The following is a 283,985-nucleotide window of genomic DNA, read 5'->3' as shown; positions in this document are numbered from 1 at the left end:
CCTCCTGCAGAACCTGGAGCAGCTGTTGTTCCTGCCTGCTTGAGTCTCTCTCTTTTTTTTTTTTTTTTTTCCTCTAGGGTTATCACTGGGTTATTTTTCCATTTTTATTAGATACAACAGAGAGAAATTGAAAGAAGAGAGGGAGATATAGAGGGAGAGACAGAGATAAGACACCTGCAGACCTGCTTCATAGCTCGTGAAGCTTCTCCCCTGTAGGTAGGGAGCGGGGGCTCAAACCTGGATCCTTGCTTGGGTCTGTGTGCTCTCAACTGGATGCACCACTGCCCGGCCCCCTGATTGAGTCCCCTGAAACAGCTTCTCTGAGCCGATTTCTTTAGCTGCTATGGGGATCTCCTCCTCTAGGCTACGTCAGATACTACCCCGCCTATGAACTGTGCTTCCTGCCCTCTTTCCCTCAAGTCAGTCTGATGCCAAGCACAGTCACTGGGGCATCTTGTAAGGGAGAATGTTCATATGGACTTTAGGGGAGCTCCTGGGGAAAGCTCATCAGGAGGGGTGCGGGAGGCTGGGTGAGGGGGATCCAGTGCACCTGCTCCAGGTAGGTGAGGAGGGCATCCTTGTTGTTCTCCCACTCCTGAGGCAGCTCATTCTCATGAGGGAACTTGTCACAGGACAGCTCCACGGTGACCTCAAAGCAGTTGGTGTGGAGATAGCTGAAGTCATTCATGCCTAGGGGACCACAGACACTGGAGCCTGGGGGCAGAACAGAGCCCCACCCACCAAGTGCCCAAGCCTAGGATGCACTTCCTGGCAGGAACTGCCCCCAGACTGCATGGGACAGCAGGATGTCCCACTAGGGAAGGGTTATGGCAAGTGGACCAGTCCCACCCTGGGGCACATACTCCCGGGAACAGTGTGCCAGTCAGCCCCATTGATGACGTTGCCATGTAGGGAGAAGTCCTGATTATGGCAAGGCCGGCGGTCTGAGTCCTGCATAGCCCGGTTAGTGCCGGCGTAAACAGTGCTGAGCCAGCGGAACACGGCATCATCCGGGGTAGGCGTGAGTTCACGGGCAGCCCACGGAGTCCGCGTCATGTCAAACGGGTAGGACACCACGAGCTCGCCTCCATGGAGGTTGGCGCTCAGCACGAAGGGGATCCGCTTCATCCACTCAATCACTGCCCGGGTTTCAGGAGCCACCTGCAGGGGTGGCATGGAAGAGGCAGGAGACAGAGGCGAGGGTCCTGAGGATAGCCCTCCACCACCACCCCCAGAATACTCACTGTGGCATTGGGCAGGGTATAGTAAGTGGGGAGTGGCAGGTGGTGGTTGGGGACAGTGTCGGGTACCAGACCATCATCCTCTGCCTCCCACAGAGGTGTGTTGAGGTCTGCAAAGTTGTGGTTCAGGTCGATGCCCTGCTGGGTCCAGCGGCCCTCAGCCCAGCCTACCAGCTCAGAGCCCTGCCAGGAAGAGGCTTGTTCAGGCCAGGTGGGTTCCAGGAGCCAGGGTGGGACGAGCTCATGCTCGGTGGCCTACCCGACGGAAGGCAGTCTCATAGCCATCAGGATTCATGGAGGGCAGCAGGTGAATGCGTGTCTCGGTGAGCAGCCGGGTAACCCTCGGGTCCCCTCGGAGGAACTCGAGGCACAGAAACTGCATGAAGAGCAGGAGCAGCTCCCGACCCAGGGCCTCATTCCCATGCATACCGGCCACGTAGCGCACCTCGGGCTCTCCTGGGGGTGGGCACACTGAGGCTCAGAGCCAGCTGCCTTCTTCCCCTCTGCCCTCCTCTGCGCCTACTTCTCCCCGACTGCCATACCCAGCTCATGCTCCCCAGGCTGGTCTGACATCTCCATCACATACAGCTTCAGGCCTTGGTGGCTCTTCCCGATGCTGTAGACTCGAGTGATGTTGGGGCACTGCTCGCTCACCTGCTTCATCAGCTGTCATGGCAGGGGATGGGGAGGGTGAGACTCAAAGGACAGGTCACATGCAGACGGGAAAAAATTACAAAAGCCACAGCCATGGAGAGACCAAGAGGGAGCAGCAGCAGCAGAAGGAAGGCCAGAATGGAGGGAGCATTGAGAGATTGAGGGACAAAGGTCAAAAGTCAGAAGGAGGGAAAGGGAGATGGGAAGGAGAAGGCAAGAGAGTGACCACAGGTTATGGGGGGTGATGTCTGAGAGGGGTAAGTTCTCCATCCTGGATTTATGTCTGACCTTCCTCATGGCCTTGTAATTGTGATGCCGGAAGTCCAGTGGGTCAGAGGATCCTAGGGCAGGGGCCGCTGGGAACAGGCCATTAGGATCTGAGGGTGGGTGAAAGGTAAGAAGTAAGCGCATGGTGGAGGTGGTATCCTGTCCATCTATGCCTTGTCTGACTGCCTACCTGAGACAGGGCAGGCCAGAACCTCTGCCCGCAGGCAGGCCGCGCCTCCCTCCAGCCAGGTCTGGGGCAGCAGGCGAATGAAGCGGGCCACCTGGGGCTCAGGTAGGAGGTTCAGCACTGGTGTCTCTGGGTCCGAATTAGCAGGAAATACCTGGGGGTGTTGAGTCCTTCAGTGAGGCTGCTAGAAGCCCTGTGGGCCCCATCGGTGCCAGCACAAATTGTTCTGAGCCAGTGGAACACCACATCATCCAGGGTGACTGTGTGTTCTTTGTCCTGGGGTAGAGGGCCCTAGTCCAACCCACCATGCTATGGGGACAGAATGCCCAGTCCCTAGCATAGAAGGTCCCAGGTGCCACTCACTGCTTCTGCCCCACTGCTGTGGTTTCTGCTCCCCCACCAGGTCTGGCTGTCATTGCTGAACTGGACCTTGAATGACGTGACCCAGTCATACCTGGCAGGAGAGGTGTGGAGAGGTCACTGGCAGCCCCAGGACTCCCTTTCCAGCCCTCCCAAGTCTACCATGATCTGGCCTGGGGATGGCATGCCTCACCTCCAGATGGAGTTCCTGCCCTGGGTGATAACCCCTGAGAAGCGGGTGGGGTGCCTCGCATCCACCTGAAGCCACGGCTCGGCATCTTGCTGCTCAGCACACCAGGCCCCGTCATACAGATCACCATCCTCCAGGCCAGACTGTGGGCACAGGACACGGTGGTCAGACCCAGGGGACCATGGTGGGGTGGGCCAGGACAGGCGCCGGGGCAGTTGGCAGGGAAAAAGTCCTGGGGTAGCATTGTACTGAGCCAGGGTTCCTGACCTGAATGTTGAGCCGCCCTCGATGTGGTCCAAGACCAAAGGACTGGCTGCTGGATGCTTCGAACTGGCTATCAGACACTCTCAGCGACTCCAGGCCCAAAGGAGGACAATCTGGTGTGGGAGCGGACAGAATCATGGGGTGGAATTAGGAAGCTAAGCCTAAACTCGCTGTGTGTGGGCTGGCAGGAGGTAGAGAGTATCATAGAGCATGGGCAGGGCCTCTTCTGAGGGGTGGAGGATGGGGTACCTGGTTCTTGCCACTTGGGGATCTCAGAGGTCCCCATGGGGCTGGTGGTCAGCAGAGGCCTGGCCGTCACCATGATTTTGGGACGAGCGATCTTCTTCCGCTTCTTTATAATGACCTTTTTCTTCTTGATGACTCGAATCCGAACATGCTGTTCCGTGGTCCCTGGAGACCAGAGAGGGCCAGCACCAGGGGAGGGGGGAAAAATGACATGAGACCCCCAGATGAAGATACCTGCCATCTTGGGGAGGCAAGTCGCACTACATACCCAAGGACCCTAACATGGACTGAAAGGCGGACTCAGTTTGGTCTCAACCCACCTCACCAGTCACTTCCTGACAAGAGAAAGCAGCTGGCCTACATTGCTTCTCCCAGACAGAGAGCAGAACCCCCCCCCCCCCAGTTCTCATGCTCTCCTTCCTGCCTTTGCCCTCAAATGCTCTCCTGCAACCTTGCTTTGCATGTTTCCTCCCCTTGTCCTGGCTAGGTCTCGGTTTCCTCATCCGCGAAAGGGAAGGCTGGGGCTCGATGAGCAGCATTCCAGGGCTCCTGTGCCAAGGCTGCTGACTTGCAAACTTGATGTGCAGGGCTGGGGGCTGCTGAGTCAGCAACCACCGCATGGGGCAGGGAGGGAGAGATGTGAGAGGGAGAAGGGGGGAAGGAGGGAGAGGGGAGGAAAAGGAAGGAAGGAAGGATGAGAAAGAAAGAGTTGGAGAAGGGGTGTGTGTGTGTGTGTGTGTGTGTGTGTGGTGTTGGGGAAGGGGCCTCCATGGGCGAGGGAGAGGGGCTGACTTGGAAAAGCGGCCCAGGGACCTCACCCTTACTTCTCTCGGCTGACGGTGGCTGTGTCGGGGTGCTTTGAGGTGCCGTGGTGGACACCCGAGCCTCGGTGGTCGCGGGAGGCTCAAGCTCCAGCACAGAGGTGCCGGGCGCCCCCAGACCCAGGCGGACGGCGGGCGTGCAGGCGGCCAAGGCGAGCAGGAGCGCCCACATGGCGAGGTCGCGCCCCCGAGATGCTAGGGCCCGGCGGAGTCTGTCGGTCGGTCCGGCTGTCTGTCGGTGGGTTCCTCTCTTCCTGCCTTGAGCTCGGGAGCCCCCCGCCCCTTCCTGCCGAAGCCGCACGCCCCCAGTGGCCTCCGGCACGCCTACATGGCGTTCCCAGCCTTTGGACCCGTGAGGATAAAGGGGCGGATGGTGAACCCCCATGGGCTCCTGGGGTGAGGGCTGAGGTTCCCGGCACCCACTAGCGTGCCCCTCCCTCTCCCAGGGCACATGGGGTTGTACCGTGGGGTGCTCGTGCCCCGGGGGACCCTGTGCTTTGCATGATGTCCCGAGCTTAACACGTGGCTTCTCAGTGCAACTTCATTTTGTAAACAGGTAAATCGAGAGACATAGCCAGGGACCAAAACTGAGAAATTTGGGAAGGAGAAGACAACCCGAGAGATCTTTTCAGAGTCAGCAGCACCACACACACCACACACACACACACACACACACACACACACACACACACACATACACACACACACACACACACACACCGAATGGATTTGAAAAAAGAGGGGAAACTGAGGCTTGCCGGGGCACGGGAAGAAGGCTGGCCTTCCAGGAAAGCTTCTGGGAGACAGTCTAAGGGACCCAGCCAGAGACGGCATGTCCACCCGCCTCTCCTCTCTCCTTCCTCCCCTCCCCTCCTCTACTCCTCCGCTCGGCCCCGCTGCCACGTTCAGGGTTACATAACCTGAGGAGTGAAGCTGGAGCCCTACACTGAGCGTTGGGGCCGGGTTGGGGAGTGGAGGGGTCCAGGGGTTCTGTCCCACCCCCATTATCTTTCCTCCCTTTCCCTGCCCCCATCTCCATTCCTACTCCCTTCCCCTTATCTCCGCCCCCCCCCCCCCACATACACAATTTTTTCAGAGCTACAGACTCAGGGAACTGCCTCAAATTCCAAGATTCCAGAGCCCCCTTCAATGCCCCACACACACACACCAGGGTGGCTCCCCTGCAGGAAAGTAAAGTAAGTGCTCAGTGTACTTCACTGTGGGATATTTTGTCCTTGCTAAAGGCTTGTCTGGGAGCTACTGCCCTCCCCAGGTCCCTAAGAAGCCATGCTGAGACTTGGCCAGGAACCCTCTGGAACTCTGAGCAAATAAATGTCTTTGTTTTGTTTCTTTATATAAACAATTTAAACCATTAAATAAGCATATCACCACCATTCTGGTGGTCCGTGGTTATATATATATTCCCTTTCATTGCCCTTATTGTTTTATTGTTGTCAAACTGCACATGTTCCTACAGACTTCAGTACCTGGAAGGCTCACCTGTAAGACCACGCCTCACCTCCCCTGTGCTCTTCTGCTAATTCCTACCCCTCCAGTCACACAGACATTTTGAATTTCCCTCTAAAACACCACCTCAAACCAGTCTCAGGTCCTTTGCGTTTGTTCACCAAGTTTGTGTCCTTATCATTTGGGTCACCTTTCAATGATACCTGCTTCTAAAGACCTTTCCTGGCCATCCAGATAAAAATAAACACCATCTGTCTACATACACTCTGTTCTCTCTCTTTCTTTTAAATATTTAGTTATTAGCTAATGAGAATAGTAGAGCATCATTCTGGCACTTGCAGTCTTGGGGTTTGAATTCAGGACCCCTTGTTTAATAATCAAACATTTTATCCACTGTGCCATCTCCTGGGGGTGCATCTCTCTCTTTTCTTCCCTATCTATCTATCTATCTATCTATCTATTTGTCTTCAAAGCATTCAACATTGAGACTATCTTGTTTTGTCAGACGTTCACTCTGGGGTCCTCTCTCCCGATAGAAAATAAGTAATCTTCCAGAAGAAACTTTTGTACCCAAAAGTTCACAGCTCCACCTTAGAACCTAAGATAGCAGTCTCTTACCAGTGTTAAAAAAAATGCACATAAGGGAGGTCAGGCAGTAGTGAACCTGGTAGAAAGCACATTATAATGCTCAAGGCCCCAGGTTCAAAGCTCCAGTCCCATCTTGGGAGAGGGCAGGAAGGAGCTTCTCAAGTGGTGAACCAGTGCTATCTCTCTCCCTTTCTCTACAAGGGCACTGGCTTCTGGTAGTGTAAGAGACTGAACTAGAGACTTTGGATCCTCAGGCATGTTGAAGTCCCTACATAGAAGCAGATAGCATACCCATTATACTATCTCCCTACATAGAAGCAGATAGCATACCCATTATACTATCTCCCTCACAAATATATATATATATATATATATATATATATATATATATATATATATATATATGTATATATTGCCTCCAGGGTTATTGCTGGGTCATGATGCCTGAACCATGAATCTCCTGGAGGCTATTTTTTCCCCCTTTTGTTGCCCTTGTTGTTTCATCATTGTTATGGTTATTATTGTTGTTGTCATTAATGTCATTGTTGTTGGATAGGACAGAGAGAAATGGAGAGAGGAGGGGAAGGCAGAGGGGGAGAGAAAGATAGACACCTGCAGACCTGCTTCACTACCTGTGAAGTGACCCCCCCCCCCCTGCAGGTGAGGAGCCGGGAGTTTGAACCTGGATCTTTATGCCAGTGTTTGCACTTCGCACCATGTGCGTTTAACCCACTGTGCTACCGCCTGGCCCTCAACAAAATATATTTTTAGCTACACACATAATATATTCAAGGCTAGAGGGGACCAAACAGGACCGATCATTTCCTAGCAGCAGGTTTCAGGAGTGTGGGAACAGAAGATATGACATGAAGTGGGGGCCTAACCCACATGATCCCCTCATGTCAACCCCTCAGAAGTTCTCAGACCACTTGTATCCCTTGTTTCTTCCCCCCTTGTCCTAACCCTCAGTGTCCCTGTCACTCTTTCCATGCCCTCTGTGTCTGCCAGAGCCCCTTGGTACCCTCTCACCACGCTCTGCACTCTCCGCTAGTGCTGCTTTTGGCCCTCCCCATTAGTACCTGGTGCCACAAAGGCACCAAGCCCAGATGCAGATTTAAGAGGGGGCAGCTCCAATGGCACAATGGCAGGCATGCAGCCAGGTACTTGCACCCAGCTGGAGATCTTCCACAGCCTCATAAAGGTGAGGATATATGCAAAGCACAATCTGGGGGTGGGGGAGAGGCAGGTGGTGGTGAGTCTGGTAGAACAGACATTCTATAATGTTCAAGGACCAGGTTCAAGCCCTCAGTCCCCACCTATGAGGGGAAGCTTCATGAAAGGTTGAAGCAATGCTGTAAGTGTCTTTCTCTCTCTCTCCCTTTTTATCTCTCCTTTCCCTCTCAATTTCTTTCTGTCTTTAGCTAGAAAAAAAAATAAGCACAACCAAATAGGTCTTAGATGAGTGGGAGAAGACACCTGCCTAAAGGTAAGTTAATTTCAGGAATAGGCTAAAAATCTCTTGCCAGTTCCCCGGTATGGTCTGGTGACTAGAAATGGAGAGGACAGTTGACTTTGGCATCAGACAACCTGAATTTCACATCCTGCTTCTGCTGTCTATTGGATTGTTGGGAAAGTCATGGTGTATTTTTCTTTCTTTCTTTCTTTCTTTCTTTCTTTCTTTCTTTCTTTTTTAATATTTATATCCTTTGTTGCCCTGGTTGTTTCATTGTTGTAGTTATTATTGTTATTGCTATCGTTGCTGTTGGATAGGACAGAGAGAAATGGAGAGAGGAGGGGGAGAGAAAGACAGACACCTGCAAACTTGCTTCACAGCTTGTGAAGCGACGCCCCTGCAGGTGGGGAGCAGAGGACTCGAACCGGGATCCTTATGCCAGTCTTTGCGCTTTGTGCCACCTGTGTTTAACCTGCTGTGCTACCACCCAGCTCCCATGATGTATTTTTCTACGCAAAAATGCACCATGACAGGGGGAGGGGGCTCGAGGTCAGGCGGTAGTGCAGCGGGTTAAGCGCACATAGTGCAAAGCATAAGGACCAGGGCATAAGGACCCTGGTTCCAGCCCACAGCTCCCGCCTGTGAAGCAGATCTGCAGGTGTCTTTCTCTCCCCCTCTCTGTCTTCCCCTCCTCTTTCCAGTTCTCTCTGTCCTATCTAACAACGACGACATCAATAGCAACAACAATAACAACAACAACAACAAAGGACAACAAAAGGGAAAATAAATAAATATTTTAAAAAATTTACCATGACTTTTCCAACAGCCCAATATTGTGTTTGGAAAACCATGGATAGTAACTTCATTTCTCTGTTTCATCTGTAAAATGGGAATGATAATAATTCCCTCCTAGTGTGATGATGAAGTGCTCTGTTGTTCCAGGAAGCACTAAATTTACCAGGTGAAACAAAGATGTAGGGGACAACATACACTTGCTCCCACATGCATGGAATAAAGCAACATCCAAAAAAGAAAGGAAGTTATGTGTCTTTTGTCTAAATGAATTGACAAGTAATAAAAATCTAATGCCTGTCTGTGTCTTCTCATCTCCAGTTGCTGGTTGCTGGTTCTGGACAGAGCAACTTACTCCCTTTTGGGTGTCTCTCTTCTCTCTTCTCTCTCTCCCTCTCTCTTTCTCTCTCTCTGTCCCTCTTTCTCATGCAAGTGAGCATTGATGAAGACTCATATCATCCAAATGTTTAGAGAAGCAGATCTCCCATATGTCCCTCCTCCCCTCACTCCATCTCACCCAGCTGCCTTTTTTGTACATCAATATCTTTAAGAACTTTGCTCCTCTGGGGGTCGGGTGGTAGCGCAGCAGGTTAAGCGCACATGGTGCAAAGTGCAAGGACCAGCGGAAGGATCCCGGTTCGAGCCCCCAGCTCCCCACCTGCAGGGGTGTCGCTTCACAGGTGGTGAAGCTGGTCTGCAGGTGTCTATCTTTCTCTCTTCCTCTCTGTCTTCCCTTCCTCTCTCCATTTCTCTCTGTCCTATCCAACAATGAACGACATCAACAACAATGATAGCTACAACAATGAGGGCAACAAAAGGGAGAAAATGATAGCCTCCAGGAGCAGTGGATTCGTGGTGCAGGCACTGAGCTCCAGCAATAACTCTGGAGACAAAAAAATTAAAGAAAAGAACTTTGCTCCTCTAAATGTAACTAAGAACCAGCAGCCACAGCACCATTGCTCCCACCCCAGCTTGTTAGAATGCACAATCCCCACCCCTGACCTAGACCTACACAGTCAGAATCTGCATTGTAATAAGATTACCAGAAGAATCAATCCCAGGAGATTCATGTGCACATTAAAAGCCAAGAAGCCCTAGATGGCAGTTTCCAGCACCTCTATCTAAAATGCATGAGATTCACAAATTCATTTCTGAGTGTGATGGTGTTTAATGCTGTCACTAGAAATTTCATCTTGAGCCACAAGAGTATATCCACATAGTTTTAGGGAATTGATATTTTATTCATCCTGGGAGTATATATTCCTGTTCTCCACAATAGGACTGTATACTGATTTTCAAATAGCACCAATCTCCAGTATATAAAGAAAACTAAAAAAAAAGTTTCTGAAAAGTGGGTGAAATATACTATAGAATATTGCAAAATGTATTTTTAACTTATGTAAGGAGAAACACGGCAAGTAAAAAATGCATGCTAGAGGAAGAGAGAAACAGATATTTGGAGGTAGTTGTTAGTCAAAAGGAGGGATAATAACTAGTACTAGGGTGTCGGGAGGTAGCACAGTGGGTTAAACACACGTGGCGCAAAGCACAAGAACCAGCTTAAGGATCCTGGTTCCAGCCCCCAGCTCCCCACCTGCAGAGGAGTCACTTCACAGGTGGTGAAACAGGTCCGCAGGTATCTATCTTTCTCTTCCCATCTCTGTCTTCCCCTCCTCTCTCCATTTCTCTCTGTCCTATCCAACAACGACGACATCAATAACTACAACAACAAGAAAAAACAAGGGCAACAAAAGGGAAAATAAATAAAAATTTTAAAAAGAAAGAAAAACAACAACAACAAAACTAGTACTAGTAGAACTCTGTAAAGGAATACAAAACAAGGACAAATATTTTCAGGAATAAACACCAAATGAAAGAAATATATATTTGAAATATATATTTCAAATATAAAATAAAATTTATATATAAATATATAAATGAAAGAAATATATATTATATATGATAAGAAGGAAGCAAAAAACAAAGAGGAAAAGGTGTAGAAAGGATTTAAAAGTCCTAGGGAAAAAATGAAGTAATTTTAAGACTTTATAGGGGGTCAGGCGGTAGCATAGCAGGTTAAGCGCACATGGTGCAAAGGACCGGCGTAAGGATCCGGGTTTGAGCCCCCTACAGGGAAGTCCTTTCACAGGCGGTGAAGCAGGTCTGCAGGTGTCTTTCTCTCTCCCTCTCTTTCCCTCCTCTCTCCATTTCTGTTTGTCCTATCCAACAACGAACGACATCAACAATAACAATAATAACCACAACAAGGCTACAACAACAAGGGCAACAAAAGGGGGAGCATGGCCTCCAGGAGCAGTGCAGGCACTGAGCCCCAGCAATAACCCTGGAGGCAAAAAAAAGACTATAGAGAACTATCTCTGTGTAAATGTGATTATGTTTAAAAATATTATATATAATTTACATATAAGTACAGTATATATATATATATACCAGAGTCTTTTTAAAAACTGTTCCTGTCTCACCATTCTTTGCTTGAACAGCATCTATCCGTTTCTTCTTCACATTTCATACTTTAAAGTTGTCTCATTTCATCTTTTTTTAGTTTTTATTTATAAAATTGAAATATTCACAAGACTATAGGATAAGAGGGGTACATTTCCACACAATTCCCACCCACCTCCAACTCTATATAGTCCCCTCCCTTGATAGCTTCCCTATTCTTTAAGCCTCTGAGAGTATGAACCCAGGGTCATTATGGGATGCAGAAGGTGGAAGGTCCAGCTTCTGTAATTGCCTCCCCACTGAACATGGGTGTTGACAGGTCAATCCATACTCCCAGCCTCTTTCTTTTCTTAGTGGGGTAGGGATCCCAGGAAGCGGGGCTCCAGAATACATTGGTGGGGTCGTCTGCCCAGGGAAGTCAGGTTGGCATCGTGGTAGCATCTGGAACCTACCTGGTGGTTGAAAAAGAGTTAAGGTTCCAGGAAGATGGCGGACTGAGAAGCTGCTAGCAGCGTGTGCTCTGATCACATCTTCTGGAAACGGTTCCAGATGCCACCAGGATGCTGGCCAGGCTTCCCTGGATTGAAGACCCCACCAATGTGTCCTGGAGCTCAGCTTCCCCAGAGACACACCTTACTAGGGAAAGATAGAGGCAGACTGGGAGTATGGACCGACCAGTCAACGCCCATGTTCAGCGGGGAAGCAATTACAGAAGCCAGACCTTCTACCTTCTGCAACCCTCAGCGACCCTGGGTTCATGCTCCCAGAGGGCTAGAGAATGGGAAAACTATCATGGGAGGGGGTGGGTTATGGAGATTGGGTGGTGGGAATTGTGTGGAGTTGTACCCCTCCTACCTTATGTTTTTGTTCATTAATCCTTTCTTAAATAAAAAATTTTTAAAAAAAAGAAAAAGAGTTAAGATATAAAGTTGTCTCATATTTCTATCACTTATGTTCCTGGGTCTACTTAAGTCTGTATCACCTTCTTGAGCATTAGATATTTCTTGTTTCTTTTTCTGTGACACTCTTTTCAGTACCTCTTACACGGCAGATTTTTTTTAACTAAATCATTTTTGTCAAAATATGACAGGATAGAATTTTAAATTAAATCTTATTTAGGCCAGCTGTGGCTCAGGGGCTCATCACAGTAAGCTGCACAAAGTGAGGCCCTGATTTTGATCTTTTTGATCCCTACTGTGTCAGAGTGGTGCTCTGGTTTGTATCTCTCTCTCTGTCTCTCTCAACCACTCTCTGATTTCTTCATTCATTTTTTAAAATTCTTCTTCTTTTTTTTTTGGCCTCCAGGATTATCGCTGGGGCTCAGTGCCTGCACCACGAATCCACTGCTCCTGGAGGCCATTTTTTTTTCCATTTTATTGCTCTTGTTGTTGCCCTTGTTATTGTTGTTATTGTTGCCATAGATGTTGTTGCATAGGATAGAAAGAAGTTCAGAGAGGAGGGGAGACAGAGAGGGAGAGAGAAAGACAGACACCTGCAGACCTGTTTCACCACCTGTGAAGCAACTCCCCTGCAGGTGGGGAGCCTGAGGTTCAAACCATGACTCCCCTGCAGGTGGGGAGGCGAGCCCCAACCAGGGATCCTTATACTGGTCCTTGCGCTTCATGCAATGTGTGCTTAACCCGCTGTGCCTGACCCCCATTATTATTCCTTTTTAACCAGAGCACCACTCTGGTTTATGGTGGTGTGAGGGATTGAACCTGAAACCTGAGAGCCTCAGACATGGAAGTTTTTTGTGTATCCATTATGCTGTCTCCCCAACCTCTTTACTCTCTCATTAAATACATCTTTAAAAAACATAAACCACACTTGAGCTAGTAATAGACACTTTCCTTCTCAAGTATGCCACTTATAATGATTTTTGTTGTTTCTTTTTTTTAAAAAAAAATTATTATTTTCTCTTTTGTTGACCTTGTTGTTTTATTGTTGTAGTTATTGATGCCATCATTGTTGGATAGGACAGAGAGAAATGGAGAGAGAAGGGGAAGACAGAGATGGGGAGAAAGATAGACACCTGCGGACCTGTTTCACCACCTGTGAAGCGACTTCCCTGAAGGTGGGGATCCTTACACCCGCCCAACAGTGTGCTTTGTGCCACCTGCACTTAACCCTGTGCACTACCACCTGGCTCCCTGTTGTTTCTTCTTACACATGCCTCTATGCTTCAGTTGTTATTTCTTGATTTTTCTACATTTAGATGTTATCTCTGGATTTTCTTTATTTCAAATATTTTTATTTATTATTGAATAGAGACAGAGAGAGAAGTTGAGAGGGGAGAGGGAGATAGGGAAAGAAAACAGAGAGATACCTGCAGCTCTAGTTCACTCATGAAGCTTCCCCCCTGCAGGTAGAGATCAAGGGCTTAAACCTGGGTCCTTGTGCACTTAGCCAGGTGTGAGAACTTAGCCAGGTGTGCCACCACCTGACCCCTTATCTCTGGAATTTCTACTATGGAATTAAGGGCTTAGCTTTCCTGCCACACGTGCCTGGCCATGTTTGCAGCCCAAGTTTGAACTCTGATACCACATGGGAGGAGCTGTGGCACCAGAGAAAGCTCTGGTGCTCTATTATTTCTCTTTATCTCTCTCGGAAGTAAAAAGCAACACAAAGTGGCAAAATCACCATGTGCAAGGCCTAAGCTATTTTTTTTTTAATGTAGAGGGGCTTTTTTGTTTGTCTGTTTGTGTTTTGTTTTTTTGAGAAGACCAGGGCATCACTTTGTTATCTGTGGTGCCAGGGATGGAACTCATGCATGTCCTGATCTCAACCACCTTGGCCCAGAGGAATACATTTATTTTCCAGGCAGCCACTCGCTTTATTACATGTTGATTTTCCTTGGTTCCATTCTCAGGAGGTAACCTTAACCTCTGCATTGGAGGATATTATACTGTAGCTTCCTTATATTCACACCCACTGAGCTCTGGAACCCCCACATCTGGGACACCTCCCACAAACCACAGTGCTGAAAAATTTTAACAGCCCCACCACACCCCTATTTAGCAGGCTCTGAGAAACCTCAGGTTGCTTTCTGGAAAATCCTCCACAAGGTCCCACAGACATCACCCTCATTTTAAAGGAGAGAGCTGAGGAAGGAATGATTTCCCTTGGACATACAACAGGGAACCCCTGTGGGGAAAGCAAGCAGCCTCTCCTCCCTTGGTCAGAGGCCCATGTGGTGATAGGGTTAAAATTCCTGCAAGTCAGATCCCCCTGGAAGGTCTAAGGCTGATAATTAGCAAAGGCAAAGAGGTAAGTCTTAGTTCTCAGGAATCAGGACCCCCTCCGGGTCATGCCCCACCTGAGCCCCCAGCTGTTTGTGAGGCAAGAGCCAACAGCAGCCCCCTTTGTGCCCTGGGCCCCCACCTGCAGTAGGTCACAATGCCCCAGCTGCCCAGTCCCAGAATGGCTGACTTAAGAGGGAGGAGGTAGGGAGGAGATGAGGAGGGATGGATGGGTGGGGAGGGGACAAGTTCAGAGGAGCCCAGTTCCTCATCCCTGAGCTTCCCCTTGGGTGTTTGCCAGGGCCCACCCCCTCCCACCTCCCACTCCATACTGCCTCCCAGCATCAGCCCCTCCCATAGGGGTCACTCCCTCCATGACCCAGCTCTGTTCACCCAGGCCCAAAGCCCTTGCTTTCCCCATCCCTGTCCGTACCGAGGGCCTGGGTGATGGGGAGGCACCAGGTAGATCAGTGGACCCATGTGCCTCCCCCTGGGGTCCTAGGCCAGCCCGGATCCTGGACAGTATCCTAGGGCTGGGGGCACTGGGGCTGACAGTTCAGGCAGTCTTTTTCATGACTGGTCCAGCCCTGCTCCTGCTGCTGCTCCTCATCAGCTTCCTGGCCTTTGACCTGCTCCACAGGTAAGTGGACAGCAGCCTGGTAGATGGACAGAAGTCATCAGGCTAGCAACTGGTCTAAGCCACTCCCTCTATCTACAGGCCTGCAGACCCCAACCTGCCACAGCATGTCATCCTCACAGGGGGCCAGAGTCAGGGGGCCGGTGAGGGGCCTGGACAGCAGGAGGCTCTTCAGCCCACAGTGACAATCACGAGACAAATCCAGGACGCCCTCCTGTTGCTTCTCTTGGGCCTGGGGCTGCTGCTGGGGGTGCATGGCCTGCCGCTAGCCCTGCTTGGCCTGGCTTTCTGCCTTCACCCTTGGGTCTGAATGCCCATCTTCCTGAGACACTGAGTGGAACATGCTGCTTCCGGGAGCCTTCTTTCCTCCCCCTGAGCTGGGCAGACTCGAGGGGACCTCTTTATCCCAAGCTGAACCTCAGAGGACCTCTGGCCTCAAAATATAATCAGTGAATACCTAGGCATCAGTCTGAATGCATTCATGAAAGGTGAGGTCAATCACATGGAACCTGAAACAGAACAGTAGCCACCTCTGAGCCTGCAGATGGAGGGGTTGGCTGCTCCAGCCTCCTGTGTGGGTCCAGAGGATGAGGGTGTAGAGAGAAACTTGCAAGAGGCAGATGGAGGGTTGTGGGCCAGAGGTCCCAGGAGAGCTTCCCACAAGAAAGCATGAGAGCAGCTGGGGGGGGGGGGTAGGTAGCACAGAGGGCAAAGTGTTGGACTTGTGAACATGAGGTTCCCAGTTCAATCCCTGGCATTGCATGTGCTAAAGTGATTCTCTGCTTCTCTCTCTCAAATCATTTTTTAAATTATTTATTTATTGATTAACCAGAGCACTGATCAGCTCTGGTTTATGCCTGTATAGGAGATTGAACCTGGGAATTTGGTGCCTTAGGCATGAGAGTCTCTTTGCATAAACATTATACTATCTACCCCTGCCAGAAAAATCATGTCTTAAAGAGCTTTTTAAACAGCAAACAGAAACTACCTCTGTGGGTTCATATAAACAGGAGCTCAGGTGCTGAACCCCACCCCAACCCGGGTCATAATGGGGCTCCCCTGGAGAGGGTGGGAGTGAGTGATTGTGGGTGCTCTGATCCGGCTGCCAGGTTGCCCTGGATGCTGTAGGAAGCAAGATGACTTAGGTGGCCCTACCCAGAGGTAAGACCCAGGCCCAGCACCAAGCCCTACCCCACGCTGACACCCCTCTACCTCGTGTTCCCCCCACCCCTGCCCTGAGGTCTCTGGTACCTCCACCAGGGCTGCCCTGCACTCCCTCACCCTATTCCCAGGTGCACCAGCTGGGATGCAGCGGGCACGCATGGACACTGATACCATCGGGGCCGATGGGGCCGGCGAGGGACCGCAGCGGGCGGTGCCCTGGTCGGCCTGGGTCACGAGGCAGGACTGGGTGCGCTGGTGCTGGTGCCACATGCCCCGGAGCTGGACCCAGTGGTGGGTCACGTCATGCTGGCGTCAGCCACTGCAGCGCCTGCTGTGGGGCCTGGAGGGCATCCTGTACTTGCTGCTGGCGCTGATGCTGTGCCACGCGCTCTTCACCACCGGCTCCCTCCTGCTGAGCTCCCTGTGGCCCGTGGTGGTCGCTGTGTGGCGTCACTTGCTGCCTGCCATCCTGCTGCTGGTGCTCAGTGCCCTCCCTGCCCTGCTCTTCACTGCCTCCTTCCTGCTGCTCTTCTCCACACTGCTGAGCCTCGTGGGGCTCCTCACCTCTATGTCTCATCTAGGCCAAGCTCAGGACTTGGACCAATAGAAGGGCAACCCCATCCCGCTGCCTGTGTCTTTTGGGCTCTGGCCAGTGGCCTGAACCTGGGGGGAGAGGGAGGACAGTGTGTCTGGGGACCTCCATCTCCGCAGGCCTTAGATGCTCTTTTTTAATTTTTGTTATCTCCAGGGTTATCACTGGGGTTTGGTACCTGCACTATGAGTCTACTGCTCCTGTAGCCTTTTTTTTTTTTCTTTTTCTTTCTTTCTTTCTTTCTTTTTTTTTTTTTGCCTCCAGGGTTATTGCTGGGACTCATGCCTGCACTATGAATCCACTGCTCCTGGAAGCCATTTTTTTCCCTTTTTGTTGCCCTTGTTGTTGTAGCCTTGTTGTGGTTATTATTATTATTCTTGATGTCCTTCATTGTTCGATAGGACAGACAGAAATGGAGAGAGGAGGGGAACACAGAGGGGGAGAGAAAGACAGACACCTGCAGACCTGCTTCACCACTTGTGAAGCGACTTCCCTGCAGGTGGGGAGCCAGGGGCTAAAACCAGGATCCTTATGCCAGTCCTTGCACTTTGTGCCAGGTGTGCTTAACCCTCTGTACCATCGCCCAACCCCCCCTGCGGCCATTTTTTCAAAAAAAATTTTTTTTGATAGGACAGACATAAACTGAGAGGGAAGGGGAAGATAGAGAAGGAGAGAGAAAGATAGACACCTGCAGACCTTCTTCACTGCTTGTGAAGTAACCCTCTGCAGGCGTGGAGCTGGGGGCTCAAACCAGGATTTTTGCGCCAGTCCTTGAGCTTTATACTATGTGCCCTTAACCTGGTGAGCCACTGCCCAGCCCTGACCATCAGTTCTTAGTGCTAGTCAGAGCATGTGTGGTGCGGCTAGAATGGACAGGATAGGCTTTCCTTGATCCCTAGGTGCCTCCCGAAAGCCAGTGCTGCAGTACTTGGTATAGAATAATGGTCAGGGCCTTCAGAGGAGGGAAGGGCAAAAGGCTTAACCAGGGGGTCTGATCATGGCCAAGCCACCAAGAGCTCCCATATGAATGCTAAAATCACCGAGTTCACCTGAGCAATCAACAGCATCTTTTCCTTTTAATTCTCAGTGGTTTCATCTTCAAACTCATTGGGAACTTTTAGCTGGGTGCCCCTGGATTTACCACTCCCACCCACCTCTGCTTTCCACCTCCTCCAGAAGAACCCATTGTCAGAAAACTAGCTGATGAGGACTGGCCAGAAGTCCCAAGAGAGGTTTCAATGTACCTCCCAGACCTTTCCCCTCACAAACCTCCTCACTCCCCAGACTTCCTACTTCCTGCCTCAGTCCACAATTCCAAGCCTGGGAAAGGACTGGCCAGGATAATGAAATTTCCAGAGAGCAACTACACTTAAAATTTTCAAGGTCTGTTATGGAAAAACACGAATCCCCACCTCACTTCCCCTTTTACAACCTGTGGCTTTGGTCAGTCCTTCTGAGCATCCATGTTAAGTGGGTCTAAATTTTGTCATGATATTGTTAAAGACAAATTTTATGTAGTCCAGGAGGTGGCATAGTGGATAAAGCACAGAACTCACAAGCATGAGGTCTTGAGTTCAATCCCTGGCAGAACATGTACCAGAGTGATGTCTGGTTCTTTCTCTCACTGCTGTCTTTCTCGTGAATAAATAAATAAATTATTTAAAAAAATACAAAGCTTATGTAAAAACCAGACACCTGTAAGATAAGTGTATTGAATTCTGAGGACATGTTTGTAGGCTCAACAAGTCTTTTGACTCCAAAGGCATTGAATGAGAAGGAAAATTCTTCAGGCCTTTGAAGAAATACACTATTGTGGACAACACTTTTGGCCCCAGAATGGTAAAGAGGGAATAGATGGGTGTGGGTAAGATGTGTGACAGGTCATGTGCTGTGAGATCTCAGAATGTGCAGATGTTGGACTTTCCTGATTGTGAAATGCTTGGAGACTGGGGTTTGATGCCAGAAGCTGGGGTGGGGTGGGGGCAGGGAAATCTAACCCACAGATCAAATTAGATCAGCACACATACCCTGTGACCAGACAACCCAAAATGAATTCTCACGAGGACCTTGATTCTCAAGTGTGTGTCCAGGGCCGGCAGTCATCCTCTGACCCGACAAATAATTCCCAGCACCAGGAAGACCTTGAGAAGTGGCATCAGTTGATGCCCCGGGCACCAAGTCTCACGCTGTTAGCCCTCTAAACAAAGTAGCAAGTAATCAGCTATTGTCAAGATAACAGCTCAAGCTACAGGTGAGAATCTCCCATCTGACCCCCACCCGCCTCACCCCTGAGCCTCCCAAACTCTCACCCAGTCCTGATCATACTCTATCTAAAACCCTAAAACCCCTCTAACAACCTATGGCCTCAGCCAGTCCTTCTGAGCATCCATGTTAAGTGGGTACAAACTTTGTTGTGACATTGTTGAGTTAAAGATAAAGCTTATGTAAAGACCAGACAACTATAAGATAGTACACCTAAAATTCTCTCTTCTCCTGTAACTTAAATGCTCAGACCCTAGACTTTTAGGATTCGGAATCATTTTTACTAAAACCCACTTGCTGCTGAGTTTCATAGCCCTGTCTGCCTCTGGTTAAGTGCCTACAACCCTAAAACATAATCCTTCCTTCCCATTCCCTTGTGATTCTCCTTCAAATGTGGCTTGGAAGCAAGGTCAAGACAGGACGTGAAGATATAGCCTTGTAGTTAGCACTGGCTGTGGCATATTAAGTGAAGCTGGGTTTGAATCCCTTCACTGTCGCTTTTCTTGGTCGGAACTGTTAGACCATTTTGAACTTAAACATTTTCTTCATGAGTGAAAACAAGAGTAAGAATACCTATTTTAAGGTCCCTGGGAGGTTCTGATATATGGGTGGGGATCTTAGAATGACACTCCTATTCATGATTTGAGGGAGAGAGAGAGATGGATCCTTGCACTAGTCCCTGTGCTTCGTACTCCAACTCCTGGTCCCCTTATTTTATTTTTTTAGTGGCCACCAGGGCTACCCTAGTACTTCACTGGGGCTGAATTATTCTAGTGCTCCTGGAAGATTTTTCTTTCTTCCTTTTTTTCCAGATAGATGATGAGAGACAGAAGAGAGAGTCAGAGAGGGAAGAGACACCACAGTATACTCCACCACTTGTGAAGCTTCCCTTTTGCATGGTGCTCCCATGTGGTGGCCAGGGCTAGAATCTGGCTCCATGAGCATGGTAAAGTGTGTTCTCTTTTTATTTATTATTGGATAGAGACAGAGAAATTAAGAGGGGAATGGAAGATAGAGAGGGAGAGAGACAGACACCTATATCCCTGCTTCAACATGCATGAAGCTTTCTCCCTGCAGGAGGGGACCAAGGGTTTGAACCTGGGACAGAGTGTGTGTTCTCTACCAGGTGAGCTATTATGTAGTCCTATTTTCCCATTTTGGAGACAAGAAAGATAGCTACTTGCTAGTGGCAAGGCCAGGTTTTTTGAGTCCTAGTCCTTCCTACAAGTTACTAAAAGGAAAGTGGTGGAGGAAGTACGACTTGATTCTTAGTATCTGTTCTTAAGAATTTACTTAGTGGGGGAGTCAGGCTGTAGTGCAGCGGGTTAAGCGCAGGTGGCGCAAAGCACAAGGACCGGCATAAGGATCCCGGTTCTAACCCCGGCTCCCCACCTGCAGGGGAGTCGCTTCACAGGCGGTGAAGCAGGTCTGCAGGTGTCTGTCTTTCTCTCCTCCTCTCTGTCTTCCCCTCCTCTCTCCATTTCTCTCTGTCCTATCCAACAACAGACAACAACAATAATAACTACAACAATAAAAAAAAAACAAGGTCAACAAAAGGGAATAAATAAAATAAATATTTTAAAAAATTTAAAAAAAATTTTAAATAAAAAAAAAAAAGAATTTACTTAGTGGTCTGGGAGGTGGTGCAGTGGATAAAGCATTAGACTCTCAAGCATGGGGTCCTGAATTCAATCCCCAGTAGCACGTGTACCAGAGTGATGCCTGGCTCCTTCTCTCTTTTCTCCTATCTTTCTCATTAGTAAATAAAGAAAAAAAAATCCTTTTTAAAAATATGATATTTACTTATTTGATAAAGAGAGAAGCTGAGAGGAGAAAGGGAAATACAGAAGGAGGGAGGGAGACACCTTCAGTACTATTCACTGCTTTTCCCCTGTAGCTGGGGACCAGGGACTTGAACCTGAGTCCTTGAGTATTGCAGCCTATGTGCTCATATAGATAAGACACCACCTGATCCCTCTGTAGAATACCTGTCTGAGAGAAAGCCAGGATTTTCAAGACAGTGAAATCAAGAAGGAAGTGGCAGATAGGAAGAAAGAAAAACATTTGCAGCACTGCTTCACCCCTGCAAGTGGGGATCAGGACCTTGAACTGGTGTCCTCCTGCTTTATAGTATATGCACTCTACCAGGTGCACCACCACCCAACCCTGAAAGGCAGGATTTTTAAAAAATATATATTATTTTTTTATTATCTTTTATTTATTTCTTGGGTAGAAACAGCCAGAAATTGAGAGGAAGGGGGAGGGAGTCAGAGATGTACCTGCAGCTCTGCTTTACCACTTGTGAAGCTTTACTCCTGCAGTGAGAAACGGGGGCTTGAACTCAGGTCCTTGCGCATTGTAAAATGTGCATTCAACCAGGTTCTCCACCACTCAGCCCCAGGATTTTGGGTTTTTTTTGGCTCCAGGGTAATTGTTGTGGCTCAGTGTCTGCACTACAAATGCACTGTACCGGAATCCTTATGCAGGTCCTTGGGTTTCATACCATGTGTGCTTAACCCACTTTGCTACCACCTGGCCCCTGAAAGTCAGGATTCTTTTTTTTTTTTACACCGGCAGACCTGCTTCACCGCCTGTGAAGCGATCCCCTGCAGGGAGCCGGGGGCTCGAACTGGTATCCTTAGCCAGTCCTTGTGCTTTGCGCCATGTGTGCTTAACCCGTTGCCCTACCACCCGACTCCCGAAAGTCAGGATTCTTAAGCAGCCTCCCTCATTTTGCATTGGTGATCTTGAGGCCACTCTAGGTAAGGAGAAAAGAGATTTTTGGTTTCCACCAGATGCACTGGGAAGCAAGATCAAGAAGTCCTTCCTCTCTTCTCCACAATTAGTTCAACACATACCAGTGACCCTGCAGCCAGAGTGAATTTTCACAGAGGTCCACAATGTGGCTTCTCACAGTGTGGCCCCAGGGCTAATGGGCATTATCTGGGCATCACCCATCACCATGGAGCTGGCTGGAAGTCAGATTACCAGGCCACCCTGGGTCTGCTGAGTTATAGGCTGCATTGATGACTCCCTGGTGACATGGTGCACTGGTGTTTGATAAGCCTGCATAAGAAGGGCTTAAGCCTGCGAATAACTGACAGAGTGGGGTGGCCAAACGAGGAGGCAGCAGCTGGAGAGGTGTAAGCTACATGAGTTGACCCAGAAGTCCCAGTGTAAATGAGAACACAACTTTTTAAAATTTTAATTTATTCCCTTTTGTTGCCCTTGTTGTTTATCGTTATTGTTGTCATTGCTGCTGCTGCTGTTGGATAGGACAGAGAGAAATGGACAGAGAAGGGGAAGACAGAGATGGGGAGAGAAAGACACCTGCAGACCTGCTTCACCGCCTGTGAAGGGACTCCCTTGCAGGTGGGGAGCCAGGGGCTTGAACCGGGATCTTTATGCTGGTTCTTGTGCTTTGCACCAAGTGTGCTTAACCCCCTGCGCTATCGCCTGACTCCCGGGAACACAACTTTTATGCACATTTAAAGCACACACCCACAAAGCAAGATACTTTTCTCCTCCTTTTCCTCCTTCTCTAGTAAAAAGACATAAAACAAACAGAATGGAATGACTCTCAGGGCAGGAAAATGAGAAAGAGATGTAAAGATAAAGGAGAATAAAGTGAGGGATCTGGCAGAGGGGAAAGAAAAATGATCTCCTGAGAGTAATTTCTGAAATTCCTTTAAATGTAGACAAAGACCATCTGTGTAGAGATAAAAGCTAAAATATGCAAGGCCTGGGGCGAATATAAGTGCTAACATGATGGGGTTCTAAATATCTTCTATTTGGACTAGATTACACAGTCCAGATGGCTCTAGTGGCCCTAATGACCTGAACGCTGGGTGGGTATCTTTGCCTGCCCTCCCTTTCCTCGCCCTCCCCACCTCCCCAGCCTGCTCTGTTGGGGGTGGGGATCCTTGTGGCCTGGCCTGAAGCATCCGGATCAATAGGGAAGCGCAGAGGAAGCGGTGTCAGCCCAGGACTCAGCTTCCTACAGATTCACAACAGCACCCCGCCCCCCACACCCCCAAGGTACTGGGAGCAGTTGAGTAGAATGTCGCAGACTTAAGAGGGTTGAGTGTAAGGGACTTGAGAAAGACCCCAGGGGCAAGGAGCGGGGTGGCGTCTGGAAGGGGTACTTCGGAGGGTCGATTCCAGGAAGCCGGAAGGGGCGCTCTTCCCAGACTAGGGGTTGGGGGCTGGGGGGTATCGCAGATCTCTACACCAAAAAGCCTGAGTCACAAGAGAGGAGGGAAACCACATCAGGCCGAGAGGAGGCGGCGGCCTGTGCTAGGCAGGGAGGTCCCCAGGGGTGCAAGCAGGGCCAAGGAGGCCGTGTCAGCAGACCCCCTCTACCCCCACCCAGTGGCTAGGAGGGAAGAGGCTGCATCCCGCCGGGGCGCCTAGAAGGTTAGGTAGGGGCTGCTGTCCTGCAGTGGTTACGCGAGGTTGGGCGTGGGGAGGGAAGGTCACAGTGGGGATCCCCGGAGGGCGCCCGCACCGCACCCTTCCCTAGACTAGAGGTGCCAGGGAGAGCGCTGGGTGCTGACTCTGGAGGCAAAGCGAGGCCGTGGCGCCCGAGGCTAGGAAAGAAACCTAAGTCTAGCGGAGAGTGAAGGACAGCTGGCACTCACACCAGGAAGATGCTAAATCCCCGCGGAGCATGGCCAGCATTCCGGAAGTCTGCACAACGATCCGTAGACCGAAGATGCAAGGCGCGCCCCCTCGCGGAGATTCCCAGCTCCTGCAACTGGGCTTGGCTGGGGGCCGGGATGAAGAAGCTGGAAGGTGAGTGTATCCTAGAACCCACTGTCATCATAGTGGAGGCTTGGTTGACTCCACCTCTTGACCCAAATGGAGAACAGAACTCCTGAGAATCAACCCTGCTGAAGAAGGGGCCGAAGGGAAGGAAGGGCCCAATCTAACTAGCCTCACTGAGCCTATAACTCTTAGTCCTAGTCTGATACCCCGTTCCTCCCGCAGACGGCCTTCTGACTGTTGTGAGATTCTGTAGAGGTCTGGATGCAGACAAGCTTGGAAAAGTTATTTGTTGAGCAACCATCTCTGTATTCTGAAGCTGACTCTTGCTTCCTTTATACTGACTCCTTATCTTTCACATATTTTTTCATCTTAAAAATAAAATGCAACAAGGGTAAAAAAGGGAATAAATAAATATTAAATATATATTTTTAAATAAAATAAAATAAAATGACGAGAGTCGGGCGGTAGCGCAGCTGGTTAAGCGCAGAGGACGCGAAGCGCGAGGACCGGCGTAAGGATCCCGGTTCGAGCCCCCGGCTCCCCACCTGCAGGGGGGTCGCTTCACAGGCAGTGAAGCAGGTCTGCAGGTGTCTATCTTTCTCTCCCCCTCTCTGTCTTCCCCTCCTCTCCGTTTCTCTCTGTCCTATCCAACAACAACGACATCAATAACAAATTGACCCATGTTGCTACATCTATTAATAGTTTGTTCAGTATCAGCGTGTGCTGTCCTATTGTATAGGAAAATAACGATGTATTCATTCTCTTGTTGATGGAGATATGGCTTGTTTCCAAGTTTTGGCTTCTTTGAATAAAATGCCTATGAATAATATTCTTGTACAAGTCTTTTGAGCAACAGATGGGAAATTGCTAGATAAAAAATATGTTAATGTTCAGCTTTAATAATGCTCCACAGTAATTTTCAAAGTGATTAGTACCAACCAGTGATTCCACTGCCTGTTTCCCCATCAGTTTCATTGCTTGGGATTTTGTTCTCTCCTGGTCATCAGATGTGGGATTTGCATCTGTTTCTCATTTTCACTTTTGCTTGGGTGGTTTCTGAGAGGAGGAAATACCATCTCAACATGTCCAAATTACACAACTCCTTCCATTTTAAAAAACACAAGACAAGACTGCCTTACCGTTAAAAAACAAACAAACAAAAACCTGGTGCTAGTAAGTTAGCGCACCTGGAAGGGTATCTGTTGAGCCCCTGGGCCATCGCATGAGAACATTACTAGGGGAAGCCTCGGGCCTGTGTTGTCTCTCCCTCTCCATCTGAAAAAGCTAGCCCTGGAAACAACTACCACAAAAATTTATTTAAAAAATGAATTAATATATTTTTCTAATTATTAGAGACAGTGAAAGAGACTACAGCACCGATGCTTTAATACAGTGGAGGTCAGACAAAAACCGGGGCTGCACACATGACAAAGCAGCACACTACCCAAGTGAGATATTTTGCCAGACCTATAATTTGCTATTTTACTAAACTAAACTATATGATCATTCCTTCCTTCCTTCCTTCTTTTTTCTTTTCTTTCTTTCTTTCTTTCTTTTTTTTTTTTTTTACATCTTATCCGGACGGTTAATGGTTTACAGCAGTTGTCTACAAATGGGTGCCATATCCTCACTCTGCATCATGAGTGTCTGCAAAAAAAAAACTCACTCCCAACCTAGCTCCCTCAAGCTCTCCTCTTCCATTCCCTCCCCAGAGTTCCTCGCTTTGGTGCAGAACTCCACTCCAGTCCAAATTTCACCCTGTGTTCCCCCTTCTGACTGTCTCCCAAGTTCTACCTACATGTAGAGTTATCTAGTTTTCATCCCTCTCTTCCTAACCCATCCCACCCAACACTTTTCCTTCAGTTCCAACCAAAGTGAGGCAAAGATTGGGATTTTGGGGGTCGGGCGGTGGCGCAGTGGGTTAAGCGCCCATGGCGCAAAGCGCAAGGACCGGTGTAAGGATCCCAGTTCGAGCCCCCGGGTCCCCACCTACAGGGGAGTCACTTCACAGGCAGTGAAGCAGGTCTGCAGGTGTCTATCTTTCTCTCTCCCTCTCTGTCTTCCCCTCCTCTCTCCATTTCTCTCTGTCCTGTCCAACAACGAACAACATCAACAATGGTAATAGTAATGGCCACAGCAAGGCTACAACAACAAGGGCAACAAAAAAAGGGGGGGGGAATGGCCTCCAGGAGCGGTGGATTCATGGTGCAGGCACCGAACCCAACAATAACCCTGGAGGAAAAAAAAAAAGATTGGGATTTTAGAGTTACTTTATTTTTATTGTTGTAATTTATTTATTTATTTATTTATTTATTTATTTATTGGCTAGGGACAGCCAGAAATTGAGAGGGAAGCATGTGATAGAGAGATAGAGATAGATGGCTGTAACACTGCTTCAGCACTTGCAAAACTTTCCCCATCAGGTGGAGACTGTGGGCTGGAACCTGGGTCCTTGTGCATGGTAACATGTGCTCAGCCAGGGGTGCCACCACCCTGCCCCTTTCTTTTAGATTTTAGAGTTTCTAGTCTAATATCTAGGTCTTTGATAGTAGGTGTTGGTTCACCAACATTGTTCATATCACGGTCCATTTCCCCTTCCTTTCCCTATTTGCTTCTTTCGTTGCTGTTTGTGTTCTCAATTCTAATCTGCCATTAACAACCTCAAATGGAGTTCCTAGTGGGTCGGGCGGTAGCACAGTGGGTTAAGCACAGGTGGCACAAAGAGCAAGGACCGGCATAAGGATCCCAGTTTGAGCCCCCAGCTCCCCACCTGCAGGGAAATTGCTTCACAGGCAGTGAAGCAGGTCTGCAGGTGTCTGTCTTTCTCTCCCCCACTCTGTCTTCCCCTCCTCTCTCCATTTCTCTCTGTCCTATCCAACAACGATGACATCAATAACAACGATAATAATGACCACAACAATGGTAAAACAACCAGGGTAACAAAAGCGAAAAAATGGCCTTCAGGAGCAGTGGATTCATAGTGCAGGCACCGACCCCGGCAATAACCCTGGAGTTCCGTTGCTTCTTTTAATGCAGGACTCCTTACAGTAATTCTTGCAAGGCAGGATTGGTAGTGGTGAATTCCTTCAGTTTCTTCAGTTTCTATATGTTGGGGAAGATTTCTCCTTCATACTTGAAGAATGATTTGGCAGGATAGAATATTCATGGCTGGCAATCCTTATCTTTTAATATTGTGAATATATTATTCCACTCCTTTCTTGCTTCTAAGGTTTGTGATGAGAAGTCTGATAGGAGCCTAATGGCTTTACCTCTGTTTGCATGGTTTTGTTTGTTTGTTTGTTTGTTTTGTTTTGCCTGCACTACGAATCCACTGAAAAATGGAGGCCGTTTTTCCCCATTTTTGTTGTTGTCATTATTGTGTTTATGTGTGTTTATGGTGGTGCTGGGGATTGAATCTGGAACTTTGGAGTCTCAGGCATGAGAAATTCTTTGCATATCCATTATGCTATCTTCTCCCAGCCACTTTTTTTTTCTCTCTCTAAAATGTTAAAACTGTAGATGAGCCAGGGAGATGACTTGGCAATATTGTACATACATGAGGTCCTGGTTTCACTTCCTAGGCCACTTAAAAAGAGGGGGTAGGAATAAGGTGGTGGTGTACCTGGTTGAGTGCACTTGTTATCATGTGCAAGGACCGAAGTTCAAGACCCTGGTCCCCACCTGCAGGAGGGAAGGTTGATGAGTGGTAAAGCAGGGTTGCATGTATTTGTCTTCCTCTATATCACCCCTCCTCTCTCAATTTTTCTGTCGTATCACACAAAAAGGAAAAAATATGATGCTGGAAGAGATGAATTTATTTTTAATTAATTTATTTTCCCTTTAGTTGCCTTTTTTATTATTGTTGTAGTTATTACTGTTGTTATTGATGTTGTCATTAGATAGAACAGAGAGAAATGGAGAGAGGAGGGGAAGACGGAGAGGGGGAGAGAAAGATAGACACCTGCAGACCTGTTTCACCGCCTGTGAAACGACTCCCCTACAGGTGGGGAGCCGGGGGCTCGAACCAGGATCCTTAATCTGGACCTTGCACTTTGTACCACGTGCGCTTAACCCGCTGCACTACCGCCCAGTCCCCAAGAGATGAATTTATATAGGCACTGAGTCCCAGAGATATACCCTGATGGCATAAGATTAATAATTAAAAAACTATTTTAAAAAAAGGGCTAAGAAGATAGCTCAACCTGCTAGAGCACCAACTTGCTAACCTGAGGCCCTGGCTGGGTTGGGTGTGGGCATCACAGGTTCAGTCCTTGGCACTACATTATGCTAGAGCTGAGCAGTAGTCTATTACTATCTCTTCCTCTTCCTCATCTCCCCGTCCCCATTTTATTTGATAGGACAGAGAGAAACAGAGGGAAGGGAGAGATAAAGAGGGAGAAAGATAAATACCTGCAGATCTGCTTCACTGCTCATTAAGCGTCCCCTTTGCAGGTAGGTAGCAGGGGCTCAAACCTGGGTCCTTGTACATCGTAACCCTCATCTTTCAATATCTTTTAACTTATGAAAGTGTAAAGGAACTAGAATAATAGGGGGAAAAAAAGCACTTTCATAAAAGGTCTGGGGAGATAGCATAATGGCTACACAAAAAGACTTTCATGCCTGAGGTACCAAGAAGTCCAAGTTCAATCCTGCACCACCTAAGGAAAAATTATGCTCCTAAGGGAGCAATTATGTATAAATATAGACAGATAGTTGTAGAGATGATGGTTCCCCTTGTCTACAACCTTGGGGAACTATAATGGCTTGCAATGAGGAGACTGAATATTAGAACTCTGGTGTGGGAATCGTGTGGATTTAAACCCGTTTGACAAGTAATTTTGTAAAATAAATACATAAAACAAAAAAAAAATAGAAAAAACACTTTGATAACAATGAAGTTTCAGGGGCTGGGCAGTGGCTCACCTGGCTGAATGCACAAGTTACCAAGCACAAGGACCTGGATTCAAGTCCACAGTCCCCACTTTCAGGGAGAAAAGCTTCGCAAGTGTTAGGACGGCTGAAGTTTCTTTCTTCCTCTCTATTTCCCATTCGCTCTAAATTTCTGTCTGTTGGCTCATATCAATCCCCTGCACCACAATAAGCCAGAGCTGTGCAGTGCTCTGGTATTTTTCTTTCTGTGTCTTTCACTCTCTGCATCTCTCTCAAAACTAAAATAAATAAAATACTTTAAAAAAAAACAGAGAATTTGGAGGAAACTACAACCCTCATACATCAATAGTAGGAATGTGAAGTTGGACAAACACTTTGGAAAGTCATTTGGCAGCTTCATGATACAATCATTTCATTCCTACTTATCTATCCAAAATATTTGAAAATATATGCTATGTAGGCACTGGGGAAATAGTACAGTGATTATGCAAAAAAGACTTGCAGGGCAGGATGGTGGTGCACATGGTTAAGTGCACACATCACAGTGCATAAGCCCCTGGTTCCCACCTGCAGGGGGAAATTTTCATGACCGGTGAAGCAGGGCTGCAGGTGTTTCTCTATTACGTATCTCCTCTCCCCTCTAAATTACTCTCTGCCTCTATCTGATAAATATGGGTTGGGCGGTTGGGCGGTGGCACACTGGGTTAAGCACACATAACATGAAGCACAAGGATCTGGATTCAAGCCTCCAGCTCCCCACCTGTAGGGGGTGTCACTTTATGAGGCTTGAAACAGGTCTGCAGATGTCTATCTTTCTCTCCCTCTCCCCTGCCTCTCTCAGTTTCTCTCTGTCTTATTCAATAAAAAGGGAGGGTGGGGGGAGTCGGGCTGTAGCGCAGCAGGTTAAGCGCAGGTGGCGCAAAGCACAAGGACCGGCATAAGGATCCCGGTTCGAACCCCGGCTCCCCACCTGCAGGGGAGTCGCTTCACAGGCGGTGAAGCAGGTCTGCAGGTGTCTTTCTCTCCCCCTCTCTGTCTTCCCCTCCTCTCTCCATTTCTCTCTGTCCTATCCAACAACGACGACAACAACAATAATAACTACAACAATAAGACAACAAGGGCAACAAAAGGGAATAAATAAATAAAATAAATATTAAAAAAAAAAGGGAGGGTGGGGAAAGGCCTCCAGAAGCAGTGGATTCATAGTGCCAGGACAGAGCCCTAGCAATAACCATGGAGGCAAAATAATAAAATATTTTAAGGACTGGGAGAGAGCATAGTGGTTATGCAAACAAGACTTTCATGTCTGAAGCTGTCAGGTCCCAGGTTCAGTCCCCAGCACCACCATAAGCCAGACCTGAGCAGTGTTCTGGCCTTTCTCTATGTGTCCTTCTTTTGTATCACACACATACACACACACACACACACACACACACACACACACACACACTCTTTCACTAAAATAAAACAAATATATATGTATATGTAGATATTAAAGGCTTTCATGCAACAGGTTCCAAAGACCCAGCTTCAATCCAGGAACCACTATAAACCAGATCTGAGCAGGGCTGTGGTTGAAGAAAAAAAATTAAAAGAAACAGACTAATACATAAACATTTGTAGCAATTTTTATTTATATCAGCTCAAATTTAAAAACAATTCAAATGTCCTTCAGCAAACAAGTCAACAAACACTGGCATAGCCATACAATCGGCAATCTAACTTATAAAAACAATGAACGGGAGCCGGGCAGTGGGTTAAGCGCAGGGACTAGCGTAAGGATCCCAGTTCGAGCCCCTGGCTTCCCACCTGCAGGGGGGTTACTTTACAGGCGAAGTAGGTCTGCAGGTGTCTCTCTTTCTCTCCCTGTCTTCCCCTCCTCTCTCCATTTCTCTCTGTCCTAACAACGACGGCATCAATAATAACTACAACAACAATAAAAAACAAGGGCAATAAAAGGGAAAATAAACATTTAAAAAATTTAAAAAACAATGAACTAATGACATCTATAAAATGGAAACATTTCCCACATTGTTCCATTAATCTTATTGATTAGACTGATAGAAGCCAGATTAGGGGAAAAAAAAAAAAAGAGTACCTATGAGAATGATTCCATCTATGTAAAATGCAAATTGATCTATAATAACAGTAGATCAGTATATTAGTGGTTTCTTGGCAGATGGGGACAGAGAAATATGAGGTTGAGGGAAGAGGTAAGAAGGGACTGGAAAGAGGGGAAAGTTAAATTTTGTTATCTTGATTGTGGTAATGGTTCCATGGTGTTTATATGTCAAAATTTAACAGGTCAAATGTCTGTCAATTATACCCTACTAGAGAAATTTGTCTTTCTTTCTTTTTTAATATTTATTTATTCCCTTTAGTTGCCCTTGTTGTTTTATTGTTGTAGTTATTGATGTCATCGTTGTTGGATAGGACAGACAGAAATGGAGAGAGGAGGGGAAGACAAGAGTGGGAGAGAAAGATAGACACCTGCAGACCTGCTTCACCGCCTGTGAAGTGACTCCCCTGCAGGTGGGGAGCTGGGGGCTCAAACTGAGATCCTTACGCAGGTCCTTGCGCTTTGTGTCACCTGCACTTAACTTGCTGTACTACCGCCTGACTCCCTAATTTTTTATATTCATTTTCCCTTTTGTTGTCCTTGTTTTTTACTATTGTTGTAGTTATTATTGTTATTACTGATGCCGTTGTTGTTAGATATGACAGAGAGAAATGGAGAGAGGAGGGGGAGACAGTGAGGGGGAGAGAAAGAGAGACACCTGCAGACCTGATTCACCGCTTGTGAAGCGACTCCCCTGCAGGTGGGGAGCTGGGGGCTCCAACCTGGATTCTTATGCCGGTCCTTGCGCTTCTCACCAAGTGAACTTAACCTGCTGCACTACCGCCCGATTACCAGAAGGATTTTTTTTTTAAATTTATTTTCCCTTTTGTTGTCCTTGGTTTTTATTGTTGTTGTAGTTATTATTGTTGTTGTTATTAATGTCATCATTGTTAGATAAGACAGAGAGAAATGGAGAGAGGAGGGGAAGACAGAGAGGGAGAAAGACACCTGCAGACTTGTTTCACAGCCTGTGAAGCGACTCCCCTGAAGATGGGGAGCTGATGGCTCGAACCGGGAACCTTGAGAGTCCTTGCGTTTTGTGCCACATGTGCTTAACCCGCTGAGCTACCGCCTGACTCCCAGAAGTTTTTCATAGTAGGTTAATTTCCTTGACATCAAAAGTTTTATCTTTCTCTAGTACACATGGTAGACATGCCTAAACACTAAAAAGTGAGCTCACCACACAGTCATTGTAAGGGAAATTAATAATGTAGCAGGAGAATAATGTTGGAGAACTTCCAGATTGTTTAAAATGTTTTGAATAGGGGGTCAGGAGGTAGCACAGCGGGTTAAGCGCATGTGGTGCAAAGCGCAAGGACCAAGGTAAGGATCCTGGTTTGAGCCCACAGCTCCCCACCTGCAGGGGAGTCACTTCACAGGCAGTGAAGCAGGTCTGCAGGTGTCTCTCTTTCTCTCCCCCTCACTGTCTCCCCCTTCTCTCTCCATTTCTCTCTGTCCTATCCAACAACGACATCAGCAACAACAAACATAGTAACTACACCAACCAACAAAGGCAATAAAAGAGAAAATAATACTTAAAAAAAGAATCTTTATAAAAAATAACTACAGCAACAATAAAACAAGGGCAACAAAAGGGAAAATAAATAATTTTAAAAAATAAAACAAAATGTTTTGAAAAGAAATTCTACTAGTTTTCTTTCTCTTACAAAACACTGATGTCACAAGTGAAGTGCTCATAGACCCCCCCCCCATTGCTTAGGAGTGCTTTGGCAAAACAATGGAATGGAATAGCTCAAGCTCTTCTCTAAAAACTTGAAATTTCATGAATGAGAGGGAGCCAGCATCAGACTGTTTATTAAATGATATATGGTTTTTCATATAATGAAGTTTGAGTCCCATCACATTTAACTGACAAATAGTACACCTGCCAATTGGGGAAACAGATTTTCATAATTTTTACAATTTGCATGAAACAATTTAAATGCAAGTAATAACTTTACATGGTAATTTTTACTTTTTTATTTCCCAATCATGAGTGAGTAAAATCTATAACAAAGAGTCAAACCTTATAGTGTCTTGGAATGTATGCTTCTATTACAACAAACTGAAAATAAAATTTCTGTCCATTCTATTCTTTTTTTTTTTTTTAAGGTTTGTTTTATGAGAACAGAGCACTAGCCCAGTATATACCTTACCAGGGGTGGAATCTGAGGCTTTATGTAAATATGCAAGTCCTATGCTCTACCCCTGAGATACCTCCCTGGATGTTCCCTTCTATCCTTATGCTAAAACTTCAAATCTACCTATACAGGAATGTTGAAGAAAAGGTTATACAGTGGGCAAAGATAGAGCTACATAACATGAGAACATGGAAATACAGATGAAGAATTACAGAGATAGCACACTGAACAGTCTCAAACATACTTACCAAGAGTTTTAGAACTAGGATATGAAAGGCATAGAAAGTCTAAGACTGGTGAGCAAAATTTTAAGAAAACAGAATCACAGGTAACAGAATGGGCCCTTTGGGGCTAGGTAAGTCATAGTAATTTTTCTTGTAAATCAATCCAGGTATAAAAATTTTTTCTCTAGCAACAATGAGAAGTCCTAAAATCAAAGATGTAAAAGTGTCTGGATGGAGAATGTTTTGAGGAAAGGCAGAAGATTTAAAAAAAAAAAGGATTGGGCAAACTAGATGCAATTGAAATGAATGTTCCAAAGACAGGGTTTCTGTAAATTAAAAATTTACTTTTGCAAAAAAAAAAAAAAAAAAGTAAAGATTATTTACTCATATCTTCCTAGCAAGGGCTTTCTTTTCATTTTTGCCAATTTGTAACAACAACAACAAAAAAGCTTGTTCAGAAGCTGTGCTGGTGCCTTTGCATCCTGTTATCAGTTGATTCTCAAATGCCTTACCGAAGATTTTATTCACAGCCTGTACCAGCTTCCCCAGCACTGGTGTTTGTTAATGGCTTACTGAGTAGAGCCCAGGTCTTACTGTGCACTAAGGTCTTAGGATCAAGTCCCAGTACACATGGGAGCATAATGGACTATACCAAGAGATATGGATGGATAGAAGTGGTTCTGTAGGGTCTGTCTGTCTGTCTCTCTCTTTCAAAAAAATTTTTTTTTAATTAGGCTTGGAAGGCTACTCAATGTATCTCACATGTATGAGGCCCGGGGCTCATTCCCTGGTGCCACATTAAAAATTTAAAAAGTCTCCTTTCATTTGCACTTAGTAGATTGCAAAGAATCAATACTTTTCTCCTTTTGTGTGAGATGTTTTATCTTTTGCCAAGGGTAAAATTTCAATAGCCAGCATGGAAAGGTAATATAAGAAATCTGCATCCCTCTCTTCCATCCAATCATATTTCAAGGTTATTGGGTGTGCTTATGAGTACCCATTCATTGGGGAAACTGACGATCCTTCCTAGCAGACTGAATCCACATGGATCCCAGTCACTTTCAAAGCCAGCAACAAGCAGCTCCTGACAGCTTTCAACCTGACCTGTTGACTGGCTACGGAAGAAGGGCAAACGCTAGAAGAAGAAGGGTGTGCTTATGATCACTTTGTTTTCCTGCCCCACCTATCAGCCCATAGCTCCAGCCCCACCCAAGGCACCACTTAGCCTACACCCTACCCTCGATGCTTAGCAAAGTCATCAACACAGGGTCACCCTATACTTTCTTAATATCCTTGCAGTATTTGGCAGAGTCCCTACTCATTACCTAGGATTTCTCCATCTCCTCAGTTGCCCCACCTCTTTACCTAGAAGTTGGTCTGTGTTCGTTTTTCTCCTGCTACACATTACATCTAATTTAACAAAATGGTTTCTAAGTAAAAAACGGTTCCTAATCAGTCTCCCACTTGGATTTGGAAGCTTAATGTAGTTCTAGGCATTTCTAGAGTGCACATCACATGCCAAGAATTGTGCAAAATAAGCTATGTATCTTTCTGTCTACATGTTGAATGTACGCCCAAATGTGCGAGATTGGTCTAAGTAAGAATTACCCAGATCCAAATTCCACATAAAACCAGTCCCTGGTATTTCCTAGTTGCAAAGAGCTGCTGACTGCAGGGGACAAGATCAAGTTCAAGAGCAGTCCCTCCTTCTCCATCTTTTTCTAAAGTAGACCTTCAGTATCTAAGATGAGAGTGAGTACATGAGACAGCAGGAAGAATACATTCAATGGTTCCTAATGGTGTAGCGTGGTCAAAGACCCAAGGCTGGAGGAGGCCCAAGGGCAGTCTCCCCAACGTTTACAATGATGGTTTGGGAAACAGCCCCTGCCCCCACCCCACCTCTCACACACAGGAAGATGCCACTCTGTTCCTCCTTGGATTTATTGGTGACAGCAATGGGTGTCAATGCTGGGAAGAACACATACCCCAGCCCAGCATTTGTGGTAGCAAGCAAGCAAGCCAGCAAGCAAGCAAGCAAGCAAGCTGTGCCAGCTCATCAACACAGCCAGCTCAAGATTCAGCCAGCTCAGGTCACATCTTTGAGTGGGCAGGAGGCCGTCTGCCCAGTTCATATCTATGGATTAGTCTGTTGGAGCGTCTAAGCCATTGCCTGTAGGGACCCCCCGTCCTTGGCACACGGTAGGGGCCATTGGGTACACAGCGTGGTCTTCCCCGATGGACCACCGGACCCCGGTGCTGACCACGAGGCACACGACTGGGAACTGGAGGTGGCAGGGGGCCAGGCACAAATTTCACTCGAGGACCACATCCTACGAAAGAACCAGTTTTTATCAGAAAAGCATTCTAGCAGCACCAGGTTAAGTGCACATAGTACGAAGTTCACATGCAAAAGGATCCCGGTTTGAGGCCCTGGCTCCACACCTGAAGGGTGGGTCACGTCATAAATGACGAAGCAGGTCTGTGGGTGTCTATCTCTCCCCCTCGCTATCTTCCCCTCCCCTCTCAATTTATCTCTTTCTGTCCTATCACAAAAAAAATCAAAAAAATGGCCGCAGGGGTAATGGATTCATAGTGCAGGAACCAAGCCCCAGCAATAACCCTAGAGGCAAAAAAAAAAAAAAAAAAAACAACCTTCTAGTCAGGATGAGCCAGCTCTGCCTCCAAGCAGCTCTAGTCCTCATGGGATGTGTTTCTCTGGGCCTCAGTTATCCCATTTGCAAAACAGCAATACCACATCCCCTACCTCCAAACCAAGACACTGTGACAATGAGTTGACCAAGTCCATAAATGGTATTCCAGACTCAATGACAACTAAATTCAAACCAGGGGGCATAGGGGTACCCAGTTCCTCTTACCCTACCCACCCCCAGGTACAGGAAGCAAGGCAAGGAGCAGTGTGAGGGGGAGATTTTGAAGACATTTACCTAAGTGAGGTGGTGAGAAGTCCTCCATTGAATCATAACTGAAGAATTCGTGGGGTGGGAAGGGCTGGCTTGGGAGAAAGGGAGCATTTTGGGGCACGGGTGGGAAAAGGGGAGGTGGTGAGGGCCGAGAACAGGGGTGGGGAAAAGGCATAGGAGAGACTGGAGGTGGGAGCAAGGCCAGCTTCTCCCCAAAGGCTGGGGGCTGCCTTCTCCTCCTCTGGAACAGATGCTGCGACTCTGGCCAGCTGGCAGTCCTGAGGTCTGGGGATGAAATAGGTATTTGATCTTATTTTTTAAGTTTTTTTATATTTATATTTCTTTTTTCTTTATTTTTCTTTTTTTATATTTCTTTGTATTTCTTTATTTGGGGATTAATGTTTTACAGTCGACAGTAAATACAATAGTTTATACATGTATAACATACAACCTCCACTAGATCTTCTGCCATCATGTTCCAGAAATAGGTATTTTAGGAGGGTGGGTGGTAGTGCAGTGGGGTAAGTGCACATGGACCAAAGTGCAAGGACCGGTGTCAGGATCCCGGTTCAAGCCCTGGGCTCCCCAGGGCTTGAAGAAAGAAAGAAAGAAAGAAAGAAAGAAAGAAAGAAAGAAAGAAAGAAAGAAAGAAAGAAAGAGAGGGAGAAAGAAAGAAAGAAGAAAAAGAAAGAACCGGGTATTTTATTATTTTTTTTATATTTATTTATTTATTCCCTTTTGTTGCCCTTGTTTTATTGTTGTAGTTATTATTGTTGTCGTTGTTGGATAGGACAGAGAGAGATGGAGAAAGGGAGGGGAAGACAGAGAGGAGGAGAGAAAGACAGACACCTGCAGACCTGCTTCACCACCTGTGAAGTGACTCCCCTGCAGGTGGGGAGCCGGGGTTCGAACCGGGATCCTTAGCCGGTCCTTGCGCCTTGCGCCACCTGCGCTTAGCCCGCTGCGCTACAGCCCGACTCCCAAACAGGGTATTTTAAATAGATCTTGGAGACAGGATACCCTGAACTTGAACTGCCCATAATGCTAACCCTCTTCTTCCTCCTCTGAGAAAACAGATGCACCAGGCAGGAGGTCCTCTGTCCTCTACCTAGTTTCCCTCATTCTTTCTCATTTCAGATCTAGCTCAAGATCCAGCCCTTCCTTTTCATCTTTCTCAAGTCTATCCATCTGCCTCTGCTCTTACCTCATGCTCCCCCTCCAGAGTCCTTTCCCTCTGTTCAGTTCCTGCATCTATAGTTTTAGCTTCTCCCTAGTTCCTGCCTACAAACAATACATGGGCAGAAAGATCCTGAACTGAACAGACATCTCACTGGGTAGGGCACCTTTCTTGCCATGTGAGTGGCCCAGGTTTAAGTCCTGACACCACACAGGAATGTCTTGACACCCAGAAAAGCTCTGAAACTATGGCGTCTCTCCCTCTCTGTCTCTCTACATGGATGATGAAGGGACCCAGAAATAAGGTAAATCTCACATACATAAGATTCTGGCTCCAGAAAATAAATAAAATAAAAATTAAATTTCTTGTCACTACCTTTCCCGGGTCCTCTTGTCCTTTCCAACTTTCATAATGAGTATTTTACTAAGCTTCCATTTCCTCATCAACTACTCAGTCTCTTACAACCCTACCTCATCCCATCAACATTTCTTCTACCAAACATAACTGCTTTGTGACAAATATGTTTCTCCTGCCTCCCAAGCTTCACTGAGATTTCATACCTACATGATTACACTGCTTCTGCAGACTGTTTTGTTTGTTTCATGGAGAAGGTAAAAGACACAAAGGGAAAAACAGAGGAGGAGGAGGAGAGATAGCAGAGCACTGCATCACTACTCATGAAGCATGCAGCATGTTATCACAGTACCATCCATGCTATAGCACCTTGCTCCCTTTCCCTAAATAATGAGAGCCATGGGCAGTGGCACCTGGTTAAACGCATACATTATCAAGCACAAGGACCGGGGATCAAGCTCCCAGTCCCCACCTGCAGGGGGAAGCTTCACAAGTGGTGAAGCAGGGCTGCAGGTATCTGTCTTTTCCTCTCTATCTCCCCCTCCTCTCTCAATTTTTCTCTGTCTCTATTAAATAAATAAAATTTTAAAAAATAATGAAAGAAATCAGCCTGGGGAGACTACTGAGCAGTGGCCTCATGCATGTGTGAGGCCCTGGGTCCATTCCCCAGTGCTGCATCAGAAAGACAAATTGCTGATTTTCAAGCAAGAAAGAAGATGCTAGACTTCCTCTGGTTGTATGTGGTGCTGAGGATTGAACCCAGGACCTCAGGCTTGCAAAGGATGCACTGTGTAGGGTGAACCACTACTTGGCTGCACAAAGTATGCCCAGATCTCTACTTTCTCCTCCACAGTTCACAATCAAGTCCTGAGTTTCCACTTCTATTGGGCAATACTGTCTCCACATTTGCTCCATGTTTTCACAGTATTTCAAACAGACCTTCCATGGATATGAGGGTTATCTGGCTGCGACACCTGTCACTCCACTCATTGCTAGGGTTGATTCAGCTGATCTGGCTGGCAAGGTGAGTGTCCCATTCCTCCCTCACTGCTCCATGTGAATCATTTCCAAAGCTGTGCATTCAGTCAAAGAGGATAGCCTTCCCTAAATCAAGATGGGCTGGTATTTAGTCAGAGTATGTGAGTAGCTGTGCTCCCCCTGCTAGGACCTCCAAATAAGCTCTCAAACAGGCCTTCCCTGATAAAACTTAGCAAATTATTTTCCTACCCAACAAATCCTCATGACATCCCTATTTCTATTTTCTTTTATTATTAATTATTGAATAATGACAGAGAAACTGACAGGGGAGTGGAAAATAGGGAAAAAGACAGAGAGACACCTGCAGCCTTGCTTCAACATTTGTGAAGCTTTCCCCCCTGCATGGACTTGAACCCAGGTCCTTGCTCACTATAATCTATGAGTTTAACCAAGTACACCACTGCATGGTCCCCCCCCATCCCTATTTCTATAGCTTTACACTAAATTTAGAAGACCTATATTACTACAAATTAGGCTCACAACCCATCCTCTGTTGAGGAACATTTTTCTCACCTGAAAATTAGAAAAGTATAGAATGTCCTAATTCACCTCCCAGTATGCCAACTCCTAGCCACCAACTCCCAGAAGTCCATGTCTGGCATTTCTAGTCTCTCTGTGTCTCCAACATCCTCTAGTATTGCTGCAAACAACCTCCTGATATGATTCATGTTCCAATTCAACAAGCACTACCCTGTTGGTACTATCTGGACAGTGACTATGCTGGGCACTGGGGCTGAAAGGGGTTAGTTGCCAACCAATGAGACAGGGCAAGACCTTAAGGGACAAAACTGAGAACAGAAGCTATGGAGTATGTCCCCATTGAGTATGCAGGAGCTGAGAGATCAACAGTTCCCACAGGGACGTGTTTTCTTTCTTTTTTTTTTTTATTTATTCCCCTTTTTATGCCTTTGTTTTATTGTTGTAGCTATTATTGTTATTGATGTCGTTGTTGTTGGATAGGAGAGAAATGGAGAGAGGAGGAGAAGACAGAGAGGGGGAGAGAAAGACAGACACCTGCAGACCTGCTTCACCATCTGTGAAACGACTTCCTACAGGTGGGGAGCCAGGGGCTCGAACCGGGATTCTTATGCCAGTCCCTGCGCTTTGCGCCACCTGTGCTTAACCCACTGCGCTACCACCCAACTCCCAGGGAAGTGTTTTATTTCTAATGCAGCCCAAAATGCCCTCCCTCCCATTGTCTTTCTATACCATGTCTGTACCTACTTCAAAGTACTTCTATTTCCTATTATGTGTAGGGTTAGGCTTTTTTTTTTTTTAATGATGCCTTATATGAGTGATGCTTGTAGACTCAAATCACATATGTGACTCAGCCATGTATAAGAGAAATTCAGACTGGATTGTGGCTACGTGTTCTCCCCAGATGCCCTCAGGTGTCACAGTAGTCCCTCACTCCCTGTGTTCCCTCACTCCCTACCTGTGCTGTTCTTACCTGGTGATTTTTGTATTAATAATCAAAGCCTTGGTGATTTTTATATTAGTGACCAAGGCCTTGGTGCTTTTTGTATTAATAATCAAAGCCTTGGTGATTTTTGTTTTTATGATCTAAGCCTTATGAGACTATAAAAATAAAGTTCTGCCTAAGCATGGTAGAGGTACCTCTCTCCTGCTCCTGAAGCAGTTGGTGTGCCTCTTACTTCATTCTCGCCGACGCCCCTCATCTTTCAGGATACCCTAATAACCTGTTGGGGCTGGCCCCCAGCAAGTATCTGTCTCATTCAGTTTCAGAGCTGTGTACTGAGGGTCCCCTGTGCGTTAACACTCTCCCCATGATGGTGGGCTTACCAGAAGGATAGCAATGCTTGGGTAGCTCCACGCCCCAGGCATCAGCCACATGGATGAGAAGCAAGTGTGAGAGGTGACGGTGGGCGTGCTGGTCCCAGTGAACACCATCATGGTGCCGATGCCGTACTGCATGCCGGAAATGGAAGTGGAGGTCTAGGACATCAAAGCAGTGGTCCCCAGCCAACTTGGCGCTATAAAAGTTCCCTTCAATCACATCCCGCCGCAGAGAGCCAGCTAGGGGCTGGAGCTAAGTAAAAAAGTGCAGCATCTCAGAGCCACAGGATAAAGCAAAGTAGGGATGAAAAGTACTCTACCGATCAGCTGTAGCCTCCTCCATTTCTAGGGTCCCTATCACTTGCCTCTGGCAGAAGAAAACCCCCAGTGATCCGCTTCCCCAGTGGCATTGCCATATTCCACACCAGCAGGCAGGATTCTGGCAGCACCTGGTTCATGCGCACAAACACCTGCTCCAGGTTTTTCCGGTAGCACTCCATTGAGCATTGGCCATATCTGTACAACAGCACATAGCATGGGTGAGAGCACACAGGCAGGTGAATGGCCTCTCCGCCCCCCACCAGTCTATCCTTATCCCCCAGTTCTAACCTGGAAAGATCCCAGAGGCAGGAGTTGATGATCACCAGGTCTGGCGTAGGCCCATATGCCAGCTCCTCTAGGATGACCTCCAGGTACTCAGAGTAAACTTGGGTGAGGAAGTAGAAGCGCACAAGGTGGTGACCAGAAGCGGAACAGAACTGACGAACCTCCCGGTAATGTATTCCATTATGCAGCTCACCCAGCTGACCCCCAGCCACCAGCTGGTCCTGTTCAAAGCTCAGCTCCCCCTGCATAACACCCCAATTGATCAGGCCTATGCCAGGGAGAAGGAACCTGTCAAATTAGGCTTTGTGCCCACCCACCAGTGGAATGGGTGCTTCCTTTCCTTCACCTTGGCTTTCAACTGGGAGACTGTGAGCAGTGAATCTTTCTGGAGCAGGAGCACCAGGTCCTTGTACACAGCTCGCTGGACTGTGGGGAGACAGAGATGCAGAGGCTGAGGCAGAATTCACCACACCCTGGCTCCATCCCACAACTGGGGGTGCCTGACACCACATCTATGTTGTGTGAATTTAGGGACAAAAAAAGAGTGTGGTTAAAAAGTTTTGGCATATTGTGGTCCGGGAGGTGGCGCAGTGGATAAAGCATCGAACTCTCAAGCATGAGGTCCTGAGTTTGATCCCCGGCAGCACATGTACCAGAGTGATGTCTGCTCTTTCTCTCTCCTCCTATGTTTCTCATTAATAAATAAATGAAATCTTTTAAAAAAAGTTTTGGCACTGCCTCTGTTCCTGCTAGCTATGCACCACCCTCCAATTTAGCATTCTGTGACCCATGATGACCTGGCAGAAGTTGATAATTTCACCCAGGAGATAGATAACATAATCCACCTCTCCCATGCAGGAAATAATAGAAAATCGTCATCGAGAAAAATGCTGGTCAAAGATCGGGTAAAAAAACTGAACATTGGGACACCGGGAAGTGGCCCAGCAGATTAAGCACACGAGGCGAAGCACAAGCACAAGGACCAGCGTAAAGATCCCGGTTCGAGCCCCCAGCTTCCCACCTGCAGGGGGGTCCCTTCACCAGCGGTGAAGCAGGTCTGTAGGTGTCTATTTTACTCTCCCCCTGTCTTCCCCTCCTCTCTTGATTTCTCTCTGTCCTATCGAACAACAATACTAACAACAAATAATAACAAGGGCAACAAAAGGGGGGAAAAGCCTCCAGGAGCAGTGAATTCATAGTGCAGACACCATGCCCCTGCGATAACCCTGGAGAAAAAAAAAAAAGATTGAACATGGACCAGGAAAACAGCATAGTCATTATGGAAAAGACTTTCATCTCTGAGACTCCCATGCTCCAGGTTCAATTCCCAGCACTATTATTTGCCAGGAATGAGCAGTGCTCCGGTTTAAAAGAACAGATATTTATTAAAAAGCTGGACAGAGGGGGTCGGGCGGTGGCGCAGTGGGTTAAGCGCATGTGGCGCAAAGCGCAGGGACTGGCGTAAGGATCCCGGTTCGAGCCCCCGGCTCCCCACCTGCAGGGGAGTCGCTTCACAGGTGGTGAAGCAGGTCTGCAGGTGTCTATCTTTCTCTCCCCTTCTCTCTGTCTTCCCCTCCTCTCTCCGTTTCTCTCTGTCCTATCCAACAGCGAATTGCGTCAACAAGGGCAATAATAATAACCACAACGAAGCTACAAGGGCAACAAAAGGGGGAAAAAAAAATGGCCTCCAGGAGCGGTGGATTCATGGTGCAGGCACCGAGCCCAGCAATAACCCTGGAGGGGGAAAAAAATTAAAAAATAAAAAAAAAAAGCTGGTCAGAGGGAGATAGCATAATGGTTGTGCAAAAAAAAAAAAAAAAAAAACTTTCATGAGATCCCAGGTTCAATCCTCAGCACAACCATAAGCAAGAGCTGCTCAGTGCTCTGATCAGAAAAAAAATTATATATATATGCTTAAGGGATATATATATATATATATATATATATATATATATATATCCCTTAAGCTAGGTAGATTATCTGTTAGGATACCTATGAATTGACATAAATAAATGGAAAGGGGGGAAAAAACACCCTATTGGATTGGAACAAACTAGGGGTTGACAGGAGGTCTGTGATGGCGGCAGAGAGCAAGACGGAGGGCATGGGGTAGGGAAGTGTGATCCTAGAGGAGCACTCACTTGAGTCCCCTAGGATGACCACGAACTTGTTGTGGAGCAGCTGTTGCACTTCGGAGGCCTGGAAGTGGCCCATGACGCTTCGCAGCGGGCGCCGAGGCTCCCGGTTGTCCAGAAAGAAGACCATGCCTCTAACGCCGCAGCCCACGCCGCAGCCAACAGAGGCTGCGGGGAGAGGCCACTAAGTCCTGCGAAGACAGAAATTCAGTGCAAGCTGGGCTGCGCAGGGCTACAGGCCAGAGGTGACGCTGCTAGACTGGGACATATGACAACACCAGCCGTGGTCTCATCTGGCTGCAGAGACAGGAGATCTCCGGGTCGCTGGGGAGCCTCCCGCGCGCCGCCGCCCTGCACTTCGCCACGTGCTCGCCGCCGCCGCCGCCACGCGCATGCGCAAACGGCCGCTCGTGCCAATTACCGAGTCCCCAGGCTCTGCGCGTTTCACACGCGAGCAAGGCAAGCCCGCTCGCCAGCAGCGAGCTCCAAGGCTCGCCTAAAAGAGAGTCGGTTCTGCACAGTTCCCGCCCCGCAGGGCACGTGCGTCCAGGCCAGCAGCCAGCAGTCTGTGCGCAACCCGGCACCCAGCGCTTGCCATGCATGCGTCGTGGTGGCGCCAAAGGCTCTTCGGGTCTCAGCACCTGGAGTACTGATGCTCAAAACTACCACTTCCGGTCACCCATCTCCAGCCCTGTTCGAATCCCAACGCGGGAGGGGACAGGAAGGCGGTGGGGAGGGGATGACCAGAACTGGGCCCACCCAGACGGACACTAGGTCGGGGTGTGGGTTGGGTTTTGGCGTCCGTCCAGTGCCATTGCCCACAGTAATAATGGCCGCAGCGGCGGCCTCACCACGTGACCCGAACTGGCGGAAGCGGAAGTGCCGGCCATGACAGCGCGTGAAGTAGAAGTCCCTTTAGCGCCGGCCTGCACCAGCTAGCACCAGCTATGGACTGCTACACTGCAAACTGGAACCCGCTGGGGGACTCCGCCTTTTACCGGTGAGCGGCCTGCCGCCTGGCTTACCGGCTTGCCCGCCCTTTTTCGGGGCTCCGGGCGGAACGCGCTCCAGTCACTCGGCGCTGGGGTCCGCCCCTTGCCGGCTCTGCGCCAGCGCCTGTCACCGCAGCACCTGGTGGCCGGGAAGCCAGCCCTCTCCCCCCCCCCCACCCCCGACTGCTCTAGGGAGGGAAACTGAGTCAAGCCCGGTGGTCGTACAAGTTAAGGGCAGAACCCAACGATGAAGCTCGGGCGGGCCTGTCAGCTTCCAAAAGGATGCTCAGGTCCCACCGCCCACGGGTGGCAGTGAGGGCCCAGCCTCCAGCGAGGGAAGCGCGGCTCAAGTCAGACCTCGGGGGCCGGGAGGTGGGGGGGCGAGTCGTCAGGGAGCCCCGGGGCAGCGTGAACGGGCTCTCATGGCGACGCGCTGCTCTCTCGTGGGTCTTGTGCTAAATTCTATAAAGTGTCAACAGAACACATCATTACTCTAACTAGGGCTTTACGATGGCTTCCCTTAGTCGGACAGAACACAGTCTGCTTCTGCAGCAACTTCTGTAAACCGGCCTCTGTTTGTCCAGCTTCATCTGCCCCTCTCCTATCCATATATTGAGTTCTAGGTGCAGAGATTTTCGGGGCCTCCACGCAAATGTTTTGTGACTCTCTCTCTGCTTGCACAAGCCTGCAGTTCCTTCTGTGAGCATTGTCATTTCCCACTTAACTCCCTGAAGAAGTATTCATCCTTCAAGACCTAGCATGAGGGTTCTTTCTGAAATGTTCCTAGACCCAACTTCAGTAGAGGCAGCCAGTTTTCCTTTGGGCCTCACCTGGCCCACTGCTAGGGCATGTTATGTATGGTAAAATAGGGTAATAACATATATAGCTTTTTCTTACTAAAACAAGTCACTTGAATGCTGAATTCTCCTCCTCCTCCTCTGTCGCCAGCGAGAGATTAGAGCTAGGAGTTACTCTGAGAGCGTATTGGGGTTAAGCAATACTTTTAAACTTATTTTTAGATGCCAGAGAAAGGTCACACAATTCACACAACACACAATCAACCCGATGCCTCTCCTTACTTTAATAGCTGTTTGCAGGTAAGGCTCACAGGGAAGTCACCACCTGCTGTGTTGCGGGGAGGAGGTCCTTGAGTGCCGGCCCCTGGAACTGGGGAAGCTGTTAACTTTAGCTTTAAGTTTTTAGCAGCACTGGCAGCATCCCGGTGAGTAATGGTGGAAGTGCTTCATCCAGCTGGTTTTTGAGCCTTTACTTACACTTAGCTTTGCCTCTGGTTTTAAGATTACATTTCCCTTGGCCAGTAAGGTTCGGGTTGACATCTTATCTATGCATACATATGTCTCTGTCTTAGCACACTATGCAGGCGCACTATGGTTGCTAGGGTTACTTGTTTACTACATCCTCCCTCCCTTCCTCCTCCTCTCTTCCTCTACTTTCCCTCTTTTTTTTTCTCAAAGATTTTATTTATTTTATTAATGAGAAAGGTAGGAGGAGAGAGAGAAAGAGCCAGACATCACTCTGGTACATGTGCTGCCGGGGATTGAACTCAGGACCTCATGCTTGAGAGTCTAGTTCCTTAACCACTGCGCCACCTCCCAGACCACTCCCTCTTTCTTTTTTCATCTTCTTCACCTTCTCTATTCCACTGTATATCTATAGTGCTGGCTATGTGGCCCTCACAATGAAGCTTTTTAAAGAACACTTTATCGAGTGGGCGGGGTATAGCTCACCTGTTAGAACGTACTTGACTGTTCAGATATATTTTCAAGATCCTTTTTTTTTTATTTTGGATATATAACTAACAGTAGAACTGCTCGCTCATAAGATAATCCTGGTTAGTATTTTAAGAAGTTGCCATACTATATTGCTTGATGGAAGCACCACTTTATATCTCCAGTGAGTATTAACAAGAGTTCTTTGGTAGTATATTTGTATGTGTATATGAGTTTTCGTGGCACAGGAACCTCCCACCACCACTACTATGCCAACTTTAAAAAAAAAAATCCCCCCCTTTTTTACTGTTGTTGTTGCTGTTATTGATGTTGTCATTGTTGGATAGGACAGAGAGAAATGGAGAGAGGAGGGGAAGACAGGGGGAAGAGAAAGACACCTGTAGCCCTGCTTTACCGCCTTTGAAGCAAGCCCCATCCAGGTGGAGAGCTGGGGGCTCAAAGGGAATCCTTATTCTGGTCCTTGTGCTTTGCCCCACGTGGGCTTAACCCACTGCACTACCTCTCGACCCCCAACTTTTTCATTCTTAGTAATTCAGAGAAAGAGAGAAATACCACAGCACAGCTCTACTTCCTTTGGAGCTTGCCCTGGTGCTGTAGTGCCCCCATATGGTCCAGGAGGTTTGAGCCCAGAGCCTTTCACATAGTAAGACTTCTGCTCGGGGGTCCGGTGCTAGTGCAGCGGATTAAGTGCACATGTTGCAGAGCGCAAGGACCAGCATAATGATACCAGTTCAAGGCCCCGGCTTCCCACCTGCAGGGGGCGTTGCTTCACTGGCGGTGAAGCAGGTCTGCAGGTGTCTGTCTTTCTCTCCCCCTCTCTGTCTCCCCTCCTCTCTTGATTTCTCTCTGTCCTATCCGGCAACAGCAATGACAACAATAACAATAACGACAACAACAAGGGCAACAAAATGGGAAAAATGACCTCCAGGAGCAGTGGATTCATAGTGCAGGCACAGAGCCCCAGCAATAACCCTGGAGACAAAAAAAAAGTCTTCTGCTCTACTGGGTGAGCTACCTCCTGACCCTAGAAACATTTATTTTTACTGGAACTTAGTTTTTTGTTTTTTTTTAACCAGAGCACTGCTCAGCTCTGGCTAATTAGTGGTGAGGGGGCTTGAACCTAGGATTTCAGGGCCTCAGAATCTCTTTGATTCTCATACCATAACCATTATGCTATCTCTCCCCCCCCCTGCAACATTTTTGATTAGACTAGAGTCCAGGAGTTTCAGGGGTTATGGTAGACTCTGTTTAGGACCTGGGTATTTTGGAATTAATGGATTATTCCCCAAGGCAAGACCTGCTGTGCTGCTCCCCCACCCCACCCCCAGGGCCCAATAGTGCAGCCTCTACAGGCTGGAGGTCATCTGTTTTCATGCATGGGTTCTTCTCGCACCTTAGCGGACCATGCTTTCCATCAGCTGTACCACTGCAGGGATTTTCTTACTATTTTCTGGAGAGGGCCGGAATTGAGGCAACTAGAGCTGCTAGGTTTAGTGGTTTCCAAGTACTATCAAAAGAGTCCAGGATCCATTTACTGTTGCTGTGAGCACCTCTACTATCTGGATCTGGCAGTAGAGGAGAAAGAGCGAGATTTCCTCATTGAAAGTCCTCACCCCTAAGCTGTTCTGAGGAGCTGCCCTCTTTACTGTCCTTGAGTCTGACCATCTGCATGTACCCCATGCTGCCCTCAAGACACAGTTTGATACCTTACTGGCCCTCAGAAATCTTTTCCTGAAAGTTTGGGAGAGCAGCCCTTCACTCCCTTTAGTACCTCCTCCCAACTGTCACTGTCAACTTCCTGGACACATCTCTCTCATTTTTTATTTGTTTGTTTTGTTTCCTCTCTCTGTGTGTCATCATTGCCAGCACTTCATCATACTGGGCTGACTTTTTCACATCGACAGAGGGAGAGGGGGCTGGGCTGTGGCGTACCTGGTTGAGTGCATACATTACCATGCACAGGAACTCAGGTTCTAGCCTCTGATCACCACCTGCAAGGGACAGGTCTGCAAGTGTCTCTGTCTCTTTCGCTGTTTCCCTCTTCTGTCTCAATTTCTCTCTGTCTTGTCAAATAAAATACAAAGAAAGTAATGAAGAAAGAAAGAAAGGGGGAAAAAATGGCTCCTAGAAGTGATGGGTTTATAGTGCCGGCACTGAGCCACAGAAATAACCCTGTTGACAATAAAATAAATAAATTCATTAATTAAATTTAAAAATTTAAAATGGGGCAGGCAGTGGTGCACCTGGTTAAGTGCACACACTATAGTGTCCAAGGATCAGGTTCAAGCCCCCTATCCCCACCTGCAGGGGGAAAGCTTCACAAGTGGTCAGGCAGTGCTATAGGTATCTCTCTGCCTCCCTTTCTTTATCCCCTTTCCTCTCAATTTCTCTCTGTCTCTATTCAATAATAAATACATTTGAAAAAAAAAAAAGAAAGAAAGAAAGAATGGTCCAGGAGGTGGCGTAGTGATAAAGCTTTGGACTCTCAAGCATGAGGTCCCGAGTTCAATCCCCGACAGCACATGTGCCAGAGTGATGTCTGATTCTCTCTCCTATCTTTCTCATAAATAAATAAAACATTTTTTAAAAAAGAAGGTGAAAGAAAGAGGGAGGGGTCTGGGTACACCAGGTTAAGCATACTTGGTGTGAAGTGTAAGGATCCCAGTTTGAGCTCCCTGTTCCCCACCTGCAGGGAGGTCACTTCACAAATGGTGAAGCGGGTCTGCAGGTATCTTTCTCTCCCCCTCTCTGTCTTCCCCATCTCTGTCAATTTCTCTCTGTCCTATCCAATAAATGGGAAAAAATGTACAATAGGAGCAGTGGATTCATAATGTAGGCACCAAGTCCCAGTGATAACCCTAGAGGCTAAAAGAAAGTAAAAAATAGAATTATTAAAGAAGGGAGTCAAGTGGTAGCATAGCGGGTTAAGCGCACGTGGCGCAAAGCGCAAGGACCTGCGGAAGTATCCTGGTTTGAGCCCCCAGTTCCCCACCTGCAGGGGAGTTGCTTCACAGGCAGTGAAGTAGGTCTGCAGGTGTCTGTCTTTCTCTCCCCCTCTCTGTCTTCCCCTCCTCTTTCCATTTCTCTCTGTCCTATCTAACAATGACGACATCAATAACAACAACAATAAAAAGACAACAAGGGCAACAAAAGGGGAAATAAATGAAATTTTAAAAAAAAGAATTATTAAAGAAAAGAGAGAATTCTATAAATGATGGGATGGTACTTTGATCTTTATTTCCTCCCTCCTAAGAAATATAGAGGGAGTCAGGCAGTAGTGCAGCAGGTTAAGCACATGTGACGCAAAGTGCAAGGACCGAGTTCAAGCCCCCGGCTCCCCACCTGCAGGGGAGTCACTTCACAGGCAGTGAAGCAGGTCTGCAGGTATCTATCTGTCTCTCCCCCTCTGTCTTCCCCTCCCCTCTCAGTTTTCCTCTGTCCTATTCAACAACAATGACAACAATAATAGTAACAACAGCACCGATAAACAGCAAGGGAAAAAATGGCCTCCAGGAGCAGTGGATTTGTAGTGCAGGCACCGAGCCCCAGCAATAACCCTCAAGGCAAAAAAAAAAAAAGAAAAGAAAAGAGAAAAGAAAAGGAAAAGAAAAGAAAAGAAATATAGGGCACCGGGCAGTGGAGCAGCAGGTTAAGCACACATGGCACGAAGCACAGGAACTGGCCTAAGGATCCCAGTTCAAGCCCCTGGCTCCCCACCTTCAGGGGGTCCCTTCACAGGTGGTAAAGTAGGTCTGCAGGTATCTATCTTTCTCTCCCCCTCTGTCTTCCTCTCCTCTCTCCATTTCTCTCTGTCCTAGCCAACAACAATTATAACAACAATACTACTAACAACAATAATGATAACAGCAACGATAAACAACAAGGGCAACAAAAGGGGAAAAAATAACCTCCAGGAGCAATGGATCCATGGTGCAGGAATCGTGCTCCAGCAATAACCCTAGAGGCAAAAAGAAAGAAAGAAAAAAATATAGAATAAGGAACTGGGTAGTCGCACACCCAGTAGAGTGCACATTACCATGCACTAAGACCCAAGTTCAAGCTCTTGTCCCCACCTCCGGGAGTAAGAGGAAGAGAGGTGCCTCACAAGCAGTGGAGCAGTGCTGTGTATATACATATCTATATTGTTGGCTTTATGAGGCTGGGGCCTAGCACATATTATTTCGCTACTCCCAGGCCCAACTTTTCATTCACATAGAGAGAAAGATGTGGTCCAGGAGATGGCGCAATGGATAAAGCAGTAGACTCTCAAGCATGAGGTCCTGAGTTTAGTCCCAGCAGCATGCATACCAGAGCAATATCTGGTTCTTTCTTTTCTCCTGTGTTTTTCTCACTAATCAAATAAATAGAATCAGAGAGAGAGACCACAATACCAGCATCACCATGGCATTTATATGTGGTGCCAAGACTCAAACCTGGCCCATGCACATGGCAACCATGTACCCTACCCAGTATACTATTCTCCAGCCCTAAAATTCTTAATATTTATCTAGAACTATTTGTTGATCTTTTTCTTTGTGATTTTTGTGTCATGCTTAGAAATTGCTTCTACTTAGGGGCCAGTTGGTGGTGCACCTGGTTGAGTGCACATATTGCAATGCACAAGGACCCAGGTTCAAGCCCCCGGTCCCTACCTGCAGGAGGAAAGCTTTTCTAGTGGTGAAGCAGTGCTGCAGGTCTCTCTCTGTCTCTCTCCCTTTCTGTCACCCTCTTGATTTCTGGCTGTCTCTATCCAATAAATAAAGATATAAAAAAAGAAAAGGAAATTGCTTCTACTTGAGACTGGGTAATTGTACACCTAGTTGAATGCACATGTTACAATGCTCAAGGACCCAGGTTCAAAACCCTGGTCCACACCTGCAGGGGGAAAGCTTCACAAGTGGTGAAGCAGTGCTGCAGATGTCTCTCTGTCTCTCTTCCTCTCTATTCCCCCTTCCCTCTCAATTTCTGGCTGTCTCTATCCAATAAATAAATAAAGGTAATAAAAAAGTTTTTTAAAAAGAAAGAAATTGGAAGTTGGAAGGTAGTGCAGCGGGTTAAGGGCAGGTGGCACGAAGCAGAAGGACCGGAGTAAGGATCCTGGTTCGAGCCCCCAGCTCCCCACCTGTAGGGAAGTCGCTTCACAAGCGGTAAAGCAGGTCTGCAGGTGTCTATCTTTCTCTCCCCCTCTCTGTCTTCCCCTCCTCTCTCCATTTCTCTCTGTTCTATCCAACAATGACAACATCAATAACAACAACAATAATGACTACAACAATAAAACAACAAGGGCAACAAAAGGGAATTTAAAAAAAAAAAGAAAGAAATCACTTCTATTTTGAGATGGCAAAAATAGTATTATTTGACTTTTTTCATTTAAATCATGAATTTATTCTCGAAAATATTTTTTTATACAAATTAAGTAATGGAATAATTTTTTAATAGTTATCTATTCCCTTTTGTTGCCCTTGTTGTTTTATTGTTGTAGATATTATTGTCGTTGTTACTGAGTAGGACATAAAAGTGGAGGAGGGGAAGACAGAGGGGGAGGGACAGACACCTGCAGACCTGTTTCACTGCCTGTGAAGTGACTCCCCTGCAGGTGGGGAGCCAGGGGCTCGAACCGGGATCCTTACATCGGTCCTTGGGCTTTGTGCCACGTGAGCTTAACCTGCTGCGCTACCACCCGACTCCCAATGAAATAAAATTTATTGTGATTTTTCCCATATGACTCATTTCTTATTTTAAGTAGCAATGTGTGCCAATCTGAAATGCTAACTGTGTTGCATCCTCAACTTTCAGGTCTTTCTGAATTCTCTTCTATTGATCTTTTTGTTTCTTTTTTTTAAATAATTCTTTTAAAAATATATTATATTTATTAATGAGAAAGATAGGAGAGAGAGAGAAAGAACCAGACATCACTCTGGTACATGTGCTGCCAGGGATTGAACTCAGGACCTTATGCTTGAGAGTCCAATGCTTTATCCACTGCGCCATCTTCTGAACCACTTTGTTTGTTTCTATGTGAAAACAGCAGCATCAATTAACTATCGATTTATGTATAGTATCTGATATATTATTTATCTTTTCTTGATCTTTCAAATTGTTCTTAAGTGTTTTCTCTTTAAAATGACTTATTTTTTTCTAATGAATTAAATAATTAGTTTGTGCAAGGATCTCCCATTTAAAAAAAATCTATTTATTTATTTACTATTGGACAGAGACAAATTGAGAGGGGAGAGGGAGATAGAGGGAAATAGACAAAGAGACACCTGCAACCCTGCTTCACACACTTGTAAAGTTTCTTCTCTGCATGTGAGGACTATGGGCTTGAACCTGGGTCTTTGCATGCTTTATATGTGCGCTTAACCAAGTCCACCACTGCATAACCCCTGATAACATAACACTTTGCACAACAATTATGCTATCTCCCCTGCCCTTTGGTTCATATTTCCTCCTTTTGTTGCCCTTGTTTATCATTATTATTGTTGTATTGCTATTGTTGTTGTTGGGTAGGACAGAGAGAAATTGAGAGAGGAGGGAAGACACCTGCAGACCTGCTTCACTGCCTGTGAAGCAACCCCCCTGCAGGTGGGGAGCCTGAGGCTCGAACTGGGATTCTTACACCTGTCCTTGTGCTTCATGCCATGTACACTGCACAGCGCTGAGCTACCACCGGACCCTTGGCCCATTTTTTAAAGGGAACATTTGCTTTTGTTGTTTCTGTTTTGTGAATTTCTATAATTTTTGTTATTAGGCCTTTGTCTGATGTATGACATGTAAAAATACCCCATTTTGGGAGTCGAGCGGTAGCACAGTGGGTTAAGCACACTTCACGCAAAGTTCAAAGGCTGCAGTGAGGATCCCGGTTTGAGTCCCCAGCTCACCACCCGCAGGGGAGTCGCTTCACAATTAGTGAAGCAGGATTACAGGTGTCTATCATTCTCTCCCCCTCTCTGCCTTCCCCTCCTCTCTCGATTTCTCTCTCTGTCCTATCCAACAACAACATCATCATCAATGGTAACAATAACAATAATGACAACAACAAGGGCAACAAAATGGGAAAAAATGGCCTCCAGGAGCAGTGGATTTGTAGTGCAGGCACCAAGCCCCAGCAGTAATCCTGGAGGCAAAGAAATAAAAATAGATCATGACTTTTCCGATAACTCAATATTTGATAGTTTATTGTCAAATGTCCATGTCTTTGATCCCCCTGGTGCATGGTAATATGTGGTGGTCAGGTTGCTTATTTTTTCAGGTTTAACATTTGTTAAAAAGTCTCTTTTTAAGTCATATTTATTTAAATCTTTCATTTTTTAAAATTTTAATGAGAGAGACACGGAAAAAATATGGGCTGAGGGGAGGCAAGAGCACTGCTCATCTCTGACTTATGGCAGTACTGGGGATTGAACTGGTGACCTTTGGTACTCAGGCATGAAAGTTGTTTACTTGTTTGTTTTGCCACCCAGGTTATTGATGGGCCCAGTACCTGCACCATGAATCCACTGTTTCCATTTTTTTTTTTTTTTTAAACTTCATAGAACAGAGAGAAATTTTGAGGGCAGGGGAGAGAGAAAGAGACACCTGCAATACGCTTCACTGCTCATGAAGCTTTCCCCCCTGCCGGTGGGGACTGGAGGCTTAAGTTGGATCTTTCAGCTAGTAATATGTGCGCTCAACTGGGTGTGCCACGACTCAGCCCCATGAAAGTGTTTTTGCATGGTCCAGGAGGTGGCGCAGTGGCTAAGGCACTAGACTCAAGCATGAGGTCCCAAGTTCGATCCCCGGCAGCACATATACCAGAATGATGGCTGGTTCTTTCTCTCCTCCTATCTTTCTCATGAATAAATAAGTAAATTCTTAAAAAAAAAAAAAAAAGAAAGTCTTTTTGCATAACCATTATGCTAGCTCTCCAGCCTGAAATTGTATATATATTTGTATTTATTTGGGTTGGGGAGGTAACATAATGGTTATGCAAAAGACTTTTATGCCTGAGGCACTAAAGGTTTCAGGTTCACTCTCCAGCACCACCATAAGCCAGAGCTGGGCAGTGCTGTGATTTAAAAAAAAATAATAATAATGCAGCAAAGTAAAAGATTCTGGGGTAAGTGGAGGGGGGAGTTCAGGTCCTGGAACAGAATGGCAGAGGACTTAATGGGGGTTGTATTGTTGTGTGGAAAACTGAGAAGTGCTATGCATGTACAAACTATTGTATTTACTATCGACTGTAAAACATTAATCCTCCAATAAAAAATAAAAAAAAAAAAAAGAAAGAGAGAAAAACACAACCACGCACACAAGGACATAGGTTCAAACCACCTACAGAGGGGAAGCTTCATGAGCAGTGAAGCAGTGCTGCAGGTGTATCTATTTCTCCCTTTCTATCCCCCCTTCCCTTTCAGTCTCTCTGTCTCTATCCAATAACATAAAAATAAATCTTTTTAAAACAAAATATTACAAATATAGTTATTAACAAAAGCAAAGGGGGCGAGAATCATAATATCACTCTGCCACATTAAATGCTGGTGATCAAATTCAGAACCTTCTGTTCAACACATTCTCTGTTACACCACCTCCCCAGCTGCTAAAGCTATATTTGTAACTGATTTGTGCTATTGTATTGGAAGTTTAAAGTTATGTACTTATTTTTGTTAATCACCCTAAGTTATTTTATTCATGAACTGCTTTAGATTTTTTTTAGACTGCTTTGGCTATTTCAAATGGACAGTATCATTATTTGTATAGAATAGTAACCTCAACCCTCTAATTTATAAATCTCTTAAGTAAATTTCATTTAGTTAAATTTATTCTGGCTGGATTTTTTTAACTTCTTTTTTATTAATATTTTATTTATTTTCCTTTTTGTTGCCCTTGTTTTTATCGTTGTTGTTGTTGTTGTTATTGATGTCATTGTTGCTGGATAGGACAGAGAGAAATGGAGAAAGGAGGGGAAGACAGAGAGGGAGAGAGAAAGATACACACACTTGCAGACCTGCTTCACCGCCTGTAAAGCAACCCCCCTGCAGGTGGGGAGCTGGGGCCTTGAACTGGGATCCTTACACTGATCCTCGAGTTCTGTGCCATGCGCTTAACCCACTGCGCTACATACCAACCCCCCCTTTTTTTTTTAACTTCTAAAAGAACATCAAGTAAAAGGTAATAGTGGACATTGCTGTGGTCTTTTATAGGAAAGCTTGTGAAATAATACTAGGGCAAATAGCTTCATTTTTTTTTTTTTTAAGTTTCTGTTGGTGTTGTAGAATGTTTGTCATCCCTGCCCCCTTTTTCTTGCCTCTAATCCTTAAGTGCCTCCAGTCCTTAAGTGACATGCCTTAGCCCCTAATCCTTCTCTCATGCCACACACACTCCCTGAGATCCATCACGGAAGTCACCGAGTGCTAGTTTGTGATTTTAGCTAGCTTTCCCAAAATTAAGACTGACATCTCCACCTCACAATTCTCCTCAGCTTAAACTTTTTTTTTTTTTGCCTCCAGAGTTATTGCTGGGGCTCAGTGCCTGCACTACCATTCTTTTCAATTTTTGGGGATAGGACAAAAAGAAATTGAAAGGGGAGGGGGAGAGAAAGACACCTGCAGATCTACTTCACCCTTTGTGAAGCCCCCTCTCTCCCCGGCACAGGTGGGGAGCCAGGGGCTCAAACCAGGATCCTTGTGCTTTGTACTATGTACACTTGACCTGGTGCACCACCACCTGGACCCCCAACTTAAAGTCTTTAAAAGAGCTCCTCTTGCATTTCTTTCAAGCACTGCTAACTCAGTACCCCTAATGCTGAGTTCACTATTAACAAACCTTGAGCTTGACCCCAAAGTATAAAGCCCACAGCTTGACTCAGTGTAAAGAACAAGAAATAGAAAAAAGACTGCTTATACTCCAAGGGACTCTGAATATTTTATATTTTGCTAATTCAAGCCTAAGCCGGCCACCTCACCCTAGTCCTCTGTCAGCCTGTACCGTGGATATTGGCCACATTGCTTACTTGCTTCCTTGCCTTCTGTCTCTAAATGTGAGTGTGCTTGGTTCCCATGTCTGTTTCCGCTCACGCCTACCTCTCTCTCTGCCTCTGGGGTGGGGATGGATGGTGGTCCTTATTTATAAGTGGAACCTTTATGAGTTTCTCTGTGCTTCATTCCATCTGAATGCAAGGTCACGAGGGCACTAATTTCTGCTTGTCTCTGTATGGACAGGAAATATGAGCTGTACAGCATGGACTGGGACCTGAAGGAGGAACTCAGGGACTGCCTGGTGGCTGCCGCACCCTATGGGGGCCCCATTGGTATGTCACTCTTTGGCATACTCTAGGACAATGGGGTGAACTCAAGGTCTGTGATTCCTGGGGCACTGATGTCAGGTTTTCCATACTGGTATACTCCCCTGCCCCCCTCATCTCCCCTGGATGCGTTTAACTGTGGTACTCATGAGGCCTGCTTCACATGGGGAGGGCCTGGGAAGCTAGGACAGAAACCCTCTTCTCAAATGGCAGCACTGCTCAGGAACCCCTGGCGGAAGGAGAAGGCTGCCAGTGTGCGCCCGGTGCTAGACATCTACTCTGCTTCTGGCATGCCATTGGCCAATCTGCTGGTGAGCTCTTCTGACCAGCCCTAGGTTGGGAACTGGGCAGGGCTCCTACATCCTGGGACAGCCTCAGGAGCCTCCCTTTGCCCTGCAGTGGAAGAGTGGGCCAGTCGTATCCCTGGGCTGGTCAGCTGAAGAGGAGCTGCTCTGCGTGCAGGAAGATGGTGTGGTACTGGTCTACGGGCTTCACGGTGACTTCCGAAGACACTTCAGCATGGGCAATGTAAGGGCCCCTGGGAGCGAGGGGAAAGGGATGGGGTCTGTGACTCTGTGGCTTCCTAAACCCATGACACTTCTACCCAGGAGGTACTCCAGAACCGGGTTCTTGACGCCCGAATCTTTCATACTGAGTTCGGTTCCGGTGTGGCCATCCTCACAGGGGCCCACCGCTTCACCCTCAGTGCCAATGTGGGTGACCTCAAACTCCGTCGGATGCCAGAGGTACCAGGTAAGCTCTGAGACCACATTCAGTGCCCATGGATGTGCCTCCAGACCACGGGACCAACAGAGGCGGAAGCTGTGGGATGTGGGAAGCTGAGGTTCTCCTTCCTGGCACAGGTCTTCAGACTGCACCTTCATGCTGGACCACACTGTTCCAGGAACGAGTGGCACACATTCTTCTGGCTGTGGGTCCTGATCTTTATCTCCTGGACCACGCAACCTGCTCTTCAGTGGTGAGATCCTAAGTAGGAGTGAAAGGGAGGCTGCTGGAGGCAGCGAGTGAGCTCTGAGCTGTCAATAACACTGGTGTCCTCTCTGGCCCTTCTCCAGACACTCCCTGGCCTGGCCCCGGGAGTGAGCAGCTTCCTACAAATGGCTGTCTCCTTCACCTACCGACACCTGGCACTCTTCACCGACACTGGCTACATATGGATGGGAACAACGTCACTCAAGGTGCAATCCAGGGCCACAAATGCACCATTGTAATGCCTTGTCCAGGGAAGATCAATTGATGGGCAGGGGGAATGGGAAACGCTTTTCAGCCAATGGAATGACTTCTGGGACAGAGCCATGACATTTCCTGTACCCTTCTAGGAGAAGCTGTGTGAGTTCAACTGCAACATCCGGGCGCCCCCAAAGCAGATGGTCTGGTAAGGATGGGGGTATTGATGTAGGGGTGGACACTTTCTTGGAACACTTGGGTTCATCCTTTCTGCTGACTGTGTCAAGTGGAGCTTGCATTTTATCTTCTCTACCAGTGCACATTGAAGGGCCCTCTGTTCCCTATGAGCCTCAGGAAGCTACAACATTGGGTGGTAGGGAAGCATACAAGTCAGAAGCCCAAGTAAACACATACAAGGCTATCCCAGTACACATTGGGATGGGGGTGTGGCTGTGGGTTGACATCTGTTTGTGTCCCAGATTTATACGTGTGTGGTGCCGCCTACAGGTGCAGCCGTCCTCGAAGCAAGGAGAGGGCTGTGGTGGTGGCCTGGGAGAGGCGCTTGATGGTAGTGGGTGATGCGCCTGAAAGCATCCAGTATCCTTGGGGGACTGTCTGTGAGGGATGAGAAGGGATTTGGGGGGACCCGCCCTGCTCTATCTCTGATTGCTCTTAGGAACCTTGACCAAGCTTAGGTTTGTGCTGGATGAGGACTCCTACCTGGTGCCTGAGCTGGATGGGGTCCGCATATTCTCCCGTAGCACCCATGAGTTCCTGCACGAGGTTCCAGGTAAGGCACCATGTGAGCAGGGATGGAGCTCCTTTGTGCTGCGGCTGCCATGGGCCAGTGTCCCAGAGCAGCATTAGGGCATTGAGACAGGCCTGAGAACTCCCTCACCAACTCTTCCAGCTGCCAGTGAAGAGATCTTCAAAATTGCCTCTATGGCCCCTGGAGCACTGCTATTGGAAGCCCAGAAAGAGTATGAGGTAAAGCTCCAAGCTTTTCTTGGATGCTCTCCTTTCCCCTTTCCTCCCAACTGGCCAAGAACCTGTCCCTACCTGGGTATGGTTGGGTGCCCCTGTGAAGAGAGGGATCTAGCCGGGACAGAGGACTGAACTAGGGATTGCTGCCTCAAGTAGACTGAAAGATCACGGTGTCTCCAGGTGGTGCTGGGAGAAATAAAGAACCACCATGATTACCCATCCAGGCATAAGTCATGGCTACTCCTGGGAACTCCTAGGCCTTTGTGGGTTCATATGGGCTGAATCGGTGGGCACTGCAGGTCAGCTGAGGTGACTTGGACTCTAGCTTCTGAAGCTCCTTCAAACCAGCCCATTTGAACCACGGTAGGCAAGATGTGGGATTGTTCTTTTTCCTGGTACCCCACCCCTGTTATCCTGCTCCCTACCAGAAAGAGAGCCAGAAGGCAGACGAGTACCTGCGGGAGATCCAGGAGCTGGGACAGCTGACACAGGCCGTGCAGCAGTGCATCGAGGCTGCGGGACATGAGCACCGGCCAGACATGCAGAAGAGTCTGCTCAGGGTTGGCCTGGGAACAGGACTAGGGGAGGGGGGTACTGGGCAGGGGATGAACTGGCAGGAAGACAGCTCTCCTTTGTTGTCCTCTGACTGTTCTCAGGCAGCGTCCTTTGGAAAGTGTTTCCTCGACAGATTTTCATCCGAGAGTTTCGTGCGCATGTGTCAGGACCTGCGTGTGCTCAACGCCATTCGGGACTATCATATTGGGATCCCCCTCACCTATAGCCAGTATCCAGAAGAGTTCTGGAAGGAGTGATGGGGGCAGGGAGAGTGGGTGGAGGGTGGAGATGCTGCCTGACGTTCCATGGCAAATAAGGTTGATCTCATGATGTTTTGTTTTTTTTTTTAATTAGGCTTATTTGTGTCACTCTTTTTTAAAAATATTTATTTATTTTATTTTTACCAGAGCACTGCTCAGCTCTAGTTTATGGCAGTGTGGGGGATTGAAGCTGCGATCTTGGAGCCTCGGGCATGAGAGTCTCTTTGCATAACCACTATAACCACCCTTTTAAATATTTTTAAATTTTTATTTATTTAATTCAATAAGGCAGAGGAATTGAGAGAGGAGAGGAATAAAGAGGGGGATGAGGCTGAGAGACTGAGAGACCTGAAGCACTGCTTCAGTGCCTGTAAAGTTTTCCCCTTGCAGGTGGGGACCGGGGGCTTGAACCTGAGTCCTTGCACATGGTAACATGTGAACTTAATCAGGTATACTACTCTCTGGCTCCTCCAGCTGGATTCTTAACTAAGAAAACTACAGATACAAGCAGCTCACCATCCAGGTGCTGCTAGACAGGTACAGCAAGCCCAGGAGTGCTGTGGGTGAACTTTACAGTGCCTAGGGGTGGGGGGCTCTTGTGGTTACTGCTTCTTGCCTATTTCTTGGGGACTGGGGAGGCCTGAGTTATAGGCAGGGGCCACTCTGCTTTCTATACTCCACCTCCCTCCTTGTGCCCTTCACCTTTTCTGCCTTCCAGGCTTGTGTTGCGGAGGCTGTACCCTCTGGCCATTCAGATATGTGAGTACCTCCGCCTTCCTGAAGTGCAGGGTGTCAGCAGGATCCTGGCCCATTGGGCTTGCTACAAGGTAAGGCTGAAAGATGGGGCCCAAGGGCATTTAGGGGCTTCCAGGCTCTGGCAGGACATAGGAGATACGAAGTACAGAATAAGGGAATGGGAGTGAGGGGTGCGAGTCAGATGTGTCTCATACCCCCTGTCCTCTACAGGTGCAGCAGAAGGATGTGTCTGATGAGGATGTTGCTCGAGCCATTAACCAGAAGCTGGGGGACACACCTGGTGTCTCTTACTCCGACATTGCTGCTCGGGCCTATGGCTGTGGCCGCACTGAGCTGGCTATCAAGGTATGGATGCCCTGCCTTCCCCAGCCTCTCTGGTGAGGGTATCTGAGGATCCCATGCTAGCAGCTTCTCCCTGTGTCTTCCTCCTTACTCCACAGCTGCTGGAATATGAGCCGCGCTCTGGGGAACAAGTACCCCTTCTCCTAAAGATGAAGAGAAGCAAATTGGCACTGAGCAAGGCCATTGAAAGTGGGGACACAGACCTGGGTGAGCGGGGTTTGGGTGAGGGTAAGACCTGGGCCCTCTAAGCTAAGCAAGGTGCTGGGCTGGAGTCCCCCATACCACCTTACTGCCCTGTAGTGTTCACGGTGTTGCTGCACCTGAAGAATGAGCTGAACCGAGGAGACTTTTTCATGACCCTTCGTAACCAACCCATGGCCCTGAGTTTGTATAGACAGGTGTGTGGGTGAGGGCTGGGCTGGGGAGGGGTCAGAGCCTCCTGAACCCTGGACTGACTCCTTGTTCATATCCCCAGTTTTGTAAGCATCAGGAACTAGAGACACTGAAAGACCTTTACAATCAGGATGATAACCACCAGGAGCTGGGCAGCTTCCACATCCGAGCCAGCTATGCTTCAGAGGAGGTCTGAGGTCTACAGACTAGGTGGGGCTGGTCGGCTGGGCTGTTAGTTTGGTTCCTTCTCCAGGAATCAAGGCTTTGTATTTGGTACACACTTTATCTGGGTCTCTCTGTTGAGGGAGAGCCTAAGAAGACATGAGTCAAGAAAGGGCTTGGTACCAGAAGTGCTAGCCTTCCCCCTAACGTGGGGCACCCAGTGGGTAAGGCTGGCCTTGGTGATCTGGGCACCGGGATCAGGAAGGCTTAGCCTGGGTTCAGAGGGCTGTGGGTTTTTTGTGCTGTAAGCTGAGTTCCCTTCCTTCCCTTGTAGCGAATTGAAGGAAGAGTCGCAGCTCTGCAGACAGCAGCTGATGCCTTCTACAAGGCCAAGAATGAGTTTGCAGCCAAGGTTTGGCCTATCCTTTTCAAGAAACCTCTCTCCTCCTTTCCTGGTCTTCTCTTCTTATCCTTCTCATTCCTCTCCTGCTTCATCTTATGTTCCCAGGCCACAGAGGATCAAATGCGGCTCTTGCGGCTACAGCGTCGCCTAGAAGATGAACTGGGGGGGCAGTTCTTAGATCTGTCTCTACATGACACAGTCACTACTCTCATCCTTGGTGGCCATAACAAACGTGCAGAGCAGCTGGCGCGTGACTTTCGCATCCCCGACAAGAGGTGGGTGAGCACCTGCGCTACACGTGGCTTCTAGGACCTGCCCATTTGTCATCATCTCCAAACCCACTTTCCCATAGGCTTTGGTGGCTTAAGCTGACTGCCCTGGCAGATCTGGGTGACTGGGAGGAGCTGGAGAAGTTTTCTAAAAGCAAGAAGTCACCTATTGGCTACCTGGTACGGGAGGGGCCCTACATGCTGGGTGCTTCCTGGATATGTGTAATTGCAACCAGATAAAGAAGAGAATGATCCTGAGCCCCTATACATGTCCTAGGGAAGGAGAATGAGCTCCTTTCTCCAAGGGCCCCGCAGGGACACTGTTTACCGGAGTGCAAGTCTTGTTGCTGGGGGTGGCAAAGGGCTGGAGGCTCAAAGATGTGGGTAAATGGGGGAAATGAAGCCAGGAGAGAAAACACAGGCCCTGAGAGGATAGGAATTGTCTGGTCAGGGAGTGGAAGTAGATGGTGGAGTGGGTTCTTGGAAAGGATTGACTGCAGAGTTCTCACACAACTTCAGTTAAAGAGGATTCTCCCCTGATGAATCCAGGGTGGTTGGGGGAGGATTTAATATACAGATTATACATAAAGGCAGTATATTCATTAGACTTTTGCTCCTCAAAGAAAGAACTACTCTGCCTTACTCCCTGTCCTTCCTTCCTCTCCTAAGCCCTTTGTGGAGATTTGCATGAAACAACACAATAAATATGAGGCTAAGAAGTACGCCTCCCGAGTGGGTCCTGAGCAAAAGGTCAAAGCCTTGCTTCTTGTTGGGTGAGTCAGCTGAAAGCACTCTGGGTTCTGGGTAGCTAAGCTGAGTGACAAGTGGTCTATTTTGTGCCCTTGGTCGATCTAACAGCATCTTCCTTCCTTCTTAAACCCAAGGGATGTGGCTCAGGCTGCTGATGTGGCCATTGAGCACCGGAATGAGGCAGAACTGAGCCTTGTGTTGTCCAACTGCACTGGAGCCACAGATGGGGCCACGGCTGACAAGATTCAGCGGGCCAGGGCACAAGCCCAGAAGAAGTGAGGGGCCTGCTTTTTACTGTGGGCTTGGCAGCAGTGTCACTGGTTTTCCATCTTGTTCCTCAGAACAGGCCTGGGGAGCTGAGGTCTGGCTGTAAATAAAGTTGAGTATTTTAGAGTGCTTGTCTTATAAAGTCTAGTCTAAATTAAAACAAACTCCAGGTAGAATCATTGAGACTCCCCAGCAAAACTCATGTCTTTCAATGTATTGTGATGGGCGGAGGGATCCATTCTCCAGCTATATTGTGCTTGGGCCTCATATATGTACAATTCTTTTTTTCTTTTTTTGCCTCCAGGGTTATTGTTGGTGCTCAGTACCTACACCACAAATCCACTACCACTACTCCTGGTGGTCATCTTTCCATTTTTTTGTTGTTGGATAAGTCAGAGAGAACTCAGGGGGGGGGGGGCAGGCAGAGAGGGGGAGAGAAAGACAGACACCTGCAGACCTGCTTCACCACTTTTGAAGCGACTCCCCTGCAGGTGGGGAGCCGGGGGCTTGAACTTGGATCCTTGTGCTGGTCCTTGCGTTTCGTATTAATGTGCGCTTAACTTGGTGCACTAACACCTAGCCCCATACATGTTCAATTCTCTTGTTCCCTGAGTGGTTTTTCATTATTTTTAATCCATATATATGTGGAAAAGAACAAAAGATACCACAGCACTACTCCACCTTCAGTGGAGGTTTCCCCAGTGTCATGGTACTCTCATGTCTTACCGGGGCTCAAACCTATGACCTAATGCATGGTAAGATATAAACTCTGCCTGGTGAGCTATCTTCAGATTCTTCTTCATTTATTTGTAAATGGAGGTTTGTTTTTTTTTAAAGATTTATTTATTTGTTAACAATTGGAAGAAAGAGAACCAAAGCATCACATGAGATTGAACTTGGGACTTTATACTTGAAAGTCCAAGGCTTTATCCACTGTGCCATTCTTCAGCCCCAGTTTATTTATTTCGTGTGTGTGTGTGTGTGGGTGGGTGGGTGGCATGCATGTGTGCATGTGCCAAGTACCAGGTAGTAGTGAACTCAGGAACCTGTACATGAGCGACACTACTGAGTGGCCTTCCAGGCTTTTTTTTTTTTTTTTAATTTCTTTATTGGGGAATTAATGTTTCACATTCAATAGTAAATACAATAGTTTGTACATGTATAACATTCCCCAGTCTCCCATATAATAATACAACCCCCACTATGTCCTCTGTCATCCTTCTTAGACCTGTATTCTCCAGCGTCTTTTACTTTGGTGAGATATGCCAATTCCAGTTCAGGTTCTACTTGTGTTTTTTTTTTTTTTTCCTGATCTTGTTTTCCAACTTCTGCCTGAGAGTGAGATCATCCCATATTCATCCTTCTGTTTCTGACTTATTTCACTTAACATGAATTTTTCAAGGTCCATCTAAGATCGACTGAAAACGGTCAAGTCACCATTTTTAACAGCTGAGTAGTATTCCATTCCACAACTTTCTCAGCCACTCATCTGTTGTTGGACACCTGGGTTGCTTCCAAGCTTTGGCTACTACAAATTGTGCTGCCAAGAACATGTGTGTACACAGATCTTTCTGGATGGATATGTTGGGTTCCTTAGGATATATCCCCAGGAGAGGAATTGCAGGATCATAGGGTAGGTCCATTTCTAGCCTTCTGAGAGTTCTCCAGACTGTTCTCCACAGAGGTTGGACCAATTGATATTCCCACCAGCAGTGTAGGAGGGTTCCTTTGACCCCACACCCTCTCCAGCATTTGCTGCTGTTACCTTTTCTGATGTATGACATTCTCACAGGAGTGAAGTGGTATCTCATTGTTGTCTTGATTTGCATTTCTCTGACAATCAGAGACTTGGAGCATTTTTTCATGTGTTTCTCAGACTTTTGGATCTCTTCTGTGGTGAATATTCTGTCCATGTCCTCCCCCCATTATTCGATGAGGTTATTTGTTGTCTTGCTGTTGAGTTTGGCAAGCTCTTTATATATGTTGGTTATTAAACTCTTGTCTGATGTATGGCATGTAAAGATCTTCTCCCATTCTGTGAGGGGTCTCTTGGTTTGGGTAGTGGCTTCTTTTGCTGTGAAGAAGCTTTTTAATTTGATGTAGTCCCATAGGTTTATACTTGCCTTAGTCTTCTTTGTAATTGGAGTCATTTCATTGAAGATGTCTTTAAAATGTATGTGGAAAAGAGTTCTGCCAATATTTTCCTCCAAGTATCTGATAGTTTCTGGTCTAACATCCAAGTCCTTGATCCACTTGGAATTTACTTTTGTATTTGATGAAATACAGTGGTTCAGTTTCATTCTTCTGCATGTTTCAACCCATTGTTTCCAACACCATTTGTTGAAGAGACTCTGTTTTCCCCATGTAATAGCCTGGGCCCCTTTGTCAAAGATTAGATGTCCATATGTGTGGAGGCTCACTTCTGGGCCCTCAATTCTATTCCACTGGTCAGTGTGTCTATTCATGTTCCAGTACCAAGCAGTTTTGATGACAATGGCCCTGTAATACAGTTTGAGATCTGGGAGTGTGATGCCTCCAGTTCTGTTCTTTTTTCTCAAGACTGTTTTGGCAATTCTAGGTCTTTTCTGATTCCAGATAAACATTTGTAGCATTTGTTCTATTCTCCTAAAAAATGTGCTTGGGATCTTGATGGGGATAGCATTAAATTTGTATATGGCTCTGGGGTAGTATAGTCATTTTTTTTTTAATTTTTTATATTTATTTACTTATTCCCTTTTGTTGTCCTTGTTGTTTTATTGTTGTAGTCATTATTGATGTTGTTGTTGGATAGGACAGAGAGAAATGGAGAGAGGAGGGGAAGACAGAGAGGGGGAGACAGAGAGAGAGAGACACCTGCAGACCTGTTTCACCGCTTGTGAAGCGAATCCCCTGCAGGTGGGGAACTGGGGGCTCGAACCGGGATCCTTACGCTGGTCCTTGCGCTTTGCGCCAAGTGCGCTTAACCCACTGTGCTACCGCCTGACTCCCAGTCTATTCATTTTGATGATGTTAATTCTTCCAACCCATGAGCATGGAGTATCTTCCCACTTCTTTGTCTTTTTCAATTTCCTTGAGTAGTGACTCATAATTTTCAGTATACAAGTCTTTCACTTCTTTGTTTAGGTTTACACCTAGGTATTTTATTGTTTTTGTTGCTATAGTAAGAAGAATTGATTTCTGGATTTCAATTTCTTCTAACTTAGTGTTTGCATAGAGGAATGTCACTGACTTTTGAATGTTAATTTTGTAGCCTGACACCTTACTGTATTGCCTGATGATTTCCAAAAGCTTCTTCCTGGATTCCTTAGCTTTTTCTGTGTATACTATCATGTCATCTGCAAATAGGGAGAGTTTGAATTCTTCTCTTCCAATCTGTATCCCTTTAATTCCTTGCTCCTGCCTGATTGCTATGGCAAGAACGTCCAACACTATGTTGAATAGTAATGGTCCAGGCTTATTTTTTATTTAAAAAAAGAAGAGAAAGGGAGAGATGCCACAACATTGCTCCATCATTCACAGCACTCCTTTGGTACCGTCCATGGAGCTCCCCCAGTGTTGTCTAAGGTGCTCAGATGCAGGGCTTTCAGCATGGCAAGGCTCACACACTACCAGGTGAGCTATCTTCTGGCCCCCTCCAGCTATATTTGTAAAAGACCAAGTAGCCATAGAAAACCCTTTGAGGGGGGGTCGGGCGGTAGCGCAGTGGGTTAAGCACATGTGGCACAAAGCGCAAGGCCAGCCTAAGGATCCCGGTTCAAGCCTCCAGCTCCCCACCTGCAGGGGACTCGCTTCACAAGTAGTAAAGCAGATCTGCAGGTGTCTTATCTTTCTCTCCCCCTCTCTGTCTTCTCCTCCTCTCCCCATTTCTCTCTGTCCTATCCAACAACAGCATCAACAATAACAATAATAATAATAACCACAATGAGGCTACAACAACATGGGCAACAAAAAAGTGGGAAAAATGGCCTCCAGGAGCGGTGGATTCACCGTGCAGGCACTAAGTGAGCCCCAGCAATAACCCTGGAGGCAAAAAAAAAAAAAAGAAAACCCTTTGAAGCTCACAACTCTTAGGAAGATTATCAGGAAAGGGGGGCCAGGTGGTGGTGCACTGGGTTGAGCATACGTTACAATGCTCAAGGATCCAGGTTAAAGCCCCCAGTCCCCACCTGCAACAGGAAATTTCACAGGTGGTGAAGCAATGCTGCAGGTATCTCTTTGTCTCTCTTGCTCTCTATCTCCTCATTTTTCACTATCTCCAGTAAATAAAGATAATTTTTAAAAATTCAATCAGATAAAAAAAGATTATTGGGAGAAATGGCACATAGCATTAGCACAGACTCATTAAGAGACAGTATTGGGGGCTGAGTGGTGGCACACCTGGTTGAGTGCACATGTTACAGTGCTCAAGGACCTGGGTTCAAGCCCCTAGCCCCCACCTGCAGGGGGAAAGCTTCATGAGTGTTGAAGCAGGGCTGCAGGTGGCTCTCTGCCTTTCTCCTCTATCTCCCCCTTCCTCTCAATTTCTGGCTGTCTCTATCCAATAATAAATAAAGATAATTAAATATATATATTTGAATATATATATATATGGAGAGAGAGAGAGGTTCAGCATTTAGGACCCCAGGAAATGATTCATTATTCATTGGAAGAGTGTGGGCATTCTATGCCTGAAGCCCTGGGTGTGATCCCTGGCTGTGAGCAACATGGACAACACCAAGAATGCAAATGAGTGGAGCTTTATCAATGGAGAAGCAGTGCTTTGGTTTCCTTCTCTCTCTCAAAATGCAGAATAAAAATTGGGCTAGAGAATCTGCTTAGCAATGCCACTAATGCATGAGACCCTGGATTTATTCTACAGCATTGCATGAAAGAAAGAAAAGAACTGCATGGGAAAGCACTTTACACACAAAAGAGCCATGCCAAATACTCTATTGTTATTTTATTTATATATTTATTTATTTATTTATGCCTCCATGATTATTGCTGGAGCTCAGTGCCTGCACTACAAATCCACTGCTCCTGGAGGCTATTTTTCCCTTTTGTTGCCCTTATTGTTTATTGTTGTTGTTGTTGCTGTCGTTGTTGGGTAGGATGGAGAGAAATCAAGAGAGGAGGGGAAGACAGGGAGAGAAAGACAGACACCTGCAGAACTGCTTCACCACCTGTGAAACGACTCCTCTGAAGGTGGGTAGCCAGAGTCTCAAACTGGGGTTCCTATGCAGGTCCTTGCACTTTACGCCATGTACATTTAACCCACTGTGTCACTGCTCAGCCCCCATTGTCATTACCTCAGTCCAGTGAGATAGGCAACGTTGTTCCATCTTACGGAAGAGAATATTGAGGACCAGGGAAGTTTAGTAACAGTGAGTATATGGTTAAAAACTGAAATTTGAAATCAGTTGGACATTGGGGGGGGGGGTAGAGGTTTTTTTTTTTTTTTTTTGGCTGCCGTTGTGACAGAAGGGATGACTCAGAGCTGGAACTGAAATCAGGCCTTCTGTGAACAGAGGAGCCTGACGAAAGGCCCCCAATTTGCACTGCATTGGGACTTGGGGAGCTAATAGAGGCCATGTGGCCAGTGGGTTGAAGGGGGGTGGAGAAGGAGGCTTTATAAACCCCGAGCAGTGAGCAGTTTTTCAGTGATCTCTGGATAGAAGAGAAAAAAGAAAATGAATTTCTCTTCTGGCATGTCCATGTAGACTGTGCTGAGAAAGAACTGCACACTGCAGACCTCTGACTCCACCTGCCCCCAATGAAGGTATCACAGCCATCAGTAAGATACCTTTTTTGTATGTGTGTATATATATATATATATATATATATATATATACACATATATATATATATTTTCCCTTTTGTTACCCCTTTTTATTGTTGTAGTTGTTGTTGTTATTGGTGTCGTCGTTGTTAGATAGGACAGAGAGAGATATAGAGAGGAGGAGAGAAAGATAGACACCTGCAGACCTGCTTCACCGCCTGTGAAGCGATTCCCCTGCAGGTGGGAAGCTGGGGGCTCGAACCCGGATCCTTATGCTGGTCCTTTTGCTACACATCACTGTAGGATACCTTCTTGATCCTCCTTGATCTATCTCTAGTACTCTAGGTCCATGCCCAGAGTCCAATTCAACACTGAGAAAGGACATCATTTTTTCTTTTCTTGCCCCCTTCCTCTAGATGGAGAAGACTAGGGGATCCAAAAGCCCAGAGAGAGGGAAGCCCACACTGCAGTTTCCAGTAGTCCACTCTTTAATGCTTCAGTGCAGACTGTACTTAAAAGACAGCAACAGCATAAGGACCGGCGTAAGGATCTTGGTTCAAGCCCCCCAGCTTCCCACCTGCAGGGGAATCGCTTCACAGGTGGTGAAGCAGGTCTTCAGGTGTCTCTTTTACTCTCCCCCTGTCTTCCCCTCCTCTTTGGATTTCTGTTTGGCCTATCCAACAACAACAGCAATAATGACAAAAACAATAATAATAACAATGACAATAAACAAGGGGAAAAATAAAAATAAACTTTTAAAAAATTAAAGAAAAAATCTTAAAAAGGAAGAAAAGAGCAATGGGAGGGGGCATGGATTGTGGTACATCCAGTTAAGCACATATATTACCATGCACAAGGACACGGGTTTGAGCCCCCACTCCCCACCTATAGAGTCAACTCGTCTGGAGCAGTGAAGCACTTCTGCAGGTGTCTATCTTTCTCCCTGTTTGTCTCCCTTCCTTCCTCAATTTCTCTATGTCCTGTCAAATAAAATAGAAAGAAAAATAAAGAGAATGGTCATCAGGAGTGGTGGATTTGCAGTGCTAGCACTGAGACCCAGTAACCTTGGTGGTAATAGAAAAATTAAAATAAAAAAATAAAGACAGCAACCTGGGAAAAAATTTTTTTTCTCTATCTGATCTGAAAATATAACATCATGAAAATCCTCAAAGGAGGTATAAATCAAATTGTAAAGGATCCATTTATTATGTTGACCATGTGAGTCAGGAATCTGGACAGGGGAAAACAGGGATCATTTGTCTCTGTTCCACATTGTCTGGGGCATTAGCTGGGAGACTTGATGTGCAGGGGTAGCTTGACAGCCAGGGTCTGAGATCTAAATGCTTGTTAAATCACATGCTGGAGGTCAAAGCTGGGTTTCTTTTTTTAAATTGCCACCAGGGTTACCGCTGGGTCTCATGCTGCCACTGTAAATCCACAGCTCCTGGGAACCATTTTTTTCTTTTTCTTTCTTTTTTTTTTTTTCTGCCTTATTATTATTTGACAAAACAGAGAGAAATTTAGAGGGGAGGGACGATACAGAGGGAGAAAGATATCTGCAGACCTGTTTCATCACTTGAGAAGTGTCCTCCTTGTAGGTGGGGAGCAGGGCTCCAACCCAGATCCTTGCACATAGTGATATTCGCAAGGATATCATGCTTAGTGCACCACCATGTAGCCCCCTTTTGTTTTTTCCTTTATGACTGAGAGAAAAATACACAGAGACAGAGACCAGAGCACTGCTCAGCAATGGCTTATGGTTGAGCTGGAAATTGAACATAAGACTTTGAAGGCTCAGGTATGAAAGTCTTTTTGCATAACCATTATGCTGTCTCCCCAGCCCCCTGAAACTGGTTGTTCACTGGTATCAGCTGGAGTTGTTGGCTAGAGCAATCTGTGGTACTTCACAACACAGCTGCCTACTCTGGAGTACAAGCATCCCCTGAGAGTCAGACAAACTATACTGCCTTCCATAACCTCACTTTTTAAAAAAATTTTAAATATGTTTATTTATTTTCCCTTTTGTTGCCCTTGTTGTTTTTATTGTTGTAGTTATTATTGTTGTTGTTATTGATGCCGTTGTTGTTGGATAGGACAGAGAGAAATGTAGAGAGGAGGGGAAGACAGAGACGGGGAGAGAAAGAGAGACACCTGCAGACCTGCTTCACTGCCTATGAGGCGACTTCCCTGCCAGTGGGGAGGAGGGAAGGGGGCTCGAACAGGGATTCTTATGCGCCATGCGCCACCATGCGCCACCAACCTCACTTTTGAAGTTCTACAGGTCACACTTGCCACATCATCATGGCAGCGACATAGGGCCTAACACACACAATCTCACAGGGAAACTGACTCTAGTTTTCTTTTAAATGCTTTTTATTGGGGGTCAGACGGTAGTGCAGCGGGTTAAGCGCATGTGGCGCAAAGCGCAAGGGACAGAACAAGGATCCCTGTTCGAGCCCCTGGCTCCCCACCAGCAGGGGAGTCGCTTCACAGGCGGTGAAGCAGGTCTGCAGGTGTCTTTCTATCCCCTCTCTTTCTTCCCCTCCTTTCTCCATTTCTCTCTGTCCTGTCCAACAACGAACAACATCAACAACAACAATAATAACCCCAACAAGGCTACAACAACAAGGGCAACAAAAGGGGGAAAACTGGCCTCCAGGAGCAGTGGATTCATGGTGCAGGCACCGAGCCCCAGCAATAACCCTGGAGGCAATAAATAAATAAATAAAATAAATAAATAAATAAATGGAGTTGAGCGGTAGCACAGTGGATTAAGCACACGTGGCACAAAGCGCAAGGACCAGTGTAAGGATCCCTGTTCGAGCCCCCGGCTCCCCACTTGCAGGGGAGTCCTTTCGCAGGTGGTGAAGTAGGTCTGCAGGTGTCTCTCTTTCTCTCCCCCTCTGTCTTCCCCTCCTCTCTACATTTCTCTCTGTCCTGTCCAACAACAACATCAATAACAACAACAATAATAACTACAACAATAAAAAGACAACAAAGGCAACAAAAGGGAAAATAAATACATAAATAAAAATAATGCTTTTTTTTTTTTCCCTCCAGAGTTATCCCTGAGTCTCGGTGCCTACATCATGAATCAATCCACTGCTCCTGGTGGCCATCTATTTTCCCCATTGTTGTTGTTGCTATTGTTGCTGCTGCTATTGTTGTTGTTGGATAAGACAGAAATTGAGGGACTAGGTGGTGACACACCTGTTTTAGCACACCTGTTATAATGCACAAGGACCCAGGTTCTGCAGCTTTTCTGCAGGAGGAAAGCTTTGCAAGTGGTGAAGCAGTTCTGCAGGTGTCTCTCTGTCTCTCTCCCTCTCTATCACCCCTTTCCTGCACAATTTCTGGCTGTCTCTATCCAGTAAATAAAGATAATTTAAAAAATTTAAAGCTAGAAATTGAGAGAAGAGGGGAAGACAGAGGGGACCACACTTACTTGCAGACCACACTTACTATCAAAGTCCTGTGCACCTCCTCCCTCTGATAGCCACCATAGGTCTCAGAGTCTAAGGGTCAGTTTAATTTCTTTTTTTTTTTTCTCACAAGTTCATTTGCTTTAGTTTCTATTCTACACGTGAGTGAAACCAGCCAGTTGTTGTTTTTGCACCTCTTTATTTATTTCACTTAGTATAATCATCTCCAGTTCCATTCATTTTGCCACAAACAATACTTTAAATTTAAATATCTTTAAATTGCAGAGTGGAATATACATATATCCCGTAACCTCTTTGTCTACTGATGGGCCTTCAGATTGCTTCCATCCTTGGCTACTGCGAATAATGCAGCTATGAATATGTAATATCATTTTGGATATTTGCCTAGGAATGGTATTCCAGCATTCTAAGGTATTTCTGTTTTTGTTTAAGGACTCTCCATACTGTTTTCTATAGGTACTGCACCAGTTTGTGTTGCCACCAACAACACAAAATAGTTCTATTTTCTCCACAAGCTCACCAACAGTTGTAATTTCCAGTCTTTGATGTCAGCTGTTCTTACAGGTGTGAAGTGGTACCTCATTGTGGTTCTAATTTGCATTTTTCTAATGATAAGTGATATAGAATATTGACTCCATGTCTTGATAAGGCAGAAGCAGAGCTCTGGAAGAACATATAGAAATGGAAATGTGGGGCAGGGGAGACAGCATAATGGTTATGCAAACAGACTGTCATAAGTCCCAGATTCAATCCCCCATACCACCATAAGCCAGAGCTGAGCAGTGCTCTGTTGTTTCTCTGTGTGTGTGTGTGTTTGTGTCTCTCTCTACATCTCTCTCAAAAATTAAAAATTAAAAGAAATAGAAATGTAACCAGTTTTAGGAAGTATGATCTGACATGATCTATCAGACTTCTTTCTTAGAGAGCCAACAGGCATCTCCAGAGAAAGAAAAAAAAAAGATACTCAGTTTAACATTCTGGTCTCTTTTTCCACCCCATCTTGATACCACAGTTCCTCACTGTCTTAGGATCTATTTTATTATATTATTATTTATTATTTTACCAGAGCATTGCTCAGCTATGGCTTATGGTGGTGCTGGGGACTGAACCTAGGACTTCAGAGCATCAGTCATGAAGCTTTTTTTTTTTTTTTTTTGTATAACTACTATGATACCTCTCCAGCTTCTCTGATGCCTTTTAAAATAGTTCTCTCCAGCTTTTCTAATTGTTCTCAGTGAATGAAAGTGCTGGTACCATACAATTCAATCTTCTCTCTCTGGAAAAGAAGCCTCAGGTAGTGTTTTTAGAATGTATACAATAAGGAGTGAGGCAGTGGCGCAGCGAGTTAAACACACGTGGCACAAAGCACAAGGACCAGCACAGAATCCCGGTTTGAGCCCCCAGCTCCCCACCTGCATGCGGGTTGCTTCACAAATGGTGAAGCAGGTCTGCAGGTGTCTATGTTTCTCTCCCCCTCTCTGTCTTCCCCTCCTCTCTCAATTTCCTTTGTCCTGTCCAACAACAACAACAGCTATAAAAATAATAAGAGCAACAAAATGGGAATAAATAAATAAATGTTTTAAAATAGCATTTGAAACATCTCTTCTTGTTCAGACTATCAGTGACAAACCTATAATGAAATTCAAGGGAAAGGCTTCTTTTTAAAATTTTTTAAATAATTTATATATATATATTTATATTTATTTATTTTCCCTTTTGTTGTCCTTGTTGTTTTTTGTTGTTGTAGTTATTATTGTTGTTGTTATTGATGTCATCATTGTTGGATAGGACAGAGAGAAATGTGGAGAGTAGGGGAAGACAGAGAGGGGGAGAGAAAGAGAGACATCTGCAGACCTGCTTCACCACCTGTGAAGCGACTCCCCTGCAGGTGGGGAGCCAGGGGCTCGAACCGGGATCCTTATGCCAGTCCTTGCACTTTGTGTTTTTTATAGTTTTTTAATATTTATTTATTTTCCCTTTTGTTGCCCTTGTTGTTTTTCATTGTTGTTGTAGTTACTATTGTTGTTGTTATTGATGTCATTGTTAGATAGAACAGAGAGAAATGGAGAGAGGAAGGAAAGACAGGGAGGGGGAAGGAAAGACAGACACCTGTAACCTGCTTCACCGTCTGTGAAGTGACCCCCCCCCTTCAGGTGGGAGTCGGGGGCTTGAACCAAGATCCTTATGGTCCTTGTGCTTTGCGCCACCTGCGCTTAACCCGCTGTGCTACCTACCGCCCAACTCCCTGGGTAAATGTTTCTATAAGCTACCTTCTTGGTATAAAGGAACACCCTTGGGAGTAGGGCTTGGAAAGGCACTTGGCTTTAATTTACTTCTACTTTCAATCTTACTGCCTTTATTTTCATTACAACATTTAGGAAATCCTCTTCTTCATACTGCTTATTGTCTGTTTTCCCATCTAAAGTGTAAGTTTCTGAGAGCAAAGACCTTTTCTAATTCCTTGCTGTGTCTAGCACATGGTCTGCACTCAATTAAGTGTTTGTTGAGTGAATGACTCATTGTTCCATTTACTACATGGGGTACTGAGGTCCAGAGAAGGAAGAACCTTGCCTAAAGAAACTAGAGTCCAGGCCTAGGGAGACAGCATAATGGTTATGCAAAAAGACTTTCATGCCTAAGGAACCATAGGTCCCATGTTCAATTCCCAGCACTACCATAAACCAGTGCTAGGTAGTGCTCTAGTCTCTCTCTTTCTCATTAAAAACTATATATATATATATATATATATATATATATAATTTGAAATAAGAGTCCATCCTTTTCTCTCTGCAACTCTTGGAACACTTGTGGGGAGGCTGACAAGTACCTATATCTAGGTATTTGTTCTATGAGCTGGACTAAAGCAGGATCAGGAGTAGGGAATTGGCATTCCACTTGAGTGGTCCTGGATCCAGAAAACACGCCTCTCCATTTCCCAGTTCTTTTCTCCTTTCCTCTTCACTGACAGCTTTTTGCCTATGTTGATGAGAGAAAGCTATAGGTACCCTTGGTGTCATATAAAATGGGGAGGTGGGCAGCTATCTGACAATAGGACTCTGTTCTCTCCCATTGAGGACAGGATCTCTGTGGTTGCTGAACAGAACTTTTCCAGAATGAACACCCAATACTTTATCCTGCCTATCCTTGGTCTGAGGTCCTGTCACCCAAGCACACAAATGCTCTAACCACAGTGCAGCTGTCTGAAGGAACTGCATTTGCTAAGGATGAGTTAGTTGCCAAGAAGTACATGCCTTGTTGCACCAAAGTAAAATACTCTGGGGTGGGTGGGTGGGGAGAATACAGATCCAAAAAGGATGACAGAGGACCTAGTGGGGGTTGTATTGTTATATGGAAAACTGGGAAATGTTTTGCATGTACAAACTATTGCATTATTGTATGTAAATTAATGTAAAACATTAATTCCCCAATAAAGAATTTTTTAAAAAAAGAGTTCCGCTGTTGAGCACCTCCTTAAGGCAGAGCTGAGCAGTGCTCTGGTATCTTTTTTTCTTTGTATCTTTCTCTCTGTATCTCTCTTACTACAATACATAAAATATTTAAAAATAAGTTACACTAGGGGCCAGGCGGTGGCACACCTGGTTAAGCGCTCACATTACAGTGCGTAAGGACTCGAGTTCAAGCCCCCAGTCCCCACTTGCAGGGGGCAAGCTTCAAAAGTGGTGAAGCAGGGCTGCAGGTGTCTCTCTATCTCTTTATCTCTCTATCTCCCCCTCTCCTCTCCATTTCTCTCTGACTCAATTCAATAATAAAAAAAAGGACATGCCTATAATCCTCAGTCCATCCTGAGAAAGATTCCAGGAAGAGTAGCAGAGAATCAGGTCACTGAGCCAATAGTGGGGCTGGAAACCCAGGGTTGTCTGACTACCACACCCAACTTCAGCATTTCCCCTAGTGGGTGGGGAGAGGGGTGAGGGAAGAGGCTTCACACAGTCTTGAGGGTGAACACTTTATTTTAATAGCATTTAATCTAATACATGTTGGAAAATATGGGTAGCATATCAAGTCTATGTAAAAAATGCCCTTTATGGGTATTTAATTTAAAACTATTATTAAGTACAAATGAACCAAAAGAAACAGATTAACACACACACACACACACACACACACACACACACACACACTGTAGAGACAGATATAAATAAGGTCAGTTGGTGGGATTTGGTCTTAGAGTATTGCTATCTGCTACCCAAGAACCTCTTTCATTCACAATCATGCCTCAGAGCTTCTAAACACTTTGGAAGGAGTTCAGACTTTTTTCACTTCTCCATTTGGGGTAAGGTATGCTGAGTTTGCACTTCCTAGTAATTATGAATGGTGGGTGTGTAGAAGAACCTCTCATTGACTGCTCTCTAAGAAACCTATCTGTGACCAGGCAAAAACATTAGCTTCTGCCATTTCAGGATATTCAGTTCTTCCTGCTGAGGAGAAGAGAAACACAGCTCTCATTCAAGGTGGGTCTTCTCTGCCATGAGCAAATGTCCTGAGAGTGGTGACAGTGTGTGCTCACACTGCCCAGTATTCCAAGGCTGTGCTCTAGTCAGCATACACTCATTCTACAAACACTGGTGTGTGTGTGTTTATGAGGGGGGTGGGGGGTGCATAAAGTCCTAAACTGGCACCTGGACTAGAGGTGGAGGTGGGAGCTGCAAGTGGTAGGAGTGCCAATTCTGTGCAAGTGGCCATTGATGCGATCCTCTGTGCCAAAATGGCCCTGCTATCCATAAAGAATCACCAGTCACAGACCATTCTGAAAAGAGAAGGGGACACAGGCCTCAGTAGGGAGGAGAGGCTTGCCATCACTCACCCCATGCAGACTCTGGATCTGGGATGAATCCCCAAGGTACTCCTGCACCCTCTTTCCCAAGCTCCATTTGTACACTGCAGTCTTACAGACGCCTAGCCCCTTTCTCAGAGAAGGTCCTTGAGCGCCATAGGTCACCGTGGTGGTTGTGTTTTATCCAACACACAGCCTCTTCCCTCTCACCACAAGATTTTAGCTTTCAGCCTGGACACCCTGGCCCCTGCTCCTGCAGTACCCACTGCCGCTGATCCAAAGGGCCGGGGGTTTCTGGGTGCCAATCACTGTGCCCGGAGGTTTAGGGATCAGATCTGTACCCCCTGCCTCTCCGACACTTCTGCGGGTTCTCTGTGCTCTTACCCTCCCCTTTCCTGCCCCACCTACTGCAAATGACACCCTGCCCCCCATCCGAACACCACGCGTCAGGGCTTCTATCCAGTTCTGCTGCGAGCCAGGCCCTTGTACTTGCATCTGGAAAGCGGGGGAGAGTTCCCTGGGGCTCGGGTGGGGATTGCGTGGGCAAACTTGATGAAACACGGACCCAATGTGCCAGGCCAGTTCTAGGGGCTTAACAGGTTTTTCTCTCCCCACTGATTTTTTTTGTCCTTTAAACACCTTGCAACAATTAACAACAAAACAAAACAAACAAACAAACAAAAACCACAAAGTCCGAAAGGAACGCATTTAGACAGAAGAGTGGGTAGAAGGCTTTTCAGTTAGAGGCCCCCTTGGTCATCAGATATTGGTTTACCGTGTATTTATCGGCTGGGGAGCTAGCGTAGTGATCATGTAAAAGACTGAGGCTCTGAGGTCTCAGGTTTAATCCCTGGCACCAGTACAGATCAGAGTTGAGCAGTGCTCTGGCCAAAATAAAATACAAATTAATATGTATTTATTTGGCCTCAGTTTCCGCTTCTGCCCACTGGGAAGAAGGCCTATGTTTAAGGTCCTGGGACTATAGGCATGCAGAAGGTGCTCGCAGGCCTCGCTCTCCGGAGAATCTGGTTGCGGTACGGTGCAGGTGGAAGGCAGGTAATGCGTGAGCGTGAGATCAGAATCCCCGCTTTGAGCCCACGGCTGACTGGCGAGGACTCCTAGGCGGGCACAGGCGGGGCTCACCCGAAGGGACGCCCGTCCGGCATGGACCAACCAGCGCCCGTTTCTGAACGGCCAATGAGAAGGTGCCTTACACCCAAGGCCCGGTCAGGAGCGAGGCTGCGGCGAGTGCGGAGCTGACAGAGACTAGCGCGCGGGATCTCGCTCGCACCCCGGGCCGCGGCCGCCATCACCGCCGCCAGCCCAGTCGCCCCTTCAGCCGCTTCCCCTCGCCATGGAGGCGAGGCCGCCGCCGCCGCCGCGGGGCTCCGAGCCGCGAGCCGGGCGGCGGCCCTGAGGGCTTGTGGCGGGCCGAGACGCCGCAGCGGAACCGAGGCGGAGCCGCCGTCCCCGTCCCCGCGGTCCCGCCCAGCGCCGGGCTCGGTGAGTCGGCCGCCGCCGCCCTGGGGCTCCGGAGGGGGGTGCGGGCGGCCGAGCCCCTCTTTCCGGCCGGAACCCGCGGGCGTCGGCATTCGGACCCCGCATCCTTAAACGCTGCGGGTCGTGGCGGGGAGGGCGGCGCGGGGGCTCCCCAGAAACGTGCGGGGTCGGGGTGCCAACCCCTCTGCTCTGCCTGGGAACTTTGCGGGCGGGCGGGCTCCGGGGGCCAGGCCGGGGCTGTGCCCTGGTTGCTTCTGGAAGGAGCAGTTTGGATCTGCCGTGGAGAGGAGAACTCGCTCAGGTCCATTTCATGCAGGGTGGCGTGGGGGGGGAGACAGAGACACAGAGACAGAAAGAGAGGACAACTCTGGGCAGGAGAAAATTGGCTCTGGCGAGTGTGACCAACTTTCCTCCCCCCGGGAGCCCCCGGCCTCCCGCGTTTCCGCCTCCTCCCAACTGTTGCGGCCGCGGCGGAGGGAAAGGGGCTCGGGAGCTGCCGGGAATTGAGAATGAGCCCATTGACAATGCCGAGCTTCGCCCTTCTGCCTCGCTTTTGCCGAAGAAATTAAATACCGTGGGGTGATCGTGATTATCATCACCGTCATCGTCGTCATCATTATTATTATTATTTCACGTTAGTTCCTAATTGTGATTCCTGAAGATTAAAACATCACGTTGATAATGGCAACGCTGGGCTCAGTGTGGAGAGTGTTTTCGAGCACAATGATGACATTTGTAAGACAGGAAAAGGAGGACTGTTGCTAACTGCCTTGCCTGCAGCAGCCTTCTGGGCGTGAGGGATTCCTGCGCCCGGCCTGTCGCGGCTCCCAGGACAGACCTTCACTGGCCACCTGCTCGCTGTGCAGGTTGCCCTGGCTGGAACCAGAAGATGGTGGGTGGGAGGACAGATGGTGGAAGATGCCTGAACATCCTCCTGCCTGGCCACTCCTTTCAAAACAGATCGGATGCTGTCATCTGTTTACTTAAAAATTCCCTCTGTCCTTTTCCCATGGGATGAATGAAGCCCATACCGCCTTCACAGGTCATACAAGGCTCTGGATAGTCTTGCCTCAACTTAACTCTTTTTTTATTTTTTTTTTAATACTTACTTCCTTTTTGTTGCCCTTGTTTTTATGGTTGTTGTAGTTATTGTTATTGATGTCGTTGTTGTATAGGACAGAGAGAAATGGAGAGAGGAGGGGAAGACAGAGGGAGAAAGAGAGAGACACCTGCAGACCTGCTCCACCGCCTGTGAAGCGACTTCCCTATAGGTGGGGAGCCAAGGGGCTCGGACCGGGATCCTTGCTTTCCGCCATGTGTGCTTAACCCGTTGCTACCGCCCGACTCCTATTTAACTCTTTTTTTTTTTTTTTTAATATTTTAGTTATTTATTCATGAGAAAGATAGGAGGAGAGAGAAAGAACCAGATATCACTCTGGTACATGTGCTGCCAGGGATTGAACACAAGACCTCATGCTTGAGAGTCCAGGGCTTTATCTACTGCGCCACCTCCTGGACCACTCCTATTTAACTCTTTTAGCTCAATTCTTTTATTCTAATACGCTCTCTAATTCAGGGTCATTCTGAGCTGCTGGATTGCCTTTTTTGTTTTTAACATCTTTTGATGTGTTTATTTGTGTGATTCTGTTTCATCCCGGCCTTTACCTGCCCAACTCTATGCCTTTTTTTTTTTTTTTGCCTCCAGGGTTATTGCTGGGGCTTGGTGCCTGCACTACAAATCCACTGCTCCAGAGGCCATTTTTTTTTCCCATTTTGTTGCCATTGTTGTTACCCTTGATGTTGTCGTTATTATTGTTGTTGTCATTGCCGTTGTTGCTGTTGGATAGGACGGAGAAATGGAGAGAGGAGGAGAAGACAGAGAGGGGGAGAGAAAGACACCTGCAGACCTGCTTCATCTCCCTTCTAGCGACTCCCCTGCAGGTGGGGAGCCTGGGGCTGGAACCCGGATCCTGATGCTGGTCTTTGCACTTTGCTCCATGTGCGCTTAACCTGCTGCACTACTGCTCGACCCCCTCTATGCTTCTTTTTAAAACCTTTCTGGTTGGAGAATCTTCTTGAGGACTAGAGCCGTGGCTTGTTCACCTTTCTGGTTTCCATGCTAAAAGAATGCTTCCTCTCAATAGTCCTTCCTCATCTCATCTCCTAATATCTCTGCCCCGTTTAGCTCCAGGTACCTGCTTCCTAAGATGAGATTAATATTTCCGAAGCCATTCTTGGAGTGCACATTTAGGGCTTTCAGTATCTCTAGTTTCCTGTCTCTCCACACCCATCCTGTTTAGCCCCCTATAGATTGTCTGCAGCCTGGAACTGGCAGAGTTCATCCCACCTGCCTCTAGTCTAGTCTCCTTGACTGTCTGAAAGGCCCAAGCTTCACAGTGACTTTTCACCTTTGCCTGCCTACATTGGCCTGGCAGATGTGCACACTCCAGGGTATGATAGGATCTAGGAGTGATAAGATAACATACATATACTCCATCAAATTGACCTTAGGAGGCTTGTTACAGGGGTGCCTTTTAGCCACTAACTTACTTTTTGGGTGAAATTTAGAACCGGAAAAGCTAATCCTCTGACTTAAATGCATTCATGTGCTTTACATTGCGAGATGAGTTTGGAATGCAAAAGAAAGCTAAGGAAGTCACAGTCTTTACCTTTGAGGTGCTTATAGTTGGATGCATGACAGGTGGATCCAAATACTTAATAACACAGGTGCTAGCAGAGTGTAAAAACGGTAACAGCTGCGTTACTTTGCCTTTTGGTGGGTTATATAGTAAATCATTTCTATGACTATATATAATCTTTTTAATAGTTGCATTGGGGGTTCTTTCTAATTTTTTTGTTGTTTATTTGATAGGGCAGAGAGAAATTGAGAGGAGAGGGAGAGATAGATAGACAGACAGACATCTGCAGCACTACTTCGCGGTTCATAAAGGCTGCACCCTGCAGGTGGTGGCGAGGTGTTTGAACCCGGGTCCTTGTACATGGTAACATGTGCTCTCAATTGGGGCACCAATACCCCGTGCTGTTCTTTCTTGGAGGTTATTCTTTCTTGACTGTAAAAACAGGCAGTATAGTGTGTGGATGAGGGAGTAGTCAGGATTAAGTCTTGACTGTCTAGTTCCAGAGCATCAGCCAGATTGCATAGAGAGTTCTTCTTCCTAGATGCTCCCAGGAAACTTTCTTGGGAACCTTTGGGTAATGAAGGAGGCATAGGAGTTTGTGTGGTAGACAGATACAGGAAAGAGGAAGCAATACAAGCAGGCCTGAAGGTAGAAGGAATCCACTCTTCGTGAGGAGCAGGGAGAAGCTGAACATAGTTGGGCTGAGTAAAGGGAAGGAAGGTGGGAGATGAGACTAGGTCAGATTCACGGCCTGTGTGTATGTTGTGAGAACGTGCTTTGGATGATTTTACAGGTGGTCAGGGACTTCTAGTCACTGAGCTTTGGGAAGGTCGTTTTGGAGCAGGAGTGAGGGCATGGGGTGCAGATGTTGGCGTTCCTGCAATTTAGGAAGCAATTGCCAGGTCTTACAGAGGCAGAATCATAGCCTCTTAGGCCCAGAGGGTAACCTAGAGGGATCCTGCTCAGTTTCAGGAAGAGATAATAAGTGCAATTGAGAAGAAAATTCCAGTCATACAAAAGAGTATGTAGAGGAAAATAAGTTCTTCATGCCCTGACCTCATCTCCAGAGATGACTGCGGTTTTCAGTTTCCTTGTCCTCAGGTAGACACTTTTCCTTTTGTCAGCGTGTGTCTTCAGATCCACACATATATACCAGTCACACCTTGTTCTTTATTTTTTACATAACGTATTTAGGGAACCATCCCAAAAAGTTCATTTATAACTTGGCACTCTTTTATGTATTTCATTGTATGATTGCATCTTAATTTGTAATATGTAAGAAACATTTAAGTTGTTTCCAGGCTTGCCTTCTTTCTCTCTGTCTCTCTTTCTTCTTTCTTTCTTTCTTTTTTTTTTTTTAAAGATTTTATTTATTTTATTAATGAGAAAGATAGGAGGAGAAAGAAAGAACCAGACATCACTCTGGCACATGTGCTGCTGGGAATTGAACTCAGGACCTCATGCTTGAGAGTCCAAAGCTTTATCACTGCGCCACCTCCCAGACCACTCTCTTTCTTCTTTCTTTCTTTCTTTTGCCTCCAGGGTTATTGCTGGGCGCATGAATCCACTGCTCCTTGAGGCTATTTTCTCTCCCTTTTGCTGCCCTTGTTGTTTAACATTGTTGTAGTTATTATTGATGTCGTTGTTATTGGATAGGACAGAGAGAGAAATGGAGAGAGGAATAGAAGACAGAGGGGGAGAGAAAGATAGACACCTGCAGACCTGCTTCACCGCTTTTGAAGTGACCCTACCCCTGCAGGTAAAGAGCCCAGGGCTCAAACCGGGATCCTTACGTAGGTCCTTGCACTTTGCACCTTGTGCCCTTAACCTATTGCGCTACGGCCCAATCTCTCAGGCTTTTCTATTAACAGAGTTAGTACTTTGAATATGATTATCTGCACAATATATTTCTAGGAGTGGAATTACTACATCAAAGGATATGTCTCATTTATATGTTTGAGTGTATAGCCAACTAACCACCCCTTCAAGGGAGTTGTCCTAACATCCTCACCCTTAAGTTGCAAATGTCACTTGGGTGTTCCTTTCAGCACACATAGGAAATTTAAAAAAAACATTTTTTTTATTATTTATTTTCCCTTTTGTTGCCCTTGTTGTTTTGTTGTGGTAGTTATTATTATTGCTGTTGTTGATGTCGTTGTTGTTGGATAGGACAGAGAAATGGAGAGAGGAGGGGAAGACAGAGGGGGAAAGATACACACCTGCAGACCTGCTTCACCACCTGTGAAGCATCTCCCCTGCAGGTGGGGAGCCGGGGCCAGTCCTTGCGCTTTGCGCCATGTGCACCTTAACCCACTGCGCTACTGCCCGACCCCCCTAAAAAACATTTTCTTTATCAACATTTATGTATTTTTTTTTTCTTTTGCCTCCAGGATTATTGCTGAGGCTCGGTGCCTGCACTCGAATCCACTGCTCCTGGAGGCCATTTTTCCTTTTTGTTGCCCTTGTTATTTATTGTTGTTGTTATTGCTGTTGTTGTTGTTGTTGGATAGGACAGAGAGAAATCGAGAGAGGAGGGGAAGACAGGCGGGGAGAGGAAGATAGATGCCTGCAGACCTGCTTCACCACTTGTGAAGTGACCCCCCTGCAGGTGGGAAGCCAGGGGCTCGAACTGGGATCCTTACACTAGTCCTTGTGCTCTGTGCCAGGTGCTCTTAACCCGCTGTGCTACCGCCTGACCCTCACATTTATATATTTCTTAGAAACAAATCGAGAGGGAAAATAGAGAAAGAGAGACATCTGCAGCACCGCTTCAAGGCTTGTGATGCTTTCCTGCTGCATGGGGAGAAGGGGGCTTGAACCTGGGTCTTTGCACATTGTAACATTTGTACTCTACTGATTGAACCATTGCCCAGACCTACACAGTATTTTTTTTTTCTTCTTCCTCCTTTTTCTTTCTTCTTCTCCTCTCCCTCCTTGCCTCTCCCCCTCCTCTGCTTCTTTTCAACCTCCCCACTCCCAGCACTGCTTAGCTCTGGTTACTGGTGATTGAAACTGGGACCTCAGAGCCTCAGACATGAACATCTTTTTGCACAACCACTGTGCTATATTTTGGGCCCAAGACCATCTTAATTTTTTTTTTTAATTGAATATGAGAGGAGAAAGAAAGAGCCTCACTTTGACACGTGCAATGGTATGGATTGAACTCAGACCTTATGCTTCCAAGTTCTGTACTCTGCCACTGCATCATATCCCCCACAGGATGGCCTTTTTAAGCAATCACATGCTAGCTTTTCCTCACCTAATCCTCCCCACGTGACTCTATTCTATCCTATTAATTTAGAGAGGGCGACATTGAGCTTTAGATAAAGTGACTTCTGCAAGACTGTCAGTGTGGGTGGAGGTTGTTTTTGAAGCAGTTTTGATGTTTGTACTTGCCCAATATACTTTTTTTTCTCCTTTTTTTTTTTTTTTTTTTTTACCAGAGCACTGCTCAGATATGGCTTATGGTGGGGTTTGAGAGCCTCAGGCATGAGAGTCTCTTTTGCATAACCATTATACTCTCTACCCTCGCCCCTTGCCCAATATTTTTCATTGGAGGAGTTCAGTTTCTAAACATTGCTGCATTATTATTATTATTATTATTATTTATATTTTCTTTATTTCATAAACACCAGAAGAAGTGTTTGTTATAAGAAAATATATAATGAGTGAAAAGAAATATGAAGTGGAAAGGTGAAAGCAAAAATCCATGTTCATGCACTAAAATTAAATAGAAGAGTGATCCAGGAGGTGGCACAGTGGTAAAGCTTTGGACTCTCAAGCATGAGGTCCCGAGTTCGATCCCTGGCAGTACATGTGCCAGAGTGATGTCTGGTTCTTTCTCTCTCCTTTCTTTCTCATAAATAAAATCTTTAAAAAAAAATTAAATAGAAGAACTGATACCCCAGTAGCAGAGACTATGCCTAATAACTGAATCATAGTTAATAGCATTACTCATGAAGGAAGCTGGAGTGCCTTGGATAAACATCCTATTTTAGGTTGTTGGCAGAAAAGTATAAGGTAAATTTGAATTATTATGTAGCATTATTTTTTACTTGAGTGTGGAGAAAAGGAGATGCAGGTAAAGTTTGAGCAGGAAACTGTCCAAATGCAGAATCTTATCTTTTACAGTGTAATGTCTTATAAATGTTCCTAAATGTTACTGCTAAAGAAATGTTTTTAGTCAGTCTGAGTACTAAAAAAATACTGAAAAAAAAAAGTATTAACTTAATAAAACTGAGCAGCAAGCGCAGGCGACGCAAAGCGCAAGGACCCGGAGTAAGGATCCCGGTTCAAGTCCCCGCTCCCCACCTGTACAGGAGTTGCTTCACAAGCAGTAAAGCAGGTCTACAGGTGTCTTCCTCTCGAGTCCCTGGCTCCTCACCTGTAGGAGTCACTTCACAAGCGGTGAAGCAGGTCTGTAGGTGTCTATCTTTCTCTAACCCCTCTCTGTCTTCCCCATCTCTCTCCATTTCTCTCTGTCCTATCCAACAACAATGACATCAGTAACAGCAACAATAATAACTACAACAATAAAAGAACAAGGGCAACAAAAGGGAAATAAATAATATTTAAAAAAAAACTGAGCAGCATATCCACAAATGATTCAATATTAAAATTTTTTTAAATGTAGTCTATAAAAGAGACTCCATTTAAACATAAAGCTGACTTTGTTTTATTCTAATCTCACATCTGTTTGTGTCAGTGTATAGGCATAATTTTTTAAATATTTGTAAGCAGTAGATACAGAATATGATTCATATTAAGCATCAAATATATATATATATATTTTATTGTTTAAAGTAACAGTAATATATGTAATGATAACCATAATTTGTGCAATATTTAAAACCTTTCCTTCCTATTAGAGCACTGTTCAGTTCTGGCTTCTGGTGGTACAGGGTATTGAACCTGAGACTTCTGTCAGAGCCTCAGGTATGAGAGTCTCTTTGCAAACCATTCTGCTATCTACCCCTACCCCGACATGAAAGTCTGTTTGCATAACCATTATGCTATCTCCCCAGCCCAAAATTTTCATTCTGTTTACTGTTATAAGCGATACTTTGCCTCCAGGGTTATTGCTGGGGTTGGGTGCCTGCACCATGAATCCACTGCTCTTGGAGGCCACCTTTTCCCTTTTGTTGCCCTTGTTGTCTATCGTTGTTGTTGTTAATATTATTGTTGTGATTGTTGGATAGGACAGAGAGAAATTGAGAGAGGAGGGAAAGACGGGGAGAGAAAGATAGACACCTGCAGACCTGCTTCACCACCTGTGAAGCGACTCCCCTGCAGGTGGGGGGCCAGCGCTTGAACCCAGGTCCTTACACCAGTCCTTGCACTTTGCGCTACATGCGCTTAACCCGCTGCGCTACCGCCCGACCCCCCATAAACGATACTTTTGTGTACCCTTATTCAAGTGCTTCTTTTGGATTATTTACTTGGACTCTTACTCCTAAAGTAGATTTACTGAATCAGGAAACAGTTTCATTATTGATATCTGGAAAGGTTGAGCTAATTTACAGTACCATCAGCAATTTATGTGACCCAGTTTCCTGATAATATAGCCAGTGCTCTTACAAACAAAACCTAAAATTTATTTTTTATCTTTATTTATTTATTAGATAGAGATAGCCAGAAATTGAAAGAAGGGGGAGATAGGGATAGGGAGAGAGACATCTGCAGCACTGCTTCACCACTTGTGAAACTTTTTCCCTGAAGAAAGATCTGATAAGTAAGATTTGATTTTTTAAAATTGTTTTTATTATCTTTATTTGTTTATTGGCTAGAGACAGCCAGCAATTGAGAGGGAAGGGGAAGATAGAAAAACAGAGAGACACCCGCAGCCCTCCTTCGCCACACTGAAGCTTTCCTCCTGTGGGTGGGGACTAGGGACTCGAACCTCAGTCCTTGCACACTGTAATGTATATACTTAAGCAGGTGCACCACCACCCGGCCCCAAAACGTGACTTTTTTTATCACTCAGGGTTGACTTTTTCTTTTTCTTTTTTCCTCAGATCACTTTTGGACATCTTGATTTACAAGACTGTTTTTACAGGTACCCAGCCTTTTTTCAAACGGAGGGATACCACAGCACCAAAGCATCTCTTGGTGCCTTACTACTCTCGTGTGGTATTCTGGGGCTTGGACCTGGATTGCATGTGTGGCAAAACAGGTACCCGCCTAGGGGAGCTATTTTACCAGTCCTCTAAAACTTGACTCTATTAATTTAAAAGAGATTTTCTGGTACTTTGGACTGGGAGATAGCTCACCCAGTAGAGTGAATTTACCATGGAAGAGGTTTTAACTCCCCAGTACCACATGAGAGCACCTGAACAGGGGAAGTTTCATGAGTGGTGGAGTGGTGCTGTAGCAGTGCTGTAGTGCCTCTCCTCTCTCGTTCTCTCAGTCTTAGCTGTCTTTCATATGAAACTAATGGGGGGGAGTGAGTCCACTGGGAGGGGCGGAATCACACAGGTGCAGAAAGTAGCCCTAACTTACATAAACAAACAACAAATACATAAGGCACTTTGGATTATGTTTCATTTCTTTTTTTTGTTGTTGGATTTTTTTTTTAAAGTATTATTTATTTTTCCCTTTTGTTGCCTTTTTTTTTTTAATTGATGTTGTTGTTGGATAGGACAGAGAGAAATGGAGAGAGGAGAGGAAGATAGAAAGGAGGAGTGAAAAATAGACACTTGCAGACCTGCTTCACGGCCTGTGAAACGACTCCCCTGCAGGTGGGGAGCTGGGGGCTCGAACCGGGATCCTTACGCTGGTCCTTGTGCTTTGCGCCACATGCGCTTAACCTGTGCTACTGCCCAGCTCCCGAAGTTTTTTTTAAAAAAATAGAGGCTGAGGGATGAAGAGGGAGAAAGGCGAGACATCACAGCATTGCTCTATCACTGTGAAACTTTTCTGGAGCAAGTGCTCCTATTTGGTGGCCAGGGGCTTGAACCCAGGCCCTCATATGTGGTAAGTGTTTATTTGACCAGCTAAACTGTCTCCTGACATACATACTGTTAGTTGATATATATATATTTTAATTTATTTATTGTAGTTATTGTTGTTGGATAGGACAGAGAGAAATGGAGAGAGGAGGGAAAGACAGAGAGGGGGAGAGAAAGATAGACACCTGATGACCTGCTTCACCGCCTTTGAAGGGACTCTGCTGCAGGTGGGGAGCCGGGGGCTCGAACAGGGATCCTTATGCCGGTCCTTGAGCTTTGTGCCACATGCGCTTAACCCGCTGTGCTACCGCCCAACTCCCCATTTGATTTATATTTTAAAATAAATACAATGCTGGGACTGGGAGGTAGCTCATCTGGCAGTGTGCACCTTAGGAGTAGGAGGCCCTAGGTTCAAGCCCCAACACCATATGGGAATCTGTAGATGACATTGAGGAAACTCCATGGATGTAGATGTCTTTCTCTCTAGATGAAAAAGTTGAGTGTGCCTGGGAAGACTATTGATGCAAGAGCACCACATAAAGGCAAAAGTACAGCACTGGGAAGGTATTGTAGTGGTTTTGCAAAAGGCCTCATGGCTTTAGCTATGTGGCCCCAGGTTCAATCCCTGGCACCAATCTATGTAAGAACTAAGTAGTGCTCTGGTTAAAAAGCAAACAAAAATCAGTGTTGTGATATATTGTATAGCTCAGATCAACTTGTTTTTGAAGAAAGATGTGGCTGATGAAACAAATACAAAAATTTAGGATAAGATTATATTGGTATGAAATATTGACAAAAGACTAAATACTATACAATTAAAAATACCATCATTGTGCCAGAAGTAACATGAACATGGTGTTTGTTACCCAGTATTATAAAAGACATTAATGACTTTATGGTAATTACAGATATGATCAAAAAGGAAGGAAGAATAGGGTGTCTTGAGAATGCTGGGGAAACTTACTAAACAGCTTTCACAGTTAAACAGCATTTTACAAAGGCCCTGAGTTGAGAAGGGGTTTGCTACCTTAGGGCAGTGCTTCTCTGACTTGAATGTTTGTATAAACCATCTGAGGATCTCATTAAAATGCCAAGTCCTGATTCAGTTGATCAGGGAGGGATTTGGGATTCTGTATTAATAGCCTGCTCCCCTGTGAAGCAGATATTGTTTGGGATCACACTTGGGTTAAGAAGGCTTGATTGAGAGTTTGGTGAGCACAGGGAGTTAACTGACTATGATGGGCAGATAACTGCATTTAGATTCATCTAGGGAACTAAAATCAGAGGTGCAAATATCCAGCCCCTAGGTATTTTGATTTAGCTGGTCTGGGAGTGGGGTGTGTTGTGTGTGTTACTTTAACTCCAAGACGAAGTTAATATGCAGCTGAGATTGTGAGTCAGTGAACTAAGAGGTAGGGGCCAGAATTAAGAGCACTATATTCCATGCAAGTATTTGGACTTTATATTGAAAGCTGAGTTAAGACATTGAAGATTTGGGAGTCGGGCAGTAGCGCATTGGTTTAAGTGCATGTGGCGCAAAGCGCAAGGTCCGGCATAAGGATCCCAGTTTGAACCCCCGGCTCCCCACCTGCAGGAGAGTCGCTTCACAGGCAGTGAAGCAGGTCTGCAGGTGTCTGTCTCCCCCCCTCACCCCCCCCCCCCGTCTTCCTCTCTTCTCTCCATTTCTCTCTGTCCTATCCAACAACGATGACATCAATAACAACAACAGAGAAATGGAGAGAGGAGGGGATAATAATAAGTACAACAATAAAACAACAAGGGCAACAAAAGAGAAAATAAATATTTAAAAAACTTAAAAAAACAAAAAGACATTGAAGATTTGCAACTCAGGAGATGGTGCAATAGCTAAAGCATCAGACTTCAAAGCATAAGGTCCTAAGTTTGATCTCTGCTGCTTCATGAACTGAGTGACGCTCTTGTTCTCTCTGCTCTCTTATGTTAATGAATAAATCTTTAAAAATAAAATTTTATTTAAAAAATACATTAAAGAATTTTTTTAAAATCTTATTTATTTATTTATTTTCCCTTTTGTTGCCCTTGTTTAACATTGTTGTGGTTATTGTTGTTGTTATTACTGGATAGGACAGAAATGGAGAGAGGAGGGGAAGACAGAGAGGGGGAGAGAAAGATAGACACCTGCAGACCTGCTTCACCACTTGTGAAGCGACTCCCCTGCAAGTGGGGAGCCAGGGGCTCGAACCGGGATCCTTATGCAGGTCTTTGCACTTTGCGCCACGTGCACTTAACTGGCTGTGCCTCCGCCCGACTACCAAAGAATTATTTACTTTTTAAAAAAAAAATTCTTATTTATTCATTCATTCATTCATTCATTCCCTTTTGTTGCCCTTGTTGTTTTATTGTTGTAATTGACATCATCATCATTGGATAGGACAGAGAGAAATGGAGAGAGGAGGGGAAGACAGAGAGGGGGAGAGAAAGATAGACACCTGCAGACCTGCTTCACCGCCTGTGAAGCTACTCCCTGCAGGTGGGGAGCCGAGGGCTTGAACCAGGATCTTTACACCAGTCCTTGCGCTTCGCGCCACGTGCGCTTCACCCACTGCACTACCTCCTGACTCCCCAGAATTATTTACTTTTACTGGAGCACTACTTAGCTTTGGTTTATGGCTGTTTGGGGCATTGAACCTGGGACCTCAGTAGGTTACCACCATGTGGCAAAGGCCTGGATTTGAGGCCTCATCCACCACATGGAACACCATGCAAACAGGAAGCAAAACTGTCTGTTGGTAGCATTGGAATCACACAGAACTGCAAAGCCCTAGCAGAAAAACAGTAACACAAAGTATACAGATGTGCATTTCTTATTCTTATAAAAGACACAAGGCTACAGCAGGGGTAGATAGCATAATGGTTATGGAAACAGACTCCAAAGTCCCAGGATCAATCCCCTACACCACCATAAGCCAGAGCTGAGCAGTGCTCTGGTAAAAAATTAAAAAATAAATAAGAAAAATAAAATGTGATAAAAAAAAAAGACACAAGGCTAAACAGTTCATTTAGTACAGATGTGTGGGAGAAATGAGGTTTGATCTTTTTTTAAACCTTTTTTTAAAATTTCTTTGTTGGGGAATTAATGTTTTATATTCAACAGTAAATACAATAGTTTGTACATGCATAACATTTCCCAGTTTTCCATATAACAATACAACAGCCACTAGGTCCTCTGTCATCCTTCTTGGATCTATATTCTCCCCACCCACCCACCACAGAGTCTTTTGGCGCAATATGCCAATTCCAGTTCAGGTCCTACTTGTGTTTTCTTTTCTGATCTTGTTTTTCAACTTTGGCCTGAGAGTGAGATCATCCCATATTCATCCTTCTGTTTCTGACTTATTTCACTTAACATGAATTTTTCAAGGTCCATCCAAGATTGGCTGAAATCTTTTTTAAAAATATTTATTTACTTATTCCCTTTTGTTGCCCTTGTTTTATTGTTGTAGTTTTTATTGTTGTTATTGATGTTGTCATTAGATAGGACAGAGAGAAATGGAGAGAGGAGGGGAAGAAAGGGGGGAGAGAAAGATAGACACCTGCAGACCTGCTTCACTGCTTGTGAAGTGACTCTCCTGTAGGTGGGGAGCTGGGAGCTCGAATCGGGATCCTTACACTGGTCCTTGCGTTTTGTGCCACCTGCACATAACCCACTGCGCTACTGCCCAACTCCCTGTTTCTGTTTTTTTTTTTTTTTTGAGATGCAGATTGTGTCTTGAAAGTGATTATATATGCAAAATCTACCCTGTCCTCAGGCTTTTCCAATTTTTCCCACAAAAAGGTCACTCATAAGGCTTCCAGTGGGGCTCCTGGATCTGCAGTGTGAATGAGTGGAGACTAAAATTCATGTCTTTTTAAAAATATTTAAGACAGAGAGGGAGAGAGAAAGATAGACACCTGCAGACCTGCTTCACCGCCTGTGAAGTGACTTATAGTTGTTATTGATGTCATCGTTGTTGGATAGAACAGAGAGAAATGGAGAGTGATGGGAAAAACAGAGGGGGAGAGAAAGACAGACACCTGCAGACCTCCTTCACCGCCTGTGAAGTGACTCTCCTGAAAGTGAGGATCCCGGTGCTCAAACCAGGATCCTTATGCCGGTCCTTGTGCTTTGTGCCACCTGCGCTTAACCCGCTGCACTCCCAGAATGTTTATATTCTTATAGTAAAAGGTTAAACTGATAGTTATATAATAAAATAGGAAATATGAGGTATGTTTAATGTACATGAAAAATGTCAGTAAACCAAAATGTAGACTTGTTTTAACAAATCATCTTGGAGGATGTATAGAAAATGTTGCTGAAGATTTGAAATAAAAAAGACATGATGAAATTTTGCATTCTGAGAAGTTTGCTATTATAGAAGTACAAAAGCGGGAGTTGGGCGGTTGCGCAGCAGGTTAAGAGCAGGTGGTGCTAAGTGCAAGGACCGTGGTAAAGATCCCAGTTCAAGCCCCCGGCCACCCCCCTGCAGAGGAGTTGCTTCACAGGTGGTTAAGCAGGTCTGCAGGTCTTCTCCCCCCTCCTCTCTCCATTTCTCTCTGTCCTATCCAACGACGATGACATTAATAACAGCAGTAATAATAACTACAACAGTAAAACAACAAGGGCAACAAAAGGGAATTAAAAAAGTACAAAAGCTTGAGTGCGGGGCAGTAGCACATCAGGTTAAGTGTACATAGTGCGAAGCTCCAGAATCCTGGTTCGAGCCCCCGGCTCCCTACCTATAGGAGTGTTGCTTCACAGATGGTGAGCAGGTCTGCAGGTGTCTTTCTCTCCCCCTCTCCGTTTTTCCCTCCTGTCTCAATTTTTCTCTGTCCTGTCTAACAGCAGGAGCAGTAGCAATAGTGGAAAAAAGATGGTGCCAGGAGCGGTGGATTCATAGTGCAGATACCAAGCCCCAGCAATAACCCTGGAGGCAAAAAAAAAGAAGTATAGAAACTTGGGGAGGCAGGAGGGAGTGGCGGGAGATGGAGAAGATTGACCTGGCTGAGAGCACATACTTTGCCATGCACAGTGATCTGAGTTTGAGTGCCTGGCCAACACACCAGAGCACCTGCATGGGGAAATTTCTCAAGTGGTAGAGCAGTAGAGCAGTGTTAGGGTGTTTCTTCCTCCTTTACCCCCCGTCTCTTACCTCAATCTAAAACAAAAAACCACCCACTGAAAGTGGAAGTGCAGGGGCAGAGCCCCAGTGATAACCCTCTTGGCAGAATTTTCTAGTGTTAGTATCTACTAGGTATTTGTTTATTTCTTTGTTTATTTCTACCACTTAGCTCTAGCTATGATGGTGTTAGGGATTTAATCTGGGACATCAAAGCTTGAGGCATGAAAGTCACTTGCATAACCACTGTGCTGTCTCTCCAGCCCTGCTAGATTGTCTTTTAAAAAATTTTTAAAAAAATATTGATTTATTTATTCCCTTTTGTTGTCCTTGTTGTTTTATTGTTGTAGTTATTATTGATGTTGTTGGATAGGACAGAGAGAAATGGAGAGAGGAGGGGAAGACAGAGAGGGTGAGAGAAAGATAGACACCTGCAGACCTGCTTCACCTATGAAGCAACTCCCCTGCAGGTGGGGAGCCGGGGGCTTGAACCTGGATCCTTACGCCTGTCCTTGTGCTTTGCGCCACGTGTGCTTAACCCGCTGTGCTACCGCCTGACTCCCCAGATTGTGTCCAAGAAAAATTGTTTTGTGAACTACTGGAGGAAAACTGCGCCAGAGAAGATAATCGCAATATCTTATAAGATTGCTCCCCAGCTCCTGACAAGCAGTAATTTCCCTGTCTTTATGGATTTGTCTATTCTAGACATTTCATATATGTGGAATCATATAACATGGGACATTTGTGACCAGCCTCTTCTTTAGCATAATGTTTTTTAGGGTATGTCCAAGGTACAGCTTGTGTCTATGCTTCATTCTTTTTTTTCCTCCAGGGTTATTGCTGGGGCTTGGTGCCTGCAACACAAATCCACTGCTATTGTTGTTGTTGGATAGGACAGAGAGAAATGGAGAGAGGAGGGGAAGATAGAGGGGGAGAGAAAGATAGACACCTGCAGACCTGCTTCACTGCTTGTGAAGTGACTCTCCTGCAGGTGGGGAGCTGGGGGCTCGAACTGGGATCCTTAAGCCGGTCCTTGCGCTTTCTGCATGTGCGCTTAACCCGCTGCACTACCGCCCAACTCCCTGATTATAGTAACTTTTAAAACTGTTAAGAGAGCAGACTGGAAGGTAGTACAGTAGATAAAGCACTGGAGTCTTGAGCATGATGTTCTGAATCTGATTCCATTATCTCATGTGCTAGAGTGATGTTTTAGTCCTCCCTCCCCTCTGCCCTCCCTTTTCCTCCTTTTCTCTTTCCTAAATAAGTAAATATTTTTAAAGCAAGAGCTGGTGAAATAGCTCACTTGAATAGTGTGCTGCTTTACTATGTGTGTGACCCAAGTTCACACCTCTTCCTCATAGTGTTAAAGAAAGTTTCAGTGCTGTTGTCAGTAGGTCTGTTTCTTCCTCTCTCTCTTTAAAACACAAAGGGAGGAAGGTGGGTGGTGGCATACCTGGTAGAGTGCACACATCATAGTGCACAAGAACCCAGGTTCAAGCCCCTGGCCCCCACCTGCATGGTGGAAGGTTTCCTAAGTGGTGACAGTGCTACAGGTCACTCTCTCCCCCCTCCTTTCCCTCTCAATTTCTCTCTGTCTCTATCCAAAATAATAAAAGAATGTTAAAAAAAAAAAAGATTGTTGAGTGCACATGCTACTGTGCGCAAGGACCTGTGCACTCAACAGCCTCAGCCCTTTTCCCATTTGCAGGAGAAAAGCTTCACAGGCAGGGAAGTAGAGCTGCAGGTTTCTCTTTCTCTCTCCTTCTCTATCTCCCCCTTCCTTCTCAGTTTCTCTAAGTAAAATATATATATTTAAAACATTTTAAGATAAATTAAAAAATATATCATTAGAGAACTTTGTAAGAAAAGGGTAAGACTGGGAGTGAGGAGATAGTATAGTATAACTATTCAAAAGACTTTTTTGCCTGAGGCTCTGAGATCCCAGGTTGATTTCCCAACACCATCATAAGCCAGAATAATGTTCTGGTAAATAAATATAAGAAGAATTTGGGGGCAGAAGTAGATAGCATAATGGCTATGCAAAGAGACTGTCATGCCTGAGGCTTTGAAGTCCCAGGTTCAATCCCCCGCACCACCATAAATCAGTTGAGCAGTGCTCTGGTAAAAAACAAACAAACAAAAGCAAATGTTTTTTAGTGTTCCGGAAAGTGGCACAGTGGATAAAGCATTACTCTCTAAAGCATGAGGTCCTGAGTTCAGTCCCCAGCAACACATGTTCCAGAGTGATGTCTGGTTCTTTCTCTCCTATCTTTCTCAATAAATAAATAAAATCTTTAAAAAAAAAGAAGAAGAAGAATTTGGGGGCCAGGCAGTGGTGCACCTGGTTGAGTGTACACATTATCAGCACAAGCAGCCAGGTTCAAGCTCCCAGCCTCCACCTGTAGGGGGAAGCTTTATAAGTGGTGAAGCAGGGCTGCAGGCATCTCCTCTCTCTCTGTTTCCCTTCTCAATTTCTCTGTCTTATCAAATAAAATAATTATAAAAAGATTCAAAGGTGTGGATTTTCTGATGTAGCTAAACATCTTTAAAGTATGTGCACCACCAAATCTTAAGTTTTCCTCATGTGGTACAATAGGAAAACTATAGTATCAATTATTAAATATTCTTGGCCTCTCCATCCATCAAAAACAGACCCCAGTTTAAGCCCCCAGTCCCCCCACCTGCAGGGAGGAATCTTCACAAATGGTAAATCAGTGCTACACGTGTCTCTTTCTCTACATGTTTCTCTCTTCGATCTCATTTTCTATATACAACAGATAAATAAATAAATAAATAGAGTGAGGGGGAAATGGCCATGCCTTCAGGAGTGGTGGATGTGTCATGCAGGTACCGAGCCCCAATGATAACGATGGTGGCATAAATAAATGAATAAGTAAATAAACACTGATGTCTTGGTTGTGGGTGAGACAACATTTACTATATAATAGTTATTGAAGCTAGGGAATAGGTATTAGAGGGTTTGTTATAGTAATCTTTCTCCTGTTATGCATGTTTCAAAATCCCTGTAATAAAAAGTCAGAGCATACTCCAAGTGAACAGTTATAGTATAAAATCCTTTTCTTAGAAATAAAATGCAGTATCTGATGAGTTTCCAAGAATAATTGCATCTGGGAAAATGGACATTGCTAGCCAAGCTTAAGGGAAAAATTACTGTGTAATTAAATGGGGTGAGAATTAAATGTCACAGTTTAGGAAGTACAGCCATAGTACTTCCTTTTGGCTGTATTTCTGTAGTAGCCACTAAAGCCAAGCATTGACTTGAAGCCAGACTTTCAGATTGCTCTGTCATAATGTATTATAGTAAGAAATTTCAAGCATAATGACGTATGTATCACACTATTTTAAAAATAAGTAATTTCATGGTAACAGTAATGGTTTTACCTATTTATTATTGGATAGAGAGAAAAACTGAGAGGGTAGGAGGAGGGAGAGAGACACCTGCAGCCCTGCTTCATCACTCATGAAGCTTTTCCCCTGCAGTTAGGTGCAGGCTCACTCTGGGTCCGCCCGTCTCCCAGGCCGTTGGAGGTCAAAAGCAGCCCTCGGGGGCCCTGGTGCAGCTCAGCGTGTCGAGGGTAAAGTGCGCAGTGAGACAGGACAGTCAGCTCTGGGAAAAGCCTCAGAGGACAGTTCGTTTATTGAAAGAAAAAGCAGGTAGATATAGGCCACAACTCGGGGGGGGGAAGGTTTGGGGTATCCATTAACCCAAACACAGAGCAAGACAATGCACAGTTACATTTTGACCTGCAGACAGTTTGATCATAAGCTTTACAATGTCCATTTTTAAAAATGTATTCCCTTTTGTTGCCCTTGTTTTATTGTTGTAGTTATTATTGATGACGTTGCTGTTGGATAGGACAGGGAGAAATGGAGAGAGGAGGGGAAGACGGGGGGGAGAGAAAGATAGACATCTGCAGACTAGCTTCACTGCTTGTGAAGCAACTCCCCTACAGGTGGGGAGCTGGGGACTTGAACCAGGATCCTTAGGCCGATTCTTGTGCTCTGCGCCACCTGCGCATAACCCACTACATTATCGCCCAACTCCCTACAATGTACATTTTTCCAGAGGTAAATTGCAGGCACTTTGGGGCAGCAGGAGAGAGGAAAAGCTGAGCAATCAGGATATTTGCTGGGGTTTTAAAGTTAATACAGTAACCTATGGCTTTTAATGAAAGAAAGGGGGAGGGACGTGGCACGTGTAGACAGGCGCCTGTCTAGGGGTCCAGCTGTCATAAATTGCAGAGACTGGGGGAACCAGCCCTTCTCTTGACCTGAAGGGAGAGTTGAGGGTCAACCCTCTCAGACCTCATGGAACAGTGGCCTGGACTTTCCGGGACAGTGGGCCCATTCTCCAATAGTTGGGGACCAAGGGCTTTTGTTTATTTATTTATTTATTATGATTATTTTTATGAAAAGGAAACATTGACTGAACCATAGGATAAGAGGGTTACAACTCTACACAATTCCCACCACCAGAATTCTGTATCCCATCCCCTCCCCTGATAGCTTCCCTATTCTTTATCCCTCTGGGAGTATGGACCCAAGGTCATTGTGGGATGCAGAAGGTTGAAAGTCTGGCTTCTGTAATTGCTTCCCTGATGAACATGGACATGGACAGGTTGATCCATACTCCCAGCCTGTCTTTCTCTTTCCCTAGTGGGGAAGGGCTCTGGGGAAGTGGAGCTCTAGGACACATTGGTGGGGTTGTCTGTCCAGGGAAGTCTGGTTGGCATCATGGTAGCATTTGGAACCTGGTGGCTGAAAAGAGAGTTAACATACAAAGCCAAACAAATTGTTGACTAATTATGAACCTAAAGGCTGGAATAGTGCAGATGAAGAGTTGGGGGGAGGTTGCCCATTTTGTAGATAGCTAGTAGGCATATTTTAGTTATATTCCAAAAGGCCTGAGGCTATACTAGTTTTACTAGTTTCTTTTCTTTTTTTCTTTCCTTCCCTTCCCTCCCGTCCACCTCCCCTCCCCACCCCTCCACCTCCCTTTCACCTCCTCTCCTCTCCCCTCCCCTCCCCTCCCCTTTCCTTCCCTTTCCTTTCCTTCCCTTTCCTTTTCCCCCTGAGCCTGAAATCTGAAATGCAGGTAGATCCAAGTTCCTGTCTGGGAAAATGATGTCATGGCTGGAAAAAGGACCAGAAAGCTGGATCAGGGAAGAGAGTAGCTCCCAAATATGGGAAAGGTGTATAGATATTGTTGACTATTGTAAACCCCATCGATTTGATGTAATCTGGGGCCCATATTCAGTTTAGGAGCCTATGTCACCTCTGCATCCCTGTAGATCTGAGCTCACATTCTGTGGTCATAAGTAGGTACGTTCCAAGCTGCCCCAATATCAGGATCCATCTTCCTCAGGTGTAGCATAGAGTATATTGTCCAGCCTCCCTTTGGAGAATGGAACATTCTCTACCATTGTTGATCCAAGTTGAGGGCAAGGTCCTATGGGGGCCCACAAAGGGGTCTCTTGTGTTGTTCCTGATAGAGATTACTGGTAACAATGGAGAGGGGGATTTATTCGAGGTCTAGGCCCATCATGTCTGTTTGGGAATCTCAGGACTACCCGAATAGGGCCCCAGCTAATGGGGTGGCCTTATAGTGATTAAAGAGTCATGGTTAAAGTATGTCAGTCTCTTGCCCTTACTCAGCTTTTGCAGTCCTTGCTTTGATAAGGTTAGCTTTGGAGTGAGTGAGGGAAGTAGGTGAGGAGGGTATCTAAGTCTAAGTAGACATTATTTCATTATGAACTTTATACTGACTCACTGCAGACTATTGTGTTCTTTTGCTTTCAGGTATATATTTTGCTCTAATTTATGGATACATGTGAACATATGCCGTATCTCATGGGACCTGGTCTATATCTAGGCTTTGGGACTTTGTTAGGAAGTGAACCATCTGGAATGGAATTAGAGAATCCTGAAAAGGAAAGGTCTAACCTGAGTAATGAGGCTGAAGGGTTGACATTCCACTCCTGACATCTCTGGACACAGTCTGAAGGGAAGCTTGATGGTACTCATTGTGTTGATTAGGTCGGGATTGGCGGATGCAGTATCATTTGGTATGAGTTAAGAGAAGCATGCAGAAAAGTGAGCCCCATCCTAGGGGTTCCAGGACGGGGAGTTATAGGCTCTATAGAGGAAGTGGGAGGTTTCTACTGTCTTAGGGTTTAAGAAGGCAATAGATAGTTAATGCTATAATCACGTTATTTAGCAATTGGGTTAACTTTGAAATACCCCTTTGTTAGGATTTGCTGTATCATACACAACATCACCATTATTATATCCTTTGACATTATTTGTATATAGCTGTGCCACTGGTTGCTTCTTTTCTCCCAACCAAGGACTCAGGTCCTTTTTGAACTCAGGTCCTTGTGTACTGTAATGTGAGTGCTTAACTAGGTGTGCCATCACCAGGCCCCAACAGTAATGGTTTTTATGTGGGCACATCTCTTAGATGGGTATGCCTATATAAAAGGTGTTATTGTGGCAGTTATTTCATATCATTTGAAAATAGGAATGTCTTGTATTCATAGGTGTTTGTACTGGTGTTGTATATAGGTGAACTAGTTTGCATTTATTAATTGACCAGTGCATAGTCAAAAGGCTTGTCACTGCTGTGATGAGGGGTTTGAATAGAACATGGAGAGTCGAGTGGTTAGAGTCTGTTCAGGTTAATGGAGAGGACTGTGTTCTGGGTTGATCCGGTGTAGAAGTGGTGATGGAGATGTGCTGTTCTTTGGGGACCGGGTGGGGGTACATCTGGTTGAAAGCACATGTTACAGTGCATAAGGACCTGGATTTGACCCCGGGACCCCACCTGCAGGAGGGATGCTTTGCTACTGGTGAAGCAGGGCTGCAGGTATCTCTCTGTCTCTGTCCCTATCTCCCCCTTCCCTCTCAACTTCTGGCTGTTTCTGTCCAATAAATAAAGATAAAAAAATAAAAAGAGACTGTGCTGTTCTTTACTGCACCTGTTCTGCTTCTCAAGTGTTAGTGAAAGAGATTGCTTGAGTTATGCAGTTATCCTTTTCTGTTTAGCATTCAAAGTTTCTGCTGTGAGGAAAATGTTGTGGAGTAAGTTGTGGTTAACAGAGCCTATTGGTTATTTATTTATTTATTTATTTTTAGCAGAGCACTACTCAGTTCTGGCTTCTAGTGGTACGGGGATTGAACCTGGGACCCTGGAGCCTCAAGCATGACTCTTTGCATAATCATTATGCTATCAACCCACGCCTCCCTCTTGGTTATCTGTTTAATTTTTTTTTTTTTTAATGTCTGAGGAGGACTTCTGTACATTGAAAGGACTACTTAGATTATTTGAATTTGAAATTAATGTTCACGTATTTAAGTAGTGAATTAAAAGTTATTCTCCCTTTAGATTAGTTTTGTACTCATGAGCATTGTAATTCCTATATAGAAATAAGTAACAATTTTACATGTCCTTTAATTAATGTTAATTCAAGCATAACATGCTAAATTGCTTCATAACCTTTCATCAGTGAATTAAATTTACTTAGATGTTTAACATACACTTAGACATTCAGTCTATCAAGAACAACCAGTCTTTGACAGGTTAGAGTTACCATCTTAACATGCAGAACCACTTTAGCATGCTAAGAAATGAAATCTATAAATGTAAACTTAATAGGAAAGCAGGTTCTATTAAGATTTCCAGTGATGCAGCATAGAAGGTAGAACACCTTGCAGGAGGTCATGGGTTCTATGGTCAGTATTGTACATTCCAGAGTGATAGTCTGGTTCTCTCTTCCTCTGATTAGTACTTACATACATACATACATGATTTCCATTAGTGGAATCTGAAATAACATTTAAAAATACATCCTAGGGGGTCGGGCGGTGGCGCAGTGGGTTAAGCGCACGTGGCGCAAAGCGCAGGGACCGGCCTAAGGATCCCGGTTCGAGCCCCCGGCCCCCCACCTGCAGGCGGTGAAGCAGGTCTGCAGGTGTCTATCTTTCTCTCCCCCTCTCTCTGTCTTCCCCTCCTCTCTCCATTTCTCTCTGTCCTATCCAACAACAAAAGCAACGTCAACAATGGCAATAATAACCGCAGCGAGGCTGCAACAACTAGGGCAACAAAAGGGGGGAAGAAATGGCCTCCAGGAGCGGTGGCCACCATTCATGGTGCAGGCACCGAGCCCAGCAATAACCCTGGAGGAAAAAAAAAACAAACATCCTAACCTTAACTCAAAAGTCCTAATAGCATGGGTTTGAAAAATGCTTTGAGGGGGGTCTGGGTAGGTAGCACCCCAGGTTAAGCGCAAGGACCAGCGAGTAAGGATCCAGTTTCGAGCCCTTGGCTTCCTACCTGCGGTAGGTAGGTTTAGGAGGTGGGAGTCGCTTCGCAAACAGTGAAGCTGGTCTGCAGGTGTCTTTTTCTCCCCCTCTTGAAATGGAAAAAAAAAAAAAGCCTTCAGGAGCAGTGGATTTGTAGTGCCGGCACCAAGCCCTGGCAATAGCCATGGAGGAAAAAAATGCTTTGAGTAGCCAGTCTCTGGGCAGTTGTGCCCCTAGTTGAGTGCACACATTACAGTGCACAAGGACCCAGGTTCAAGCCCTCGGTCTCCACCTACAGGGAGAAGATTCACAAGTGGTAAAGCAGTGCTGCGGGTGTCTATTTCTCCCTATCTCACCTCTCAATTTCTCTCTGTCCTATCAAATTAAGAAGTAAACATTAAAAAAAGAAAAATACTTTGATATCTTATTGCTTACATTTTTTCTGGAGTTATAATGTTACTCAGGGAGGGAAACTTTACTATCTAAGAGAGCCACTGTTACTGGATTAAAAATACAAAGATAGGGAGTCGGGCGGTGGCGCAGCGGGTTAAGCGCACGTGGCGCAAATCGCCAGGACCGGCATAAAGATCCCGGTTCGAGCCCCCGGCTCCCCACCTGCAGCGGAGTCGCTTCACAAGAGGTGAAGCAGGTCTGCAGGTGTCTGTCTTCCTCTCCTCTCTCCATTTCTCTCTGTCCTATCCAACAACAACAACATTAATAACCACAACAATGTTAAACAACAAGGGCAACAAAAAGGAAAATAAATAACTTAATTAAAAAAAAATACAAAGATGGCTGGGCAGTAGCACAGGAGATTAAAGACCTGCATAAGGAGCCTGGCACCCCACCTGAAGGGGGGGTCGCTTCACAAGTCTGCAAGTGTCTGTCTTTCTCTCCCCCTCGTCCCCATCTTAATTTTTCTCTGTCCTAGCCAATAGCAACAAGGGCAACAAAATGAGGGAAACAATGGCCTCTAGGAGCAGTGGATTCGTAGTGTAGGCACCCAGCCCCGGCAATAACCCTGGACACACACACACACACACACACACAAGCAGTAGTTATTTATTGGTTAGATACTTGGACTGAGAAGAAAGAACTAGAGACTTTTATGTTTTCAGGAGAATTCTGCTTGAGCAGTCTCCTTCATTTTATTAGATTTCTAAATTCAGTTTCAGTAGGGGAATCTGTGTGGGGTATGTTTTGCAACCCTATGTACATTTCTTTCAGATTGAGCCCTTTTTTCTATTTTTAAATCAAGTTAGAATTTTTATTTTATATATTTCTTGTCATATCCCACAGTTACTATATTTAAAAAATTTTTTATATTTTCCCTTTTGTTGCCCTAGTTATTTTTTATTGTTGTTTTAGTTATTATTGTTGTTATTGATGTTGTCATTGTTAGGACAGAGAGAAATAGAGGAGAGGAAGACGGGGAGAGAAAGATAGACACCTGAAAACCTGCTTCACCGTCTGTGAAGTGACTCCCCTGTAGGTGGGGAGCTGGGGGCTCGAACCGGGATCCTTACACCAGTCCTTGCGCTTTGCGCCACCTGTACTTCACCCGCTGTGCGACCGCCCAACTCCTTGAATATTTGTTTTATGTATTGGTGCATGCCAGCTGCTTTGTTCATAGTACATACTGAAACTTCAGTATTATAATGATCTTGATTATATCAATCTTTCCTCTCTTGTAATTGGTTGGGGTACAGTGTAACTTTATGATTCACCATAGAATAACTTTTAAAAGGATTTTTCTGGGGACCAGGCAGTAGCACAGCCAGTTAAGTGCACATGGCGCAGAAGCCAAGGATCGGCATAAGGATCCTGGTTCAAGCCCTCAGCTCCCCAGCTGCAGGGGAGCCGCTTCACAAGTGGTGAAGCAGGTCTGCAGGTGTCTTATCTTTCTCTCCTTCTTTCTGTCTTCCCCTCCTCTCTCCATTTCTCTCTGTCCTATCCAACAACAATGACAGCAATACCATCATCACTAATAGTAACAATAATCAATAACAAGAGCAACAAAGGGAAAAAGTACCCTCCAGGAGCAGTGGATTGGTAGTGCAGGTAGAGAGTCCCAGCAGTAACCCTGGAGGCAAAAAAAGAAAAAAAAAAAAAGCTTTTTTTCTCATGCAGTGCTTGGGGGTAAATGTGGGACTTACACATGCACAATACTATGAGCAACCTTCCTGGACCAATTTTAAAAAAATCTATTTTCTGGACTGGAGAGATAGCACCAGAGGTCCTGAGTTCAATTCCTGGCACCATCATAAGCCAGAATTGAGCAGTGCCTGGTTAAAAAATAAAGCCAATATGTTCTTAGAGGGGAAAAGAGAGGAAGACACACCAAAGCATCCATAGAGATGCCATGGTGCTCCTATATGGTATTTGGGATGGAACCCAGGGCCTCATACATGCTAAGATGTGCGTTCTGGCCCCTGAGCATCCTGTCCCTACAGAATAACTATCTTTTTTTTTTTTTTCTCCTCCAGAACACTGTTCAGCTCTGGTTTAAGGTGGTGCAAGGGACTGAACATGAGATTTTGGAGCCTCAGGCATGAGAGAGTTCTTTGCATAACCATTATGCTATCTACCCCTCTATATATATATATATATATATATATATATATATATATATATATATATAAAATTTGTTTTTAACAGGTGAAAATGTGAAAGGATGACAGAGGGAAGAGAGATGGAGAAAGATTGAGTGAATGTGATGAACTATTTATAACCACTGGATTTTTGGGACATATTCTACTGTTTTTTCCTCCACCTTTCTGAGCTTAGACCCCTTTTCTAACCACTCTTCAGTTTACCACATACCAAAGATTCTACCCTTAGCTCTCTTTCTTCCTAGAAGTACAAGTGTGTGTCCTGTTTTCTTAACTTCCATCTCCTTGTTAATTAGGAAATTTGTTATTCTGAGAAGCACAGGCCTGGGTGATAAGCAATAACTTAATGGTTGTCTCCATTAGGCTGTGTCTCAGGCACCTACAACAGGTTTAGTGACACAACCACATCTTCCCTTTAAAAGGGCCGTTTTTAAAAAAAATTTTTCTTATTGTCTTTATTTATTTATTGGATAGAGACTGTCAGAAATCGAGAGGAAGGGGGTGATATAGAGGAAAGAGACAGAAAGACCCCTGCAGCCCTGCTTCACCACTCGCAAAGCTTTCCCCCTGCAGGTGGGGACTGGAGGTTCAAACCTGGGTCCTTGCGCATTGCAACATGTACGCTTAACCAGGTGCACCACTACCGTGCCCCTAAAAGGGTCATTTTAAAAATGGGCTTGCTTTACTTCATATGGGATAGATTTATTTTTTGTTTAATTATTTGAGAAAATCAGAGCATCACTGTGGCACATGTAATGCCAGGGATCATATTCAGGACTTCATGCTTGAGAGTCCAGTGCTTTATCTACTATGCCACCTGCCAGGCTGCCAAAAAAAAAAGTTTATTTATTTTACCAAAGCACAGCTCTGGCTTATGGTAGTACTGGGGATTCAGCCTGGGACCTTGGAGCTTCAGGTGTGAAAGTCTTTTGCATCACCACCATGCTATCTCCCCAGTCCAGAAAATGTTATTAAAACAAAGATTTGTATTGCATCAAAGCATTAGACTCTGGGTGTGTGTGTGTGGGGAGCCAGTGTTCAGGTCCTGGAACATGATGGCAGAGGAGGACCTAGAGGGGGTTGAATTGTCATAGAAAACTGAGAAGTGTTACACATGTACAAACTACTGTATCTTATTATTAACTGTAAAACATTAATCCCCCCAGTAAAGAAAAATAAAAAAAAGATTTATGTATTTCACAAGAGGGAGGCCATAGTAGTACTCTGGCACATATGGTACCAGGGACCTCATGCTCTACCGCTGTGCTACCTAAAAGGGGTTATTTTCACAGAACCTATTCACCCAGATCAGAAACTTAGATAATGATGTTAACTGGTGGGCTATGCGTTCCTGTCTGGTTTTGCACCATTTATCAATTTTGCCTGCTTTCTCCCTTGGTTTAGGTCTCTTTTTTTTCTCTTCTCTTCTCTTCTCTTCTCTTTTCTTTCTTTCTTTTTTTTGGTCTTCAGGTTTATCACTGGGGCTCTGTGCCTGCACCATGAATCCACTGCTACTGGAGGCCATCTTTTCCCCTTTTACTGCTGTTGTTATTTATCACTGTTGTTGTTTTTGTTGCCATTATTGCTGTTGTTTGTTGGATAGGACAGAGAGAAATCGAAAGAGGAGGGGAAGACAGGGGAGAGAAAGATAGACACCTTCAGACCTGCTTCACCATTTGTGAAGCGACTCCCCTGCAGGTGGGGAGCTGGGGGCTCAAACCAGGACCCTTACACTGGTCCTTGCGCTTTGCACCATGTGCGTTTAACCCGCTGCGCTACCGCTTGGCCCCCGGTTCAGGTTTTTTCTAACTTAGATGACTACTGCAGGTTTAGTAATTGACTACTGCAGGTTCAGTAGTTGTCTGTCTGTACATTATTACTTCCTTTTCCAGATCATTTATCACATTGTTGCCATGTGTGATCTCTTTAACCTCCTTATCTAATCACAGCACTTCACAGCTTAAAATCCTCTGGATCAAACTCAAATTTGTTGTTGTTGTTACTATTATTATTATTATTATCTGTATTTATTGAATAGAGACACAGCTAGAAATTGAGACGGTAGAGGGAGAGAGACAGAGAGACATCTGCAACACCGCTTTACCACTTGCATAGCTTACCCCCTGCAGGTGGAGACTGGGGGCTCAAACCTGGATCCTTGTGCATTGTAGCATGTGTGCTCAACCAGTTGTGCCACCACCTGGGCCCCCCAGTTTTTTTGTTTTGTTTTTGTTTTTTGTCTCCAGGATTATCTTGGTGCCTGCACTATGAATCCACTGCTCCTGGAGGTCATCTTTTTTCCATTGTTGTTGTTGCTGTTATTGTTGTTGTTGCTGCATTATTGTTGTTGTTGCTGGATAGGACAGAGAGAAATTGAGAGAGTAGGGGAGATAGGGAGAAAGATAGACACCTGTAGACCTGCTTCACCACTTGTGAAGCGACCCCTCTGTAGGTGGGGAGCTGGGGGCTCAAACCAGGATCTTTTGCACTGGTCCTTGTGCTTTTAACTATGTACACTTAACCCAGTGCACTACTGCCCAGCCCCCCCCCCCATTTCTTTAAAAATTTTTTTAATTTAAAAATGGAAATATTCACAACAGGTTAAGAGGGGTACAGTTCACACCACCAGAACTCCCTATCCCATCCCATCTCTTGAAAGCTTCCCTATTCTTTATCCCTCTGGAAGTATGGACCCAGGGTCATTATGGGGTGCAGAAGGTGGAAGGTCTGGCTTCTGTAATTGCTTCCCCACTGAACATGGGTGTTGGCAGGTCGATCCATACTCCCAGCCTGCCTCTCTCTTTTCCTAGTGAGGAAAGGGTCTGGGGAGGCAGAGCTCCAGGACACAGTTGTGGGTCATCTGCCCAGGGAAGTCAGGTTGGCATCATGGCAGCATCTGGAACCTAGTGGCTGAAAAAGAATTAAGATTTAAAGCAGAACAAATTGTTGGTTAATCATGAACCTAAAGGCAAGAATATTGCAGATGAAGATTTTGGGGAGGTCTCTGTTTTGTAAATAGCTAGTAGGTCTATTTTAGGTATATTCCAAGGGGCCCACGACTTTACCAGTTTTTGCCGGAGTTTGACAGCTAATATACAGGTGGACCCAAGGTATTATCTGGGGAGATGGTGTCATAGTTGGAACCCCCAAATTTCTTATCAGAGCAAACTTTCTTTCTTTCTTTTTAATCTTTATTTATTTATTATTGGCTAGAGACAGAAATTGAGAGGGGATGGGGATATAGAGAGGGAGAGAGACAGACACATGCAGCTGTGCTTCACCACTCGTGAAGCTTCTACCCTACAGGTGGGGACCAGGGGCTTGAACCTGGGTCCTTGCGCACTGTAATATGTGTGCTTAACTAGGTGTGCCACCGCCTGGCCCCTCAGAGCAAACTTTCTTGATCTGATCTCTCAGCTATTCTAGCTTTACCTTTTTTCTGTGATACACTGTTTTCATTCTCCCCCCCCCCCCAAATATTTTATTTACTTATTAGCACAAGATAGAGAAGAGAGAGAACCAGGTATTATACTGCCACATGGGATCACAAGACTTGAATTTGGGATCCCATAATTCCATGTTCAGCACTCCACTCACTATACCATCCCCTGGAGCCCAAATATTGTGCTATTTAAGGTCCTCTGCCTTTGACTGAATTCTTCCCATTGCTTTCTACCTGACCGTATAATTTCATAGCTAGCATTCAGCCTCTCCAAACAACCTTACTGACTGTCTCAAGTCTGATCTAAATGTAGCTCCTGTGTTTATTTCTATCAAGCCACTTATTGTTGATTATCCTTGCACTTACTTATTTTTTAAAAGATTTTATTTATTTATGAGAAAGATAGGAGAGAGAAAGAACCAGACATCACTCTGGCACATGTGCTGCCAGGTATGGAACTCGGGACCTCATGCTTGAGAGTCCAAAGCTTTACCACTGCGCTACTTCCTGTACCACTGTCTTTACACTTATATTGTCTCATAATCCACACCTTGGCATATGCAGGTTCATGGTTGTTTTTTTTTTTTATGGATCCTGGTGGTCCAAAATGTATAGTAATATTTAATTTTACTGAAGAAAATATGTACTGCATTATTAATTTGGTGGTGGCAAGGATCATTTATTTAATTTTACTGAAGAAAATATGTACTGCATTATTAATTTGGTGGTGGCAAGGATCATTTAACTGCTCAGTGAACCTAGCCTGTGCACCTAAAATTGCTTTGAAAAATCATTTCCTCGGTGTCGGGCGGTAAGGCAGGGGGTTAAGCGCATGTGGCGCAAAGGGCACGGACCAGCGAAAGGACCCTGGTATGAACCCCCGGCTCCCCAACTGCAGAGGAGTCACTTCACAGGTGGTGAAGCAGGTCTGCAGGTGTCTTTCCCCCTCTCTGTCTTCCCCATGTCTCTCTATATCTCTCTGTCCTATCTAACAACCGCTGTAAATATCCCAGTTCAATCCCCAGGCTCCCCACCTGCAGGGGAGTTGCTTCACAAGCAGTGAAGCAGGTCTGCAGGTGTCTTTCTCTCCCCCTCTCTGTCTTCCCTTCTCTCTCAATTTCTCTCTGTCCTATCCAACAACAACAACAATAACAATAATAGCAATAACAACCACAACAAGGGCAAAAAAATGGGAAAAATAACCTCCAGGAGCAGTGGATTTGTAGTGCAGGCACCGAGCCCCAACAATAACCCTGGAGGTGAAAGAAAAAAAATTAAAAAGGCGGGAGACCTAAATTTGGTGTCTGGCATTGTATGCTATTGTGTGTAATCTTTCACTCCTTGGTAAATCTTTAAAATAATCATTCTTTGCTAATCTCCTAATTTTGCTAGTTTTGTTTCCTGAAAAATGTTTAAACATGAAACCTTAAGCCCTTCTAATGCTTTTAAAACTCAGAGGGTTTTTTAATATGTCAATTTCTTCTTTATTCCTCTTCTCATCCCCTTATCTTTACATTTTGTCCAGGACTGCATACTTAGAGGCCAGTCAGTGTAAGTGAGAGAAATAGAAACACACTAGCAGTTTCCATGATTATCTAAGGAATTTCAGATTCCGTTATTTAACACATTGTGTCCCCAGTTTGCAAGTTTCATGAAACTGACAAGCTGTGTACATGTAAGAGTATGATTCAGTTCATCTTTCTTTGAAGCATAGTTCATTATAAAGCTAAATAACCATGCTACTGCTTTTTTTCCTACTTCCAACTGAATTATCAATTAAGCCTTGTGAGTTCTTCCAGGAACTGCTTTTAAACATAGATTGGCATAGCAATCTAGTATTTACCATTCAGTACTTTAATTGTGCATTTTTATGTGTAATTTCCTAGTAGTTAATTAGGAGTATACTTATTAGTCTTAACGGGAGTTCAGTGCATTTATGTTGAACATTAAATGAGTTGCCACTCATGTAGTAAACAGGGAAATATGCCCCCCCCCATGACCAGGTATTGACTAAAGCCAAAATAAGAGGGTCTGTAACAACACTTATTTTTCTCTTGGTGATTTGAAGGACTCACTGTTTACATCAAACTTCATCTTTGTTCTTGACAATTGTCAAGAATGTTAGCGATGATATATTTTCCTTTATTTTTTTATATTTTATTTATTTATTATTTTCTTATTTGTTTATGTATTCCCTAGTATTGCCCTTTTTTTAATTGTTGTTGTCATCATCGTTGTTGGATAGGAGAGAGGAGGGGAAGACAGAGGGGGAGAGAAAAGTAGACACCTGCAGACCTGCTGCACCACCTGTGAAGCGACTCCTTGCAGGTGGGGAGTTGGGGGCTCGAACCACAGGATCCTTACGCCAGTCCTTGCGCTTTGTACCATGTGTGCTTAACCCGCTGCGCTACCGCCTGACTCCCTAATTTATTTTCTTTTTGTTGCCCTTGTTTTTATCATTGTGGTGGTTATTGTTATTGATGTCATTGTTGCTGGATAGGACAGAGAGAAATGGAGAGAAGAGGGAAGACAAAGGGGGAGAGAAAGATAAGCCACCTGCAGATTTGCTTCACCACTTGAAGAGAAATTAAGAGGTGTGGAGGAGATAGAGAGGAAGAAAGAAAAGTAGACATCTGTAGACCTGTTTCACCTCTTGTGAAGCATTCCTCTTACAGGTGGGGAGTTGGGGCTCAAACACAGGTTCCTTGTGCATGGTAACAACTGTGCTCAACTGAGTGCACCACCTCCTGGCTTCCTCAAGGGCCATTTCTGAGTGTGTCTTTTAATATTTGAATCATACATTTTTTTCGAGTTAAATTTTATAGTAGTATTATGGTTAAAGAGTGTTGTCTGTATTATTTCATATAGTTCTCTTAGAAATTGCTAATATTGTTTTAATTTTAATTTTTTGTGTAGAGACAGAAACAGAGAGGGAGAGAGAAAAAGATACCTGCAGCCCTGCTTCAATCCTCATGATACCCAGCAGGTGGGTAATAGGAGCTTGAATCTGGGGAGCTGGGCATGGTAATGTGTGTTCAACCAGGTGCGCCACTGCCCAGCCCTCAAGAAATTGCTAATATTTATTTGCTGTTTATCTAGTATATCTTTCATCCAGATCTTACATAGTTAACTGTTAGTGTTTTACCACAATTGCCTTATCACTCTCACTTTAAATTTTGATAATTATTATTTTTAAAGATTTTATTTATTTATGAGAAAGATAGGAGGAGAGAGAAAGAACCAGACATCACTCTGGTACATGTGCTGCTGGGGATCGAACTTGGGACCTCATGCTTGAGAGTTCAAAGCTTTACCACTGCGCCACCTCCCAGATCACTTGATAATTCTTTTTCAGAATTGTTTGAGGGATATTGCAGACATAATGCTGTGTTATCTCTGTGTTTGGGGGGAAGTTCTGAGGCTTCATACCTACACAGTTCTCCTTCTGACTAACTTCAAAAATTTCTCATAGAGGTAGAGAGGGAGAGACACTGACGCTTCTCCACTGTTCATGAAGTTCCCCAGCACTGTGCATAGTGCTCCCATATGGAGCTGGGGGCCTGAATCCAGCTCCTTACACATGTCTGTTACCTCTTATTTTATTTTATTTTTATTATCTTTATTTATTGGATAGAGACAGCTAGAAATCGAGAGGGAAGAGGAAGATAGAGACAGAGAGAGAGAGACACCTGCAGCCTGCTTCACCACTTGCAAAGCTTCCCCCCTGCAGGTGGGGACTGAAGCCTAAAACCTGGTTCCCTGCAAATTGTAACATGTGTGCTCAATCATGTGCACCACCACCTGGCTCCTGTTACCTCTGTTTTTTCCCCCACTTTTACTGAGAGACAGACCAGAGCACTGCTTAACTCTGGTGTATGGTGGCACTGGGAATTGAACTTGAGATCTCTGGGGCCTCCTGTATGCAAGTCTAGAGTGATACAGTCACAATGTCTGGCTACCCCACTCTATTTCCTCTAAGTTCGTGCATATTTCTTAAAAGCAAAGACACTCTATTTATTTATTTATTTATTTATTTATTTATTTATTTATTTATTTTAAAAAGGAGACATTAACAAAACCATAGGATAAGAGGGGTACAACTCCACACAATTCCCATCACCAGATCTCCATATCCCATCCCCTCCCCTGATAGCTTTCCTATTTATCCCTCTGGGAGTATGGACCCAAGGTCATTATGGGGTGCAGAAGGTAGAAGGTCTGGCTTCTGTAATTGCTTCCCCGCTGAACATGGGTGTTGACAGGTCGATCCAGACTCCCAGCCTGCCTCTCTCTTTCCCTAGTAGGGTGGGTCTCTGGGGAAGTGGAGCTTCAGGACACACTGGTGGGGTCGTCTGTCCAGGGAAGTCTGGTCGGCATCCTGCTGGCATCTGGAACCTGGTGGCTGAAAAAGAGAGTTAACATACAAATTGTTGAACAGTTATGGACCTACAGGCTGGAATAGTGCTGATGAAGTGTTGGGGGTACTCACTGCAGATTATTGTCTAATACTATGCAACAAAGACACTTTTTTTTTAAACATTCTTATTTATTTATTTATTCATTCATTCATTCCCTTTTGTTGCCCTTGTTGTTTTATTGTTGTAGTTATTATTTTTTAATATTTATTTAATTTATTCCCTTTTGTTGCCCTTGTTGTTTTATTGTAGTTATTACTGTTGTTGTCGTTGTTGGATAGGACAGAGAGAAATGGAGAGAGGAGGGGAAGACAGAGAGGAGGAGAGAAAGATAGACACCTGCAGACCTGCTTCACTGCCTGTGAAGCGACTCCCCTGCAGGTGGGGAGCCGGGGTTCGAACCGGGATCCTTATGCCGGTCCTTGTGCTTTGTGCCACCTGCGCTTAACCTGCTGCGCACTCCCTGTTGTAGTTATTGTTGTTATTGACATCATCATCATCGTTGGATAGGACAGAGAGAAATGGAGAGAGGAGGGGAAGACAGAGAGGGGGAGAGAAAGATAGACACCTGCAGACCTGCTTCACCGCCTGTGAAGCTACTCCCCTGCAGGTGGGGAGCCGAGGGCTTGAACCAGGATCTTTACACTGGTCCTTGCGCTTCACGCCACGTGCGCTTAACCCACTGTGCTACCTCTTGACTCCCAACAAAGACACTCTTATGTAGCTACAAGATACCAACTAACACCAGGAAATACACATTTGTACTGCTTTCTGATTCACAGGTCCCATACTAATTTCATTGATCTCCCAGTATGTCCTTTATACCAAAAACAAACAAAAAATAAATATATAAAAGCAACACAAGTTCAGCTCTATCCTCCAAAAACAAGAAAAACCTCTTCCTTTCCCTCTTGTATTTCTGATTCAGAGACCATTCAGGACCATGCCATTGTCAGGCCTCTTTAATCTCTTTTAGACTAGAATGATTTTTTTTTTATCTTCAGTGATCTTGACTTTTTTTAAAAATTATTTTATAGAATGGTACTCAAGTTGGGTTAGTTTAATGTTTCCTCGTATAGATGTAGGTTATGCATTTCTGGCAAGAACACCACAGACGTGATATTTTGTTCTCACTGCATATTATCATGAAGCACATGTCAATTTTTCTCATTACTGGTTTTGTTAAAAATTATTACTTGGGGGGAGTCGGGCTGTAGTGCAGCGGGCTAAGCGCAGGTGGCGCATAGCACAAGGACCGGCATAAGGATCCCGGTTCGAACCCCGGCTCCCCACCTGCAGGGGAGTCGCTTCACGGGCGGTGAAGCAGGTCTGCAGGTGTCTGTCTTTCTCTCCCCCTCTCTCCATTTCTCTCTGTCCTATCCACCAACAACGACAGAAATAACCACAACAATGTGAAACAACAAGGACAACAAAAAGAGAAAATAAATAAATAAAAAAAAAATATTTAAAAAAAAAAAAAAAAAGAAAAAAAAAATTATTACTTGGCTCAGATTTTACTTAAGCTTTCTACACTGTAAAGTTAGTTTAGAAGTATTTTTCACTTACTAATTAATAAGTAAATAATATACATTTTGTGGAATGTGTTTTAAGATTATATAAATAACCTGTTTTTCATAAAATTTCTTCTACCTACTAGTTTTAGCATCCATTGATGATTTGTGCCTGAGTCAGTTATTACTATACTGGTTGCCAGATGGTAAATTTTAAAAATGTCATCATTCCTTCTGCATTTATGATTTGATATTTACTGTAAGGGAAAGCTTAGTTCAAATGTTTTTAGAAAATCGTTTGAACATATCAGCATGGATTCCTGAATTTTTATTTTTTGATGGTCAAATTGTCCCAGATTTGACCAATGGAAATTATTTCAAGCTAGCTTCTGTGCCTACCTCCCTTCTAAAGATATATTTATGCAAGACAGATATGGATCGGAGCACCTCTTGGTCATTGTAGTGCCAGGAATTGAGTCCAAGGCTAAGCCATTTCCCCTGCCATCTGTGCCCATTTTTCATATCCTCATCATTCTTTAGTCACTTAATTTTTTTTGTTTTACACAAGATTTTCTATGCTCACTTTGTACTTTCACAGCCCCAGTGCAAGAGTCAACCATTTTCATTCAGGAACACTAGTTTCTGGATGCATATAGACAAGATGTGGACATCAGATGTGTTTCTTGTTATGAGAGTGTCACTACTTTTAGGTTATACTACAGGTAGAATACTTTTTAAAAAATATTTATTATCTTTTGTCCCTGTTTTATTGTTGTAGTTATTGTTGTTATTGATGTCATCGTTGTTGGATAGGACAGAGAGAAATGGAGAGAGGAAGGGAGACAGAGGGGGGAGAGAAAGATTGACACCTATAGACCTGCTTCACCGCCTGTGAAGTGACTGCCCTGCAGGTGGGGAGCCGGGGGTTTGAACTGGGATCCTTAAGCCCATCCTTGAGCTTTGTGCCACGTGTGCTTAACCTGCTGTGCTACCGCCCAACTCCCAGTAGGATACTTTTTTAAAAAAATTTTTTTATATTTATTTATTTTCCCTGTTGTTGCCCTTTTTAAAATTATTGTTGTTGTTATTGATGTCATCATTGTTGGATAGGACAGAGAGAAATGGAGAGAGGAGGGGAAGACGGGGAGAGAAAGATAGACACCTGCAGACCTGCTTCACCACCTGTGAGGCGACTCCCTTGCAGGTGGGAGCCGGGGGCTCAAACTGGGATCCTTACGCCAGTCATTGCGCTTCCTGCCATGTGCGCTTAACCCGCTGATCTACCGCCTGATTCCCAGTAGGATACTTTTTAAAAATAGACCCAGAATTTTATTTATAGGGATGACAGAGTGATGATCTAGGAAGGTCAGTGCCAATAAAGGAGGTTTATTACCTATAGTAGAAGCAGGAGGCACGTCATACTATCCACAGCCACAAGGAGGAAGCACCAGGGTTAGTCAGGAGGCAGAAAAAACTAGAAAAAAGTGTGCATTAACATCTTTATTTATGAAAGTGATGGGTAGGAAGCAGAAAATAAAACATAGATGTTGACTGATAATAAATAAAACATAGATGCTGACGTTATTGAGCAGAAAGTAAAACGTAGATGTTGGTGGTTGGAGTGTATTTACTACTTCATACAATTCCATACATACGCACGTAAGCATACATAGACATCCATTCATGTCTGTAAGTATTGGAAATATTGACTGCACTCTTAACATCATCATCATCATAACAGGCAGAGAGAGAATGAGAGAAATGGGGCCAGGTGGTGGTGCACCTGGTTAAGTGCACTCACTACAGTGCTCAAGGGCCTAGGTTTAAGCCCCTGGTCCCCACCTGCAGGAGGAAAGCTTTACAAGTGGTGAAGTAGAGCTGCAGGTGTCTCTGTCTCTGTCTCTTTCTATCTCTCCCTCCTCTCTGTTTCTCTGTCTCTGTCCAATAATAAATAAATTTTACAAAATAAAAATAATAACTTCTCTTAAAAGGAGAGAGTGAGAGAGAAACCACAGCACCAAAGCTTCCTTCAGTGTGATAGGAGCTGGGTTTGAACCAGGGTTGAGCACACGGCAAAGGAGCACATTATCCAGTGAACTATTTCACTGGCTCTGTTGTCTTTAATTCTACTCCAACACCAGAGGGTTACCTTCCCCCCTCACCCCGCCTTTCCCCATCCTTAATATTGGTAATCTGACTCTGTCCTTTTTGCTCAGTCCCCATAACTAACAATTTCCTAAATACACGTGCTACCTTCTTGCCCACCTCTCTACTGAAAGTACAGATTGAGCAAGCCCTTCTAGTTACATGGACCACATTTTAAAAAATGCATTTATTGGGCTGGTTAAATAGCTCACTTAGGTAATATATTTGCTTTGTCATGGACATGACCCAGGTTTGAACCCAGCCCTCATTGCACTGAGGGAAGCTTCAGTGCTGTAATGTCTTTCTATTTGAAAAAGTCACTCTGGAGTGATGAATCCATGATGAAGTATTTATTTAATGAGAGAGAGAAGAAACAAACTAGAGCTTTACTCTGGCATAGGCAGTGCTGCGGATTAAATTTAGAAACTTAAGCTTTTAGGGCTGGCCGGTAGCATACCTAAGAGAGCACACATGTTCAAGCCCCTGTCCCCATCTGGAAGGAGGTGAGAGGGAGCTTCATGGGCAGAGGGGCAGTGCTGTAGGCATCTCTTTCTCCCCACCACCTCTCCATTTCTATCAGAAAGAAAGAAAATGGGGTTCCAGTATGCATGAATTTCTGTTGCTATGGTTTAATTAAATGAATATAGGTCTTGAATAAAAATTAAAATGTAGGTTATGATCAGGAATAACTTATACAAAAATTTACTCTGACCTTTTAGTAGGTGACCAGTACCTACCTAGTCAACTGAAGGCAATCTTCCCCCCCCTCCAGGAAAGTTATAATTTCTATACTGCTCTCAGCTTATCTTTATACAATTTTGCATTTCCTTCTGTCAGTTCCTCTCTGAATGGTGGGTGGGTAACTGAAGAAAGGATGTGTGCAGTAATGTATTTTTAGTTGTTTTGAACAGAGGGGTTGCTCTAGCTGCTGCTATTTATGACAGGAAGCATCTATTTGTGGCACCAGGGAAGGAGGGCGGAATAGATGCTGGTATAGGGGAAGCCTGGGATGGGCTGGCGAGATAGCTCACCTGGAATGGTGTCTACTTTGTCATGTGCTTGAGCCAGGCCCCTTTCACACTGAAGGGAAGCTTTAGTGCTGTGGTGTTTTTCCTTCTTACCTGTTTCTCTGTTTCAGAGCAGTGAGGCTGTGGCAACAACACAAAAGAAATAGAAAGGAAAGAGAATAGAAATGAAAGAAAGAAAGAAAGAAAGAAAGAAAGAAAGAAAGAAAGAAAGAAAGAAAGAAAGAAAGAAAGAAAGAAAACATGGGAGACTATTCTTAATAAGTTTCATTAACACTTTTTTGCACTTTATAGGACATTCTTGCTTGGGAAATGGAGTTGAGCAGCCCAGAAGGTGCTGCCATGGATAGTTTTGAACTTTATTTTTTTCTTTTGCCTCCAGGGTTATTGCTGAGGCTTGGTGCCTACACTCTGAATCCACTGCTCCTGGAGGCGATTTTTCCCCCTTTTGTTGCCCTTTTTTTGTTTTTTATCTTTGTGTGGTTATTGATGTCCTTGTTGTTGGATAGGACAGAGAGAAATGGAGAGAGAAGACAGAGGGGGAGAGAATGATAGACACCTGCAGACCTGCTTCACCGCTTGTTAAGCGACCCCCCTGCAGGTGGAGAGCTAGGGGCTCAAACCGGGATCATTATGCTGGCCCTTGCACTTTCCACCATGTGCATTTAACCCTTTGCGCTACTGTCCGATCCCCAGTGTTGAACTTTCAAGCATGAGGTCCTGTGTTCAGTTTCTGGTATCTTGTGTGTCAAAGTGATGCTCTCCCTTTCTCAATAAATAAATAAAATCTTTATGAGTCAGGTAGTGGCACACCTGGTAGTTGCTACCATGTGAAAAGACCCAGGTTTGGGCTTCTGGCCCTCACCTGCAGGGGGAGAGCTTCACGAGCAGTGGTGTGGTGCTGCAGGTGTTTCCCTTTCTCTCTCCCTCCCCAACCCCCAGTTTCTCAACCTGTACTGGGAACAGTGGAACTTTGCAAGCACTGAGCCCCAGTAGTAAACCAAGTGAGAAAAAAGTGTAGGTAAGATGAACAAATAGACTTATAGTATGTTATGAAGTATTCGTATTTTCACAAATACATTCAATCTGCTCCTGAATTTAGAAAAACATCTACTTTGAAATTTCATAATTTACAACATCTAAAACAAAGCACTTAACAGTATATAGAATGTGTGTGGAGACTTAAGTTGGTAACAACAGTTTTATAGTAGAAATATTGAGGGATAGTAAATATTGTTCCTAATTAAATAGTATTTATGAAGTTCTTATTGGTATAGCATTTATTATGATTTTCTTTTAAAGGTGGAAACCAAACTGTTGTATATAGCTAAGATATTCTCTGTAAAACTGATTTGGGACTTTCCACTGGATACCACATATCTTTCTCATTAGTGTTCTTGGGATGGGTCTTTTGTTATTGATGATCATGTATAGTGGGCACATTAAACAGGTTATTCTGAAGCTCCCCCCCCATCTTTTTTTTCCCCCCACTTCTTTTCTTAATTGAAAGAAGCAGAGTTGGTTTCCAAGGATACCTCTTCTCTCATATGCTGGTCTCTGATTGATGCAGTCATGGAAACCAGGCAATAAACTCATTCTTAGCAGCTGCCAGCACTGGTCTGATTCTTTCTTTTAAAAGCACAAGATTCTTTAATAATACATTTTGTGAAGGTTAGTGTGAAATTATTCCAGATCTTGCCAGAGGGGGCTTGAGAATGTTGTTGAATAGATTTAAATGTTTCAGTGAAGTATTAACAGTTTGCTAAACACAGCAGAGAATTAACTAAAAATTTTATGTCTGATTTAAGCAGAAGGACTTACAAAGAATTACTTTTTTAAGGCTGTTTTAAAGCATTCCTGATTATATCATGAAACTTAGACTTATCATTGACTTACATTACTATAGGGGCTGGTGAAATATAGTGTGCTGCTTTGGCAAGTACATGACCCAGGCTCAAGCCTGACCCTTACTGCATTGAAAGGAGCTTTAGTGTTGTGGTCTGTTCCACTACTCACTGTGCCTCTCTGTATCTATCTAAAAATAAACAACTACTTAAAAAAGAATCTCTCTCTCTCTTTCTCTCCCTAGTCTCTTGCTTTTAATTTTTTACTTTAAAAAATTTTTGTAATGTCACTGTAGGGCATGAACTTAAGGCCTTGCATATGTACATAGTACCATGAGGTGGCCTTCCTGACACAGTTTTCTATTTCATTCATGCATTCTTTCATTCATTCATTCATTCACTCACTCACTCACTCAGTGAGAGGTTTAGACAGAAGGGAAGAACAATAGTGTTAGCCCATGAACATAATTTGTAATCTCTTTACTGTTTATTCTGGAAACTGCATATGGTGTTCTGAAAAAAAAAAAATATATACACACACACACACACACACACACACACACACACACACACACACACATATATACATTAATTAGAAAGAAAGAACCAGAGCATTACTCTGGCAGTGCTGGGGATAGAAGTCAGGACCTCTTGGGTGGTGGGAATTGTGTGGAGTTGTACCCCTCCTACCTTATGTTTTTGTTCATTAATCCTTTCTTAAATAAAAAATTTAAAAAAAAAGAAGTCAGGACCTCATACTTCACATGTCCAACACTTAATCCACTATACTACCTCTCCTGACTACTCTGCTTCATTTTTGTTTCTATATTTAAGTGTTTTATACCTTCTTTGTGATATTGATGGATTTCTCTTTAATCATCAGTAAACATACCTATAGTGTGAGAGACTATTGTAAATTCTCTCTGTGTGTTTTTTTTTCCTTTCTACTGTGCCTTTATTTATTTATTTATTTATTTATTTATTTATTTATTTCTGAAGCTGTCCTAAGCATCACTGGCATGGCCAGTTTTTGTTAATTTCCCATGTGGCTGTTCCTGGATCACATGATAGAGACTATTTAGACCTTAGGTCCAAATGAAGCATATGCTATGGTTTCAAATTCCCAAGAGGAGCCTTTCCTCCCTTCACCCATAGTTCAGATAGACAAGCTTTCTGGTTTTCTTGAAATTACTGTGTGGTCAAAAGTCATGACATATTCTTCTGTTTTTCTATGCAAATTATGTCAACTTTTCCAGTAACCCTGTAGATTATTTTTCTTGTCTATTTTCATTGAGAACATAGAGCTTTAAGGGCCCCAAGTTTAGAAGAGTTTTTGGATTCAACTCCACCTCTCTGAGCAGTCTTTTTTACTTTTCTCCTGCTTCCTATCTGTTGTTTTTTTTTTTATTTAAGAAAGGGTTAATTAACAAAACCATAGGGTAGGAGGGGTACAATTCCACACAATTCCCACCACCCAATCTCCATATCCCACCCCCTCCCCTGATAGCTTTCCCATTCTCTATCCCTCTGGGAGCATGGACCCAAGGTCATTGTGGCTTGCAGAAGGTAGAAGGTCTGGCTTCTGTAATTGCTTCCCCACTGAACATGGGCGTTGACTGGTCAGTCCATACTCCCAGTCTGCCTCTCTGTTTCCCTATTAGGGTGGGTCTCTGGGGAAGGGGAGCTCCAGGACACATTCAGTCTAGGGAAGCCTGGCCGGCATCCTGATGACATCTGGAACCTGGTGACTGAAAAGAGAGTTAACATACGAAGCCAAACAAATTGTTGAGCAACCTATCTGTTTTTTTCACTTCCCTTGGTTACTCAGATATCTTAACAAAAGCTTCTGGAACCAGTACAGAGATTAGCATACATTTATAGCTCTGAGTTTTGGTTCATTCTTTGTTTCCTACTGCAAGTAGCTTTCTCTACATTCTTAAGAATTTAGCTAAGCTTCTCAAAGGATGTTAGCATTTATCCAGTCTTTCTAGACTTATAAAGAGTTTTAGTAGATTTTTTTTAACTGCTCTACTACAAGATAAAGATATGACTTCTTTTAGATTAAATTTAATATTCAAAATGCATAGTATAAAATTACTTTTTATGTATTCATGTATTCTATTTTTAAATGTTCGCCCATCTTTTAAAAAGGATCAGGAACCTGATTTTCCCGTCTGCTTCCTGAGGAAGCAAAAAGGCAGAAACCTAGTGAATAGCAAGACTAGTGGTTGCTATAGTAAGCATGACACTTCCTGGCAGTGGCTCTTTTAACAGTAGGAAATGGAACCAATGGGTTTCTAATTTGTCATAAGTCTTTCTTCTTCTTCTTCTTCTTCTTCTTCTTCTTCTTCTTCTTCTTCTTCTTCTTCTTCTCCTTCTCCTTCTCCTTCTCCTTCTCCTTCTCCTTCTCCTTCTCTTTCTCCTTCTCCCCTTTCCCCTTCCCCTTCCTCTTCTTCCTCCTCCCCCTCCCTCTCCCCTCCCCCTCCTCCTCCTCTCCCTGAAGAGGATTAGAGAAAAGACTAGAGTATCTCTCTGACACGTGATGCTAGTGTTTGAACCTCATTCTTGAGAGTACAGGCTGTATCCACTGCACCATCATCCAGGCCAGTATTGTACGGTTTTGTTTCTGTTATCAAAGAATTTGCTCTTCTAACTTATTTTATTTTATTTGCCTCCAGGGTTATTGCTGGGACTCAGTGCCTGAACTACAAATCCACTGCTCCTGGAGGCCATTTTTTCCCCTTTTGTTGCCCTTGTTATTTACCGTTGTTGTTGTAGTTGTTGCTGTCATTGTTGTTGGATAGGACAGAAAGAAATTGAGAGAGGAGGGGAAGACGGGGAGAGAAAGACAGACACCTGCAGACCTGCTTCACTGCTTGTGAAGCGACACCCCCCCCACACACACACACACACAAAGGTGGGGAGCTGGGGCCTCGAACCGGGTTCCTTGCTCCCATCCTTGTGCTTCACGCCAGGTGCGCTTAACTCGTTGCGCTACCGCCCAGCCCCCTAATTTATTCAGTCATACAATAATTATAAATTTTCACTGACTGTGTACATAGCACAATACCTGGAAAATTACATGGTAATTATGACATATTTCAGACAGGAAATTTGAAACTTTCCATTCAACTCCTGCTTGAGGAAGTCCTTTTTCTTTGGGACTGTTAACCTACATTATTATAGGCCCACTTTGACCAGTGGGTTAAGAGCATAGATTTTGGAATCAGTTACACTTAGATTCGAGTCTCAGTCCTGCCACATACTAGACTTTAGAAAATTTCTTAAATGCTCTGTGCCAGAGCTTCTTCATTTGGAATATCAGTAGAATGAAGCATTTATGATCAAGGAAGTAGCACAGTAGATAATATGCTGGACTCTCAAGCATGAAGTTTGGGGTTAGTGTCAGGGTCTTTCTTTTTGTAAAAGTCTCCCCCCCCCCCATATAAGTATTTGCTTGTTTTTTAGAATGTTGTGAATTAAAGACAGATTCAAATTATTTGGACTTACCGTTAGTTTACATTGTGATAAAATTTTCTGTATTTCAAACCAGAAAAAGATTAAAGAAAAAAATCATTAAAAACAATGTAGTAGAATGGGGGTCAATAGCATAATGTAGTAGAATGGGGGTCAATAGCATAATGGTTATGCAAAAAGACTCTCATACCTGAGGCCCCGAAGTCCCAGGTTCAAAACCCCCACCACCACCACCACCATCATAAACTAGAGCCAATTAGTACTTTGGTCAAACAATCAAAATTGCCTATAGTGGTCTGTGAAAATAGCATAATGGTTATTCAAAAAAGACATTCGTGCCGGAGGCACTGAAGGCCCCCAGTATTAACCATAAACCAGAGCTAAACAGTGCTCTGGTAGTGAATAAACAAATGAACAAACAAATATTGCCTATAGTGTTCTGATAATCTCTGTGGATATTAGCAAGACATAGTTCTTATAGAACCTCAAAGATCATGTTATCTGTTGGAGAATGCCATAAACAATTACAATTATTTGGAGACAAGGGCTTTGCTAGAGTTAATGATTACCTCTGGTGTCTAAGGGAGAGGAAGGAGGAATTGGGACCATTAGAACTACTTTTTTAAAAAAAATATTTATTCATGTTCCCTTTTTGTTGCCCTTTTTTTTTCCCCCCTCCTCCAGGGTTATTGCTGGGCTCGGTGCCTGCACCATGAATCCACCGCTCCTGGAGGCCATTTTTTTCCCCCTTTTGTTGCCCTTGTTGTAGCTTCATTGTGGTTGTTATTATTGCCCTTGTTGACGCAATTCTTTGTTGGATAGGACAGAGAGAAATGGAGAGAGGAGGGGAAGACAGAGAAGGGGAGAGAAAGATAGACACCTGCAGACCTGCTTCACCGCCTGTGAAGCGACTCCTCTGTAGGTGGGGAGCCGGGGGCTCGAACTGGGATCCTTACTCCGGTCCCTGCGCTTTGCGCCACATGCGCTTAACCCACTGTGCCACCGCCTGACCCCCTGTTGCCCTTGTTTTATTGTTGTAGTTATTGTTGTTGTTATTGATGTCATCGTTGTTGGATAGGACAGAGAGAAATGAAGAGAGGAGGGGGAGACAGAGAGAGGGAGAGAAAGGTAGACACCTGCAGACCTGCTTCACCGCTTGTGAAACTACTGCCCTGCAGGTGGGGAGCCAGGGGCTTGAACCAGATCCTTATGCCGGTCCTTGTGCTTTGCACCACGTTTGCTTAACAACTGTTGCACTACTGCCCGACTCCCCCATTAGGATTTCTGACTTGGGCAAGGGGTAGACCAGAATTGATGACCTTGCGCATAGTTTTTACATGATCCACAAAACTAAGAATTGCTTTCACATCTTTAAAAGGTTAAAAAAAATCAAAAGAATGTTATTTATGACACATGAAAGTTCCATAAGATTCAGATTTCAGTCTTTTTTTAAATTATCTTTATTTACCTGTTGGATAGAGAAGACCAGAAATTGAGAGGGAACACTAGAGAGGGAGACAGAGAGACACTTGCAGCACTGCTTCACCACTCACAAAGTGATATGGGCTCTTTCCCTCCCTCTCTCTTTCTGTCTGTCTGTCAGCCCAGAGAAGGAAGCCCCAGACATGACAAAAGAGAGAGAGAGAGAGAGAAAGAGAGGGGAGCAGGGGTATTTAGCATAATGATTATGCAAACAGACTCTTATGCCTGAGGCTCCAAAGTCCCAGGTTCATTCCCCCAACCATCATAAGCCTGAGCTGAGCAGTGCTCTGGTAGAAAGAAAAGGAGGGAGGGATAGAGGGGAGAAAGGAAGGAAGGACGAAAATAAAGTTAAAAAGAAAGAGAAAGAAAGAAGGAAATGCAGATGTAGAAGATAACATGGGCATACTTAAATCTGGGCTTCTGAAGAGGACTTGAGACGAGCTAGATGGGAGAGGAAAGGATGATGTCTGCACAACTGAGCAGACGAGTAGTTCTACGCCCTGAGTATTAGAATCACTTGGAGTACTGAAAAAAAAGACACTTGACAGTCTTTCCCCACCACCAAGATTATGATGGAATCGAACTGGGATGGGTGGTTTAGGCACACCTGGAATTTATTATTATTATTTTGCCTCCAAGGTTATTGCTGGGGCTTGGTACCTGCACTATTAATCCACTGCTCTGGGAGGCCATTTTTATCTTTTTTTTTTTTTTTTGCCCTTGTTGTATAGGACATCGAGATATCAAGAGAGGAGGAGGAGAGAAAGACACCTGCAGACTCGCTTCACTGCTTTGTAAAGCAACCCCCCTGTAAGTGGGGATCCTTACCCTGGTCCTTGCGCTTTGCACCATGTGTGCCTAACCTGCTGGCCTACCGCTGGCCTACCAGGATAGTTGAGAGAGGCAGAGAGCAGCACTATATTAGTGTGTATTATTTTTTGATAGAGACAGAAATGAAGAGGGGTGGGGGAGATAGACATCTGCAGCACAGCTTCACTACCTGTGAAACTTCCTTCCTGCAGGTAAGGACCAGAGGCTTTCACCCGGGTCCTTGTGCATGATAACATGTGCTCTCTACATGATAACATGAGTACTCCACTGCATGACCCTTGGAGTCCGTTGCCAGTGTCAAGTGAGCAACTACTGGGGATAAGTGAGTGCCTTAGTCATGAGGTTTGAGAAAGGGGAGAAGAGAGACAGGAACTGTTGAGAAGAAAACAGTGATAACTGGAGTGGTGAAGATGCAATGGAAATACAATTTTTAAAAAATAGTTTGGTGGGGGGGGGCATGACAGTATTGCAGCGGTTTAAGCGCAGGTGGCACAAAGCGCGAGGACCAGCACAAGGATCCGGGTTTGAGCCCCAGCTCCCCACCTGCAGAGGAGTCACTTCACAAGCGGTGAAGCAGGTCTGCAGGTGTCTGTCTTTCTCTCCTCCTCTGGCTTCCTCATCTCTCTCAATTTCTCTCTGCCCTATCCAATGACAACAATAACAACAACAGTAAACAACAATGGCAACAAAAGGTGCAAAATAGGCTCCAGGAGCAATGGATTCGTAGTGCAGGCACCAAGCCCCAGCAATAATCCTGGAGGCAAAAAGAAAAAAAAAAGTTTGGTGGTATATTTACCAAAGTAAAAGACTGGGGTGGCAGGGAATGTTCAGGTCCTGGAACATGATGGCAGAGGAAGACCTAAGGTGGGGTTAGATGGTTACGTGGAAACAGAAATGTTACACATGTACAAACTACTGTATTTTACTGTCACCTCTAAACCATCAATCCCCCAATAAAGAAAAAATAGTACAAACAAATAAATATAAATAAAATATTAAAAATAGTTTAGGTGTTCAGGTGGTGGTACATCCAGTAGATTGCACATACTACCATGCACAAGCTCCCTACTTGTGGTGGGGAAGCGGGAAAGCTTCACAAGCAGTGGAACAGTACAGCATGTGCCTCTTTATTGAGTCTCTTTCACTCTCTCCTCTCTCTCTGTCTCTTACCCTCTATAAAGTCAGATTGGCAGTAGTGGAGTCTTACAGGCACTGAGTCTCAGACATAACCCTGGTGACTCCCCCCCAAAGTTTATTTTTAAGATGATAAAATCTAGAATCCATATGCTGAGAAAGTCAGCACTTAGGAAACAGACCACTATTTAATTTTCATCAAGTAAAAGGTTTTGAATAGTTCTTAGGAAAACCTTATACTTCAGACTTTTCAGAATTATGTTTAATGTTCTTCCTACCTGTAGATGTATTTAGCTCCAGGTTCTTAGACTCTAGCATTAGAAATTGATAAGCCAGTTATTTCCCTGTTAGGATTTATTGGAATTTATATGCAAGGACAAGGGAGACATTGAGGAAAGCAAGTCCACAGACTGCTCTGGTGTGCGCACTCGTGCATGTGTGTGCGTGTGTGTTTCATTCCTTTTTTCTGGTTCATTTTTTTTTTTACACACACCCTTTAGCTGCCACACCCACCCCTCCCCTTCCAGGCCCAGCAACCACAAATCTGAATCTTCCATGTGCTCATTGTGGTGGCACTTTATTTATTTATTTATTAGCAGAGCCCTGCTCAGCTCTGGCTGATGGTGGTGCAGGGACTTGTTTCTGGTTCTTTCTTTGAGGGGCAGTAGCACACAGCACAAGTTGAGATTTCACAATCAGGATCTGGTGGTGGTACCTTTCCCCATTTTTGTACTTGGTTTGCACACAGCTTGCTGACTCTGAGCATGCTGTTTTTGGAAATGTTCTTCACAAAACACATTCCATTATCAGAACATACAGGGTCAGGGTACTTTCTCAAAGTCTCAGGCCAGGCAGGAGGGAAGAGACCAAGCCCAGTTCCCCTGCTATCTCTTTACTAGTATAGCTGAAGCGAGAAGTGGACCCAGGCATTTAGAAACAAGGCCAACAACTGTTCCTCATTTATCCAGTCACTGCCATCCTCCCTGGGTCATTGATCTCATCAGTGAGAACAGACTTCACAGTCTCTTCTAAGAGACTTTTAAACTGATACAGCTTTTATTTAGACAGATGAGAAAGTTGAACTTATGAAATGTCTGTTAAGCCCACTACCTGATCTTTTAGTTCCTGAGTACCTGGATGTGTGCTTTTTTGGAAGAACGTCAACAGCTGGGTAATGATTCACCCTTGGTGAATTTGGCATACTGTGTACAAAAGATAGCAATCTGTCCCACCACTAAAATATTTCTTTAGGAGCAAAATCTAACAGGATCTCTTTTAATGTTTTTTATTAGGCACAAGTAGTAGATGACAAATAGGGAATGCTTAGGTAGTACAGCAGTCCAATCATTGTTAATATTTTACTTTATTTACTGAAAGTCTTTTCTCAACCCCCATAGTTTTGGATTCCTTGTCAGTGGGAACACACTTAATATATGTGCTACTAGGCTCTCCAGGATGCAGACTGGAGTAGGAAAGTGGGGACCAGCTAGCTTGATGGGTTCTCAATGTCACCGAAAAAGGCACATCTCAGAGGTGAAATTTGGACTCCGAAATGAGAACCTGACTCCAAGCTGCATGTCGTATAGGAATTTTTTCCTTTTTTTTTTTTTTTAATCTTTATTTATTGGATAGAGACAGCCAGAAATCGAGAAGGAAAGGGGTGATAGAGAGGGAGAGAGACACCTGCAGCCCTGCTTCACCACTTGCAAAACTTCCCACCTGCAGGTGGGGGACTAGGAGCTTGAACCCTGGTCCTTGTGCTTTGTAACATGTGCGCTCAGCCAGGTGTTCGACCATCTGGCCCGTGGAGTAAAAATTTATCTAGTTAAAAAAGATGAGGGACTGGTGGTAGCGCACCAGGTTAAGTACATATGGCAAAGCGTAAGGACTGGTGTAATGATCCGGGTTCGAGCCCCAGGTTCGAGCTCCTGGCTCCCCACCTGCAGGGAGGTTGCTTTGTAAGCAGTGAAGCAGGTCTGCAGGTGTCTTTCTCTCTCCCTCTCTGTCTTCCCCTCCCCTCTCAATTTCTCTCTGTTCTATCCAACAACAGCAGCAACAACAATAACAGCAATAACAACAGCAACAAAATGGAAAAAATGGCCATCAGGAGCAGTGGATTCCTAGTGCAGGCACTGAGACCCAGCAGGAACCCTGGAGGCAAAAAAGAAAAAAAGAAAAAAAAAAGATACACACTCTAGATTACAGGTTTAATTCAGAGTGAGAAAACATACCCTCCTCTGGGCCATAGGCATTTTTTTTTTAATTATCTTTATTTATTGGATAGAGATAGCCAGAAATTGGGGCCAGGTGGTGGTCCCCACCTGCAATTTCTGGCTATTTCTGTAGAATAAATAAAGATTTTAAAAAAAAAAAAGGAATATCTTGAAATAGCCAGAAATCAAGAGGAAGGAGGAGATAGGGAGAGAGACACCTGCAGCCCTGCTTCACCACTCGCAAAGCTTTCCCCTGCAGGTGGGGACCAGGGGCTTGAACCTAGGTCCTTGAGCACTGTAATGTGAATGCTTAACCAGGTGTGCCACCGCCTAGCCCCTCCATAGGCATTTTTATGGTATCTGGTTAGGAGGGTTATAAGGGAAACAAAGGAATGACATAAGGATTGATGGAGGCTGGGGACAGCAATTTGTTATTTTAGTCTTTGTGTATGAGATAAGCATGCCCGACAATGGGTTGAGACTAGTAGCTGCCTATGGGCATGTGTAGATGTGCAAGAAAAGAGCCGAGCGGTGGTGCACCTGGTTGAGTGCACATGTTACAGTGCACAAAGAATTAAAGGAGAGTTGGGAGATAGCTCACTGAGGTTCAAGCCCTCAGTCCCCACCTGCAGGGGGAAAGCTTTGCAAGTGGTGAAGCAGTTGCACATGTCCCTCTCTTCCTCTTTATTATTTCCTCCTACCCTCTCAATTTATGGCTGTCTATTCAGTAAATAAAGATTTTTTAAAAAATCTTTAAAAGAGGTAATTTCTTATTTGTACTTGCATTTTAAAGACTGTGGTGAAGAGGTAATCTGCTTCTGTGCTCTATATGACCCACAGCAGTGCATTTCAAGCGTTCTGGATGTGAAACTGCCAGAGTCTAGTTACCTAAAAACAGCAGGCTCTTTCTTTTCTTTTCTTTCTTTTTTTTTTTCCAGGTAGAGGGTAAGAAACAGAGAAGGAGAAATACCATAGCATTCATGAAACTTTCTCTTTGCATGGTGCTCTCATGTAGTAGCCGGGGACTTGAATCCAGGTCCTTGTGCAGTGCAGTGTGCATTCTACCAAGTGAGCTATCTCCCAACTCTCCTTTAATTCTAGGTTCTTAAAAGATGTTTTTTGCCAGATATAAAATTGCAGGTTGGTAACTTTTTTTCCATTTTGATGTATTTACCTAGTCTATTGTCTTCTGATTTCTATCTGTATTTGTCAGTGTTCTCCAGGGAAACAGGGACAGGGCATATAATGGTGTGTGTAGGGGGTGGCAGAGATAATTTAAGTAACTGACACACTTGATTGAGCTTTGGCAAGTCCAAAATTGGGGAGTGGGAAAGTGGGGGAGGGGATGGCCTGCAGGCTGGGAACTGAAGAAAGAACTGTCAATTGAAGGAAGTCTGATGGAAAATTTCCTCTGGCTTTGGGGAGATCAACCTTTTTTCTATTCAGTCCTTCAAGTGATTGACTATAGCCCACCCACATTGCCAAGGAAAATCTGCATTACTCAAAGTTGAGCAGTCCCTGGTGCTGCATGTATCTGAGTAGTGTGCTCTTGCCTGCATAAAACTACCTCATGCAATAAAAGAAATCTTTTAAAATATATAAAACATTTGTAGAAGTAATTTGAGATCTTTGATGATATATTTTTTGAGAGATGACATATTTGTTTCTGGACTAGCATAAGGTTATTGAATAATTTTAATCCAATTTTAGGAATTGAGATACTTTGAAGGAGGACTAGAGTCCTTACAGGGGCCGATTAACTTTAGCACACTAACTGATAGCCATTATGTGTGGAACATTTTGCTAGGTGCAGATTAGGCTCAGGGAACAGAGTACACATGATCTTTGATCCATATGGAGAACAGAATCTTGATTATAACTGACAGGTAAATAGATATGAAGTTAAGTTTTGTGGGGGCCTAAGTTTTAAGTTTTTGGGAGGTAGCACAGTGGGTTAAGTGCACATGGCAAGAAGCTCAAGGACTGGCCTAAGCATCCTGGTTGGAGGCCCCTGCTCCCCACCTGCAGGGTGGTCGCTTCACTAGCAGTGAAGCAGGTCTGCAGGTCTTGTCTTTCTCTCCTCCTCCCTGTCTTCTCCTCCTCTCTCAATATCTCTCTGTCCTATCCAACAGCAATAACAATAACAACAACAACAAGGGCAACAAAATGGGGAAAATGACCTTCTGGAGTAGTGGATTTGTAGTTCAGGCATCGAGCCCTAGCACTAACCCTGGAGGCAAAAAAAGAAAAAAGGTAGGAAGGAAGGAAGGAAGGAAGGAAGGGGCTAAGTTTTGTGAGAATAATTAATTGGCAACTATGGTCGTTGGCAGTAGGGAAGGGGTGGACATAGTCAAACCATAACTAACCAGGGCAGATTAATAAATTAAGATCTGGCAGATGTGAGAGAATTGGGAACAGAAGCTTCTTAACAGAAGCAGTTTATATACTGAATGACAATAACAATAAAAATATTCTGAGAGAAGAGTTGAAGTTGATTTAGAACTATATTAATAAGTTCTGGGAGATAGCCCCCAAACCACCATTTTTATTCTATTTCCCTTCAGAAATATTTGGGAATTGGTGACTCTAGGCTCTAAATCTAACTCTTATTTTGGACTAATTACTTAAGCTTTCATTCAAAGTGAAAGAGAGATTGGGAGTGAGGGAGGAAGGAGAGGGAGTAATACTGATGGGAAGAAATGAAAGAACCACACAAGAAAAACCCCATCAAGTTTCTCTTATTCTTCACAAGAGTCTGTATAGCTTTGAATTTGTAGTTGTCAATTCTGTAAGTACCTGTTAACTTGATGAAATGAACAGATCATATAATTCTTTTTCATAGAATTATTCATAGAAAAGCCAAATGAGTGGTCTGGGTGGTGGTACAGTAGATAAAGCATTACACTCTCAAGCTTGAGGTCCTGAGTTCAATCCCCGGCAGCACATGTACCAAAGTGATGTCTGGCTCTTTCTCTCTCTCTTTCCTCCTATCTTTCTCATAAATAAATAAAAAATCTTAAAAAAAGAAAGGAGAAAAGCCAAATGAAATAAGAAATTTTCATCTTATCCTTCTAGGTAAAGAGCAAATGAATCAAAATGATGAAACATATTCATCTCCCTTCTGAATTAAAGTTTTGTTATCTGAACTGAAGTGTGTTGTGTAATATGAGAAAGATAAGCTTGAGAAAGCACTTGAGGTGAACTTTTTTTTAAAAAAAATATTTATTCCCTTTTGTTGCCCTTGTTTTATTACTGTAGTTATTATTATTATTTTCCTCCAGGGTTATTGCTGAGCCTGCACCATGAATCCACCGCTCTTGGAGGCCATTTCCCCCCCTTTCTGTTGCCCTTGTTGTAGCCTCGTTGTGGTTATTATTATTGCCATTGTTGATGTTGTTCGTTGTTGGATAGGACAGAGAGAAATGGAGAGAGGAGGGAAAGACAGAGAGGGGGAGAGAAAGACACCTGCAGACCTGCCTCGCCACCTGTGAAGCGACTCCCCTGTAGGTGGGGAGCCGGGACCTGGAACCGGGATCCTTACGCAGGTCCTTGTGCTTAGCTCCACATGCGCTTAACACCACTACGCTATCGCCCGACCCCCATTGTAGTTATTATTATTGATGTCGTCATTTTTGGTTAGGATAGAGAGAAATGGAGAGAGGAGGGAAAGGCAGAGAGGGGGAGAGAAAGACACCTGCAGACATTCTTCATCGCTTGTGAAGCAACTCCCCTGCAGGTGGGGAGCCCGGGCTCAAACCGGGATCCTTACGCCAGTTTTTGTACTTTGTGCCACCTGCACTTAACCTGCTGCACTACTGCCAGACTCCCAAGACTTCTATATGGCAGGAGCTCTTCTTCTTTTTTTTTTTTATATTTATTTTTCCCTTTTTGTTGCCCTTGTTGTTTTTCATTGTTGTTGTAGTTGTTGTTGTTGATGTTGTTGTTAGGTAGGACAGAGAGAAATGGAGAGAGGAGGGGGAAACGGGGGAAGAGAAAGACAGACACCTGCAGACCTGCTTCACCGCCTGTGAAGCCACTCCCCTACAGGTGGGCAGCCGGGGGCTCGATCCAGGATCCTTGTGCCAGTCGGCAGGAGCTCTTCTTTCTCCCTCAAATATTTTATTGATTTATTTGATAGAGACAGAACTCTAGAGGAAAGGGGAAAGATAGAGAGGAGGGAGAGAGACAGGGAGACACCTGCAGCACTGCTTTACTGCTTGTGAAGCTTCCCCCTTGCAGGTGGGCACTTGGGGGCACTCTTGAACCAGGGCCCTTATGCAGTGTAACTTGAGCACTCTACCAGGTTTACCACTGTCTGCCCACTTTCCTCTCCTTCCCCTGCCCACCCCCTTGCATTTCCACCTGGCACAAGATGGAACTTAGTTGAACGAATGAGCAAATGAGTGAGTGGCTCCCTATTTTGAAAAAACTTAGCCTGTCCTTACCTTACAAGACAAGTTTATCATCTCTTTGCTTTCAGTAAGTTCCAGGAAGAGATTAAGAAGCTATTTCCTCTCATAATATTATGAGCCCAAACTTCTGATCTAATTGATAGATTACAGAACTTAAATTTCCTCAAAACCTGACAGTCAGAGAACACATTGTTAGACGGAGGTAAGCAAGACCATACAGCTCAGTCTTATGAAGTGCATTTAGCCTTCCGTCACAGAACCTGGATCTTGAGCTGACACTTGAGAGGGAAAGATTGGAACTCAGTAGTTATTCTCTCTGTGCCTTAATTTTCCAGCCATTATGTAAACTTTTCTTTTTCTAGAAAGAGACTAATCTGGAATGAGAAGTAATTCTCATTAGTAAAGCAAAGCCTTAAGTAGGTCATCTGACTTTGCTTTTGTGTTTGACATTCACCCTGCTTATAAAGGGGCCTTTCATGAGTTTCCTAGGCTTTCATCACTGCCAGACTCTCCACAGGCATTGTGAAAGAATTCACCCACCCTCCCCCTCCATACTAGTTTCATGTACTCTTTCCTAGAGTATACCCCTCACTGTTTATAGCTCAGCAGAAAATCATTTTACACACTGAGTATATGAACAGTCCTTGTTCCAGACAAGAGATTTCAGTATTAAATAGTGACATAGTTGCACAAGTTTGTTTTTGTACAAGTTATTTGTCAGATATGCTGATTTACAACCTAATTTTGCCAATTATAAGCCAAAACTTAAAGAAGTATTTATATTGGGCAGAGGAGATAGCATAATGGTTATGCGAAGAGCCTTTTTTTTTTTTAACCTCCAGGGTTATTACTGGGGCTCAGTGCCTGCACTATGAATCCACTGCTCCTGGAGGCTATTTTTTCCCTTTTGTTGCCCTTGTCATTTAGCAATGACACTCTTATGCCTGAGGCTCCCAAGTTCAATCCCCCATACCACCAGAAGCCAGAGCTGAGTTGTGTGTGTGTGTGTGTGTGTGTGTGTGTGTATGCGCATTTGTGTGTGTGGCAAGGCAGTGGTGCACCTGGTTAAGCACACACATTACAGTGTGCAAGGACCCAGGTTCAAGCCCCTAGTCCCCACCTGCAGGGGGAAAGCTTCATGAGTGGTGAAGCACGGCTGCAGGTGTCTTTCTGTTTCTCTCCCTCTCTCCTCCTTCCCTCTCAATTTCTCTCTGTCTCCATTCTCTAAATAATTTCTGTCTGATCAGTTAAGTAGGCATTTGAGTGTTTTAAACAATCTACATGCTCATAATTAACTTTTTAAAATAAAGTAACCCAAACAAATAATTCTTAAAGATTTGCCTATAAGAAAATTATTTTCTCCTGAACTTGAAAAATAAAAACAAAAAAATGCAAAAGCAAACAACTTGCTTCTAAGATTTGTGAAAACTAGAGTGGTTATCTTTTGGAAATGGGGGGGGTTATCACAGAACACTTGTGGGTATAAAACTATACAGTAGAGGTGTAGGGGGTTGCTTCGCAAGCAGTGAAGTAGGTCTGCAGCTGTTTATCTTTCTCTCCCCCCTCTCTGTCTTCCTCTTCTCTCTGTCCTATCCAACAATGACAACAACAGCTATGACAACAATAACTACAACAAGAGCAACAACAAAGGCAACAAAATGGGGGGATAAATAGAATTTTCCCCCTCATGCTTACTTTCCCCTATGGAATTCTGAAGGCATAGTAGTTGAACTGCTCATGGCATAATCTTTCTACAGTAAAGGATTTGTGTTTTATGGGCTTTATGATCCATAGATATCAAGCAAATTATACCTTTATAAAGTTAACTATATTTATTGACTTTTAAATGACAATATTTGTTACAGTAGATTCTAAAAATTATAATCTCTTGGGAACTTTAATTTTACCTACTCTGTTCCCATTATAGTGTCTTAATATCATCTGAGATTTAATTCCCTAAATCTTTTATCTTCTCTAGTCATCTTTAATATCTACCTTCCTTTTCTACCAGGGCTAGATTATTTGGTTCATTGATTCAGTTATTCTTTTATGAGTACTCAACTTATAGTCCTGTTATATTTGTGTTTGGGGGTGAGGTAGATATGGGGCTGGAGGCAGGGGAAGCAAGGCCAAGGATTTTTACTTGCACAGTTCAGTCCCTCTCAAATGATTCTTTCCTCCCTCCCTCCCTCCCTTCCTTTTTCTCTGTGTCCTTTTTCATTTTTTAATAATTTCAGAGAAGTAACACCAAAGACTTACTCTACCATTCACAAAGCTTCCACTAGTGCTGTGCATGGTGCTCAAATGTGGTATAATGAGAGTTGATTTCTGGTGTTCTAAGACTCCTCCTCCTCCTCCTCCTCCTCCTCCTCCTCCTCCTCCTCCTAAATAAGTTTTGGGACTTTGTTAGGAAGTGAACCATCTGGAATGGAATTAGAGAATCCTATGAAAGGAAAGGTCTCACCCAAGTAATGAGGCTGAAGGGTTGACAATCCATGCCTGACATCTCCGGACATAGTCTGAAGTGAAGCATGCTGAGGTGGTACTCATTGCGTTAATTAGGTTGGGATCAGTGGATGCAATATCATTTGGTATGATCTGAAAGAAGCATGTAGGAAAGTGAGCCCCTAGAGGTTCCAGGACTGGGGGAAATCTAGGCTCTATAGAGGAAGTGGGAGGTTCCTACTGTCTTAGGGTTTAAGAAGGCAATAGATAGTTATTGCTATAATCACATTATTTGGCAATTGGGTTAACTTTGAAATATCCCTTTGTTAGGATTTGCTGTGTCATATACAACATCACCATAATTTATGTCTTTTGACATTATTTGTATATAGCTGTGCCAATGGTTGCTTCTATTCTCCCTGGTCTAAGCTTTTAAGAGAGTCAACATATCAAAGACTCAGCCTATGGTCTGTACATTATAAAGTTTAGACATTCAATCAATTTTCCCCTCTCATATTAATTAAATAGTGATTTATGTGACTTCAAATTAATAGGAGCGTACATAAACACCATTCCCACCACCAAAAGACTGTCCATCCCACAGAAGTTTAGGACTTCTACAGGGGTTCATCAACACTTTCTCAGACTGTGTTCTCTCACTGTCAAGTATTCATTGTGCTGTTCCTACCTATCCACTCTATGTGGCATGTATTGCTTTTCTACTTATCAACGCCCACCTACTTCTATCTCCTGTGCTCGTTGGATTCCTTCTGCCTGGCTGACTAGTTGCTGCTTTTGTCATTCTTAAAGCCAGCTTCTTCCATGCCTTGGCTTACTGCCTGACTTCCAGGGTAGCTCTTCTATCATTACCTGTCTGCCATTCTGTGACCCTTCTCCAGTCCTCCATCCCCTACTCCACATAGGTGCAACTTGTACAACTTATACTTGGACACATCTCATGTTCAGATACTAATTTGATTGCCTTCTCTTTAAGATGTCCTAAAGCAGCTATTCTCTTGCTTATGGCATTGCTACCTACCTGAGTCAAGACATCTGGGGAGTCTTATTGTTAAGTTTCTGTTTCACCCCATAAATTATCTTATCAGTCTACTGTAGATATTCTTGTCCTGTTCTGTTCATCCTTTGGATTACTTCTGAAGGCTCTAGTCAGACTCTCCCTGTGAGCCTCAAACCCCACCAGTAGATCTTCCACTCCTCTTTCAGCCATTCTAAAATCCAACTTAGGTTGACCTCCCTGTTAATAAAGTTCTTACAGGTTCTTCAGTGTATTCAGTGAAAAGTCAAATGTTTTGTTCACACACACACACACACACACACACACAATCTTAATAGAATGAAAACATTGGCCCAGAAAGAGTGAAATCGCACATATGCAAGGCCCTGACACCACACAAAAAAGTAAATAAGTAGATAAATAAATAGGAACAATTTTAAAAGTGGCTGTGGTACACATTCAATGTATATCTTTCCCAGAGAGAGCTTCATCTGCTAAAGAGGTAAACTTACTTAAGATCAAGACTACTATTATTTCTTCACTCAGTTGTCTTAAATTTTTTAGGTTCATAAGTCATAAGACATGAAAAAATATCAGGTAGTCTTAGATTTGGATTCTACTTTCACACTTTGCAGGGTGTTTGTGTTAACTAACAATTTATCTGCAAATGGGCGTGAGAATAATTTATAGAGTTGTGAAATTTAACTCATCTAGAATGCCATGCCAAACATTTAGGTTGTCAGGTGCTTCGTCTCAGGTCCTTGTGCCTAGCAGACAGTGTGAGTTCTAACTAATGAACCATCTCCCAACCTATTATTATTATCATTCCTATGATAATAGGAGAGAGACACCAAAGCACTGTTTCACCATTCAATTTCCTTTGGATCTGTCCATGGTGCTTTCCTGTCATGCTAGATGTGGACCCAGGGCTTCGAGTACAGTTAGAAGTGTGCTTTACCTGCTGGGCTGTCTTCTACCGCCACCTCCCTTCTTATTCCCCTAGCTAGCTAAGGCTCTAATCATCACATTTGAGTACTGTTGTTTAGGAAGGAGGACGGGAAGGGTGGGGGACTCCTCTTTTAAAATACCTTCTTAGAGTGGTGGCACAGTAGATGGAGAACTGAATTTGCAAGTATGAGGTCCTGAGTTCAATCCCTGGGATCCTATGTGCCAGAGTGATGCTCTGGTTCTCCTTCATGTGCTCAAGTGCTCCCCACCCCATTATTAAATAAATACAAATAAAAATTTAAACATAAAACACCTTTATACAGATCTTATACCACACAAACTTCTATTTCCTTGGCCAGATTTAGTCACTTGTTCACACCTAGCTGAGGAAAGGACATGTTCTCCTTAGTTTAGCACTCAATTTCCTACTTCCTCTTCTTATTCTTAGACGCAAGTGGCATGTCTCTCAGGACTTCAAGGTCTATTTGCAGAGAGTGTGCCTGGATAAGGAGTGTTGCTCTTTTACCAGAAGCCAGCAGAAACTTTATTTAGCAGCTACTCAACCTGCTTATGAATGATTCCTTTATCTTGGATATTAGATATGTTTTTTAAGTAATTTACCTGTGAAATGCATGTAGCATGTGTAATCAGCTGCTTATAAGTTTAACATTTAGGTTTTCTGTAGTTCAAACGAGACTCTTTTACTCAGCGAATATAAAGCATAAGTCATATAGAGTCAGTATCAGTAATTGTTGGCTTGAAGAGGATAAAGGGATAGAAAGTGCTCAGTGCAGATTGGGCTTTGAGAAAGGAGGGCCAGTGTGAGTGAGTCAGCCAGTCTGTGGGCACTGCCCACCATCCTGGCAAATACCTTGGCTCTGCTACCCCGGTGCAGGTGCACACTTGGATCTGCTGTTTTGTAGGCAGGTGCATACTTGACAGGGTACATTTTAAATCTCCTGGCCTATTCTTGTTACTTCAGTGTTAAACTTTCCTGATTGAGCACCCTAACGTCTGTGGAAACGTTTTTTTAAGTAAGAATTTTTTTAAATGAAATAAAAGCTGTATGTTGACCCTTTGTCTGGGTGTGGTGGAAGAGAGAACACAATGTGTATGCCATTGTGCTCAGTAAACTAGGGAGCTGCCCAGATTTCATGACTCATCTCCTAAAGCTTCCCTGCTCTATTATATGCTGACAATTAACCAAAAGACTTATGATTCATAAGAGTTTCTTGAAAAATAAACGATGTATAAAATTGAGTTCTTAATATTATTTGTTTTGCTAGGATATATAATGCTGTCTTTACTCAGACCACTGTTGCCTAATCAAAACTAATCTAGGGAACCAGAGAGAGAGTACCAGAAGTTGCCTGCATGATTATAAATATGTGATGTATTTTTGCATAGAAAACATGTCATGACTTTTCCAACAACCCTCAATATGCTCCTCAAACTGTTACTATATGTAATAAACACACACACACACACACACATACATGTATGTTTTATGAGATTGAGAGAGAGAAAATATATACATGAATAAATGGAGGAAATACACAATTTTAAACTTCAGTACTATAAAAATGCCAATTTTCCTTGATTATTTTATCAGTCTTTCATTGTGAAAAATTTCAAACATAGGGAAAAAAGTTTTATACCTACCATCTAGATTCTATAATTAATATTTTATATTTAGTTTTGTCATACATACCTCCATCTCTTTATTCTTCTGTCAATTCATATTATATAAATGTATCTCAAAGCAAATTCCATGGGTCAGTACACTTCACAAATACTTCTTAAATTCAATATGCATGTAATTTACAACATTCATATTTATGGGTATAATACTTATGAGTAGAGTTGTTTTCAGGAATAATATATTGTGAATAAGTTACCTTCCATGAGTTTTGAAAAAATACATATGCCCTCATGCCACCCAAATTTCTGTGCCGATACAAAAATGCCCAGTGAAGCATCCTCATGTACCTTTGTGAAATTCTCCATTTCTTTCCCAGATATCCATTGTTTTGATTTTTTTTTCTATCATAGCTTAGTTTTGCTTGTCTCAAACTTCATATATCTATAAAATTAGACAGTATACCCTCTTTTGTTTTCACTCAGTACATTTTTAAGATGCATCCTAAAGTATTGTTTGTATCAGCAATTCTTTCTTTAATCATTGAGTAATATATACCACTATTATTTATGTATTCTCTTATTCATGATTTCTTGGGTTTTTAAGGTATGTTTGTTTATTTTACCAGAATGCTGTGAAGCCCTGGTTTATGGTAGTGCTGGGGATTGAACCTGGGACATTTGATGCCTTAGGCATGAAAGCCTTTTTGTATAACCATTATGTTATCTCCCCTACCTTATTTGTTATTAACATTCTTTTAATGTGGTGCCAGGATGGCCCTGAAGGTAGCACATTGAATAAAGCATTGAGATCCCAAGTTCAATTGCCAGTATCCTTTATGCCTGACTGATTTTCTGGTTCACTAACCTCTGTTCCTAAATAAATAAGTAGATAAATTTAAAATCTGATACCAGGAAATGAAGAGAGAGAGGATCCTCCAGGGTTATTACCGGGGCTTGGTGCCTGCACTATGAATCCACTGCTCCTGGAGACCATTAAAAAAAATTTTTTTTAATAGGACAGAGAGAAATTGAGAGAGGAGGGGAAGACAGAGAAGGAGAGGGAAGGATAGACACCCGCAGACCTACTTCACCATTTGTGAAACGACCTCCCTGCACTTGGGAGCCAACGACTCGAACCGAGGGATCCTTGAGCCAATCCTTACTGTAAGCTTTGTGAGTGGTGAAGCAGTGCTTCAGGTTGGTCTCTGTCTCTCTCTCTCAATTACTGTCTCCCCCTCCTCTCGATTTCTGTCTGTCTATCCAATTTATAAGTAAAGATAATTAAAAAATTAAAAAATAAATAAAAATTGTCCTGTGAGGTCCATGAAAGATGATGAATGACATAGTGGGGGTTGTATTGTTAAATGGGAATCTGGGGAATGTTATGCATGTACAAACTATTGTATTTACTGTTGAATGTAAAACATTAATTCCCCAATAAAGAAATAAATTATTTAAAAAAATTGTCCTGTGACAAAATGGTGGAACCAGTCACACTGTTAGCATGTGTGCATAGGAGTTCCAGCATCATGCAGACTTCAGCCAGCAGGACTGCCTTCCTTCTGATATTTGATAGGGCGTATTTTCCTTGGATTCAACAATTTGTATAATTTTTTAAAAGATTTATTATATTTATTTATTTTCCCTTTTGTTGCCCTTTTTTTTTATTTTATTGTTGTCATAGTTATTGTTGTTATTGATGTCATCGTTAGGACAGAGAGCAATGGAGAGAGGAGGGGAAGACAGACAGGGAGAGAGAAAGATAGACACCTGCAGGCAGACCTGCTTCACTGCCTGTGAAGTGACTCCCCTGCAGGTGAGGAGGCGGGGGCTCAAACCGGTTAATTTGTATTATTAAGACTACACCTTCATTTATAGAACCAGCTCTAAAAATCCTCAAGTCAGAAGTCACTTCAGCAATAAAGTGCATGTTTTTCATGCTTGGTCCTGGGTTCAACCCCTGACATGATACTGTATATCATAGAGCAGTGCTCTGTACTCACAAGCTATCTCTCTCTTATAAAATTTAAATTAAAAATTTCAAACCAGAAAGTATGAGGAAGACTTGATTTTGGAGAATATGAGGTATCAGATACTGAGATTAAAGGATTTGACAACAAAGATTTTAACGGGCAGTAGAAGTTTTTTTTTTTTTCCACAAATTTCAATTTTGTGGGAAAAAATTGTTGAAAAAAATTAAGACAGTTCAAAATTCTTGTGAAAGGTACTTTGTGGTGGCATGCCTGGTAAAGTGCCCAAGTTGCCATGCACAATGACAGGGGTTAAAGCCTCCTAAGTGGGGAAGCTGTGCTACAGGTATCTTTTTTTTTCCACAGGTGTCTCTTTTTCTCTTTCCCCTTCCTTCCCCATTATTCTGTCTCTATTGAAAAATTTAAAAAGGGAACAAACAAACAAACAAAAAAGTCTTTCAAGACTGAGGATTCATCATGCGGGCACCTAGTGGCAATAAAAGAGAGAGAACACCTTGTATGTTCTCCAACGAACATCCTAGTTCTCTGTAATGGATGTTTGCTATTCCATTGTGGAGATATGCCATAATTTCTTCTTCTTTTTTTTTTAAGATTTACTTATTTATTTCCTTTTTGTTGCCCTTATTGTTTTTATTGTTATTGTAGTTACTGCTGTTGATGTCGTCATTGTTGGATAGGACAGAGAGAAATGGAGAGAGGAGGGGAAGACGGGGAGAGAAAGATAGACACCTGCAGACCTGCTTCACTGCCTGTGAAGCGACTCCCCTGTAGGTGGAGAGCTAGGGGCTCGAACCAGGATCCTTAGGCCGGTCCTTGCGCTTTGCGCTTAACCCACTGCACTACCGCCTGACTCCCGCTGTAATTTCTCAGATCAAGTTTAATCCCAGGCATAATTATAAGCCAAAACTAAACTATGGCATCTCCCACACCCACTGTCTGTCTCTCACTAAAATAGACAAATCTTTTAAAAATTGTGTGTTATAGGGCCCTCCCTGGTGGTGGTGCACCTGGTTAAGTGCATGTATTGCCATGCACAAGGACCTGGGTTCAAGCCCCTGGTCCCCACTTGCAAGGGGAAAGCTTCACAAGTTGTAAAGCAAGGCTGCAGGTGTCCCTCTGTTTCTTTCCCTCTGTCTTCCCATCTCAGTTACTCTCTTTTCTTTTATTAATTTTTATTTTTAAAATTTTTTAAATATTTAGTTTCCCTTTTGTTGCTCTTGTTTTATTGTTGTAGTTATCATTGTTATTGATGTCTTTGTTGTTAGATAGGACAGAGAGAAATGGAGAGAGGAGGGAAGACAGAGAGAGGGAGAGAAAGATAGACACCTGCAGACCTGCTTCACCACCTGTGAAGTGACTCCCCTGCAGGTGGGGAGCCCTGGACTCCAACAGGGATCCTTAGGCTAGTCCTTGCTCTTTGCACCACGTGCACTTAATCTGCTGTGCTACGCCCAACTCCCAGTTTTTCTCTTTTCTATCAAAATAAAGTTAAAAAATAAAAATTAAAAAATTGTGTATTATGTCTGTGAAGTTCTCAAATGGGATTGTGACAGAGTTTACACTTTATTTTCTGGTATTTATAAATTGTATGAGAGTTCCGACTCAGACCCTTGTCAGTTTTTCATCCTTTCATCCTTTTTCATCCCCCGGTTCCGCACCTGCAGGGGAATTGCTTCACAGGCAGTGAAGCAGGTCTGCAAGTGTCTTTCTCTCCCCCTCTCTGTCTTCTCCTCCTCCTCTCCATTTCTCTCTGTCCTAATACTACATTGTTCCATCTTGATTATTACTGCTTTAGCGTACATCTTAATAGTGAATAGTGTTGGCCTTTCAGCTTTCTTCTTCTTCAGTATTAGGTTAGTTGACTATTCTTAGTCTTTTGCATTTTTTATAAACTTTAGAATTGTTTTATCAATATAAAATAACTTGCTTGGATTTTGACTGAGATTACATTTAATTTATAGATCATGTTGGGAAGAATTGACTTCTTGACAATATTGAGCCTATATAATTTATTGTTGATTTTTCTCTCTTCTTTTTTTAAAGATTTATTTATGAGAAAGATAGGAGAGAGAGAACCAGACATCACAGATACATGTGCTGCCAGGGATTGAACTCAGGACCCCATGCTTGAGAGTCTAGTGCCTTAGCCATTGTGCCACCTCCTGTACCTCTCTCTCTCTCTCTCTCTCTCTCATTTTTAATTGAAATGTAATTGATATGACATTTGCTTCATCAAATTAATGGTGTGTAGCCTGGTTTAAGAACCACTGCTGTAAAAAGTTTTTTCTTATTAAGTCCTATTTATATTAAAATTTATTTAAGTAGGGGGAGTCGGGCTGTAGCACAGCGGGTTAAGGGCAGGTGGCACAAAGCACAAGGACCGGCATAGGGATCCCGGTTCAAGCCCCGGCTCCCCACCTGCAGGGGAGTCGCTTCACAGGCGGTGAAGCAGGTCTGCAGGTGTCTGTCTTTCTCTCCTCCTCTCTGTCTTCCCCTCCTCTCTCCATTTCTCTCTGTCCTATCCAACAATGACAACAACAATAATAACTACAACAATAAAACAACAAGGGCAACAAAGGGAATAAATAAATAAAATAAATATTAAAAAAAATTATTTAAGTAGGGAGTTGGGCGGTAGTGCAGCAGGTAAAGCGCACATGGCGCAAAGTGCAAGGACCAGCATAAAGATCCCGGTTCGAGCCCCTGCCTCCCCACCTGCAGGGGAGTTGCTTCACAGGCGGTGAGGCAGGTCTGCAGGTGCCTCTCTCCCCCTCTCTGTCTTCCCCATCTCTCTCCATTTCTTTCTGTCCTAACAATGACATCAGTAACAACAACAATAAGTAACTACAACAACAATAAAAAACAATAAGGGCCACAAAGGGGAAAATAAATATTTTTTAAAAAGTGTTCAAAGTTATTTAAGTAGGAGGTCAGGCGGTAGCGCAGTGGGTTAAGCGCACATGGCGCAAAGCACAAGGGCATCAGGATCCCTGTTCGAGCCCCCCCGGTTCCCTACCTGCAAGGGGTAACTTGACAAGTGGTGAAGCAGGTCTGCAGGTGTCTTTCTCTCCCCCTCTCTTTTTCCCCATCTCTCTCCATTTCTCTCTGTCCTATCCAACAACAATAACAACAACATAAGCAACAAGGGTAACAAAAGGGAAAAATAAATAAATAAGTAAAATTTAAAAAATTTATTTAAGTAGTGGGCTACTTGTAGGGAAATGTGTATATCAGTCTTATAAAAGATTGTCCTGTGGGCATGTTTTAATAACTGTTAAATTTCTGCCCAAAGCACTTCTTTAGTGAGCAGGTTGAAACGTAAGCACAATATTAGACACCCTCATCTAACATGAATATGTTTTCCAGATCAGCATGGATTTCTGGTTCATTCTTGTTCTGCTTGGTGGTGGTCTGATAACTGTCAATGCCAACAATGCTACTACAGGTAAATTGTCATTTCATAAGGTTGATGTTTGAAATAAAATTTTGTTTTCACATTTAATGACTCATATTTGGAGCATTAGGTGGTATTAAGAAGGAAAAGCAAATAAAATTTTAATTAAAAGCAGTGATAAAATGAGTGTTTTTCAGTGTCTCTGAAAATGTTGAGCACTTAGCATTGTTCTGTATACCACAAGGAGTTAATATGTTCATTTCTGAAAAAATTTTAATATCTTTTATATATGTATTCATATAAATATATCTCTTATATAAAATACACGCAGAGACACAACATTAAACTCTCAAACATGGGTTTCTGATTTCAGTCCTCAGAATGCCAGAATGATGCTCTGGTTTTTCTCCCAGCCCTCCTTAATAAGTAAATAAATCTTGTTAAAGCTATAAATATATGTATATACATATATATAGTTGCTATTTAAGACTCATATATGATCCTGAGGAACTAAGTCAAGATTTCAATTTCTTCTACCCTGAGATGGTAGTCCTTTGAGGGTAGTAGGAAGGATTCAGCATTAGATAAAATATGTAGCAGCCCAGGAGGTGTGTGGTGAGTGAAGCACCAGACTTGCAGGCATGAGATTCTCAGGTCTATCATTGGCACTACATATGCCAGAGTGATACCCTGGTTGCCACTCTCTTTCCTAATTAATTAATAATGAGTAGGGTCTATTAAAAAGGTAAGTGTGGGGTATGGGTTAGATCTTTGTTTTGTCTCTACATATTTGGTACTTTATTAAGATGCATCTTTTATGCTTCATAACTTTTCAACTATCAAGTTCTTAATGTGATGTTTTCTTATTTTTGATGTTTATAGTTTCTCCTTCAGCCAGCACTACGAGATCAATTAAAGCATCAACAGCAGAATCAGTCAAAGAGACCAAAACTTTAAATTCTACTTCTTCAGTAACTTCACTTTCTGTGGCACCAACTCTCAGCCCAAATACAACTCTAGGACCCACCTATGTAACCACTGTCAATTCTTCAGTTTCTGACAATGGAACCACGAGAACAGCAGAATCCTATTCTGTATACACCACAACCCCACTAAATGGAACATGGCTTTCAGAGAAACAGTTTACTGATGCTACAACAGAACCTTTGGAAGGGAATTCCAGCACGGCAGCAACCACTCCAGAAACTTTCCCTCCTTCAGGTACTAAATACTGTTTCTACTTATTCTTCCTTTGTTCTTTGATTTTATTCATCCTTTTATTTATCTTTGCATTTTTCTAATCATAAAATTTCTTGGAGCGGAGTTGGGCGTTAGCACAGTGGGTTAAGTGCACGTGGTGCAAAGCGCAAGGACCGGCTAAGGATCCCAGTTCGAGACTCCGGCTCCCCACCTGCAGGGGAGTCGCTTCGCAGGTGGTGAAGCAGGTCTGCAGGTGTCTGTCTTTCTCTCCCCCTCCCTGTCTTCCCCTCCTCTCTCCATTTCTCTCCTATCTAACAATGATGACAACTATAATAACTACAACAAAACAACAAGGGCAGCAAAAGGGAATAAATAAAATAAAAAGTTAAAAAATGTGTTAAAATTTTTTTTTCTTGGAATAGTTGGCCTAAGCAAGTGTTAGGATAGTGAATTTTGAGAACTGCCTGGTTAACAGTGAGTTAAGAAGAAAGAAGGTTCTGGAGAATATTCTGCTATGCTATCTTGGTTGGGAAGGGAGACTTCATTGTGTGTAAAGGTAGAAAAGGATGAAAATCCGAAAGAAAGGAGGATAATTAATGATTCATGGGACTGAAGACGAAAGATTGCAGAGGCCGAGCCTTGAAAAGGAAAGGAAGGATCCATGATACCTGCATGCTAACTACAGAGTGTGAGAAGGAGAATAGATCTGTATGTCCATAACGGCTAAGTAGTGGGAGGCCTGTGACCAGGAGTGGAGTTACATATTGCTTTTGATTTGGTTATCTGTTAATCTGTTTGCGTATTGTCAGCTAGTTCTTCTACATTCTCTGTCTCCCTGAGTAAAGTCAGCCTATTACTTTGTTAACTTCCTTCCTTCCCTTAAAACTCTTCCTCCTGAAGCTACCATTATCTTATTGAGGTTTAGATTTGCTAGTTGCTAGGGCCGGTGCACCGCTATGTTCCATTGCTGGGGAGCCAGAGACGACCCGAACTGCCCCTGCGGCTACAGACAGACTATGACCCACACAGTCAACGACTGCCACCTCTCCAGATTCAAAGGAGGTCTCGAAACTTTACATCAGGCTCAACCTGATGCTGTTGACGGGCTATGGAGGGCAAACGCTAGAAGAAGAAGGGTTTCTACACAAGTCTGTCAGTATGGGGTTTTCCTTCTTTATTATCATTGGTAATTCCCTTTCTTTTTTCTGCTTCTTAGCTTGCATATTGTCTTTTTTTTTTTTTTGGATTACCCCATCACTTGATAGAAAATATTATCCTCCAGGAGCTTCCGAGAAAGGGGTACATGGCTGGTAAATTAGGTAAGACCTCACATACCTAAAAATATTTTTAGGGCTCTGTATACAATTTGAGGGATACCCCCCCCCATGTACATATATTCAGATGCCGAAATGAATCTTATTTGGTTACAACAAAGGACATCTTTTAACAGAAAACTTTTTTTTTTTTTTTGCCTCCAGGGTTATTGCTGGGGCTCGGTGCTTGCACTATGAATCCACTGCTCCTGGAAGCTATTTTTTCCCCTTTTGTTGCCCTTGTTGTTTATCATTGTTGTTATTGCTATAATTGCTGTTGGATAGGACAGAGAGAAATCGAGAGAGGAGGAAAGACAGACAGGGGGAAAGAAAGACCCCCCCCCCCCGCGGGTGGGGATCCTTAGGCCAGTCCTTGTGTTTTCCACCATGTGCGCAACACTGTGCTACTGCCTGACCCCACACCAGAATACTTTTACAGACAATGCAGGAGCACTGCAGAGCTTTGGCATGTGAACCTAATACCCATGGGGCCTCAGATGTGCAAGTTCTGTGTTCAAACACTGAGCAATTTCCCCAGTCCCTACAGCTTACCATTTTAAGTATGTATGTAAGGATATTAGTTTGTTAAATTATTTTAAGTGTGCACTTACAAATTGATGAGCATTACCAAATTTCTCTTTGTTGGGAAAAAATTCCTGAGAGCATGTGTCAAAACATGTTTCCCTCACAGGCTTCAATGTAGTGACTCATTAGACTTCTGGATCTATGCCATCTAATAGGTGAAAAATTGTATCTCAGTATAGCTATAATTTTCATTTCATTGAATGAAATCAAGCACCTTCCATATTTTGAAGGATCATTTATATTTCTTTTTCTGAGAACTCCAATACCTGTCTTTCCCCTCCCTCCCACTCCCTTCTCTCTTTCTCTTCTTCTCCTCTCCTCTTTCCCTCCCTTCCTTCCTTCCTCCCTCCCTCTCTTTCTTTACAGAGATGCAGAGAGAGAGAGAATAAAATAAACCAAGCACTAAAGATTTCTTAAATGCAGTGGGAGCCAGGGTCATGCATGTATACAAGTGAGCTATATCCTGGCTTTTTTGTTGTTAAACCAGAGCATCACTCAGTTCTGTTTACTGGTGCTGCCAGGTATCAAACCTTGGACCCTTTTCTTCAAGTTCTGTGTATTATCACTGTGTCCCCCCCACCCCCAGGGTTATGGCTGGGACTCAGTGCTGGCACAACAAATCTACTGTTTCTGGAGGCCTTTTTTTTTTATTTTGTTTTGTTGGATAGGACAGAGAGAAATTGAGAAGGGAAGAGAAGATAGAGAGGGGAGAAAAAGACTCCTGCAGACCTGCTTCATTGCTTGTGAAGCTAGCAAGTGAGGAGCCGGGGGCTTGAACTAGGATCCTTGCTTGGGTCCCTGTTCTTAGTACTATGTGTGCTTAACCCAGTGTGCTATCTCCTCAGCTCTCCTTTGCTCATTTTTCTTGCTAAGATTTCAAATTTTAATTTGTTTCTAGAAGCCCTTTTAATATTAGGAAAAACACTTCCAAAAGCCCAGGTTCAATCCCCCACACCACCATAAACCAGAGCTGATAAATGCTCTGGTTAAAAAAAAAAGGGGGGGGGGGGTTCTTTAATCTATCTTTGATAAAATTTCAAATAATTTCCCCTATGTTTTTTTCTGGACTTTTATGGTTTATTACTACTATGTTTATACATGTATGTATTCATTAGTGTGTGTGCTGATAAATTCTTTGACCCATCTGGAATTTATCCTAATGTAAATAAATCCCCCTCTATCAATCACTATGATAAATCATATTAATAGATTTCTTAATTTTGAAACATTTACATTACTGTGAAAACAACTGCTAGATCATGTATTATATATAGCAAACAGTAGGAATTTGTTTGGTTTTACTTAGACTTTTTCACTGATATTTATAAGTTGTTTCTAAATTAAAGTTGTCGGGAGTCAGGCTGTAGTGCAGCGGGCTAAGCGCAGGTGGCGCAAAGCACAAGGACCGGCATAAGGATCCTGGTTCGAACCCCGGCTCCCCACCTGCAGGGGAGTCGCTTCACAGGCAGTGAAGCAGGTCTGCAGGTGTCTATCTTTCTCTCCTCCTCTCTGTCTTCCCCTCCTCTCTCCATTTCTCTCTGTCCTATCCAACAACAACAATAATAACTACAACAATAAAACAACAAGGGAAACAAAAGGGAAAAAATAAATAAAATAAATATTAAAAAATATAAAAATATTTTTAAAAATTAATTAATTTAATTAAAGTTGTCCTGTGTTTTCCCTCTACTTATCTGCTATTTATAAGTTTGGTTGTCTGAGATTTGTACTGCTTCATGGAAAGAAGTGAAGCATACCTAGAAAACTATTCATTTCACTCATATTTTCACATATGAGTGGATTTGAGGAAAAGTCATTAATTTTTACATAGATATATTTTTAAAATATTTATTCCCTTTTGTTGCCCTTGTTTTATTGTTGTAGTTACTGATGCCGTCGTTATTAGATAGGACAGAGTAATGGAGAAAAAAGGGGAAAACAGAGATGGGGAGAGAAAGATAGACACCTGCAGACCTGCTTCACTGCCTGTGAAGCGACTCCCCTGCAGGTGGAGAGCCGGGGGCTCAAACCGGGATCCTTGCACTTGGTGCCGCGTGTACTTAACCTGCTGTGCTACCATCCGACTCCCTACATAGCTGTATTTTTTACATAAAAGTATTTCATACTATTGTGTCATTTTTGTTTTAAGTTGACCATTTCTGTTTACTTTTTTCTTCTAAGAACTTACTACTGTATATTTGCTGTTATTTGTCAGTTTTGTATAGATCTCTCTTTATATAAATTCTACTTTTTAAACACTTTTAGACTTATTTTATACTTGTCTATGTTTCTTCTTCCTGCCTTCCTGACAAAATTGTCCTCACCTTCTTAGAGTTGGGGATGGGCACAGGAAATGGGGATAAGTAATTTATTTTCCAAAGAATATGACCCAGAAATTAATCCTCATCATTGTATTTTTTTTAATCTTTATTGTTATTTTTTTAATCAGAGCACTGCTTAACTGTCGCATATGATAGTGCTAGGGATTGAACCTGGGACTTCAGAACCTTAGACATGAAAGTTTAATTTGTTTGTTTATTTGTTGTTTTTTGTTTGCCTCCAGGTTTATTGCTGGGTCTCTGTGCCTGCACTACAAATCCACTGCTCCTGGTGGCCATTTTTTCCCCCAGTTTTTTGGATAGCACAGAAAGAAATTGAGAGAGGAGGGGAAGATAGGGAGAGAAAAAGATAGACACCTGCAGGTCTGCTTCACTGCTTCTTAGGTGGGAAGCCAGGGACTCCAGCTGGGATCCTTGCAGGGGTCCTTACTGCTTCATACAATGTGCGCTTAACTTGGTGCACCACCGCCTGATTCCAGCATGAAAGTTGTTTGCATAACCATTATGCTATCTTCCCAGCCCCTCATCACTTTAAATCACATATGTTGCCTCGAATTCTTTATATGACTGTAACTAGCACAAAGGGGTGTCAAAAATCTAGTTTCTAGCTAGACAACTTTGTGTTCAGGTAAAAAAAAAATTCAAATAACAGCAGAGATTCTAGACCAAGTGTAAGAAGTGGAAGTGATTGACATTAGGTAAGAGTTGGTGGATTCTGCCACAGGTAATTTTATGTTAGTTTTTAGATTTTTGCAATTTTCAAGTGTTACTTTGTAAATTTCCAGTTTCGTTGCTTCATGATGAAAGAATATCATGCATACTATGAGGAATTTATAAGGGCATGTGAATATTCTAATATATTCCAATATTTCTTTTTTTAGAGGTTTTCTCTGTTAGTATATAGAGTTTGGTGTATACCCATTGAATTTGATTATCTGTTGTCATTTAGGTCTCTTATATCTTTAACTTAATTTGCCCTGTTTAAGTTAGAAGTCTATGTCATGAAGAAATAGACATCTAATTCCTTTGTGTTTATATTTCTCTTTTAATTCATTCTTATACTTTTTTTTAATATTTATTTTCCCTTTTGTTGCCCTTGTTTTTTTTTTTATTGTTGTAGTTATTGATGTTGTCGTTGTTAGATAGGACAGAGGGAAATCAAGAGAGGAGGAGAAGACAGAGGGAGAGAAAGACACCTGCAGAAGTGACTCCCCTGCCAGTGGAGAGCCGGGGGCTCCAACCGGGATCCTTGCGCTGGTCCTTAACGCTTTGCGCCACGTGCACATAACCCACTGCGCTACTGCCCACTCCCCCATTCTTGTACTTTCTAAATGCGTACTGATACAGCACTGTTTTTGTGCTCAGGGAGGACAAAGGACTAAAGGTTAGTGAATCTGGACAATCTTCCTAATTATTGAAAGCAGTCTTATTTTAGTCCCCAAATAGAAAAAGAGGAAAATATCTATGGTTTGGAGCTTATTTTTATCTTACCTTAGATGGTATAGAAATGATTTTTCTTGAGAGTCGGGGTTAGCACAGCGGGTTAAGCGCACGTGGCGCAAAGCGCAAGGACCAGTGTTCGAGCCCTGCTCCCCACCTGCAGGGGAGTCGCTTCACAGGCAGTAAAGCAGGTCTCCCCCTCTGTCTTCCCCTCCCCCTCCATTTCTCTCTGTCCTATCCAACAATGACATCAGTAACAACAATAATAACTACAACAATAAAGAACAACGGCAACAAAAGGGATAATAAATAAATAAATATTTTAGAAAGAAATTATTTTTCTTAATCTGAATGAATATTTCTGTTTTTCGCTTATTACACAGGTAATACTGAATCGAAGGACAGAAGAGGTGAGCTATTCACCTTGTCTGTTGTCACCCCCCTCCACACTTTTTTTACAGTGTACTATATTCTCCATGTTTCCACTGCTCGTGGTTTGTGGTCGCCTTGTACATCTGCAGATGGTTTTAATTTCTCTTGGGTTCAGATTAACTTATACAGAAGAGTAATAAACAAATATTTAATGATGTTTTAAAATATAGATTATGGGTTTAGCAGCCATGATTTTATTTTACTTTGCTTTGCTACCACAGTTATTTCTAAGACTTGAATGTCTGCACAACTTCACCGATCCTAGTGGCACTTTTTTCTTTTTCTTATAAAAACAAAAATAGTAAAACTATTAGTTAGAAAACATCAGTAAATTCAGTAAAGTATCAGGCTACAAAATCAATGCTCACATATCTGTGGTATTTCTTTATACAAAAGCTGGGCCAGAGGAAAGGGAACTGAAAGAAACAGTCCCATCTACAGTTGAATCTGAAAGGTAAAATTCCTAGGAATCAATCTAACAAAAGAAGTAAAGGATCTTTTCAGTGAAAACTATAGGACATTGTTAAAAGACATAGAGGATTACACATAAATGGATAGAATAAATATCATTAAAATGGCAATCCTGCCAAAAGCAATCTATAGTTTTTTTTTGGCCTCCAGGATTATTGCTGGGTCTCGGTGCCTGCACTACAAAGTCCACTGCTCCTGGAGGCCATTTTCTCCATTTTTGTTACCCTTGTTGCTGCTGCTGTTGTTGTTGTCGTTGCTGTTGTTGTTTTTTATAGGACAGAGAGAAATCGAGAGACATGGGGAGACCGGGGGGTGGGGGTGGGAATAGACATCTGCAGACCTGCTTCACCGCTTGTGAAGTGACCACCCTGCAGGTGGGGAGCTGGGGGCTCGAACTGGAATCCTTGCACCAGTCCTTGGACTTTGCACCATGTGTGCTTAACCCACTATGCTACTGCCTGACCCCCAGCAATCTATAGATTTAATGCAATTACTATTAAAATTCCAGTGACATATTTCAAGGAAACTGAATAATTTATCTGAAAATTTGTGTGAAACTATAAAAAAAAACCCAAAAACAATAGCAAAGCTCTTCTGAGGAAAAGGAAGAAAAATAGAGGCATCACAATTCCTAACTTAGTTTATATTACAAAACAATAGTAATTAAAACAGTGTGGTATTGGAACAAAAGTGAACATATGGGCCAATAGAACAGGATAGAGAGCCCAGAACTAAACCCACACGTATATAGGCACATTATATATGGTAAAGGGCCCAAAACTGTCCAATGAAGAAAAGAAAATCTCTTTTAACAAATGGTGTTGGGTGAATTGGACAGCCATATGCAGATAAACAAAACTAGACTCTCACCTAACACCATGCACCAAAATTAACTCAAAATGGATCAAAGATTTGGATATTAGACCTGAAACTAAAAAATACATAAAACTAAAAATACATAGACTAATACATTGGTGAAACATTTCAAAGCCTTAATATTAAAGACATTTTTGGAGACCCCACCCCATGGGCAAGGGAAACAAAAATAAAAATGAGCAAATGAGACTATATCAAATTAAAAAGAGTCTGCACATCAAAAGAAAATTTCATCAGGAGTCGGGCCACAGCACAGCGGGTTAAGCGCACGTGGTGCAACGCAAAGCGCAAGGACTGGCGAAAGGATCCCAGTTCCAGTCCCTGGCTCCCCACCTGCAGGGGAGTCGCTTTACAGGCGGTGAAGCAGGTCTGCAGGTGTCTATCTTTCTCTCCCTCTGTCATCCCTTCCTCTCCATTTCTCTCTGTCCTATCTAAACAATGATGACATCAATAACAACAGTAATAACTACAACAACAATAAAAAAGGGCAACAAAAAAGGGAAAATAAAAAGATTTCATAAAGATAAACAGGAAACCCAGCAAATGTGAAAATATATTAGAATATATTATTAATATATTAATTAACATCAATAATTAATATTTATTAATATCAAATTATTAATAATAAAATTTTAGCATTAATATATTAATTATTAATAATTACCATTAATATAATATATTAAAATATATTTGACTATATAGATGGTTCTCTAGAGATACACATGGCCCACAGACATATACGGAAATGTTCTAACTCACTTATTATCAGAAAAATGCAAATTAAAACCATTACCTCAGACCTATGAGAATGAGCTCCATCAACAAAACAAGAGAAGATAAATGTTGGAGAGGATGTGGATAAAGGGGAACTCTACTACACCGCTGGTGGGAGTGCAAATTGGCGCAGCCATTATGGAGAACTGTATGGAGAATCCTTAAACAAATATAAATGGAAATGCCTTATGATGCAGCAACTCCACTACTAGGCTTATACCAAAATACTGACTTGAGGAGATATGTGCACCCCTGTATTCATACTGGCATTATTCACACTAGCAAAAACTTAGAAACAACCAAGATATCTATATAAAAAAAGTTACGGAAGGGAGTCAGGTGTTAAGCACAGGTGGTGCAAAGTGCAAGGACCGGTCAGGATCCCGGTTCAAGCCCCCGACTCCCTACCTGCAGGGGAGTCACTTCACAGGCAGTGAAGCAGGTCTGCAGGTGTCTATCTTTCTCTCCCCGTCTGTCTCCCCTTCTCTCTCCATTTCTCTGTCTTACCCAACAACAACAATAACAACAATAATAACTACAGTAATAAAACAACAAGGGCAACAGAAGGGAATAAATAAATAAATATTTTTTAAGAAGTTACAGATCGGGGGCCGGGCGGTAGCACAGCAGGTTAAGCGCAGGTTGCGCAAAGTGCAAGGACTGGCATAAGGATCCCATTTAAAGCTCCCAGCTCCCCATCTGCAGTGGGATAGCTTCACAGGCGGTGAAGCAGGTCTGCAGGTGTCTTTCTCTCCCTCTCTCTGTATTCCCATTATTTCTCTCTGTCCTATCCAACAACAACAGTAGCAATAACAATATAATAACAACAGCAATAAACAACAGGGCAACAGGGGAAAAAAATAGACTCCAGGAGCAGTGGATTCCTAGTGCAAGCACTGAGCTCCAGCAGTAACCCTGGAGAAAGAGAGAAAAAAGTTATGGTTTATATACTCAACGAGGTATTAGTCAACAATAAAAAAGATGTGTCCTTTGGGATAAAGTGGATGGAACTGGAGAAGATTATGCTTAGTGAAGCAAGTATGGAGATGAGGGACAGCTACAGAATGTAGAATGTACTCATGTGGAATATAGAGAAATGAACATATGTATGTGAAAAAAAATGTCAAACTATACCTAAAAGTGGGAGAACTCTAGTGGTTATCTGTGGGGCTGAAAATGGGGACACAGACCTTTGATGATGGGAGTAGTGGGAAAAAAAGACTATACTGTAAACCACTACTAGTAAAGCTCTAAAGAGAGAGAAAGAGAGAGACAGGAAGAGAGAGACAGAAATAGGGAGAAAGAAAAGGAGAGAGACACCCGCAACATTACTCCACTGCTCATGAAGCTTCCTCCCTGAAGGTGGGGACCCATATCCTCACCATAGTAAAAATATGAGCTTAACTGGGTACACCACTGCTTGGTCCCTATGATATATTTTAAAAAGTAGTAAAACAGTTATAGCTTATGCTGTCATGTTACCTTGTTAATATTACCTTTAATGATAGTAAGATATGTATATGTATGTATATATTTTCCCCCTACCAGGGTTATCTCTGTGGCTCAGAGCCTACATAAAAAATCCACTACTACTAATGGCCATTGTCTTTTTTTAAAAAATAATTTAGTTTTGTCAGTGTTTCCTTTTATTAATAAAAAGTTTAAAATAATAATAATTTATTATTATCATTTGGAACTGAGAGAAGAGAGGGAAGGAGAGTGAGAGAGTGAAATAGAAACACCTGCAGCACTGCTTTTCACTGCTCATGAGCCCACTACTATTGCCATGAATTTTGATATTTCATTCTTTGTATATTGGATGGGCAGAGAACATCTTTTTTTTTTTTAATTAGTTTGACTCTTTTTAAAAGATATTTATTTATTCCCTTTTGTTGCCCTTGTTGTTTTATTGTTGTAGTTATTATTGTTGTTGCTATTGATGTCATCATTGTTGGATAGGACAGAGAAATGAAGAGAGGAGGGGAAGACAGGGAGAGGAAGGTAGACACCTGCAGACTTGCTTCACTGCCTGTGAAGCGACCCCCCTGCAGGTGGGGACTTGGCTTGAACCGGGATCCTTACACTGGTCCTTGTGCTTTCCGCCACCTGCACTTGACCCGCTGCACTACCACCGGACTCCCCATCTTTTCTTAAAAACCTTTTTGCAGTGGTCCTGGAGGTGGTGCAGTGGATAAAGCATTGGACTCTCAAGCATGAGGTCCTCCCAGTTCAATCCCTGGCAGCACGTGTAGCAGAGTGATGTCTGGCTCTTTCTCTTCCCTCCTCTGTTTCTTATTAATAAATAAAATCTTTTAAAAAAAAAAAACTTTTTTGCAGTACCCAGGAATGAACTCAGGACCTTGTGAATATACAGTGCCACTGAGCAACCTCCTAGGTATTCTGCGTTTTTAGAAAGGTAGAGGGAGCTAAACCAAGGCATTGTTCTATCACGTGGAGCTCTCTCCCTGCTACTTGCACAGTGTTCCCATATGGTTTTGAGCTATTGAACCCAGGACCTAGTGCATGATAAGTCCAGCTTTTCACCCTTTGAGCCATCTCCTGGTCCCAAAATCTAAATTTATTTATTTATTTAAATATTTATTGATTTTATTTTATTAATGAAAGAGGGAAAGAGAGAAGTAGAGCATCACTCTAGAACATGCAATGTCTGAGGTCAAACTCAGAACCTCATGCTTGAAAATCCGACACTTTATGCATTGTGCTGACTCCTGGTAATTTTGAAGTCGAGTGTTCTATTCTATCTTTAAGAAATGAGACAACCATATGGGAACACTTGGTATCATAATTTTGCTAAGCAAATTATACTTTGTATGATTTAAGTAAGTGTTTTTATGTACAGGCTTTTGTGCTCCATTTGAACCAGCTACAGCTATTTTTTTTATTTATTTATTTTGCCTCCAAGTTTATCGCTGGGGCTTGGTGCCTACACTACGAATCCACTGCTTCTGGAGGCCATTTTTCCCCCTTTGTTCTTGTTTATCGTTATTGTTGTTGCCATTGTGTTGGATAGGACAGAGAGAAATCAAAAGAGATGGGGACGACAGGGGGAGAGAAAGATAGACACCTGCAGACCTGCTTTACCACGTGTGAAGTGACCCCCCCTGCAGGTGGGGAGCCGGGATCCTTGCTGGTCCTTGCGCCTTGCACCATGAGCATGCTTAACCTGCTGCGCTACCGCCAGGCCCCTACAAGTAGTATTTTAATTGTCAAAGCAGAAAAGAAAAAAGAGATGGAGGGAAATAACTTTGTTTCCAAGCTTAAGAAGCTGGTTATTTTCTTATGCATATTATCTTTTTAATGTGTTCCAAATTATTCTGGTAGAATCAACTTTTTTTTACTAACTGTAAAATACATATAAAATTACAATACATATGTAATTTTATATGTAAAAATACATATAAAATTAGTTTTTGAAGTATGTAGTTTAGTAACATTACTCACTTTCACAGTGTTGTTTAGCCATTGTTCCTATCCATCTCTACAACTTTATCATTCTAACCTGAAACTAACCACTAAACATTAGTGCTTCACTTCACCTCTCCCTCCCAGTATTCTACTTTCTGTCTCTATAAATTTGTCTATTCTAGGTACCTCATTAAGTGGAATTAGTTTTCTTCTAATAGAAACATATTTTTTAATTATTTATTTTCCCTTTTGTTGCCCTTGTTGTTGTTGATGTCGTCGTTGTTGGATAGGATGGAGAGAGGAGGGGAAGACAGAGGGAGAGAGAAAGACACCTGCAGACCTGCTTCACCGCTTATGAAGTGACTCCCTGCAGGTGGGGAGCTAGGGCTGGAACCGGGATCCTTACGCCAGTCCTTGCACTTGATGCCATGTGCACTTAACCCACTGCGCTACCGCCTGACCCCCTGGAAACATATTTAAAATCGATTTCAACAAATTTAAGATCGATTTGCATTCAGCAAGTTGGGGGGGTGTGCTTTCTCCCTGGATCAAGTATGAGGCAATGAGTGTTGTAGTATTGGGTGGAGAGAGGAAATTAAATGACTTCCTGTCAGAACAAAGGCAGTAGAGGCTGTAGTCAACCCCACAGGAGGTTCTAGTGCTGAAATTGGGAGTAGAGCCTTTCTCAGACCTTTTATACAAAGCCAATTCCCCGGGTAGGACTTAGCTGAGAGCAGTGTTAGCTCCTCAGCAGCTGGGGGATAGGTGCTTTGGAGTTATTTTTATGAATTTTGAGCAAGATAGTGATACATGCTCTCATTGATGGATTGTTCCATCTATTGAGTGATGCTGATACACACGTTAAGGCTGAATAAGGGATGACGTAGTGGAAAAACTTGAAGAGACAGTGCTGTGCAATGACACATGGTTTTGTGTCGTTGACTCTGCCACTCACTATTGTTCATTTTTCTTGTTTTAACTACCATTTAGAAAAGAACAGGAACAGAATTTCCTTCAGAATGGTTTTGAGGGATGAAGCAACTCATATAAAAATATAGTAAAAGTAACCATTGGTGCAGGAATGAGAGAATTCACCAAGAGAAAGTAGGAAGAAAGCAATAGTAGATTTATTAACATAGGCTGTTGAGAGAGGCAGAGAGTAACAACTGCCCTAGGAACGAAGAGACTCAATAGTGAACTTCGTAATGGGGATTTTCATGCCTTTTAGTCTGTGTCCATTTTTTATTAATCTTGGCAGCCATCAGTTATGTCCTGGTTTCTTTATGTCTTAGTCTTTATTTTCCTTTGAAGTTAATGATTTTGTCCTTGGTGTTCTGCTAGGCTAGCTGTATATTTTTTGTTTGTTTGTTTTTGCCTCCAGGGTTATTGCTGGGGCTCAGTGCACCGTGAATCCACTGCTCCTGGAGGCCATTTTTCCACCCCTTTTGTTTCCCTTGTTGTTGTGGCCTTGTTGTGGTTATTGTTGTTGTTGTTGTTGATGATGTCACTTATTGGATAAGACAGAGAGAAATCGAGAGAGGAGGGGAAGACGGGGAGAGAAAGACACCTGCAGACCTGCTTCACCACCTGTGAAGCAACTCCCCTGCTGGTGGGGAGCCGGGGACTTGAACAGAGATCTTACACTGGTCCTTGCACTTTGCCCCATGTGCACTTAACCTGCTGCGCTACCGCCCAACCCCCACTGTACATTCTTATAGACACAAAGATGTGTTGGGAGTGCATGGTCAGCCTTTAAGTCATATACCACATGTCACCCAAGAGACAGGGCTGAGCAGTGGCATACCCAGTTGAGTATACAAATTACCATGTGCACGGACCTGGGTTCAAACCTCCACTCTACATGTGTAGGGGAAGCTTCACAAATGATGAAGCAGTGCTGCAGGTCTCAGTCTCTCTCTGTGTGTCTCTCTTTTCTTCTCTTTGTCCTCTCAGTTTTTCTCCATCTCTATAAAAGTAAATACAATTTTAAAAGAGAGGTAAGAAAGGATAGGGGGAGAGAAGAAGGGAAAAGAAAGAAAACTCCAGTACTAAGTCTTTAGCGAAGATAGATGCGCAGTAGAAATAGGAAGTGATTCCCATGTTCAGCAGGGAAGCAGTTACAGAAGCCAGACCTTCCACCTTCTGAATCCCACAGTGACCTTGGGTCCATACTCCCAGGGGATAAAGAATAGGAAAGCTATCAGGGGAGGGGGTGGGATACAGAGTTATGGTGGTAGGAATTATGGGAAGCTGTACCCCTCTTAATCCTATGGTTTTTGTCAGTACGTCCTAATTTTTTTTTAAAAAGATTACGATAAAAAAAAAAAAGAAATAGTAAGTGTTTGGCTAATAAATGTGGTGATTGGACCCACCTCAGCTTTTTGAGAGCTAATATGAATGAAGCACTTAAAACAGCATTGCAGTTCTGCCTTTGAGAGCTAGCAAATATGCCTACCAGAAAGTATGGAGATAGAAGACTTAAATGAACCTTTAGGAAATGGTGCTAGAGGAATATGACTTTTAACTCACCAATTATTTTTGTAGCTGACTGAGGTATACCTATCTACATATGAGCCTTCAGGATAATATTATCAAACAGTTACAGAAGCCAGGCCTTCCATCTTCTACACCCCATAATGACCCTGGGTTGATGCTCCCAGAGGGATAAAGAATAGGAAAGCTTTCAAGGGGGAGGTGATGGGATATGGAACTCTGGTAGTGGAAATTGTGTGGAATTGTACCCCAGTTATCCTTTGGTCTTGTGGATATTTTTTATTTTATCAATATATATATATTTTTGCCTCCAGGGTTATAGCTGGGGCTTGGTGCCTGCACCACGAATCCACTGCTCCCTGGAGGCCATTTTTTCCCCTTTTGTTGCTCTTGTTTCGTTGTTGTTGTTGTTGTTGTTGATGTGATTGTTATTGGATAGGACAGAGAGAAATGGAGAGAGGAGGGGAAGACAGAGAGGGAGAGAAAGAGACAACTGCATACCTGCTTCACTGCCTGTGAAACGACTCCTCTGCAGGTGGGGAGCCGGGGGCTGGAACTGGGATCCTTACGACGGTCCTTCCCCTTCACGCCATGTGCGCTTAACCCGCTACGCCACCTCCCAACCCCTGTCAGTAAGATTTTAAAAATAGAATAATATGGGAGTCGGGCAGTAGCGCAGCAGGTTAAGTGCACATGGTGCGAAGTGCGAGGACCGGAGTAAGGGTTCCTGTTCAAGCCCCAGGCTCCCCACCTGCTGGGGAGTCACTTCACAGGCAGTGAGGTAGGTCTGCAGGTGTCTATCTTTCTCTCCCCCTCTCCCTTCCCCTCCTCTCTCCATTTCTCTTTCCTATCTAACAACAGTGACATCAGTAACAACAACAATAATAATACAACAGTAAATCAAGGGCAACAAAAGGGAAAATAAATGAATATATATTTAAAAAATAGAATAATATTATTAGAATAATATTATACTAGAGTTTGCAGAGATAGCTTACTGGACTGGATGTGTGCTTTACCATGTGAGCCTTCGTGCTATGCAGGAGTGATGTAGGGACAGGAGAAGCTCCAGTGTTGTGGTGTCTCTCTCTATATATATCTGAATAAAAAAGTTATGCATAGACAAAGCTTTGGCTCCACAAAAAGAGAGGGTTAGAAAGTGTGGTCCCTGGACCTGAGTTTCAGAGTTAAAATTTTGCTCAAATGGAGCACACAGAGAGAGGGAGGAAGAGAGACAGACTCTGATTTTTGTGTTTATTTTACATGAGAGAGAAGCCAGAACACCATAGTACTATGGATTGTTCTTGGTACCTCAGATACGTAAGAGCTGTGCACCAACTGAATTATTTTCTCTGTATCTTAAAACTTTCTGGCCCACATCTCTCCCTAACAGCTTGCTGGTCCTTTTCTTTACATCCCTTTATGGTAAAAGTCTTCACTTAAGATAAAGAATTGATCTTTTCTATTTCATTCCACTTAAGCTGAGTAACTCTATTCAATAAACTATCACCATTGAGTTGATTATTTCCTGTTTCTTAGGAAACTCTGTTCTTGGTTCTCATGAATCCACATTCTGTTGAAATACCTCCTACCTACTTACAGTCAGTTAAGCTGATCTCTAAAAATAAATGTAAATCTGTTCTCTTTCTACCTGTTTAAAATCCTCCTATTGGGAGTCAGATGGTAGCACAGCAGGTTAAGTGCAGGTGGTGCTAAATGCAAGGACCAGCACAAGGATCCCGGTTTGAGCTCCCGGCTCCCCACCTGCAGGGGAGTCATTTCACAAGTGGTGAAGCAGGTCTGCAGGTGTCTGTCTGTCTCTCCCCCTCTATGCCTTCCCCTCCTCTCTCAATTTCTTTCTGTACTATCGGATGACATCAATTACAACAACAGTAATAACTGCAACAATAAAACAAGGGCAACAAAAGGAAATAAATAAATAAAAGTATCATCACAACCAGATATATATAACCTACTCCAACTGTTGGAGTAGGTTATATATCTAAGTTCAAGAAGACAGGCCTTTGGAGGCGACATTAATGGATGCATTCCAGAGCGTAAGTGATGGGATTGACCTTTCCATGGCAGGGACATGTCCTCCCTGTGAGCAGAACAGAAAATGGGAGAACAGTTACAGACTCAGACTGGTTGTATAGTTTTTCAGGAAGGGGTGGGTGTGTGTGAGCGCAGAAGAGGACTTGTCAGTACCTGGCCAGCTGCCATGAGAAAAGAGGCTAAAGCAGTAAGTGGAAAGGGAGCGAGTTTTTGTGAATGAAGGGAAACAGGCTGCTATATCTCCAAGCAAGGTGTCCCTGTAGATGGAGTCATGTCAGAGCTAATTGTTGGAAATTTTTCAAAAGCACCCAGCACTTTTTTTTTTAAAGATTTGTGTCTTTATTTATTATTGGATATCAGAGAGAAACTAAGGGGGGGAGTCAGAGAGGCACCCATAGCACTTCACTTTCATCACTTGTGAAGCTTCCCCCTGCAGGTGGGGACCAGGACTTGAACCCAGATTCTGTGCACTGTAGTATGTGGGCTTCACCAGCTGCACCACCGCCTGGCTCCCCCACCCAGCACTTTTTCTTTTGATACATTTTGCCTAAGGATCTGTCAGTAATACTATCTCACTGTTTTAATCAGAAACCATTCTCTGTGCTTAGAAATTGTGTATGTGTGTTCCTTTTCTTGACTTACCACATTTTCTCTGTATACAACCCACCAAGTCAGGGAGAGAGAATATTGTTGGTCCTGCCAACCCAGCTTACCATTAGGGTTGAATGTATTCATGTTTTCAAATATAACTGAGTATTTTTATGTGTTAAGCATTATTTTAGACTCTATAACAATAAATTCTCTACCTTCAAAGAGTTTTATTCTCATGTGAAAGGGGCAGGGGGCAGGACACAAACCAATGTATGATATGTTAGAGATGGATGAGCCCCCTCTGAACCCTTCTCCTCAGTATTCTTGAAATAGAAGGTTCTCTCTCAGTCTTTCTGTTCACTCATTTTGTCCATGTCCTGACATTTACAGAAGCATTGAATGAATCCTTCATTAGGGTGTTTTTGTAAACTTCTATCTTGAGTGCCCTCTATTGCCCACATAAATGATGTTTGTTCTCTCAATTTCAGATGAGACTCCAATTATTGCAGTGATGGTGGCCCTGTCCTCTCTGTTGGTGATCGTATTTATTATCATAGTTCTGTACATGTTACGGTGAGCACACTAATATTTCTGCATTCCCTTGGATTCCAGTTTCAGTAGTCTGGTGTCTCAGCTATTCTACCTAGTCTAAAAGAAGGAAAAGACAATAGGATAGAAAAGGAATGACTGAATAGAAAAGGATACAGCTGAGGTGAAAACTTTGCTTAGAAAAAGGTTAAAATCCCCTCATAGTCTTACTCAAGACCCAGTCCCTCCCCTTTGCTTCTATCTTTTAAAATTCTTATATATTTTATTTATTGCATAGAGACAAAGAGAAGGGGAATATAGTGAGGGAGAGAGACAACTGTAGCATTGTTTGCCACTCATGAAGCTTCCCCGTGTAAGTGGGGACCAGGGACTTGAACCTGGTGTGTGCACTCAAGCAGGTGTGCCACTGGCTGGCCCCTAACATTTATTAATGAGAGAGAAAGAACCAGAGCATCACTCTGGCATGTGAAGTGCCAAGGATTAAACTCAGGACCTCAGGCTTACAGGTCTAGTGCTCTCCCTGATGTACAACCTCCTAAGCCTGTTTCTGTCTTTTCAAGTTCTTTATGCCAATATCAGTTCAGCATAAAGACCAGGATAACTTGAAGGTTGAGAAAAGAAACCACAGTCTGTTACAATAGATAGTTCAAGATCTTCAAATCTGAAGCAACCCCTAAAAGTGTCCCAGTGGAGAGTGTATGTCCAACAAGACTTATATAATTCTAGTTGAGACTCTGTCTCCAAAACCTTCTAGAACCCTGACCTGGCATGCTGAGCTGAGCTGAGCTGAGCTGAGCCATGTGAATTTTAGCATCCTTTTGATATTACTACTCAAGCAAGGAGTAAAAGCAAGGAAGGGAGCAGAAGAGGGAGATTCATTGTGTGCATGTGTTCTTTTCCTGCTAAACTTACTGCTCTAATGATTGGATTTAATGGCCTTTACCTTTGGCTTTATTTAATGTTCCTTCTGTTCTTCTGGAAGGATTAAAGAGAGGGTGATTTTGTTTGCTCCTATAATTTGGCATGCATCTTTACTATTCTATCAGAGACTTCCTCAACAGACCTGTGCCCACTCAGTCTGGCACTCTCAAGCTTTTCCCTCAGGCTCCCAGGTTGCACTGACAAATGCCATTTGTGTTTAATGTAAATCTTCCTGTCCCCTTACCCCGACCCCTGATTCTGCTCACCTCTCCCCTCTCACATAGTGTGACATGCTCTCTAGTAGGCCCTGGGACTGGAGCTGCCAAAGAAACCGTATAAGCTAGAATACATCTCTGATGGTACTGGCTTGGATTCTAGTGTGCCTAGGGTGAGCAAGGGCATCCTAAGGTACTCAGTCCCCATGAAAAGGAGTTTCTCCAGCACATGCAGGGCCTGTTTAAAAGAATCTTTTTATTTGATAAAGATTATTTTTAAAAGTTGGATTGATATGAGGAAATACAAAATCAGTGACTGGCTTCTCTCATCTCTGTGCTTAGTTTTTCACTGTGATTCTTCTCTCATTAGGTTTAAGAAATACAAGCAAGCTGGGAGCCATTCCAATTCTTTTCATTTATCTAATGGCCGTACTGAGGATGTGGGTAAGTTTTAGCATAGGGAACTTACATGAAGAAGAAAATCAAGAAATTAGAGTGTTTCTCACCCTAAAAAGAAAGGCTAGTTGAAGAGATCAGCCCTGGCTTTTGGAGATCTGGTTCATGAACCCCTAGTTTAGTCTCTAAAGGAGGTGCTGTGCCCCCAAGCTACCCTACCGACCTTCTCCTTTGTGTACTGCAGAACCCCAGAGTGTGCCACTTCTGGCCAGGTCCCCAAGCACCAACAGGAAGTACCCACCCCTGCCAGTGGACAAGCTTGAAGAGGAGATTAACCGTAGAATGGCTGATGACAATAAGCTCTTCAGAGAAGAATTCAATGTGAGTTCTTTGTTGACGGTGGTATGTCAGCAGGGAGGAGGGTAAACATAAAATCAGACCTTTAGAGTCATGGAGTAGAAAGTGGATTTTTAATGGGTTAAGAGGTGAGAACATTTTTTACCAAGTTCATCTGACTCCTTTCCTATGTGATCATAAACAGGAAATGAAAAACACCTGTCTTATCTACCCATCCATTCATTCATCCATCCTTCCACTGATCATCACATCTGTTACTTCATTTGTTTCATAAATTCTTATCAGGCAAGTGTACCAGTTAGCATTTTAGGTGTCAGAAATTCACTGAAGAACAAAAGTCAATTTAGTTGTTACACTCAGGTACCTCACTGTCTGGTAGAAAATCTTTATAAATTATAGCAAATATAGCAAATAGCAGTTAAGAGCATGATCGATTGGTACACAGTTGTAGGAGCCCATGTTAATAGGTGACGTATCATAACCTAGGGCAGGGGTTCCAGAGAGTTTTCATTAGACATAGGTCAGTGTGAGAGGTGAGGTCCATGGCAGATTGCAGAGCATAGGCCTCATCTTGGATATTCCAGTTCATATTTTTTTCACTCCCTCAAGAAAGCAGAAATTACTTGTGAATACATGTTAGTAATCCCAGATCAGAACTTCCTTAAGGAAATGATGTTTTTAAATGAGATCTAATTGTAGGTAAGTACATGAAAGGAAGGAGGATAGAGTGTATTCTGGGCACTGGAAATAACGAGCAAATTGTCAGTAGCAAAAGCAGATAGGGGAGGAATACATTAATAAAATTACAGGGCTATGTGTGACTAAAGGACAGAGAGATCAAAAAAAAAAAAAAAGTAAGAATCAGAATTGTGGAAGGTTAGGCCTGATCAAAGATTTTGCAGATAGCCGTAACAGAAGTAGAAAACTATGAATCAACTAAATTTGTATTCTAAGAAAGATAAAAATGCTGTTATAGGGAGAGTAGCCTACAGGGAGACCAGAATTGATGCAGTTAGGGGCTGTAATAATTACTGAGACCAGAGATATTTATAGATTGTCCTAAGGTGGTAATGATTAGGGAGAGGGGATGATATTGGAGAACAAAGAGGAAAAGTTCCAGGATTGTCTTAAGTCATCAGTTTGGAAATTGATAAACTCTCAGTTCCTTTCACATCTTTGCACTTTACTATTTGTCAGCTTTGTCTCTTAGGCTGATTGCCTTCATGATGCCAGTTTGGGTGTCATGTGGAGATATAATATGGTATAGTAGGAAAAGGTGGATTGTTTCTTTCTTTGTGTCTTTTTGCGGGGGTGGAGAGGTGGCCTGTGCTTAAAAGTTCTGGAGACTTCTCTTATTATATGTTCCTTCTTAAACCATAAGAAAGGAAGAAATAGGGTTATTGTGACTAGCTTTTCCAGTGCTTGTTATCCCTGAGTCATAAGTGGCATATTGCAGATGAACACACAGAAAGATAACTCTGATAGCAAAGAGGAAAAAAGGAATGATTTTTGGAGGAATGGGCCAGTGCACATGTATGCTACACTGCTAAACAGTTTAGGAGAATGGACAGTGGTCATATTTGCACTCTTGAGAAAATTACTATTTATGATGTGGAGAATAGATGAGAAGGAGGCAAGAATTGAAGCAAGAGACTATTTACCAGGTAGGAGTTAATAGAATACAGTTGATCCTTGAATAACACAGGTTTGGACACTGTGGGTCAATTTAAATATGAATTCTTAAAAATATAACAACTGTATTTTGATTTATATGAAAATATATGATTTTCTTTAGCTTCCTGCATTAGAAACATACAGTAAAGCATATAGTAGTTAAGTATTAGAGAAGTCAAAAGTTGTATGTGGATCTTTTTAATTGTGTGTTGTTTCAAAGGTTGGTTATAATTTGCACTCTTCACTCGGACTGGTAGAAAAAGAAAACACCCGTGCTCACTGCTAATTTAGAATATTTGCCCCATCTCATAAGTTAGTACCATGACTCTTAACTCTACTATTTTGTAATTTGAAGTCCCATGTGCTTCTGATTGATGGGTTATGTGACCCTGTGGCGTGTTTTTGTTTTATTTTTTCCATGTGAAATTAGTTACTTGATTAGTGGTGATAGTCCCCAAGATCCCAGTTATTCTAGTGAATCTCTGGATGGAAGTATTATTCCTAGAGTGATAATAGGTAGTGGGCCAGGGTGTGGTACGGCTGATAGTATTGGCTTGGACTCTCAAATATGAAATCCAGTATCCCTGGGTACCACATGTGTCAGAGTGATGCTGTGGCTCTCTCTCTCCCTTCTCCCACTCTCATAAATAAATCTTAAAATAAAAATAAATAAATAACTGTGGAGGCAAATAGTTATAAAAAATACTTTAATGCCTGAAATCCCAAAGTTCCAGGTTCAAACCCCCCACCACCTTAGCCAGAACAGGCTAGTGCTTTAATTAAAAATGGGGGGAGGTTGGTGATAAGGGGGCTTGAGCCAATAAAAAAAAAAGGATTTTAGGCAAGGTCAGGTAAATGTTGTGGTCAGAGTCAGTTGTCTTACTATCATAGCCACTGTATTCATGGTCTTATTGGACCAGCAGTGAAATGGTGGAAGGACTGACCTAAAAATCCTGGGTTCTTGACTGAGTACCATATGTTGAGCATATACATGGAGCATAAATATTTCCCATTTCAGTTATCCATCACCCAAAAGTTGGCTTAGATCCTGCCCTGCTGTGAGGGAGATGGTGTAATGCCTTGGTTCAAGTTCTGTCACTGGAAGGTTTTCTCTTTTATACTGTTTTGTTTTCACCTGTGCTGTTTCACCACTCCCAGCAGACTTTTTTAATTTAATTTAATTTAATTTTATTTGACTACTTGGGCTTCATGTCTACATGATTCCAAATCAGTCTGGAGGACTTTTTTTTGGTTTTTTTCAGATGAGGAGGGGGAAGTGAGAGACACCATAGTGCTGCTCTACAGCTTGTGAAGCCTCCCCATTGCATGGTGTGCCTTTGTAGTGACATGCCCAAACCCAGTCCTTGCTTATGGTTAAATGTGCCCTCTGCTGGTTGAGCCATCTCTCACACTCCACAAAACAAAGTTTTCATAAGCTGCACCTAGCAAATTTTTAAATGAATGTTCTTCAAAAGTCTCTTTAAAAAAGAAGCCACAGGATGGAAGAAATGTATTTGCAAACCATACTTCTGACAAAGGACTGGAATCCAAAATAAAGAGCTCTCAGATCCCAGTAAGTTTTTGTTTGTTTGTTTGTTTGTTTGTTTTTTGACAGGAGGGAATAGAATAGAGTGGGAATAAACAAGTGATTTGAACAGAAACTTTACCAGGAAAAAATTCACTAGCATTACTCATTTATTATTCATCTGGAAAGTGCAGATGAAGACTATGCTAATAAACCACACACACATTTTTTTTCCTCTTTTCTTTTCAACCTCAGGTAGACAGGGAGAGAAATAAAGGGAGAGCTAGCACAGCACCACTCCACTATTAGTGAAACATTCCCTGTTGCCATCCTTGGTGCTCCCATCCAGTACTAGTAGCTCAAACCCAGGTCCACATGCATGGGAAAGTGTGTGGTCTACTAGGTGAACTGTCTTCCAGCCCCAAAGTCGCCTCTTTACCTTTTCCTTTTCTTCTTTTCATTTCTTGTTCTAGTTGCCGCCAGCATTATTGCTGAGGCTCAGTGTCTGCATGATGAATCCACTGCTCCTGGAGGCCTTTTTCTTATTATTTTATTTGATAGGACAGAGAGAAGTTGAGAGGGAAAGAGGAGATAAAGAAGAAGGAAAGACCTGTCTCACTGCTGGGGCTCAAACCCAGGTCCTTACACATGGTGATAGGTGTGCCACCACCTGCCTCCACCCCCCTCCCCAAAATCATCTCTGAAACGATTTGTCCTGTAGTATTTCACTTCCAGGATCAAATAGCTTTTCATACAAAGAAGTCTGTATGTTCTGGAATTTTTTCTTCCATCGTCAATCAACTTTTCATATGAGAAAGCCAGTGTATCTACTAGAGGAGTGAATGTGAGATACATGCTCCAGCCACATCACTTCCACCTATTGAATTCTGTTAAACATGATGTCCTAATTTATAGTTTGTTGAACCACACAATACTTAGTTTGTGGTGGGCATTTGAAGTCATTTGGATACCTACTGTCCCATGATCAGGCTTATAATCTATCAGAGCACAATGCAAAGCTAAGGTGCATGATTTTTTAAGGTGCATGCTGGTGGAATCGTGATGCTGTGCCCCTAAGCCCCAAGGGTTTTTGTCATGATTCTCTAGCTCAGCCTTAAATACAGATACTTAGGTCCTCATAGTCTCCATCGGTGCCAGTTTCTCTGTGGCCTGGATCAGATGGGGAGCCTTCTCTTCAGATCACTCAGTGAATCAGAGCAGGACTCCCGCATGAGCTATGTGCTGTCTCTAAAATCCAAAATGGCCCAGCAATCATCACTCCTCCCTGGAGGATTGGGGTTGGCATGGCAAGAAACAACTACTTTTCTTTCTTTTTCCCATTCTTTCTTTTTTTTTTTTTTCCCTCCAGGGTTATTGCTGGGCTCGGTGCCTGCACCATGAATCCACCGCTCCTGGAGGCCTTTTTTCCCCCTTTTTGTTGCCCTAGTTGTTGCAGCCTCGTTGTGGTTATTATTGCCATTGTTGACGTTGCTTTGTTGTTGGATAGGACAGAGAGAAATGGAGAGAGGAGGGGAAGACAGAGAGAGAGGGGAGAGAAAGACACCTGCAGACCTGCTTCACCGCTTGTGAAGCGACTCCCCTGCAGGTGGGGAGCCGGGGGCTCGAACCGGGATCCTTACGCCGGTCCCTGCGCTTTGCGCCACGTGCGCTTAACCCACTGCGCCACCGCCCGACTCCCTCTTTCTTTCTTTCATTTTAAAAAAAGGAGACATTAACAAAACCGTAGGATAGGAGGGGTACAACTCCACAGAATTCCCACCACCAGATCTCTATATCCTATCCCCTGTCCTGATAGCTTTCCTATTCTCTATCCCTCTGGGAGCATGGACCCAAGGTCATTGTGGGTTGCAGAAAGTGGAAGGTCTGGCTTCTGTAATTGCTTCCCTGCTGAACATGGGCACTGACTGGTTGATCCATACTCCCAGTCTGCCTCTCTCTTTCCCTAACAGCTACTTATCTTTCACGTTAGCTGAGATATCCTGACATGCCACAGGACTTTGACTTTCAGAAAACATGAGGTGGTAGGTCTCTGCACTTAGCAAATGCTAAATGCATTTTTATTTTCATGTCAAGCATATACATCAAAGTATATAACCTCCTGCTCTTGAAGTCCTGTCAATTTGATGTCATCAGCCTAGTTGTAATGTCCTTTGAAACAAAATCCCAATGAACCAGATCACAGGAGAGATGACGATTTATCACTGAAGCTATTCTTCTACGAGGAGGGGAAGGAAACTGCTTCATGTAGTCTTGGTTGCTATGTAAGTGGAGTGAGGGGAGAGGACATGTACTTCCCTCATTGATAGCAATATTTCAGATCCTAGAGTGGGGATGTGGGGGGAAACATTAGCCTGTAGGAAGAAGAGTACATTTGGAAAAGCAACTGCAAAACTACAGCTCCACCTGATATGTATGTTATAATCTGATATTCAATTAGGGGAATAATAGAAAACATCAGAAGGACTGAAATCTAGTACTTATTGAGCACTCCATGCCATCACAACCTCTGACGTGTGGATGAATTATCTCATCAATATCCTATAACTTTAAAGTATCTATAGCACTTTAAAAAATCTCTTGTCAATCACCTAGATACTTAGCCTTGAGCAACTTGGGTTTGCTTTTGCTACTATAATGGTTTTTAGCCATTGCAAAGATAGGAACCCCATTAAGTATTCTGTCACTTACTGTAAATGCCTGTTCTAGCCATACATTGAGAAATAATAGATAATTCCTGAGGGACCATTTTGGACTACAAAGCTCCATTCTAACTAGCATAAATAAGCAGCATTCTGGGTCCCCACGAATTAATTTGCTCAATACTAGAACCCAGTGAACCCCAAAAGGTATATTTCTCTTTACCCATTGGAATTACCATGGTAAATGACTGCAGGTTCTTAAGGGGAGAAGAACAGGAGGTTCATGTTATATGCTATCTCTGGCAGGGTTCTTCTTTATATGTGCCTGTCAACGAAGGGTCTGAGTCTGTGAGTTCAGTCTAGTCAGGCCTGTTCATCTGACCTGTACTGGCAGCCTGTCATTTCCACTACTGGGCACATCATAGTGAATTGTCCACAGCTACAAATGTCTGAGCCCTGAACTCTGTGAGGGGCTGTGAGGTTCTTTTCTATCCTACTAGTATCAGAAATCCTATTTGGAAACCGATTTATTTCTCCACTGTACAGCCTCTGTCAAGGCACATGTCCTTGGTCCCACCAGGGACATGGGAAATTCCCACCAGTATCAGTGGGAAGGTTGAATCTGTTGGATTTCATCTAACACTGACTTCTACTTTGTGCCAAGGGCTTTCTGGTTTTCGTTGTCACGTAGCTGAATCTAGCATATACAGTCTGTGTTTCCACTAGTCAATTTAGCCCACCTTTGGGATCAGGGCCTGCATCCTGAACTGTTAGACTAATGCAGAAGTTCATTTGACCATACCATAACTAGAAATTTGACCTCATCCAAAAATTCTGCTCTGTGATCCAAATCAGTGGATTCCTTATTAGCTCTATGATTTTGTGTCTTGTTTATGTATTTTACCCTCATGACCACATTATACTTGCATCCTGATCATGGATGAGTTATGATAAGAGCTGAGTTGGGGGGGGTAGTTTCCATTGTGGAAATGAGATTTAATAGAGTCATAGTATAGATTTTTGTTAGACCTTCTCAGCTTCCTCTGTTTCCTTTTGCCTGTGCAATTCTACCATTCCTAGTAGACCCTTCCTTCCTTCCTTCCTTCCTTCCTTTCTTCTTCTCCTTCTCCTTCTCCTTCTTCTTCTTCTTCTCTTCCTCCTCCTCCTCCTTCTCCTTTTCCTTCTCCTTTTCCTTCTCCTTCTCCTTCTTCTTCTTTTTTTTTTCCTTCTTTTTTTTTTTTGAGAGAGTGTAAGAAACAGGGGAGAGAGCCACAGCACTGATCCACCACTCATGAAGCTTCCCCTACAAAGGAACTCCCATGTGGTGGCCAGAGCTCAATACTGCATCCATGCACATGATGTGAACCTTCTAACCCCCCTTTCAGCATCATTTCAAGTTACGAAAGCCTTGACTTGTGCATGAACAGCCCAGGAAAGATATGAATTTCATTGGTATTAAAATTTACCAACCAGCGTTAGCAAGATAACTCATCTGGGTAGGGTGCCTATTTTGTCAGGTGCACAACCCAGTTTTGAGCCTCACCACACTGGAGGAAGCTTTAGTGTCTTTCCCTCTCTGTCTCTCTGTTTTCATAAAGATTTGTTTATGAGAGAGAAAGAGAGGGAGAGGGAGAGGGAGAGGGAGAGAGAGAGAGAGAGAGAGAAAGAAAGAAGGAGGGGAGAGAGAGCCAGAGCATCACTCTAGCATATATAATACCAGTGATCAAATTCAGGACTTCATGCCTGAGAATCCAACACTTTAAACAATGTGTCACTTCCCATGCCTGCTCTGTCTCCCCCTGCCCCAACTCTCACACACAGGCATGCATGCATGCACACCGGTAGGGGGAAAAAGTTGGCTTGTAGCAGTGAAGCACCAGTGATGACAGTGGGGCAGGGGAGATTTCTCAGCAGTAGAGCACAGGATTGCATGCATGAGTCCCCGGCTCTGCATCTTCCAGTGCTGAGTTCTCTTTCACAAAAATAAAATACTATAAAATAAAATTCAGGGGGAGTAGGGTGGTAGTGCAGCAGGTGAAGTGCACGTGGCACAGAGCGCAAGGACCGGTGTGAGGATCCCGGTTCGAGCCCCCGGTTCCCCACCTACAGGGGAGTCACTTCACAGGCGGTGAAGCAGGTCTGCAGGTGTCTATCTTTCTCTCCTCCTCTCTGCCTTCCCCATCTCTCTCCATTTCCCTCTGTCCTATCCAACAACAATGACATTAATAACTACAACAATAAAACAAGGGCAACAAATGGGAAAATAAATAAATAAATATTAAAAATAAATAAATAAAATAAAATTCAGGGGCTTAGAGATAGTTCAGCCAGTAAAGCACATGCCTTACTATACCCCAGGTTCAAGCCCTGATACCACATTAACACCATGGCATTGTGAGAAGCTCCACAGAGTGGTGCTCTGACATCTCTCCCTCTCTTTGTATCTGAAAAGCTCAAAAAGAATGACAATGCTTAGCCTGGAACTGTTGAATTATAAATTACAAAGCCCTGGGGCATTTGGCCATCTTTGCTGATATACCTCCCTTGGCTTCGCCTTTGAGGCAGATGGCTCTTTTTTACTGTATACCCTTCTCATGGTGACTGTTTCTTAACTTGTTTATTCCAGTCATCATTCTATAACCTAAGAAAAGTAAAAACTTAAAAATAAACTATTACAAAGCCCTGTCACCACATAAAAGATAAATAAATAAAAGCCAGAGATAGCTTGCTGGGTGGGGTACATGCCTTGCCATGTGAGTATCCCAAGTTTAAACCCTAGGCACCTCCTGGGAATTGTTTTGACAGTGGAGGAAATTGTGATGCTGTGACGTATCTTCCTTCCTCTATCTCTTTCACTGAAAAAGCAGCCAGGAGCAGTGAAACAGTGTATGTACAAGACATCATTTCTGCAATATAAATAAAATTCATCAAACAACAAATTCTTAAATCCTAATATTGGGTTCAATAAAATAGAGTGTATAGACCTTGAGTCTTACACTATCTTTAGAGACAAGTCCATAATGTTAGAGCTGGGCTTTTCTTGTTATGTTATCCAGTATTATTAGTGGTAATCCTACTCCTTCAACATTTCTTGTCTCCTTTTAATCAAATTCCTCCACTCCTTTATCATCAGCTAGAACACATCCTAGGTAAATGCAAGAAATACCTGAAACATCTGTTAGACAGTTGGAACCATGTGTGGCTTGTTGTTTTCCATCCTAGAAATTGGTGACAGTTCTTTTCCCAGTAATCAGGTTCATTTTACCCATATTTCCACCAACAGTCCTTCAACTACGACCCACATTCTAATACTGCTAAACTCTTCTATTTAAAAAACAGGCCAGAGTCGGGCAGTAGCTCAGCAGGTTAAGCGCACGTGGCGCAAAGCACAAGGACCTGCATAAGGATCCCAGTTTGAGCCCCCAGCTCCCCACCTGCAAGGGGGAGTCGGGTGGTAGCACAATGGGTTAAGTGCACATGGCGCAAAGCGCAAGGACCGGCGTAAGGATCCCAGTTCGAGCCCCCAGCTCCCCACCTGCAGGGAGTCGCTTCACAAGCAGTGAAGTAGGTCTGCAGGTGTCTATCCTTCTCTCCCCCTCTCTGTCTTCCCCTCCTCTCTCCATTTCTCTCTGTCCTATCTAACAATGACGACATCAACAATAACAACAATAACTAAAACAATAATGAAAAGCAACAAGGGCAACAAAAAGGGAAAATAAATATTTTTTAAAGTTTAAAAAAAAAAAACAGGCAAGAGAGTCACTTCAACTAGGTCAGGCAAAAGAGAAGGGAAAAAAAATCAAACCATCAATTGGGAAGACACAGGAAAAAGCTGGCAGCATCTAAATTGAGTTAGGCTACTAAACTTTGGGCAGTTCTGTCCAGTGTCTCTGGGCATATCTGTGATACTTTTGGGGGGGGGGGAAATCTGACTGGTCCAATATAGGTCAGGTGTGACTGTTTTTGAATTACTCAGACCAGGAGGAGAAGTAGTGTTTGGCCCAGTGGTGGTACGCCAGTGAAGCACACCTAGTACTAACCCCGAGGACCTGTGCAAGGGTCTCAGTTTGAGTCCCCTCTCCCCACCTACAGGGGGCACGCTTCACAAGTGGTGAAGCAGGTCTGCAGGTGTCTTTTTACCTCCCTCTCTGTCTTCCTCTCAGTGTCTCCCTGTCCTATCCAATAAAAAAAAAAAAGAAAAAAGAAAAAGAAAAAAAAAAGGCCGCCAGGAGCAGTGGATTTGTAGTGCCTGCACCGAGCCCCAGCATTGACCCTGGAGGCAAAAAAAAAAAAAAAAAAAGTGCTTACCTATAAGAGGAATATACAGTAGAAGAGACATAATAGATAGGAAGACATCTGTCTTATACCAAATTATGACTTTCTCTTACAACACATGTATTCTTATTACAGCATTTCTAAAGCAGTTTATTTTTTTAATACAATGAATAAAGCTAATGGACCCTAGTGTAATGTCCATTATGCTGTAGTGGATATGTACCATGTAGAATAAAAAATTGAGGGGGTCGGGCGGTAGCACAGTGGGTTAAGTGCCCGTGGCACAAAGCCCAAGGACCGGCAGAAGGATCCCAGTTCGAGCCCCCGGCTCCCCACCTACAGGGGAATCACTTCACAGGCAGTGAAGCAGGTCTGCAGGTGTCTTTCTCTCCCCCTCTGTCTTCCCCATCTCTCTCTATTTCTCTCCATCCTGTCCAACAGCATCATCAATGCCAACAATAACAACCACAACAACAATAAAACAACAAGGGCAACAGGAGGGGAAAAAAATAACCTCCAGGAGCAGTGGATTCGTAGTGCAGGCACTGAACCCAGCAATAACCCTGGAGGCAAAAAAAAAAAATTGATACCCACTTTTAACTGTACCTAGAGTCTCATATGGTCAGGTCTCTGAAACGCAATGTCACTAAATGGGAAATTATTCTAGAGAAAATCGAAGCTTAGGAATGAACAGCTGCAGAAACAATAAACATGACATCTAGTTACAAATATTTGACATGCTAAAAGGGAAATGTATAGCATTTCTGTGAATTTCCTTTAATATTTATTTTTCTATTTTACTTAACTAAGAGAGAGAGAGATGAGAGCACTGCTCAGCTCTGGTTTATGGGGTGGGGATTGAGCCTGGGACTTTAGAGCCTCAAGCATGAAAGTTTTTAATAACCATTGTGCTGTCTCCTCAGCCCAAATTTCTGTGAATTTCCACTATGGTCAAAAGCACTAGGAGATGGTTTACATGGTGTCATTATAAGCTTGAGTGTTGTAATTCACCAGTGTTTGTCTTAGAAGGGATTTTTGTTTTTAAAAAAGACATTTTTTAAAGCCACTCATTGTGGTTCCTAAAGCATGTTTGTAAGACTATAAAATTTTTTATTAGTTAGGTCTCCAGAGGAAAAAAAGAGATTGTGATGAAAAGGTAAAAGGTAGAACCAGTGAGAGATGGTCAAAATCTGTGCATTCACAAACATACCCTTGCTTAAGACCCAGAATCTTTAATAGAGACTGTTTGGATTTCCAAGTGAAGACACATATATAAGGGGCCAGGTGGTGGTGTACCTAGTTAAAAACACTCATTACAGTACGCAAGCCCCCAACCCCCCACCTCCAGGGGGGAAGCTTCATGAGTGGTAGAGCAATGCTGCAGGTCTCTTCTCTCAATTTCTCTCTGTCTACTCAGAAGAAGGGAGGGAGGGAGGGAGGGAGGGAGGGAGGGAGGGAGGGAGGGAGGAAGGAAGGAAGGAAGGAAGGAAGGAAGGAAGGAAGGAAGGAAGGAAGGAAAACACATTCACCTGTATTGGGTTGTTGGAAAAAACATGGAGCATTTTGCTTAGAAAAATACATCATGACTTCTCTAATAACCCAGTATATAACCTAGTGAGAAGATGTGACTTCTCAGTGGAGCAGAGATAAAAATAAACAAAGCAAAACAAAAAAACCACATTGATGGTTTCTCTCTAAATATGAATCAGAACAACCAGGTAAATAGCTCAACTAAGCTGCTGGGGACATGGCATAATAGTAGAACATGGTATCTGAAAGTGTAAAGTCTTACTTAAGTTTGATCCCTGACATACATAGCATGGGCTTGAGTGATACTCAGATTCTCATTCTATATCTCTTCATTTAACAAATTAATAATTTTTTAAAGAAATAACTCAGAAGAATGTAGGACTTAACGTGCTTGAGTTTGCCAATTTGATCCCCAATATCACATGGCTTCTCGTGTGAAATTCTGTGAAATAAGTAAAATAAATAATTTTAAAATAAATAAGCCAGAGCCAAAGACCTCTGAGAATTAGCAGGAACTATGTCAAGGGCTTTGGATTCAGCAGTCCAGAAAATTTGAAGTTCAGACTTTCAGGGAGTCAGAGAAGTTGCAGCTGATGTTTGGAGTTTATACTAGACAATATAAGGGAAATACAAAAGAAATTCTAAGGAGCCTGATGGTGGTGTACCTGATTAAGAGCACCTATCACAAAAGAAATTCTATATCCAAGTGATGGTTTCTTCTAAACAGAACTGCTCCAAGATGAGATGATTGTCCTGGCACTAGCTACTATTAAATAAGACAATTTCCAAGATGATTTAAGCTTACAAATGAATGAGATTCAGTACTATACAGGAGATCTTCAATAGCATAGTAAGTCAAGAAAGAAAATGACAGTTTTTAGGATTAGGAAGGAGAGAAAGCATGCATTTTTTTATAGAAGCCAATATCATCCTTCGAAAATCCAAAGACTTATCAGATAAATTATTGGATTAGTAGGTTATTTTAGCAAACTTGCTTGACATTAAAAATAGCATAAAATTAATGTATTTCTAAACATAATGTACAGTCAGAAAATCAGATAATTGTAAAGGATGCCACTTACCATAGCATCCAAAATATCAAATACCTAGGAATAAATTTAGCAGAAGATTTATAATATCTTTGTAGAAACCCATAAAAATGTTTGAAGACATTGAAGGGAAAAGCCTAACCTAGTGAATAGATAAGATCAATGGATTAGAAGACTCAGTATTGTAAAGATGTCACTTCTCCCCAAACTGATATGTAGATTCAATGCAATTCCAATAAAAATCCCAACAGGTTTTTTGTGGAGCTTGACAAGCTGATTCTAAAATTTATATGGAGGAGGAAAGATTCAAGAATAGCCAAGACATTCCTGAAGAAGAAGAACAAGGTGAGGAGATCTGCCTTACCAGATATAGAGTTTGTCTAAAATTTAGTAATTAAGTTAGTTTTGTATTCACACTGGGATAGGTGGATTGACAAATGGAATAGAATAGAGTCCCTAAGCAGAATTCATGTGTGAATGGAAGCATATTTATGACAGAAATACTATTGTAGTTATGATGGGGAAAGGATGGTCTTTACAATAAATAGGACTGGGATGATATTGGGTAACCCTATGAAAATTAATGAAATTGAATTCTTTACACAACATTTATGTTATCCCCAGCCCCCAAATTTTCTTATTACTATTAAAAATTGAATTCTTTATACAGAACAGAAAAATTAATTCCAGTTGTTATAAACACTGAAATGTAAAGGATGAAACATTGAAACGTAAAGACGATGTTGTAAAATAATATTTACCATTTCATAATAGGAAAGAATTTCTTAGACTTAAAATGTTATTAAGGGAAAAATTAATCAATCTGATGAGATTAAGATAGAAAGCTTCTGTTCATAAATAAATAACATAAAGAAAGTGAAAGGCCAGTTCATACACTTGGTAAGATATTGGTAACACAATTGGTAGAGGATGAATATCCACAATATCTAAATAGCTGCTGCAAGTTAATAAGAAAATAAACATCCAATTCAGTAGAAAAGTTAAGTACTTCACAGAGGAAGAAATTACCAGTAAACTATGAAAAATAATGAACTTAATAGTCCAAGAAATTTGGCCCAGGTGGTGGTGGTGGCACACCTGGTTGAGAGCCCATGTTACTATGTGCAAGGACCCAGGTTCAAGCCCCCAGTCCCCACCTGCAGGGGGAAAGTTTCACAAGTGGTGAAGCAGGGCTGCAAGTGTCTCTCTTCCTCTCTGTCACCCCCTTCCCTCTCAATTTCTGACTGTCTCTATCCAACAAATAAATACAGATTTTCTTAAAAAGTCCAAGAAATGTAAATGAGAAGATTCAGTACATTTAAAGTGTGATAACAGCAAATATTGGTAGGATATAAAGCAACTATAAAACTTTACATTCCCGCTGGTGGTGTAAATTAGGTCAGCTGCTTTGAAAAACAAATTGTCCTTATCTAGTATAAGATTCTCATGCCTGAAACTTCCATATGTGCTTGAGGAAAAAGCATACAAATTAGTGCTTAAAACATAATTGTTAACTGTTAAGCAACCCACATATCATCAGTAGTAGGGCGGACAAATAACTATAGGGACAGCCCCAAGATGGAGCACTATTAAATAGTTCACATGAATAAATGAACTTTGACTATATGGAACAGCTTACATCTATCTTCAGAATATAATGTGATGTGAACAAAAGCAAGTTGTCACTTTATTATTACTCTTTTTATTTTTAGTAGACTGAACAATAAATATATATATTTATATATTGCTTAAAGATACAGAATGTATGGGATAAAAAATTTATCTAGGTAATGGTAAACACAAAATTGCAAATTTATTTGTGAAAGAAGGAAGAGTAAATATGACACGGAAGAGTCCAAAGAAAACTTCTAAGTTAAATTGGCTGGTGGGTATCTTTTCTTATCTGAAAATTGAAAATATATATATTTTTAAATTTTTAACCAGAGTACTGCTCAGTTATAGCTTAATGGTATTGTTGGGGGTTGAACTAGCTACTTCTGGTGCCTTAGGCATGAAAGTCTGTTGTGCTATCTCCCTGGCTCAAAACTGGATAAAAGTAAATAATAAATAAATAAAAAGATTTGGTACATACCCTTGCTTTTAGTAAATGTTTAAGCAAGGGATGAAATCTTCTTTGATATCACCCATCACCTTCTAATTCACTTGCTCCTTCCTTGTTCTCTGGGCTGTTGTTTTTTTACAGTAAAAACCAAAAGGAGTAAAATTCCTTCCCGACCTAGGCTTTTTGAGCTGACATTTTGATGTTCTTTGTGGCCGACTCTTCTCTTTTGTCAGAGTGTAGTTCCTGTTTCTTCCTAACTTTTCTCTTAGGAACCTCAGACTATCTGGAGACTTACTTTTCTTCATCCTAACTGAGGAAGTTAGGAGTACTGATAGGACTCTGAGGTGTGGTTATTGTTATTCTTGACACAGGCAGGACTATTTTTAAGAGTTTTGCTATCACTGCTTGTTTTACATCATGGATGAAGAGATGTACAGAAAAAGCAGTGTTTGTGGATTAGTTATGAGGACTTTAAGTATGTATTTCATCTTGCCCTACACTAGGACGGATATCTGGAAGTTTAGCCTGTCAGGATGAGAAGCGAAAGTCAGTGAATTGAGAAGTTCCATTTTTCTCTTTTCTCTCTTGGAGGGTGGAGCTTGCCTGGAGCTGAGAGGGTAGGGCATTCTGGCTCTGGGAGGGGACTCATTGCTCTTAATGGGGGAAATTCTATTATTAAGTATGGTTTCAGTTTAATGGGCAAGAATTCACCTAGGAAACTTACTACCTTTATGTGTCAATATTACAGGGTATAAGAAAATTACTTTTCTTGATTAAAAAAAATTGGCAGAACCTTCAGAGTTTTAAATCTCAAAAGGAAATACTATTGAATAAGATCAGAGGGTCTATGAGATCCTGACTCCCTTTTAGAGTCTTTATTTTTTCCTCCCATTATTTTACTGGTTTCCAGAAAAAATCATAGTTGTTTCCTTCCATCTAACAACATTGCTTCCGTTTAGACTGTCATTTCCTTTATTTAAATGTATAAATAATTAGTAATTTTTATTATTACAGTTGCTATCATCATCAAACTAGAAATCCAGTGAACCATCTGCATTCCTGTCTTTTTTCCCAAATTTACCTTCTTTTCATTCCATCTTCAAATTTAGCAATTCTACTAGAATACATCTCAGTTGCATGTATTTCAGCCATGTTTCCATGCTCCCATTCTTACCTTTCTGCTAGGCTGTTCCTGCACAGCAGCCAGAGTGATTCTTTCACATGTAAATTAGATAGTTATAAATGATGAATGCTTTTCTCATGCACTTGAAATACTCAGACTCCTTTTTCAAGGACCTACAGGAATATGTATGTTCTAACCATAAGTTCTTCTCCCACTACTTGCCATCCTCACCAGCCACACTTTTAAAAAATTTTTTATTTTTATTTATTTTTTTTAATATTTTCCTTCATAGGATAAAGAGAAATTGAGAGGGGGGAAGGGAGAGAGATAAGAGATAGGTAGGTAGGTAGGTAGGTACATAGATAGATAGATAGATAGATAGATAGATAGATAGATAGATAGATAGATAGAAAGAAAGAAGGAAGACTGGGCTCTCGTCTTTGTACATAGTAATGTGTGCACTCAACCAAGAGCACCACCACCTAGCGCCCCAGCCATGCTTTCTGTGTAACCTCCCTCACTTACCTTTTGGTTCCTCACATAAACCAGTGCTTTCTCCCATCTCATCATCATCTAAGATGCTGTTCTCTGTGCTTAAAATACATTTCCCACACTCATCCTTCTTCATAAAAACCTACCCTTAATCTATAAGAAGTAATTGGTTATTTCTTGGGCTTTCAGATACTTCCTCTATTGGCATTCATTGCCCTAATTATGGTATGTAACTTGTTGTAGTTGTTGTATCTGCTTAATGTCTCTTTCACTCACAAATTTGTGTTGTCCACAAGAGCAAGAAATTTCCCTATATATATATATATATATATATATATATTTATGTATTCCCTTTTGCTGCCACTGTTATTTTGTTGTTGTAGTTATTATTGTTGATGATGTCATTGTTGAATAGGACAGAGAGAAATGGAGAGAGGAGGGGAAGACAGAGAAGGGGAGAGAAAGATAGACATCTGCAGACCTGCTTCACTACCTGTGAAGCAACCCCTCTGCAGGTGGGGAGTCAGGGGCTCGAACCGGGATCCTTAAACTGGGCCCTTGCGCTTTGCGCCATGTGTGCTTAACCCACTGCGCCACCACCCAACTCCCAAGAGCAAGAAATTTCTATATGATTGATTCACCACTGTCTTTACTCTGTACTTAATAGGCACACAATGTGTGTTTGTTCACAAAATAGATGAAAATATATAAACCTTATTAATTTGTTCCCTTACTGCTGAATAATAAGGTTTTCAGTTCTGAGTCGTTCTAAACAATAATAAATAATTTGGACATAGACATTTTTATTTATTTTGGAATAGTCTCAGGAGTAGAGTTGCTAATCAGAGTATAAATATTCTCATGACTCATAAAACATATTTCCAAATCACTTATAGAAAGATTTATCTAGGAGGGCTGGTTGGTGGCATACACAGTTAGGTGCACACCTGCAGTGGGGACACTTCACAAGGGATGAAGCAGTTTTGCAGGTGTCTCTCTTTCTCTCTCCCTATCTCCCCCTCATCTCTCAATTTCTCTCTTTCCTGTCCAATAAAATGAAAAAATACCCACTAGGAGCAGTGGATTGATTCACTGTGCCAGCACTGAGCCCCAGTAATAACCCTGGAGGCAAATATATATTATCTGGAGTTCTGGGCAGTGGTGCACCTGGTTAAGCGCACACATTACAGTGCATGAGAACCCGGGTTCAAGCCTCTGGTCCTTAACCTACAGGGGGGAAGCTTCATGAGTGGTGAGGCAGGAAGTAGGTGTCTCTCTGTCTCTATCCCTCTCTAACTCTCCTTTCTCAACTTCTGTCTGTCTCTATCCAATAATAAGTAAATTTTCAAAAAAAAGATTTTTAAAAAGATTGTATTATAATTTTAAACTATTTTCCTTTTTATTTTCTTAGTACTTCACATAGAGCATATTTTTAAATAGTTTCATTAGTAAAATCTAGCTTCTAATATCTGTAAAACTAGTTTATTGAATGCTTATCCTGTGCCAGATATGAGATACTATTTATACCTTACGTAGCAGATTTATTCACATTTTACAGGTGAGGAAACTTGGGCCTAGAACGTGTAATGGATTTGTTCAAATTTCTGAAATCAGGATATCTCCTATTGAACCATTTATGCTTACCCACATTCCTCCAGTTCTGGCTAATTTACATTTGTTCTAAAACTGCCACAGACTCAATGTCACCTCATCTAAATCTTCAGCTTCCTAACTGCTGAATCCTACCCACCTACCCACCTGTCTTTGCATTTCTGCCACATACTGCTGGAGTCTGGACTCTCAGGCCCCTAGGAAGGACCTGACTCCAATGACCAATGAGTTCTGTGTGGTTTACTCCAAGCTGCATTTCACCTTTGGTATTTAGCAAAGGGATAAATGGCCACCTCTTCAGCTCCATTCTTAAATACAAGGGGTTCATTTTGACCCAGCATTCTAATAAGCTCTTAGCCATATATAAAGAGCAAGCTATAATTACTAATAGGGAGGGCAGTCTGCTCCTGGGGTCCTTGGTATTAAACGCTAAGCAGCTTTCTGGCTATTTAGAAGAAAGATGTTCTTTCTGTTGAATTACAAGTATTCACCTGGGTCCATTGCCCACCCACCCACCCCCATCCTCACCCCACACAAGAAAATAGAGGGAAATGTAGGACTTGTTGCCAAACTGTTGGGTGTTTCTCTCTGTTAATAACTCCTCTAATTGTTCTTAACCTTTTAGGCTCTCCCTGCTTGCCCTATCCAGGCCACCTGTGAAGCTGCCTCCAAAGAGGAAAACAAAGAAAAAAATCGATATGTAAACATCTTGCCTTGTGAGTGTTTGTGGAGTTTCTTGGGATATAACCTGAAACCAGATTTTCTAAGGATGGAGGGGAAAATCTTACAGTGGAATATAGGAGGTATGGTATGAAGAATAAGGTCAAGCCATTAGGCTAAAAGACTCCTTTCGATTCCAAAGGGGGCTCTAGGTATTCACAATGTTGTTTTGTTTTTAAATTGCATTGTATGTGTAATAGGCCCAAATTTATAAGCAGTCAGGGAAAGCAGTTTCACTAGAATCAGATGAAAAATGCTCTCTGTTGAGATTTTTATTTTGTAGTTCTCATTACAGATAAATTCTGACAATTTTCTTTATGATTTCTCCCCAGAATTAACCACTGTTAATCAGTTGATCTGTAACCTAGCAGGCATTTTTTCCCCTAAGCCAACAGTCTTCAGAATGGGATATGTATGCATAATTGGGATGTGAGAGCAGTCTGTTTAATACTTTTTTTTGTAACCACTCTTTAAAAAAAAAAAATCCTTTAAAAATTTCTGGTGGGGCTCGGGCGGTAGCATAGCAGGTTAAGCGTAGGTGGTACAAAGTGCAAGGGCCGGCTTAAGGATCCCGGTTTGAGCCCCCGGCTCCCCACTTGCAAGGGGGTCGCTTCACAAGTGGTGAAGCAGGTCTGCAGGTGTCTTTCTCTCCCCTTCTCTATCTTCCCCTCCTCTCTCGATTTCTCTATGTCCTGTCCAACAACAACATCTATGGCAACAATAACAATAGCAACAACAAGAAGGGCAACAAAATGGGGGGGGGGGTGGCCTCCAGGAGTAGTGGATTTGTAGTGCAATTACCGAGCCCCAGCAGTAACCCTGGAGGCAAAAAAAAAAAAATTCTAGTATAGAGATGGGGAGATCACATAAGGTTATATACAAGAAGACTTTCATGCCTGAGGCATTGAAGATCCCAGGTTCAGTCCAGCACCACCATCATCCACAGCTGAGTAGTGAGTACTCTGGTAAAATAAATAAGTTAATGAATTAGTTAAAATTCTTGGTACAGGACTGGAGAGAGAGCTTAGTGGGTAGGGTTCAAGCCTTGCCACACATGTAGCCCAGCCTTGAGTCCCAGGACACGTACGAACTGTGATGACACTGGAGGGTTCTCTTGTGACTCTGAGTGGAAAAGTCCCACACATAAAACTATGGGTTTTTTTTTGTTGTTGCCTTTTGGGGTGCATAATACTAGAGAGTGTCATTAAAGGCATTTTTTTAAATATTTATTTATTCCCTTTTGTTGCCCTTGTTTTATTGTTGTAGTTCTTATTGTTGTTGTTACTGATGTCGTTGTTGGATAGGACAGAGAGAAATGGAGAGAGTAGGGGAAGACAGAGAGGGGGAGAGAAAGATAGACACCTGCAGACCTGCCTCACCGCCTGTGAAGCAATTCCCCTACAGGTGGGGAGCAGGGGGCTTGAACCGGGATCCTTCCACCTTTGCGCCATGTGCGCTTAACCCGCTGTGTCATTAAAGGCATTTACAGGTCCTTGAGTCTTACTTGTATATAAATATGTGTGCATATACATATTGTGTATTTTGCAGTGATTACTTGTGAAAATGAAAGAATGAGAGAGACCAGAACACTGATCAGGACTAGCATATGTTGGTGCTGAGGAGTAAACCTGTAACCTCTAGGGCCTTAAACATACAGACTGATGTTCTAAGAAGCTGTACTATCTCCCTGACCGTATATTACATATACTTAAAATTCTAGTTGAGTGACCCAAGGGGTGCACAGTGAGTAAGACTCTGGACTTAAAAACAGGAGGTCCCTGAGTTTGATCCCCTGCATCCCATGTGCCAGAGTCATGCTCTGGTTCCATCTCTTCCCTCCCCACTCCTTCCTTCCCTCTCAATCTTATGTTAATAAATTTTTAAAAATCTAATTGACTTGCTGTATACATTGCTTTTTATTTTTTTAAGCCAGAGTGGTTCTAGGGAATGGTGTGTGTGTGTGTGTGTGTGTGTGTGTGTGTGTGTGTGTGTGTGTGTGTGTTCTCATCTCTGGCTTATGGTGGTGCTAGGGATTGACCCTGTGACCTTTGGTGCTGCACTCAGGCATGAAAGTCTTTTTGCATAACCATTATGCTGTCTCCTCATCAGTATTTCTCAGTTTATTCAGCTAGTCTCCTAATAATGGCTAAGGTGTGTCCAAATATTAGCTGCTATAAATAATCACAGTGACATCTTTATGTACATATGTCTCTGTACCCATAGACACTGATGTCTCTTTTGGTTAAGTGAAATTTAATTTAAATGAAATATTAATTATTGCTTCTTTTCTAGATGACCACTCTAGAGTTCACCTAACACCAGTCGAAGGAGTTCCAGACTCTGATTACATCAATGCTTCATTCATCAATGTAAGGAACTCAGATTGTTCTCTTTATTACCTTGCATAGCCATTGGATACTGTCGACTGGCTCCACCTCTGCTATACATTTGGAAGAATATTTGTCCCTCCAAGTTTAACCTGAAAAGTCCCTGACAGCAAGTCAATTAGATTTTTTTAATTTATTAACAGAAGATTGAGAGGGAAGGAGAAGGGGTAGAAGAAGGAGAGAGAGATGGAATCAGAGCATCACTCTGGCACATGGGATGCTTTTAAGTCCAGAGTCTTACTTACTATGCACTCACTGTTCAGAGAGGAATATATTTATTTTACCAGAGCACTGATCAACTCTGATTTATGGTGGTACGGGGGGATTGTACCTGGGACTTTGGACTCTCAGGTATGAGAGTCTCTTTGCATGACCGTTATGCTATCCACCCCCACCCTGGTGTTTTTGTTTTTCTTTTTTTCCTTGACATGATTGTAAAGAACAATGGTTTTAAAAAAAAAGTTAAGGTGGTCCGGGAGGTGGCACAGTGGATAGTGTTGGACTTTCAAGCATGAGGTCTCAAATTCAATCCCCAGCAGCACACATGCCAGAGTGATGTCTGGTTTTCTTTCCTCCTATCTCTCTCATTAATAAATAAATAAAATACTAAAATAAATAATAATAAATATTTAGAATCAAACAAGATCATTTCAAATTTACTCTAATGTTTATTCTGTTATCATTCCCAAAGGTTACCATGCAGAAATCTTCATCTGAATGTGTTTGTTTTTTTTTTTTTTAAGATTTTATTCATTTATAAGAAAGATAGGAGGAGAGGGAAAGAACCAGACATCACTCTGGCACGTGTGCTGCCGAGGATCAAACTTGGGACCTCATGCTTGAGAATCCAAAGCTTTACCACTGCGCACCTCCCTCACCACAGAATGTACGTTTTATCAGGGAGTCAGGCGGTAGCACAGCAGGGTAAGCGCATGTGGCGCAAAGCATAAGGACTGGCATAAGGATCCCGGTTCAAGCCCCTGGCTCCCCACCTGCAGGGGAGTCGCTTCACAAGTAGTGAAGAAGATCTGCAGGTGTCTATGTCTTTATCTCTCCCAGTCTCTCCTCCCTCTCAAGTTCTCTCTGTCCTTTTAAATAAAATGGAAAGAAATGAGGAAAAAATGGCTGCCAGAAGTGGTAGATTCATAGTGCTAGCACCAAACCCCAGCAGTAACCTTGGTGACAGAAAAGGAAGGAAGGAAGAAAAGGAGGTAGGGAGGGAGGAAGGAAGGAAGGAAGAAAAAGGAGAGAAAACCAAGCAGCCCAGAAGGTGGCATAATGGCTAGAGCACTGAACTTAAAAACATGGAGTCCTGGGTTTGATCCCAAGCATTACATGTACCTAGACCTTTTTCTTAAGAGGAGCTTTAGTAACAGTGTCTCAAGAATTTCATTTGAATTCATTTTTGGTTTTTACTTTCTTTTTATCTCTCACACCCCCCCCCCCCCACGTCATCCTGTAGGGCTACCAAGAAAAGAACAAATTCATTGCTGCACAAGGTAAAATAATGGTGATTTTTTTTTTCCACTCTTGGACTTAACTATGGGCTTGGTTCTTTTCTTCCCAGTGTTGAATAGATTGATAAGAATGTGGTAGTGGGGAGTTGGGCGGTAGCGTAGCGGGTTAATCGCACGTGGCACAAAGCGCAAGGATCCCAGTTGGAGCCCCAGCTCCCCACCTCCCCACCTGCAGGGGAGTCACTTCACAGGCGGTAAAGCAGGTCTGCAGGCGTCTCTGTCTCTCTTCCTCTCTGTCTCCCCCTTCTCTCTCAATTTCTCTCTGTCTCTATCCAATAACAAATAAATAAGTAAAAGAATGTGGTAGTGTTCTGTGATTATTGTTAACTGTAAGAAATATAATAATAATACAGGTCCATGAAAGATGATAAATGACCTAGTGGGGGTTGTATTGTTAAATGGGAAACTGGGGAATGTTATGCATGTACAAACTATTGTATTTACTGTTGAATGTAAAACATTAATTCCCCAATAAAGAAATAAATTTTTTAAAAAAAAGAAATATAATAATAAAACATTAGAAAGAAAAGGACAGAGGACCCAGTGAGGGTTGTATTGTTATGTGGAAAACTGAGCAGTGTTATGCATGTACAAACTATTGTATTTACTGTCAAATGTAAAACATTAATCCCCCAACAAAGAAATTAAAAATAAATAAAAGAAAGAAGAGGAGGGGCCAGGTGGTTATGCACCAGGTTGAATGCACATGTTATGTGCAAGGACCCTGGTTCAAGGCCACTGCCGTCCCTGTCTCCACCTGTAGAGGAAAGCTCTATGAGTGGTGAAGCAGTGCTGCAGGTGTCTCTCGTTCTCTCTCCCTCTCTATCTCCCCCTACCCTCTCAATTTCTGGCTATCTCTATTCAATATATAAAGTTAATTTTTAAAAATTAAAAAAAGAGGAAAAATGGGCCACCAACAGCGGTAGATTTGCCATGCAGTCACCACCCCAGTGATAACCTGGTGGCAATTTAAGAAAAAGAGAGAAAGCTACACACAAAGACATTTAATGAATCCCTGTCTTAGGACCTATGGGAGATGGCGTCTCTAGGCAGACTGTTCAGAACTTGAATTTAGGAACAGTCTCTAGAGATGACTGCTGCCTTACAGGGCCCAGGTTGGCTCATCATGGACCTGAGCTTCCTTGTTTAATCATAGATAAGTGGTCTAGGAACCATCAAAGAAGAGAATCAATTCCATGATCCTGTACATATTCTGTACACACTGCTCTTCTGACAAGTGTTCCTCACCCTTTATTTCTAGCAAAAATGTTCAAACATTGAAAAATAATAGTGTTATGATCCATAAAATTTCATTTATTTAGTCAATCAACAGATATTTATTGACCGTATATTATATGCCAGGCACTGATCTAGGTAGTATAGCTGTGTAGCAGAATAAAATCCGGTGTAGCCCTTGCCTTTTTAGGAGATGCCGCAGCACTGGAGTTTCCTCTGGCGCCATGGCATTTCTTTGTGATGCCAGAGCTCACAGGCTGTGCATATGGAAAGGCAGATTCCCTGCCCAGTGTGATATCTCTGGTCTAGCAAAAACTTTTTTTTTAATTTTTTTTAAATATTTATTTTATTTATTCCCTTTTGTTGCCCTTGTTGTTTTATTGTTGTAGTTATTATTGTTGTTGTCGTTGTTGGATAGGACAGAGAGAAATGGAGAGAGGAGGGGAAGACAGAGAGGAGGAGAGAAGGATAGACACCTGCAGACCTGCTTCACCGCTTGTGAAGCGACTCCCCTGCAGGTGGGGAGCCGGGGTTCGAACCGGGATCCTTATGCCGGTCCTTGTGCTTTGCGCCACCTGCGCTTAACCCGCTGCGCTACAGCCCGACTCCCGCAAAAACTTTTATAAGCCTTTGACTTTCTTCATCTTTAAAAAACATATATTTTTTGATTTATTAATGGTGGTATTGAAGAACCAGAGCATCATTCTGGCATTTGTGATACCTGGGATCAAAACATCGGGACCTCATGCTTGACAGACTATCTATCCACTGTGCCACCTCCAAGGCTGCACACCTGTTGACTTTAAGTTTGCATTCTCTTTAGTAAATCTCAAAACCACAAAAACAGTACTGAAAAGAAAAGCCATCAATTGAAGTGTGCAGGTGCCAGAAAGATGTGCAGAGAGGGGAAGTTGTTTTACTGCCTGATTAAGATCAGGAAAAATCATATGGAAAAAGTGAGGCTCCAGCTCTGTTTTATGACACAGCAGGTGGATGAGAATTTAGAAAGGGTGCACAGAGAGAAAGGGCAGCCAAGGCAGAAGTGCAGGTGGCTCATAGGAAGAAAGGACGACAGGAGTTGAGCAAAATCATTGTAAAGGGTGTGCTAAGTAGAAGAAAGTGTGAACAATAAATAGTAAGATATCAGAATCTAAAGGAGTAAAAGGCAGGCTAGGAAAGACTTGAATCATAGATAATAGGACATCATTATAGGATTTTCATGAGAGTCCTGACAAAATGTTTGTATTGAGAAAGGCCTTTCTGGGAAAGGGACTATAAGAGCAAGATAAGGGCCAAGGGGAACCAGTCAGAAAGCTGGGGTAGGAGAGCTGGAAGAAAAGATGAGAGTAAGGCAGTGTGTCAGAGAAGACAACTTTGGTGTTCTCTTCATATTCTGACAACCTCCTAACTCTACTTCCTAGTAAAGTGCCTATCATATACATGACGAAAATATGGGAAATGCTCACTTAATAGGTAGGTGAGCAGATAGATGGATATTTAGCTGCAGTCATATACAAACTTATAAAGGTTAGGAATGCATATTTCTAATTTCCCAGCATTTTTCTTAACCCTGGATATATGTTTTTCTCCTCTATACTATTGACTACTCTAGGACCAAAAGAAGAAACAGTGAATGATTTCTGGAGGATGATCTGGGAACAAAACACCGCCACCATTGTCATGGTGACCAACTTAAAAGAGAGAAAGGAGGTGAGGAGAATTTACATAGGAGAGCCCTTGATACAAGCATGACCAGCAGGGGGACTGCTCAGCTAAAGTCCGAACCTGGATTGTACACCCTATGTGGTTAGTGAGCCAATTATTCATCCAGGTAGAACCCATCTAATGTGCCTGTCAGACTTTCCTGTGGCCTGAAAGCCTCCGGTAAACCTTATGGGTATATGCCAATCATGTGATCTCTGACAATCAGAAACTCACCCTGGTGCAAAGCAACCTGAAAGAAAGACTTGGGACTTTAGCCAAGGAAAATCCACTGAGCCAGTTTTCTCCCCACCTTCTCTAGTTTCTCATTGCACTAGTTTCTTGCCTGAGCTGACAGAGGCAGCTCTACACTGAGACTCTAAGGAGTGCAAGGGAATGTGAAGCCCAGGCCTGATCTGCAAACTTTCTGACTGATCATTTTCCATTTGTAGTTGCTGTGCCTGTTCATATCACTGGACCACAGGCAGAATCAGCTCCAAGTCCTAGACTAGACCCCGGAGAAGAATCCCTGTTCAATATAATTTTTTAAATATTTTATTTATTTCATTTCAATGAGAGAAAGGCCAAAGCACTGCTCAGATCTGCCTTATGTTGGTACTAGGGATGGAATTTGGGACTTTGGAGCCTCAGGACATGAGAGTTGTTTGCATAACCATTAGGCTATCTCCTCAGCCCTTAAGGTAGTCTTTCTTCAGACTGAATGACCTTTGGTCAACTTGACCGCTATACCAAAGTGTTGAGTATGTTGATCAGCATCTCCACAGTGCTCTGGAGGCATAGTACTAGGGCTGGGTTTTAGCTTTATTTCCTCCAACCAGATTTCTGGCTGTTGAAATTTGTCCTAGGCCTGCATGCCAGATAAGGAAGGCCTTGGGCCTCTTTGGTTAGGGTTACAGTCTGCCTCAGTCTACCCTGGTGACACCTCAGAGGTCACTGGCTCCTATAGTGCAGACAGTCTTAACCCTAGAACAGATGAGATATTGTGCAAGTGATAAAATAGCATCCAACTTACCCTTGTCTGAGCGAGTGGCCCTTGCTGAGACTGTACATAAGTTAAGCAGTTATACTAAATAAGTCTGCAGCTAGCTGAAGTGAGGGAAAGGGGGTATCTGAAGTCTTCAGTCTAATCTTTTCCACTTAGGTCCTTTTCATCTGCTTAGAGACAGGTCTAAAGTCAGAAAATGTGTATCTCTTCTTTTCCAGTGTAAGTGTGCCCAATACTGGCCTGACCAAGGCTGCTGGACCTACGGGAATATCCGAGTATCAGTAGAGGATGTGACCGTCCTGGTGGACTACACAGTGAGAAAGTTCTGCATTCAGCAGGTACTGTCTCCCACCTCCATTCTCAGTTCTCTCTCAGGATTTACTGACCACTGAAAGGGTAGGTAAGATAGGTTGTTCTTGCCCCTTCTTACTCAGGGTGGTCAGGAATGGGTATGTGTGGTATGGCTGGACTCTGAATCAGAGACCTGTGCTCCTAGGAAACTTTCTCCTCAGAGCTCAGAGACCAGCATATTTATGACTGGGAGGAAAAGCACTATAGACAGAGCGTGATCATCTTAGATATGAAGCAGTTATATTAGGAGGTGGTACATTACATGGGCATTTTTCTTACTTCTCTCTTACTCTAAAGACTCCTGACACCAATGCTGTGGTGGGTTTCTCACCCCTCAACCTCTATAGCATCCCTGGAGGCCTGAGCAAAAGTCACCTTCAGCTGCCTGTATGGTGCAGTGAATAGGAAACTTGTTTTCAGATAGAAGGACAGGAACAAGGGCCAGTTGAGCACACATGTGACCGTGCATATGGACCTAGGTTCAAGCCATGGTCCCTACATGCAGCTGAGAAGCTTCAGGATGAATGAAGCAGTGCTGAAGGTCTCTGTCTCTGTCTCTTTCTCTCTCTCACCCCCCATCACCCCTGCCCCTCTTAATTTCTCTCTATCCTGTCAACTAAAAGAAAAAAAAATAAAAGCAAAAAGAAAGGTCACTGGGAATAGTGAATTTGTCATATAGGCACCAAGCCCCAGTGAGAACCCTGGTGGCAATGAAAAGAAGGAAGAAAAGAGGCAAGGAAAGGAAGAATGAAAGAGGGGGAAAAGAAAAAAAAGACAAGAACAGAGATATAAAGCTTCCTTCTGGGGGCCAGGTGGTGGCGCACCTGAATGAGCACACGTGTCACAGTGCACAGGGACCCAGGTTCAAGCTCCCAGTTCTTACCTGCAGGGGGAAAGCTTCACAAGTGATGAAGCAGTGCTTCAGGTGTCTCTCTGACTCTCTCTCTCTCCATCTCTCTCTCTCTGTCTTCTCCCTCCCCTCTCGATTTCTGACTTTTTAAAAAATATTTATTTTCCCTTTTGTTGCTCTTGTTTTATTGTTGTAGTTATTATAGTTGATGTTATTGCTGTTGCTGTTGTTGGATAGGACAGAGAGAAATGGAGAGGGGGGAGAGTAAGACACCTGCAGACCTACTTCACTGCTTGTAAAGTGTCTCCCCTGTAGTTGGGAGTAGGGGCTCGAACCGGGATCCTTATACCAGTCCTTGCAACTTTGTGCCATCTGCGCTTAACCCTCTGTGCTACCGCCTGACTCCCGATTTCTAACCTTCTATCCAATAAATAAATAAAGATTAAAAAGAGTTTAAAAATAAAATAAAGCTTCTTTCTGTATAGTGGGGCCATGCTCAAATCTCAGTCATGCATAAGACAAAGCAAGTGTGCTTTCCAAGTGAGCTATCTTGCTGGGCCCACATCTTATTTCTACTAGTTCTCGGACCGTGGCCAGGTCATTTACCATCTGAGTCTCACTTTCTACATCTATAGGCTGCGAATAACAGTAACAGTTCTCCCTCCTTCATGGGCTTTCTAAGAAGACTCTGTCCATGGCTAAAACTTCCTAGGGTACACTCTCACTTCCCCTTGCCAGTGACAACCACAGCTGACCCTGATCCTTAAGCCTTACCCTCCCTCCCCTAGTAGTGCCCTGCCCCACAGTATCAGTGTCAACACCCAAGATCTCCTTACTTTACAGGTGGGTGACGTGACCAACAGAAAACCACAGCGCCTCATCACTCAGTTCCACTTTACCAGCTGGCCAGACTTTGGGGTGCCTTTCACCCCAATTGGCATGCTCAAGTTCCTCAAGAAGGTGAAGGCCTGTAACCCTCAGTATGCAGGGGCCATCGTAGTCCACTGCAGGTCAGTGTGGTCTGACTCCTAGCTCCCAACTTACGCCACACTCTGCTTCTATGAACAGAGCAGAGGCGAGCCCAGGTGTCCTGGCTAACAAACTGGCTCAGAGCAGATGAGCTGTTGGAACCCCCAAGGAAGCAAAGAGGCTTCTCGAGTTTTGTTGCTGGATGAAGAGCACTTGAGGACAGAGGGAGTAGAAGGCCTTCAGAATTAGAGGTGGGGAGACCGACCACTGCTGTGAATCCAAGGAGCTGGCTTGAGTGTTGCCTTCTGTACTTGGACCCTCCAGGCCCTTCTAAGTGTCATGGTTCCCTAGGCCTGATGCCTAGAGATAAGCTCAGGGTACACAGGGGTTGTTGGCTCCATAAGAATTCCAGGCCTGGGCAGGGATAAATAGCATAATGGTTATGCAAAGGGACTCTAATGCCTGAGGCTCCAAAATCAAAGGTTCAATCCCCCCACACAACTGAGCAGTGCTCTGGTTAAGACAAAATAATAATAATAATAATAATAGAAGCCTAAAGAAACCCATGCTCACACGAGACTTGTTGGCCATCCCAGTAACAACTCTGCTCTTTGACTATAGTGCGGGTGTAGGACGTACTGGTACCTTTGTCGTCATTGATGCCATGCTGGACATGATGCATACAGAGCGCAAGGTGGACGTATACGGCTTTGTGAGTCGGATCCGGGCACAGCGCTGCCAGATGGTGCAAACAGACGTGAGTGATTTATGGGTGAGGTTAGGGGCATTCCAGAAACAATGTCTATGTGCCTTGTGATTAGTCAGCCTCCTAGGTTATTATAAATGATCAACATACAGTGATAAATTATGTATTAAAAGAAATGTGGAGCAGGGGGGAGGTTATGCCTTAGGGGGATTAGGAAGGCAGGTGTCATTTGCACTAGGCTTTAAAGGAAAAATTCCAGATGGATACAGGCACGTTGGCAGCTGAAAGCTGGTGCCACAGAGCTGTGACTCAGCTCAATCACGTCTGGGAGCAGCAGTGAGGTCAGCCCTGTAGTTAAGACATGATGTTCAAAGAGCCCAGCACCAGGAGGGAGCCTGGCTCAGGTTTTGTGTTTCACCAGATTTCGACAGCTCCATTAGACTACCAGTTCTATGCTCTTGAAATGACTGTCCTTCTCCAGAATTCTATCCAAGGATATCAATGTAAGATTCTCTAGGCCTACCTCTCTAAGTTGGAATGAGAGCAAATCTTTTAAATTTTATCAGAGTACTGCTCAGTTCTGGCTTACATTGGTGCCGGGATTGAATCTAGGACCTAGGGACCTCAGGCATGAAAGTCTTTTTGCATAACCACTGTGCTATCTCCCCTGCTAAAGAGCAAATCATCTTATCCACGTTAGGGTCAGAGAAGGAGAATGAAATGAAATGAGGGTGGGAGGGTTAACTGGGGACTCCAGGGCCATATTGTATGTAACTGAGAACCCGGGCACTGTCTGCATTCCAGATGCAGTATGTCTTCATATACCAGGCTCTTCTGGAACATTATCTCTACGGAGATACAGAACTGGAAGTGACCTCTCTAGAAACACATCTGCAGAAAATTTACAACAAAATTCCAGGGACCAGCAACAATGGATTAGAGGAGGAGTTTAAGGTGAGTTGGAGCTGAACCACCTCTTTCTGACTGAAGGAGCCACGTGACACTTGCTTCCTTGTAGACTTACCAACAAATCATGAATCCCCTTGTAAGACATGTGGGTAGGTAGCTAAGAATCTTTGACTCCTTATGTATATCCTGGTACTTGTCAACCCATCCTGTACACTGGAGTCAGTTGTTTGGATTGTATTAGGAGGTGGGACCCAAGTGATGGTTTTACTTTTTAAGCCTACCATGTGCCCACACTGGTGGTTATATTGTGTGGCAAAAATAAATCTTTTCATCTTTGCTTGGCCTTTCAGTTAAGATCAAATGTGGCACCTGCTTTTTTTTTTTTTTTCCCCTCTTGTTACCCTTATTTATTGTTGTTGTTACTGATGTCTTTGTTGTTAGATAGGACAGAGAGAAATGGAGAGAAGAGGGGAAAACAGAGAGAGAGGAGGAAAGAAAGGTAGACACCTGCAGACCTGGTTCACTGCCTGTGAAGCAACTCCCCTGCAGGTGGAGAGCCAGGGACTCGAACCGGGATCCTTAGGCCGGTCCTTGCACTTGGCATCTGTTTTTGTCAGTTTAATATGTGGCATCTCCTCTACTCAAGGACAATATTTTAATTGGACTTTTGGAGCAAGGAGGTAGAATAGGAGCTTGCTCTGTCTGCTCCATGCTTTGACCAAGTACTACAGTACCTCCAGGAACCTAGGGAATATATTACATTCCCATTAGTGAAAGTGTTCCCAGTGGGTCAGGCTGTGGCATATTTGGTAGAGCACACACACTACCATGTGCAAGGACCCAGTTTCAAGCTCCCAGTCCCCACCTGCAGGAGAAAGCTTCACTAGTGGTGAAGCAGTGCTACAAGTATCTCTTTCCCTTCTCTCTCTCCCTTTACCTCTTTCTATTTCCCTCGCACGCACACTGATTTCTCTGTGCCTGTCTCTATGAAACAAGTATTGAAGGAAAGGGGGGGGTCGGGTGGTGGCACAGTGGGTTAAGCGCACGTGGTGCAAAGCGCAAGGACCGGGGTAAGGATCCTGGTTTGAGCCCTCGGCTCCCCACCTGCAGGGGCGTCGCTTCACAGGCGGTGAAGCAGGTCTGCAGGTGTCTGTCTTTCTCTCCCCCTCTCTGTCTTCCCCTCCTCTCTCCATTTCTCTCTGTCCTATCCAACAACGAACAACATCAACAATGGTAATAATAATAACTACAACGAGGCTACAACAACAAGGGCAACAAAAGGGGGAAAAAATGGCCTCTAGGAGCGGTGGATTCATGGTGCAGGCACCGAGCCCAGCAATAACCCTGGAGGGAAAGAAGAAAGAAAGAAAGAAAAGGGGGTGGCACACTCATTTAAGCACATGCCACCATGCGTTAGGATTGAGTTGAGTCCCATTCCCCGCCTACAGGGAGGACGTTTTATGAGCGGTGAAGCAGGTCTACAGGTGTCTATCTTTCTCTGTCCCTCTCTATCTCTCCTTCCTTCTCAATTCCTCTCTGTCCTGTCAAATAAAAATCAAGTAGAAAGGGGGGAAAAATGGCCACCAGGAGTCATGGATTCATAGAGCCAGCGCTCAGCCCTAGCACCAAGTCCTAGCAGTAACCCCGGTGGCAGTCAAAAAGAAAAGAAAAGGCAGGGCTCCTAAAAACAAAATATTCTGGGATAGGTGAGGAAGACCACATTCCTTAAGGTAGTTCTTCTCATACTTGTATACCTCAGGGTCCCATTACAACTTGAGTGTCCGAGTCAGGTCTGAGTTGGGGTCTGTGGTTCTCCATTTCTGAAAGGTAAGGCTGCTGCTACTGATTCATGCATTACCCTTTGAGTAGCAAGGATTGAGAAGGAACCTCAGGCGCCAGTGATGAAATAGCTCGCTTGGATAGTGTGCTGCATTGCCTTGCATGCCACCCAGGTTTGAGCCTGGCCCTAACTGCACTGAAGGAAGCTTTAGTACTATGGTCTCTTTCATGCTTTCTCAGCCTCTCTACTTCTCTGTCTATCTAAAATAATAATAACAATAATAGTACAAAGAGAGAAAGAAGCTCAGAATCAGGGAAAAGGAGAACGTACGTATGAATAAAGTTTTCATAAGCTTTGAAGTAGCCTGTGGGGGTGGGATGGCAGGGATAGAAGGAAGGCAGACACATTGCCTCCTGTGGGTCTAAGATCCTTATTCTAGTTCTCATAAAGTTCCGGTCCAAGGGAGTTCCAGAAGGGCCCATAGGACTCCAGAAAGCGCTGCTTTCCATTCTTGTAGTCTGTTGACTGAGCTTAAGGATAGAAGAAACAGTGTTGCCAGCGAGAGGTGCAGGGTTCAGGTAAGAAGAGCTCTGCATAGCCGGGGACCTGGAGACACAGGTCCAGTGATACGCATCATCTTCTCAACTTCAGTTACTGGGATCAGTAATGTTTCCTCCCTTCCCAATTCAGAAACTAACATCAATCAAAATCCAGAATGACAAGATGCGGACCGGAAACCTCCCAGCCAATATGAAGAAGAACCGAGTTTTACAAATCATTCCATGTGAGAACTCTCTCCCCACCCCAGAACTTTAGTGCCCCCTTCCCTTTCCATTTCCCCACCCACTTCTTCTCAGTATAAGCGAATGATCAGCTTGGAAATAAGAATTATAGCATTGGCTCTTATTGTTCCCAGTTCTTTAGCAGCTTCTGGAAATAAAAGAACACGAAGACCAAAGACTTTCTCCCTCCTAGGCTAGAAACAGGCATGTTCTTCCCCACCTGGGATTGGTTCTACCCAGGCTCTGGGGTAGTGAAAAGTGGAAAGAAAGGTGGAAAAAGAAGGGGAGGATAGGTGAAGTTGGGGAGCCACAAGCCGCTGTCTTTCCTGCAGATGAATTCAATAGAGTGATCATTCCAGTTAAGAGGGGTGAGGAGAACACAGACTACGTGAACGCTTCCTTTATTGATGTAAGTACTGACTGTGGCCCCTAAGCTCTCAACATTCTGTGGAAATTCAGCAGAGTCTTGTTTTCTTGCCCTCTTTGTGCTTGGGAAGATTGTCCCTGAGTCTGTCATCAATTTCAGAACTTATACCTACCCACCTACCCTGTAAACTCAAAATTTGGGACCCCAGAGAGCTGAAGGGGGTGTGGGGAATGCTAAGGGCTTGCTTGCACCTGTATAACAGCTGGAAGCAAATTGGTAATGCAAACCGCAGCCAGAGATTGAAGACACAAATCTCTGATCTTTCCCATCCTGTTCTCTTCATATTCTTTCCAACAGTCCTTTCCTTTCACCCCTTTAGAAAGAGACCAACTGATCAAACAAGATTTGTCCCTTGGCCAAAGGAAGGAGTTTATCTCCACATAGTCCCCATCTTTCCCTACTTCTCCCCTACCTGTGATTGATTCTACCCAGGCTCTGGAGTAAAGAGGAAAGGTGGAAAGAGAAGGGGGGTGGGAACAGGTGACAGGTCCCTGTTTTCTACTCCCTGTCTTCCCTCCCTGACTAAACCACCTCATTTCTCCCATTGGCGTGGCCTGTGTAGGGATACCGGCAGAAAGACTCCTACATCGCCAGCCAAGGCCCTCTTCTCCACACTATCGAAGACTTCTGGAGAATGATCTGGGAGTGGAAATCCTGCTCTATTGTGATGCTAACAGAACTGGAGGAAAGAGGCCAGGTGAGCTCAGAAAGGTTCGGGGCTGTGCAAAGCAGGCTGCATGGAAAAGTGGGTTGGGCATGGGGGCAAACCTATTTAGACTTTCTGTCAAAAAAACTGTTTCCAGAAAGTATGGCCCAGTAAGTTGGCTGTATGTAAGCAGTCAGTAACTTCTCTCAGGACTGGAAGACCAGTATGATCAGTCTACTTTTCCTTATTTTCCCAGACATGTCCTAATTAATACAGAGTACATTTATGATTGAGGATCTTTTTTTTCTATTTTAAATATTTATTTATTCCCTTTTGTTGCCCTTGTTTTATTGTTGTTGTAGTTATTATTGTTGTTATTGATTGTTGGACAGGACAGAGAGTAATGGAGAGAGATGGGGAAGACAGAGAGGGGAGAGAAAAGATAGACACCTGCAGACCTGCTGATTGCTTGTGGAAGCAACTCCTCTGCAGGTGGGGAGCCGGGGGCTCAAACCGTGATCCTTAAGCTGGTCCTTGTGCTTTACGCCACCTGCGCTTAACCCGCTGCGCTACCACCAGACTCCCGATTGAGGATCTTTTTAATTGCCAACAATAAAGTATATAAAATTTCTCCAAAAAAAAATTAGTTACAAACAAGTGAACATATTTTGTTTTATTTACACCCTCACTTGTTCTGAAGATATTAAACAGACTCATATACCTGAGAAACTATCTGCCATGTACAGGCAGTGTACAGGGTCCTAGAATAATAAGAAGGAATAAGGCAGCTCCTGCCCACAGGAGCTGTAGAGGGAACTGAGCCACATGTAGTCAGAGACAGGCTATTATTATTGCCCTTGTTGACACAATTCGTTGTTGGATAGGACAGAGAGAAATGGAGAGAGAAGGGGAAGACAGAGAAGGGGAGAGAAATATAGACACCTGCAGACCTGCTTCACTGCCTGTGAAGCGACTCCCCTGCAGGTGGGGAGCTGGGGGCTCGAACCGGGATCCTTACGCCGGTCCCTGCGCTTTGCGCCACTTGCGCTTAACCCACTGCGCCACCGCCCGACCCCCAGTCCTTGCGCTTTGTGCCACATGCCCTTGACCCACTGCGCTACCACCCGACCTCGCATGGACAAAAGTACCCTCGCATGGACAAAAGTCCAGGTTCTGACAACTGAAAGGTACTTTGCAGATTAAAAAGAGGGCGGGGGGCCGGGCAGTGGCACACATTAAGCGCACTTAGGAAGTGCAGGGATACCCAATCGGCCCCCAGCTCCCCATCTGCAAGGGGGGTAATTTCACAAGCAGGGAAGCAGGTCTGCAAGTATCTGTCTTTCTCTCTCACTCTCTATCTCCCCCCTCAATTTCTCTCTGTCCTATCCAATAAAATAAAATAAATGGCCACAGGAGCAGTGGGTTCATAGTGCAGGCACCAAGCCCCAATGATAACCCTGGAAGCAAAAAAAAAAAAGAGGATGAAAGTAGACTGGGCTGGGTGGACATGCAGAGTTTTTCTGGTTTTTTGGTCTGAACACAGCTATAAAATGTGGAAACAACCCAAGTAACACTCAAAGGGTGACAAAAAGGAGTGAGACAAAGACATTCTCTGTCAGTGTTTCAAATTAGACTATAAATAATGCCAGAAGATTAAGTGATTATCTCTGATGGTGGAGTTAAGTTTTTATTTTTACTATTTTGCCTCCAGGGTTATTGCCAGGGCTCGGTGCCTGCACCATGAATCTACTGGTCCTGGAGGCCATTTCCCCCTCCTTTTTTTTTTCTTACCCTGGTTATTTTACCATTGTTGTGGTTACTATTATCATTGTTGATGTTGTTGTTGGATAGGACAGAGAGAAATGGAGAGAGGAGGGAAAGACAGAGAGGAGGAGAGAAAGATAGATACCTGCAGACCTGCTTCACTGCCTGTGAAGTGACTCCCCTGCAGGTGGGGAACCAGGGGCTCAAACCGGGATCCTTCCACCAGTCCTTGCGCTTTGTTTTTTTTTTTTTTTTTTTTTTCCTCCTCCAGCTCCAGGGTTATTGCTGGGCTCGGTGCCTGCACCATGAATCCACCGCTCCTGGAGGCCATTTTTTTTCCCCTTTTGTTGCCCTTGTTGTAGCTTCGTTGTGGCTATTATTATTGCCCTTGTTGACACAATTCGTTGTTGGATAGGACAGAGAGAAATGGAGAGAGAAGGGGAAGACAGAGAAGAGGAGAGAAATATAGACACCTGCAGACCTGCTTCACTGCCTGTGAAGCGACTCCCCTGCAGGTGGGGAGCTGGGGGCTCGAACCGGGATCCTTAAGCCGGTCCCTGCGCTTTGCGCCACATGCGCTTAACCCACTGCGCCACCGCCCGACCCCCAGTCCTTGCGCTTTGTGCCACATGCCCTTGACCCACTGCGCTACCACCCGACCCCGGAATTAAATTTTAAAATGTGGTGTCTTCGTGAAGATAAGAAGTTAATTGGAAGGGCAACAAAAGGGAATAAATAAATATTTAAAAAATATTAAAAAAAAAAGAAGAAGTTAATTGGAGTCATGCAAGGACCAGCATTCATAGGGCAGCCCTGCCTCTACCACACATACTATTCTGAGTCTCTCACCTCTCCCATTGCCCCTCCAGGAGAAGTGTGCACAGTACTGGCCTTCTGATGGACTGGTGTCCTATGGAGACATCACAGTGGAGCTGAAGAAGGAGGAGGAATGTGAGAGCTACACTGTCAGAGACCTCCTAGTCACCAACACCAGGGTAAGGTGGCTATTGGGTGGAGCTCCTCCCACAAGGGAAGTGGGTTATTTCTGCCTCTTTTAACACCCCTTTTGCCAAAGGAGAACAAGAGCCGGCAGATCCGCCAGTTCCATTTCCATGGCTGGCCTGAAGTGGGAATCCCCAGTGATGGAAAGGGCATGATCAGCATCATCGCGGCTGTGCAGAAGCAGCAACAGCAGTCAGGGAACCATCCCATAACCGTGCATTGCAGGTACTGTTTGCACCAGTTCTCAGAAGAGAGAAAGGGATAGATTAGGGGGTGGGGGGCTCATAATGGTGAATGTATGTCAGGTGGTGAGAAAAGTCAGCTAAGAATGGGATTTGGGTGAGCACATGGAACACAAATGATTTAAGATGATCAGTAACAGTGGAAGATCTTGGCATTTGTTCTTCTCTCATTAAGTGCTAGGCAATCATGGGCCAGGCGGTGGCACGCCTGGTTAAGTGTACACATTGCAGTGTGCAAGGACCCAGGTTCAAGCCCCCTGGTCCCCACTTGTAAGGCTGCAGGTGTCTATTTCCCTCTCTGTCTCCCCCTTCCCTCACGATTTCTGACTGTCTCTATCCTATCAATAAAGATAATTTTTTTTTAAAAAAAATTTTTTAAGAAAGTTAAAAAAAAGTGCTAGGAAATCAGTGTCAGGATATTGGACATCAGGCCTGAGGAAATAGCATAGTATGTTAGAATGCAATATTAGTATGCCTGAGGCATCAAAGTCTCAGCCACAACAGAGCAGTCTGTAGCTTCTCTCTTGCCCCCACCCCTAAAAATCCTCCACTATTAAGGAAAATACAAAAATAAAGGGGTAGCTGAAGAGGAAATGTAGGCAAGATTTTTTTCCTCAAACATAAGATGGGAGATGTTTTTAGAACATTTGTATGAAGATGGTAGTTTTCCAGAAGAAAGCCTACTGATACAAGATAGTGAAGGTCTTAAGGAGATAAAGAGACACCTGTCAATGTGTGGGGAGTGACAGAATCTACCTGGTCCCCAAGGTTCTTAGTGTTCATGACCTTGTATGATTCACTCCCGATGAGTATGGGAGGGACCTCTGAAGTTCTCCTAACAGAATAGAGTAAGGGTGATGGAAAAGACACAAGTACCTGTATGTGATCACATTGTATGAGATCATAATGCTCATCTAGCAAGGAGAGACTCTCTCTTTGGCTTGTTTAGAAGAAGCAAGCAGCCACACAGGCAAGATCCATGTGGCAAAAAAAATATGCATAGAGGACCTCAAAAGATTCATGTGGTCCTGCAGCTGGCACAGCAGAATCGCTCAGAACTTGTGAGCATGAGATGCTGAGCTTAATTCCTAGCACTACATATGCCAGAATGATGCTCTGCTTCTCTCTCTCTCTCTCTTTCAACATGAATCCTTTTTTAATACTTTTTATTTTTTAATTGATAATACGGAGAGAAATTGAAGAGGGGAAGATAGAATGAGAGAGATACCTGCAACACTGCTTCACCATTCATGAATCTCCCCCCTGCAGGAAAGTACCAGGGTCCTTATACATTGTAATGTGTGTACTCAACTGGATGTGCCAGTGCCCAGCCCCCTCCATTAATCTTTTTTTAAGATGTGTTGGGGCCAGAGTATCTCACCCCACAGAGCATACACTTTACACTGTATGAGGGCCCAGGTTTGAACCTCCCCACACTAGAATTAAAGCACCCCACTAGACAGCCTTCCCTGACGCCTGTTCACAATTGCAGCTATCCCCTCCCCACTAGCATCCTGTTCTTCTTTTTCTAACCCATAATGCATATCTTTCTTTTTATATTTATTTTATTTATTTATTCCCTTTTGTTGTCCTTGTTGTTTTATTGTTGTAGTTATTATTGTTGTTGTCGTTGTTGGATAGGACAGAGAGAAATGGAGAGAGGAGGGGAAGACAGAGAGGAGGAGAGAAAGATAGACACCTGCAGACCTGCTTCACCGCTTGTGAAGCGACTCCCCTGCAGGTGGGGAGCCGGGGTTCGAACTGGGACCCTTATGCTGGTCCTTGTGCTTTGCGCCACCTGCGCTTAACCCGCTGCGCTACAGCCCGACTCCCCATAATGTATATCTTATCATCTGGGGAACACTGCTACTGCCACAGTCCTTGCCAACAGCAGGCATTCCATAAGGATCTAGTGAGTAAATCAGTTGTTAATATTGAGCAGGTGGATAGTACCAGTGTCAGGTTTGGATTGCTAGGATTTAGGAAAATAATGAGAGACACAGATAAGAATTCACACACCAGGGAAAACAGCAGGGTTTGTCAGGGAAAGGAAAGTGGTCTAATATCTGTGATCGGCAGGTCAGGGTAACCCAGGTCCATTTGTCAGTGGATGGTGAAGTGTCAGTGCTGGGTGAGGGAGTGAATGGATGTTTTCACCACTGTCCCATAGGCAGGTCCTTTAGCAGCCAAAACAGACTGTGCAGGGAGGGCCTTGGGTCTGAGCACCTGCCTCCCCAGAGCTGTGTGAGTATGGGGCCTGTGTGATGAGGCCCTAGTATTTCTGTTTTGGGTTGTTTTGTTTCGTTTTGTTTTACCAGAGCACTGCTCAGCTATGGCTTTTGGTGATTGGGGGATTGAACCTGGGACCTCTGGTGCCTCAGGCATCAAAATATTTTCTTTCTTTTTTTAATTTTTATTTATAAAAAGGAAACACTGACAAAAACTATAGGATAAGAGGGGTAAAACTCCACACAATTCCCACCACCAGAACTCTGTATCCCACCCCCTGCCCTGATGGCTTCCCTATTCTTTATCCCTCTGGAAGCATGGACCCAGGGTCATTGTGGGATGCAGAAGGTGGAAGGTCTGGCTTCTGTAATTGCTTCCTGGCTGAACATGGGCGTTGACAAGTCTTTTCTATAACCATTATGCTGTCTCCCCCAACCCCTAGAGGATTTTCTGCTCCATCTGACCTTCATTTTGCAGCTCCATTGAATAACCAGCCTTCCCAAGAACACCTGCCTCAGCCTTCATCTGTGTTTTGCTGTAGTCAATTGCCTTCTTGGCACAGAGGTCTGTGACCAGTATGATAAGTGAATCTGCTCTTTTACAGCGCGGGGGCAGGACGGACGGGGACCTTCTGTGCCCTAAGCACAGTCCTGGAACGAGTGAAAGCGGAGGGGATCTTGGATGTCTTCCAGACCGTCAAGAGCTTGCGGCTACAGAGACCACACATGGTCCAGACACTGGTACGCTGCCCCCGGTGTTTACCCAGGCCTCCACACCCTTCTCTATCAAGGCCCATCCAAGCGATGCTCTTCTGAGGGGCTCATTTGCTTATCAGGCTATAACCAAAGACTCATCCTTCCCCAAACTACCACAAACAGGCGGAAGTTTGGGAGGCAGAAGAGCAGTGGGAACATAGCTCCAACACTAGAAAGAGATGCAAATGGGCCTCTATGAAGGCTAATCTGCCAGGATAAAGCCACCTTGACTCAAAAGCTTCTTCAACCTCCACATCACTTAAAATTTTCTTTCCTGAGAGTTGGGCAGTAGTACAGCAGGTTAAGCGCACGTGGCACAAAGCGCAGGGACCGGCATAAGGATCCCGGTTCGAGCCCCCGGCTCCCCACCTGCAGGGGAGTCACTTCACAGGCAGTGAAGCAGGTCTGCAGGTGTCTGTCTTTCTCTCCCCCTCATAGTCTCCCCTCCTCTCTCCATTTCTCTCTGTCCTATACAACAACTACATCAATAATGACAATAATAACTACAACAATAAAACAACAAGAGCAACAAAAGGGAATAAATAAATATAATTTTTTTTTTAATTTTCTTTACTCTCAGATAGTTCCAGATTCCTGTGGCTTAGGAATCTTTTTTGGATGTCAGTCCCATACTCACTGGTTACCAGTCACTAAACTATTAGAAGAACTCTTGTGGTCCAGGAGGTGGCACAGTGGATAAAGCATTGGATTCTCAGCCATGAGGTCCCGAGTTCAATCCTCGGCAGCATATGTACCAGAGTGATGTCTGGTTCTTTCTCTCCTCCTATCTTTCTCATGAATAAATAAATTCTTTAAAAAAAGAAAGAAAGAGAGAAAAAGAACTCTTAACAGAGAGCCCAAGTAGAAAAGAGGAGGGACCGCTAAGCTGCCTGCCCGGACCGTGGGGGAGAAGAGTTGATGAGTCCCGTGGAGGACGCCTTCTTCTACTCAGGCTCCCTGTTAAGAGTTCTCCTAATAGTTTCGTGACTGGTAACCACTGAGTATGGGACTGGCATCCAAAATCAGATTCCTAAGCCACAGGAATCTGGAACTATCTGAAAGGAAAGAATTGTTTTTTTAATTTATTTATTTTCCCTTTTGTTGCCCTTGTTCTTTTTCATTGTTGTTGTTGTTATTGATGAAGTCGTTGTTGGATAGGACAGAGAGAAATGGAGAAGGGGAAGACAGAGGGGGGGAGAGAAAGACAGACACCTGCAGACCTGCTTCACCGCCTGTAAAGCGACTCACCTACAGGTGGGGAGCTGGGGGCTCGAACTGGGATGCTTATGCTGGTCCTTGTGCTTTGTGCCACGTGTGCTTAACCCACTACGCTACCGCCCGACTCCCGAGGAAAGAAAATTTTAAGTGATGTGGAGGTTGAAGAAGCTTTTGAGAATCAAGGTGCCTCTAGCCTGGCAGCACAGCACACTCACCCCTGACACCTCTGGAAGCCTGGGATGCTCTGCATGTCTGGGGACAACCTCTATAGGAGATTGCAGGGGCCAGGCAGTAGCGTACTTAGTTTAGCATACACATTATAATAAACAAGGATGCATGTTCAAGCCCCTGGTCCTCACCTGTAGGGGGAAAGCTTCACATCACAAGTGGTGAAGCAGTGCTGCAGGTGTGTCTCTGTCTCTTCCCCACCCCACCCCCTCTTTAATCATTTTTATTTATTGGATAGAGATTGTCAAATTGAGAAGGAAGGGGAGCTAGAAAGGAAGAGAGACAAAGGGAAACCTGCACCTGTGGCACGGCTTCACCACTCAAAAAGCTTTCCCCCTATAGGTGGGAACCAGGGGCTTGAACCTGATTCCTTGTGCATTGTAACATGTGCGCTCAGCCAGGTGCACCATCACCTGGCCCCTGTCTCTTTCCATCTCTATTCCCCCTCCCCTCTCAGTTTCTCTCTGTCTCTACCCAGTAGTAAATAAATAAATAAATTTTAAATATTTTTTAAAAACAGAGGGCCGAGCAGTAGTGCAGTAGGTTAAGTGCACATAGTGTGAAGCACAAGAACTGGCATAAGGATCCCAGTTCAAGCCCCCGGCTCCCCACCTGCAGGGGCTCACTTCACGGGCAGTGATGCAGGTCTGTAGGTGTCTTTCTCTCCTGCCTCTCTGTCTTCCCCTCCTCTCTCGATTTCTCTGTCCTATCCAACAATGACAGTAATAACAACAACAGTAATAAACAACAAGGGCAACAAGAGGAAAAAATAGCCTCCAGGAGCAGTGGATTCATAATGTAGGCACCGATAACCCTAGAAGCAATAAATAAATAAATAAATAGTAGCCCAGAAGGAGAATACTATCAGAATTCTTTTTAAAAAAATATTTACTTATTTATTCCTTTTTGTTGCCCTCGTTTTATTGTTGTAGTTGTTATTGATGTTGTTGTTGGATAGGACGGGGGGGGGGGAGAGAAAGGTAGACACCTGCAGACCTTCACCGCCTGTGAAGCGACTCCCCTGCAGGTGGGGAGTTGGGGGCTCGAACCGGGATCCTTACTCCCACCCTTGTGCTTTGCACCACCTGCGCTTAACCCGTTGCGCTGCCACCCGACTCCTGCTATCAGAATTCTTGATCAGGAAGGTCAGGGCTCAGATGGAAGGGTGAAAAATTAATTTGCTCTCAATATTCCATTTTCTTAAAAATGAAGCCCTAGAAACTTGAGGGAATTTATGCTCCTCAGTAACCCTGGCCCCCTTGCTTTTCGTTCTGCAGGAGCAGTATGAGTTCTGCTACAGGGTGGTGCAGGAATACATTGACGCGTTCTCAGACTACGCCAACTTCAAGTAAGAAGCGATGAGGCCCCGCGGAAAGGAGAATCGCCTTTAATATTTTGTAATATTCTGTTTTGTTAATATACCCAAAATTGTGTATATAATAACTGTTTTAGAAATTGGTACATAGGCTTCTATTCCTGTTAGGTGGAGATTTTATATGTAAATGTGTTAGCACCGATAGTCCTGTTTTCCAATGTTTTATTGGGGAATTAAATAGTGTGATGTTTGAATTGATATCGTGAAATCCTCTGCCTGGAAATTGGACTGTATTGTTCTTTGGTCCATACATCTTTTCCTAAAGAAGAAACAGAAAACCCATTCCAGGTATCTCATCATCATCTAAAGAGGAAGGAAAAAGGAAAAAAAAAAAAAAAAGCACAAAGTTCTCAGACCTGTTCAGGAAGTTCATTGTTCCAGTGCCCCTGTTCAGACCACTGTCCCCTCTCTACTTTGTAAATAACCCCTCCCCTCTCTGTCCCCAGCCACTCCCACCACCCACATCCCACATGGGAAATAACAGGACCAGAGCGGTATCTCTGGCACCACACTAGGGATTATCAGGTAATAAAAGCTTTGATTCCCTGAGGAAACGTCTCTCCCTTTGTCTGGGGTACGCAGCCATGCCAGAGCTGGAGCTCTCCTAGGCCACTCTGGCCTTGCTGGTAACTGTTTTGTCTCTACTGGCTACACCGTAGTCCTGTCTCCTGTCCAGTAAGTGTAGCCCCTCCAAGCACTTAGCTTGTTGCCAAGACCTGCTTTCTATCCCAGCACATCTTTGGCACGCTGATCCCGGTCTCTCTGCCTGGAGAAGATAGATGCCCATGGTCCTGACTTTTGGGGACATAGGGGCAAGGAGGGGGTTCCCCTTTGGGGCTCAGGCCAGCCCGATCTCTCTAGTCCGCTGCCTCTAACCCCACCACCCAGTGGGTGCCTTGCTGCAAAACTATGGGTTGTGTCAGTCTGTCCAGAAGTCTGTAACTTCACATACTATGTTTTTATTTCCTTTCATATTTGTCCTCATTTCCAGAAATTTTATGTGGAATATCTGAGATCCAGAGGTCAGGATAATGGGAGTTTTAGCCCTTAACTTGTCCTCAATACTGACGGCAAAAGTGTCTAACTTTTATATCTTTAATGAGGTATAAACATTTATTTCTCGTCTAAAGCTCTGCCCAGTCCAGAGACCCAGTGTCCTCCCATTTCATGGTACCATTGTTGTTCAGAATGTTGCTCTCATCCTCATGGCTAAAGCCAGCTCACTCTTTCCCCAGGAAGAGACAAAAAGAGCAGAGAGAGCAATTTCGTTCTTTTTATTTTTAATTATTATCTTTACTTATTTTGAATAGAGACAGAGAGAAATTGTGAGGAGGGGGAAATAGTGCGGGAGAGAAACAGAGAGACACCTGCAGACCTGCTTCACCACTCATGAAGCTTTCCTCCTGCAGGTGGGAACGAGGGGCTTGAACCCAGATCCTTGCGCACTGTAATGTGTGCGCTTAACCATGTGTGCCACCACCTAGCCCCGCAATTTCATTTTCTAAAGGACATGAAACAAAAGTCGTTTGCCCTTTTCATTTTCATTTCACATTCCATTGACTAAAACTTGAGTCACAAGGCTCTACCAGTAACATGGGATGCTAGCAGGTGTCATCTGTAGTTGGGGACACAGGTGAGAGGATGAGTCTGTCCCGTGCTTATCTTCATGAGGAACAGGGTAAACTGCTATCAGTGGCTGTCATAGGGCTGAGGGAACCTTGTAGTCCTCAAGCCTTTCTTGGGCCCATCAGAGACTGTCGGGAAGAAGAGGTGGCACCCCAGCTAGTCCTTGGAAATGTTCTCAGAAGCTAGTACTGCTCAGCTTCACGGAGGAGGTGGAACACGAACAGGATCTGAGGGATGCTGGAAATGTAGGTGAGAAACAAAAGGTCAATCAGAACACCTCAGAGTCCCAGCAGACAGTAGGGATAGTCTTACTGTCTGTAAGATACTGTCTCTGAGATGGGAGCCAAGTTGACACCACATACTCTGCATGGCACAGCATGTTTGCAGGTGTCAGGGAGGGCACCAAAGTTGGTAAGAGCTGATAGAAGTACTCAGTCCTTCTGTAGAAACCAAGGAACTCCCTCCACAAGGCAGCAATAAGCTTAATACTGGGGCTCGGTACCTGCACCATGAATCCACTGCTCCTAGAGGCTATTTTGTTTCCCCTTTTGTTGCCCTTGTTGTGGTCATTATTGTTGTTGGTGTTGTTCATTGTTGGATAGGACAGAGAGAAATTGAGAGAGAAAGGAAAGAGAGAGAGGGAGAGAAATAAACTACCCCTTAGGAGGAGGTGGGGGAGGGGCTCGAACCGGGATCCTTACGCCAATCCTTGCACTACCGCCCGACCCCCAATACTCTTTTTAGTTTGGTTAAAGAAGCATTTAGGGGGCCAGGAGGTGGTGCACCATGTTGAGTGCACAAGGACCCAGGTTCAAACCTCTGGTCCCCACCTGGAGGGTGGGTAGCTTCACATGCAGTGATGCAAATGTCTCCCTCTCTATCTCTCTCTGACTCCCTTTCCCCTCTCCATTTCTCTGTCTCTATCAAAAAATAAATTAGTGGTCTGGGAGGTAGTGCAGTAGATAAAGCCTTGGATTCTCAAACATGAGCTCCTGAGTTCAGACCCTGGCAGCAAATGTGATGTCTGGTCCCCCACCCCCGTCTTTCTCAATGTATACATAAACATTTTCTTTTAAAAAAAATGTGTGTGGAGGGAGTCGGGCGATAGCGCAGCACGTTAAGCGCAGGTGGTGCAAAGCACAAGGACCAGCATAAGGATTCCTCTGTCTCCCCACCTGCAGGGGAGTTGTTTCACCGGTGGTGAAGCAGGTCTGCAGGTGTCTATCTTTCTCTCCCCCTCTCTGTCTTCCCCTCCTCTCTCCATTTCTCTCTGTCCTATCCGACAACAATGACATCAATAACTACAACAATAAAGAACAGCAAGGGCAACAAAAGGGAATGAGTGTGTGGTTAGAGAGCATAATGGCTGTGCAAACAGACTTTTCGTGCCTGAGGTTCCAAAGTCCCAAGTTCAATCCCCCGCACCACCATAAACCAGAGCTAAGCAGTGCTCTGGTAGAATAATAAAATGAATTAAATTTAAAAAGAAACATAGTTCCTCTTTACCCCTTTCTTTTCCTTGTATTGCTCAGGACAAGGCTGTGGACTCTGACAACACTGGGCGAACTGAACCCCTGGGTGAGACTGGTGCTTCTGGGCTACTGAAGTCACTTCGCAAGTAGATATTGGAGCCAGGGGAAGATAGTATAAAGGTTATGCAAAAGACTTGCCCAGAGCCAGGCAGTAGCACACTGGGTTATGTGCATATGGTGTAAAGCACAAGGATCTGGTTCAGGCCCCTGGCTCCCCATCTTCAGGGGGGTCACTTCACAAGTGGTGAAGCAGATAGCATGTGTCCATTTTTCTTCCTCCCTTTTTTTTTTTTTCAGAGTATTCATAAGAAAGAGAAAGAACCAGACATCACTGTGGTACATGTGCTACCAGGAATTGAACTTGGGATCTCATGGTTCAGAATCCAGTGTTTTATCCACTGTGCCACCTCCCGGACAACTCCCTATCTCCCACTTCCCTCTCAGTTTCTCTGTCCTATCCAATAAAATGGAAAAATGACCACCAAGAGCAGTGGATTTGTAGTGCTGGCACTGAGCCTCAGCGATAATCCTGGTGGCCAAAAAAAAAAAAAAAAGCCTTTCCTACCTGAGGCTTCAAAGTCCCAGTTTAAATCCCCATTACCACCATAAGCCAGAGCTGAGTAGTACTTTTGTCTCTCATTAAAATAAAACAAATTTTTTGTGTGTGTGCGTTTTTTTTTTTTTTTTTTTTTAAGGAAGAACGATATTAAACCTGGAGTTCAGAAAGGTCCACAACATCCTTATCTGGGAATGCCCGACATCTTAGAAGGGAGACTATGGCAAAAGATTTAACCCAATAAGAACTTGTCTAGAGGGGCCAGGTGGTGGCGCAGCTGGTTGAGCGCACATATTACAATGTGCAAGGACCTGGGTTCGAGTCCCCGGTCCCCACCTGCAGGGGGAAAGCTTCATGAGTGGTGAAGCAGGACTACATGTGTCTCTCTGTCTCTCTCCCACTCTATCACCCCCTTCCCTCTTGATTTCTGGTTGTCTCTTTCCAATAAATAAAGATAATAGAAAATAATTTTTAAAAAACTTGTGTAGAATAAAAGGGAAATGTATTAGAGCTCACACAGCCCAGTTGTGTGAGAAGGGCAAAGTGACTGATTCCTACAGTGCCCACCTCTCAGCCAGCCATTACCCCAGGGTTAGATCAGGAGCCAGGGTTTCTCTAGGAAAACAGTGTCCACCACACAACACTGGAGACTGCCACAGTCAAGACACCTCGCCTAATCAAACTGATGGTTTCAGTTCCTTATCTCCCACTCCTTCCCCAAATATGTTCACCAAAAAGAGTCAGGCAGTAGCACAGCAGGTTAAGCGCACATGACATGAAGCACAAGGACCGGCATAAGGATCCTCGTTCGAGTCCCCGGCTCCCCACCTGCAGGGGAGGCAGTGAAACAGGTTTGCAGGTGTCTATCTTTATCTCCCCCTCTCTGTCCTATCTAACAACGATGACATCAATAATAACAACAATAAAGGGCAACAAAAGAGAAAATAAGTAAATATTCTAAAAAAAAAAAAGGGGGGGGGGAGTTGGGCTGTAGCACAGCGGGTTAAGCGCAGGTGGCGCAAAGCACAAGGACCGGCTTAAGGATCCTGGTTCGAGCCCCCGGCTCCCCACCTGCAGGGGAGTCGCTTCACAGGCGGTGAAGCAGGTCTGCAGGTGTCTGTCTTTCCTCCTCTCTGTCTTCCCCTCCTCTCTCCATTTCTCTCTGTCCTATCCAACAATGACAACAACAATAATAACTACAACAATAAAACAACAAGGGCAACAAAGGGAATAAATATTTTTTTTTAATATTCTTAAAAAAGGAAAACGCAAACAACACTTCACCAAGCCTAAATTCTTCCTCCTTTATACCAGACTTCTTCAAATAGTTTTATTTCAGTGTTCAGTCTCCATCTTATTCACACACATTCCTCTTACCCATTCTCAGCAGGGTGACTGGGTGCTGAGCCCCAGGGACCCGTTGCCACCTCACAGGCTCCCTCCTTGTCTTGACTGTTGACTTTTTTTTTAAGATTTTATGTATTTATTAATGAGAAAGAAAGAATCAGACATCACTGGTACATGTCCTGCCGAGGATTGAGCTCGGGAGATAGTCCACTGCTTTATCCACTGCGCCACCTCCACCTTGTATTTCTATTCTTTGGCTGCTGCTCTGCTGGAGTCTCCTTCCTGCAAAATTGAGTATTCCCAGATCTCTATGCTGTGGGCACTGGGGCCCCTCCTGAACTCCGGGTCCAGTATCTTACTTCTGGCCAAGTGGCTCCAGTAGTCAGAAAACAAGTGTCACACTTAACCGCGCCCAGGGGTCCAGTTCACTCAGTGTCTTTAGAGTCCACAGTCCTGCCCTGGAGCCCTCCAGTAGCCTCCACTTTCCCGCCTCACTGTGCTCTGGCTCTGCAAGCCAGTGGTGTATGTTCACTTTGCTGTTCATACACCAGATGATCACTCTCTGCCACCCAGTTTCCACCACTCTAGTTAACTTGTCTTCAGTGGTCCTGGTCAATGGTCTGTGTCCGGTTCTTCATTTTTACTTATTCTTACTGCATACACCAGGGTTATCACTAGGGTTCATTGCTGGCACTACAAATCCACCACTCCCAGTGACCATTTCCCCCTTTTTTTTTACTATTATTTATTTTCCCTTTTGTTGCCCTTGTTTATTTTTTTATTGTTGTTGTAGTTATTGTTGTTATTATTGTCATCGTTAGATAGGACAGAAAAATGGAGAGAGGAGGGGAAGATGGGAGAGAAAGACAGACACCTGCAGACCTGCTTCACTGCTTGTGAAGCGACTCCCCTGCAGGTGAGGAGCCAGGGGCTCAAACCAGGATCTTTACACCGGTCCTTGGGCTTCGTGCCATGTGTACTTAACATTTTTTTTCCTTTTTAATTTTATTTTTACTAGGTAGGACAGAGAGAAATTGAGAGGGGAGGGGGGTATAGAAAGGTGAAATATGGACACCTGAAGACCTGCTTCACCACTCATGAAGCTTCCCTCCTGCAGGTGGGGAGCAGGGGTGGTACTCAGTTCTAAACCTCTACTTTCCACCTGACCAAGCTGCTCACAAACTAGACGGAAGTATCCTCAGGGTGCTTAATGATGAAACTTTTTTTTTCTTTGTAGAGTTATTTGAAAGAACACCAGAGAATCACTCTGGTACATGGGATGGCGAGGGTAGAACAGAATGTAAGGCAAATACATCTAAGTCCTGCTTAGAGAGATGAGGATGACTTTTCAGACTCCTAAAACTAAATATGGGGGGCTGCGCAGCAGCGCAGTGGGTTAAGCGACGTGACACAAAGCATAAGGACCTGCCATCCGGGAGGGGGCGCAGTGGATAAAGCATGGAATTCTCAAGCATGAGTTCCTGAGTCCAATCCCCGGCAGCACATGTACCAGAGTGATGTCTGGTTCTTTCTCTTTCCTCCTATCTTTCTCATAAATTAATTAATTAATTTAAAAAAAAGTGCAAGGGGGAGTCGGGCGGTGGCGCAGTGGGTTAAGCGCATGTGGCGCAAAGCGCAGGGACCGGCGTAAGGATCCCGGTTCGAGCCCCGGGCTCTCCACCTGCAGGGGAGTCGCTTCACAGGCGGTGAAGCAGGTCTGCAGGTGTCTATCTTTCTCTCCCCTCTCTCTCTGTCTTCCCCTCCTCTCCCCATTTCTCTCTGTCCTATCCAACAACAAAGCAACGTCAACAATGGCAATAATAACCGCAACGAGGCTGCAACAACTAGGGCAACAAAAGGGGGGGGGGGAAATGGCCTCCAGGAGCGGTGGATTCATGGTGCAGACACCGAGCCCAGCTTAAGGATCCCGGTTCGAGCCCCCAGCTCCCCACATGCAGGGCAGTTGCTTCACAGGCGGTGAAGCACGTCTGCAGGGGTCTATCTTTCTCTCCCCTCTGTCTTCCCATCCTCTCTTGATTTCTCTTTGTCCTATCCAACAACAATGACAGCAATAACAGTAACAACAATGCTAACAAGGGCAACAAAGAGGAAAAAATAACCAGCTTCCAGGAGCAGTGGATTCGTAGTGCAGGCACGCTCCCCAGATATAACCCTGGAGGCAAAAATATATATATATTTAATCTAAGTATGGGGTTGGGGAGATAATATAAAGGTTATACAAACAGACTTTCTTGTCTGAGGCTCCCAGGTCCCAAGTTCTACCCTTTTTACCACCATAAGCCAGAGCTGAACAGTGCTCTGGCAAAAAATAAAGCAAAGCTAAGTATGTTTCCTGAAAGGAAAGAGCCAGAACTTTTTCTGAGAAGCTTAGTTATTGTAATTTAGGTTTTCCAGGAAACAATAAAATCAAATCAGGAAAAAAAAAAAAAGTTAAGGTACCCCATTCCTTTGTTAGTTGATTTTTTAAATTCCCTTTTGTTTCCCTTGTTGTTTTGTTGTTGTAGTTATTGTTGTTGTTATTGATGTCATTGTTGTTAGATAGGACAGAGAGAAATGGAGAGAGAAGGGGAAGACAGAGAGGGGGAGAGAAAGATAGACACCTGCAGACTTGCCTCACCGCCTGTGAAGCGACTCCCCTGCAAGTGGGGAGCCGGGTGCTTGAACTGAGATCCTTATGCAGGTCCTTGCACTTTGCACCACGTGCGCTTAACCACTCAACTCCCCGAATTTTTTATTTTTGTTTAATCAGAACTCTGCTCAGCTCTGGCTTATGGTAATGCTGAGGATGGAATCTCAGAGTTTCAGGCATGGAAGTCTTTTTGCATAGCCATTATGCTATCTCCCCAGCCCATTCCATTTCTCTTTTAAGATAAGCACCTGATGCTTTTAAAAAAATAAAATTAAAATAAATGTCTCATTACACATGAAAGAGTTTATAGGGACCCCACACCTATGGACATCTAATCTTTGACAAAGGGGCCCAGACTATTAAATGGGGAAAGCAGAGTCTCTTCAACAAATGGTGTTGGAAACAATGGGTTGAAACATGCAGAAGAATGAAACTGAACCACTATATTTCACCAAATACAAAAGTAAATTCCAAGTGGATCAAGGATTTAGACATTAGACCAGAAACTATCAGATACTTAGAGGAAAATATTGGCAGAACTCTTTTCTGCATACATTTTAAAGATATCTTCAATGAAACGAATCTAATTACAAAGAAGACTAAGGCAAGTATAAACCTATGGGACTACATCAAATTAAAAAGCTTCTTCACAGCAAAAGAAACCACTACCCAAACCAAGATACCCCTCAGAATGGGAGAAGATCTTTACATGCCATACATCAGACAAGAGTTTAATAACCAACATATATAAAGAGCTTGCCAGACTCAACAACAAGACAACAAATAACCCCATCCAAAAATGGGGGGAGGACTTGGACAGAATATTCACCACAGAAGAGATCCAAAAGGCCGAGAAACACTCCAAGTCTCTGATTGTCAGAGAAATGCAAATCAAGACAACAATGAGATACCACTTCACTCCTGTGAGAATGTCATACATCAGAAAAGGTAACAGCAGCAAATGCTGGAGAGGGTGTGGGGTCAAAGGAACCCTCCTACACTGCTGGTGGGAATGTCAATTGGTCCAACCTCTGTGGAGAACAGTCTGGAGAACTCTCAGAAGGCTAGAAATGGACCTACCCTATGACCCTGCAATTCCTCTCCTGGGGATATATCCTAAGGAACCCAACACATCCATCCAAAAAGATCTGTGTACACATATGTTCTTAGCAGCACAATTTGTAATAGCCAAAACCTGGAAGCAACCCAGGTGTCCAACAACAGATGAGTGGCTGAGCAAGTTGTGGTATATACACACAATGGAATACTACTCAGCTATAAAAAATGGTGACATCACCATTTTCAGCCGATCTTGGATGGACCTTGAAAAATTCATGTGAAGTGAAATAAGTCAGAAACAGAAGGATGAATATGGGATGATCTCACTCTCAGGCAGAAGTTGAAAAACAAGATCAGAAAAGAAAACACAAGTAGAACCTGAAATGGAATTGGCGTATTGCACCAAAGTAAAAGACTCTGGGGTGGGTGGGGAGAATACAGGTCCATGAAGGATGATAAATGACACAGTGAGGGTTGTATTGTTAAATGGGAAACTGGGGAATGTTATGCATGTACAAACTGTTGTATTTACTGTTGACTGTAAAACATTAATTCCCCAATAAAGAAATAATTTTTTTTAAAAAACACAAGTAGAACCTGAACTGGAATTGGCGTATTGCACCAAAGTAAAAGACTCTGGGGTGGGTGGGTGGGGAGAATACAGGTCCAAGAAGGATGACAGAGGACCTAGTGGGGGTTGTATTGTTAAATGGGAAATGGGAATGTTATGCATGTACAAACTATTGTATTTACTGTTGAATGTAAAACATTAATTCCCAGGGGTTGGGCAGTGGGGCAGTGGGTTAAGCGCATGTGGCGCAAAGCACAGGGGATCCTGTGATACATGCAGCGCTGGGGACTGAACAGGGAGCCTCAGCCATGAAAACCCTGTGCTCTACCAGATAACATAGCCCCACCCACAGCAGGGTTATTGCTGGGGCTCGGTGCCGGCACTACAAATCCACCACTCCCAGCGGCCATTCACTTTTTTCCTTTTTTTTTTTTTAAATTTTATTAAAAAAAGGATCCCAGTTCGAGCCCCCGGCTCCCCACCTGCAAGGGAGTCGCTTCACAGGTGGTGAAGCAGGTCTGCAGGTGTCTATCTTTCTCTCCTCCTCTCTGTCTTCCCCTCCTCTCTCCATTTCTCTCTGTCCTATCCAACAACGAACAACATCAACAATGGCAATAATAATAACCACAGCGAGGCTACAACAACAAGGGCAACAAAAAGGGGAAAAAAAATGGTCTCCAGGAGCGGTGGATTCATGGTGCAGGCACTGAGCTCAGCAATAACCCTGGAGGGAAAAAAAAAACAAACATCAATTCTCCAATAAAGAAATTTAAAAAAAAGAGTTTATAGGGAAGCAGAGAGGAGGAAGAAAAGTCAGAGCACCATCTGTGATACATGCAGCGCTGGGGACTGAATAGGGAGCCTCAGCCATGAAAACCCTGTGCTCTACCAGATAACATAGCCCCACCCACAGCAGGGTTATTGCTGGGGCTCGGTGCCGGCACTACAAATCCACCACTCCCAGCGGCCATTCACTTTTTTCCTTTTTTTTTTTTAAATTTTATTATTAGCTAGGACAGAGAAATTGAGAGAGGATGGGGAGAGGGGACCAGGCAGTGGCGCACTGGGTTAAGCGCACATAGTACAATGTGCAAGTACCCGCACAAGGTTCCCCTTACAAGCCCTCAGCTCCTCACCTGCAGGGGAGTTGCGTCACAGGAGGTGAAGCAGGTCTGCAGGTGTCTATCTTTCTCACTATCTCCCCACCTCTCAATTTCTCTCTGTCCTATTCCCCCCCCCAAAAAAAAGGCCTCCAAGAGCAGTGAATTCATAGTGCATGGCTGAGCCCCAGTGATAACCCTGGAGGCCGGGGGGGGGGGGGACACATACGGAGGGGGAGATGGGAAGGACGAGGAGATAAGAGGAAGAGAGACACCAGTACACCTGCTTCACTGCTTGTGAAGCGGGGACCCCCTGCAGGTTTATTGATCTCAGTCATTTTCACTAAACCACAAAGATTTTCCTTAAAATTACTTTTTTTTTAAAAAAAATTATATTTATTTTCCCTTTTGTTGCCCTTGTTTTGTTGTTGTAGTTATTGTTGTTGTTATTGATGTTGTTGTTGTTGGATAGGACAGAGAGAAATGGAGAGAGGAGGGGAAGACAGAGAGGGGGAGAGAAAGATAGACACCTGCAGACCTGCTTCACCACCTGTGAAGCGACTCCCCTGCAAGTGGGGAGCCAGGGGCTTGAACGGGGATCCTTCTGCCGGTCCTTGCACTTTTCGCCAAGTGTGCTTAACCCACTGCACTACCGCCGACTCCCAAAATGACTTTTTTACTTAAATGAATACAAATAGGAACAAAAGTCTATGTATTTCCCGATGTAACTCAGTAGATAGACCTACACATTCATTTCAGGTCCCTGTTAAATCAGTTTGGAAGAGGCAAATATCTCCTCCCACTCCCACCCCCCACCTCGGCAGCTGCAATCCAGTACCCCTGCCCTCCTTTGTTGATGCGCCTACTATTTCAGTGCCTGGCCACAGTGATACCAGTCCTGACCCTAGCCCTCAAGTCTGCTATTTAGCTCAAATACAGAGATTGGCTATTAACCCTGTAAACAGGCCTCTGCCCCTGGGGGTGACCGCTGATGGTCAAAGCTGAGCTGACTCAAGCTGAGGCTGGGGCCCATTTCTGGGGTCCCAAGGCAGCCATCCAGAATCCATAACTAGTACTAGGTTGATCCAAGATGCTGAAAGCTTGGAATCTTAGGAGACAGAATTAACCCCCCTGCCCTCTTGGCCGGGCCCCATCTCATGGGTCTGCCTGCAGGGAGAGGCGCCATCTGGGACCCAGCCCCAACATCGAGGGGTGCAGACTCAGCCCATCTCCCCTGTGGGCAAACCAGCCCTAAGGAGGGTGACCCTGTCTTGTCTTAACAGGTTTTTGGGCTCCCTACTTTTAGACCCCACCTTTTTTTTTTTAACCACCAGAATTATTGCTGTGGCTTGGCAGTATGAATTCACTGCTCCTTAAGGCCATCCCCCCCTTCCCCCCTAATCATTATTAGATAGGACAGAGAGAAATTGAGAGACGACAGGGAAATAGGGAGAGAAAGATAGTTGTCACTTGTGAATCAGACTCCCTGCAGGTGGGGTGCGGGGGCTTAACCCCAGGTCCTTGTGCCTGGTCATATGGGCACTTAATTAGATGCACCACTACCTGGTCCCCAACTCCAACTTTTCCACTGGGAAGAACCCTCTCCAGGCCGCAGTTTGCTCTTGGGTGGGTGGGGAAGGGACTGTGAGACTCTCTAGGCCTAAGGACAGGAGCTTGAGAATGCCTGCAGTCAGGAAGTGGGGAAAAAAAAGAAAAGGAGGGGAGGGAGCAGCAGCTGTCCGCTGACCCCAAGGCCAGTGGCTGAGCTCACACTGGGAAGGAGAGCCTGAGCGCAGAGCTGCTACCCTCCCCCTTTTGAGACGTCACTGGAGTCTGTGGACCAGGAACAGGGGTGAAGCCTCCAGATCAATAAATCCCCAGCCTTCAGCCTGGGGTCCCCAAGCTTCGTGGAGAAGCCACCGAAGTCCACATCTCTCCCAGGTATGTAAAGAAGCTGCCCTCCCCGAGGGCTGGGGCTCCTTCCTTGGTGCATGGCACACCACCCCTCTCCCCTCTGGACTATACCCAGAAAAGCCTCCTTTTCCTCTTCTTTCCCCAGCTTTATTCCTGTTCCTGCTGCCCCTAGCATGGGAGGGACAAGGGGCAGAAGCACTGTCACCACCGCAGGTCCCTTCCAAATCCCCACCTGCCATGAAAAGAACTATGACAGCCAACAGAATAAAGAGACAGAGTGACTGTCATTCTGCCCCCTACCCCCAAGGCACTGGTGCCCCGGGGCCCCCACATCCCCTCTATCCATCCACCTGAAGTCTTTCCCCTTTCCTAACCTTACACTTCTGGAACTTCCTGAAAGAAAGGGGCAGAGCAGAACTGGCAAAGCTATTGATAGATAACCTCTGTGCCTCCAGGGCCATTGGGAAAAGGCTGGTCACCATTAGCACTTAAGGGTTGTAGCCCCTATAGTGCTGGGATTCGGAACGTGACAGAAAGGAGAGGGCATTAGAAGACACGTGGGAGTCAAGCGGTAGCGCAGTGGGTTAAGCGCAGGTGGCGCAAAGCACAAGGATCAGCGTAAGGATCCAGGTTCTAGCCCCCGGCTCCCCACCTGCAGAGAAGTCGCTTCACAAGTGGTGAAGTAGGTCTACAGGTGTCTTTCTCTCCCCTTCTCTATCTTCCCCTCCTCTCTCCATTTCTCTATGTCCTATGGAACAACTACGACATCAATAACTACAACAATAAAATAGGGGCAACAAAAGGGAATAAATAATTAAATAAAATTTTTTAAAAAGAAGACACACACACTGCTGCTAAGGGCCCAGTGGTCTGGAGATGGGTGTTTGTATAGCATGTCAGATTCCTTGAGTGCTGTCCACTGTCTCTTGGGGCAGTTCTGCCATGGCCAGCTCCAAGTTAGGTCTCCTACTGCTGTTGCTGCTGCTGCTGACTGCCCACCCTGGACCCCTGAGGGCTCAACACTGGTCCCACGGCTGGTACCCTGGAGGAAAGCGAGCCTCCAGCTCATCCCAGGACCCCCAGTTTACACCTAGGCTCCCAGGTGAGTGATGGGGAAGGATATGCTAGCTGAGTCCTCTTCACCTCTGAATGTGGTTTGGGCAGGGAGGGCAGGCCACAGCCTTGGTTCCCTTCTGTGGTCTTGCAGCAAGCAGCCCAGACCAGACTGCCCAAACCCTCCCAAGAGATGTCCTGGCTGTCCCTGAGGACCATGTGCCCTGGAAGGGCAAGACTACAGCCGAGAGGCCCCTACAAGGGAAACAGTACCTGGTGCAGATGTTGCTGGTAAGTAGGGTGACAGGTCACCAGCGCCATTCAGGGCTGAGGACTGAAGACTATGGGGAAAGTGGAGGAAATGAGACACAGCCCTTCCTACTTCCCAGAATTCTAGACAGTTTATTATTTGATACTTATGTTAAAGGTTTGGAAGTCACAGACTGGAGAGATAGCATAATGGTTATGAAAAAGATTTTTATGACTGAGGTTCAATCCCTAGCATCACCATAAACCAGAGCCCAGCAGTTACAAATAAAATTTAGGGCCAGGCAGTGGCACACCTGGTTAAGTGCACACATTATAGTGCACAATGACCCAGGTCCAAGCCCCTGGTCCTCACCTGCAGGGGGAAAACTTCATGAATGGTGAACCAGGGCTACAGGCGTGTCTCTCTCGCTCTCTCTCTCTCCCTCTCCCTGTCTCTCTCCCTTTATATTTCCCCCTCCCCTCTCAATTTCTCTCTGTCCCTATCTAATAATTAATTAATTAATTTTAAAAAGAAAAATTTAAATAAAGTAAAAATGAAAATACACACTTTTTTTAAACAATATGATCCAAGAGTTGATAAAACATCAGACTCTCAAGCATGAGACCCTGAATCTGATCCCCTGCATCACATGTGCCAGAGTGATGCTCTCTCTCCTCTTTCCCATCAACAAACTTTAAAAAAAAATATTTACTTATTTATTCCCTTTTGTTGCCCTTGTTGTAGTTATTGTTGGATAGGACAGAGAGAAATGGAGAGAGGAGGGGAAGACAGAGACGGGAAGAGAAAGACAGACACCTGCAGACCTGCTTCACCGCCTGTGAAGTGAGTCCCCTGCAGGTGGGGAGCCGGGGGCTCAAACCCGTATCCTTTCGCTGGTCGTTGTGCTTCGTGCCATGTGCGCTTAACCCACTGCACTACCGCCCGACTCCCAACAAACATTTTTTTTTTTTTTCCACCAGAGCACTGCTCAGCTCTGGCTTGTGATGGTGCTGGGAATTGAGCCTGGGAGCTCAGAACTTCAAGCATGGAAATCATTATGCTATGTCCCCTGAGCAGTAAAATGAATCTTTAAAAAATATTAAATTAAGGGTGGGGGAGATGAGTATAATGGTTATACAAAAACCGACTTTAATACTTGAGGCTCCCAGATTCCAGGTTTAATCAGCAGTGCTCTGCTTAAGAAATAAAAAGGGGGGACCAGGTGGTGGTGTACCTGTTTAAGTGCACACATTACAGTGTGCAAAGACCCAGGTTCAAGCCTCTGGTCCCCACCAGCAAGAGGAAAGTTTTACAAGTGGTGAAGCAGGGCTGCAGGTCTCTCTCTCTCTCTCTTTCTCTCTCTACCTCCCCCTCCTCTCTCAACTTCTCTCTGTTGAAGTTTATTATTGGATGGATCCAATAATAACTATTTTAGAAAATAAATAAAAATAAAAGGGGGGAACACAGAACTCTGGTGGTGGGTGTGGTATGGAATTACACATTGTAATCTTAAATTAGTGTAATCCACTATTAATCACTAATAAAAATAGAAAGAAATTTAGGGGCCGGTTGGTGGTGCACCTGGTTGAGTGCACATGTTACAATGTACAAGGTCCCAGGTTCAAGCCCCTGGTCCCCACCTGCAGGGGGAAAGCTTCAGAATGGTGAAGCAGGGTTGCAGGTATCTCTCTGTCTCTCTCCCTCTCTATCTCCCCCCCTCTTGATTTCTGGCTGTCTCTATCCAATAAATAAATAAAGATAATAAGAAAAAAAAATTTAAAAAGAAAAAACTTAAAAGTCACTAATGGAGTTGGAGAAGACACTCTTGGTGGTAGAGCCCTGCATTAACAAGACTGTGGCAGCACTGGCCTGCTCCAAACTTTTTCAGTGTGGGCAGCCCCCCCCCCCCCCACCGTCAGTGCAGAGGTGAGGAGGGAGGGAGTGACTTCACACTAGTAGGCGGCAGCCCCACAACTGACTGAAGAACTCACCAAAATCATAGGGGAGGATGGGTATGGAAAGACGATTTAACCAAAGAAATCAAATTCCTGATGGTAAAATCTTATCACCCAATTTAAATCATCTCAGGTTTCTACTTAACGCATTTGTTTAGGGAGGGCACCGCAGCGCGCCCTGGGAACTGGAGAGCCCGCAGGCTGGGTCCTCTGGGCGAGGAGGAGCGCGGCAGCTGCAGGACAGGGGAGCCACCTGGTGACCCGAGCGTCCTCACCCACCCCACCCCACAGCAGACCCGAGGCCTAGCGCCCCGCCCCGCCCCGCCAGCTTCCAATAAAGATGTGCGATCCCGGGAGCTGCTGCCTCGAGTCTCTCCTTCATCCTCGTGGGGGTAGGAGGGACACGAGGTGGAGCGGGCTCACAGGGAGGGACGCGGGCGGCCGCAGCACCTGCAAGGTCCAGCACTGCCCGAGCGACCTGGGCGGGGAGGGGGGGAGGCGGCGGCCATGGTTGAGGGGCGGGGCCCGGACTACATGTCCCGTGATGCTCCCGGACCGCTTCCGGTTTCCCGTGGCGTCTTCCGGCGCGCTGTCTCCGGGCCCCCTCGGCCATGCTGCGCGCGCTGAGCCGTCTGGGCACGCGGCCCACTTGCGGCCCCCCAGCTCCGACGCTGCTGCCCGCGCGCGGCCGCAAGACCCGCCATGACCCGGTCGCCAAGTCCAAGGTCGGCCGTGTGGCCACCCCGCCCCCGGTGGACCCTGCGGAATTCTACGTGGTGACGGAGCGCTACCGGCAGTACCGCCAGATCGTGGGCGCCCTCAGGTGCGTGTGAGCGAGGGGCGGGGCGGGCTGCCGTCGGGCGCGGGGTGCGGGGGGCGGGCCCGGAGGGCGCCGACCTGGGGCGCGTCTCGCCCAGACTGCAGTTCGTGAACGAGGTGCGGAGCAAGGTGCGCGAGTCCCGGGTCGGAGTCCTGGCCGAGCGCAAGGCGCAGGAGGACGCCAATGAGCACCGCGAGCTGATGGCCTGGAACCGGGCGGAGAACCAGCGGCTGCACCAGCTGCGGTAAGTGGGGCGCGGCGGGGGCGCCAGGCCGGCTCGCCCGGGGGAGACCCGAGCTTCGCCGCCTCTCGCCCGCCCAGGATCGCGAGGCTGCAGCAAGAGGCGCGGGAGCAGGAGCAGCGGCAGGCGGAGGAGCAGGCCCGCCGGGCCCGAGAGGCTGAGGCCTGGGTGCAGCTCAAGGAGCAAGAAGTGCTGCAGCTGCAGGTGGGCTCACCGGAGGGGAAGGCCGGGGTGCGGGTGCAGCAGCGGGGGCGCTGCCGGCCGGCGTGCAGAGAGCAACGGGGAAGGGCTTTGAGTCCTTGGAGAGAGTTGGAGTTGGAAAAGGGGTGCGGTCAGAGTGGGCGCTGGAAAGTGTTCAGGTGACTGGCAGGTGGTGAGCTGGCGTCAGCCAAGGACACTGCTTTTCACACGGAGTGTGGAGGTGGGAGTGATCCAGCAAGAATAGATGAGGGGCTGATAACAACTAACGAGACAATAGGTGTACCCGGGGTTCTGGCTGAGGTTGTTATTATTTTTAATAAACATTTATTTATTTCCTTTTTGTTGCCCTTGTTTTTATTGTTGTAGTTATTGTTGGTGTTATTGTTGTTGGATAGGACAGAGAGAAATGGAGAGAGGAGGGGAAGACAGAGGGGGAGAGAAAGATAGACGCCTGCAGACCTGCTTCACCGCCTGTGAAGCGACTTCCCTGCACGTGGGGAGCCGGGGGGCTCGATTCTTTATGTCGTTCCTTGCGCTTTGCGTCATGTGCGCTTAACCCGCTGGGCTACTGCCGGACTCCCCTGATGTTATTTTTATTTCGGGGTTATTGGGTCGTTCAGAGCTTTCCCTGGAGTCTCCCGCAGTGAACCAAAAGCCAGCAAGCAGGCTGTGTATTTCTGCAGCATGAGCTGGAGGCTCCCATTCAATGACCTTCTCTCTTTCAACAGGAGGATTCAAAAAACTTCATAACCCGAGAGAACCTGGAGGCGAAAGTAGAAGAAGCATTGGATTCCCCGAAGAGCTACAACTGGGCCATCACCAAAGAAGGACTGGTAGTCAAGCCACAGCACAAGGGCTCCTAGGGGCCCAGTGGGGGCAGCACCCACACATATACACACACCATCGCCACGACCACCATCTGTGTGTGGGCCCAGGATAACTGGGTCTAATCTGGAATAAAGCAGGTGCTGTTTTCTTACAAAGAAAGTTCAACCTATTCCAATATGACTGTCGCTCACCATTAACCAACCATTTGGTCAGAAGTTCCCTTTCAGCACAGCACCAGATCCTAGAGACTCCATCTCACAAAGGACCAGACTAGGGCGCAGCCCTCTCTTCCAGCCAGGTCATCTCCAGAGCGTCACCAAGGACAGTGAATGGCAAATTATAACCCCCAGGCTAAACCTGGCCTGCCACCTGTTTTTCTAAATGCCACAACCATACCCACTCTTTGACTTTAAAATTTTTTTTTTTTTTTATTAATGAGAGGGATAGGAGAGAGAGAAAGAACCAGACATCACTCTGGTACATGTGCTGCCAGAGATTGAACTTAAGACTTTATGCTTGAGAGTCCAACATTTTATCCACTGCACCTCCTCCTGGACCAGTTTTTTGTTGTTGTTGTTTGTTTTTTTACTTTTTTTTTTCATGCTTCATGTATTGGTTACTTTCAGACAAGAGATGAGTAGTAGCAATAGACTCAAGTCACAGATACTTGTAATGTGGTTTTTGAAAGAATATTGATTATTAATTTAATGAAAGAGAGAGAGAAGTACCAGAGCACTGCTCAGCTCTGGCTTGTGATGTTAGGGACTGAACTTGGACCTCAGATTCTCAGGCATGAAAGCCTTTGCAGAACCATTATACTGTCCTCTGCCCAGTCTGAAGTGACTTTTTTTTTTTTTTTTGCCTCCAGGGTTATCAGTGGGGCTCAGTGCAAATCCACTGCTCCTGGCAGCCATTTTTTTCCATTTTATTAGATAAGACAGAAATAGGGAGAGAGAAAGATAGACATCTGCAGAATTATTTCACTGCTTGCGAAGCTTCCCCCCTTCAGGTGGGGAATGGGGCCTCAAACCTGAATCCTTGCACAGGTTCTGCTATGTACACTTAGCCGGGTGTTCCACTGCCCGGCCTCCCTGAAGTGACTTCTTAAAAAAGAACTTGCTGACCCCATGAATCTGGGGCTTTAAAGTTCCTAGAGCAAGAAGTGATCACCAGCTAACCACTGGCCAAAGGTCTGTTTCTGCTTGATCCTGGGCTTTGCTTGCTACTGTCTGTTGTGTCCAAGACATAAGATAAGGAGACTTCATTTCTTTTTTTTCCTTTTTTCCTTTTCTTGCCCCCAGGGTTATTGTTGGGGCTAGGTGCCTGCACCACGAATCCACTGTTCTTGGAGACTATTTTTTCCCCTTTTCTTGCCCCTATTACATCACTGCTGTGGCTATCATCACCATTGTTGTTGCTGCTGTCATTGGATAGGACAGAGAGAAATGGAGAGAGGAGGGGAAGACAGAAGGGGAAAGAAAGGCAGACACCTGCAAACCTGCTTCACCACCCGTGAAGCGACTCCCCTGTGAAGCTGGGGGCTCGAACCGCGATCCCTACACTGGTCCTTGTGCTTTGCGCCACATGCGCTTAACCCGCTGCACTACCACTTCTCTTCTGATCTTGTTTTCCAACTTCTGCCTGTGATTGAGATCATCCCATATTCATCCTTCTGTTTCTGACTTACTTCACTTAACATGATTTCTTCAGGCTCCATCCAAGATGGGCTGAAAATGGTGAAATCACCATTTTAATAGCTCAGTAGTATTCCATTGTGTATATATACCACAACTTGCTCGGCCACTCATCTGTTGTTGGACACCTGGGTTAAGGAGACCCCATTTCTATCCAGGACTTCAGTGACCTGCATCTGCCCTGGTACTGCCAGCTTCCTTGAGCCATCCACTAGATGAATGCTGGCAGAGGAGGCCTGATTGGCCAAGGCCTTACATACTACACCAAGTGTGCCTTGTCAAGCAGATAGACCCAACCCATTGGGTGTCAGAAATGCATGGAGGGGGAGTCGGGAGGTAGCGCAGGGGGTTAAGTGCACGTGGCACGAAGCTCAAAGACGGGTGTAAGGATCCCAGTTTGAGCCCCTGGCTCCCCACCTGCAGGGGAGTCGCTTCACAGGCGGTGTAGCAGGTCTGCAGGTGTCTATCTTTCTCTCCCTCTGTCTTCCCGTCTTCTATTTTTCTGCGTCCTATCCAACAATGATGACAACAATAATAACTACAGGTGTGTTGGGTGGTAGTACAGTGGGTTAAACAAAGGTGACGCAAAGAGTAAGGATTCTGGTTCGAGCCCCTGGTTTCCCACCTGCAGGGAAGTCGCTTCACAGCCGGTGAAGCAGGTCTGCAGGTGTCTGTGTTTCTCTCCCCCTCTCTGTCTTCCCCTCCTCTCTCCATTTCTCTCTGTCCTATCCAACAACAACAGTAACTACAACAATAAAACAAGGCCAACAAAAGGGAATAAATAAATATATATTAAAAAAAAATGAGTGGAGGGTAGGGGAGACAGCTTAATGGTTATGCAAAAGACTTATGTCTGAGGCTCCAAAGTTCCAGTAAAAGAAAAATAAGGGTTGGATGGTGATGTACCTGGTTGAGTGCACATTATAATGTGCAAGAACTCTGATTTAAGCTCCCAGCCCCGAACTACAGGGGGAAAGCTTTGCAAGTGGTGAGACAGTGTTGCAGGTGTCTGTTTCCCCCTTTCTATTTCTGGCTGTCTCTATCCAATAAACAGTTAAAAAAAAAAAAAAGAAAGAAAAGAAATAGGGGCCTAGGCAGTGGCACAGCAGTTGAGTGCACACGTTATAATGCACAAGGACCCGGGTTTGATCCCTTGCTCCCCACTTGAAAGGAGGAAACTTCACAAGTGAAGGCAAGTGCTGCTGGTGTCTCTCTGTCTCCTTTCTCTCCCTTCCCCCTCCTAATTACTCTGTCCTATCAAATAAAGAAAAAGGAAAGGAAAAAAACAGGCCACGGGGAGTGGTGAATTTGTAGTGTGAATGTCAAGCCCCAGCCATAAGCCTGGTGGCAATAAAATAAATAAATGCATAGGATTAAAGTTTATCTGGTCGAGTGAATGAGCATATAAGCCCATGGCGAGCATACTGATGTCGCTGGGAAGCATGTTTCTGTGAGCCAAGGCTGCTGCCTCCTTTGCCACTGTTTTCCAGAACTTGTCCACTTAATCACCAAAGGAAAAAGGGAGGGAGGGTGGAGTCCCAACTTTCTCTAACTTGTAAGGAGGACTTGATAACCCTAAAGAAATTAAAACCTCGGGGGTCGGGCGGTAGTGCAGCGGGTTAAGTGCACGTGGCACAAAGCAAAGACCAGTGTAAGGATCCAGTTCGAGCCCCAGCTCCCCACCTGCAGGGGAATCACTTCACAGGCAGTGAAGCAGGTCTGCAGGTGTCTCCTCCTCTCTGTCTTCCCCTCCTCTCTCCATTTCTCTCTGTCCTATCCAACAACGAACAACATCAACAACAATAATAACCACAACAAGGGCAACAAAAGGGGAAAAAAATGGCCTTGGGAATTGGGCAGTAGCGCAGCGGGTTAAGCGCAGGTGGCGCAAAGCACACGGACTGGCGGAAGGATCCCAGTTGGAGCCCCCGGCTCCCCACCTGCAGGGGAGTCGCTTCACAGGCGGTGAAGCAGGTCTGCAGGTGTCTTGTCTTTTCCTCCTTTCTGTCTTTCCCTCCTCTCTCCATTTCTCTCTGTCCTATCCAACAATGGCGACATCAATAACAACAACCATAGTAATAACTACAACAATAAAAGGCAACAAAAGGAAATAAATGTATATTTTTTTCTTTTTCCTCTAGGGTTATTGCTGGGCTCGGTGCCTGCACCATGAATCCACCGCTCCTGGAGGCCATTTTTCCCTCTTGTAGCCTCGTTGTGGTTATTATTGCCATTGTTGATGTTCGTTTTTGGATAGGACAGAGAAATGGAGAGAGGAGGGGAAGACAGAGAAGGGGAGAGAAAGATAGACACCTGCAGACCTGCTTCACCGCCTGTGAAGCGACTCCGCTGCAGTTAAGGACCTTAAGCCGGTCCTTGCGCTTGGCGGCACATGCACTTAACCCATTGCGCCACCGCCCAACCCCCAATAAAATATATTTCTAAAAAAATGGCCTCCAGGAGCAGTGGATTCATGGTGCAGACACTGAGCACCAGCAATAACCCTGGAGGCAAAAAAAAAAAAACCCTCAGTTTCAGGGATGTAAATGTAGAGATGCAAGCGGACAGCAGTTGCTGAAGGTGCTTGCACCCAGCCCCTTCAGTACAGCATCTTGGTGAGCGGTAGCCTCCCTCGGGCCGGTACTGAACCTGGGCAGAATGCAGTGGAGTTGTTTTTTTTGTTTGTTTTGTTTTTTTACATTTTTCAGCTAACTTTTAAGATGAAAGCCATCAGGCACACATTATGAATTGTGACTTAACAACTGCACCCACCTCTTGGGCTTTGTGACCATCTGACCCCCTACAGTGGAAGCCTTTGGTGAGCATTTGTATGGAACACTGGCCCCCTGGTAGGTGGTTATTCAAGCCACCTGTCTTAAGGAAAAGGAGACAGTCTGACACCTTGAAGTTCTGTCTTGGGGGCTGCTTTGCCTTGACTGCTATTCTCTAGTGCCCCACTGTAGCTTCTTAGCTCTCACTGTTGGTGCCAGGATACGAAGCAAAGCTTCAGTGTTTGTCAGCATTACCCACAGTCAGGTATAAGCACAGGCATAAGTAGGTATCTTCAGAGTTAACTCAAGTTCACTCCCACCTGCACCTGCTTCTGATGAGTCGGTGCTGCCAGGTGCACAGGTTGGATCTCAGGTGCCCAGGCTGCAATTATGTCATGTCCCTGAAAGAATGCCTTGTCTGCAAGTGGAACCCTGCTAGTTAGCCTGATAGGCCCAGACTTAAGCAAAAGCACCAGGGTCTCTTGGGTTATGTCTTCTTTTTTTTTAAAATATTTATTTATTCCTTTTTGTTGCCCTTGTTTTTAAATTTTTTTTAGATTTTGTTTATTAATGAGAAAGATAGGAGGAGAGAGAGAGAGAGAACCAGACATCACTCTAGTACATGTCATGTGCTGCAGGGGATTGAACTCAGGACCTCATGCTTGAGAGTGATGCTTTATCCACTGTGCCACCTCCCGGACCACTATTTTTATTTTTTTAGTTATTGTTGATATTGTTGTTGGATAGGACAGAGAGAAATGGAGAGGGGAGGGGAAAACAGAGAAGGGGAGAGAAAATAGGCACCTGCAGACCTGCTTCACCTTCACCGTTTGTGAAGCGACCCCCTCTGCAGGTGGGGAGCCGGGGGCTCAAACCGGGATCCTTATGCCAGCCCTTGTACTTTGCACCATGTGCGCTTAACCCACTGCACTACCGCCCGACTCTTGGGTTATGTCTTAATTGCAGATGTGGTCTGGATCTAAAACACAGTCTGAGCCTGAGGCAGCGAGAGAGTCCTCTTGTTCAAGACCCCACACTCATGGTTAGCTGATTTGATGGTAAATTAGTGACCTGGGCATTGAACTCTGAATCATAAAGTCCTGAGTTCAGCCTCTGACAGTGAGAATGCCAGTGTGATTCTCTAATTTTTCTCTCACCAACAAGTATATTTTTATTATTTGTAAGTACACTTGGAGTCTATTACCCAAATGTACATTTTTTCACCAAGATTTGAAGCTTGGTAGCTATAAACACTGGGGTAGAGGGTGTAGGTTGAGGGACATTAAATACAAGGTTGTGTGTCACTTGGGAGGAGAGGTGTACTGACTCCCAGGAACTTTGCTGAGTAGACACCTCGCCCCCTATTATCACCTCAATCAGTCATGGATTGTTTATTGTTTTAATATTTTTATTATTATTTTTTAATGAGAAAGACCAGAGCATTGCCTGGCTCTGGCTTATGGTGAAGCTGGGGATTGAACCTGGGACCTCGGAGCCTCAGGTATGAAAGTTTTACATAATCATTAAAGCAGTGGTCCTGAAGATGGCATAGTGGATAAGGCACTGGACTCTCAAACATGAGGTCCTGGGTTCAATCCCTGTCAGCACATATACCAGAGTGATGTCTGGTTCTTTCTCTCCTATCTTTCTCATTAATAAAACCTTAAAAAAAAAAAATTAACTTAAAGCATAGGTGCTTTACCAAGTCACCAGGATACCTGTGCCTTCCAGTTGTCCAGGAGAAACAGCATGGTAGAAGTGAATTGGCCTGGGGCCAGACAGTGGCACACCTGGTTGAACGCATATGTATCATGATCAAGGCCCGGATTCCAGCCCCTTGGGGCCCACCTGCAGGGGGAAAGCTTTGTGAGTGGTGAAGCAGTGTTGCAGGTGTCTCTGTCTCTCTTCCTCTCTATCTCCCCCTTCCCTCTCAATTTCTGATTGTCTTTATCCAATAAATAAAGATAATTAAAAAAGAAAAAATGGTTCTCAGGAGTGGGAGATTCATAGTGTCAGCACCAAGCCCCAGAGATAACCCTGGGGGCAATAAAAAATAAAATAAAAAAGCAACAGGGCCACTGTGATGTTCTATGAGAAAGGAGCTGGAAGACCAGAGCAGCATTCCTGCACATGCAGTGCCTGGGGCTTGAATTTAGGACCTCATGCTCAAGAAGTCAATGCTTTACCCACCGTGCCACTTCCCAGGCTGTTTTTTTCTTAATGAATTATTTTATTTTCTTTTTTTCACTCAGCAAGTATAAATGAGACCATAGCATTGAAGCTTCCTTGAACGTGCGCTCAACCAGGTGTGCCTCTGCCTGACTTGCAGTAAAATAAAATCTTGTAAAAAGAAAAGAAAAATACACAGGAGAGATGGGAATGTCTTCATGATTGTCACAGCAATGCTTTGACACAGAAATTTATGTAAATTAGAAATAGGACAGGCAGAGGAGATGGCATAATGGTTATGCAAACAGATTCTAATGCCTGAGTCTGAGGTCCCAGATTCAATCCCCCACACCACCATAAGCCAGAAGTAAACAGTGCTCTGGTAAAGAAAAAGGAAGGAGAGAGAGAAAGTTCCAAGTTCAGTCCCCAACATTGCATGTGCCAGAGTAATGTTCTGGTTCTCTCTCTCTCTGTCTCTCTCATTCTCATAAACAGAGATATCTGTAAGAAAGAGAGAGAGGGAGTTAGGTGGTAGCGCAGCAGGTTAAAGCACACGTGGCATGAAGCACAAGGACCGGAGTAAGCATCCCAGTTCGAGCCCCCAGCTCCCCACCTGCAGGGGAGTCCCTTCACAGGCGGTGAAGCAGGTCTGCAGGTGTCTATCTTTCTCTCCCCCTCTCTGTCTTCCCCTCCTCTTTCCATTTCTCTCTGTCCTATCTAACAACAACAACATCAATAACAACAACTAAAACAACAATAAAAAGGCAACAAAAGGGAAAATAAATAAAATTATTATAAAAAAGAGAGAAGAGGTTGTGTATCTCAGTGGCTATATGTCTGGTCCAGTGCACCTAGGCTTAAATTCCAATTCCTTCTCTTACTACCTGTGTCCTTGGAACAGTTCTTCATTGATGCCTGTTCTCTCAGATACAACATAGGGATGATTCTGGTGTCTACCTGTGAGATGATTGATGGTGACTGAAAGAGACATTCATGTAAAGTTCAGAGCCAAGCACATAGTTAGTGCTCAGTACCTGTTAATACTATTCTTCTATTTTTCTTTTCTCTCTTTTTTTTTTAGAATTTATTTATTTACTCATGAGAAAGATTGGAGAGAAAGACATCACTCTGGTATATGTACTGCCAGGTATTGAACTCAGGACCTCATGGTTGAGAATCCAATGCTTTATCCACTGCGCCACCTCCTGGGCCATTCTCCTTCTCCCTTTTTATTTTCCCAGAGCAGTGCTCAACTCTGGTTTATTGTGTTACTGGGGATTGGCAACAGACACCCTACCTGGTGAGCTGTCTCTCTGACCTTATTATTGTTTTCCATGAAACTAGGTAATGGTCCAGGAGGTGGTGCAGTGGATAAAGCATTGGACTCTCAAGCTTGAGTTCTGGAGTTGAATCCCTGGCAGCACATGCATCAGAATGATACCTGATTCTTTCCCCCCCTCTCCTATCTTTTTCATGAATAAATAAATAAAGTAAAAAAAAAAAGGGAAAGAAACTATGGAATAATCCCAGACCATAGACTTAGAAAATGATCCACTGACACCTGATTAAGCGCATGTATTACAATGTGCAAGGACCTGGTTTCGAGCCCCCGGTCCCCACCTGCAGGGGGAAAGCTTTGAGAGTGGTGAAGCAGGGCTCCGGGTGTCTCTCTGTCTCTCTCCCTCTCTATCACCCCCTTCCCTCTTGATTTCTGTCTTTATCCAATAAATAAAAGATAATTAAAAAATTTAATTATTAAAAAAGGATCCACCAAATACAGTTGAATTGGAGGCCCTGCAGTTCCCATTGTCTCCAGCAGAGGGAGATCTCATCAAAACAGTGACAGGGTCCTCAAAAAATAAAACAAAAAGGTGTGTGGAGGGTATGGATGGTGGTGAACCTGGCGGAGCATACATATTACATGGACATATTGCATGGAACATACATATTACATGTGCAAGGACTTCGTTTCAAGCCCCCAGTCCCCCCCTGTAGGGGAGAGTTTCACGAGTGGTGAAGCAGGGCTGCAGGTGTCTATCTCTATCACTCCATTCCCTCTCAATTTCTAGCTGTCTCTATCCAACAAATATAGTGAGAAAAAAAATATATGAGTGGCAAATCTCATTATATTAATGTTCATAGGCATGAAAGAAGGAAGAAATGGGGTCAGGAGCTTTCATTGCACAGCTGACAAACCTGTGTCCTGTTGGAGAGGGAGGTTACCTGAGCTCAAATCTCCCAAGGGAGAGAGGGAGGGGCATAATCTCCCTGTTTTTCAGTTGCCCCCCTCTCAATGGAGGCTTTGTGTCCACATGATTCCATAATTGCATAGCAAATATTTTAAAAGAAGGCTTAGAAAATGAAGCGGGTGGGGAGATACCATAATGGTTATGCAAACAGACTCTCATGCCTGCGGCTCCAAAGTCCCAGGTCCAAACCCCCCATAATCCAGAGCTGAGCAGTGCTCTGGTGTGTCTCTGTGTGTGTGTGTGTGTCTCTCTCTGCATCTCTCTTAAAAACAGAATAAATAAAATATAAAAAAAGGAAAGGGCAGGGGGAGATAGCATAATGATTATGCAAACTGACTCTCATGCCTGAGGCTCCAAAGTCCCAGGTTCAATCCCCTGTACCACCATAAGCCAGAGCTGAGCAGTTAATTTAAAAAAAGAAAAGAAAATGAATAAGACTCACCAAACTTAGCAAAAAAAAAAAAAAAATCCAAAAATTGGGAAAGGATATGAACAGAATATTAACCAAAGAAGATATCCAAAAGGCCAACAGACATATGAAAAATGCTCCAAATCATTGAATGTCAGAGATTCAAATAAAGACAACAATGAGATGCCACTTTACTCCTGTGACAATGTCATACATCAGGAATGATAGCGGCAACAAATTCTGGAGAGGTTGTGGGGACAAAGGAACCCTCCTGCACTGTTGGTGGAAATGTCAATTAGTCCAGCCCCAGTGGAGAGCAGTCTGGAGAACTCTTAGAAGGCTAGAGATGGACCTACCCTATGACCCTGCAAGGAGAGGTCCTGGGGATATATCCTAAGGGACCAAAACACCCATCCAAAAAAGATTTGTATATACCTATGTTCATAGCAGCACAATTTGTAATCCAAGCCTAGAAGCAATCTAGGTGTCCACCAACAGATGAGTGGCTAAGAGAGTTGTGGTCTTGGGAGTTGGGCAGTAGCACAGCGGGTTAAGCGCAGGTGGCCCAAAGCGCAAGGACTGGCATAAGGATCCTGGTTCAAGCCCAGGCTCCCCACCTGCAGGGGAGTCGCATCACAGGCGGTTTCTATCTCTTTGTCTCCTCCTGTCTTCCCCTTGTCTCCTCCTGTCTTCCCCTTCTCTCTCCATTTCTCTCTGTCCTATCCAACAACAACAACATCAATAACAACAATAAAACAACAAGGGCAACAAAAGGGAATAAATAAATAATAAAATATTTTTTTAAAAAGCTGTGGTCTATATACACACTGGAATTCTACTCAGCTATTAAAAACGGTAAATTCACCTTTGTCTCATGATGGATGGAGCTTGAAGGAATCATGTGAGATGAGATAAGCCAAAAGAGAAGGATGAATATGGGATGACTCCACTCATAGAAGTTTAAAAAGGGGGAGTCGGGCTGTAGCGCATCGGGTTAAGCGCAGGTGGCACAAAGCACAAGGACTGGCATAAGGATCCCGGTTCGAACCCCGGCTCCCCACTTGCAGGGGAGTCGCTTCATAAGCGGTGAAGCAGGTCTGCCAGTGTCTATCTTTCTCTCCTCCTCTCTGTCTTCCCCTCCTCTCTCCATTTCTCTCTGTCCTATCCAACAACGACAACAACAATAACTACAACAATAAAAAACAAGGGCAACAAAAGGGAATAAATAAAAAAAATTAAAAAAAAAAAGAAGTTTAAAAAGGGTGGTCCGGGAGATGGCACAATGGATAAAGCACTGGACCTCAAGCATGGGGTCCTGAGTTCAGTTCCTGGCAGCACATGTACCAGAGTGATGTCCGGTTCTTTCTCTCTCCTCCTATGTTTCTCATTAATAAATAAATAATTTTTTTTAAAAAAAAAGAAGAAATTTAAAAAGGGAAGTTGAGAAGGCGAAGCAAGCACAAAGTAGAAAGAACTTGGGCTGGGTTTGGTGTCTGTACCGCACACAGTAAAAAACTTGGGGGGTGGGGCTTCAGGCCCTGGCGCATGATGTAGAGGAGGCCTGGGGCAGAGTGTTTTGCAGCAAGCTGAAAAATCTTACACATGTACCAACAACTGTGTTTACTATTTACGGTGAACCATTAATCAGTCCCCCCACAAAAAAAAAAAAAGAAAGAAAGAAAAGAAAAGAAATAGCAGCAGCATCTGCTAGATAGCTCATGCAGTAGAGTGCACATGTTACCATACCAAAGGACTTGGGTTCAAGCCCTTAACCGTCACATGGGAGGGAGCACTGTGCAAAGGGGAAGCTTCACTGGTGGATTGGAAATGAGGCCTCCCCTTCTCTGCCTCTCACCCCCAAAAGAAAAAAAAATCGAGCCAGGTGGTAACGCACTGGGTTAAGCACCTGAACGAGGATCCTGGTTCCAGCCTCCCGGCTCCCCACCTGCAAGGGAGTCACTTCATAAGCAGTGAATCAGGTCTGCAGGTGTCTTTATCTCCCCCTCTCTAGCTTCCCCTACTCTATCAATTGCTCTGTCCTATCCAATAAAATGGGGAAAGAAAGAAAGGAAAAAAAAAGGCCTCCAGGAGCAGTGGATTCATAGTTCGAGCACCGAGCCCCAGCAATAACCCTAGAGGCAAATAATAATAACAACTGGGAATGGTGGAGTTGGGCAGTCAGGAGGACCCAGTGAACTGCTGGGGGGGTGGGGGGTGTCCGAGCACCCCGAACCCAGCTTGCTGTGCATGAGGTCCTGGCCCCACAGAGACCACAATGATAGAACTGGGGAAAGCCCTGGTGCTGTGGCATCTCTTCCTCTCTGTCTGCATATCTTGCAGTCTAAATAGAAAAAGTCAGTCTGGAGTAGTAAATAGCACATGCATCAGGCTACAGCAACATTAATAATAATAATAATAGGAGGAGAAAGAGGAAGGAGAAGATGGTGATATGTTCTGTAGTGACGACAAAGATGTGTTCCAGGCACACATTTTTGCCACAGAGCTGCACCTCCAGTCCTCAGGTATTCTTGGAGAATGCTAGATTTAGGGGTTGGGGAGTGGCATACCTGGTTGAGAGCACATATCACCATATTCAAAGACCCAGGTTCAAGCCTTCAGTCTCCACCTGCAGGAAGGAAACTTCACAAGCAGTAAAGCAGTGCTGCAGGTCTCTGTCTGTTTTCCCTTGCCTTCTCAATTTCTCTCTTACCAAAATAAATAACACAATGGTTATGCAAATAGACTGTTTAAAGTATTTTTAAAATTTATTATTGGATAGAAATAGAGGAATTAAGAGAGGAGGGAATGATACCTGCAGTCCTGCTTCACCACTCGTGGAGATTTCCCCCTTCGGAGGTGGGTGGGGAGGGGGGGGCCAGGGGCTTGAACCTGGGTCCTTTCGCATTGTAATGTGTGCACTCAACCAAGTATGCCACTGCCTGACGCCCCCCGCCGCCCCTGCCCCCCAAATTCAATCTCTAGCACAACTATAAATCTGAGCTCTGGTAGTAAATAAATAAATATAAATTCTAGATATGTAGCAATCTGCTCTGCAGCAGCAGAAAACAAAATGGCTGGGGCCAGGCGGTAGCGCAGCAGGTTAAGCACACATGGCGCAAAGCGCAGGCACCAGCAGTAAGGATCCCAGTTCCAGCCCAGGGCTCCTCACCTGCAGGGGGCCCACTTTACACTTTTTATCTTTCTCTCCCCCTCTCTGTCTTCCCTTCCTCTCTCAATTTCTCTGTCCCATCCAACAACAACAATGGCAATAGCAACAATAACAAAGGCAACAGAAATGGGAAAACGTTCTCCAGGAGCAGTGGATTCGTAGTGCAGGCACCGAGCCCCAGTGATAACCCTAGAGACAAAAAAAAAAAAAAAAAAAAAGGCTCACCCAGTAGAAGTACATTTAACCATTTAGACAGGCACAAAGCCCTAGCGAAGCCCTGACAGCAAGAGAAAAAGAGAGAGAGAGAGAAAGGGAGAGGGAGAGAGCTCTCTTGGACAGCCACATAGCTTATCTCCTCAGCTCCAAGTGTAAGAGGCCATCTTCACAGAAGCCTATAATGCACAGAAGCCTATAAGCACCCTAATGATCTGTTCCCTCGCCCCTCTCTCTCTGTCATTGCTGGCTTTCACCACTCCAGGCCAACTTTTTCAGACAGAAAGAGATGAAGAGAGGAAAAGACACCACAGCACCAAAGTTTCCTCCAGTGTAACGGGGGTTGGACTCAAACTTGGGTCAGATCCATGACAAAGCAGACACACTGTCCAGGTGAGCTATCTTTCCCGCCCCTCTTTCCTCCACAGCACCAAGTGCTTCCTAGTCTGTATTATGGTTGATTATGGGCTGATGCCTCTCCCCAGCTCCATCCCATATTCCACCACCACTGCTAGAAGGTGAGCCCCTGAGCACAGGAATTTTTGTTTGGTTCATCAGTGCTTTTGAACTTCTATCCTGGGACCCAGACTTCCTGGATGAGGAGTTGATGAAGAAATGCAGACACAGGAACCCTTCGAGGTTATTGTGCTGAGGGGATGTATGTGCACGTACTAACTTGGGTGAGGGCAGGGTGCCTGCTAGGCCAGCTGCGAGGTCAAGCCCTTGACCTTCAAGCCAGACAGTGTCAGCCAGCTGATTGGGATGAGGAAGCAGACGACTGCTGAGCAGTAATGCGGAAGAGCACACAGGGGTGACTCAGGCTCAGCAGAGCTCAGTGACACTGTGATTGGGGGCCTCGCTCTTCTCTATCAGGGTCAGCAGAGTGGGGGAGAGGGTGACACTGAGGGACAGGCCCTGCTGAGTCTTCTTGCTGGCATAGGGCACATTTCCTCAGGGCTCTTGCAAGTCAGGTTCCTCAGGAAACAGACTAAGAAAGACCCCACACTTGTGAAGGAGGCAGGATTGGGCAGAAGGAGAATGTTCACACAGGCCTCAGTGGATCCCTTGGGGAGGTCCAGAGCTGAACCTGCTCAATGGAAGTGTTGAAGATTAGGCCCAAATGGACAGGCCACTGGTTGCGATCCATCTGGGAAGGGTGTGACCTTGGGCCATGACATTTCCAGCAGACAGATGAGGCAGGTCCTAAATGGGCTGCCAGTGTAGGGAATTGTGAGCATACGGTAGCTTGGCGGAACCCCCCATTGAAAAATGAGGGCCTCAGGGGCCACAACCAATCCTATTAGTCTCTCTCTACTAAGAGGCTGAGCAAGGAAGGACACGCCTCTAGGGTCTGCCCCGCCTATCAGCCTCCCTGCCTCACAATAGCCCACTCCCTTATTTCTTTCTTTATTTTTCCTTTTGTTGTCCTTGTTTTTCATTGTTGTAATTATTATTATTGTTATTGCTGTTGCTGTTGTTGGGTAAGACAGAGAGAAGTGGAGAGAGGAGGGGAAGACAGAGAGAGGGAGAGAAAGACAGACACCTGCAGACCTGCTTCACTGCTCGTCAAGCGACTCCCCTGCAGGTGGGGAGCTGGGGGCTTGAACCAGGATCCTTAGGCAGGATCCTTGCGCTTTGTGCCACTCCACTCCCTTATTTCTACATAATCATTGTTTTGCCTGAAAGTCCCCTCCCTACTTCCCCACCCATTCCATTTCTTTGATCATATCTGATCGATCGTCTCTCTGCCCTCAGGACCCCACTCTGGCTGCTGGTTACTGCTAACCTTGCTTTCTCGTTCCTTTAACCGATTAAACCTCTTGCTCAACAATTACTGGAAAAGTCCTCACCCTCCCCCAGACCCTTTGCCTCCCTACGATATATGGTATACATATGTCACTTCCTCCTGCGACCCCTTCCTCCCTACCATATATGGTATACACATGTCACTTCCTCCTGCAACCCCTTATAAGCCCTGCTTTGCTGTTCAATAAAGGGATTTTTGTGCAGGACACATTCCCCCAGTGATCCCTGGTACGTCTCTTGCTACCTGCATAGGGAAAAACCCGGCCGCTCACTCCTGCTGCCCCGAGACATTCCTTCTATGCCCCCTGCATCTGGTGTGCAACAGAGTGGGCAAGCCCTAAAGTTTTTGCCTGGGAAGAGGCCTCCACACCAAAGAGTATGACATGCCAGCTGCCAGCCAGCTACTGATCACACTCTCAACAACTGGCCAGCAAGTTACTTTATTTATTTATGTGTTGCCACCAAGGCTACAGCTGGGGCTTGAGAGCCGGCACTCAGAATCCACTGCAGCCATTTCCTTTTTCTTTTTTTTCATTTTCTATTATATTTAATAGGATAGAGAGAAATTGAGAGAGGAGGAGTAGAGAGCAAGAGAGAAAGTAATACACCTGCAAACGTGCTTTACCACTCGTGAACTGCTTTCCCTGCAGGTCATGGATCTTTGTGCTTGATAATATATGCATTTTTTTTTTGCCTCCAAGGTTATTGCTGGGGCTTGGTGTCTGCACCATGAATCCACTGCTCCTGGAGGCTATTTTTTCCCTTTTGTTGCCCTTGTTGTTTTATTATTGTTGTGGTTATTATTACTATTATTGATGTCATTGTTGTTGGATAGGACAGAGAGAAATGGAGAGAGGAGGGAAAGATAGAGGGAGAGAAAGATACCTACAGTCCTGCTTCACCGCCTATGAAGCTGTTGTTAAAATTTCGGAGGCTCTTGCCGGGCCGGCTAGCTTCACGGTGGTGAACAGAGACGCGGAGACAACGGCTGGGCAGGGCAGCTGTATTTCTTTATTCAGGAACAACGCTTCACAAACTAAGACAAACTAATCACCAAACAGAACTCTGCTGTCTCTTTGCGGCGGCGCAAGCACTCTCTCTTTTACTCTGGAACTCAGGAACCCTCCAACTCTGGAACTCTGGAACTCTCATACTGGGGAACCCTCTGAAACTCTTCCACTGTGGAACTCTCTCTTACTCTGTAACCCTGAAACTCTCGAACTCAGGAACCCAGGAACTCTGTCACTCGGGAACTCAGGAACCCAGGAACTCTGTCACTGGGGAACTCAGGAACTCTCGGACTCCGGAACCCTCTCCCAGGGTCCCTTGGGGCGGGGCCAAGCAGGCCCGCGAAATTAACAGGACTCATCCAATTCTCTTGGAGGGGGAGGGCTAGAACAAGCCAATGTAAAGCATACGACAATTTGTTGTTAAAATTTCTGAGGCTCTTGCCGGGCCGGCTAGCTTCACGGTGGTGAACAGAGACGCGGAGACAACGGCTGGGCAGGGCAGCTGTATTTCTTTATTCAGGAACAACGATTCACAAACTAAGACAAACTAATCACCAAACAGAACTCTGCTGTCTCTTTGCGGCGGCGCAAGCACTCTCTCTTTTACTCTGGAACTCAGGAACCCTCTCCCTTACTCTCGAACTCAGAAACTCTCGCACTCTCGAACTCCGGACCTCAGGAACTCTGTCACTCGGGAACTCAGGAACCCAGGAACTCTGTCACTGGGGAACTCAGGAACTCTCGGACTCCGGAACCCTCTCCCAGGGTCCCTTGGGGCAGGGCCAAGCAGGCCCGCGAAATTAACAGGACTCATCCAATTCTCTTGGAGGGGGAGGGCTAGAACAAGCCAATGTAAAGCATACGACAATGAAGCGACCCCCTTGCAGGTGGGGAGTCCAGGGCTCGAACCAGGATCCTTACACCGGTGCTTGTGCTGCTTTGCGCCACCTGTGCTTAACCCACTGCACTACCGTCCAACCCCTGTAATATGTGCATTTAACCAAGTGTGCCAATGCTTGGCCCCAAGTTACTTACTTTTATTTATATTTTATTACTAGAGCACTGCTCAGCTCTGGCTTTTGATGATGTAGGGGATTGAACCTGAGACATTGGAGCCCTGTGCATGAGAGTTCTTTGTATAACCATTATGCTATCCCTTACCTTTCACTTTTTTTTTTTTTCCAGCCAGAGTACTACTCAGTTCTGGGTTTTGGTACTGGGAATTGAAACTGGGACCTCTGGTGCCTCAGGCATGAAAGTCTGCTGCATAAGCTGCTGTGTTGTCTTCTCCACCCAGCAAGTTTCTTCTCAGAAGGGCATCCAGATTGATCATCTTGATCACAATACTTACTAGCACCCCTCCCACAGAGGAAGTCTGTCTTTCTTTTATCTTTTTAACTGTTTTCATTTTGAAATACACTAAAAGTGCAAAAACAATCAGTCCTATTTTTTTTATTTATAAAAAGGAAACACTGACTAAACCATAGGATAAGAGGGGTACAACTTCACACAATTCCCACCACCAGAACTCTGTATCCCATCCCCTCCCCTGATAGCTTTCTTATTCTTTATCCCTCTGGGAGTATGGACCCAAGGTCATTGTGGGATGCAGAGGGTGGAAGGTCTGGCTTCTGTAATTGCTTCCCCGCTGAACATGGGCATTGACAGGTTGATCCATACTCCCAGCCTGTATCTCTCTTTCCCTAGTAGGAAAGGGCTCTGGGGAAGCAGAGCTCCAGGACACATTGGTAGAGTTGTCTGTCCAGGGAAGTCTGGTTGGCATCATGCTAGCATCTGGCACCTGGTGGTTGAAAAGAGAGTTAACATACAAAGCCAAACAAAGTGTTGACCAATTATGGACCTAAAGGCTGGAATAGTGCAGATGAAGAGTTGGGGGCCCTCCATTTTGTAGGTAGCTCGTAAGCATATTTTAGGTATATTCCAAAGGACCTGTGGCTATACTAGTTTTTTTTTTTTTTTTGCCTGAGCCTGTAATCTGATATGTATGGATCCTAATTATTGTCTGGAGAGGTGATGTCATGGCTGGCAGAAGGACCAGAAAGCTGGATCAGAGAAGAGAGTAGCTCCCAAATATGGGAAAGGTGTATAAATATTGCTGACTATAGCCCTGTTTTTAAATGCAAAAAACAGATGATGAAAAAATCAGTTAGATTCATATTCATGTGTTAAAATGTTAAAGAAACAATATATATATATATATTTGCAATATGGCTACAAATGTGTTAGCATTAGCTAACAGGCTCTAATGACAGGCCTAGTAGCTGTCATACTTTCAAAGTGGTCGTGATGAGACTAAACCACTGTTTGGCGACACTTGCCATAGCCATGATGTCCTGGGAGGACAGCTGTCATTTTGATTTGTGATGAAACCAGGAATTCTGCGACCTGTCGCCCCCCTAGACGTTGAAGGAAATGCCGCAATTCCATTAGAAATAAGGGGGGGGGGAAGCTTTTCCTACGCAGGTGCCAGGTGCAGGAGTGTTAGAGCAGGGTTGGGGGTGGTTTACAAGGGAGCATTCAGTAACAGGAGGCCTCCCTACCCCAGGGGAGAGGCTGGGGGGCTCTGGCCCCTTCTGAGCTGGAGGGGTCCAGAGAGTCCGGCCTGCAGGTCGCCCCCTTCCAAGTATGAAGAGTTCACCCACACAGACCTTGTGGGAGCCGCACCCTCTCCCCACACCCCGTCTCACTCCAGAGCCCCCGCCCCGCCAGTCCCTTCCCCGCGCTGCGAGCTGCGCTCAGTCTATTAGCGACACGGTGACCTCGACCCAAGCGCGGTCCCTGCAAATGAGGGGGCGCACGGGGCGCGACCTGCCGCGACCCGCTGTGACCAGCCATGCGGTCACCCGCTTACGGCCCCCGCCCGCGCGGCCCCGGCGACTATAAAGGCCGAGCTGCGGAAGAGGCAGACAGAACGACGGACCCGCTGCACCCGGCACCATGGCTGCCCCCGGCGTCGCGTGCTGCCTGCTGGGCCTGCTGGCGCTGAGCTCCGCCTGCTACATCCAGAACTGCCCGCTGGGCGGCAAGAGGGCGGCGCGGGAGCTCGACGTGCGCCAGGCGAGCGCCCCGTCTCGGCTGGGGACCTGGGGCGGCGGGCTGCGCCCTTCGAGTGGACGCTGGGGTGCCGGGAGGTGGGGGAGCAGAACCGCGCCCCGGATCCCCCCGGCCCCGGCCCCGAGAACGCCCCTTCCCAGCCCCCGCCCCGTCTCACCCCGCCCCGTCTCACCCCCCAGTGTCTGCCCTGCGGCCCCGGCGGCAAAGGCCGCTGCTTCGGGCCCAGCATCTGCTGCGGGGACGAGCTGGGCTGCTTCGTGGGCTCGGCCGAGGCGCTGCGCTGCCAGGAGGAGAACTACCTGCCGTCGCCCTGCCAGTCGGGCCAGAAGCCGTGCGGGAGCGGGGGCCGCTGCGCCGCCGCGGGGGTCTGCTGCAGCCCGGGTGAGGGGCAGGGCAAGGCCGGGGTCTGCGGGCAGGCGGTGGGCTGCGGGCCGGCTCTGACCTCTGTCTCCTTCCAGACGGCTGCCGCATGGACCCCACCTGCGACCCCGAGGCCTTCGCCCAGCGCTGAGCCGGAGCGTGCCCTTCCTCACCCCCCACAACCCCTCGAAATAGTGACAATAAAGCTGCTGTGCTGCCCTCCAACTCGTGTCTGTGTCTCCGTGTCAGAACCGGCATGGGGGGCGCTGGGGAGAGGGGATGGTGCCCGGATGGGCCTGCTCAGCTGGGGGCAGAGTTCCAGAGCCTGCCCCAGGACTAGGGGTAAAGGCTGAGCTGTTCCTGGGGGGGCTTGGGTTTGTAGGGGGCATGCCCCCTGAGAGTCTTAGCTTAGCTCTGAGACAGCTGGACGCCAAGCACAAGCGGACAGAGAGGACTCAGAGAACAGGACTTGGAAGAGGGGAGTTGGTGGTCACAAGAGTGGCTTTCTGATTCTGGAAGGAGACCTGGTCACAGGAGGCGGAGTCTTGGGGAGGGAACTTGGCACACCAGATAGAGGGTCTTCACATACACACAGGAGGCTGAGCAGACTGGGCTGGAGCAGGTCGCCTGAGGCCTAAGACCAGGACAAGGAGGCTCTGGGCAGGGTTCTGGGTGACCCCAACAGATCTACCTCTGACTGTTACACAGACTGACCCACCACCCAGGGACCCTGCAGGACGCTCCAGACCTACAGCCAGAGGAGAGTTCACCAAAGGCAGAATTCCTTCACCTTTCCCACACATGTATTCCTGAACTAAAAACACTTTTGGGAGTTGATAAAAACCCAATGCCCTTGCACACAGTGAGTGTGCTTTATTCACTGGCCCATGGGGCAAGCCCACCTCTAATGAAATGAGAACTGGAGGCCAGGCAATAATGTACCTGGTATTGTGTACAATTTACCATGTGTAAAGACCCAAGTTCAAGCCCTGAGTCCCCATCCGCAAGGGGAGGCTTCACAAATGATGGAGCAGTGCTGCAGGCAGTTCTCTATCTCTACCTCTTTCTCTGTCTCTCCCCTCTCAATTCTGTTTCAAACCAAAAAATAAAGTAAAACAAAAGGGGGCTGGGCTAGAAAACGCAATGGTTATGCAAAGAGACTCTCATGCCTAAGACTCCAAAGTCCCAGGTTGAATCCTCCACACCACCATAAACCAGAGCTGATCAGTGCTCTAATTAAAAAAAAAAAGGGGGGGAACAGCCAGGTGGTGGGGCAGTGGGTTAAGCACATGGTGGAAAGGGCATCCACTGGCATCAGGATCCAGCTCCCAGCTGTCCACCTGCAGGGGGTTCGTTTCACAGGCAGTGAAGCAGATCTGCAAGTATCTATCTCTCCCCCTCTCTGTCTTTCCCTCCTCTCTTGATTTCTCACTGTCCTATCGAACAACAACGGCAGCAATAACAACAATGACAATAAACAAGGGCGACAAATGGGAAATAAATAAAGTTTTTTTAAAAAAAAAGAGGGCAGGAGTAGATAGCATAATGTTTATGCAAAGAGACTCTGATGCCTGAGGCTCCAAAGTCCCAGGTTTAATCCCCTGCACCACCATAAACCAGAGCTGAGCAGTGCTCTGGTCAAAAAAAAAAAAAAGTAAATAAAAAAAAAAAAAAGAACCTCTTCTGGGAGCAGTGGGTTTGCCATGACCAAACCCCAGCATAATCCTAGTAGCAATTTAAAAAACAGTCATTCTTTTTTTAAAATTTTATTTATTTATTTATTCCCTTTTGTTGCCCTTTGTTGTTTTATTGTTGCAGTTATTGTTGTTATTGATGTTGTTGTTGTTGGATAAGACAGAGAGAAGTGGAGAGAGAGAAGGGGAAGACAGGAGGAGAGAAAGATAGACACCACCTGTGAAGCGATTCCCCTGCAGGTGGGGAGCAGGGGGCACGAACCAGGATCCTTACTCCGGCCCTTGTGCTTTTCGCCACCTACTCTTAACCTGCTGCGCTAACGCCCAACTCCCAAGGACCAGTGTAAAGATCCCGGTTCGAGCCCCCGGCTCCCCACCTGCAGCAGAGTCGCTTCACAGGCGGTGAAGCAGGTCTGCAGGTGTCTGTCTTTCTCTCCCCTTCTTTGTCTTCCCCTCCTCTTTCCATTTCTCTCTGTCCTATACAACAACGAACAACATCAACAATGGCAATAATAATAACCACAACGAGGCTACGGCAACAAGGGCAACAAAAGGGGGAAAAAATGGCCTCCAGGAGCGGTGGATTCATGGTGCAGGCACCGAGCCCAGCAATAACCCTGGAGGAAAAAAAAAAATTATCAGAGACAAAAGCACATATAACATATAAGCAAACAAAGATTGATCTCAGTTTTCTTTTCCTTAAGATTTTAGTTTTGATTTGAGAAGCTTCTTAAGTTTATATCTCTAAAAATGTTCTATTAAGTAAAAAAAAACCTGATTTAACAAATTAAACAGGATGGACACACACATGGGTATACAGATAACTAGATATTCCAGCTGATAATTTCATTTCTTCCCATTTCTCAGACCTTTGTTTTTTTATTATTTGTATTTGCTAATTATCGATAGAGAGAAATTGAGAGGGGAAAGGGAGATAGAGAGACAGAGAAACAGAGACACCTGCAGCCCTGTTTCACTACCTGTGAAGCTTTACCCTTGCAGGTGGGGACCAGGGGCTTGAATCTGGGTCCTTGAGCACTATAATGTGAGCACTTAACCAGGTGCACCAACACCTGGTCCCTTTCTCAGACCTTTGTACAACCATTTCAATTTGAAAACATATTAGCTTAAAGATGTATTTAGTGTCCATTTTACTCATTTCACTAAGTCAAACAATAGTATAATAACTTATATTTATAATTTTCCTTAGGAAAAATGTGGTTTTAAAATATTCATTTTAGTTTTTATATACATAAGTTTAAAATAATAAATATTTTTGTTTGATTTTTGCCACCAGGGTTATTAGTGGGACTTGGTGCCTGTACAACAAATCCACTACTCCTGCTAGTCATTTTCCTCTTTTATGTCTTTCATATTTATTTATTTATTTATTTATTGCCCCCAGGGTTATTGCTGGGGCTCGGTACCTGCACCACGAATCCACTGCTCCTAGAGGCCATTCCTTCTCCTTTTGTTGCCCTTGTTTTATCGTTGTTGTTGTTATTATTATTGTTGTTGTCACTGCTGTCATTATTGTTGGATAAGACAGAGAGAAATCGAAAAAGGAGGAGGAAGACAGAGAGGGGGAGAGAAAGATAAACACCTGCAGACCTGCTTCACTGCCTGTGAGGTGACCCCCCTGCAGGTGGGGAGCTGGGGCCTCGAGCCCGGATCCTTACTTCGGTCCTTGCTCTTTGAGCTATATGCGTTTAATCCGTTGCACTACCACGTGGCCCCCTTGTTTATTCTTTTTATTTGTAAGGGCAGAGGGAAATTGAGAGGGAAGAGGGAGACAGGAAGAGAGAAAGACGGTTGGTAGGTAGATAGCATAATGGTTATGCAAGCAGACTCATGTCTGAGGCTCCGAAGTCCCAGGTTCGATCCCCCAACCACTATCAGTAAGAGCTGAGCAGTGCTCTGGTGAGAGAGAGAGAGAGAGAGAGAGAGAGAGAGAGACTTACAACACTGCTTCACAGCTTGTAGTTTCCAGCAGGTGGAGGTTGAGGGCTTGAACACGTGTCCTTGCATATGGCAATGCGCATACTCAGTGGGGTGTGCCACGATGCAGCTCCAAGAATAAACCTCTTTTTTCAAAATTTATTCCCTTTTGTTGCCCTTTTTTTTAAAATTGTTGTTGTAGTTATTATTGTTGTTGTTATTGATGTCGTCGTTGTTGGATAGGACAGAGAGAAATGGAGAGAGGAGGGGAAGACAGAGAGGGGGAGAGAAAGATAGACACCTGCAGACTTACTTCATCTCCTGTGAAGCGACTTCCCTGAAGGTGGGGAGCCGGGGGCTCGAACCGGGATCCTTACTCTGGTCCTTTCGCTTTGCGCCACCTGCACTTAACCCGGTGAGCAACCGCACGACTCCCAGAATAAACATCTTTATGTGACAATGTTTCCCACAGACATCACAATTTCAGATAAAATCAAACTTATATTTATAATTTTCCACAAAGAGAATATATTGACAAACTTTGTGGGCCTTATAAGGTATATTTTGCCTTAGTAATTAATTCTCTAGAACTTTCTTTTCTTTTATGGGTAGAAAGAATTTTGATTCTTGGGGAGATAGCATAATGACTATGCAAAAAGACTTTCTTTTTTTAAAAAAATTTTTAAACAGTTATTTATTTATTTATTCCCTTTTGTTGCCCTTGTTGTTTTATTGTTGTAGTTATTATTGTTGTTATTGACGTCGTCATGTCGTCGTTGTTGGATAGGACGAGTAAAATGGAGAGAGGAGGGGAAGACAGAGAGGGGGAGAGAAAGACAGACACCTGCAGACCTGCTTCACCACCAGTAAACTGACTCCCCCGCAGGTGGGGAGCCGGGGGCTCGAACCGGGATCCTTACGCTGGTCCTTGTGCTTGTGCCACCTGCACTTAACCTGCTGCAATAATGCCCAACTCCCCCTCTTTTTTTATAATTTCGATTTATATGATAGGACAGAGAAATTGAAGAGTGGGAGATAGAGAGGGAGAGAAACAAAGAGATAACTGCAACATTACTTTACCTCTCAGAATGTAATCCAGGGGCTTGAACCCAAGTCCTTGTGCTGCAATTTGTGCACTCAACCAGGTGCACCACCCCTAGTCCCCACAAAAAGAGTTTCATGCCTAAGGCTTTGAAATCTCAAGTTCAATTCCCCAGTACCACCATAAGCCAGAACACTGGTTCTGGGTTCTCTCTCTCTTTCATTATATATATATGTAAAATTCTTGGGAAGTTTTGCCACTTTCAATGGTTTAAATTAATTTTTTAAAAAGATTTTATTTATTTATGAGAAAGATAAGAGGAGAGAAAAGAACCAGACATCACTCTGGCACATGTGTGGCCGGGGATCAAACTCGGGACCTCATGCTTGAGAGTTCAAAGCTTACCACTGCCCCACCTCCCGGACCACTTAAATTAATTTTTTTAACCAAAAGTTATCCTTATTTCCACTAACAGAAAGAACATTCTTAATTTTGTATTTAGTTATAATACAGTCAAATTTAAGCAAATAAACATGAAACATATAAAAATAGGGCAATATTTTAACCACTTAAAAATTATCAGTTCTTTCTTCCTTTCTTTCTTTTTAGTGTTTGCCTTAGTCCTAAGACAATGACCCAGCTAAGAGCTGGCTGTTTATTTTATTTTATTATTATTTTAATTTATTTATTGGGGAATTAATGTTTTACATTCAACAGTAAATACAATAGTTTATGCATAACATTTCTCAGTTTTCCATATAACAATACAACCCCCACTAGGTCCTCTGTCATCCTTCTTGGATCTTTATCCTCTCCACCCACCCACCCCAGAGACTTTTCCTTTGGTACAATATATTTTATTTATTTTTTTAAATATTTATTCCCTTTTGTTGCCCTTGTTGTTTTATTGTTGTAGTTATTATTGTTGTTGATGATGTCAATGTTGTTGGATAGGACAGAGAAAAATGGAGAGAGGAGGGGAAGACAGAGAGGGGGAGAGAAAGATAGACACCTGCAGACCTGCTTCACCACTTGTGAAGCGACCCCCCCCACACAGGTGAGGAGCCAGGGACTTGAACCGGGATCCTTACGCCGGTCCTTGCGCTTGGTGTCACCTGCGCTTAACCCGCTGAGCTACTGCCCAACTCCCTAGCTGGCTATTTCGGCATTGTTATGTTGTAACATTTAGAAAAGAAATGAGTTCCGATGTAAATTTTTTTAATTTTTAAAAAATATTTACTTATTTATTCCCTTTTGTTGCCTTTGTTTTATTGTTGTAATCATTATTATTATTGATGTCGTCATTGTTGCATAGGACAGAGAGAAATGGAGAGAGGGGCAGTCGGGTGGTAGCGCAGCGGGTTAAGCACAGGTGAAGCAAAGACCGGAGTAAGGATCCCGGTTGGAGCCCTCGGCTCCCCACCTGCAGGGGAGTCGCCTCACAGGCGGTGAAGCAGGTCTGCAGGTGTCTGTCTTTCTCTCCTCCTCTCTGTCTTCCCCTCCTCTTTTTCTCTCTGGCCTATCCAACAATGACGACATCAATAACTACAACAATAAAACGACACGGACAACAAAAGGGAATAAATAAATATTAAAAAAAGAAAAAGAAATGGAGAGAGGAGGGGAAGAGAAAGACCCTGCACACCTGCTTCACTTGTAAAGCGACTCCCCTGCAGGTGGGGAGCCGGGGGCTTGAACCGGGATCCTTACACGGTTCCTTGTGCTTTGCACCACCTGCGCTTAACCCACTGCGCTACCACCCGACTCCCCCAGGTAAAATTTTTATCAATACTGGAGGAAGAAAAACACAGTTGTCCAAGGAGACAACTCAGAGCTTTAATGTAGATAACAGAAACCATTAAGTTACAACTAGTTTTATAGAGTAAGAACTGATAGTCAAGTAGGACAGCATAAAAAGGGAAGAATGACAGCAAGGTGACTGTAGTAGCTCATTTTAGCCTGACCCCATTTTATACACATAGTGACAGGCACGTGCCCAAATGTAATTTTTCTTTTAAATAATAGTAAGAGTTCAAGATAATATCGATATTTTGTCATCAAGTAAAATTAAAAACTAAGGCAAAGACTTGGAATTTTTGACACGAAAACCGGGGACTGTCCCTTTGAAAAGCTCTGTAGTTTAGTTTTCAAGTTTGAGTCAGATCTGAAGAGGAAAGAAAATATGGATAAAGGGGCTCTCGGGAGAGATTGGAGTTGGGGGCAGGCAAGAGAAGGTCAGTGTTATCCTGAGTGGCCCGAAAGAGAGGCTTCAAATTTAGCAAAGCAGAGACAGCAGTCCTTACAAAGGTCCAGATTTTGGATTAGGGATAAGGCGGGAAAAGCTTGAACCTATGGGATTTCAGACAATTTTCTTGTCAGAATGAACAGAGCTCTAATTTATAGAAAGCAATTAAATACTTTGCTTTTCTCTTTTTCTCCTCTCTCCTTTTCTTTCCTTTTTGTTCTTTCATTCACTTTTCCTCCTTTTATTGGATAGGACAGAGAGAAATTGAGGTGCGAGGGGGAGATACAAAAGGAGAGAGACACCTGCAGCCCTGCTTCATTGCTTTGAAGCTCCTCTCTGCAGGTTGAACCCAGATCCTTGAGCATGGAAATATGTGAACTCAGCCAGATGTGCCACTGCCCAGCCTCTCTTTTTCCTGCCCCCCACCCCCACCCCACTCCCAGCACGGTAGTTCTGGGGATTGAACCTGGAACATTTGGTGCCTCAAGCATGAAAGTCTTTTTGCATCACTAAAATCCTATCCAGCTTTAAATGCTTTCTCTTTAAAAAATTTCACTCAGGGGGTCGGGCGGTGGCGCAGTGGGTTAAGCACATGTGGCGCAAAGCGCAGGGACCGGCTTAAGGATCCCGGTTCGAGCCCCTGACTCCCCACCTGCAGGGAAGTCGCTTCACAGGCGGTGAAGCAGGTCTGCAGGTGTCTATCTTTCTCTCCCCTTCTCTGTCTTCCCCTCCTCTCTCCATTTCTCTCTGTCCTATCCAACAAAGAATTGCGTCAACAAGGGCAATAATAATAACCACAACAAAGCTACAACAAGGGCAACAAAAGGGGGGAAAAATGGCCTCCAGGAGCGGTGGATTCATGGTGCAGGCACCGAGCCCAGCAATAACCCTGGAGGAGAAAGAAAAAAAAAAATTTCACTGGGTCAGAAAACAGCCAAAAGGTGAGTCCTGAGGAAAGGAGTTGGTCTTGAATGACAAAAGTGAGTGCCTGAAGGGGCAGCTGGCACAGGGACACATTTCCCAAAGTCTTCCCTACAGGGAAGTCAAAGGCCTATGCAGAACCATCTACAGGTTGGGAAAATCCCACCCAGTTCCTACGAGTTCAAGTGGAAACTCCACAGGCTGGAGGCAACCCTCCTAGAGGCTAGAGAACCCCACCCCAAACCAGCACAAAACTAGGGTCTCCACCGCCTAGTGTCTGGATCTTGTACTAGCAACTGGCTACCTCAGTGGCGACTAAGAGCCAAATCCTGGATGGCTCATTGTTGACTTCCAGATGAGGATCTCACCAAACAAGACTATGTTTTTCCAAGCCTGTGTTTCCAAGAACAGATGATGAAATGTTAAAGGGAGAAAAAGTTGTTTCACATCCTGATGGGCTGTCGGGGTTCAAGAGAAAGATGGGGAGTTTTATTTATTTTTTTTTAGAACCACCAGAGTTGTCTTGGTCTGGAGGCCTTCAGTAGTAACTCAAGAAACAAGAAGGAAAAGGTGGTCCATACCCTGATGGGCCTGGGAGGAATGAATTATTCTCAAGGCTCTTCTTTTTTAAAAAAAATTATTTATTTATTCCCTTTTGCTGCCCTTGTTTTATTGTTGTAGTTATTGATGTCGTTGTTGGATAGGACAGAGAGAAATGGAGAGAGGAGGGGAAGACAGAGGGGGAGAGAAACACAGACACCTGCAGACCTGCTTCACCGCCTGTGAAGCGACTCCCCTGCAGGTGGGGAACCGGGGGGCTCGAACTGGGATCCTTAGGCTGGTCCTTGCACTTTGTGCCACCTGTGCTTAACCCACTGTGCTACCTACCGCCCAGCTCCCCTCAAGGCTCTTCTAACCATAGCAGAGAGCTGCACTAGTCAGATGGTTGTCAGTTATGGCCCGGTTCAAACTCATTCCACCAAGAAATAAGGGACATGTGGCTAGTGTGAGGTCTGTGAAAGAATTCACCACAGGCACAATATAGAAGGAAGCAAAGGGTTGACCCATTAGAAAAGTCACCAACAAGAGAATGGTGGGCAGGAAGCAGAGAAAGGCCAACTGCAAATATACTGGCCAAAGAGGGACAGTACACAGAAGACAGAGAACAGCTAACTGTAAAGAAGCATAGAGAGGGCAGAGGATAGATAGCATAATGGTTATATAAACAGTCTCTCATGTCTGAGGCTCCAAAGTCCCAGGTTCAAACCCTGTTACCACCACAAGCCAGAGTTGAACAACGCTCTGGTAGTTAAAAAAAAAAAAAAAGTAAGAAGCAGAGAGAAAACTTGATGTTTACATGGAAAATAGATGTTAAAATAATAACATTAATAAATTATTTATTTATTTATTTACTACTAGGAGTATCAATACTAGTATCAATGTGCACTGCTGCACATTTTCCTGCAATTATTTTGTTCTCCCTCTGTTGTATGCTTTACATTGGGTTGTTCTAGTTCTCCCCCGCCAAGAGAATTGGATCAGTCCTGTTAGTTTCGCGGGCCTGCCCCAAGGAACCCGGAGAGGGTTCCTGAGTTCGAGGGTAAGAGAGAGTGCTTGCGCCGCCGCAAAGAGGCAGCAGAGTTCTGTTTGGTGATTAGTTTGGTTTAGTTTATGAATCGTTGTTCCTGAATAAAGAAATACAGCTTCCCTGCCCAGCCGTTGTCTCTGGTCGTCTCTGTTACCCGCCCGTGAAGCCAGCCCGGCCGGCTGGAGATGCCGAATTTTAACAACATCCCTCCCTCCTTCCCTTCCTTTCTTCATTCTTTCCTCTTCCCTAATAGAGGGTGAGAAGCGGGGGTAGGGGGATGGGGGCAGTGGTGGCACACCTGGTTGAGCACACATGTTACAACGCACTAATAGAGGGTGAGAAGCAGGGGGAGGGGGAGGGGGGCAGTGGTGGCGCACATGGTTGAGCACACATGTTACAATGCACAAGAACCCAGGTTTGTGTCCCTGTTCCTCACCTTCAGGGGAAGGCTTTGCAAGTGGTGAAGCAAGGTTGCAGGTGTCTTTCTGTCTCTTTCTCTCTCTACCTGCCTCTTCTGTCTCCATTTCTGGTGGTCTCTATCCAATAAATAAATAATTAAGATTTTTAAAGAGAGAGAGACAGAAAGAAGGTGAGACCCCCCTGCAGCACTTCTCCACTGATCGTGAAGCTTTCCAGGTAGGGTCTGAGGGCTCCATCCTTGGTCCTTCATGTGAACATGTCTTATCAGGTGAATCGTCACCCTGCCCCAATGATAAACATCTTTAAAAGTGAAATAACAAGGGAGTCAGGTGGTAGCACATCAGGATAAATGCAGGTGGCGAAAAGTACAAGGACTGGAGGAAGGATCCGGGTTTAAGCCCCTGGCTCCCCACCTGCAGGGGAGTCGCTTCACAGGCAGTGAAGCAGGTCTGCAGGTGTCTTTCTCTCCTCCTTTCTGTCTTCCCCTCCTCTCTCCATTTCTCTCTGTTCTATCCAACAACGACAACATCAATAATAACTACAACAATAAAACAAGGGCTACAAAATGGAATAAATATTTTTTTAAAAGTGAAATAACAATAGGGTAAGCAAAACAACTCACTTGGTTATTGTGCTGTTTCACCATGGGTGTGGCCCAGATTTGAGCCCAACCCTCCCACTGAGTTGAACGAAACTTCAGTGCTGTGATTTTCTCTGTCTCTCTGCTTTGCTCTTTCCATCTGAAAAATTCAGCCTAGAACAATGACACCTTGGAGACAACAATGCCTAAGTTAATTAATTTAATTAAACAAAGTTATGAACCAATTGAAGGAAAATATAACATAAAATCCTTATCATTGGTGAGGTGCAAAACATTCAGAAACTCTGGAAGGCTGTTACTTGCAAAGTTAAACTTACAGTTACCACTTAACCCAGCAATTCCATTAATAGGGAGTTATTCCAACAAAATGACTAACTTGAAGCACACAAAATGTGCATGTGAATGCTTATGGTGGCTCTCTTGGTAATCACCCCAAACTGAAAACAAATGACCCTAAATTGTGTGAGAGGTAAACAAACAGTAACCATGTGTACAACGGAGTGCTTGGTAGCAGTTAACATGAATGCAGCCACAGGAATGAATCATAAATGCCTTATATTAGTTGAAGAAAATTATATTCAGAATGTTGGGTGCTGCATGATTCTGTTATGTGACATTCTTTTTTTTTTTTCCCTCCAGTGTTATTGCTGGGCTCGGTGCATGCACCATGAATCCACCGCTCCTGGAGGCCATTTTTTCCCCTTTTTGTTGCCCTTGTTGTTGTTGCCTTGTTGTGGTTGTTATTATTGCCATTGATGATGTTGTTCATTGTTGGATAGGACATAGAGAAACGGAGAGAGGAGGGGAAGACAGAGAGGGGGAGAGAAAGATAGACACGTGCAGACCTGCTTCACTGCCTGTGAAGCGACTCTGCTGCAGGTGGGGAGCCGGGGGCTGGAACCGGGATCCTTACGCCGGTCCCTGCGCTTTGTGCCACATGCGCTGCGCCACCGCCCGACCCCGACATTCTTTTTTTTTTAAATAAAAATACTTTATTTATTAACCAGAAATACAGGAGGAGAGAGCGAGAGGAAGAAACAGCTATCACTCTGGTACATGTACTGCCAGGGTTTGAACTTGGGACCTCATGCTTGAGAATTCGATGCTTTATCCACTATGCCACCTACCAGTGATAGGGAGAGAGACAGAGAGACAGAGAGACACCTGCCACACTGCTTGACCACTTGTAAAGCTTCCCCCCTGCAGGTGGGGACCAGGGAGTTGAGCTTGGGTCCTTGCACATTGTGATGTGTGCGTTCAATCAGGTGCGCCATCACCCGCCCCCCTTTTTTCTTTGCCTCCAGGGTTATTGCTGAGGCTTGGTGCCTGCACTACCAATCCACTGCTCCTGGTGGCTATCTTTTTTCCATCTTTTTAATCTTTTTTTAAATCTTTTTTTTTATCTTTTTTTGTTGCTACTATTGTTGTCGGATAGGACAGAGAGAAATTTCAAGAGGAGGGGAAGAAAGAGAGGGGGAAAGATAGACACCTGCATATTTGCTTCACTGCCTGTGAAGCAACCCTCCTGCATGTGGGAAGCCAGGGGCTCGAACTGGGATCCTTATGCCAGTCCTTGTACTTCGCACTAAGTATGCTTAACCCTGTGTGCTACCACCCAGCCCCCTTATGTGGCATTCTCACAAAAAACAAAGCAACAGAGACAGTAAGCAGGTCAGCACTTAGCACCAGGAGGTAGAACTTGGTGAAGGAGAGACAGGATTATGATGTGTGTGTGTGTGGGGGGGGGAGATAGCTCACTTGGATATTACACTACATTGCTATGTGTGTGACCCAGGTTTGAGCCCTGTTCCCATTACACTGAAGGAAGTTTCAGTGTTGTAGTTTCTGTCACTCCTTCTTTCTGTCTCTAAAAATGGAGGAACAGGAGAAGGAGCAGGAGAAAGCAAGGGGGAGTGGAAAGAGAAAACTCACCAGGTAGGGCGCATGTCTTGTCATGTACATGGTCCAGGTGCAAACCTCACGGTGGGTGTTATTGCCTCTCCCTCTCTGTCTCTGAATAAAGAATGGTGAATAAAAGATGGCTTACAAAAAAGTGGCTGGGATGGTGATATCATACATATGCCAGGCCCCAACTCTGGAAGGGGGAAAATAATGAACAAGGGCAATCATTCAGCAATATTTTGCATTTGTGAGACCCTGGGTTCATTACCTTTTTTGGAATTAAAGGAGGAAAGAAATCCTCTTTTTGCTGCCAGGGCTATGGCACAGCACCACAACACCCAAGCTTCCTTGGTACACTATCTGAGTATTTCACCAGCCCAAAATAATTTTTTTTTCAGTGTAAGAGACAAAAGATGTGAAGGGCTGAACAGGCTGCACTGACCTGGCCACCTGCTGATCACAAGCTTCTTTTCCCCCTGGGAAGGCTCTCTCTCTCAAAAAAAAAAAAAAAAAAAACAAGGCTAGGGGACTCTAGGGGAGGAGGGAAGGACAAAAGAACTTCCAGGCAGGTGTGAGTGAAGGGGTGGGCAGGCACCTGGCCTCTCCCAGAATTGGTAGCCTGGCTGCTGTGGGGAGAGATGGGTTCAGGAGTCAGGCCTGGAAAAATAAGGGTTTGGATCTTATCCAAAATGTCTCCAAGTCCAGACACCAGCATTGGGCATAGAATCTAATGCCACTGAAAGCCTCTCAGGAGTGGGAACTAACCCTAAGTGGACCAGACTGGGACAGAAGTAGGAGGAGATGGTGGAGGTAGAATTTCCCCATGCATAATGGTTGTGCAAAAGCTTTTCATGCCTGAGACAGCAGAGATCCCGGATTCAATCCCCAGGATCTCCATAAGCCAGAGCTAAGCAGTGTTCTGGGAAGAAAAAAAAAATCTTCCATGCCCACCCCACCACCCCACCACTTCACCCCCAACCCCAGCAAGACTCAGAGCCTGCTGGGCTGAAACTTTAAAGTAAATCACAAAACTCTGCCCCTGGCAGGGTGTGGGGTCAAGGTTCAGAGTGAGCTTTCTGCCTGTGATTCCACTGGCCTCCCAGTGGAAGGCCTTGTCTGTGTTGAGTGTGAATGCATTTTGTGTGGCTGTGTCTGGGAGTGAATGTAGCTAGGGTTTCAGTGGCATCCATCTCTCATTCTAGTTGAAGGGACCAACAAGAGGTGGCAGGTTTGTCCTTGAACCTGGTAAGAGCCTTTCCCTTTGCTCTGGTCCTGGGGTGATGCTCTCCACACACCCCTACTTCCCCCAACCCTCCAAAGCACAGCCTTGAAACAGACTGAAACTGGGACTCTGGGAACCTGGTGGATCTCTGAGGCTGTGTCCCTGATTTGATGTCTATTTTTCCATCGTGCTGTTATTTCTGCGCTCTTTCTTGCTATCTTATCCATCAGTGTCTTTACCCCTCTCAATCTTCTGCTTCCTTTTTTTTTCTCCCATCTGGATAATTGCATGCACCACTGGCAGTGATTTTTCCTCTTATTTTCACTCTTTTTTAATTAATTAATTAATTTTACCAGAACACTGCTCAGCTCTGGTTCATGGTGATGTGGGGGGTTGAACCTGGGACTTTAGAGTCACAAGCATGAGAGTCTGTTTGCATAACCATTATGCTACTTATCCCAGTCTTTTTATATAACTACTATGCTATCTACCCCCCACCCATTTTCGTTCTTTTAAAAATTCATTATTTTTAAAATTTGTTTCCCCCCTTTTGTTGCCCTTATTTTTTTATTGTTGTAGTTATTATTGTTGTTGTTATTGATGTCATTGCTGGATAGGACAGAGAGAAATGGAGAGAGGAGGGGAAGAGAAAGATAGACACCTGCAGACCTGCTTCACGGCCTGTGAAGTAACTTCCCGGCAGGTGGGGAGCCCAGGGCTTGAACCGGGATCTTGATGCTGGTCCTTGCGCTTTGTGCCTTGTACACTTAACCTGCTTCGCTACCGCCCGAGCCCCCCAAATTCATTAATTTTAATAATATAGAGATAGGTAACTACTGACCAGAGAGCAGCTCAGCTCTGGCTTATAGTAATGCTGGGCATTGAACCTGGGAACTTTTTTTTTTTTTTTGCCTTCAGGGTTATCGCTTAAAACGTACCAGCACTACAAACCCACTGCTCCTGGAGGCCATTTTTCCCATATTGTTGCTCTTGTTATTATTGTTATTATTGTTGTCTTTGCTGTTGTTGGATAGGACAGAGAGAAATCGATAGAGGAGGGGAAGACAGAGAGGGGGAGAGACAGACACTTGCAGACTTGCCTCACTGCTTGTGAAGCAAAGCCTCCCTGCCCCGCAGGTGGGGAGCCGGCTGCTCCAACCGGGTTCCTTGAGTTGGTCCTTGTACTTTGTGCCATGTGCATTTAACCCAAAGCGCTACTGCCGATCGCCCCCTTTTAAGTGGATTTTTTTTTTAACCAGAGCACTGCTCAGCTAGGGCTTATGGTGGTGTGGGGGATTGAACCTGGGACTTTGGAGCCCCAGGCATGAGAATCTCTGAGTAATCATTATACTTCCTACCCCCACCTCCACCCCCTTTTTTAAAGAGAGAGATACTTGCAGCACTTCTTCACAGGTTTCCCCCTGCAGGTGGGAACCTGAGGTTTGAACCCAGGTCCTTTCTCATTGTAACATGTGCACTCCACTGCATGAGCCAACGCCTACCCCCCTCTGCCTTTATTCTGACCCTCAGTGGGCGGCCCCCAACCCTGTCTCCCAAGTCACTCTCGGCCCCTCCTCCTGGCGCCCTATCCCTAGAGCTCCTTAGTATTTCGCACGCCCACAGTCTCTTCCCCTAGGGATGTGTCCCTTCTTCGCTTTCGACCTGACCACTGCTCCGGGGCCTGGTCTGGGCGGGTGGAGGTGGGAGTCCGCGCTCCCCTCTTCCCCCTCCCACCCCCAGAAACGACCAGTCGGACACGAGAGGTGCATTGAAAAGGTTTATTTCGTGCGGGGCGGGCGGGGCTGCTCAGTAGACTCCGGGCTTGGCGGGCTCCCTGGGTTCGGGCCCCGCTGCCAGCTGCACCAGGCGCAGCAGCAAAGCGCCGGCGGGCCCGTCCAGCTGAGTCGCGTTGCCCTGGTCGCTGGTGCGGGTGCGGCGGTGGAAGCCCGGACCTTCCCGGCACTCGGGCTCGACCACGCAGCTCTCTGCCGGGAACAGGGGATGAGCGCGGGGCGCGGGCTGGGGCCCCCGGCTTTATGCAAGCGGAGGACCCCAGCCCCAGCCGCTCGCAGGCTTACCCCGCCCTTCGCCGCCCCCATCCCTAGTGCCCCCCCGTGTGGCCCCCGGCGCCCCCGCACACCGTGGCTGCAGCAGACCCCCGCGGCGGCGCAGCGGCCCCCGCTCCCGCACGGCTTCTGGCCCGACTGGCAGGGCGACGGCAGGTAGTTCTCCTCCTGGCAGCGCAGCGCCTCGGCCGAGCCCACGAAGCAGCCCAGCTCGTCCCCGCAGCAGATGCTGGGCCCGAAGCAGCGGCCTTTGCCGCCGGGGCCGCAGGGCAGACACTGGGGAGGGGAGGGTTAGACGGGGCGGGGTGAGACGGGGGGAGGGGTGGGGGAGGGGCGTGCTCGAGCCCGGGGGGGGGGGTCCTCTAGGGCGCGGTCACAGGAAGGGATCGAACCCACTTAATGCCTCGATTTTCAGGAGTGAGGACCGGCGGTCAGAGACAACCCTCCGCATCTTGCCCTCCTCGGGGGCGGGGCCTTTTGTGGGCCCCAGGAAAGCCAGATGCGCCCCTCGGCCCCAGGGTGAGGGGCACTGTGTGCACCTTTCCCACTACGCCCACTAAGGCCCCCTCCCCAGCCCCCTTTCCTCCAGCTGGATCTCTAGCACCAGCGCCCCTTCTATGCGCCCCCTAGCACATTCAGGCCTTCCCGTTGCCCTCTCCTCTCTGGCCTCCTTGCCCCAGGGCCTCACTGGGGCCCAGACTCTGCTCCCCTGCATGTGCACTGACCAGGGGGTGGAGGACCTAAGCCCTGAGGAGTTCATGAGGAGCTGAGGTGACTGAGGGACTGAGAGGCAAGGACAGTCCCTGGGAGCTGCCCCCATTCTCCTCCCAGGCTAGTTTATTCCACAGCTCAAAACTGAACTCCCGGGCCTGGGCAGAGATGAGTGTGGGGACTAGATAGTCTTCAGTTCTGCTGAGAGTGGAATCAGAGAGCTGGCTGGACCTGTAGCACCAGCTCCCTGGGCTAAGCCCTGGCAGGACGTCCTCACAGGGTGATTGGCTGGACCCCGACTCAGCTGAGCAAGAGCCACGCTTCGGCTACCCAGTGGAGAAGCTGGGGCCTGCCTGGGGTGGTCAAGGGACGTGGGGGCCTCTGCTTCTGGGGGTCTGGCTGGGAGGCACCTATGGACACAGAAGCCTGGCTGCCCTTTCTTCCTGAATCAGCCCAGAACCGGTTACTGGGAGATCTCTGTGCTGTGTAGTACCCCTAGTCTGGATAGGGACAGTGTCTGGAAGCCCTGAGGGTAGCCTGGGCCCCTCCAGCCTGCCATGCCCAGCCTGCCTTCTCTGGGCACCTCTTGTAGCTTCCTGCCCAGCTTCCCACTTTGCAAGCCCCCTCCCACTCCCTATCCCTGGCTGAAGGGTCTGCTGGGGCAGCCCGAGCTAGAGCAGGACCGTACCTGTCTCAGATCCAGGTCTGACATGGCCCTCTTGCCACCCCTTGGGCAGTTCTGGAAGTAGCAGGCGGAGGTGAGGGCCAGCAGGCCGAGCAGGCAGGCAGGCAGCAGGGCCTCGGGCATCCTGGCGCAGGTGAGCTGGAGCGGCTCTGGCTGCTCTGCCGCTTGGCGGGCTGCTATTTATGTCTGCAGGTGTTTTCTCTGCGGCCACCCCCCTCCCCATTAGCTCCCCAGGAGCCCAGGGCTGTCAGGTCCCAAGCCGTCAGCAGTGATTCAGGCGTCTGGGGACACACGTGGACCTGTCTGTGCAGGAGATGTGGGGGAGGGGTCCAGGCTGGTGCTGACAGCCATGTGACTGCCATGGTGAGACAGTGTGAGACAGGAGCAGCTGAGACTGTGACTCTGTGGACTCGAGAGGGAGACAGGGTGGTCTGGAGACTGTCCCCAAATCTGGCAACACCTGAACCCCAGTACCCTGCTGAGAAAGCCTGGGCTCCCAGAAGGAGTGTTGGATAAATGGCAGCTAGGTGTGTGGAGACCCCTGTCTGGGGGTGAGTTACACCCATGGAACCTGACTTCCAGCATCCCAGTGTGAGGACCAGGACAAGCACCATCTCTGGCTAGGGTGGCACTAACAGCACAGGGACTTTGGAGCTGGGGGAAAGAAGCCACCGCCAGACAGGTAGCCTTTGTTCAGGACCTCAGGCTTGTGGCATTTGGGGCCACACTCCCCCTCCCAGCTTCCTTATCCCAGTCATGGGGCCCAGGCTGGCTCCTGTATCTCTTTGAGCATAGTCTCAGCTCTCCTGGCCTTTTTGCTCCCCATCTCTTCTCCAAGGTGTGCAACAAGCTCCCACTGACATGGCCACCTCCTACCCAAGTGGCAGGAAGGGTCTGGCATCCTTGGGCAGGGGCCACTCACACTCCTGGGCCTGACACCATCCCTCAGGCCTGTCCCTATGAGGACCGTAAGGACACTGGTATCCCTGGCTGGCTGGAATCTGGTCTCTGTTGTTTAAAGAAGCTTGGCAGGTTGTGGCCTGCAAACAACCTCGGACCACTCTGTCGTCCTCCTGAGGCTCTGAGAGTAGCAGGTGCAAGGGTGTGAGGCAGGGAGGCCAGAAGCCATGTTCAGGTCAGCCATGCAGCCCTGACCTCAGCTCATACTGTTGTGCATTTCAGGCTGGGGTTACCATCTATGATAACTTGAAAGATAGGGGCTTGTGACAGCTAGGGTACCTGGTCAGCCCTGCCTACCAAGATAATTACTCTTTTTTTTTTTTGCCTCCAGGTTTATCACTGGGGCTCGATGCCTGCACTATAATCCACTGCTCCTAGAGGCTATTGTTGCTTTTGTTATTTATTGTTGTTGTTGGACAGAGAGAAATCGAGAGAGGAGGGGAAGATAGAGAGGGGATGAGAAAGACACCTGCAGACCTGCTTCACCGCTTGTGAAGAGACCCCCCCCCAGGTAGGGAGTCAGGGGCTCAAACTGGGATCCTTAAGCTGGTCCTTTAGCTTCACTCCATGTGCAGTTAACCTGCTGCACAACCGTCTGGCCCCCTATCTTTATTTAAGTATTGGATAGAGATAGCCAGAAATCGAGAGGGAAGAGGGAAATAGGGAGAGAGACAGAGACACACCTGCAACACTGTTTCACCACTCTCAAAGCTTTCTACTTGCAGGTGGGGACCAGGGCCTTAAACCCTGCTCCTTGCAAACAATAACATGTGTGTTCAACCAGGTGCACCACCACCTGGCCCCTGTGAGATACTTTTTAACTTGGATTTACTTTGATGAGATTAATAGCACTGAGTATGACTTTCCATTTATTAGTCTTTTCTTCTGTGTGTAGCTCCATGTAGCTGTAGCCCTTCTAGAGTACAGTCTCTGAATGTAAATGGTACCAAGGGTTTTGGACCTTTGAGTGCTTTCCTGACTCAAAGAGGAGTCAAGGCACCATCAATGCTTAGCTTTATTTAATTTGAAAATATTTTATTTATTTGCCTCCAGGGTTATCACTGGGGCTCAGTGCCAGCATTACAAATCCATTGCCCCTGGTGACCATATTTTACCATTATTTATTGGATAGGACAGAGAGAAATTGAGAGAGGAGGGGAGACAGAGAGGGAGAGAGAAAGATAGACACCTGCAGACCTGCTTCACCGCTTGTGAAGCGACTCCCCTGCAGGTGGGGAGGGCTCTAAAGTCAGGATCCTTGTGCTACAAATTGTGCTTTAACCCAGTGCACCACTGCCCGCCCCCTCCTTTTTTTTTTATTGGATAGAACAAAGAAATTGAGAGGGGAGGGGACGATAGAGAGGGAGAGAAAAAGACACCTACGGACCTGCTTCACCGCTCGTTAAGCGTCCCCATCACCACCGTGGTGGACCGAGGGCTTGAAACTGGATCTTTGAGCAGGTCCTTGTGCTTCATATTATGTGCCCTTAAACAGGAGAGTCACTGCCTTGCCTCCAAAAGATATTTTATTTTATTTATTTTTTTATATTTATTTATTTATTTATTTCCCCTTTTGTTGCCCTTGTTGTTTTTTATTGTTGTGGTAGTTATTATTGTTATTGACATCGTTGTTGTTGTACAGGACAGAGAGAAATGGAGAGAGGAGGGGAAGACAGAGAGGGGAGAGAGAAAGACAGACACCTGCAGACCTGCTTCACTGCTCCTTAAGCTTCCTCCCCTGCAGATGAGGACAAGGGCCTTGAACCTGGGTCGTTGTACATAGCAACTTTGTGTTCAATTTGGGTGCACTACAGCCTGTCCCTGAGCAGCTATGTTAAACACATACACACACACACAGAATGGAGAAGAGAGAACCAGAGCTTTATTCTAGCACATATGATGCCAGGGATCAAACTCAGGACCTCATGCTTGAGAGTCCAGTTTTTTTTTTAAAGATTTTATTTATTCATGAGAAAGATAAGAGGAGAGAGAAAGAACCAGACATCACTTTGGCACATGTGCTGCCAAGGATCGAACTCGAGACTTCATGCTTGAAAGCCCAAAGCCCTAGCTCTGCGCCACCTCCTGGACCATGAGAGTCCAAAGTTTTACCCTCTGTGCCACCTCCTGAGTCACAATCACTAGGCCAGTTGTGGCTCACACGGATGTCAAGGAGAGCCCACGTTAGAAAAACACTTCTCTTCAGTTAGCAGAGAAGCAAGGGCTTTGATCTCCCAGAACTGAAAGCTCTCTCAGGGTAGAGGTGTATTGCAGGAGCATGTGCGGCCTGTTGTGTTTTAGTCTTGCTGTCAGGGTTTCTGCTGGGGCTTTGCACCAGCAGGATTTCGCCGCTCCCAGAGGACTCTTTTTATTTTTTTTTCAGGTAGAGACAGAAAGAGACAGAGAGAAAGAGAGACACTGCAGCGTTGTTCCACTACTCACGAAGCGTGCGGTCACTGGGGACTCAAACCCAGGTCTTTGTGCATGGTAAGGCGTATGAGTGAGCTATTATCCAACCCCATCATGCTTCTTCGCGTGTCTACAGAATGGCTTCTGAGTCCGGCCCAGTATCAGAGAATTCACTGCGAGGCGGCGGCCCTGGTCACCTTGGGCCAGGCTGGGTCTCTACCCTGCAGACCGGAAGATGTCGCCTGGCTCAGACTGGCCTTGGGCTGCAGCTTTTGTTAAGTAGACTGCTCAACTCAATGAAAGAATTTATGGTAGAGCCAGATGGTGGCACACCTGATTGAGCACACATATTACAATGCACAAGGACCTTTGTTCAAGCCCGGGTCCCCACCTGTAGAGGGAAAGCTTTACAAGTGGTGAAGTGTCTTTCTCCCTTTCTTTTTTTTTTTTTCCCCTCCAGGGTTATTGCTGGGCTCGGTGCCTGCACCATGAATCCACCACTCCTGGAGGCCATTTTTCCCCCTTTTTGTTGCCCTTGTTGTAACCTCGTTGTGGTTATTATTATTGCCATTGTTGATGTTGTTCATTGTTGGATAGGACAGAGAGAAATGGAGAGAGGAGGGGAAGACAGAGAGGGGGAGAGAAAGATAGACACCTGCAGACCTGCTTCACCGCCTGTGAAGCGACTCCGCTGCAGGTGGGGAGCCGGGGGCTCGAACCAGGATCCTTATGCCGGTCCCTGTGCTTTGCGCCACGTGCGCTTAACCCTCTGTGCCACAGCCAGACCCCCTCTTTCTCCTTTTCTATGTTCTTTCTCTCTCGATTTGTCTGTCTCTATCCAAAAAATAAAGATTAAAAAAAAAAGAAAGAAAGAAAAAGAGAATTTATGGTTTAATTGAAAAGCACCTTGGAAGTTTTCCCTCCTTCTCCTTTCTCTGCCTTTCCTCAGAAATTGACACGGGGAATTTTAATCAGCTGGGGCCCTTGGTTGCAGAAAGAGTTCTGTCTTGGCACAGTGCTCACCACCTTGAGCTTTCAGTTCATTGAGGGGAGAAGGGAAGCAAGGAAGGACACTCTGACTTCCAGCTTGAGCACTCCAGCTACGGCAGGACCTTGGGCAAGTTGCACCTGCTCCCAAATTTACCTGACTGATGTCCTGACTCCACTTCTTCTCTAACCCAGTAGAATTTACACTTAATCTCTCTTTCTTTTTTTTTTTTTTTAACCCACTGCGCTACTGCCTGACTCCCATGCAAAATGATTTTTTTTCCCTTTTTTTTTCATTTTTTTTTTTATTTAAGAAAGGATTAATTAACAAAACCATAGGGTAGGAGGGGTAGAACTCCACACAATTCCCACCGCCCAATCTCCATATCCCACCCCCTCCCGCAATAGCTTTCCCATTCTCTATCTCTCTGGGAGCATGGACCCAGGGTCATTGTGGGTTGCAGAAGGTAGAAGGTCTGGCTTCTGTAATTGCTTCCTCGCTGAACATGGGCGTTGACTGGTCGGTCCATACTCCCAGTCTGCCTCTCTCTTTCCCTAGTAGGATGGGTCTCTGGGGAAGCTGAGCTCCAGGACACATTGGTGATGTCTTCAATCCAGGGAAGTCTGGCCGGCATCCTGATGATACCTGGAACCTGGTGACTGAAAAGAGAGTTAACATACAAAGCCAAACAAACTGCTGAGCAATCATGGACCCAAAGCTTGGAAAAGTGGAGAGGAAGTATTAGGGAGGTACTCACTGCAAACTCTAGTATACTTCTGCTTTCTTACTTTGGTGCCATACTCCAAACTCAGTCAATTTCTGCTTTGCGTTTCTACTTCTTTTTTTTTTTTTTTTTACATGCATAACATTCCCCAGATTCCCATTTAGCAATAAAACCCCCACTATTTCATTCATCATTTTTCATGGACCTGTATTCTCCCCACCCACCCACCCACCCCAGAGTCTTTTACTTTGGTGTAATGCTCCAATTCCATTTCAGGTTCGACTTGTGTTTTCTTTTCTAATCTTGTTTTTCAACTTCGGCCTGAGAGTGAGATCATCCCATATTCATCCTTCTGTTTCTGACTTATTTCACTCAACATGATTTTTTCAAGGTCCATCCAAGATCGGCTGAAAATGGTGAAGTCACCATTTTTTACAGCTGAGTAGTATTCCATTGTGTATATATACCACAACTTGCTCTGAATGACTCTGAGAATGTCCAATAGTTCTAGGTTATCTATCTCTTCATTTAGCTCCCTTATGTCTTTACTGATTTTCTTCCTGGATGATCTGTCAAGTTGAGATAGTGGGGTGTTGAAGTCCCCTACTATGATTGTGTTACTGTTAATATATTGCTGTAGCTCTTTCAGTAGAAGTTTGATGTATTTAGATGGCTTCTCATTGGGTGCATAGATATTAATAATTGTTAAGTCCTCTTGATTGACTGATCCTCTGAGCATTAAGTAGTGTCCATTCCTATCTTTTTTAATTTTATGTATTTTAAAGTCTATCATGTCAGATATGAGAATAGCTGTTCCTGCCCTTTTTTGTGGGCCATTGGCTTGAATGATAGTTTTCCATCCTTTCACTTTAAGTCTGTGTTTGTCTTGTTGCGTTAGGTGAGTTTCCTGTAGACAACATATTGTTGGGTTGTGTTTTCTGATCCATCTTCCTACCCTGTGTCTTTTAATGGGTGAATTCAGGCCATTCACATTTATTGATATCAAAGATTGAAGATATTTTAACGCCATTCTTGTAGAGTTTTAGAGTGTTTTGATATATGTTCTATTTGTGGTGGTCTGGTTGTTTATAGGAAACCTTTCAGAACTTCTTTCAAGGCAGGCTTGGTGATGGTTGCTTCCTTCAACTGTTGCTTGTCTGAGAAGGTTTTGATGCTTCCATCTAGTCTGAATGACAGTCTAGCAGGATATAGTATTCTTGGCTGAAAGCCTTTCTCATTGAGCACTCGATAGATATCTTGCCATTCTCTTCTTGCCTGTAGTGTTTGTATGGAGAAGTCTGCTGCTAATCTTATGGGTTTTCCTTTGTAGGTGACTCTTTGTTTTTCTCTTGCAGCCTTCAGGATCCTTTCTTTATCCTTATTCCTTTCCAATCTAAGTATGACATGTCTTGGTGTCTTTAGGTCTGGGTTAATTCTGTTTGGGACCCTCTGGGCTTCTTGAATCTTTATGTCTTTGGTGTTGTCTAGACTAGAGAAATTTTCAGCTATTATGGCCTGGAGAATGCTTTCTTCCTCTCCTTCTCTTTCTTCCTCTGGTAAGCCAATAATGCGTATATTGTTTCTTTTGAAGTCATCCCATAGGACTCTGTTGTTGTTTTCAGCATCTCTTAATCTCTTTTTGAGATCTCTTACTTCTTTTTTAGTTGTCTCTAATTCATCCTCAATCTTGCTAATTTTGTCTTCAGCCTCATTGATTCTATTCTCTCTGCCCTCTACTGCTTTCTGGAGTTCATCTATTTTGTTGCCCTGCTCTGATACTGTTTTAGCTTGTTCAGCTAGTTGCCTTCTTAGCTCAGCAATTTCAGCTTTCAGCTCTCTAATAACCATGAGATAATTAGAATTTTCTTCCATATTCTCATTTGTTGTTCCTGCAGTTCTGATTACAATTTTTTCAAATTCTTTACTCACTTAATCTCTCTTTCTTTCTCCCCTCACCCCTCCCTCTCTCACACACACACCACCTCCCCACCACCTGGGAGCACTAGTATAGGGGAAGCTTCAAGAGCAGTGGAGCAGTGATATGGTGTCTCCTTTCTTTCCCCCTCTCCTCCTTTCCCTTCCCTTCCCTCCTTTCTCTCTTTCCCTCTCTTTCTCCCTACCTTTCACCATCTATTGGAAGAAAGAGAGAAAAAGGAAAGGAAAGAGAAAGAAAGGAATTCACAGGCAGTAGTGGTATCTTGCAGGAGTGGAGCCCTGTTGGCACAATAAATAAATAAGCAAAATGAGGTGAGGGAAAGATAGCACCTTCACAGTTATGCAAAAAGCTTTCATGCCTGAGGCTGTGAAGTCTCAGGTTCAAACCCCCCCACACAGACACCATCATAAACCAGAGTTAAGCAGTGCTCTGATAAAGATTTATAAGAAAAATTAAAAAATAGAAATATATATATATTTCTGTATTTAAAGCCTGTATGGAGGCAGGGTGAGTGGATCCTCATCTGAGGTCTCTCAGCTCCAGCTCCACGCCCCACGAATTGCGCCCCCTGGGAATAGTGATTACCGTCTGTGGGGTGGCAGGGGACATGTTGTTACCCCTCTCTCCCCCCTTTGCTGGACTGGAAAGAGCTAGCACATGTCCACATATGGCCCGCACCCCATGAAGCAGCCAGACGAAGGGGTGAGAGTTGCCCGTGGCTCGGGGAGCAGGAGTGAAAGTCAGCAGTAGACAGGAAGCTGCGTGCCTCGGGGACAGACAGCGCGGGTGCTGAGCACAAATTGGACAGCTGCTCTGGGGCTCACGCCGCTGCGCTAATGAGGCCGCGGCCCGCGGGCAGCGCGCTGTGCCCCGAATGCTGAGAGGCCCATGAGCACGTCCCCAGGGAGCCCGCGCCGCATCGCTCAGACTCAGATCGCGCAGACCGGCTAGGGTGGTCTGCAACATCAGAGCACTGCCAGCCTCCTCAGTAAACCCCAAGTGTCAGAATGTTCTTGGAAGTTCTTTTTCACCCTCAGACCATCTTTGCTGAGAACAAGGAGTGTTTAACTGCCTGGTGGCCCCACTGCTGTTTGCTGGCACAAAGCACAGCTCGGCCTGTCAAGAGGGGGCTGTCTTCTTTGCAGAAGACTCTGCTGCCAGCACCTCATGCCTTCCCCAACTCCATCGCTGAGCCACCTCCCCTGCCACAAGCCAGCTCTTCTGTTTAAAATTTACTTTTGGGAGGACGTCAGGAGGTAGGCGGGCAGTAGCACAGAGGGTTAAACGCACTTGGAGCAAAGCGCAAGGACCAGTGAAAAGACCCGGGTTCGAGCCCCCAGCTTCCCACCTGTAGGGAATCCCTTCACAGGCGGTGAAGCAGGTCTGCAGGTGTCTATCTTTCTCTCCCCTTTTTTGTCTTCCCCTCCTCTCTCCGTTTCTCTCTGTCCTATCCAACAACGAACGACATCAACAACAGCAATAATAACTACAACAATAAAACAACAAGGGCAACAAAAGGGAATGAATAAATAAATAAATAATACACTTTACTTTTGGGAGTCCGGCTGAAGCACAGTGGGTTAAGCACATGTGGTGCAAAGTACAAGGACCGGAGTAAGGATCCTGGTTCGAGCCCTCCCCCCTCCCCACCTAAGGACCAGTGAAAAGATCCCAGTTCGAGCCCCCAGCTCCCTACCTGTAGGGAATTCCTTCACAGGCGGTGAAGCAGATCTGCAGGTGTCTATCTTTCTCTCCCCATCTCTGGCTTGCTGCCCTTTATTTCCCTCTGTCCTATCTAACAAAGTCGACATCAATAACAACAATAATAACTAAAATAACAAGGGCAACAAAAGGGAAAATAAATAAATATTTTTAAAAATTTACTTTTGGTGCTCAGGCTGTAGCTCAGGGGGTTAAGCGCACATGATGTGAAGCACAAGAACCCGCGTAGGGATCCCGGTTGGAGCCCCGGGCTCCCCACCTTGGGGGGGAGCGCTTCACAGGGAGTGAAGCAGGTCTGCAGGTGTCTATCTTTCTCTCTCCCAATGTCTTCCCCTCCTCTCTCCATTTCTCTCTGTCCTATCCAACAATGGCGACATCAATAACAACAACAATAATAATAGCCACAACAACAATAAGACAACAAGGGCAACAAAAAGGGAAAAAAGTAGTCTCCATGAGCAGTGGAATCGTGGTGCAGGCACGGAGCCCCAGTGATAATCCTGGAGGCAAAAAAAAAAAAAATGACTTTTAGGTGCCAGGTGGTGGCGCACCTATTTGAGTGCACGTTGCAGTATGCAAGGACCTGGGTTCAAGCCCCTGGTCCCCATCTGCACAAGTGGTGAAGCAGGGCTGCAGGTTTCTCTCTGTCTCTCTTCCTTCCTATCCACCCCTCCCCTCTCCATTTCTGACTGTCTCTATCTAATAAATAAATAAAGATAGGGGGTCGGGCTGTAACACAGCGGGTTAAGTGCATGTGGCACCAAGGTCAAGAACCAGCGTAAGGATCTGGGTTTGAGCCTCCGGCTCCCCACCTGCAGGGGAGTCCCTTCACAGGTGGTGAAGCAGGTCTTCAGGTGTCTATCTTTCTCTCCCCCTCTCTGTCTTCCCTTCCTCTTTCCATTTCTCTCTGTTCTATCCAACAATGAACGACATCAACAAAAACAATAATAACCACAACAAGGGCAACAAAAGGGGAAAAAAATGGCCTCCAGGAGCAGTGGATTCATGGTGCAGGCACTGAGCCCCAGCAATAACCCTGGAGGCAAAAAAAAAAAGATAAATAAATAAAGATAATAAAAAATTTCTTAAAAATTGCTTTATTTGATAGAACAGAGAAAAAATGAGAGTGGAAGCAGAGATAAAGAGACGAGACAGAGACACCTGCAGCCCTGTTTCACTACTTGTGAAATGCCCTCCCACACCAGGAGGTGGGGCTCAAACCTGGGCCCTTGCCTGTGGCAGTGTGTGTGCTCAACCCAGTGTGCCACCACCCAGCCCTTACTTAATTTTTTAAAATTAATTAATTTTCTTTATCTAAATGAGAGAAATATCAGAGCACTGCTTAACTGGTTTATGGTGGTGCTGGAAATCGAACCTGGGCCCTCAGAGTCTCAGGCATGAGAATCTTTTGCATAAGCATTATGCTGTCTTTCCAGCCCATACTCATTTATTTGTAAGATTTATTTACTTAGGGGGCCAAGTGATGGCACACCTGGTTGCGTGCACACACTATCATGCTCAAGTATCCAGGTTCAAGCCACTTGTCTCCACCTTCAAGGGGGAAAGTTTCATGAGTGCTGCTGGTGTCTATCTCTTGCTTTCCCTCCTTCTGAATCTCTCCTCTCCTTCTCAATTTCTCAGTTTCTTGCCAATAGAATAAAAATGAAGAAAATTAATTTATTAATGAAAGGAGAGGGAGAGAGTACCACAGCATCACTCTGTTACATGTTGTGCCTGGGATTGAACTTGGGGTCCCATGTTTGAGAGTCCAGTGCTTTATCCACTGTGCTGTCTCCCAAGTTGCTATTTATTTATTTATTTATTTATTTATTTATTCATTTACTTATTTATTTATTTTTTGCCTCCAGGGTTATTTCTGGGGCTCGGTGCCAGCACTATAAATCCATTGCTCCTGGAGGCCTTTTTTTTTTTTGCCTCCAAGGTTATTGCTGGGGCTCAGTGCCTGCACCAGGAATCCACTGCTCCTGGAGGCTTCCCCCCCCTTTTTTTTTGCCCTTGTTGTTGTAGCCTTATTGTGGTTATTGTTGTTGTTGATGTCGTTCGTTGTTGGATAGGACAGAGAGAAATGGAGAGAGGAGGGGAAGACAGAGAGGAGGAGAGAAAGATAGACACCTGCAGACCTGCTTCACTGCCTGTGAAGCGACTCCACTGCAGGTGGGGAGCCAGGGGCTCGAACCAGGATCCTTGTGCGGGTTCTTGCGCTTTGCGCCATGTGCACTTAACCCTTAACCCGCTGCGCTACCGCCCCACCCCCATGTTTTCATTTTTATTGGATAAGAACAGAGAAAGTGTGAGAGAAGAGGAAGGTGGAGAGAGACAAAGAGACCTGTTTCACCACTTGTGAAGCGATCCCTCTGCAGGTGGGAAGCCAGGATCTTGAACTGGGATCCTTGAGCGGGTCCTTGTGCTTAATACTATGTGGGCTTAACCTGGTGCGCCACCACCCAGACCCCCCATTTTTGTATTGCCACCAAGGTTATTGCTGGGGCTCAGTACCAGCACTATGAATCCACTGCTCCTAGAGGCCATTTTTTCCTTTATTTTATTTTATTTTTTAAATAATATTGATTTACTTATTGAATAAAGACAGCCAGAAATTGAGAGGGAAAGGGGTAAAGGGGTGATATAGAGGGAGACAGAGCGACACCTGCAACACTGCTTCACCACTTGCAGAGCTTTCCCTTGCAGATGGGCACCGGGGACTCAAACCTGGGTCCTTCTGCATATTATAATATGTGCGCTCAACCAGGTGCGCCACCACTTGGCCCCCCTCTTTTTTCTTTCTTTTATTATTTTTTGATTTTTTTTTTATTTGTGGTTAACAGTAGGTTACAAGACTGTAAGATTACAGGGTATAGTTCCACTTCCAAACCCACCACCACCAACTTCTATATCCCACCCTTCCACCTCTCAAAGATAACCACTATAGTTCTCTCAAATCTTAGAAACAGTCTGCTCACTTCTGTTTGTGTGTCAAATTTCTAGATTCCACATATGAGTGAAACCATTTGGTAATTGTCTTTTGTCTTTTTACTTATTTCGTTAAGCATGATTACTTTCCTTTTTTCATTATTAGATAGCACACAAAGAAATTGAGAGGGGAGGAGGAGAGGGAGGGAGAGACACCTACAGCCCTGATTCACTTCTCATGAAGCTTCCCTCCATTGCAAGTGGGGATGGGGACTCAAACCCAGGTCCTTGAGCATGGTAATGTATGTGCTAAACCAGTTGCGCCACCTCAGTTCCTTTATTTATTTTTATTTATTCCCTTTTGTTGCCCTTATTGTTTTTTATTGTTGTTGTAGTTATTATTGTTATTGATGTCATTGTTGTTGGATTGTCCGGCATTAAGCCAGCCCCCCCCCATCCTGCATTGCTGACACTATGGCCTATTTATATAATCATTGTTTTGCCTGAAAGATCCCCACCCATCCCCTTGATCTATCTTCTTTCTACCTCGAGACCCGCCCTGCCTGCAGGGTAACATTAATCCCACTGGTTAAAACCCTCGCAACAGTTGCTAAGGAAGCTTCTACCTTCCCAGCATGCTTTTGCCTTTCTCCACCCCCTTCCTAGCCATTTCCATTTCCGACTTGCCATTTCTGGTTTTATCCTATAAAAGCATTGGCTTTCTGATCAATAGATCCTTTTGCATTACCACACTGCCACGAGTTCCTGAGTCATCTATCTCCCGCGTCTCTGAGTGAGTAGCAGCCCAGGCTGAGTCTGGTCGAGTTCTCTCCAACCCAGAGAGCACATGCCCAGGGAAGAGGCACCCCCACACTAGCCTGGATAGGACAGAGAGAAATGAAGAGAGATGGGGAAGACAGAGAGAAGGACTGAAAGATAGACACCTGCAGACCTGCTTCACCACCTGTGAAGCGACTCCCCTGCAGGTGGGGAACCAGGGGCTCAAACCAGGATCCTCATGCCGGTCCTTGCACTTTGCACCATGTGCACTTAGCCCACTGCACTACCACCCTGCTCCCCATTATTTTATTTTTAAGGATATACTTATAATGAGAGCTAGGTATAGAAACAGAGCAAAACTCTGGTATATACAGTATTGGGGTGAACTCAGGACCTCATACCTGCAAGTCCGGTGCTCCATTTGTTGTACAACCTCCCAGGCCACTACTTAGTCTTGTGTGTGTGTGTGTGTGTGTGTGTGTGTGTGTGTGTGTGTGTGTGTGTGTGTAAGAGAGAGAGACAGAGACAGATAAAAACTAGAGCACCAGTCAGCTCTGGCATGTTCAGTGCCAGGGATTCAACCTGGGACCTCAGGCATGCAAGTCCCGTGCTTTAGTGCTGAACTATCTGCCTGGCTCTGACATTTTCTGAAATTAATCCTGAGTCGCATCCTTCCTTCCCCCACCCCTAACTAGCAGAACTAGCATCCCCCTCCTCAGGTCTGTGTTGAACCCTAGAAATGCTTTGTTCACCTGTTTCCTGTCTCTCTGCTTACTCACCGCAGGCCCCCAGAAGCCTGGTTCCAGGTCTTCAGCAAATGACTGAGTCATTGTGCTGACGAGTCCTGGTGAGCATCACATTGAGTTCCTCCAATTGTGCTGAATCCAGCCCCCCCCACACACACACACATTTGTTAGGGTCCAGGTGACTATCAGCTGCCCATTTTCAGCCCTTTCCCTCCCCTCTTCTGGCTTTGCTTCTGGCTTCTTCCTGCTCCAGCTTACTCTAAAGCAGCTGTCTCGGGTTCCCTTGTTGCTCCATTACCATTGCTGTGTTACAGTCCACTGCACAGCGCCAAGATGTACAGAGCCAGCATGTCACTGTGTGCTTAGATGCTGTGCTCAGGAGTCCAAGAGGGACAGCAAGAACACCCCTTTTCTGCAGCCTCCATGAAAGGAGAGGGATGGAAAGGAGGGAATGACTAGGGCCTGGGGTCCCCTGGAGACTTCTTCACTCCCAGCTGCGGGCCCTGGGCTGGGCTCAGCCTGGATCAGCTTGCTGGGTGACTGCCTACCAGTGGCCTGTCTGGTGGCTTTTCAGTGATTAGTGGCCTTGGGATAACTGGATTTCTTTTTAGTGGGGTGTTGGGAAATTGTGAGGATGTGGTAGAGCCTGGTAGGGCTTGACCTGAAGAGTGCATCTATCCTGTCAGTCTCTCTCTCTACAGAGAGGTTGAACAAGGAGGAGCAGGAGTAACCACAAAGGTTTGCCCCATCTTATTAGACTCCCTGTCTCACAAAACACCCTGCATTCCTGATACTATGGCTATTAGATAAAAAGAAAGCAGGGGATGTCAGGAAATTGTGAGGATGTGGTTGAGCTTGGCAGGGCTTGACTTGAGAGGACATCCATCCTCTCGTATTATCAGACTTATTATCTACATAATCATTGTTTTGCCTGAAAGATCCCCACCCATTCCATTCCTTTGATCTATCTTATTTCTACCCTCAAGACCCTCCCTGCCTGCAGGGTATTATTTATCCTACCAGTTAAAACCCTTGCAACAGTTGCTAAGGAAGTTCCTACCTTTCCAGCCCCTTTTGCCTTTCTCCGCCCCTTTCCTCTCCATTTCTACTTCTGGGTCTGCCCTTTAATAAGCCTTGGCTTTCTGATAAATAAAGAATTGAATTGTCTCGCCACCATGAGTCTGTTCCTGAGTCATCTCCCTTGCATTGCTGAGTGAGTAGCAGCCCAGGCTGCCTCCGGTGGAGTTCTCTCCAACCCAAAGAGTACACGCCCGGGAAGAGGCACCCACATGCTAGCCTGGCATGGGGCTTGGTGCCTGCACTATGAATCCACTGCTCCTGGAGACCATTTTCCCCACTTTTGTTGCCCTTGTTGTTATTGCTGTTGTTGGACAGGACAAAGAGAAATTGAGAGAGGAAGGTAAGACAGAGAGGGGGAGAGAAAGATAGACACCTACAAACCTGCTTCGCTACTTGTGAAATGACCCTCTTGCAGATGGGGAGCCAGAGGCTCCAATGGGGATCCTTCTGCGGGTCCTTGAGCTTTGAGACATGTGCACTTAACCATCTGTGCTACTGCCTGGCCCTGGGATAACTAGATTCTTAGGGTGGTTCAAGGCTTCAAGAGTGAGTACCCCAGTAAACAAGGCAAAAGTAAGGTAGCATTTCCTGATAGCTCAGAAATCATGTAGGGGAGCAGGCAGTAGCACATCGGATTAAGCGCACATGGCGTGAAGCACAAGGACCAGTGTAAAGATCCTGGTTCCAGCCCCTGGCTCCCCACCTACAGGGGAGTCACTTCACAAGTAGTGAAGTAGGTCTGCAGGTGTCTGTCTCTCTCCCTCTGTCTTCCCCTCATGTCTTGATTTCTCTCTGTCCTCTCCAACAACGGCAGCAATAAGAACAATAACAATAACAACAAGAGCAACAAGGGCAATAAAAATTGGAAAAAATGGCCTCCAGGAGCAGTGGATTCATGGCGCAGGCACCAAGCCCCAGCAATAACCTGGAGGCAAAAAAAAAAAAAAAGAAGAAGAAGAAGAAGAAGAAGAAATCACACTGGATCACTGCTGCCACCCTCAGTTGACCAAAGTGACCAAAAGCCCATCTAGAAGGGACACAGTACCCCTTGGACAGAAGGGGTGCTCAGTAGTTGGCAGTCACTTATTTGAAGTAGCCCCACAGTACTTTAGCGTTATCATTGGGGCTTGGTGCCTACCCAGTAACTCCACTGCTCCAAGCTGCCCTTTTTTCTCTCTTCCTTATGATATAGACAGAAATAGGGAGGGAGAGAGAGAGGGGGGGAGACCAGGGTGGGGGGGAAGGGAGAGGCCTGCAGCTTACTCTCATTGCTTGTGAAGCTTCCCCCACCCACCTGGGCATGTTGAGACTGGGGTACTTAAACTTGGGAAACGCAAATGGCAACATGCTTTCCCAGTGAACTGCCATCTTGTTCCTGAAAAAATATTCACTTGAACAAAAGAAGGCAGAGTACCACCCCAGTACACGTGGTGCTGGAGATCTAAACTAGGGCGTCACACATGCCAAGTTCTGCACTCTACCTGCTGAGCTATCTCTCTGGCTGGAGTAGATTTTTAAAAATATTTATTTATTTATTTTCCCTTTTGTTGCCCTTGTTGTTTTTCATTGATACTGTAGTTGTTGTTGTAGTTATTATTGTTGTTGGATAGGACAGAGAGAAATAGAGAGATGAGGGGAAGACAGAGATGGGGAGAGAAAGATAGACACCTGCAGACTTGCTTCACCGCCTGTGAAGCAACTCCCCTGAAGGTGGGGAGCCAGGGGCTCGAACCAGGATCCTTATGCAGGTTCTTGTGCTTTGCGCCACGTGCGCTTAACCCGCTGCGCACCACCTGACTCCCTGGAGTAGATTTTTCTAAGGAGCACTGAAAAGAGAGGAAGGGGAACAGCTTCAGAAAAGTCAGGGAAAAGGACTTACTTCACTCCCCCTGGCTGACTTTTTCAGATAGAAAAAGAGGGAGAGATATCACAACACTGAGGCTTCTCCCAGTGTGGCAGGGGCTAGGCTAGAGCTGGTGTGTGGCCAGGCAGGCACACTATCAGGTGAGCTGTCTCGCCTTCTCCAAAGGGGAGTTTTAAGAAGTATTGATGAGGGTAGGGAAGATACCATAATGATTATTCAAACAGACTCATACTTGAGGCTCCAAAGTCTTAAGCTCAATTTCCTACAACACCAGAAACCAGAGCTGGTAGAAAAAAGAAAAAAAAACAGGAGATGGGTGGGCAGTGGCGCACCCAGTTAAGCACACATAGTAGCAAGCACAAGGACCCATGCAATGATCCAGGTTCGAGCTGCCAGCTCCCCACCTGCAGGGGGGATGCTTCACAGGCGCTGAGGCAGGTTTGCAGGTGTCTCTCTTTCTCCCTCTCTATCTCCCCTTCCCTTCTCAATTTATCTCTGTCCTATCCAATAAGAAAAGAAAAAAAAAAAAAGGCCACCAGGAGCAGTGGCTTTGTAGTGCAGGCACCAAGCTGACGCTGGAGGCAAACAATGAAAGTGTGAAATGATGTTCTGGCTGGTGAGTCCGTATTTCTTCTGTTCCAGATCACTCTAAGATGGAGTTTTGCAGAGTTTGACACACCACCCAGGTCACCTCCACTTCTTTGGGTAGAGGAAGTTTCCAGGGGGTTGAGACACTTAGCAGCATTTCATCATCTCATTAGAGAGGGTCAATTTGCAGAGGCCACCTCATGCATAAACGCGTGAGCAGCATCTCATTTCCCCCAGTGTTCATGCTCCCTTTCCCCTCCTCATTCCCAGGGGCCAAGCTCCCCCAGCCTGAGCTCATCCTCCGTCTGGCGGGGAGAGGAAGGCAGGTGAGAGGGGCTCTCTCTGGAGGCTCCTGGCTTCTGAGACAGGCTAATTACAGACTTCCTAGTTAATGAGACAAAGACATGGGGTTGCATTTTATCAGTTGAGTCACAGTTGATGTCTAGGCCTGGTCCCCAAGGTGTGTGTGTGTGTGTGTGTGTGTCGGGGTGGGGGGGGGGGGAAAGATGGGGAGTGAGGAATTGGGAAGGGTCTGTGTCTGCCTCCCTCCCTGTTTCTCCCTTGCCCCTTTGTCAAACCCAATTCTGCCCACTGAGTTGAAGGAGGACAGCAGCCCCCTTCTTTGCTGGAAGCCTCTGCTTCCTGACACCTTCCTAGGCCTGACTTCCTCCTCCAGGACCCTGCAGGCTCTTTTAATTATCTTTTGATAATCTCCATTTTTTTCTCTCTCAATTTTTATTTTCTATCTGCTTATTTAATTTTTCTTATTTTTATTTATATTTATTTTTAGGAGAGAAAGAGCCAGACATCACTCTGGTCATGTGCTACCAGGGATCAAACTCAGGGCCTCATGCTTGAGAGTCCAACACTTTATCCACTGCACTCCCTCCTGGACCACACTCAATTTTTATTTATTTTTATGTGTTGTTGTTGTTTTGTTTTACCGGAGCTTTGCAGCTCTGGCTTATGGTGCTGTCGGGGACTGAGCCTCAGACATGAAAGCCTTTTTGCATAACTATTATGCTGTCCTTTTCCGCACTTTTAAAATTTTATTTATAAAAAGGAAACACTGACAAAACCATAGGATAAGTGCTGAGGAATTATTCAGATGCAGTCCTATCTCTCTCTTCTCCGCAGAGCAGCACGACAGATAAGAGGGGTACAACTCCACACAATTCCCACCACCAGAACTCTGTATCCCATACCCTCCCCTGGTAGCTTTCCTATTATTTTATTTATAAAAAGGAAATACTGACAAAATCCATAGGATAAGAGGGGTACAACTCTACACAATTCCCACCACCAGAACTTCATATCCCATCCCTTCCCTTGATAGCTTTCCTATTCTTTAACCCTCTGGGAGTATGGACCCAAGGTCATTGTGAGATGCAGAAGGTGGAAAGTCTGGCTTCTGTAATTCCTTCCCCAATGAACATGGTGTTGACAGGTCGATCCATACTCCCAGCCTGTGTCTCTCTTTCCCTAGTGAGGGTGGGACTCTGGGGAAGCAGAGCTCCAGGACACATTGGTGGGGTTATCTGTCCAGGGAAGTCTGGTTGGCATCATCATGCTCACACTTTTTTTTTTTTTTAACCAAAGGAACACTGCTCAGCTCTGGCTTATGGTGGTGCTGGGGACTGAACCTAGGCCCTTTGATGCTTCAGGCATGAAAAAAAAAAATCCATTATTCTATTTGATCTTCCTAGCCCTGTTTCTTTTCTTTTTTACCAGGACACTGCTTAGCTCTGGTTTATAGTGTTGTGGGGGATTGAATCTGGGACTTTGGAGCCTCAGGCATGAAGTCTCTTTACATACCCCTGCCCCCTCCCCTTTTTTAAATTTCTTATTGCTACCAGGATTTAAAAAGATCATTACTTTTATTTATTGGAGAAACAGTCAGAAATCAAGGAGAGCAGGAGATAGAGAGGAAGAGAGAGACAAGGAGACACCTTCAGCATTACTTCACTACTTGAATAGCTTTCCATCTGCAGGTGGGAACTGGAGCTCGAACCTGTGTCTTTGTGCACTGCAATATGTGCATTCAACCAAGTGTGCCGCCACCTGGCCCTGCTACCAGGGTTACTGCTGGGACTTGGTGTCCACATGACAAATCCAGTGTCTACTTTTTTCCTCCTTTCCTTCCTATCTATTCTTCTTTTCTTTTTTCTTTCCTTTATTTGATAGGACAAAGAGAAATTGAAAGAAGAGGAGGACTGTGGGGGTGGGGAAAGAAAGACCACTGATGAAGCTTTCCCCCTGCAAGTGGGATCTGGGGACTTGAACCTAGGTCCTTAAGCATAGGGCACTCAGCCAGGTGTGCTGCTGCCCAGCCCGCCACCTTGTTTTTCTTTCTTTTTTTTTGCCTCCAAGGTTATCGCTGGGGCTTGGTACCTGCACTACTAATCCACTGCTCCTGGAGGCCATTTTTCCCATTTTTGTTGTTGCTGTTGTTGGATAGGACAGGGAGAAATTGAGAAAGGAGAGGAAGACAGAGAAGGGGAGAGAAAGACACCTACAGACCTGCTTCATCACTTGTATAGTGACCCTCCTGCAGATGAGGAGCCAAGGGCTCGAAGGGGGACCCTTGAATTTCGTACTATGTGCCCTTAACCTGGTGGCCACTGTCCAGCCCCACCCCCTCTGATTTTCTTTCAAACCGGACTTCTCAACCTGACTCCCCACTTCTCAGTAACTGAAAGCTGGCCTGATGAAGCATGTGGTACTGAAGGTCCCATTTCTTCTCACTTTTCATCCGGAAGGCTTCTTTTATAGGAAGTTCATTCTGGTGAATTTTCACTGGGAAGGAACATCTTTAATTTTGGACCCAGAGCAGAACATTGCTGGACTTGCAAAGTGATGCTGTAGCTTGATCATGAGTCATTTTTCTAAAATCAGACAGTTTCATGTGTGTGGTTTCGAACTGTATGGGGGATTTGAGCCCCAGAGGAGTTGTTAATAGCTATGTTCGTAGCACCCTGTGCCCGGTGTGAGGCCCAACTCATTGTAGGGATCCTTAAAGGCCCTGTATGGTATCAGGACTACCCAGTAGAGGGGACTTTGAGTCTTTACTGGCCTCTGTGACCTACAAAGCATCTCAGTGATTATGAGCTAATGACCTTGGGTGGGGAGATGGCATAATGGTTATGCAAAAGCATTTCATGCCTGAGGCTCCAAGGTCCCAAAGGTCCCCTGTTCAAGCCCTGGCACCATCAGCCAGCTAAGCAATGCTCTGGTTTAAATATATATATGTTGGTGAGCTTGTCATAGAACTGAGCTAGCTGATTCTCAGCTTCTTCCTCCAAGAATCATGAGGCTTGTGGACAAAGTGTTGGACTTGCTAGTATGAGCTCTTGAGCTTGACCCCCCTGCAGCATACATGCCAGTGTATTGCTCTGTTCTGGTTCCCTCCCTGTCTCATCAATAATTTTTTTTTTTTTTTTTTTGCCTCCAGAGTTATCACTGGGATTCAGTGCTGGCACTTATGAATCCACTGGTTCTGTGGCCATTTTGTTGTTGTTGTTTGGATAGGAGGGAAATTGAAAGAGACAAGGGGAAATCAAGAGGGAGAAAGAAACCTGCAGATCTTCTTCACCGCTTAACCTGGTGCACCACTGCCTGACCCCCCACAAAATAAATCTTTAAGGGGCTGTGAGATAGCTAGGCCAGTATAGCATATGCTTAAAAATGTTACTGTGCAAGGACCCAGATTCAAGACTCTGGCTGCCAAGTGGGAGCATGTGTACTGAAAGGCTACATGGGTGGTGGAGAAATACTCTGGTGTCTCTCCTTGATGATGATGATGATGATGATGATGAGACCATTAGGAATGGTAAAATTGTGCAGGCAACAAACTCCAGCAAGCTCTGGTGAGAAAAAATAAATCTTTTAGAAGAGATAATTGTGGAGTAAGTGATAATACAGACAAAGCACTTAGCACAATGGCCAGGACTGTGTGCTCAACACATACTTAAAACAAACAGAAAGGCCATTTAATGCAAACTTTTGAAGACAAAGTTTTTAGGCAGCCAGATGGCCTTCAGTCTCCACAGTCTTCATGATAATATCGTGTGTATTATCACCTACATGTAAATCACTTTTTCCTAGTCATGTGCCCGTTGCAGCTGGCCTTTGCCCAGCCCACAAATAGTTAGCAGCTCAGGCCATTTGCTGGCAGGGACAGAATTCTCTTCTTTTCTTCTCCTTTCTTTTAGAGGAAAGATTTTTTTTTAAATATTTATTTTATTTATTTATTCCCTTTTGTTGCCCTTGTAGTAGAGGAAAATTTTATTTAATTGTGCACAGAGAAATTGAGAGGGAAGAGGAGAAAGAGAAAGAGAGACACCTACAGCACTGCTTCACCACTTGTGAAGCTTCCCCCCTGCAAGTGAGGAGCAGGGGCTGAACCCCGATCCTCAAGCCTAGTAATATCTACATTCAGCCAGGTACACCACCACCTGGCCCCAGAATTGTTATTCTCACATTCTGCCAGAGTTCTTTTTTTATTTTTAAACTCTTATTTATTTTTTCCTCTTTTGTTGCCCTTGTTTATTGTAATTTATTATTGTTGTTATTGCTGTCGTCATTGGATAGGACAAAGAGAAATGGAGAGAGGAGGGGAAGCCAGGGGGAGAGAAAGATAGACACCTGCAGACCTGCTTCACCGCCTGTGAAGCGACTCCCCTGCAGGTGGGGAGCTGAGGGCTCAAACCGGGATCCTGATGCATTTTCCGCCATGTGTGTTTAACCCGCTGCGCCACCACCCGGCTCCTTCTGCCAGAGTTCTTTAGGCTTGTTTTAGAACTGGGCTGGCTGGCTCAGAGGGCTCAAATAAGCATGTGACTTGGCTAGATACTGTCACATTCCCTGCCACAAGGCTGTACCCTTCGTGTTCCCATAGCGTGTGACACTGAGTCCACAGCCTCACTGATAGACTGAGACATGTGCTAATCTGCTGGGCCAAAAACAAAAGGCAATTCAAGATTATTTTTATTTTATCATATTATGAGCAAGGTTTTGGATGTTTGACATACTAAAAGGCCATCTGGGGACCAGGTTGTGGCATTTCCAGTTGAGTGCACATTCCTATGCTCAAGGACCTGGGTTCAAGTCTCTGGTCCCCACCTGCCAGGGGGAAACTCATAAGGGCTGCAGACATCTTTTTCCCTCCCTCTATCTCTACCTCCCTCTCCCTTCTCAATATCTATCTTATTAAGTAAAAAAGGAAAAAAAAAAAAAGAGGAAAAACAGCTACCAAGAACAGTGGATCATCATACAGGCAGGCCCCAGCTATAAACTTGGTGGCAATAATTTTTTTCTTAATTTAAAAAAGATCTTTTGTGGGGGGTGGAAGACAACTCACTCTGCAAAGTACACACTTACCATGCTTGAGGGTCTGAGTTCAAGCCCCCAGCCACCACATGGGAGTATCATGCAAAGGGGAAGACTCATGAGCAATGAAGCGGTGCTATGTTGTCTGTCTCTCACCCTCACTCTGGGGGGGAAAAAAAAAAAGTCTGTTGGGAGCAGGAGAATCATATAAGAATGAAACTCGAAGCCCCAGCAACAAAAATAAAAATTAAATTAAATTAAAATATTCTTTGCAGCCTTTGCTTTTTAGAAGTCATATATTAGGGATATTATCCATTGTAATAACACAAATTACATTTTCCCAGCCTGTAATTTGTATTTTCACTTGGTGAAAATACTGGTGGCTTTTTGTTTGCCACGTGAGGGTTTTGTTCTGCATTTAAAAAATTTTTTATTTATAAAATGGAAATATTCACAAGACTATAGAGTAAAAGGGGTATACTTACACACAGTTCCCACCCCCAGAACTCCATATCCAATCCCCTCCCCTGATAGCTTCCCTATTCTTTATCCCTCTGGAGTATGGACCCAGGGTAATAATGGGGTGCAGAAGGTGGAAGGTCTGGCTTCTGTAGTTGCTTCCCCACTGAACATGGGCACTGACAGGTCGGTCCATACTCCCAGCCTGTCTCTCTTTCCCTAGTGGGCGGGGCTCTGGGGAGGCGGGGCTCCAGGACACACTGGTGGGGTTGTCTGCCCAGGGATATCAGGTTGGCTTCCTGCTGGCATCTGGAACCTGGTGGCTGAAAGAAGAGTTAAGATATAAAGCCAAACAAATTGTTGACTAATCATGAACCTAAAGGCTGGAATAGTGCAGATGAAGGTTTGGGGTCTCTGTTTTGGAAAAAGTTAGTATGTCTATTTTAGGTATATTCCAAGGGGCCCGTGACTTTACTATAGTTTTTGCCTGAGCCTGACATCTAATATGCAAGTAGACCGAGGTTACTGTCTGGGGAGATGGACTCATAGTTGGATGTTTTGATTTTTTTTTATAAACTCAAATTTATCAGTCTTTTACCTGATTGTATATAAATTTGCCTGTGTGGATGTTGTGCCATTGGAAAGGATATTTTCCTTTTTTTTCTTTTTTTCTGTCTTTCTTTTTGATAAAGGGGGTGAGAGGGAGACAGGGCAAAAATAAGAAATACATCTACAGTACTACTCTATTGCTAGTAAAGTTTCCCTCCTGAAAGTAGGGGCTGGAGGCTTGAACCCATGTGTGCTCTACTGAGTGAGCCCCCACGGTCTTTATAATAATAATAATAATAATAATATCTAGTGACAAGAGCAAATGTCTATGATATATTAAAAGGAATACTGGTCAACAGAACCACAAAGTACTTACACAATGTTTTCTCTTAGAAAAACATTGGAAGGGGAGGAAACCAACAAATTTGAGAGGACATCTTGATTGTGTGGTTTCGAAGAACATCACCTGCTTTAGTGCACACACACCTTGGGAGAAAAATCTTACCAGGTGGTCTGGGAGGTGCTGCTGTGGGTAAAGTGTGACCTCACTGTCAAGCATGAGATCCTGAGTTCAATCCCCAGGAGCACATGTACCAGAATGATGTCTGGTTCTTTCTCTCCTATCATTTCTCATGAATAAATAAAATCTTAAAAAAAAAAACTTACCAACTGCCACATGCTGCCTCTCTCCCCGTCCTTACCTCATCCCTCACACTGCACTCCTCTGAGCCACGATAACTCTCTAAGTGGGTGGTGACAGCAAGATGGAGCCTGGGCTCTACCTAGGCTTCAGCTGAGTAGTGGTAGGTATGTAGCAGGCAAAGCTCAAGCATTTATTTATTTTCCCTTTTGTTGCCCTTGTTTTTCATTGTTGTAGTTGTTGTTATTGATATCATTGTTGGATAGGACAGAGAGAAATGGACAGAGGAGGGGAAGATAGAGAGGGGGAGAGAAAGACAGACACCTGCAGACCTGCTTCACCACCTGTGAAGCGACCCCCCTGCAGGTGGGAAGCTGGGAGCTTGAACCGGGGTCCTTAGGCCAGTCCTTGTGCTTGGCGCCACCTACGCTTAACCCACTGCACCGGACTCCCTAGCT

General features: G+C 44.9%; 10 protein-coding genes and 1 non-coding gene across 15 annotated transcripts in view; 8 read left to right on the top strand and 3 right to left on the bottom strand.

Moving 5' to 3' along the window:
- CPXM1 (carboxypeptidase X, M14 family member 1) overlaps positions 1-4,623 on the bottom strand; it is a 5,603-nt gene extending 980 nt beyond the window's left edge. The window contains exons 1-12 of one of the 2 annotated variants that reach the window (XM_060187462.1): positions 4,234-4,623; positions 3,413-3,574; positions 3,167-3,276; positions 2,903-3,042; positions 2,713-2,803; positions 2,353-2,503; positions 2,184-2,272; positions 1,784-1,907; positions 1,501-1,697; positions 1,245-1,424; positions 864-1,161; positions 551-690 (exon numbers count right to left, since the gene is read on the bottom strand). In XM_060187462.1, the coding sequence (XP_060043445.1) occupies positions 551-690; positions 864-1,161; positions 1,245-1,424; positions 1,501-1,697; positions 1,784-1,907; positions 2,184-2,272; positions 2,353-2,503; positions 2,713-2,803; positions 2,903-3,042; positions 3,167-3,276; positions 3,413-3,574; positions 4,234-4,615 (2,064 nt within the window). In that variant the 5' untranslated portion in view covers positions 4,616-4,623. Of the gene's footprint in view, positions 1-550; positions 691-863; positions 1,162-1,244; positions 1,425-1,500; positions 1,698-1,783; positions 1,908-2,183; positions 2,273-2,352; positions 2,504-2,712; positions 2,804-2,902; positions 3,043-3,166; positions 3,277-3,412; positions 3,575-4,227 lie in introns of both variants that reach the window. The other variant, XM_007539521.3, reaches the window with a different exon arrangement.
- A 9,857-nt stretch (positions 4,624-14,480) lies between these two features.
- On the top strand, positions 14,481-15,329 carry C1H20orf141 (chromosome 1 C20orf141 homolog). Its single transcript, XM_007539585.2, has 2 exons — positions 14,481-14,872; positions 14,951-15,329. Exons 1-2 carry the CDS (start codon positions 14,607-14,609, stop codon positions 15,177-15,179), a joined length of 495 nt encoding a protein of 164 aa, XP_007539647.1. The 5' UTR covers positions 14,481-14,606; the 3' UTR covers positions 15,180-15,329.
- Positions 15,323-16,653, top strand: TMEM239 (transmembrane protein 239). The gene is made up of 3 exons (XM_007539523.2): positions 15,323-15,357; positions 15,979-16,030; positions 16,162-16,653. Exon 3 carries the CDS (start codon positions 16,176-16,178, stop codon positions 16,638-16,640), a length of 465 nt encoding a protein of 154 aa, XP_007539585.1. The 5' UTR covers positions 15,323-15,357; positions 15,979-16,030; positions 16,162-16,175; the 3' UTR covers positions 16,641-16,653.
- Positions 16,654-35,067: 18,414 nt separating this feature from the next.
- PCED1A (PC-esterase domain containing 1A) lies at positions 35,068-43,809 on the bottom strand. The gene is made up of 7 exons (XM_007539586.2): positions 43,063-43,809; positions 41,268-41,347; positions 40,925-41,163; positions 40,681-40,831; positions 40,322-40,568; positions 35,974-36,234; positions 35,068-35,358 (listed from the first exon to the last, which is right to left on the bottom strand). The coding sequence occupies exons 1-7, from the start codon at positions 43,184-43,186 to the stop codon at positions 35,120-35,122; spliced, it is 1,341 nt and encodes a 446-aa protein (XP_007539648.2). The 5' UTR covers positions 43,187-43,809; the 3' UTR covers positions 35,068-35,119.
- A 101-nt stretch (positions 43,810-43,910) lies between these two features.
- On the top strand, positions 43,911-62,536 carry VPS16 (VPS16 core subunit of CORVET and HOPS complexes). 2 transcript variants are annotated; one of them, XM_007539524.3, is made up of 24 exons: positions 43,911-44,056; positions 55,999-56,087; positions 56,295-56,392; positions 56,481-56,609; positions 56,690-56,834; positions 56,945-57,060; positions 57,158-57,280; positions 57,422-57,477; positions 57,777-57,866; positions 57,965-58,059; positions 58,180-58,256; positions 58,682-58,813; positions 58,910-59,037; positions 59,570-59,605; positions 59,787-59,895; positions 60,035-60,169; positions 60,265-60,373; positions 60,467-60,564; positions 60,642-60,749; positions 61,056-61,133; positions 61,230-61,399; positions 61,477-61,573; positions 62,063-62,166; positions 62,278-62,536. In XM_007539524.3, exons 1-24 carry the CDS (start codon positions 44,004-44,006, stop codon positions 62,420-62,422), a joined length of 2,520 nt encoding a protein of 839 aa, XP_007539586.2. In that variant the 5' UTR covers positions 43,911-44,003; the 3' UTR covers positions 62,423-62,536. The 2 variants fall into 2 exon arrangements, 1 of the variants encoding a protein (XP_007539586.2); XR_009548955.1 differs by lacking the exon at positions 61,477-61,573 and having other exon boundaries at positions 62,278-62,415.
- A 15,082-nt stretch (positions 62,537-77,618) lies between these two features.
- PTPRA (protein tyrosine phosphatase receptor type A) lies at positions 77,619-206,714 on the top strand. Of its 3 annotated transcripts, XM_060187394.1 has the most exons (22): positions 77,619-77,909; positions 142,899-142,977; positions 143,809-144,147; positions 150,187-150,213; positions 161,410-161,494; positions 162,977-163,050; positions 163,247-163,383; positions 181,986-182,076; positions 184,373-184,449; positions 185,930-185,966; positions 188,833-188,930; positions 190,146-190,265; positions 191,972-192,138; positions 192,719-192,854; positions 193,608-193,757; positions 196,183-196,276; positions 196,607-196,683; positions 197,264-197,398; positions 199,981-200,106; positions 200,187-200,338; positions 203,189-203,324; positions 206,063-206,714. In XM_060187394.1, exons 2-22 carry the CDS (start codon positions 142,905-142,907, stop codon positions 206,135-206,137), a joined length of 2,406 nt encoding a protein of 801 aa, XP_060043377.1. In that variant the 5' UTR covers positions 77,619-77,909; positions 142,899-142,904; the 3' UTR covers positions 206,138-206,714. The 3 variants fall into 3 exon arrangements, with proteins under 3 accessions (XP_060043377.1, XP_060043387.1, XP_060043399.1); XM_060187404.1 differs by lacking the exon at positions 150,187-150,213 and having other exon boundaries at positions 77,620-77,909; XM_060187416.1 differs by lacking the exons at positions 77,619-77,909; positions 142,899-142,977; positions 143,809-144,147; ... (1 more) ...; positions 161,410-161,494; positions 162,977-163,050 and adding an exon at positions 176,324-176,417.
- LOC132542605 (U2 spliceosomal RNA) lies at positions 194,288-194,470 on the top strand. The gene has a single exon (XR_009553572.1). It is a non-coding gene; the product is annotated as a U2 spliceosomal RNA (small nuclear RNA).
- An 11,728-nt stretch (positions 206,715-218,442) lies between the features above and the next one.
- LOC103128681 (progonadoliberin-2) lies at positions 218,443-222,210 on the top strand. The gene is made up of 4 exons (XM_060187383.1): positions 218,443-218,542; positions 219,451-219,617; positions 219,723-219,859; positions 221,932-222,210. The coding sequence occupies exons 2-4, from the start codon at positions 219,458-219,460 to the stop codon at positions 222,031-222,033; spliced, it is 399 nt and encodes a 132-aa protein (XP_060043366.1). The 5' UTR covers positions 218,443-218,542; positions 219,451-219,457; the 3' UTR covers positions 222,034-222,210.
- A 135-nt stretch (positions 222,211-222,345) lies between these two features.
- MRPS26 (mitochondrial ribosomal protein S26) lies at positions 222,346-224,022 on the top strand. Its single transcript, XM_007539529.3, has 4 exons — positions 222,346-222,596; positions 222,691-222,837; positions 222,915-223,038; positions 223,764-224,022. The coding sequence occupies exons 1-4, from the start codon at positions 222,385-222,387 to the stop codon at positions 223,896-223,898; spliced, it is 618 nt and encodes a 205-aa protein (XP_007539591.1). The 5' UTR covers positions 222,346-222,384; the 3' UTR covers positions 223,899-224,022.
- Positions 224,023-242,266: 18,244 nt separating this feature from the next.
- Positions 242,267-243,013, top strand: OXT (oxytocin/neurophysin I prepropeptide). The gene is made up of 3 exons (XM_007539531.3): positions 242,267-242,431; positions 242,608-242,809; positions 242,887-243,013. Exons 1-3 carry the CDS (start codon positions 242,312-242,314, stop codon positions 242,937-242,939), a joined length of 375 nt encoding a protein of 124 aa, XP_007539593.1. The 5' UTR covers positions 242,267-242,311; the 3' UTR covers positions 242,940-243,013.
- A 15,118-nt stretch (positions 243,014-258,131) lies between these two features.
- Positions 258,132-260,079, bottom strand: AVP (arginine vasopressin). Its single transcript, XM_060203080.1, has 3 exons — positions 259,827-260,079; positions 258,502-258,703; positions 258,132-258,346 (listed from the first exon to the last, which is right to left on the bottom strand). Exons 1-3 carry the CDS (start codon positions 259,944-259,946, stop codon positions 258,168-258,170), a joined length of 501 nt encoding a protein of 166 aa, XP_060059063.1. The 5' UTR covers positions 259,947-260,079; the 3' UTR covers positions 258,132-258,167.
- Positions 260,080-283,985: the final 23,906 nt, after the last annotated feature.

Source organism: Erinaceus europaeus, chromosome 1 (assembly GCF_950295315.1).
Source record: "Erinaceus europaeus chromosome 1, mEriEur2.1, whole genome shotgun sequence".
NCBI classification, from domain to species: domain Eukaryota; kingdom Metazoa; phylum Chordata; class Mammalia; order Eulipotyphla; family Erinaceidae; genus Erinaceus; species Erinaceus europaeus.
Note: the sequence above shows the minus strand (reverse complement) of the source record. Positions and strands in the feature narration are given on the sequence as shown.

What these genes read in the sequence shown, in the direction of transcription:
- C1H20orf141 (XM_007539585.2), top strand. Translation starts at nt 14,607, where the DNA reads ATGACCCAGCTCTGTTCACCCAGGCCCAAAGCCCTTGCTTTCCCCATC. An exon ending in GCCTTTGACCTGCTCCACAG is followed by an intron (nt 14,873 to 14,950) that starts GTAAGTGGACAG and finishes CTCTATCTACAG; the next exon opens with GCCTGCAGACCCCAACCTGC.
- AVP (XM_060203080.1), bottom strand. Translation starts at nt 259,946, where the DNA reads ATGCCCGAGGCCCTGCTGCCTGCCTGCCTGCTCGGCCTGCTGGCCCTC. An exon ending in CAGACCTGGATCTGAGACAG is followed by an intron (nt 258,704 to 259,826) that starts GTACGGTCCTGC and finishes TCCCCTCCCCAG; the next exon opens with TGTCTGCCCTGCGGCCCCGG. An exon ending in GGGGGTCTGCTGCAGCCACG is followed by an intron (nt 258,347 to 258,501) that starts GTGTGCGGGGGC and finishes TGTTCCCGGCAG; the next exon opens with AGAGCTGCGTGGTCGAGCCC.
- LOC103128681 (XM_060187383.1), top strand. Translation starts at nt 219,458, where the DNA reads ATGGCCAGCTCCAAGTTAGGTCTCCTACTGCTGTTGCTGCTGCTGCTG. An exon ending in GTTTACACCTAGGCTCCCAG is followed by an intron (nt 219,618 to 219,722) that starts GTGAGTGATGGG and finishes GTGGTCTTGCAG; the next exon opens with CAAGCAGCCCAGACCAGACT. An exon ending in ACCTGGTGCAGATGTTGCTG is followed by an intron (nt 219,860 to 221,931) that starts GTAAGTAGGGTG and finishes GCATTTGTTTAG; the next exon opens with GGAGGGCACCGCAGCGCGCC.
- PCED1A (XM_007539586.2), bottom strand. Translation starts at nt 43,186, where the DNA reads ATGGTCTTCTTTCTGGACAACCGGGAGCCTCGGCGCCCGCTGCGAAGC. An exon ending in TCTCCCAGTTGAAAGCCAAG is followed by an intron (nt 41,164 to 41,267) that starts GTGAAGGAAAGG and finishes GGTGTTATGCAG; the next exon opens with GGGGAGCTGAGCTTTGAACA. An exon ending in CAAGCATTGCTATCCTTCTG is followed by an intron (nt 36,235 to 40,321) that starts GTAAGCCCACCA and finishes TTTCATCCCCAG; the next exon opens with ACCTCAGGACTGCCAGCTGG.
- VPS16 (XM_007539524.3), top strand. Translation starts at nt 44,004, where the DNA reads ATGGACTGCTACACTGCAAACTGGAACCCGCTGGGGGACTCCGCCTTT. An exon ending in GCACTGAGCTGGCTATCAAG is followed by an intron (nt 60,170 to 60,264) that starts GTATGGATGCCC and finishes CTTACTCCACAG; the next exon opens with CTGCTGGAATATGAGCCGCG. An exon ending in CCCTGAGTTTGTATAGACAG is followed by an intron (nt 60,565 to 60,641) that starts GTGTGTGGGTGA and finishes TCATATCCCCAG; the next exon opens with TTTTGTAAGCATCAGGAACT.
- OXT (XM_007539531.3), top strand. Translation starts at nt 242,312, where the DNA reads ATGGCTGCCCCCGGCGTCGCGTGCTGCCTGCTGGGCCTGCTGGCGCTG. An exon ending in GGGAGCTCGACGTGCGCCAG is followed by an intron (nt 242,432 to 242,607) that starts GCGAGCGCCCCG and finishes CTCACCCCCCAG; the next exon opens with TGTCTGCCCTGCGGCCCCGG. An exon ending in GGGGGTCTGCTGCAGCCCGG is followed by an intron (nt 242,810 to 242,886) that starts GTGAGGGGCAGG and finishes GTCTCCTTCCAG; the next exon opens with ACGGCTGCCGCATGGACCCC.
- TMEM239 (XM_007539523.2), top strand. Translation starts at nt 16,176, where the DNA reads ATGCAGCGGGCACGCATGGACACTGATACCATCGGGGCCGATGGGGCC.
- PTPRA (XM_060187394.1), top strand. Translation starts at nt 142,905, where the DNA reads ATGGATTTCTGGTTCATTCTTGTTCTGCTTGGTGGTGGTCTGATAACT. An exon ending in TGGCCGTACTGAGGATGTGG is followed by an intron (nt 163,051 to 163,246) that starts GTAAGTTTTAGC and finishes TGTGTACTGCAG; the next exon opens with AACCCCAGAGTGTGCCACTT. An exon ending in CACACATGGTCCAGACACTG is followed by an intron (nt 203,325 to 206,062) that starts GTACGCTGCCCC and finishes TTCGTTCTGCAG; the next exon opens with GAGCAGTATGAGTTCTGCTA.
- MRPS26 (XM_007539529.3), top strand. Translation starts at nt 222,385, where the DNA reads ATGCTGCGCGCGCTGAGCCGTCTGGGCACGCGGCCCACTTGCGGCCCC. An exon ending in CAGATCGTGGGCGCCCTCAG is followed by an intron (nt 222,597 to 222,690) that starts GTGCGTGTGAGC and finishes CGTCTCGCCCAG; the next exon opens with ACTGCAGTTCGTGAACGAGG. An exon ending in AAGAAGTGCTGCAGCTGCAG is followed by an intron (nt 223,039 to 223,763) that starts GTGGGCTCACCG and finishes CTCTTTCAACAG; the next exon opens with GAGGATTCAAAAAACTTCAT.